The 284,957-nt window shown below is 47.8% G+C and overlaps 7 protein-coding genes and 3 long non-coding RNA genes across 20 annotated transcripts; 5 read left to right on the plus strand and 5 right to left on the minus strand.

The window, feature by feature from the left end:
- Nucleotides 1-13,051: 13,051 nt before the first annotated feature.
- LOC116449084 lies at nt 13,052-24,194 on the minus strand. The gene is made up of 3 exons (XR_004242231.1): nt 23,847-24,194; nt 20,916-21,024; nt 13,052-13,310 (listed from the first exon to the last, which is right to left on the minus strand). It is a non-coding gene; the product is annotated as an uncharacterized LOC116449084 (long non-coding RNA).
- A 1,457-nt stretch (nt 24,195-25,651) lies between these two features.
- Nucleotides 25,652-48,552, minus strand: MFSD1 (major facilitator superfamily domain containing 1). Of its 7 annotated transcripts, XM_032119669.1 has the most exons (21): nt 46,923-47,009; nt 46,738-46,823; nt 43,655-43,733; nt 40,120-40,265; nt 38,328-38,511; nt 37,065-37,117; nt 36,525-36,637; nt 36,106-36,148; nt 35,679-35,746; nt 35,162-35,270; nt 34,447-34,549; nt 33,664-33,762; nt 32,763-32,874; nt 32,213-32,269; nt 31,536-31,692; nt 30,823-30,920; nt 30,012-30,124; nt 29,587-29,634; nt 29,364-29,424; nt 27,179-27,293; nt 25,652-26,952 (listed from the first exon to the last, which is right to left on the minus strand). In XM_032119669.1, the coding sequence occupies exons 5-21, from the start codon at nt 38,347-38,349 to the stop codon at nt 26,893-26,895; spliced, it is 1,431 nt and encodes a 476-aa protein (XP_031975560.1). In that variant the 5' UTR covers nt 38,350-38,511; nt 40,120-40,265; nt 43,655-43,733; nt 46,738-46,823; nt 46,923-47,009; the 3' UTR covers nt 25,652-26,892. The 7 variants fall into 7 exon arrangements, 6 of the variants coding, with proteins under 6 accessions (XP_031975560.1, XP_031975561.1, XP_031975562.1 ...); XM_032119670.1 differs by lacking the exons at nt 46,738-46,823; nt 46,923-47,009 and adding an exon at nt 48,390-48,552; XM_032119671.1 differs by lacking the exons at nt 46,738-46,823; nt 46,923-47,009 and having other exon boundaries at nt 38,328-38,507; nt 43,655-43,739.
- A 6,760-nt stretch (nt 48,553-55,312) lies between these two features.
- LOC116448511 (ovocalyxin-32-like) lies at nt 55,313-62,690 on the plus strand. The gene is made up of 6 exons (XM_032118958.1): nt 55,313-55,601; nt 59,484-59,546; nt 60,327-60,501; nt 61,135-61,271; nt 61,961-62,023; nt 62,116-62,690. Exons 1-6 carry the CDS (start codon nt 55,389-55,391, stop codon nt 62,272-62,274), a joined length of 810 nt encoding a protein of 269 aa, XP_031974849.1. The 5' UTR covers nt 55,313-55,388; the 3' UTR covers nt 62,275-62,690.
- Nucleotides 62,691-64,821: 2,131 nt separating this feature from the next.
- GFM1 (G elongation factor mitochondrial 1) lies at nt 64,822-80,494 on the minus strand. Its single transcript, XM_032118950.1, has 18 exons — nt 80,361-80,494; nt 79,564-79,716; nt 79,133-79,265; nt 78,546-78,750; nt 77,752-77,868; nt 77,077-77,227; nt 76,590-76,744; nt 75,732-75,816; nt 74,951-75,088; nt 74,376-74,477; nt 74,231-74,287; nt 73,779-73,916; nt 73,017-73,099; nt 67,849-68,011; nt 66,904-67,048; nt 66,061-66,221; nt 65,515-65,568; nt 64,822-65,249 (listed from the first exon to the last, which is right to left on the minus strand). The coding sequence occupies exons 1-18, from the start codon at nt 80,412-80,414 to the stop codon at nt 65,118-65,120; spliced, it is 2,226 nt and encodes a 741-aa protein (XP_031974841.1). The 5' UTR covers nt 80,415-80,494; the 3' UTR covers nt 64,822-65,117.
- LXN (latexin) lies at nt 68,407-73,331 on the plus strand. Of its 2 annotated transcripts, none has more exons than XM_032118957.1 (6): nt 68,407-68,566; nt 69,555-69,617; nt 70,063-70,237; nt 70,806-70,942; nt 71,994-72,056; nt 72,720-73,331. In XM_032118957.1, the coding sequence occupies exons 1-6, from the start codon at nt 68,438-68,440 to the stop codon at nt 72,825-72,827; spliced, it is 675 nt and encodes a 224-aa protein (XP_031974848.1). In that variant the 5' UTR covers nt 68,407-68,437; the 3' UTR covers nt 72,828-73,331. The 2 variants fall into 2 exon arrangements, with proteins under 2 accessions (XP_031974848.1, XP_031974847.1); XM_032118956.1 differs by lacking the exon at nt 72,720-73,331 and adding an exon at nt 72,148-72,693.
- Nucleotides 80,495-81,227: 733 nt separating the features above from the next.
- On the minus strand, nt 81,228-94,402 carry MLF1 (myeloid leukemia factor 1). Of its 4 annotated transcripts, none has more exons than XM_032118952.1 (8): nt 94,296-94,402; nt 89,206-89,380; nt 86,649-86,693; nt 85,678-85,764; nt 85,243-85,371; nt 83,572-83,731; nt 83,176-83,308; nt 81,228-83,018 (listed from the first exon to the last, which is right to left on the minus strand). In XM_032118952.1, the coding sequence occupies exons 1-8, from the start codon at nt 94,340-94,342 to the stop codon at nt 82,916-82,918; spliced, it is 879 nt and encodes a 292-aa protein (XP_031974843.1). In that variant the 5' UTR covers nt 94,343-94,402; the 3' UTR covers nt 81,228-82,915. The 4 variants fall into 4 exon arrangements, with proteins under 4 accessions (XP_031974843.1, XP_031974842.1, XP_031974845.1 ...); XM_032118951.1 differs by having other exon boundaries at nt 85,678-85,767; XM_032118954.1 differs by lacking the exon at nt 86,649-86,693.
- Nucleotides 94,403-94,466: 64 nt separating this feature from the next.
- Nucleotides 94,467-95,583, plus strand: LOC116448770. Its single transcript, XR_004242110.1, has 2 exons — nt 94,467-94,663; nt 94,774-95,583. It is a non-coding gene; the product is annotated as an uncharacterized LOC116448770 (long non-coding RNA).
- A 7,793-nt stretch (nt 95,584-103,376) lies between these two features.
- Nucleotides 103,377-203,921, minus strand: RSRC1 (arginine and serine rich coiled-coil 1). The gene is made up of 11 exons (XM_032119724.1): nt 203,845-203,921; nt 203,279-203,323; nt 202,742-202,936; nt 200,701-200,826; nt 179,847-180,005; nt 157,349-157,385; nt 142,321-142,372; nt 118,805-118,873; nt 106,944-107,050; nt 105,575-105,721; nt 103,377-104,787 (listed from the first exon to the last, which is right to left on the minus strand). Exons 3-11 carry the CDS (start codon nt 202,927-202,929, stop codon nt 104,695-104,697), a joined length of 978 nt encoding a protein of 325 aa, XP_031975615.1. The 5' UTR covers nt 202,930-202,936; nt 203,279-203,323; nt 203,845-203,921; the 3' UTR covers nt 103,377-104,694.
- LOC116448790 lies at nt 115,047-118,423 on the plus strand. The gene is made up of 3 exons (XR_004242115.1): nt 115,047-115,123; nt 117,077-117,080; nt 118,413-118,423. It is a non-coding gene; the product is annotated as an uncharacterized LOC116448790 (long non-coding RNA).
- A 1,546-nt stretch (nt 203,922-205,467) lies between the features above and the next one.
- On the plus strand, nt 205,468-211,621 carry SHOX2 (short stature homeobox 2). Its single transcript, XM_032120133.1, has 5 exons — nt 205,468-205,983; nt 207,035-207,243; nt 209,710-209,767; nt 209,850-209,938; nt 210,028-211,621. Exons 1-5 carry the CDS (start codon nt 205,719-205,721, stop codon nt 210,277-210,279), a joined length of 873 nt encoding a protein of 290 aa, XP_031976024.1. The 5' UTR covers nt 205,468-205,718; the 3' UTR covers nt 210,280-211,621.
- The last annotated feature ends 73,336 nt before the right edge of the window (nt 211,622-284,957 follow it).

The following is a 284,957-nucleotide window of genomic DNA, read 5'->3' on the forward strand; positions in this document are numbered from 1 at the left end:
TTGTGCAAAGATTTCTGCTTTGGCAGGCAATAAAAGGAAAATGAATAATAATCCCAAATAGTAATAATTGCCAACTTTTCATAGGCCAAAAGGCTCTGTAAGGCTCAGAAAAACAACCAGGATCACTAGGAAAGTGTTTAAATCTGAATTTATAGCAAATGCAAAAATTTGGGGGTTTTAAATGCTGGTAGGGAATATATATTTAATATTTTAAAATAGATTTAGTTTTAAAATATAAAATAGTTTAAAGACATGTAATAATGTAATTTAATAAGATAAATAATTTAGATATATTGAATTTGGGGGCTTCCTCCTGAACCCCAGCTCCAGCAGGGCTCAGGGATGTGTTCGGATATTTTCCAGCCCTCTATGCAAAGGGAATGTCAGCTCAGGGAAAATTTGTAAATCAACACTTTTTTGGCATGAAAAGGGTTAAAAATCCCAAAAAACTCCACAGAGCGTGGCTTAAACTGGCAGCGAATGAGTGAATTCAGCCTCTTTTACTCCATCGTTATTTGCTTATATTGTGTAATTATTTATTTAAAATGAGGTTACGAGTTCAGTCCCTGTAAACAGAGCTCCAAACAATTCCAGCTTTCCAAACTGGGAAGGGGATTCCTGGAGGTCTGGGCTGGGTTTCCTTCAGCCCACGAAGAAAACGAGGAGTCAGGCAAAGCTGAATCACCGGAGGGGGGTGCGGTGCTGGTTCCCCTCCCATGGGGAAATGAGCCCTCAGTGGGAAGGGAATCACACGGGAGCAGACAAACAGGAATTCCTCGGTGCCACAGCAATCCCGGGAAGGCCGAGGAGCTCGCGACAAAAGCAAAATATTTGGGATATTTGGAAGCAGAGCCGTCCTTAACACCAGCGATGCTCCCACAGGTGGTTCCTCTCCAGGCTCAGCTCCAGGCCCGCAGGAGAAGCGGCCAGGAGGTGCCAGCTGTGCCCAGATGTGCCCATGGAAGTTCAGCAGGGCGCCAGAGCTGCACAATCCCAGCTATCCCAGTGCTGGAAATGTGGCTGGGTTTGGTGAGCACCACGGGTCCTGCTCAGGATTTCAGATTTCTTCCCCGTGGACAGAATTCCAGGATCAGCGAGGTTGGAAAAGCCCTCCAGGGCCAGCGAGTCCAACCTGTGCCCCATCCCCACCTTGTCACCGAGTGCCAAATGTCCTTGGGCATCTCCAGGGATGGGCACTCCAAAGCTCCCTGGGAGCCCCTTCCAAGGCTTGGCCACCCTTTCCATGGGGAAATTCCTGCTGGCACTCGGCTGCAGCCAAGTCCATGCCCCAGGAAGGAGGAGGGTTCCCGCTGGTGGTTGAGGAGCCAACCCACCACATCCCAGCTCCAAAAGAGAAGCTGGAAATTGGCCCAAAATTCCTCCCTGGCTGGCACTGCACACCTGCATTTCCCATCAGGGAATGTGGGCATTTATCAAGGAATCATGGACTGGTTTGGGTTAGAGGGACCTTAAAGCTCATCTCCTTCCACCCCCTGCCATGGATTCCACACCTTCCCCCGGATTCCTGTCCCTGGGAAGCTCAGGGAATGTCTCGCCCACCTCCCCTCCCCTTCCTTTGCTCCAGGGCCAGCCTGGCAGTGCCCAAGGCCAGGCTGGACGGGGCTTGGAGCAGCCTGGGACAGTGGGAGGTGTCCCTGCCCATGGCAGGGGTGGCACTGGATGGGCTGTAAAGTCCCTCCCAACCCAAACCAGTCTGGGATTCCATGGTTTCCCAGTTCAGCCTTTGGTTCCCGTTCTGATTTCCAGGTTTTGTACCAACGCTGAATCATGGCCATGAAAATCTGTGTGTCCAGCCTGGACAACACTGGGGACACACGAGTTTGATTTTCCCCTCAGATTAGATCACTGCAGAGCTGCTCCTTGAGCCAAGTGTCTTATCAAGATCTCAAATCCCATCTTTATCGTTTCCTTATGGAGAAAAAGACAGGAAAAAAGGTCTTTGGGAGAGCTGCAGCCCCCCTGTGTCCCCTCCCCACCGGTTGTACACCCTCTGGGAGAAGGATTTGGGGTTAACCAGGCTTTATTCCCAATCCCTTTTTCCCAGGATGAAACAAAAACAATTTAGAAGGAGAAAGAAATAGCAAAGCAGACAGCAACCCTGCACCATCTGCTTCCCAGGGAGGAGCCATCTCCGGCAGGAATCCGTGTGCAGGGAGGGAAGAGGACTTTCCCTTGGCTTTGCCATGGAAAAACCGTGTGGGTCCTTAGGGAATTGAGCTTTTACCTGGACACCAGCCCCAAATTTTCTGATGATTTTTGTTCCTCTAGACCTGGAGTGGGTGAACTAAACTGCCCAAAGCTGGGACCTGGGAGCTGCTGGATCCTTCCTGTCTCCAGGATGGGCTGGTGGGGTCCCAAAATCCACATCCTCCCGGTATCCCATGGACAAAAGCTGCTGCTTGCTCCCAAAAATGGGATCCCAAACAGATTTGGCACCAAAAGAAAACTCCACAAGACCTCAGGTGGCAGCTGCAGCCTGTGCTGGGTGAGCTCATGGAAGAGATGTGGATTTTCCTGATTAGGAAAGGGAGCGCTGGATATCTGGGAACAACGGATGAGCCGAGTGACTCTATCTGTGAGATAATAATGCAGCACCAGGAAAAGATCCCATTTTTATGATCCACTTTTTATCGGAAATTAAAATTAACTGCAGGACTGTGGAAGTCAGAGGCGGCTAATGATAGCTCTGGGAAGGAGGAGCTAATTCCCGGGAACGGCTCAGCTCCATGGGATGCAGAACGAAGCCTCTGCCACCCTCTGCTCTCCCTCCACCCCTCCCTGCGCTCCTGGGTGGTTTTTGCACATTCCAAACCCCTCAGGGACCAGGACAATGATTGTCCTTTCTACTTCCAGCAAAACCAGTTTCTTGGAGTCTTTTTGATTCCATGACTGTGTGATCCAGGGAATGAACATCCACCTATTCCAGCACAGGAAGCCCGAGAGCTGCTCTTTGACAGAAATGAAGATGCTGATTTCTTCGAACACCCGGGTTGTTTGAAGGGAGAAGAAACAGAATTCCTGGGAAACCTGGATTTTCCAAAGGCTCCACACTGCCTCACTCCGCCCTGGAGGCCCCACAGATTCTGCAGAGTTAAGTTGCCACATTATCTCCAAGGGAAAAAAAGGGAAAAATCCATCTCCTGTACCACATCTCCAAGCCTTTTCCAAAGGAGTTTGGAGTCCCACAATGCCACACCGAAGCCACACGTGTGTGCCAAAATTCCTGATTTTTGAGCCCAAAATAAAGCTGGAAAGATTGATGGCTCCAGCACTGAGCAGCACATTCTCCTGCTCATTCCCAAATCTGACGCCGGGAGGAAAAACCAACCCTTGGTGCTCCCTCACACCTCCAAACCCCAGTTTTCCAGGGAATTATTTGGTCTCCTGAGCTCCAGCCCCTCTCCCTGATTTCTCCATGTGGGAAAACCCTCTCTGCCCTTCCCAGGAGCCTGGGTTGTCCTTCTCTATGCTCCCAGGAGTTGATCCCATGGCAAGGACTTGGTGGATGGCCTTGGGCCAGCAGATGGAGAGGGAGAGGAGCTGTTCCTGCTCCTCAGGAGAGCAGGAAGGACATGAAGAGCTCTGGCTGGGAAAGCAGGATCTGGGCATGTTCCTGTATCCAAGCTGTTAATTCCCACTGGATTCTTGAATAATGAGCACTCCCTGCCCAGCCAGCAGATTTTAAGGCAGCCAAAACCCAGGACCTCCTGCATTCCCAGAATTGCCTGGGAACCCTCCTGGAAACAGCCTTAAACCCAGGAATTAAATCAGGAATTAAATCAACAAAGCTATCGGGGTAATTTTTCTCACCCTACTAATTAGTGGGATCTGGGATTGCAGTGTGATCTCGGAGCTGCACCCATTACCCAGCCAGCCCCACACATCCCAACGTGGAATTTCAGCACGGATGGTTTACCCAGATTTTTCCAGAGGAGCAATTCCCATCTGCTGGATTTAACCATGCATTTGCTGTGTGTTAGGAACTGTGGTGATTCGGCCCTCGGGGTCTGGTCAGGGTGGGGTGATCCAGATAAAAGAGGATGGTCCCTTTGGGGCAGGATGGTCCCTCTGGAGCGAGGGGATCCATCTAGAACAGGATGGTCCCTCTGGAGCAGGATGGTCCCTCTGGAGCAAGGGGATCCATCTGGAACAGGGTGGTCCCTCTGGGGCAGGATGGCCCTCTGGAATGCAGTGCTCCAGCCAGACCATGATGCTCCTCAACATTCCCAACTCCTGGTCCCATCCTGCCCCTGTTCTCCAGAGCACACCTGAAGCTCCGCCTGAGCCACGCCCAGGGCACATCTGTCCCCTATCAAAGGGGTTTTAAGCCAGTCCTTGTGTGTCCTTAGGCCAGGCCTAAGCTCCTTGTGCTCCGTCAGGACGTGCTGTGGGTGTTGCACCATGCCACCGTCACCAAACCAAGCCCAGGTGCTGGGTTGTTCAAGGCTTTGGACTAAAATTGGGCCTAGTGAGGAGTCTGGCACTAAAACCTGATTTTCTGAGCCCTGCAAGGCTGACCAGACCCACGGGAAAACCGGCCCCTATAAACAGCAGGTTAATCATTTATGGAGATCAGCTCTGGCTCGGGATCTGGAGCTCTGCACTCCCGGAATGCCAATGGGAAGGAAGAGCCGAGCTGGCTCCCTCTGCTCCAGCCCACCCTCCCTGGGGAGCTCATTAGCGTGGAAACTCTTGCTGGAGAATTCCATCAATCTCTCAGAGCTGACTCTGTTTGGGATTCCCACTCCTGGATGCTCCAGCTGAACAAAAGCTCCCGGATGGCTCCCCCAGCCTCCCTCGGATTTCAAGGAACAGACTCCCAGATGTTTAAGAATGCAGTTATTGAACAGCCTTGCTCAAATATGGGACTAAGCTGGAGTTGTCTCATCCTGCCCACACTCAGCTGCTTCCAGATGGATTTATCCAAGAGAAAATGGAATCCTGGGTGTGGCTCCTTGGGGGCCTTGTAGGAACCTCGGATTCTTTGCAATTTGAAGCCTAAAATGGAGTTTTCCAGAAGTCACGAAGATGGGAAAACATCATTCCTGCTCTTAAAATGGGAAGAAAGGAAAACCCAGGGAACTGCAGACCAGGGAGCCGCACGTGTGTGTGGAGGTGGGATTTACATGGGATAAGGGGAAGGAATTCCTCCCTGGGAGGGTGGTGAGGCCCTGGCACAGGGTGCCCAGAGCAGCTGGGGCTGCCCCTGGATCCCTGGCAGTGCCCAAGGCCAGGCTGGACATTGGGGCTGGGAGCAGCCTGGGACAGTGGGAGGTGTCCCCAACAGCCGGGGATGGGATTTAAGGTTCCTTCCACCCCAAACCATTCCATGACTCTAGGATAAGATGGAGATCCCATCTCCAGGTTTTCCATGGGATTGAGGGGTCAGGGGCTCCATAGGAACCTCACCTTCCCTGATAGGACACGATGGGCCCAGGCAGCAGAGACCCCATCCCAGCTTTCCCAGCATTCACCACGTCCAAGCCTTGGATTCCCAGTCTGGATGAAAACAGAGAATTCCCCATTTCAGCACCAGGTAAAAGCACTTGTGCATTGGAATGGAATTTTATTAATTGTTATTTTAATAATTTTAAATTGTTATTTTAGTCATTTACCAGTTTACTTTCAAACGGTACCATTTCAAGAGTTCTAAATGATTCAGTTATTTTAAAGTAAAACCACGTGGAAGCACTTGGAAAAGGCTGGATTTAGGCATGGAAACACCTGGAGATGGCTTTGGATGCAGCTGTACATCCTGGCAACTTCATTTTGCTGCCGGGAAATTCCCCCTTCAGTCCTACCTGGTTAATTCATAAAGCCCAACGTCCCCAAAAGAATTTTCTCCGCTATAAATCCCCTGGAATTCACGGGAAGTGGCTTTGGCCATGGTCTGCTCCATGTGGGAGCTGGGCCCGAGGGATGTGCATGGAAAGATTTCCAGTGCAAGGTAAGGAATAACCAATTCCAGTGGGATCCACAGCATTTGGGGCCCTTAATGAGCTGCTGGAGAATTCTCGTGGTTAATATATTCAGGGACTACGAGGGAATCCGGGAATTTAATGAATCTCGGCATTAAAAAAAAGGTGCTTGGATCTAACTGCAAGTAAATATTGCTTAATTATTCTTCTCATTCCATGGCTGATTTAGAGGCATTTCCCTGGATACTGTTCCTGGTCCAGGCTGTGAAATATTTATTGGTCCAACTGTAAAGTCCACGGGTTTTGACACACTGATGCATTTTCAATGCCTGTGTTCTAAACCCCAAAAATTTAAGGCACCAACCCCCCTGCCAATCCCGAGCACATCTTTCCTAGGAAAAGCAGCAGGAATTATGCAGATTCCCATTAATTTCTCCCTAAACTGGCTGCTGTCATTCCCTCCCCTTTATTATCCCTAATCAGCCACACTGCCCAACTCCTCTCGAGTTGTTCTTTCCCTTCCCGATTTTACTGGGGATTTTGCTCCATTTAGAGCTTCCCAGTGCTTTTTTTTCCATTCCAGAGGCTTCCCAGAGCACAAACCAACAGCTCTTGCGGTGAATTATGGATTTCAGCTCCTCATTTCTCTCCAAAATTTATTTTGAGCGTCCTTGTGCTGTGCAAGACGAGTGGAACCCTTGGAAAATCCGTTTTTCTTTCCAGGGAGCTGCCCTTGCTCCTTAAAAACCCAGTCCCAACTCCCACAGAGCTTAAATCAAATCCAGGCATTGCATCCATCAACCTGAAAGAGGAACCGATGGGAAAACTCCCAAATCCCATCCTGCTTCCTACGGACACGACTTAAGTTGTTTAAATGGCCTTTCCAGCCTTTTCCTGCAGGAGCACCGGGATTACAGGAGCTGAAACTCCAAAGCTTTGCGAGGGAGTGTGATGGATTATCCAGAGGGGAATGATAATGGGTGGTTCATAAAAGATTTGGGGGTTTTTGGTGCTGTTGGGAGAAAAATCCCTGGAATAATTGAGTATGTCCAGCACTGGGTAGGGCAGGCCTGTCCATCAGCTCTGGTGCTTTCGGAAAACCAACGGAACTTTGAGCCAGAATTCATCTAGAAAAAATTAATCATCATATTTAAATATGAAATCTTTATGGTGGAGAGAAAAGGGTGAAAAAATAGCATTTTTTATCATCCCCTGCTCAGCCCTCAGGTTGCAAATCCAGTGGGAAATGCTCTTCCCGTTGTCCGGGAGCGGCGTTCCCGCTGCCTTGCAGCTCCTCATGGGCTTGCTCCAGTTAATTACAGGCTTTAATTAGTCCTGAGTGGTGCCTGGGGAATAAGATAACTGCTCTCTCCTGATTTATAACATTTCAGAGATTGCATCAGTCCAAACAAAGGAAAATTGGGAATCATTGCTGATTGATGAGCCTGGGCAGGATCGAGGGGAATTCCTGCACAAAAATCCCCGGGACAGAGCTCTGCTGCCAGCACGGGATTCAGGACATGGAAACCCCCAAAAATAAGGAGCAGGGGGGATTTTCCTGCACTCCTGGAGCCCTTCCAATGCCAGAGCTGGGATCCTGCCAGTGCAGGCCTGGATCTGGGGTGATCCTTGTGGATCCCTTCCAGCTCAGGATGTTCCATGACCCTGGGATATTCCGTAGCAGTTTGGTCCCCAAAGGCTCGTTAAAGCCACAGCCCCCACGTTTACTCCTAAATGCTGAGTTTTGGCTCCCCAGTGTCCATGAAAACGAGTTTCTGATTTTTCTGGATGAGCAATTCCCATCTGCTGGATTTAACCATGGATTTGCAGTGTTTTAGGAGCTGTGGTGATTTAGGAGCTCCAGACAGGAGCCTCCAGGGCTGCCCAGCTTGGCTCCCGGAGCTGCTCCCAGCTCTGCTCCTCCAGCATCCTCACACCTGGGCCCAGCCCAACGAGCCCAGAGAGCCCAGCACTTAAACCCTGCTTAAAATGAACGGTTGGCACTTTATCCACTAAACTCCAGACTTTTTACCCGCTCCACTATTCCCAGTGAGGAACCTGCCCTTCCTCAGTGCAAACGCTCCTCCTTTGCAGAGTCCTGGCTGGTTTTTGATGATTATTGTTATTATTGTCGATGATTATTGTTGTTATTTTCATTCTGAGCACTGTGTTATCCTTTCCCCACCAGCCTGGCCTGCTGGGCCTGGATTACTGAGGCTAAATTAGAGATGGAATCAGCACTCGTAGGGGCTTGGTAAAATCCAAAAATGGCACCACAAAATCCCTCCGAAGCCAAGCAACGAGGATGAAAATCCTGTGGCAGCCAGGGCAGGAATGATTTAGGTTTGGAATTCACAGAGCACAGAGATCGAAGCAGAGGTGACCTGTGGCTGTGGCAAACACGGAGGGGGTTTAAAGGGAAGTTTATTTCCAGACACTTCATTCTGCTCAGGGGCAGCCGGGGATGGGGCTGCGTTCGAGGGGGGCTGGGCCCCAGCAGGCACTGCCAGGGCTGGTACGAAGGTGATGTTAAATTGCAAATTAATTCCTGTTCCAAAGGCCATCTGGATGGCTTCCTCGGAGCTTTGTCTCTTCACTCAGATGAGTTTGCTGCCACCGTTTTGGTGCTGCCATTTCCTCAGTGCCAAAGGCAGTGGGATCCCAGCTGTGCCAATCCCCAGCTCGTTAGGGACAGACAGGTGTGGAAGGTTAGGTTTTATCCTTCTTTTGCTGTTGTTGTTTCTTTCTCCCAGGGAATTTTTCTCCCGTTTGCTGCCTAAAAGATGGGAAGGACGGTGCTTAAGGGACCAAAGCTGCGGCCGGGACGGGGAGGAGGGAGTGCAGCTGCTGCAGAGCTGGGGGTGAGTTTGGTGGCTGGGGGGTTTCTCTGGGGAAACGCACAGATCTGGGGGGCTGGGCTGGGGTCAGGGGCGGGGCTCGGCTCTCCTGGGGACCGGAGAGGGGACAGGTGTGGGTTTGGTGTGGGATTGCTGCTGCCACCACCGAGTCCTGTCCCTCACTGCTTCTCCCACCGTGGGTGAGCCTCTGCCCCCCAAGAGCGACCCTTGAACTGGCACATTTCAACCCCTGATCGCACTGGGAGGGAGCCTCACCCTCTGCTCGGTGCCTCGGGGGACCCCAAACCCCGACCCCACTGGGAGGGAGCCTCTCCCGGCTGCCGCTGCCGCCCCAGGACACGGCACGGGACAGGTGAGAGCCGCGGAAACCCCAAACAAACCCCGCTCTCCTCCTCCTCCTCTCTCCTCCCGGAGCTGCCCGGACCCCGTTGTTTTCTGCCGCTCTTTCGGGGGTTTTTTCTCCTCTTTAACCCAAAACCCCACACCCACGCGGTCATCCCGCTGTTCCCACAGCCGCGCTGAAGGGGGAATTGCCCGGCTGGGGAAAGGCGGCTGCTGGGATTCTGTTTGCCTTTGCTGGTGTTGCTTTTCTCGTTATGTATTCTCTTACTCCTTTTCCCAAACCTTTCCCTAATTCCAAAGGTACAACCACACGGAGGGAAGGGGGCGGTATTTCCCACGGCAGGAAGGTTCCCAGGAGGGCGGACGGGCGTCCTTCAAAGCAGGACACCAGGGAAGACCCGTGGCGAGGCTCGGGTGGGAAATGGGGCGGGATGAAAGCTGCAGGAACCCCACGGCAGCAGAGCATCGCTCCTGGGCAGAGGGACGATCCCATTCCTTCAAATCCCCGCCCTGTGGAAGGCGGTGGGGAGCATCCAAAGGGAGTTTGTGTCCATCCCACTCCTGCCTGTCACGGCATTCCCGAACTTTTCCCTGTCAGCGCACAGGACCTGCCCCCACCTCCTGATTCCGTCCTCAGGGCCGCTCAGCACTTCCCGGGAAATGCGCTGCTCTCCAGACACGTCTCTCCCATTTTTTTCTATTTCCCTCCCTTTTGTCCATTTCCCTCCCATTTATCCCCCTTGTTCCCCATTTTCCCCTTTTTCTTTTTTCTCCCCCCCCCTTTTTATGCCCCTCGTTCTTCTCCCCCTTTCTTCTCCCCCTTTTCCCCCCCATTTTCCCCCTGTTTTTTCCCCCCTTGTCCCCCTCCTTTTCCCCCTTTTCCCCCTCCCATTTTTCCCCATTTCCCCCCCAGTTTTTCCCCCCATTTTCCCCCCTTTATTCCCATTTTGGAGATGCAAAGAGAGGGAAGCCAAATGTGCTCCTGCTGCCAGCCCGGGATGCTGAGACCACAAATGCCAGGGAGGGCTCCCAGGCCGGCTGGAGTCACTGGAACACGGGATAGGAAACCCATTCCCACCCCAAAAATTGACCTCAGTTCCCTGGCATGGATCTATCCACGGGAATTTTCTTCCCCTCGATTTTAAAGGCTTCTCATGCAGCCCCGACCCAGCGCTTCTGATAGAAGATGGAACAAGGAAAATGAACACCCCAGTTCCAGCTCTGCTCTGGAATCCCACCATCGTTCCCAAATCTGCTGCTCTGCCTTTGTCTCCCAAACATCAATTCCATCCCGGGAAACAAAAGGCTGATAATACGATATAATACGATATAATACGATATAATACGATATAATATGATATAATATAATATGATATAATATAATATAACATGATTAATATATATTATATATTAATATATTAATAATATAAAAGAATAATGAGTTATAGATTATGAATAATAGATGTTAGTATATAAAATATAGACTACATTATAATATAATATATCATAATATAATTAATATATTAATATAAAATTATATATATCATCTATATATAATAATAATATATTAATATAATCAATATATAATATGAGATAATTAATATAGTAACAATATATAATAATATTGTTTTATAATATTAATATTATACAATATTAATATATAATACATAATAATGTAATGTAATTTGTATACAATATATTAATAATGATTTTATTTATATATTATTATATCTTAATATGTAATATTTATAACACTATATAATATTATATTATAATCATTATATATAATATATATCATATATATAATGATTTTTATATATATAATGATTATAATATAATATAATTAATATTTAATATTAATTATAATTAATTAGTAAGTATATTAATTGTATATTATCATATATTAATAATTATATTATATATTCTATATTAATATATAATTATATTATATATTCTAATTAGATATTATTATATATCGATTATATTAATTATAATTAATTATTAATATTAATTATAATATATTATATCATATTATATTATATATATAAAGAATCATTATATATATTATATATATATGAATCATAATATAATATAATATTATATTATATTATATCATATTCATAAAAATCATAGTATAATATAATACCTATAATACAATATAATACAATATAATACAATACAATGATTTTTCCCTTCTGGAAGGAGCCCCCCACTTCCCTCCCCGTGCCCCCACCCAGCCCCAAGCGCAGCCCACGCCCCCAGAGGTTCCCGGTGCTGCGGGGGCAGAGAGCGGGGGCAGGGCCGGGCAGGATCGGGGTCGCTGCCGAGCGGGAGCACGGGGAATGTTGATCCTGAGATCCGGGCTGTGGTTAAAGGGGAATTCACGGGTGTCTGCAGCTCTCACTGGTGCCTTCGTCTGACCCCTTGACCCCAAATGGCCCCAAGTGACCCGTGGATCAATTAAAAATCACTCCAACGACCTCAAGTAATCCCTGTGACCTCAAGTAACCCCAGGCAGGGCCTCAAATGACCTCAAGTAACCCTGAATGACCTCAAGTAACCCCAGTCAGTGCCCCAAATGACCTCAAGTAACCCCTGGATCAATTAAAAAATACTCCAATGACCTCAAGTAACCCCTGTGACCTCAAGTAACCCCAATGACCTCAAATAACCCCATTCAGGGCCTCAAATGACCTCAAGTAACCCCAGTCAGGGCCCCAAATGACCTCAAGTAACCCCTGGATCAAGTAAAAAGTACTCCAATGACCTCAAGTAACCCCTGTGACCTCAGGTAACCCCATCAGAGAATTCAATGACCTTGAGTAACCCCAAATGACCTCAAGTAACCCCAATCCGGGCCCCAAATGACCTCAAGTAACCCCTGGATCAATTGAAAAATACTCCAATGACCTCAAGTAACCCCTGTGACCTCAAGTAACCCCTATGACCTCAAGTAACCCCAGTCAGGGCCCCAAATGACCTCAAGTAACCCCTGCCAGGGACTAAAAAAAACTCGAGTAACCCAAAATGACCTTGAGTAACCCCTGTGACCTCAAGTAACCCCTATGACCTCAAGTAACCCCAATCCGGGCCTCAAATGACCTCAGGTAACCCCGGTCAGGGCCCCAAATGACCTCAAGTAACCCCTGGATCAAGTAAAAAGTACTCCAATGACCTCAAGTAACCCCTATGACCTCAAGTAACCCCAAGCAGGGCCTCAAATGACCTCAAGTAACCCCTGAATCAATTTAAAAAGACTTCAATGACCTCAAGTAACCCCTGTGACCTCAAGTAACCCCAGTGAGGGCCCCAAATGACCTCGAGTGACCCCAAATGACCTCGAGTAACCCCTGTATCCTCATTAATGCCCGTTTCCCTCCTGTGACCCCACAGTGGCTCCTCTGAGGGGTTTCATTCCCCCTCAGTTGCTCCCCGTGTCCCCCACCAGGACCCTTTGGGGTTCCCCCTCCCCCCCCATGCCCTGGGTGTCCCCTTTTGTCCCCCAGAGCTGTCCCTGGCCCCCCCAAAGCCCTGGGGGCTCTGCTGGGCCGGGGTGTCCCTGCTGGAGTCTGTTCCCTTTCCCCGCCCCTCCAGGCTCTGGAATGTTGGAGGTGGCAGCTCCTGGAGCCCCCGGTGCCACCAGGGACAATTCCAGGTGCCAGAGCCTGGCAGGGCCACCGGGGCCTCCCTGTGCCTCGGCCCCCCAGAGCCCAGCAGGGTGTGCTGGATGCGCCCCATGGGAGGGAGGGACGCTGTCCGTGGGGAAAGAACCCGGGCATTTATTGACGTGTGCGGGGGCAGAGGCACCGCTGGACCCGGACATTGCAATCAGTTCCTTCGTTAACAATACCTGACGAGCTCCCCCAGTTCTACCCCAGAACTGTGAGGGATATGCACACAATGGAATTCCAGAGTTGTGCCATGATGTGGTCAACTTTATTTCTTTTAAAGTTTTTATTTATTTATCTGTATTTCTTTATTTCTGTAAGTGCTGTGCAAGAGCTCTCAGATTCTGCAGAACGTTCTCGTGGATCCCCTCGGATTCTCCTGCTGGGTGGCAGCTCTGTGTCCTTCTCGCTGCTGGTGGCCCAGAGCCTTTATTCCCTGATTCTCTTGGAATGTGCCTCGTCATTAGGAACTTGGTGGAAATCCTTCCCCATCAGCTCCTGCACTGTGAACAGGAATCCACCAGAAAATTGCCAAAACCGTTCTGAAACAGCCCCAAAGCCAGCCTGCAAAGGACCCAGGAGCTGGGCCAATGATCCCAGAGGTCTTTTCCAGCCTTCCCAATTCCATGGTCCTGTGATTAAAGCTCAGGACTTTTTCCTGGGACACAGAGGGCTCTGACATCCCCCCTGTAACTCCCAGGTGGGGTTTTTTGGGAATTATCATTTTTTTCCTGCAGCGGCTGCTGCAAAGCTCAGCCCAGAGCCAAAATCTGTGAAAGCTCCGCTCCCACAGCGACTGCAGCTCGCTGTAAATGTCATTTTTCATATTTAATCACCCAGGCTGGCCCCAATATTTACAGCAGGAGCCGTTTGGTCGGGGAGTTCAATGTATTTATGGTTAAACATCCCACCCAGCCCGGATATTGGAGGAGACGGAGCCAGAGGCACGGACGGGGAATTGCGCCCAGCGTGAGCTGGGAATGGAACTGCACGGGGAGGTTGGGGCTCTGCTTCTCCCTGCAGGATGTCTGAATTTCATTTTTAATCCTTGGTGTGAAAGGAGCTCCTGTCAGGGGTGCCTGGGTGGATTTTATTCATCCGAGCTGGGGGAGAAACACAAAACCCAAAGGAAAAAGCAAGAGAGGAACAAAAAACTCCCCAAACTACAAAACCCCAAAAAAATCCCAAACAAACAAACAAAACCCACCCAAAAAACCAACAACAACAAAAAAACCAACACAAAGAAACCCCCAAAAAACCAACACAAAGAAACTCCCAAAACCCCACCAAAAAAACCCCAAAAAACAACAAAAAATCCCTAAAAACCAAAACAAATTTTAAAAAACAACCAAAAAACAACCCGAGAAAGGAACCAAAAAACCCCCAAACCCCCCAAAAAATCAAGAAAGGAAGGAAAAATTCAAAAATAAAATGAGAGCCAGTGAAAAGGTTTTACTTTGCTATTTGTATACTTTCCCCATGTTATTTTATATTAATAAAATATATATATTATATATATAATATATATATGTTATATATATAATACATATAGAATATATATAATATATATTCTATATATATAATATATAATACATATATTCTATATATATATTTTATATTAATAATATATATTTTTTTATATTTTATATTATATATTTTTATCTTTTATATTATATAATATATAAATTATATAGTTTTTATATTTTATATATAATATATAAAAATAAAATATAATATATATAATAAAATATATAATTAATTACATCTATTACATCACATCTATTATTAATTATGACGATAATTTAGGCAGTGATTCTATATCTATCTACCCCCTAAATACACTTATTCCCATACTTTACTGTGCTACAAACACGCCGGGAGTGGAGCTGCGTGAATCAACACCTGTTTGCTGAAGCAGCCTTTGGAAAATGTAATTCCCAGAGAATTAAAAATGCATTTCCCCCCCACCCCCCAAAAAAAAACCCCTTTCCCATAAAGGCACTAAGAATCCCCATCTCAGACTGGTTTGGACTGGGAGGGACCTCAAAGCCCATCCGGACCATGGGCAGGGACACCTTTCCCCATCCCAGGCTGCTCCCAGCCCCACCCAGCCTGGCCTTGGGCACTGCCAGGGATCCAGGGGCAGCCACAGCTGCTCTGGGAATTCCAGCCCAGCCCCTCCCCACCCTCCCAGGGAACAATTCCTTCCCAAGATCCCATCCAGCCCTACTCTAACCCACTGCACAACCCCCTGGAATAACCTCACTCCTCGGTTTCTCCATTTGCTGTGCAGAAATTGGGGTTTGCACCATTAATCACCGGGGCTCTGGAGCAAGGACTCTCCTCCTGCTTGCAAACAAGGGATCAGCGTGCTCGGGATATTCCCAGAGCATCCCAGGCTCCTCCTGCCCATCCCAGCTGGATCCACACCCCCAGGAGAAGGGGCAGTGCCCCGGAAGCCAAAGGCACAAGCTCCTAATGCTCCAGAGGAGCAGTGGGCAGAAATACAGACAAATATCGGCCAGCCCCGGTGCTTCCAGCCAGGATGAAAATCCGAGGCACAACATCCCCCTGCTCCGTTACTATGGAGATCCCACAGAGGACAGAACAGCACGGCACAGCCCTAGGGATGAACCAAAGCTCCCAGACAAGATCCTGATCTGCCCATCCAACAATTCCAGGCGCAGGGAACACCAATCCAAAGGCAAAAACACAAGGGAGGGAGCAGCAGGGCACACCCCCAGCGTGCCAAGGTCAAACACATCCCGTTAATTAACCAGGGGCTGCTGGCTGCAAACTGCCCCAAATCAGCCCTTCTGGAACTGCTGTTGTTCTGTGAGCCTGTGGAATTCCAGGCTCAGGCCGCGCTTCCCACTTTTCACCCAGGAAACAGCCCAAGAACTCAGCCCATGGCACTTAAAATTTTAAGTAGAATTCCTTCTCTGCTTATTCCAGGGGGTCTCAATTGTCCATTTCAAATCCATTTCTGGCGCAAAGAATCCCTGCAAATCTCCAAGCATTCAGGAAAGACGCCCAACCATAAATGGATGAAATATCCCTGGGTTTGTCCATCCACCTCTCACATCCCAGCAGCAGGGAAAGCTGCTGGATAACCCTGCTCCAGGGTTGCTGCAATCAGGGAAGACACTTCTCTGGGATTGGAGCTGTGGGATAAGGCAGGACACACAGCTGCTGATTGCTGTTTTCCTGGGAAACGGGAACTGTTGGGATTTGGGGGCTGATGGGGTTTTGATTAACTCCAAACTTTTCCCACAAGCAGGAGACAGGGACGACCTTTCTACATAGGGAAGCGACAGCCCAGGAAAAGATTCCTGGGAGTCCTGGGCAATTCCCAGCCCACAGGTTTCTATCCTGCACAGGAACACACTCCCAGGTCATGGAAAACTCATGGACAAACCCCAGGGAGACAAGCGACAACCATCCCTTCCCTATCCTTGTCCCAGATCCCATTCCATGAGCAGCTCCTCAACACCCACCTGAGCCAGGCTCAGGAGGCCACAGGGATGTGCTCCCTCCTCCTCCTCCTTTTCCCACTTATCTTAAAGCTCCAGGGATTCCAGCGGCCTCCAAACCCTGCTGGGAGCAGGATCTGCTGCTCTCAGGTGTGGCACAACAGCAGGGAATTGCTTTCCTGGGAGAAGATCGAGGTGGCCTCCCATGGAATCCCTCTGTGGGCTTTTCCTGGGCTGCAGTTTCCTTCCCGGTACACCTTACCCCATCCCTGGCACCTTTCCCAGGTGCCTTCCATGAATCCTGCCACCTTTACGATTTCAACCAGGATGCAAAACCCCTGTGAATACTCAGGTGCCCAGCCCCAGCTGCACCCAGTAATTCCCCCAGGGAAATTTCCCTCCTGCCATGCCGAGCTCCCCACTTCATTCCCAGCGGGACATTCCACCTCCAAACGTCCCAAATTCCCCTTCCCAGCTCCTTTCACCCTCTGGCACGGGCTCACCCATCCACGCCCCTGCAGTGTGCACCGGCAAAATGTCTTTGCCCAGGCCCTGCATGGAAAAAGGGAGCAGGGAAAATTCCATGCGGGAGCCTCTGGTGCTGCTTCCTGCCGATCCAAGCATTTTGCTGGAGAAAGCCTTGGGAGCACGGCAGGAAAGGCAGGGAATGATGGATCTCACCCAGCCACCGGCACCACAGCGAGGGGAGAGATGGAGGGAGCGCTCCAGAGCAGCAGATGCGCAGGGGCTCCCTCGCATCCATCTTCCACACGTTCCTGCTCCAGCCGAAATTCCTGCTCCAGCTGAAATCCCCGCTCCGGGCACACACAGAGGGCAACAGGCACGGCTCACCCTCCCCACCCCCACGGCTCTAGGGGCTGTTTTTCCAGGTGAGGAAGTTTTCCTCTGCGATTTATCCCTGCATTTGTCAGGAGGAGACTGCTGGGTCTCAGCTCCGTGGATTTGCTCTCCAGCAGGATGTGGATGAGCCCAGCTCCACCTGTGGCTCCATCCTTTTCCATGGAGACGCTGGAGAATCCCTGCTCCAGCCCTGCCAGCAGCATCCAGCCCGCCGGGAAATGAGGGATACAAAATCCACCCTGAGCCCCAGGAGCCCAGCCCCCCTTCCAAAGCCTGCTTCCCATCGCAGGCACACCCAGCCACGGGAGCAGCACATTCCCGATGCTGGGAATTCCCCTCTGGCTCTGCCCAGCTCCCTGTGGTTAATTCCTTGTGCCTTCTCCTCGCGGGTGGATGTTGTTTAGGAGCAGTAAGGAATATCCAGGCGGGGTGGAGGAGAGCAGGGTTCCCGCTGCATGGAGATGTTTGTTGTTTATTCCTCTTCAAGGCTCGTTAGATTAATCTGTTCTAAATTACCCCATGCTGCCAGGCACAATTATCGGGATTTATTGGGATCATGCCGGTGCTTTATTTCCCTCGGATGGGAGGCGGGGGGTTGCTTCTCCAGTGCTCCCAGGAAGCTGCTGCTGCTGCTGGAGCAGCATTCCCTTCTCCAGAGGGAACAACCTCCAGCTCAGGCTTCTGTCCACATTAATTCCTTTTATTTTTTTCCCAGCAGAGAGGAATCACAGAATCATGGAATGGTTTGAAATGTTAAAGCCCATCCCATTCCATCCCCTGTTCCCTTATCCCAGGCTGCTCCAAGCCCCATCCAGCCTGACCTTGGACGCTGCCAGGGATTTGGCAGCCACAGCTGCTCTGGGCAAGGACAGAATTCCTGCCCCCCGAACATCTTCCTGCCTCTGTTTCCTGGGTGGAAATGGCTCCTCCTCAGACATTCCTCAGGCTTTCCAGGAGTGACACTAACACGGAAATAAAGCCTCCCGCTCCGTGCTGTGTAAAAAGACTTCACCTCATTCCTTTAGGAAAACCCCACATTTTTGTTCGAAGCTGCAGTTCCCGTTATTACATTTAATTGGTGCCCTCAGGGGCTCAAACCGAGCCCGGCTGGGCTGACATTCAATTATTTTCCACCAGGGCTCGTGAGGGAAAGGTGCAATTAGAGCAGGAGGGGCTGGTGCTGACTCCCACCAAACAGACCTGGAGGGGCTGGGGCAGGGAAGGGAACGGAGCTGGGAAGGGGCTGGAGCCCCAGGAGCGGCTGAGGGAGCTGGGAAGGGGCTCAGGCTGGAGCAAAGGAGGCTCAGGGGGGACCTTGTGGCTCTGCACAAGTCCCTGACAGGAGGGGGCAGCCGGGGGGGTCGGGCTCTGCTCCCAGGGAACAGGGACAGGAGGAGAGGGAACGGCCTCAGGTTGCAGCAGAGGAAGTTTAGGTTGGATATTGGGAATAATCTGAGCATGGAAAGGGTTGTCCAGCCCTGGCACTGCTGCCCAGAGGGGTTTAGCAGCCCTGTGGATGTGGCACTTGGGGGCAGTGGCCTTGGCAGAGCTGGGGATGGTTGGACTCAGTGACCTTGGAGGGTTTTTCCAACCTGAACCATTCCATGATCCTGTTATCCAGCAATACCAAAGCCAGGGGCAGAATTGGGGTTCTCCCTCTCCCCAGGGGGGCTCTGGGCACCTCCTTCCCACCCCAATAAAATGAGAGCAACAACACCTGCACGAGGGGCTGGGAACCCATCAGCTGCTGCTTTAAACAACACCTCTGTAAACAACATCACCTCAAACAACATCACTCTAAAGAACTGTTTCTCCCCTTGGAAAGGGCCCCTGCCTCCTCCCAGGGAAGAGCATCCAAGGTGCTGATGTGGGAGGAAGGAGGCAGAGCCTGTTTGAACCCCCAGCACCCCCAGCATCCCCACAGATCCTCCCTCCCCAAACGCCTGCACTGTGCAAACGCTTTGGAACTGAAGTGTTTAATCAGGATCTCCCGAGAGGAAATGCAGCCACGAGGAAAGAAAGAGCAACTTTTTCATAGAGGAAGAAAAAAAGGGCCCTTTGGAGTAAAACAAATGATTCTCTACCAAAGAACGGCCCGGGGACACGGAGCCAATGGGGAGCTTTTGATGCCACAATATTGCACTGAGATTAATTCAGAGCTCAGCTTTTACCCCAATTATAAATCTCCCTCAGCAAGTAAGGAAATAGAATTTATTCTCCTCTGAGAGCAGACTGAATTCCAGCCTTTCTCTGTGAGTTTTCAGCTATGGAGCTTAGGGACAATCTAACAAAATTATCTCAGCGCCGCTTTCATCAAATCTCTATTATGTGAGTATTATGCTTTTGATTTTTAGGCCGTGCCCTACCAGCTGTAAGCAAATTACCTCAGGATATTCCCTCTTTTCTGCCATTTAGACAAATCTCCATTTCCTCTCCTTTCAGGGACAGAGAGGAAATGCTGGAGTCACCAGGGCCAGTCTCCCAGCAGGGACAAAACATCCATTAAACTTTAATCCAAGCAGTTCCACACGGCCCCACGATCTTTCCCGAGCTCTGATTGTTCTGCTGAGGTCTCTCCATGACCCCTGGGAGCTGGAACATTTCATTTCCACGGATAATCAGGTTATCCAGAAAAACCCAGCACTGCAGAGACACCCTACAAACATGTGCTGCACGCTGAGCCCCTGTGTTTGTGATAAAATGACCAAAAACCAGGAGAAACCAAAATTCCAGTGGTGCAGAACCATGGGATGGAATCCCTCGTGCTCCTCAAGCCCTCAGACTCCCTTGGAAATCCAAACTCCTGCTGTTTCCCTCTGGGGTATTTGACCCAGCAAACACAAACCCATATCCAATATTTCTGACATCCGACACGCTGAGGCCTCATGTTTACAGTGAAATAACCAAAAACCAGAAGGAAACAAAATTCCACCAGTGTAGAGCCAGGGGATGGAATCCCTCATGCTCTTCAAGCCCTCAGACTTCCTTGGAAATCCAAACCTGTGCTTTTAACTCCTGCTGTTTCCCTCTGGAATATTTGACCCCAGCCCATATCCAATATTTCTGACACCTGGCACGCTGAGGCCTCATGTTTACACTGAAATAACAAAAAACCAGGAGAAACAAAAATTCCATCAGTGTAGAGCCAGAGGACAGAGCTCCTCACACTCCTCAAACCCTCAGGCTTCCCTTGGAAATCCAAATCTCTTCTTTCAGCTCCTGCTTTTCCCTCTGGGCCATTTGACCCAGCCCACACAAGCCTATCCCCTATTTCTGGCGCTCGGCATGCTGTTATTTTAAACACAGTTTCAATAAACTCCCGGGGTTGATGCAGTTGGAGGCCTGCAAACAAACGAGCTCATTAAACACCACAGGCACTCAGCAACATCTCCGGTGGCCAATCCCAGCTCGGGCAGGGCTGTCATTTATAACTTCGATCCCCCCAGCTAAAGTGTTTAATCTGCTCATAAACATCAATCTCTGATCTTTATTGCCCCATTCTGCAGCCTGAGCACAAAACCTGCTCCAATTAAGCCCCCCCAAAGCGACTCTCGCAAATAAAGACTGACTTTAATACTCCACAACAGAATTCCCTGGGATCCGTCTTCTATTGAAGCGTCCCTGGAGCTCAGGAAGAGGTTTGGAATGACAAAAGCATCCCCAAAGGGCTGGGGAACAGCAGCTGGGGAGCTGGAGCTGCTCTGGGACAACGCAGATGTCACCAGGAGGTTACGGAGCGTGGCCCAGCATTCCGGGTGACATTCCATAACTCACCCTTAAAAACGATGGGAGATCCCATTAAGCTCCAGTTGGCTCCAGGCCCTCGTTCTCCACTCGCCAGGGAAATGGAATGGTTGGGAATGATGCATGGAGCAGGGGAGGACTGCCAGGAAAAATAAATCAGAGGGAGCCCGTTAACACCTAATGATGCCAGGCTGCCGTTAATTCATTCCCAATCCAAGGAGCTGTTAAAGAAGCCACTGGAATAATGATTTTCCTCTGGATATCAGCACGGCTCGGAGCTGGAATCTGCACCCACTGGAGCATCAGATGTCTTTCTGCAAGGTTCTCCTGGGAAAGAACATTTTCCAGTGGAGATGGATGGTAATTAAGGACAATTATCCCAGTCCAAGGTGGAGAACTTGAAGAGTGCCCCTCATTCTCCCCACATTCCTGCAGGAGCCCAGGGAGAGGCAGCAGCCGGGACATGGAAATCCGCTGGTCCCAGTTTTTAACAGGATTTGCTGGGTTTCTGCTGCACAAAAGGAAATGTAAACCCACAGTTTACTGTCCAAGAATTCCCTTAATCCCAGATCACCTGGAAGATGATCTGTGGGGGAAAAAAAGGTCATTTTGGCTTCACTCACCACTTCTTTTTCCCTGAGAAAACAAGACAAATGAGTCATGGAATATCCTGAGCTGGAAGAGACCCCCACAGGGATCATCCAGTCCAACTCCTGGCCCTGCACAGACACCCCAACAATCCCACCCTGTGCCTGAGGGCTTTGTCCAAACGCTCCTGGAGCTCTGGCAGCATCAGGGCCAGGACCATTCCCTGGGGAACCTGGGGAAGGGTGGAGCAAGGAATGTTTCCCTATGAGGAAAGGCTGGAATGAGCTTTTCTGTTGGGTTTTTACACCAACATTCACGTGAATTCCAGAGGTGTCTGAGCAGATGGAAAGTTTAGCGGAGTCCCCATCCCTGGAATTGTTCCAAAACCCATGGATGTGACACTTGAGGGTGTGGTTCAGCGGGGAACGCGGAGCTGCTGGGCTGAGAGTTGGACTTGATGAATTTAAAGATCTTTTCCAACCCTTAGGGATTCTGTGATTCCATGATTCTATGAGACTATTCCAAGCCCTGGGATCCTGGGAGCTGCCTGAGCCAGCCCAGGGACTGATCCCCGAGCCCAAGGCTTGGCCCATCCCTGTTTGTGTCCAAAGCTCCATCCATCCCTCCCCATGGATCCATGTTAACAATCCTGGAGCACACACAACCCCGGGGAGCTTTGCTTCCCTGAAAAATGCTTTGTTCTGAGCCAGGAAAATACATGGAAGCACTTAAATTCCTGCCTTTTAGCCCTGCAGCTCTGGGAATGCATTTGAGTTCCTGATTCCAGCTGCTGCAGCTCCTCAAAGGGAACTTCTCCAGTGAAGTGTCCGGCGTGTCCATGAAGCAGCTGGGACAGGGATCACATCAGCAATTCGGGAAGTGCTGCTTTCAATCCAGACACTGCTTTCCACCTCAAGGCAGAAAAACGTGGATGAATCCCCCAGCAAAGCCATGCCCTGAGAATGTGAAACGTTGCTGGCAGTGCTGGGCAATCCGGAACGTGCTCCTCGCTGGAATGAGCTCCTGAGCACTTTGGTTCATCGGGAGGCCAATTGCTAACCCTGTCAGGCAATATTCCAGTGATGGATACCAAAAGGATGTCCAGGGTAATCAGGCTCTGTTCCTGAGGGCTGTAATTGGGTTAAGCTCCTGAACGAACCCTTCAGAGCAGCAGCCTGGGCAAAGGGAGAGCAGGAAATGCAGGAGGAAAGGAGGAGGAAAAAAAATTATTCCATGCAAAGGGATAAATTTGAGTCTGTGGGTTGTGCTCTTCATGTGACACCTTAAAAATGATTAATGGGAATAGAAATGTCACAGAAATGTATGGATATGGCATTATGGAAGTGACCATGATGCCAGAATCATGGAATTGTGGAATGGTTTGGATTGGAAGGGACCTTAAAGCCCATCCAGTACCATCCCTGCCATGGGCAGGGACACCTCCCACTGTCCCAGGCTGCTCCCAGCCCCAGTGTCCAGCCTGGCCTTGGGCACTGCCAGGGATGGGACATCCTTGGAAAAATCCACTCCAGCACCTCTCCACCCTCCCAGGGAAGAATTCCTCCCCAACATCCCATCTAACCCTGCCCTCTGGGGGCCATTCCCCAACCCAAGGGCTGCAAGTTCAGGATACTCCGAAACACAGGACGTGCTCCCTCTTCAGCCTCCTACTGCCCTGAAAATCCCCAAACCAATTCCAGGACACGCAATGCCCTGAGCCAGCTCACCTTTGCTCTCAGCCCCCCATTTTCATTTAACTCCCCCATTACAAAAGGAAAGGCTGTTGGATCTGCTTTCCCCTCCAGCAGAAGAAAGCCTGGAATTCCCAATTCCAGCACTTGCCAGTGAGAGATTTTTCCTGGAGTCAGCTCTAAACGAATATTGACATTATAGCCAATCCATTAGATGTCCCTGTGTTTACATCAGGACCCACTGGCAGGACAACCAATCCATCTAAACGTGGAGCTGTTGGATTTCAGTGGAGCCTGGGAACGCCACCTCTCCCTTCCCCTTTTCCCTCAGCTTTCCCTGTGTGTATCCATCACTCCTCACACGTTTCATAAGCTGGGATGTCGCCTCCAGTCTCCCTACAAACTGCTTGGAGGGGTTGTTTCGATCTCAAAGCCTGGGAAATTTGCTTTAGGGAGCTCTTCTAAGCAATGTGTGTTCTGATGGATGAGAAAGTCAAGGGTTGCTCTGAATTTCGTCTTCATGGGGGGTCTGAGATGCAGGATAGGCAACGAGGGACACCCCAAAAACCTTCTCCGGTCCAACAAATTCAAGCTGATTTCCCCCTGCTGCTACACTGTAAAACAAACCCCCAAAGACCTATTTAAAAATATCAAATAATACTGGAAATCCACACAAACTCACCCGCAGACATTCTGGGAACACAGCAGGATTTTTAACGAAGTGCTGAAGTCTGGAGCTGAAGGGAATTCCCATCAGGATTTAAGGGACACCCGAGCTGTCCCTCTGGGTTTGTCCCAGCCCTAAAGGAGCATTTCCCCCCAGCTGCCATGAGGCTGCTCCGTCCTCATTCCAGCTGCCAGCAGCAATGGGGATGTGCCAGCTCCTCCGGGCTCAACCCCTGCCATTCCCAGCTGCTCTGTGCCCACGCACAGCTTTGTAAACACGGAAACAACTCAATTAATTCAGGGCTAACGTTGATTGCGATCATTTGAGGAGCAGCCCCGTGTTTACAGATCCACAGCTGTGAAATCCGAATCCCAGGCAGAGCAGCTTGGTCAGGGGAAGCAGAGCAGGAATTATTTCCTTCCTTCTGTTTCCTGGGAGGCCCCACCTTTGACTTGAAGAACAAAGGGATCCCAGCCCCAAATCCCAAAGGGACAAGGAGGTTTTCCTCCAGAGGTCAGGTCCAGCTGGATCAGACAAAGCTGATCCACAAAAAACTCCCCAAACCCACTCAGAAAGACACGGAATAGCCACAGAATCCCAGAATCCCTGAGGCTGGAAAAGAGCTCCAAGACTGAGTCCAAGCTGTGCCTGATCCCCACCTCGTCCCCAGCCCAGAGCACTGGGGACATGTCCGGGAATTCCTTGGACACCTCCAGGGGTGGGGACCCCAAACTTCCCTGGGCAGCCCCTGCCAAGGCCTGAGCACCCTTTCCATGGGGAAATTCCTACTGCTGTCCACCCTGAGCCTCCCTTGTAATGGAGAACACCAAGACTTTACCCACCCTGGAAATAAATTCAATCGAAGGGAAGTGAGGGGTTGAGGTGCTTTTCCCAAAGCTTGGACTCTATTCCACGGAATCACAGATTGGGTTGGGTTGGAAGGACCTTAAAGCCCACCCAGTGCCACCCCTGCCATGGGCAGGGACACCTCCCACCACCCCAGGGTGCTCCAAGCCCCAATGTCCAGGGACAGTGCCAGGGACGGACTCCCTGTGCCAGGACCAAGCCGGGTAAATCAGGCACCGAACCACCCTCAGCAGCTGCAGCCTTGGAGGTTTCCATCCCAATTTCCCAACGCTCCCGAGGCAGCAGCGGGGCAGGGCTGACCTCTAGCGAGGGATGCCTGAAAAAGGGAGGATTTGCTGGGATAAAGCTCCCCTCGCACCCGTTCCCTGAGCTCACCCACGGCCCCTCCTCCCGCAGGGCTCCGCAGCCGCTCCGGGCAGTGGCACAAAGCCGATTCTGAGGAAGCTGGTCCAGTAAACTCCTGATTTTGAGATATTTTCAATAAATGTTTCCATCACTACCCAGTGAGGGTTAATCCCCTTTCCCACTCTCAGATCCTGCCTGGAGGGGGTTGCAGCTGCCAGGGGAAGTTGCTCTGTTTGTAGAAGTCCCTCCCAGGACTGGAGCAGGAGCCTGGAGGGTACAGAGAATTCAGGAACCGAAAATGAAGGAAAACAGGAACTTCAGGGTTGGATCATGCATGAAATGCCAACCTCGAGGGAACAGCAGACGAGTTCCTCCAACCAAAATATGTCAGAGTTCAAGAGAAGCAGAAGATGAAGAGCAAAATTCAATTTATTTCTCTCCCTCCCCAAGAAAAATTCATTATCCATCAGTGGGGGCAGCTTTGCCTTCGGATCCTCAAAGAGAAAATTCCCCCAAACCCTCCACCCCTTTGGGGAAACAAAACTTTGCTTAAAAATTGCCCCAGCAACTCCCAAAGGCAACCCCAGAACCCTCAACAGCCAAAAAGCACAGGTGCCAGTGTCCATTTTTATTTAAAAACACCCAAAATTCACAGTCTGCAAGGAAACCAACCAACCACCCACCCCCTCAGTGCTGAGGAGCCCAGAAAGGACCAGTAAAAACCAGCACAGCTCGGGGGGGCAGGAAGTTCCCACGCTGCTGCTTTGTTTTGCCAATTGTCCTTCAGAATCCAGAACTTCCACCCAAAACAGCCCTTCAGGAAGATGAGAGTTTTCCAAGAGCATCAAAGAAATCTGCACTGCAAAGTCTCTCTTAAAACCAGCTTTAAGACCCTGAGTTCTGCTTAAATTACTGTAGGCAAAAATAAAACATTCTACGTAAAATGTAATATTTGTATCCCAACAAACTCCTCTCTCCACAGCCAAACATTTCCAAAGGCTCTGGAGCATTTTGTGGCACACGAGGAGTCCCTGGAGTCACCCCAGGAACATTCCCCCTGCTCCTGGGGCTCCACAAACCCCCTGCCCCTGCCCTTTAAAGCAAGATCAGCTCACTTTGGATAAATTATCCCTCATTACCTTGAGGAGTAATTAAACCAAAGCAAAATGCACTCTGCAGGAGCTCTGGGAACTCCCTGTTCAGCAAGGAGCCTTCCATTGAAAACGATGGGAAAATGCTGAGTTTCACCAGGGAATTGAAGGCTTTTCCCTCTGCAAGCAAAATTCAGCTCTTGTTTTAACTCTTTTTGCAGTTTTTAGTCACAAACTCTTAAAAATATATCAGTTTTCACAAGATTTAGGGCTTGTAGAGGTTATTGCTGCTCCTGAGCTGGGATGAATTCCAGGGTTAGCACTTTTGGTACTTCTGGAAGTGGAGTTTCCTCTGAAATACTCACTTGGGAGTTTCTCCTTACCTTTTCCTCCCAGAAACATGGAACAGAGCAACCAAGGTGTCCAAGAGGAGAGGCTGGAAAAGCCCCACTTCCATCCAGGCTCATCCCAGCAATTTAATTAGGGAATTTTCCCATTTCACACCCGGAGATCCAATCCTGGCCACTGACTCAGCTACTCACGGAGTATTTGAGACAGGAGGCTGGAGCAGGTACTCAGAGGTTCCACCAGAGCCAGAATTTCCCATCAGGATCTCTGAATTGCCCAGGAAGGAGGAGATTTAGCCAATATTTGAAATCTAGGATCTAGGCTTGCAGCAAAGCACGGAGCATCTGCTTGTGCTGGGCTCTGTGTCCCAGGAAATTCAGTGCATTCCTGCTTTTCCAGAGGCCAAGGTGCTATTTCAACACACTCCTGTGGGCCAGGGTCGATAAACAGGAGGAGTAATGAGCTGGGAGCTGCAAAAAAATAAAATTAAGACATTCCTCAACTTCTGGGGTGGGCCAGCCATTGATTCCTTTCCTTCGTTAGATTTTTAATCACTGGGAGATTTATTTCTGAGAACAAGCCCCAGGAGTTTCACTCACAGCTGGAGCTGCTGGCTGTTAGGAACAGCCAAATTTCTAAAATAAACCCCTCATTACTCTAGTTTTTCATTGTCCTATGACCCCCTGTTAGTGATACCTGAGCTCCAAGTCTGGACAGGTATTTATTCCTTAAACTAAAGGCATCAGCTTTTGGCAGCAATTTTGCCAAATCATCTTCGTTCTGCCGTCTGAGCCTCTCCTGCTCTTCTGCTCTGCAAAAGAAAAGTGCCTTCAGATGTTTGCCCTGAGCAGTGTGGAGCCAAGCAGGGAATTCTGGTTATTCCAATACCTAAGAAATGTTTTGGGGTATCAGATAAACGACCCTGAGACATGCAGGGGTCAGTAATTCAGTGTAAAGAAACAGAGAGGCTGTTTTCTGCAGGTTCCTTTTATTTCATTCCAAGATTTCAGCAGAAAGAGAAATCTCTTGGTTTTTCACAGATTACAACGTGCTCAGGGAGCTTCTGTAACAACTTTTATATCTGTTAAACAAACTTGCATCCCTTAAAGTAAACACTGCAATACAAAGAGAATCAAGAAGGCAATAAAAGACTGCTCAGCAGTCTCAGAATTCAGAAATCTCCTACAAAAAAAAAAAAAGTCCATTTGAGCATTTGTGGCTCTTTTTCCATCAAAGTGTCCGAAAGGAAACAAACCCAGAGCTGGAAATACATTTAAAAAGTGGAATTTGCATGAAGACAGTGACCAGAGCAGCAGTGAGCTGTTGAGAGCTCGGGGTGAGCTCTACCAGAGAACAAAAAATGGATCAGAAACCTCCAGCCAGCGGGGTGTGGGCACAGGAGGGCACCCTGCCCAGCCAGGGCACAGGGCCCTGCCCCGCTGTGCCCCCAGGACAGGGACAAAGCAGGGACCAGGCAAAGCCCAGCTGTTAATGAATCTTCCAGACAACTACAGTGCACCCTAAACTCTCCTTCTTCAGTGGTGGTGGTGCTGATCAAGTGTTCCCACTTCGGGATGGGGTTTGCTACTCAACTTTCCTTTCTGAAAGAAACAGTGGGACAACAATTACTGCAAACACTGGCCTGGGGCATCCTAAACCCCACAGATCCACAGGAATCACTGGAATTGTTACAGGGGGAGAAGCAGCTCTGTTTGGACACAGAATTGTGAGGTTTGGGAGGGGTTTGGTGGGTTTGTATCAAAAAAATGGGATTAAAAATCCCTTCGGTTCAAGGAAACCCATCACAATTAAGTCAGGTTTTAATTTCCTTGAGCTTTCCTCAAGATTAATGTGTGGAAAAAACAGGAAAAAACCATATCAAACCTCACCAATCCCCTTTGCTCACAGGTGCCTTGGGTTTTTGGGGATTAATTTAAGTACCACCATATGGGCACAGTCTACTTTTGGACAAGCCCATAAATCCATTTGTAAGAAACATCTTATTAGCAAAGTATCTGGATCAAACAGGTCTGATATTATAAAATATATAAATATATACAACTGTGTGATGTACAACATCTGCAGGTGAGATGTAATTGCCTATTAAAAAACAAAGAATTCCAACAAAACTACAGGAAATGAGCTCCAGGATGTGAGGGAGCTGCTGAGCTGAATTAGGTCAGAACAGAGAGGATTCCAAAGGGAAAATTCCATGTTCTTCACACAGCAGCAGCTGGAATTCTACAGGTGTGGTTTTGCAAGCTGTGATTAGCCCCACATTGATTTATTCTCTCACATAAAAAATGTGAAATTAAGAATAATGAACATATTTTAATAGGATGAACCAGCCTGGTCTATGGGAGTGTCCCCACCCATGGCAGGGCTGGGAACTGGATGGGCTTTAAGGTCTCTCCCAACCCAAACTATTCCAGGAACTGCCAAAATTTCCTTATTCCAACCCTTTCTGCCACCTAAAGTGCTCCATTTCCTTTTAAAGGAAGTGAATCCCATTTTACTGAAAAGTCCTGCCCCATTTTCTTCCTAAAAATTAAAACTTCTCACTGTAACAAGAGCACTTGTGACAGACCTGACCCCCAACTGAGTTTCACATCAGTGCTGTGATTTAAACTCAACATTTTCCACCACATTTCAGTTGGAAGGCCACTGAAATAGAAGAAAATAGAGAGGAAAAGTGGCAGGAAAGGACACCTGGATAACTGCTCCTTCAAATATTGATCCACAGGGGCAGGAGTACGAAACCCTGATACAGACTGGTGAGAAAATCAATCCAGTCCAAACCAGACTCGAGACAATGATCTACTGAATCCCTCCAGGATAAACATTTCCCAAGGCCACTGATATTCACTGGCTCTGTACTCACTCAGAAGCAGCAGCTTTTTGCAGTTTTGCCCTTTTCTTTGCAGACCAGTTGAGATCACCACCTGTAACAGCAGCAACGTGCACATTGAGACCTTGAAAACTGGGATTTCTGTGCCTTTGGTATCAAAACTCACCACAGGGGTTCTCAGAGCACTGAGAAGTCTGAACTCACTTTACAGAAGTAAAGACTGAGGTAAAGGGAAAGAGAAGCTGCAGAGACTCACCTGTGAGGTGATTCACAAAGTACAGCATGACCACAGCTATCAGTGACACTGGGAAAGGAAAGGGACAGGTTTAGGCAATAAATGAACAGGTTCAACCCACAACCAAGATTTTTCATGGTAGTTGTAACTCAGAGGAGTTTTCTGCTTTTGTAAATCCCCCATGCTCACAGCACGTGGTACTTCAGAAAAGGATTTTAATTTTAAACTTACACTCTAAAAGTATTATTTGTCTATTTTTTACTCCATTTTTTAAACACTGAAACTCTTCACACTTCAAGAAAACCCCAAACCACTTCACTGGCTGTGAGTTCATCTCAGCACTGCCCCAGCTGACACCGCTAGAAGAGGAGTCATTTCTGTTTTCCAGGAAATAAAAAAGCCCAACCAAGCTTCCTGAAGCCACTCCCAGCGTGTCCCACACTCACAGCAAACACAGGCACTGAAGAAGACTTCCAGGAACAGGTATCCCCTGGTGTCCAGGATCATGCCAGCTGCTATGGCAATCACTGCCAGGCCCAGGTTCTGGATGGACTGCATGCTAGGACAGAGCAGGAGCACCACATGGATGTGATTCCTTCGGGAAAGCTCCTCAGTGGCACTGAGCTAACAGGAGATGAGCTTTCCCCTTTTGCTGGGACAGGTGGAAGGCAGGGCTCCAGCTTTGCAGAAGCTCCTGTGCCTCCCCCCAGGCTCGTGCTGTGTCCCAAAGCCACATCCCCAGAGCAGCCAGGGCTTCCTGCTCCAAACCTGGAGGAGCTGGGAACCAGGAACGGGTTGGAACTGCTCAGATCCAGTGGTTCAGGAGTGTCAGGAATCCCAGAATGGTTTGGGATGGATGGGACCTGAAAGCCCATCCAGTGCCACCCCTGCCATGGCAGGGACACCTCCCACTGTCCCAGGCTGCTCCAAGCCCCAATGTCCAACCTGGCCTTGGGCACTGCCAGGGATCCAGGGGCAGCCCCAGCTGCTCTGGGAATTCCAGCCCAGCCCCTCCCCACCTTCCCAGGGAAGAAGTCCCCCCCAGTCTCCCATCCAGCCCTGCCCTCTGGCAGTGGAAGCCATTCCCTGTGTCCCGTCCCTCTATCCCTTGTCCCAAGTCCCTCTCCAGGTCACCCCAAAGCTTCTCCTCTCCAGGCTGGACAATGCCAACTCTGCCAGCCTTTGCTCCAGCAGAGCTGCTCCATCCCCTGCTCCTGCTGGTGCTCTGGATTTGCACAAATCCATGGAAGTACTTACAAGCCATAGGCAGTTCCCAGCTGGTGTTCTGGGACGACAAAGGCCACCATGGGCCACAGGGCACAGGCCAGCAGGGAATAGGCCACTCCCAGCAGGCACTGGGGACACAGGGAGAGGCACACAGGGTTAGAGGAGAGGCACTTCTGATGTCAAACTCTAACAAATGAACATCTTGCCCTTCCCTTTCTCCCAAAAGTGACAAAAAGCGAGCTCAAGTAACACCTCGTGCAATGAAATTCCAAATAAATACCCACATTTAGAACTTCTTCCAGGAATGACCCCCAAAATAAACTCTGTTAATTAAAATTGAAGAGCCTGACTGAACACCCAGAGCTGCACCTCGCTAGAAAAATGCCTGAAAACTGAAGTTTTTAATCCCTGCCCCACTGGTGAGCACCATAATCCTCAGCTCCAAACAAGTATTTCAGGGCATCTGCTCTCAGTAATGCAGATTTTTACTGAGGTTCAATCCAGCACATCAGAGGCACATTGAGCAATAGTTATAAACTTCAGAAATAAACCAAAAGAACCATTTTTAGGAGAAAAGTGAGCACCTGGCACAGGAATTTACTAATGGAGTGAGGCATCTTTTCCACCTCCCAACTGGCAGAACAATTCAGCATTAACTCCATTGCTTATTGTGTACTTATAAAAGAAATACTTGATACTGATTTTATTTCTATTTAGGTCTAAATCCCAGAAGAGCAGGTTACCATGGCTATCCAGGGGTTCCAGAAGGTAAAGGCCAGCATGATGTGCGAGGCCAGCGTGGTGATGACAGCACACAGAACCCAGATGATGTTCTTGCCAACTTTATCCACCAGAAGGCCGAAGACTGGGGACATGGGGGCTGAGATGATGTACACAACGCTGCAGGAGAGGAAGAATTCAAGGCTCAACACTCCCAGAGTCATTTGTTAACTGTGAGGTCAGGAGAAAAAAGCACCTCCAAAAAAATCCCAATCATTTAGAATTCCCAAAAGGTTTCAGGCATCCAAGGAAAGACTGACAGAGCTCTGGGAATCACAGCCCAGCAAGTGTTTCCTTGTTGGGTTTTATCACTTTGGGGTGATTTTTGCCACATCACAAATTCATCCTCAAACGACCAACACTGAGCTCTTTTAGTGTTGTTATTACACTGCTTTTATCACTCGGAAAAGAATCACCAAATACTAAAATAAAATCCTTCAGAGCTTTTTCTTTGCAGTGTGAACATCCATTTTCAATAAAAAACACATCCACAACTCCCAGTTATTCCTTGGGTCATGCGAAATTATTTCTCCATTTAAATCCAAGTCACAGGAGATCCCAAATCTCTCCCCACCTGCCCAGAGCCCAAAAATACATCCTAAAATTTGGCAGCATTCCTAATTAATCAATTCCAATATACCTGTTAATTGCACTGGCTTCCTGGGGGGAAAATCTGAATTTTTCAATAAAGAAAACCCTGAAGGAAGAAAAAAAAAACTATTTAGGAAAATGCAGACTTGAAGGACATAAAATCAAAATTAAGTTAGACAAAGAGACAAGAATCTCATTTACAAGAAAATCAAACAGAGCTTTGACATAAACATCCCAGATTCTCATTTATAATTAATTTAGGAGCTTGTTATCAGACTCCACAGATTTTAATTTAAGGATTGTTCAAATTATACTTTGGGGAAAACATAAAATGTCCACAGCCAACATTTAACCCAAATAATGAGATATTGGGTTGTAAACATGGAAAGAATCCTACAGGACAGCAAATTCCACCCCGTGTTTTAAATCTGTATCCAGTTTTAATCAGGAAATCAAACATTTCCTCACGCTCCTGAGTTCTGACAAGTCAGAGTGGTAACTCCCACAAAGCTCAGCAGGTCAACGTGAAGCTTTTAAGCATTTGGTTAAAAGCCTGGCCAAATTCCAGAGGAATAGCTGGAAAAGTGAGCAGCACTTACTTCCCAAGGCCGATGAAAGGGAAAACTGCTGCGTAGTAACACACACAGATGACAAAGATGAGCCACAAGGACAGGGAGAAATCCTTCACATCTGTGAGCTTGATCACTTCTCCTGCAGTGGGGCAGACACAGCATGGATTCAGTCAGGATGAACAAACCTGGCATTCATCCCCACTGGGTAACACCCAGGTGATCCCAAATGCCCCCTGAAGCACATCCCTGCCCCTGCCTGGTTGGAGTTTACCCCGTGGGACTCACTGAAGGATGTCCAGTGTTAAATGCACGCTGCCAAAGCCAAACAAATGTGCCTCCCACAGGAAGTGATGGACAAGAGCTCCACAGCCCCTGCAAGCCCTGAGCAGCAGAGTTCAACACACCTGGCCAGGGAAATCTTTCACCAGCTGGAAATTCCTGCCTAGAGCCAGGCTGGACACTGGGGCTTGGAGCAGCCTGGGACAGTGGAAGGTGTCCCTGCCATGGCAGGGGTGGCACTGGGTGAGATTTAAGGTCCCCTCCCAACCCAAACCAGTCTGGGATTCCACTGCATCTCAAATTTAATTTACTTTTAATTGGCTTAAGTTCTCCCACATGGAAAAAACTCAAGCCACCACACGCTGACAGGGAAGAGCTCCCTGGTTCTGCATCCCTACTGAAGGGAATCAGATCAACTCCAACAAGACACAGAACTGGTGGCAAGGGCACAAACTGGTGTGAACTTCTATTTTTATAAATAAAGCAGGTGACAGTGCATCTGCCTCTTGAACTGGTGTTTAACACTAAAAATTCATGTAAATGAAAACTGTGAAGATGTTCAGCAGCAGCCACCGAATGACCCCAAATGCAAACCTGCCCTGTGCAGAGCAGCTGGAAGGGTCTGTTCCAGCTCAGGCCCACCACTCACCTGTTTTCCCTTGCTCTTTACAAAGCAGTTTCTCTGCTCTCCTGTCCAGGTAAGCCAGGATTAAAGCACAGCTCAGTGAGAAGAGACAAGTGACACCACCTGAAGAAGGCAACACCACGTTTAGCTAACGACTCAAAGAGTAATTTGGTTTTTCAGCCCAATTAGTGCAGTTTTTGTTGGACATGTCAAGGCACATCGAGTTTAACACCAGCTTTAAGGCTCAAGAGCTGTGCAGCTCAAAGGTTAAGGTGTGAAACAGGTGTGCAGACACCTGCCTTGGAGCACAAACATGAACATACATTTATTTTATTTAAAACACGACCACCAATCCCCCTCAGCACAGCCAAGCTCCTCATCTGCACCTTGCAGTGACAGAAACAAAGCCTGGCCTTACTCCCAACACCAGGGTCTCCATGCCCATGGCTCTGAGGGAAGGGAACACACCCCAGAATTGTTCAAATTCTGCTTTTACAACCAGACAACCACAGGCAAGCTTTGACACCCCTCAGAAAATTCTGCAAGTCTTTCCTTTGCTCAAAGCATGTGAAATATTTCATCTCCACAAGACACAAACTTGAATTCGGCAACCCCAAAAATGCCACAGCATTTCAGCAGCTGCAGTGACCTGAGGGAATATGAGAACATGATACAAAGGGTGCTGGAATTGCTCCTCTGAGGCTCAAACAGATTTGTGCTGCTTTTAAGTGGTTAATAAGTGCTTTTAAGTGGTTAATAAATCATTAACACACATGCAGGTGGACAGCAACCCAAAACATCACTGACCTATCAGGAGAGCCAGGCCGAGGGTGCTGGGGCCAGCATAGCCCAGGAGATCCTGAACTCTGGAGTAGATCCATCCCATGATATTCATGTTCACCGTGCTCCCCTAGGCACAACAGAGCCATGTGAAGAACCCAGCATTTCCCAGCTCCAGGGATTCGACAGGGACATCAGGCAGAAGGGTTTATTGGAGACAAGCAGGGAAAACGCTACCCAGGGAACTTAAACCAGCAGGGAAAAGGATACAAATGATTCCCTGTTGGCTTGGTAACAAATCAATCACTGCAACAACAATATAACATCACAAATTTAAATTTATACAAATCTGGAAGGGTTTTCACCAAGACTTGAGAAGTGCATAAACCCCACGGGCACGAGCTCATAAACTGAGCTGAATTTAATGTATTAGAGCACACAGGATTCCCACCTGACAGGCACCAGGAAGAAGCAAGCACCTTTTCCCCTCCCTTTGCCCCCAGAAAGGATCCATGGCTGCAACCCCAAGACTACCCCCAGTTAAGAGCAGTTCAGCTGAGAGGAGGCAGCTGCTCATGAGCACCAGGCTGAGCATCCCCCAGCCCCAGCAGAGAGCAGCTCACTGCCCCACCAGGGAAACACCTGCAGAGCTTAAAACCACCCCAGGCTGCTCCAAAGGAGCCCTACAAGAAGGGGCACAACTCCTCTCTTCGTTCTCAGCTGTGCACTGGTGCAAGCTTACAATTCTGGCCATGCTGAGCTGCAATCCAAACACCAGGTTTAACTCCTTGCCCTTGAACCAGCTCACTGCATACGTGTTCTGGGCCACTGCCAGGGACTCACCACCTATCCTGAAAAGCAAAAGAAAACGTTTAGAATGCAGCAGGCAAAGCAGCGAGGTCCTTGGCAAGAGCAGAATTTCAGAGAAACCTGGTTGTGTACAGGCAGAAGGAATGCAGATTTCTAGACACAAGGCAACAGAAAACAAAGATTCAGGAACAGAATTGCAATGATTTAAGAATCACTGGTGGTTCCACAGGTTTTGGTTCAGCAAGACCTGCAAAGTCCTATTTTTTGTTTTTAAGTTACACAGAGAAAGCAAGCAAAGATCTTGCACTCCTCAGCTTTAGAGGTCTCAGAATCCAACCATTTTGTCTCCAAGAGGCAGCACTTTTCCAGGAGCGTTTTCTAGGGTTGGATTTTGTAGTTTTCTAGATGGCCTTACCTCAGAAAGCACAAATCTGCTCTTCCAGACTCACCCAAATATGAATCTGCCCACTTCCATCAGCCAGAAAGTGTTAAACAGTGCTCCCAGAGCAAACACCACCTGCAAAGAGCATTGAAGGAAAACGATAATTGTGCATTTCGGGTATGGAACAAACCAGAACCGTGCAAAAACAGGAACAGAAATGCTTTTCCCTTCCCAGAAATACTTCACACCCAGTTCCTGCTCTGCTTTTTGGTCCTTGCTCCCTCTGCTGTTCATCATATCCAAGCTGGCCCACCCAGGACTGTCCTCAACCAATTCCACATCAAACATGTGGCTCCTTCCCATGATTTCACTCACATTCCAAGATTCCCTTTTCCCAGATACTCCAGCACAACCCAGGGTTCTCCCATTCCAGTCCTCAGCTGTCTAATGTGGAACACAAATTCATCATCCTTCACCCCCTCCCCTGCACTCACCTGCCCAACACACACAAAGATGCTGAATATTATAGTGCCCAGCCTGGAAAGAAAATAAAATCAAATTACTTCATGCATAACCAGAATCTTCTTTTCCCCTACAAAACACTGTGTTAGACCTGCAGCAGGGAAACAAGGAGAGGTGCATGTGCAGTAAAAGGTCTCTGTAATAAACTGTGCAGCTCAACAGCTCCCCTAGAAAACAGGCAGTGCAAGGTGGTGCTTTTTAAGCAAACTTATTTAAATTATAAAGGAAAGGAAGCTCAACTATATTGTTAAAACATCCTAAATTGTGTGGGGAAAAAATATTGGAAAGGTTTATTGCAATGTGGAAAAACTTTATAATATAAAGCTTAAACCTCACCTGCACTTTTGGCTCATCATTCCTTGCACATGAGCGACACAAACATTGCACTCACCGAATTCCAAACACTCTGTCTATCAGGAAACCTCCAAAGAAGCACAGAACCACATTGGGCCAGGAGTACCAGGCATAGAGTGCCATGAACTGGGCTGTGTTCACCTTCATGTCCTGCATAGCACCGGGGGAATTATAAAAGGGATTATTCCTGAGCTAACTGCAGGGACACAGAATAAATATCCAAGCAAACCGTGTAGAAACAAGTGCATTTCTGACCTGGCCACTGCTTTTCATTCACAGAATTCCAGACTGGTTTGGGTGGCAAGGGACTTAAAATTCATTTTGTTCCAACCCCAGGAACGCCTTCCACCACCCCAGGCTGCTCCAACCTGGCCTTGGGCACTGCCAGGGATCCAGGGGCAGCCCCAGCTGCTCTGGGCACCCTGTGCCAGGGCCTGCCCACCCTCACAGGGAACAATTCCTTTCTCTATCCCACTTCCCCCTCTGCCAGCGGGAAGCCCTTCCCCTGCCCCGTTCCTCCACGCCCATGGCAAAGGTCACTCTCCCTGTTTTTCAAAGCCCCCTGGCAGCGACTCACCCGCTGAACCTGCGTCTGCAGAGCGGCCGGGTTGTCGTAGCAGAAGTAGCTGCCTGCAGGGAGAAGGCGACGGCTGAGCGCTCCGTCCGGGCACCCCGCACACCCGGAACCCCCCCACACGCAGCCCCCCAGGCCCATCCCGCACCGAATCCCAGGAAGCACATGAGGGCCAGGACGAGCAGGCGGTGCGGGAGGCGGCGGGGGTCGCAGGCGGCGGGCAGGGCGCGGGGGGGCCCCGGGGAGCCGCCATCGCCGCCATCGCCGCCCAGCAGCGCCCGCTCCTCCTCCGCCATCGCGCCCGCCCCACGTGAGCGCCCGTCACGTGCGCCCCGCCCGCCACGTGACCCGCGCGGGTCACGTGCGCCGTTGCCACGGCAACGCCGGGCCTGGGGCCTGCGAGGGTGGGAAATGGGAACTTAAAATAAAGCTAAACAATGAAATGTAAATGTGAATGTAAATGTGAACGTGAACGTAAATGTAAATGTGAACGTGAACGTGAACGTAAATGTAAATGTGAACGTGAACGTAAATGTGAATGTGAACGTAAATGGAGTTTGAGGGCCAGGCTGCAACCAGTCCGCAAACAGCATCCAGGGAAATGCAACAGCTTGTAAAATGGCTGTATTGTTCTCTTTTTGGGTGCTAAAGTCATGGGATCATGGAATCATAGCATAGTTTGGGTTAGAAGGGACCTTAAAGGTCATCCATGGGCAGGGACCCCTTCCACTGTCCCAGGCTGCTCCCAGCCCCAATGTCCAGCCTGGCCTTGGGCACTGCCAGGGATCCAGGGGCAGCCCCAGCTGCTCTGGGCACCCTGTGCCAGGCCCTGCCCACCCTCCCAGGGAACAATTCCTTCCCAATCTCCCATCCAGCCCTGCCCTCTGGCACTGGGAAGCCGTTCCCTGGGTCCTGGCATTCCAGCTCCTGATGAGCAGCTCCTCTCCAGCTTCCCTGGAACTCCCTTCAGACACTGGAAGGCTTCTCTTCTCCAAAGTCTTTTTTTCTTGCTCCAAAAAGTTCTTCCTATATTAGACCAACCCTTGAAAAAGGTGGTTTTTTTTACTTTAAGAAGCTCCAACCTTCCACCAAATTTCATCTTCTTGCACCAAAATGACCCAAATCCTGTGTGCACATCAGCAATTGCTTTTTCATTAAAAATATGCTCTTTTTCAATAAAATACGCTCTTAATGAGGCACTTGTGATTTAGTTCAAAGGATTTATTTCTGTTTTCACAGTGTACAAAGGAAAGGGCTGTGTTTTACCTGATGTGCTGAGCCAAGACATTTCACCGTCCAGCTACTCTGTCATGAATTTGCTAAGGAACCATAGAAGAAAGTCAAAATAACTTCTCAAAACATGCAGGTATCACGTTGTGAATCAGCTGCCAGCTGCTCTTGGACGTGAAATGCTTCATTTCACTTGATTCGTGTCTTTTCAGAGACCTGTCTAAACAGAACTGTGTTATTAAATGAATCCTTTTCAACTGCTCTAAACTGGCTGCGATTCCTTGAAATCCGAGCGTCTCAGTTTACCAGAGCAGCTGTGAAAAACATGGTCTTAAATTACAGGGCTTTGCTGGAAAAGCAGTTGTGCAAGAAATTTGAGAGTTTCTGTGACCAACTCAAGGATTTCAGTGACAAACTCGAGGGGTTTTGTAAAAAACTCGAGGGTTCCAGTGACAAACCCCAAGGTTTCATTGCCACTTGAGGGAGCTCAAAGATAATTGACCTTGCAGAGCACCTCGAGCTTCCTAATTCCAGGGAGACAATTTATATCCACAGATAAAAGAGAGAACTTTGGAAAGAAAGCTGTGTCTGGTGACATTTTAACACCAATTCCTTGATTTTATTCTTTAAACTATTCTCACATGGATTTCAAACCGAGCTAATGAGTAACTCAGATGGGCAGTGACAAGATGCCAGCACTTTGGCAAAAGGATCCCACAGAAGCTTTCTCCTCGAACTGGGGATCCATTTTAGCCTTTATTTCAAGGAAGATCCAGAAAAGCAAATTTTATCTCCCTGACTCTCACAAAGGCAAAGCCACATAGTGAATAAACATATTAAACACAATAAAGTGCCACTTCTGATGTAGGATGAGAATATTTTGGCCTGGATTCAGCCGTGTATTCCAAGGGAAAGCATGGAAGTGAACAGCTGGCAGAGGCTTTAGGGATTTCCTTACCAAAACTCTTGTTAGGTTGACTTCATTTAATCAATTGCCCAAAAATGCCACAATCTCTGGATCAGGATTTCACCCTGCAAACTTTTGTCCCAGAGTTTTGTACACTGAAGACCCAAAAATTCACTCTGCAAAAATTCCGAAAAATTCACTCTGCAGAAATACTTTGGAGAGCTTCCAGCAGCCCTGGGGGATTGGCTGTGCCAAGTGCAGTGGCAGAGGATTCCTGGAAAAAGAAATCCTCGGCCCAGAATGGCATCCTGAGTCTCGGCGGTGCTACCAGGAGGATTTTGAGCACTGGTTTATGATGTTCTTGTCCCATTTCAGTTTATTAAATCCCTGTAGCATTAGAGGGCAAGGCCTCCTGACTGGGAGACATTCACTGTGTCACTCCTGTGTCAATGTGTAACAAATGTGAAAAGAGCCAAGAACCTCCTCCCTTTTCCTGGGCAAACAGAGGCACAAAACCATGTGACCTCAAAGGGTGAATGTTGTTCAGATCTCTCTCGTTATTTAAACTCAAGAACCCTGAATTTGTCTTTTTTCTTTCAGTCATTACCCAAGTGAGTTGTGCTGCCCTGAAGACGTCAAGCTCATGGTTTCGTTATGGCGTGGTTTTCCCTGTCCTCTCTTCTGACTTCCCTTGGGAAACCAGAGATTCCTCTGAATTTGCTTACTCTGAGCGACTTCCTTCTTTTTCAGAAATAAATGGAGAAGTGTTACTGTCCCTCTGAGTCGTTCATTCCTAATAATTTCAATTTCATCCATGCCACGCTCCCACACTATTACTGTCATACAAAAACATGTAAAGGTGGAAGGGTTAAACTATTTAAACTGGCTAGAAAGCTACTTAAATCAGTTAAAAATTATTACCTTTGCTGCTCCTAATCATCCACTGAGCATCATCAGTTCAGTACCAGAACTGGCAGTGATCCCTCATGTGGAGCAGAGCTGAGCAGGTGCCAGAGCCACAAAGGGTTCCTGTGCTTTCACTCATGCACGAGGCAGTTTTCATGAACCTGAAACACATGCAGTTTTATTATATTCCTTTTCAGAGCTCTCAGTGGGTTTTTCATGTTCTTTTCTCGGCTGTGTGCTTAAATATTTCCTATTAAACGAGCCTGGGGCTGTATTTATCTTGTCCTGTGTAACATCAGGCCCTTCGTAGGAGAGTAAGAAACGACAGCCATGCATCCAGAATATTTACCAGGAGAAAAAGGCTCTTTTCCATTTGCTGTTTCCCAATATTTGCCCTTCTCCCCAGTCACATCCACCTTCACCTTGGCTTTGACCTTGCTGTGCCTGAAGCTCGTGGCTGTGATGTTTCTGGGAGTTAAGCCCGGGCTGATTCCCACGTGCATTGCAGGTGAGTGTTTATGTCCCAAATAAATACAGTAGATTGCTCTTAAACTCAGGCTTTAGAATGTTTGTTACAGATGCAATTGCTGCCTCCCCATAAATCAGAGCACTTAAAGTGCCATATGATCCTAAATGCTCCTTTTAACAGCAGCAAATGGAGGAAAACCTGTGTACAGGACTTTATAGGGGCCATAAAATCCTTGTGCCTGTGGCCTCCCCTCCTTGCACTGCCTGGATCAATCAAGTGCAAGGAGCACTCAGGGCAGTAAATACTCCTGGGAAACAAGGATGAGCTTCCAGGCTCAGCTCCTCTGAGTTACTGCTGTCTTTGGGAAGATGCTTCCAAACTGCAACGAAGCAGGAGCTGCATTTCACGTGATTAAATTGACTCCACCATCATTACCCCATGATCCATTTTCTCAAGGCAAAATCTCGTGCTTTTCCCCCCAAAGGATGAAGGGTCTGTCACACACAGGCGTGCAAACATTGTTTCATCACTCCACCTGCTGAGGAATGGGTTATCACAAGCCTCTCTGCCTCACTCAAGCATTATTGGGCTTTTATGCACCAGCTCAAGACAAGTCTGATTTCTGCAAAGTGCTGGGGAACGGCTGAGGGAGCCTTTCTGCCCCATAAATCTCCCTGAGAGCAAAGATCCTGGCCTGAGGAAGCTCCTGTGCTTGGAGGGGACTCTGTGCCAAAGCAAACAGCTCCTGCCCTCTGCCGGGTCACAGCAGCACCGAGTGGGGTGGGTTCATGGCTCCTTGTCCTACGCTGCTCAACGCTGTTCTGCCTCCTTCCTGAAATCACACAGCTCTTCCCGAGGGCACCTGGCACCAGGCTCCTTCTCCCACAGCCAGGCCAGCTACTGGAGTGAAAAACACCCCCAGGGAGAGGAGGGTAGGAGCATCATTCATGATGTGCAGCTTCTCAGCCACACCAGGGCTTGCAGGAGGAGTTTTTGGTGTTCCAGGCCAGGCTGGACGGAGCTTGGAGCAGCCTGGCCCAGTGGAAGGTGTCCCTGCCCATGGCAGGGGGTGGAAGGAGGTGATTTTAGGGTCCCTTCCCACCCCAAACCAGTCTGGGATTCCGTGATTCTGGGAATTCAGAGCTTTGGGCTTTTGGGCTATGGTTGAATTACCAGGTAACACTTGAACTTGGCTCCATGCACAACTTTCCCTTTGTGCCTGTTTTCCTCAGAATACACAAATTCCTGGTGGATGTTAACAGTGCTAAGTTTTAAAAATCTCCAGGTTATTTGGTGGAAATACTGAACAACTACAGCTGCCTGAGAGGCACTGAAGCAAAGCATTTACTGGAGAGTTCATCTTTGAAAAGATGCATTCTCATAACTTTTAAACTTCTTAAAACTGTCCTGTTTCTCCCAGCAGGATGGACATGAAGGATTTCATAGCTAAGCCCTGGAATTTCAGGAGGAAGCTTTGGTTCTGAATCAGATGCTGAAGGTTGGTGCCAGCCAGCCTCAGTGCCCTGGGAATGAAGGAAGTTCCCACCCTGGACAAGGGCTCTGCTTCCCTCCTCTGGCTGAAGGCCAAGGGAGAGCTCTTTGTCACCAGGGCTCCTCATTCTCTGGGAATGGGAGTGGATGGAACCACAGAAATGGATGGGAGAGGGGAGCTGCTTCCCACTGACCCCGTGGCAGGGCTGCACCATCCCCTTGGCATCCCTGTGCACATTCCCCACACAGAAATCATCCTGTTCCCAAATGCAGGGCTGCTCCCAGCACCCAGGCTGCCGGACATTCCAAGGATCCAGCAGAAGCTCCTCTTTGCAGCCTCCTGCTGTCCCCTTTCAGCTCTGGGTTGTCTCCCTCAGTTACTTTATTCCAAAGGCACATCTCCTGCCAGACTCCTGCTTTTCCCCTGCCCAAGCCTGAGGATCTCTGCACATCCAGCAGTTCCTCCTCGGCCATTTCCTCTGCCCTCCAGTGACTGAACTTTGCTGGAGACTTTCCAACACCTGGGGCCACTGGGGTGGATTTCTTTCCTTCTCTCTGCTGCAGCCTGGAGAACTTTCCAAGCAAATCACTTGATTCAGTGCTCCCGTTGTTCCCTGAACTTTAATTCCTTTGCTCATACACCTGATCCCACTTTCAAATTCATTCCCCCCCCTGTGGAATTCCTTCTCACCAGCTCTCCTAGGCCTTGGATCTGAGGAAATTCAATTCAATTCTATTGCTGTAGTTGACATGGTTATGTTAAATATTCTCATTGGGTTGAGACCTTTCAAAATGAAACCAAAAATTAAAAAAATCACTCTTATTCCAATAATCCTGAGTCATCTCCACATATCCAGCTTTATCTCAGAGTAGGAGGCTTTGCTTCATAACCCAAAAAAGTGATACCATGGGGAAAAATTACAGAAAGCTCCAATTTAGAGGAAAAGAGAAAAGGGTGGGAAAGGGGGAGCAGAATCATTTCCTTATAGGCAAAAAATTGGAAACAAGCTGGAGAGGGGAGGAAAAAACCATTTCACAAAGTGATAATTCAAATTAGAGGACAAGACATGACTGTCTTAACTATTTGTTAAAGGAAGGGGCTGGAGAGGAAGATGAAGTGCAATTTTCTTTTTTACTTCCTTCAAAGAATGAATGACCAATTATTCTGCACAGCAAAGAAAAAAATCACCAGTGATCTAATCCTGAAAAGATATTGTTTCCTTTAGAAGCATCTTGCTCAACACTTGATTTCACACTTTCACTCCCAGATGACAATTCTTTGCATTTTTACATCCCTGAGCTCCCCACCTTGTGGTTTCCAAGTGCAAACAATTTCATCGATATTATTCATGGCCTGAGAGAAGGAAACTAGTGGGTTCATGTTGTTCCCCATAAATGACAAGTGAATAAACACAAGTCCTGCAGGTGAGAAACTGAAATATTCCCCTCACCCTTCCTGGCACCACAGCCAGCTCATCCCCACTGAGGAAACAGGAAGGGAATTATTCCCAGCCCAGAGTTTCAAGGAAAGGTCATTGCAGCTTTGTTGGCTTGGAAAATGTCATTTCTTAGGGGACCTCCAGGACTCACCTTCTTCCCACAAGGCAGGGAAAATGGTGCTGGGCATTCACCACCTGAGTCAGAGCTGTTCCTGGGCTCCACTTCATTCCTTGAAAAGGAGGAAAAGAAGAGAATTCTTTGAAAAAAAAACCTGTTTTGAGCATAAGGAAAAGAGTAAAGCAAAGTTCTGAGATGGTTTGAGTGGAAATTATGCTGTGCTTGGAGAAGCTTTCCCTCACAACTTGGTTTATTTCTATATTTACCTCTTCCATTGAGGCAAATCCTAAATGCCATCCACCTCTTACCACCAGCATGAGGAATGGATCCCAGAGACATGGGAAGGCCACATGGGATTTTTCCTCTCCCTGCTTCCATTGGGAACAACATTCTCAAAGATACCAATATTGCAATGACTGTAATTGGACACATAAACCATGATCTCCTCGGATGGGGAGGAATTCCCACCATACTGACCTGGCCATGGACATCTCCTGTGCAATCTGCTTTGGCTACACTCAGAGGAGCTGAAACCCTTCCGAGCTACAAGTTCTTTGTCCTTTTAGAGTCATCCCAGAATCCCTACATTTGGAAAAGGCCTCCAAAGGATCAGTTCAGCTGTTAACCCACCACTAAACCACGTCCTCAAGTGCCACATCCACAGGATTTTTAAACAGGGCTGGGGATTCCACCACTGCCCTGCATGGGAACCAGCAGATGAAGTCAGATTAGAAGAAACTGAAGAGAAAAAGAAATGAAGTTTGGGGTTTTTTTCTCTTATCTGGAAAGCAAATGCGGGGTTTTGTTCTGGAAATTCGAGATCCACAACCACAAAGCATTCCGAGAAAATACAACTCCAGGCTCAAATATCTGACATCTAACAACAAGTGCCAAGTGCATGGCTCTGGAAAGCGATAGGGAATGGAAAATGGGAAGGGAAAACTGAACTCAGCAAAGGGAACAGATAAAAATCCTGCTTTGGAGAGCCGTGCCAAGTTCCAAGATCCATCCTGGATCTGGAGCGCTCGCTTCCTTGTTTTAGTTTGTTGGCAAACTGTGTGAAATCCCACTTCTTGTGTTCCACTCCAGCAATGAGTGCTTTGGGGCAGGCCTTGGCTCCAAATCTCCAGCTGCATGCCCTGTATCCAATCTCCATGGAGCCTGCTGGGGAGCTGCCTCCTCAGTTCTTTGGGAATACGCCTCTCGGGCTCTGGCCAAGCACTGGCAACCACTGGGCTGTTTTGCTTGGCTTCTCAATGTTTACATCCCCACCAGAAGAGGAGAAACAACTGATGAGGGCTTTTATAACTTCTTAAGACCTGATTGTTCTGGGCAATTCGAGCCAGCAGCTGCACTAGAGATAAGGGGTGGGATGAGGCACATCCAAGCCCTGCTCTGCTGGTGCTGGGGAGGAGGGATGGCACCCCCAGAAAAGTCAAATCACAGCTCGCATAGTCAGGGTTCCACCTCTGCACCCTCAGGAGTCCAAAGGCTTCTTTTCCAAAGTCAGTCTTCCAAAGTCACTTTTCCAAAGCCACGCTGCAAGCTGATCAGAATTCATCAGCTTTGTATCATTTTCTTGTCTAAAATTCACATGTTGAAGTTTTAAGGCTGCCTGTTCCTTCCCTGCTGAGCATTCCTGCCTCCAGCCCGAGCTGTCCCAACATCATTTCAGCTTCTACTCCACTCATTCCCAGCCCATTCCCCTGCACTTTCTGCTCACCAAGCAAGAATGAAGCTTTTTATAAGCTTCTTCTACCGGCACCTGAAAGAGCAGTGCTGCTGTCAGCACACTGCCAGCCCTTCCTTCCTCCCTGGGAATATTCCCCACAGCCAGCCTCACACCCTGCGTGCCCCACAGGAAAAGTGCCTTTCCTACAAAACCAAAGGGCTGGGATTTTCAGGGAGTTATCAGGAGATAATGCCTGATAGTGGCTGTGGATGGAGTCCAGCAGCTCCTCGCAGCCCAGCAAGCCCCAAACACCGAGTGCTCCCAGGAAATGGAAAAGAAACACACATCCCACGGGACTGGGAAGAGTGGCTGGATCAATCACTGCTCCCCACACACATCTTTAAGGAAATCAAGGAAAAAGAAATGGATTCCAAATGGCATAACTGGCTCCCTGGGGCCTTGGCTGGGGGTTTATCCTACAGCCACAGCATCCCGATCCCGATGGATGCAGTGCCTGGCTCAGTCCCAGGCTGGGGCTGGAAGCAAAGCACCAATAAACAGCTTTGCTGAGGCAGCACGCTGTGCTGGATCTGTGAGAAAATCTTGGTGCTGTTGCAATGTTTTCCTTGTTGCTTTGTGCACTCTGCAAACAGATTTGGCAAGCATTGTTACCCTGGGATCCTGCTCCAGGGTTTGTGCTGGGTGCTCACTACTAATACCTGCCACGGCCTCCTGGGCTTCTCTGAGCTGGCACCGAATGCTGGCCCTGAAGTGACAATTTATTGCTGGTTCTGTTGTCTCAGGATAAGCCACAAAGCCAATAAAAGTTATCAAAAGTCCCACTCCCAAAGCGTCCCACTCCCAGGGCTTGGGGATGCTCCTGCTGACTGTTCCCACCACCTCTCAGCTAAGGGATGAGCAAGAAAAAACTGGGATAAAGTCAAGGAGCTGATGTCTGAAATTCCTGTTCTGATCAGCAGCTGTAAAGGTGCTTTAGACCCCAGACACTGCTGGCTCCATAGACAGGCTGTCTTTGGGTTAGGATCATGGCAGGGTTTGGGATGGAAGGGACTTGAAATCCCACCCAGTGCCACTCCTGCCCTGGGCAGGGACACCTCCCACTGTCCCAGGCTGCTCCCAGCCCCAATGTCCAGCCTGGCCTTGGGCACTGCCAGGGATCCAGGGGCAGCCACAGCTGCTCTGGGAATTCCATCCCAGCCCCTCCCCACCCTCACAGAAAACAATTCCTTCCCTAGATCCCATCTAAATCTCTCCTCCTTTAGTCTAAAGTCATTTCCCCTTGTCCTGTCACTCCAGGTCCTTGTCCAGCTCTCTTGCAGGCTCCCTTCAGCTATTGGATGGCCACAATTAAATGTCCCCACATCCTTCATTAAACAGATTGACCAGGGAAACCAGAATTGCTTCAAGTATCAGCAAGACTGACCTGAACTAGACTCTCCTGAACTCCTGTCCCTCCCTTGCTTTGGAAAGCAAACCCAGCAAATGGAAAGGTGGAAACAGATGGAAACCCTGCAGAAATAACAGGACGAAAAATTCACTTGGTTTGATTTTTGGTCTTGATCTTCTACCACCTCACATTTCTTTTAACACACAACCTGCTCCTGTTACCTTCTCCAGCTCATTTCAACCTTCCTTGATTGCAGTGATGTCACCTCCTGAGCCAGCCTTCTCTTCATTTGGGTAAGAAATGTTTTCTATTCCACCCATGATGAGCAATTAGATCATTCCTGCCAAAAATCTGTGTGAGTTCAGCACAGGTGCCTGTGACTCTTCCCCTGGGACTGCCAGGCATTTCCTCTTCCAACCAAGTGAAATATTAACATCACACCCCCCTTTTAATTGTCTTGTTAAGAAATGGGAATTTGTACCTAAATCAAATTTACCCTGCTGCCTCTCAAACCCTGCAATCACTACAAATATGCAAAGTTGAGCATTAGATTTAAGAAGGCTGGGAAAAGGAATTCATTAAAAAGAAATCTCTGACCTTTTGAGCTGTTAAAAGCAGTGTAACTCCCCCAGCAGCACCTTCTGAATGCACCAAGAGAGTGCATCTGGGGCCTTGCATGAGCTCTCCTTGTGCCCTCCCAGCGCTGCCACTGCGATCCAGGAGTTTTCCATATTGTTAGCAATTCCCTTAGGGAAGAGCCTCGTGCATCCAGAGGCCTGGAGCACAGCCAGAGGATTTGCCAGGGGAAGGAAAAGGGCTCTGTGCTGATGGGAGCATTTCCCATGATTGTGCTTTAAATACGCCCAGCACTCCCTCCCCTCCCACTGTTTTCCTCTGGAATCAAGGGCAGCCAGGATTAGGGAAAAAAAGGAACCCAAAATGTCAATGTAGGTTGCAGCTGTCTGCAGGGAAACTCTCCAGTGTCTTACACAGAAAAAAAGGGAAAGTTCTCCCTTTTTCCTTTACATAATAATTTCCCTTAAACTTTCTGTATTTGTTTGTATAATTAAATACTACCCTCAATTAGAAATCCTTTCAAAGGGGAAGGTGGATGATATCAGGGATTAAGGAAGGGAAGCTTAGCCCCAGTATTACTTCAGTCATGGCTTACACCTCTCTCTATTTCTATTTCTAATTCATATACATGTGGCATTATGTTTTGTTTGTGAACAAATCACCAATCTAAAGAGATCTCAATTAAATATTATAGCACCAGGCTCTTAACTGGCACCAAATCATTTAATCTGGGGTAATTGCATTCACTTCATCCATACAAATAGTTCAGCACAATTCTATAACACAAATGCCTGGAAGAATAAAATTCCACAACTCTGAAGGCATTTTTTCTTTGGGGGAAAAAAAAAAAAATAACAAACCCATCCTGGACATGGATTTATATTCTAACCCAAACCCAAATATTATAACCCAACTCCTCCCTGTGAGGGGGGAGGCCCTGGCACAGGGTGCCCAGAGAAGCTCTTTGCTGACTGCTTCCCTCGCGGCAGAGCAGAGCCGCAGCCCCAGAGGCTCCACACTCGCTTCGCAGCTCTGGGGTAACCAGCCCGCGTCTCATGCACACACTTTCATCCCCCTTATCCCCCCAAAAAGAGGAAAGAAAAAATACTCACCTTTCTCGGAGTCTTGGTGCACAAGATTTTACGTGTTTAATTACCGCGGTACCTCAGGGAGCCTTTTCTTTCCTTTCTTGTTGCTTTGTCTCCTCTCTTGCCCTCCGGGTGTTTGACTGCAAAGCCCCCTGACCCCGCCGGGAAGCACAAAGCGAGGCCGCCGAAAGCGGGCGGGGGCACCCCCCCGCTCTGGGTTCCCCGGGAGATCCCAGAGCTGCGCCTTTATCCCCGTACGGGCACCAAATTGTGAAACACGAGGTTCGCTATTTGTAAAATTTGAAGGAAAGTTTAAGAAAAGGGACAATTAGGAGACAACAGCAAAAGGGGCGGTACGGCCGGGTGCTTCGGCAGAGAGCCAAAGGCGCACCTGTACATCCAAAAGATCGGCTTTAAAAGTACATCGCTTGTTTTTATTCATCACCATCATGCATCATTCGTTAATTCTTTGGAGTTGCTGAGTATCATCTTATCAGTCTTATCTTTTTCCTTGGCTCCATTCCCTCTGGTTTCGGGTTTTTTTTGTTCTGATAAGATTTTCCAGGAATGCGAAGACCCCCCCCCCCCCACCATCCTTCCCAAACTGAGCACCCAAACTGCAGGCATTCTACAGCATTACATTACAGAACCCAGGCAAAGCTTTTCTCACATTAAGGAACGTGAAAAAACCAACATCGCAATCCATTCCTAACAATGATGGAAGGTGCAAAAAGCCAACATCACAATCCCGTTCAGAACAGAGGGATCGGCCGCAGGGAGCCGCGGCGACGCGGTCCTGGCCGCGCAGTGATCCGCCCGAGGGACTATTTGTGATGCGGTCCTGCCCGCGGAGGGATCAGCGCGGATGCCGCCCGCGCCGCTGAGAAAAACGAGGTTCTCTCTTTGTAAAATTAAACATTCTCCAGCGTTACATTGCAGAACCCAGGCAAAGCTTTTCTAACATTAAGGAAAAAACCAACCCCACAATCCATTCCTAACAATTCTGGAACACGCCAAAAGCCAACACCACGGTACGTTCATAGTGTTATAAACATAGATTGGAATATTGGCTTCTCGCAAGTATTAAGGTAGATATTATATAATGTTAGAAATGCTTTTTGCTGTGCGGATGCAGTTTTCTCTCTTTTAACAAGGATATTAGCAAGTGTGACAAGTATGAGAACCTCCAGGCGAGCAGAGGGTGAGCCCCGAGGAGCTGCTGACCAACACTTTGTCCAGGGAACAAAAGGGCCCAAAGGCTGCTCCGCCCGGAGAACGGGGGGGCCAGGAGGGTCCAGAGCCGCTATCACCGCTCTGCCCGGGGGGCAAAGAGGCCAAAGCTGCAATCAGCCCTGCCTGTCTGGAGAATTGAGAGGTCCACCCCACTATCAACTCTCACCTAGGGAGCCCAAGCCCAAGAATCAAAAGAAATAAAATCACAAGGCAGAAGACTACGCATGCTCTAAAAAAGTGGGACCAAGGAGTGGCCATGCAGAACAGCTCCGGGAAAAGTTTGAATATGAATAGAGAACAGACAGTAAAAATGGTATAAAAAGGACTCACCTCGAGCATCAGGTGTACTCTTGGCAGAGCGCCAAGGCACCCGGCCGTTATCCCTTTGCTTTATTTTATGGGTCTCGTCTTTATATTAAACCCTTTAAATTCTCACAGGAGAGTGAACCTCGTTTTTCACAATAACAATTGTGCAACCAAACACCTCCCAAGTTACTGTGCTGGTGCAACCCTCATTTCACAGTGACAGGCACTGAATCTTTACAACATCAGTGTCAACAAGTCAGGAATTCAAAGGGATTTTTATTGCTGTCAGGTCAGTAAATGTTAGCCTCAAACAAATTAAAGCTTTGTGGGGTGAGGAGTTGTGCCTCCACATCCGTGACCTGCCAGGAGGAATTTCATTCGAACACTGCTTTAGAGGCTTCATTTCAGATCCCCATCTTTTAGGGACCAGCTCTGGAGAGGCAGAACTGCTGCAAGAGCTGTCCAACAACCAGACATCCCAGCTGAGCTCCCTTGGGACAGCCATCAGTGGCACAAAGCACTCCAAAAGCAAATCTTCCCCTCAGCAGTTCAGCTCCAAAGGGCTGCTTTAATTGCTGTTTATTTTTGAACGGGCCTGAGCTTGATCCCACATCCCTTTGTTACAATTTTACGAGGCAGGACGGTGATTTCAGGTCATGAACAGGGATTGTTTGCTGCCCGTGTTTATTCCTGACCCTGGGTGCTGGTATCTCACTGGGCATGGAAGGGATTTGTTGGTCTGCAGAGGTTTCTCTGTTCCACACCAGCTCCAGAATCAAAAGGAAGTTATCCAAAAGAGGTTTGCAAAATGTTCTGTGTCTCTCTGCAGCGGCAGAGTAACAGTGATAATCTGCAATGATTGACTCCCTGTTTGTAACCCGTGTCCTTTCACTTTCCTTGGCATTAGGGCAGTGCAGATACATTCTCATTTCCCACCAGAACAACATTTGGGGAAGTGCCATAAAAGGGGAACCTGTCAATGCTCACGTGCTCGAGGGTTCCTGTGCTTCTCTGTTTCACTGGGGTCACAAAAGGGCTTTTTCTGCGTGGAAGTGTTTCACACTGCAAAAGTATTGATCTGATAACTAAAACCAGCAAATGGAATGAAATGGGGCATTAAAGGTGGCTTTACACCATCAAAGCATCGGGCTGGAGGAGCCTCCAAGCAACAGGAGCAGAAGTGCTGATGGATAATTCACTGGAAAAGTGGGAACAGCAGTTAAGAGAGCTCGGAAACTTCCTGGTGCCATTTCAGTTGTACCGGTGTTGACACACATTTGAAACCCAACATAAAAAATAAATAGAAGAATGGAAACAGCATCAATGAACTTACATTTTGTTTGGCCACAAAGGGTTACCAGACCTTCCTGACTGACTTAAATATTGTCCCTTCAAAGTCAAGTGTTGGGGTGGCCTAATTATGGCCTTCCAGTACCTGAAGGGAGCCACAAGAAAGATGGAGAGAGACAATTTGCAGGGGCCTGGAGGGACAGAACTGCTGCTGCCACAAATGTTTCTTTAAAAGAAAAAAAAAAAACATCCCATGCTTGATTTAAAAATAATCAGAAGCCTTCAAACCCAAATTTTCCTGGAAAAAATGAGTCACACTAAATCAGTACCCATATTTTATTCCTGTAGGTAAGATCAGCCCAGAAATGCATTAAAAGGTGACCTATCCTTGATTTATCCAGCAAAACATTTGGAGACTAATTAAAAACAAGTTCTTGGGATTAATTACTGAGAATAAATCTCAAATCAGTTAAAATCAAGTCAGAGAACTTGTTCCTAACTACAGCAAGATGGTGAAGTTAAAACTGGAAAGGTTGCACAACCAAATAAACTGATTTTTGTCCAAATTCACTGTATTAAATTACAGTCATCTGGTAATGATTGAGAGCCAGAGAGGTCTGGTGTATACAAGGGATATAGACACAGCCTCCAAATATGAAACAAATTAGGAATAACTGGCCTCCAAATAAGCACTTGATGTATGAAAAAAGAAAATGCAAACCTCAGAATGAGAGCCACAGCCTGAACCAACCCTCGCTTCCAGTTCCAAAGGCTCCAAGGCAGCTGTGACAAAAGTGTGATGCAAAACATCTTGGGAAACTTCCCACAATGTCCTGGTTCCTAAAGGGGAACAGAGAAGGGGGAAGGAGAGAGGCTCTGTAAGAAGGAACTGACACCAGCACCATCCTCCTTGGGTCTGGAGCAAATTATGTGGGATGAGAGGGAAAAATACATGAGAGGGAAAAAAATAAAGGCCAAAACCTCCATGAACCACATTGTAATTAACCAGAATATACACAATCATGGAATTATGGAATGCTTTGGATGGCAAGGGACCTTAAAGCCCACCCAGTGCCACCCCTGCCATGGCAGGGACACCTCCCACTGCCCCAGGCTGCTCCAAGCCTCAATGTCCAGCCTGGCCTTGGGCACTGCCAGGGATCCAGGGGCAGCCAGGGGCAGCTGCTCTGGGAATTCCATCCCAGCCCCTCCCCACCCTCCCAGGGAAAAATTCCTTCCCAATATCCCATCCAGCCCTGCCCTCTGGCACTGGGAAGCCATTCCCTGTGCCCTGGCATTCCATCCCTTGTCAATAGTCTCTGTCCATCCATCTTGTAGCCCCTTCAGATGAGGCCACAGTGAGGTCACTTGGAGCTTCTCCAGGCTGAGCAATCCCAGTTCTCCAGCCTTTCCTCTCAGCAGAGCTGCTCCATCCCTCTGATCACCCTGGTGCCTCCTCTGGACCCCCTCCAGCAGTGGATACATCCCTTCAGGTCAGATCACATTCACTTCAGCTCTGACACATTGCAGAGCTTCATTTCACCCTCACCAAAGAGCCCGAAGCAACCTTGGCTCTTGGAGGATGCACTTCCAGCTTTTAAAAAACCCCCAGAGCTTAAAATACATTTCCTAAATGCTGTGCAAGCACAAAGCCTTGTGCTTGTGCATATTTACAAACATCCCCCAGCCTTGACCTGAACCTGTTCAGCATTAGAGCTTTTGTTTTTCCCAAGTCAAATTGTTTTGTAAATTCCGAGTCCCGTCAGATCAACAGCAAACTCCAGCAGCCTGATCTCTGCAGAAGTGTAGGAAATTGCCCTGGGATTGTCCCTGCTTTGTCACACCGACCCTCGGTTACTCACAGCCTCCTGCTTGCCCTCGGGAGGAAGGAAACTGCCCTGTCACTGGGAAAGCAGGAAAAGGAGGAGAGCACAAGGGGAAAGGAACTGCATCCAAAGTCACGGATGGGGTCAGCGGCTCAGGGCTCAGCTCTGAGCCAGCAGGGCTGGCAGGCTTTCTGTGACAAAGCCAGATTTAGAGGCTTTTACCTCATTTTAAGCCTCTGAACTCCCCCACGATCAAAGGCACCGAAGCTGTGAGTGTGAACCCCCTGTGCAGGGTGGATTCCACTTCTTTCCCGAGCAGCTGCAGCACAGGAGCAGCGTGAGCAGGAGAAGCCGCTCCCTCCTGCCCCACCCTCGCTGTCATCCTGCCCCGGAGCTTTCCCCCCCGGCCACCCCTGCTCCACCTCGCTGCTTGCCTTTCCACGGACCTTCCTGTGCTCCCACGGAACCCTCGGCGCTCATCCCACATCCAGGGTGCTGCTGGAAGGGCAGCAAGGGAACAGCAGGACACAGCTGGCACTGCCCAAACCCCCCCAGTGCCAGCCGAGGGCAATCAGCCTTTGGATTTCAGTTTAAAAGGGACATCAGCGCTGTCAGCACAGCGAGGATAAACGAGAAAAGGCTGGATGTTGGTTTATTTCCAGAAAAATATTGGAGAGAAACGTGGCATGTGTCCCAATAAGGAAAAAATTATCCTCCAGCTAAACTTGACACCAGGCAGGAAGGACACCTTCCACTAGTCCAGGTTGCTCCAAGCCCGCTGAAGTCTGGCATGTGTGAAACGTGAATGTGAAGATGCAAACTGTAAATTACAGGGTCTGTTTCAGGAGGGAAAACCATAATCAACAAAATCAGGAAAATTAGCTGGGTGGCATAAAAAACTGTAATAAAGATAGATATCATAGCTTTACTGAAATAATTCTTTCCCTCACTTCAGAAAGCCTCAGAAATACTGAATTTCAAGTTCTGTGAAAAAGCGTTCCAGTAATAAAAAGAGACTTAAAGCTCCACAGGAGACAATTTGAGTGCTTAACCAAAGTTTTGATTTACTTCTCTGAGGTCCCAGCCCAGAAACCTGCCCCAACACTCATGCAGGAGCACAAAAATAGATTCCCAGCTGCACATACAAACACCCGCCTGCTCAGATGGTACCAGAGCAGGTCATTAAAAATCAGCTTTTTTAACACAGGAAGTGCTGCAGCCTTTTACATTTTACCACATATAGTCTCTCCAAAAGAGATGCTTCCAGGAGGAGCAAGGCAGCAAGCTTGTATCCCAAAAATCATCTTAAGGGAATCTGGCTGCTTTCTCAGTTGATTTTTTTCATGTTACCAAGACATGACTATACTGGTTCCAAAAACTTCACTAAGTGAGATTTATTCCAGAGATGAATGCTTCCCTCTGCTTCTTGTGCACAACATTTGGAATATTTCAGCTGTGTCCAAGCAAAGTGTGTCATGGTCTGAGCGGGGCTCTGGAGTTTTGGGAGGTGTTGAGTTGTGGTAACGCCGAGAAGGAGCTAACTGCGTTTTTCCAACCATTACCTGTGTTTGTTCTGATCTGTGTCAGGCTTCCACACCTGGCTCGAGCTGCAGGCTCCCTTCAGACAAATCCTGTGACCCCCCCAAGTGGCCCTGGCTCTCCAGAACCCCTGGTCCTGCTCAAGTTCCAGCATCCTTCAAGCATCCCTGGCTCCCAGCCCTGCCCGAGTACCCCCAGTCCCCCTCAAGCCTCCTCATCTCCTCTCACAACCCCTGGTCCCCCTTGAGTCCCCCTGGCTTCCCTTAGGACCCTGGCACCCCTCAAATCCCTCTGACCCCCCAGAACCCTTAGGTCCCCCCTCAAGCTCCTCTCGCTCCCTTCAATTCCCCCTGGCTCCCCTTAAAATCCCTGGTTCCTCCGAAGTCCCTCTGGCTGCCCTCCAAGTCCTCAGTCCCCCTCAAATCCTCCTGGCTCCCCTCAGAACCCCTGGTCCCCCTCAAGTGCCCCTGGCTCCCCTCAGCACCTGACACCCCTCAAATTCCCCTAGCTCCCCTCAGCAGTCTCAGTCGCCCTCAAATCCCCTCAATTTCCCCCGCTCCCCTCAATACCCCTGGTGCCTCTCAAGTCCCCTCCGGCATCTTCGAGCCTCAGTGTCCCCATAACGTCCCGGCTCCCCTCAGCCCCCCCGCTCTCCTGCCGCCCGCGGGCTCTCAGGTGGGAGGGCTGAGGGAAGGGGAGTCGCCGCCGGGCCGGGCCCTTCGGCGGGCGCTGGCAGCGGGCGGAGGGCGGGCGGGAGCAGCGGGCCGGGCCCCGCTATTTGTACCGGAGCGCGGTCGAGCCCGCCCCAGTGCCCGCCGCTGCCCGCACCATGCCGGGGCTCCGCGCCTCACTGCCCGCCTTCCTCCTGCTCCTCGTCCTTCCCCGTGGCAGCCCCGCGGCGCCGGACGCCGGGCAGGAGCTGGAGCCCGGCAGCCGCTCGGCCGCGGCGGCGGCGCGGGTGGCCCTGCAGTACCGCAACTTCCAGGCGGGATCCCTCGGCGAGCTGAGGGCGCTCGGGCAGGTCCGCAAGGCTACGCTGAAGGTAAGCGGGGAGCCGGCGGGGTTTAAAGGGACGCTGGGGAAAGTGCAATTAACAGTAATTATTCTGTTGTTATTCAGTTCTGTATAACCGAGCTTAGCGCGTTCCCACGCAGGGCACCGGGCGCCTTCCCGCATCCCTCAGGAGCCGCTGCCCCATGCTCGGGGACGCCCGGGTTCCCGCAGGGAGCACTGTCCCATCTCCCTCAGGGGGCACCTGAGGCCCCTCCGGGACTGCTGTCCCACTGCCCCATCCTCAGGGACATCCAGGTCCCCTCATGGCCCACTGTCCATCTGTCTCTTCCTCAGAAACACCCGGGTCCCCTCAGGGACCATTGTCCCATCTCCCTTTTTCCTCAGGGGGCACCCCCTCAGGAGCTGTCCCACAGTCCCTCCCTCGGACCACGAGGTTCATCTAAAGGCAGTGCAGTTCCCACCAGAAAATATACCTTAATCTTCCAAAAATCACATTGAATTGAGCCGACAGAACAGGACAGGAGTCCCAGAGAGGAGCAGCTACGGGGACAGAGCCTTCCCGTCATGGGGAGCTTGCCAGGGATGCTCGAGGTGGTGCTCGGGGTACAGCCCTTCTCCTCCTCCAGGCTTGGGGTTTTTTTACAGCTTATTCAGTTTCTGAAAGTACAGGATCAGGCAAAAACTTCTGGGGAATGTTTTGTCCTTGATCCTGGAAGGAATGCATCACCTTCCTGGAGAGCCGAGGGAAGGGATTTAAATCCAGCCCTGTGCTCCTGCTGCTGGGCAGCTCCCGAGAGCAAGGGTTGGTTGTTCTGGATTCCCAGTCTGAGGTGCCAGAGGCAGCACTGGATTCCACTGGATCCTTCCCAGGATCTGGAGATCTTACACCACTTGTCCTGTGCAACTCCTAAAACTGAGTAAGAGGGTGTAGTGTTAAATCCTCCCTTTCAAAAAAGATATTCCAAACCAACCAGAAATATCAAGGATGCATTAATGCAGCCCCTGTATTATAGAGATCATTAGGTGCTGAGCATGGAAGTGCTCATGGGACACTGAAGTTTTCCTATGAAACTGCTACAGACACCTTTGACAGGGATTCACTGTGTTAGTTTCTACGCTCCAAAAGTACAAGTGCTCCTTCTGTACTTCCCGGGCACTTTGCATATGTCTATATGTAAATATTTCCATATATAAACACCTGTGCCTGTCTGAAGAATAAGGGAATATTTGTGGGGAGGGAAAGGGATTTTCCACCCTCTGTCAGCCACCTGCTTCCTGATGTAGGAAGGAAAACAACTGGCTCATTATAGAGAAGCGAAATTGCTCCTTATTTCCTGACAGTGCTGGGTGCTGTAGGAGCTCCCTGGAACCACTCTCTGCAGTTTATTTCCCTTTTTTTTTTTTTTTGCACACTCTGTGAAAACAAGAGGAGAAATGCACTAGAAGTGGGCACTTCCTTCTTTCCTGTCCTCCCCTGGAAAAAAATGAGAAGAATTTCCTGGAAGGAATGTGCTGTATTACGTGAAGGCAAGAGACAGAAATGTTGGGATTTGGGGGTTTTTTTGGCTTGTCTGGTTTTTAAGTATTTTTTTTAAGTGGGCTAATCTCCTATTGGTTACTCTATTTCTGGATCTCCTAAAATCAGGATAATTTTTTCATGGAATTTAATAATGAGCGCTGTAATTTAATACTGACTTTATTAGGCCACGAGCTGGTGAAACTGGTAATTGGAAACAGGAGTGGGAGCTCTCTTAGATGGGAAAGATCTTCCAAATTCAGGTAAAATGAGACTTCCTTTATTGGCAACGAAATGCCAAACACGGAATAATCCTTACCTTGCTGTTGCTTTTTGTTGTCCCTTCTTTTTTTCTTGAGTAAGGACCTTGTAGGAAACAGCAGCTCTTTAGTTGGCAGCAGCACTTTAAAATACACTTTTGATAAGAGAAGTATTAGTTTGTGCCAGCTGAAGATCCCAGAATTTAAAGGGAAGCTTTTGGGAGCAGTTTCCCATCCCAAGCTGTCCTGGAAATCCTAATTTAGAAGTAGGGAGGTGAAAGGGAAAGGGAAAAGCCAGGTGACCTCGTGCAACATTTGCTTAAATTGGACTTAGAAAATCCAGTTTTCAGATATCCAGGTGAACATTTCACAACCTCACCTGGACACAAACAGTGCAACACCACAGCTCTGGTCCCTAACATTAGAAGTCAATTAAAATTTTTCTATTAATTTCCAACAGTCAGAGCCCCATGTTTGGGTGGGAAAGGCAGAATCCATGGCAGGAGCAGCTCTGACTCCTTTTTCCATAGTGCCAGCTTCTCCATGCCCAGTGATCCAGGCAAAAGCTGATCCCAGGGGAGAAATCCTGGTGGGGAAATGCAGAGGGGAAGAGATGGAAACCTCCTGCAGGACGGGGGGGAGAGGGGGATCCTCCCTTTCCGTGCCTGTGGGCAGTGAGGGAGGTGCAAACTCATTGCAAACTGATTGTAAACTGATTGCAAACTGATTCCTTGGGGACCTGCAACGAAGCCGCTCTGAAATTGCTGTTTTGGCCTTCCCAGGACTGAAAATCTGTCAGGAAAGCTGCAGTAATTTGAAGCCCAGAAGTAAAAGAATCCCGCGACCCAGATATTGAGTGGAAAAAATGAATTACTCACTTGTTTTTTTCTCTTTTTGGACACTTTTATCTTTGGCTGCTTCCCCTTGGGGTTGTCAGATATCCCAGAGCTCTGACCAGCTCACACTCGGGGATTGGTTAACAGCGTTTTGGGATGAGAGTGGGAAAAATAGTGGAAATGGAAGTTTTCCTTTGGGACTATGAAGACTTTTGTACATCTCCAATTATTTCATGCTAATTGGAGCTTCCCCCTTCTCCCTGGTGAGCTCAGGAAGCCCCAGGTGTTCACACCAGAATAAATATTTATTTTAGCTGTGTAGCATCGTTTGAAAGCTTTCTAGTAGGCAGCAGTAGTAGAGTGGTAGTACCTACTAACAATACTATGGGGGAGTTGTTGCAAATCAAGAGAGAATTTCTGCTTCAAAACCCATGGAAACACAGAATTCTGTGCCCTTTTAAAAGTCCTGCTGACTGTTTCAGCTTCTCTCATCTGCAGGACTGATGACATAAAGGAACAAGCCTGGGTGACTGTAAAAATCCCCAGATTAATCAGATATGGCTGTTATAAACCATAGCAACAACACCTCTTGGGTAGATTTACAATGGTTAGAAACTTCGACTTAAATGTGGTTATTCCAGGAGATGAGAGCCTTCTTAACTTCATTTCATTTCAGTTACTGCTGCTTTGGTGTTCCTGCATTTCAGAAAAGCAGTTTTCACTCTTCTGCCCATGTCCCATTGTCACTTTGAGGTCAATATTTCAGGCAATACACAAAAAGGGCAGAAGGGGAGAAGGAGGATGCAGAGAAGAAAGAAATTATCAAAGTCTGAGCTCATCCTGTTTCCTCCACCTCCTTCATGGTGAGATTTGGCTCCACACTGGACTTGTCTCATCCTAAAGCTCCAGGAGGGGATTTTATAAAAATAAAGTGACTAAAGCAATTTTTTTACCTGCATTTTCCAAATCTGTGTAGGTACCACAGGCAGGTGCTGAGCTGAGGATCTGCTGTGGGTATGAAACTTCACTCACCTTACACCATTAATAATTTCCTGGGAAAAGTGTGCCGGGAACAGGAAGGCTCAGGGTTAGATAAACAACACACAGAGGTTTCCTTTGGGTCCTGATCTGCCAAATGCTGCCAACAGCCAGAATTGTGTTTAAACACCAAGGAAGACTAAAAATCAGCGCTGTTGCACTCAAACCCAGGGAACTGCAGGAGGGGCGTTCCCTCCTCAGTGCTCCTTGCAGCACTTAAGGCTTTAATTCCACTGCTGGCTCCATCTTCTCTCTTCCAGAACATCCCAGAGTCTGGCCACAAGTATTACCTGCAGTTCAGCACTGAGGACTACAGAACTGGGGTGAGTTCCTGCCCTGGGGTGAGTAATGCCCTCACCCTGGGCATTAATGAACTCCAGCAGCTCCCAAACAGGGACGTTTGTGTCCTAAATGGATGTGCCGCAACGGAAGGACCTTGTTGCTCCTCCCTGCCTGTCTTTGCTCCGAGGCTCACCTGAGCGGTCGTCAGGCCTCAGTCATGAAGGGATTTCTTGCTCAAGTCACCTGAGGCAACCAAGGGCCTGAGTGGAACTTGGCAGTGGCCCAGGCTCAGTGACAGTGTGACAGAGTGGTCCCCACTGTCCCTCTGTGGTCCTCATTCTCCTGCTGTCCACACCCCAAAATGGGAATCAGGAGCTGACAGCTCCATGTTCTTTCCAATTACAACCCCCTCCATTCGCTCTGTCCCAGCTGTCAGCAGCATTTTACTGTCCTCTTCCTTCACACACATTTTGTGGAATTCAAACGATTTTCAGAACTTACTGTGAAGCCTTAGATTATTTTTGTTTCAAGGCTGACACAATGAAAGTCCCTGTTATCAATTAATGTTGTTTCTTGAGCTCTCACAAACATACTTCCAGGATGACTTAGAGCACTGTCATGTCCTGAAAGCAGGACAAGCATTAATTAAAACCTTCTGTTAAATCCCTTTAGCCTTGTGGTTTTAACCTCTTTCCTGGAAAAAAGAAAAATAAAATCCTTCTTGACACTTTCCAAACCCCTGAGCAGCTTCATACAAAGAGTGAGTTGCTGGTAAATAAAATCTTGATTAAAGATAAGAGTTTTAAACTCTCCCTTGACAGGAAGATGCTGGGAGCTGCCTGGCTACAGTGCTGTATCCAAAGAAAAAGTCTCCTCCTGTTGTCAGCATCAAGTGCTCCCACACCAAAGACAAGAAGGAAATCCAGGAAGAGGACAACAGACTTTACCAAAGGATCAGGCACCAAACCAAACCAATAACTGGAAACAACATTCCAGGTATATTCCTCCAAACAATCACCTGTATTGCATTTTTTCTTAGCATGAAGAACAGAAGCATTTGAAAAGGAGACACATTATTGACAGTAGCACCCTGAGACCATCCTGCTGTCAAAACAACCCCACCTCCCCAGGGATTTTTGGGAGAACAAAGCCCCTCTGGATTTACCAGCGGCACTCAGCACCATCCTGTGAGGGTGGTTTGGATTTAAAAGCAAGTCCACACCATTTTTAAGTCAAGTCGATGCAGACTGTCCTCCAGGAACAACAAATGTCCAAACCCACACACCTCCCCAGCTGTGGCTGGAAATTCACTGGGGATGACTAACACAATTTTTCCACCCTGGAAAAATCCCATATTTTTTCACAGCTAGGTAAGGACTCCCATTATTGTGGATTTTTGGGTTTCTCACCTCATCGTGGGGACCCCTCTCTTGGCAATGTCAGCTCTGCCACACTTTCATACCTCACTGGTACTGCAGGTTTGGCATCATTCTCCTCCCTGAGACACATTGGAGGGAAGAGCCCCATCCCAGGAAATGTGCTGTGCCAGGCAAAACCGCTCTGAGGTTCATCATTTTTCTGCTGAGCAGCCAGAATCAATATTATTTTCTCTTTCTCCTTGCCTTGCAGACAGCTATGGCAACATTGAGCCTGCCCTGGAGCCAGTGTGGGCTCTGGCTGTGGCTGGCAGCAGCTCCATCATGTGGGAAAAGTCCACGGAGATCTTGGGATACTTCCTGGCCCAAGTGAAGGCTGTGAAGCAGTGGGTGAGTGGGCAGCAGAGAGCACTGCCCTGAGGGGGGTTACCCCAAATCCCAGGGGGATTCTCCTCACCAGCAGCTCCACCTCTGCACACTTTGTGCAGGTTTTGCTGGGGAAAATTGTCCTTACCTGGGTCTGCAGGAGTGGCTTCTGCAGGTGCTGCAGTTCTGAGCCCCACAGCAGAGCCCAGCACCCTCTGCCCCCGGCCGTGCTCACACCTGACACAAACACCTGCCTGGGGAGCAGCTCCAACACCTGCAGCACATCCATCCAGCAGCACTTCCAGAGCCCCCTGGCCCTCAGCCTGCTGGGATCCATAGGCAGCATCCAGGTTTTGCTCCTTAGCTGTTCAGCATGAGATTTCTCTGAAGGAGAGGTTAATAGTCAGGTATAATTCTCAGATTTAATTGAGGGTTAAACTCAATTGATTAGCACTTAGCCAGCCTGGTTCCACTGCAGACAGTCAGGCTGCAGAGCCACACAGCTCTTGGTGCCTTCAAACATTCCATGCAGAAAGTGCTCCTAATTCCCTGTCTTTCCATGGTCAAAACCCATCTGACTCCAGCCAGCAACCACAGCCATGGGGCCCTGCTCACCTCCTTCCCCAAGCAAGCTCGTCAATCACAGCAAACATTAAATTTCAACAACATAAACCTGTGTTCTTGATAATTCTTTTCTTTTTTACACCTGCCAGATGAGGAAAGATGATTTTATTGAGTTTGACTACACTGTCCTACTGCATGAAATGCCAACCCAGGTAAGGAATTTCATGTGGACAACCCCTGCTGTCAGCAGGAAGATGAACAGCGTCAAGATGATAAAATCTGTGTGTTTCAATCCCTTCTCCAGGAAATCATTTCCTGTCACATGCGCCTGACGTGGCTCCCCGGGCACCCTCTGAAGGTGAAACACTTCTGTGCTCCTGAGAGCCACGGCCTGGACGAGGGATCTGGGGCAGAATCTGGATCAGCTGCTGGGGCTTCAGCTGAAAAGGGAGGAACTTCTTAAGTGAAATCCTCGGTTTTGGATGTGGATCCAATGAGCTAATCCTTGTGTTGACAGACCTGGAGCTGGGATCATCCTTCCATGCAAGTCGGTGAATGGGAATGGTTTCACTGACCTGTTCTGTGCCAAAATTAATTCCTGTCACTTCTTCAACTGCAAGACTCCAGTTCTGCAGCTCTGCCTAAACCTCTGCTACTCCATATATACACAGATGAACACACCCCAGTTGATTTGATGCCACTAATTAACTGTTACTCAAGAGTTTGTAAACAAAATTAATATATTTGGATAAAAATCGTGAGTAAAGTGTTAATCTGTCACTAAGAAATATTTGCCTACTAATTTTTTATCACTTTTTTGGGTTCGAATCATGCTGATTTTAAACTCACACCTCCAATAAACCAAGTACCATCACTCAGGGTCGAGGCTGGGTTTTCTTTCTGCTGCTGTTGGAGCCCAAATTTCCGCCTTCTCTGTTACCTCAAACCCAAACACACCTGCAGAGCCAGGGAGGCTCCCTGTGCATGAGTTCCCATGTTTGGGAACAGCTCCTCTGTTATTCTGCCATGTCCTGTCCCATCCTAGCCACCAAAGTCACGGCTTTGTCCTTTGCCACCAAATTCTCCAGCTGGGTTCCCAGCAGATCCACCACTGTCCCACCTCTGCTCTCTGGGATTGTGCCAGACTGTCCCAAACTCATTGACCAGGTTTGTGCCAGGATAAATTAAATCCTTCCCAAGAGGATCACCTTCCTGAGGAAAACAGCCTCTGAGATGGCTGTCCTGTTTAATTTGGGGTGGTTTTCACAATCCTTGAGCTGTAATTGGGAACAACAATCCAAGGATTTCACACAACAGCTTTCCACGGATGTTTTAAGCTTCCCAATTTCCAGCATTCTACACAAATAAGTCTGATTTTCTGACTGAAGCTTTTTCCCTCAGCACACAAAAGGCACCCAATAAACTCAGGGAGGCAGCATTCCACATCCTCCTGGTGTTTTCATTCCTGCTGGGAGAACATTTCTCATCATCAAAAGTGTGAAATCAGAACTTGGAATTCCACCATTCCTTAAAGAAGCTGGTGAATGAAGTATTTTTTTGGAATTAAGCCAAGAAAATAGGATGGATTTGGCACTTTGGGGCTCTGATGTTGTCTCCTTACCCTGTTTTGGCCACTGCTCTGCAGAGCTGGAGCTGAGGATCAGGCACTTCCCAGGCACCAGGGCAGTGGAAATGGCTGCTCACAAACTTACAGCAGTTAAAAAAACTCCACAGCAACTTCTGGATAAGTAGCAAATCTGTTGGAGTTCTAAGGCAAAGTCTCCCCCAGCTGCTTTTAGGCCAAGATTTCAGCCTAAAAACCTCAAATCATACAGCAAAATTCTTTTCCAGGTTTGTGGAGAACCAGCGCATCTGGCAGAACTCGTCAGCCAGGAATTCCCATCACAACTGGTGTAAACATAATAGAAACCCCATAAATAGAAATACAAACCCCATAAATACAAACAAAATCATCCCCACCCCGTTTCTGTCCCGTGTTCACACTGCTTTCATCATCTCCAAATTCTGGGGAAAGTGCTACATTTGCTTGTTTTAAAGACTCTCCAACTGTCTGAGAACCTGCAGGGCTTTTCTGGAAACGAATCCCAGCTGAGCATTCCCAAAAAACAAAGCCACAGATGTAGGGGAATCATGGCTTTTTCCCAAGGCAGCACCACACGGATACCCCGCATCTCGCCTGGGATCCAGCAGCAGCTCCAGGCCCTGCCAAACCCTTTCCCAAGGTTTACATAATTCATTTTCCCAGTCTTTCTGTGAGGAGAAGCAGCCTGGCTGCTCCAGTTGTTTCTGTCTGGGAGCCATCAACCCCGGTCCTGTGCCAGGAATGTCGCTGGGTTTGAACTGGAATTTCACTCCCTGTTTACTGGAATCTGCAAAAACACTTCTCAGCTGAGTAGGGCAGGAAGGAGGAAGGAACATTCAACGTGGACATTCTGGGGATAATTATAAATACAGAATTATGGGAATATCTTCTCACCTAACCCCCTTGTTTTGTCTCTGCTGTGAGTCAGCAAAGTCAAGTGATTCCCAAGCTGAGCATCAGCTGCAACACAGTCTCTGGATTGTGACATTCTGGGAAAAGGGATCTTTGGTTTGGATTTCTAACCAAGAGCTGAAAGCCAAGCCCATACCATGAACCCACACCCCAAGCCCATTAAATCCACATCACCAAGCCCACACAATAATTCCATGCTGTTCCCAGCTTTGGGAAGAGTCAGCTCCTTCCCACATCCTTGGCAATTCTGCTCCATCCCTGTGCCACCAGTGAAAGTGGATTTGGTGACAAGCCAGTTGCTTTTGCCCAGCGGGTTGAGACTTTGGAGGATCCTGTGCCATTTCTGAAGGATTTGGAGGGAAAAATTCCATCTGTTCCCTGGAGGGAAGCTGGAGCACCACGTGCCATGCCCCGCTCCCCGTGCCTGTCCAGCAGCTCTCACCTGGCTTAACATTCCCAAACCAGGAGCTAACCTAATTACAAAATAATGAGGTATCAAGTAAAAAATAGAATTATTTTAATAGATCTCAATTAAGACAACTCTCAAGCAAATCATCAGCCAAGTTTTAACATCTATTTGTTACAACAGCGTTAACATGTGAGCAATGCCGTGGCGATCCCCTGGTGCTTCTGACAACACCCCACAGGAAAGGCTTTAGGATAAAATTCCAAGTCCAAATCCCACTGGAGCCCACCTTACCCAGCCAGCCTGGGCTGCTTCCATGGCTTGGAAAAGTGAGCTGTTGCAGAAGACTGGGAAAAACTGTTCAGTGGACTCCAGAGGAATATGATCAGCTCTTGGCTTTGCCCTTTTTGGCAGGAAGTCTCCCTGTTGCTTCCAGGTATTTGTTGATTATTTCCTCCTGAGTGCTGGCTGAACACGGGTGGTATTTGGAGTATTCCATGGTATATTCCCCTTTTCCCTGCAGAGTTGGGAAAAGAAAGTGAGGATGGGCCACGTGCAATCCTGCTGAGCACACAGCCCCTGTCTGTGAAGTAACGCCCAGGGATCCTTTACAATCCCACCCAAACAAAACTCCTCAGGTACAGAAGGATTGTTTGGCCAGGAATTGCAGAGCTCTGGTTTGATTTTGATCCCGTGCTGCAGGTGCCATGGATGTGATGCTCCAATTAACCCAAATTTACAGAATTAAACACGTTTTAGCAAAAAGGAGCAGGAGGACTCACCTCTGTGCAAGACCTGAGCTCGGAGGCATATCCAAACATATCGTTCAGAGGCACCTACAATCCAAACATATCTGCTTGTAATAAGGTATTTTTCCATCAGTTTTTGGCTATCAGCTAATTAATCCCAATAATGATATCAAGAGTCAGTGCTGTCTATAAATAGTTCTGATTTAATGATCTGCTGTTGCAAAGTACCTGTTATTTTAATTAATTTATATTTGCAATGTGTTTGCAGCAGGAAACTGCAAGAATCTGAGAGTTTGAGTGCACCAGGAACTGGAATATCCCAAACTCGGTGATGAGTCAACCAGCAAGGTTTGAGGTATCTCCAGACATTCCTCCAAGGATAATTTGGGAAGCAGAAAGGCCACAGGGTGTGGTTGTCCTGAGCCCCCCACCCAGCAGGAAAACACAGGTTTGTAGAAGGGACATAAAAGAAGGAACGCTGAAATTGAGTTGACCTACAGCTGTATCCATATAAACTGCGGAAAACAATGGAATCAAACACCTGGAAAGGAGAGAGGTGAGGAGCAGAGCACCACAGACCTCAGCATAGAGAGTGAAGTATCCCTCCGAGCCATCCTGGCCCGTGATCACGCCGTGCCGGCGGTTGATCCCAGCTATCACTGCTCCCTGGAATTCTGAGGGAGCCATCACCTCCACGGCCATGATGGGCTCCAGGATGCGCACGGCGGCGTTTTCCATGGCTGGGGAAAGAATGGAATAAAGAATGCACCACCAAAGGTGAGCCTGGTGTAAGGCAAGCTGCTCCCATGCACAGCAACAAAGAGTTCATGGGTAATGCCAGGTGTTCCATCAGTGAGGGAAATCTGTGATCACCTACATGGAATTCCAGCTCCAGGCCTTTCAATCCTGGAACCATAACCACAGAATCACCAAGGCTGGACAACCAACCTTTGGCTGATGGCAGCGTGCCCACCAAACCACACTGTGAAATGCCACATCCACACGTTGGCTGAGCACCTCCAGGGATTGTGACTCCACCACTTCCCAGGGCAGCCCCTTGCAGTGTTTAACCTCTCCTTCAGTGAAAGACTTTTTCCTAAAAAAAGGCCCAGTTTGACCAAATATTCTCTTCCTACCCTGTAAGGATGAAGCTGGTGGTGTTGCTGTACTGAATTCTAGGGAAACAGGATTTCTTTTGTACAACCACAGGAATTATTGTGCCTCCCTCAGAGATTCTGTAAACTCTTGTACATGTTCTGCTCTATGCAACTGGCCAGACTTTGGGTGGAGGGATGGATGGAGGGATGACGGGATGGATGGATGGATGGATGGATGGAAGGATGGATGGAAGGATGGATGGAAGGATGGATGGATGGATACCCACCCCAGCCAGCAGGACCCATTCCAAGGAGGAGCCTGTACCTTGTTTCAGGGCTCCCTCTCCAGCCCTGATGAAGGAGATCTCGTTGGAGTCCACCATGTGATGGGCACCATCTTCCAGCACGAAACGCACTCCGGAGATCCTGTGTCCCGACACCAGACCCTTCTCACAGGCATCTCGGAATCCCTGGCAATGACAGCTCAAAGTCACCAGCAGGGATCTGGAGACCCTGCACTGTCAGTGTCTGGCACCTCAGTTTGATACTTTTTACAAATAAAAATCTCAGGACAAGGAAAAAATGTCCTCAGCACTTGCCTTTTTAAGGGATTCTATGGCCAAACCCCAAAAGAATGCTCTGTGTGGAAAGAGCTCTTGCCTGGAGAACAACACTTCTTTAAGACCATGGTTTTTTCAGGATTTTGCAAAAAAATCTTTAACTGTTGCCTCATGGAAAAACGAAGGAATAACTGTAGGTTATTACAGGAATTCCAAGATGTTGGTAGGTTAATTAAAGTAGTGTGTGATAAATTATACAGTGAGACAGTCACAGAGGGGATAAAGAGAATTTGGGAACTGTGGCAGGAAATGCAGCTTAATTACAGTTTCTCCATAATTGGCCTCAGAGAAGTCACTGAAAAAGTTACATATTTTGGGGTTAGGAGGAGAATTGTGGGGCCACAACCAGAAGCAGAAGAGGCCAAGAAAAAGCAGCTTGAGCAGGAGGCTCTGACTGTAAGAAAAAGAGGCACTGCAAGGGAGCCAGAGCCAGCACACACCACCAAAGAAAACACACAGCAGCTCCCGAATTAACTGGAAACCCCAGGAATGCAAGACATGAAGTAAAACCACACAACTGTGACCCTGCTGCCACTGGAGCAACGGGAGAAGCCTCCTTTCCTGGGGAAAGTAGGCACAGTAAATGTGGATGGTATTGCAGGAAAACAATGGGAATCAGGATTTTCTGTATCACAGACAGAGGTCTGTACCTTTTCCACAGCAGGCACGAACTGTTTGGGAATATTTGTGCCAATGGTTCTGTCCTCAAATTCCAGTTTGGTGAAGTCCTGTGGATCCAAGGGCTCCAGCACTCCGATCACTTTGCCGTACTGGCCTGCTCCTCCCGACTGCTTCTTGTGGGTGAACTCAAACCTAAACCCCAACAATCCCCCAAACACCATGTTACCCGTAACACAAACCACAGCTTTCTATGGAAAACATTCCCATTCTGCATTTCAGAGAATCACAGACTGGTCTGAGTTGGAAGGGAATTTAAAGGTTCCATGGGCAGGGACACCTTCCACTATCCCAGGTTGCTCCAAGCCCCGTCCGACCTGGACACTTCGAGGGATGGAGCGGCCACAACTTCCCTGGAAAACCTGTGCCACGGCTTCCGCACCCTGAGAGGGAAGGATTTACTCCCGGTATCCCACCCAACGCTGTTTAAACGCTATCCCGTGCGGCCCGCAGGGATGCGCTCCCCCGCAGCACCCGCCCCGTCCCGCGGCTCGGAGCCGCCCCGCCCGCTCCGGCCCCGCCCGGGCGCTTCCTGCGGGAGGAGGAAGCGGCTCCCCGGCCATGGAGCTGCCTCCGAGCCACTTCCTGGCCGGCCGGGCCGCGGCCGTGGCCGTGGGCTACCTGCGGTACCTGCGGGGCGGCCCCGGGCGGGGGCTGGAGCTGCGGGCGCTGCGCCGCGCCCGGCGCCAGGTGAGCGGGGAGGGACCGGGACGGGACCGGGAACGCCACGGGAATCACCCCGGGAACAGCACGGGAGCCGCCACCCCCGCGCCGGCAAGGGCGGCTTCCCAGGGAGCGGGCAGAGCACCGGGGAGCAGCCCAGGAGCCGTGGAGTGTCCCGCTTTGGGGACATCCCAACCCCCGCCGGACGCGTCCCGGTGCCACCCGCTCCAGGTGACCCTGCCTGGGCGGGGGGGTTGGACTGGATCACATCCAAAGGTCCTTTCCAAGCCCAGCCCCTCCGGGAGTGTGTCACCGCGGGGGTGACACCGGCTGTGCCCACCTGGGGGTCCCGGGAGGAGCTCGGTGTCACGGCCACCACGGGCGGGTCAGCAATGCAAACACACCCCGTGTGTCACCCGCGGTGACAGCCCCGCCCAGGGAGCCCTGCCCAGGGCACGGCACCGGGCCCGCAGGAACGTCCCAGGGAGGAGGAGGGTGCTGGGTTTGTCGGGGCCAGGACACAGCTCAGCCCTGCCCTGGGTTTGCAGGGACACTGGCACAAGAGGGGCACAGCAAACCCCCCCTCCCAAAACAAGGGTACAGCAAACCCCAGCTGCTCCCTTCTTTATAGCCAAAAAAATACAGGGCATGATTCAATTCATGATAACCTGCAAAATGGACTTAATAGAAGGAAGCACTGAAGGCTTTTAGATGAGTATTTAACCAAGCAGCAAATTCTTGGACAGAATCACACAGGAGCCCAGAAAATGGCAACTCAGGGGTGTTCAAGGTTAGAAATGAGGGTGGAGAGGCGCTGGCACAGGTTGCCCATCCCTGGCAGTGTCCAAGGCCAGACTGGATGGGACTTGGAGCAGCCTGGGATAGTGGGAGGTGGGTGGGACTGGATGGGATTTAAGGTCCCTCCCAACCCAAACCATGCTGGGATTCTCTGATTTTGTCCAGGATGCAGCCATTCAACAGCTGCCAAAATAAATTAATGTGTTCCCTGCTTTAGGACATCGATGATGTTGGGCACAAGTACTACCTGGAACTGGAGCTGGAAGATGTCCTGGACAAAGTGAGTCAGGCTGGTTTAATTACACACTCTGTAACACAGCACTTAATAACACTTGCAACTGTGTTCCTGATTTTTCTATACTGCCAATCAGGCCAAAAAAGGCTGAATTTCAACCAAAAAGGAACCCATGTACCTTCCACTGCACCACCACACAGTGCTGCAGGGATGACAAGAACATTTCAGTGTCACTCAGCTCCAGCTGAACAGCACAAGGGACATTCTGCACCCCAGCCACTGCCCTTCCATCCCTGCAGAAAGCAAATCCCCCCCTTAAACGTTCACAGAAATGCCATGAATTTAACCTTGTCTTAAATAATCACACATCTCCATGGGCCTTACTCAGAGAACAGCACCTACATAAAAATGACGTTTTTAGAAGTGCAAATTACCCTGGTTATACATGTATTTCATCAGATAATAATGCACATAATTAACTCTGCAACAGGACAGGACTGTGAACTGCACTGCTGAGGTTCTGTATCACCTGGGCAGCAAAAGCACTGCTCCAGATGTGCAGGTCACAGTGCAAGGAGAACTGAGGAGCACAGAGGAAGCAGATAAGGAGTTCTACACTCGAATCAGGAGCCTGGAAAAGGAGCTTGTGGCTGAGAACATCCCAGGTACAACCCAGGCCTTCACCCTGCTCTGAGCACCAGCTGCTGCTTTTCCCTGTCTCTTTTTGGGCTCTGCCAATCACAACCACTGCATTTATTCCTAATTCTGAATGGGACTGTTCTGGAAAAGCACCTGGCACTGTCACCCCCTCCTGCTCACTCTGAGGGCGTCCCTGGCACAGCACATCCAACACCCCAAATGTGCAACGAGGGTCTGCTCTCACCTCAACCCCTGCCTTCGAGACCTGCTGGAATTCATGTTAGGAGAAAAAGGTGGAGGATAACACCCTGGCAGTGTCCAAGGCCAGGCTGGATGGAGCTCTGAACACCCTGGAATAGTGGAAGTGTCCCTGCCCATGGCACGGGTGGCACAGAACTGGATTTAAGGTCCTTTCCCACCCAAACCATTGCAGGATTCTGTGAAGTGGGAGGAGAACTCTGTGGTGATGGAGCAGCTCTTCCAATTGCTGTGGAAGGTTGTGTGACAGGAGGGACTGCAGCAGCGAGCCCTGTGGGAGGTGATAATGTTCTGTTAACAGCTCTCTTTAACATCCAGTGTTTATTTTGGTTCCAGACAGCCACGGGAACGTTCCCCCAGAGCTGGAGCCCATCCACCTGCTGGCCTGGGCGGCCTCTGGTTACGTGATCTGGCACAATTCCACTGAAAACACCAAGTTCCACCTTGCCCAAGTCAAACACGTGAAGCAAGTGGTGAGTTACCAGCAGGCACAGAATCCCAGCCTGGGCTGGGCTGGAGGGACCTTAAAGCTCATCCCATTCCCCCCCCCTGCATGGGCAGGGACACCTTCCATAGCCCGGGTGGCTCCAAGCCCATCCAGCCTGGCCTTGGCTCTCCATGGGAAATATTTAAGAGCTAAAGACTTGTGGCAAGGACAAAAAATTAACAGAATTCTATAGATTCTCCCACTTTTCCTGTGTTCTCTTGGAGAAAATAAATTCGGAGTTATTCTTAACTCCTAAAGTGATCACCAGCTTTAAATTCAAGGCAGTTTTCCATGGGAGCCAGGAAAAAGCAGCGGGATTTAGTATTTAGAAAACCCACTCTGAACAGACACTGAACTCCCAGGAAGTTCTGGGTATGAAGGAAAGACAGAATTCCTTGTGGGAGCAGGATTTGTGAATGTTTTGCTCCCTCTGATGGCACCTTAGAGAATTCACAGCTGCTGCAGGGCTGTGCACCAGTGAGATCTCAAGGTTTTCAACTCCTCTTTAACAAATTTAAGGATAAAGGAGACAAATAACTCTTAACACAGCTGCCATCCCTCCTAGGTAATTTTGTCCCTTTTTCCCTGAAAAACATAGGAAAAGAGTCTATTCCAAAGGCCAGGGGTTATTTTGTCACTCAGAATCCCTGACTGTCACCCTCTGTAAGGCCTCTGGAGCATCCTTATCCTACTGACAGTTTTATTTGGGATTGTTTGGGCTACACTGGCACCTTGTAGAGTGAGGTGCTCCTATCCCAAAGAATTCCTGGTAGATCTGGTCTCTTTTAGGCAGGAATTAGCAGCTTTAGGCTTTACATTCAGTGTCTCCAATGCAGTTCTGGAGTCCACAGAAATTCAAACCAGGAGCTTTTAGTTTTGTTACAGTGACTGAGCTCCACCTGCTTCATTGTTAGCAGGAGCTGTCAGCTTTATCTGAAATCCATCAGGGAATTTTTGTGGTAACCACAGAGAACTGAATCACTTTTTCTGAGGTGGGAGAATCCCCAAATTCACCACTTTTCATCCTGTCTTTCCAGAAAAGAAGTGATGAAGATCTTCAGTTCGACTATGTGCTTCTACTCCACGAAATGGTGTCCCAGGTAAATAATTTTATTCCTAAAAAGCCTTTTCTGGGTGTTTTCAGACCCCAGCTGTATGAGCTCCAGCTCAGACACTGATCTGATCCTGCAGGGTGAGCTCAGAGTCCCCATCCCTGCCTCTCTCAGCATTCCAGGAACAACAGCAGCAATTTCCAGCTCTTTCTGGCCTTTCTTGGGAATGGCTGAGGTTCAAAACTGGTCCCTCACAGCCCTCCCTTGGGAGATCCCAGTGCCACAGGGGGCAGGGATAAAGGGAAGAGGCAGCTGGAGCATCCTGGATGCTGGGCTCAATCCCAGCTGGGCTGTGGATGCCTCCATGCCCCAGGACAGCACTGGTGGCCCAGTACAGAGACACCATCAATCCCAGTAACCCCCAGCAGAAACTGGTTCCCAGAACAGCATTTACATCCTGTGCTACTCTCCATCCAAATTTTGGCACCTGAGCAAACATTTTCATAGGAAACCCACAGAAAATTGGGAAGAGAAGCTCTTGATTGTAATAATCCAGGGATCTCCCTCCCAGTTCCAGCTCCGCTGCTCCCGGCGCTCCCAGTTCCCTTGGGGCATCCACAGTGGTTTAATCCCTAAGTTTTCCATGGAGAGAATTCCTGACTGGCTGGGGAGGGGAAGCAGGGGTTGTTCTCTGTGCTGTGTGCCCCACAGGAGGTGATTCCCTGGGAGCTGACCCTGCTGTGGCACCCCCAGCGCGGGGCCCGAGTGTCCCGGGATCGCCGCCAGCCCGGCCACGCCCCGGGATCAGGGAACACCTGAGCAGCCCTGGAAGCAGCTCCAGAGCTCCCACAGCTGGAAGGAGGCACAGAAGGTGCTGGGAGTGGGAATCAACCACCCTACAAAGACATTAAATTCAACTTTCCTGGATGTTTCTGATCCGAGAACTCCAAAGGGACTTTCTCTACAACAAAGTGCATCAATCCAGTAATTCCCAGCAGGAATACTCACGGCACAGGGGCAGAGATGTTCTCCCTGAAGGCAACTTTGGGCTTCCCCATGGTGCAAGGACAACCATATTCCCTCTCCATTCGCTGCAGGAAAAAACCCACAGTGATTAGGGTTGTTCCACTGGGAATTATTTATTAACTTAATCAGGATCAATCACTTTCTGGGTTGGGGGTTGGATTGATTTTTGGGGCTTTTTGTTGGTTTTTTTTTTTAATTAAAAAATTATTTACTGTCAACTTCTTTAAGACCTGCAGCTTCAGAGGCAGGAAAAGGAAACAGCATTAATTATGCTAGTAAAATTCCAGGTTTTCAAGGCAAAAATTGCTTTTCCTTCATTCTGTCAGTACTTAAGATCCATCTTTTGTGTCAGATTAAAATACAGACATCAGCTGGAATGAAACAAATCCCTCTAACTACTCCCTTCTCCCTGCACCAGCTTTTATTAGGGAATGATACATTTAAAACCACAGAAACAGAGGGTTTTTCTGTAGAAACTAATTATAATTATTACTATTAATTATAAGCCAAGGCTGCTAGAGCGAAGTGTAGTGTTTAATATATTTTTTTAATGGCTTTGATCCAAAACCTACAAATATTCCAGGCAAAATTTCCTTTTATAAGCCTTCAAAATGGAACCACTGGAGAGAAAGAACCTTCCAAAGTTAACCTTTTCCCTAAGCAGCTGGAAGGAAGAGGGAGGAGGAAGAGGAGAGTGGAAAAGCAAGCAAAAGCAGAGTCCATGGAATCTGCTTCCCAAATTACCTGGGCATAGATTTCCAGGTGCAGCTCCCCCATCCCAGAGACGATGGTCTCCTTGCTCTCCTCATCAAAGTGGATCCTGAAAGTGGGATCTTCCCTGGTGAAGCGGCCCAGGCCTTTGGAAAATTTATCCAGGTCATTCTGAAATGAATTACGAGGCAAGATTTACTCAACATCCACCAGTCATTCCAAGGAAAGAGCCTCAAGTTTTCCTATCCACTGCTGAGCACTTCTGCTCTTCGGGGTTATTTGATGGAAGATTTCTAACTCTTTATTATTCACGTTCATGTTTCTGGCTGAGTGACGCCATCCAACCCAGCCCTGAGTTATCCAAGGGATAACATCTTGGATATTTGGGATGAAACACTTTGAAACAGTGCTTAGGCTGCTCCATAAAACACAAAGCAGCAGAGGGAAGGAACTCAGGGAGAAGAGGTTGATCCAAAGGCTCCTACCTTGTTGGAAGGCTTCATAGCCACAGAAATGACGGGATCAGGGATGTGGATGGATTCCTGCATGGCCAAGGAAGAGGGGATGGTTATGACAGCAAAATCCTGGTGACTCCCAGCGCCCGAGGCAGCCGGGGCAAGGGGGGCTCACCATGGAGATGTCAGTGCTGGTTTTATCCGTGAACGTGTCCCCGCTGGCACAGTCGATCCCAAACAGGGCACAGATGTCCCCGGCATAAACTTCATTTACATCCTGAGGGAAGGAGAATTCCTGTTCAGACAACGCTGGGATAAGAGAAGCAGTGGCTGCCCCATCCCTGGAAGTGTCCAAGGCCAGGCTGGATGGAGCTTGGAGCACCCTGGTCTATGGAAGGTGTTCCTGCCCTTGGGGCTGGATGATCCTTAAGGCCCCTTCCATCCCAAACTATTCCACGACGGATTCTGTCTCTCCCTCGCATCCAAACTACACCTGGATTATTGAATATCCATAAACACTGGGTCTTAAAGCTTGGCACTGAGCTCCTTTAAAAATTCCAGCTTGGATAAAATGCCCTGCAAATCTCCCTCTTTATCCAAAGGACAAAAGGGAGGGCTCAGTTTGGATTCGTTTAGGATCAAACAAGAAGCGAAGTTGTTAAGAAGCAAACACCCTGCTGTGCTTCAGGCAGTGCTGACCCGTCCAGGATTATCCAGTGGCTGGCAGCCAATCCCTGGGGATCCACTCACCTCCATGTTGTCCGAGTGCATCCGGACAAGCCTCTGCACCCGCACCTTCTTCCCCGTGCGGGTGTTGTAGATGTAATCTGACTTCTTCAGCATCCCCTGGTACACCCTCATGTAGGTCAGCTGCCCAAACCTGCCAGCCTGCAAGGACATTCCACCAAAATCAGCTCTGAGAACGCTGGGAATCAGTCCCAGCTCCAAGCTGCACTGACTGAACGTGCTTTGAGGTCCCGTGCTACACATGGGAATGAAAGATTTTTCACAGCTTTCACCTGGCTCTGCAGTGGGATTTGGCGATTTTCTGGACCAATTTTATCCCTCCCAAACCTTCCCAACAGAGACATGCATTACCATGGAATTTGGCCAGCCATTTTCCATATTCCACATGAATCCTGAGGTGCTGCTCTCTAAGTAGCAAACAACTTACGTCCCTAAATCTCTGCACTTTTCCCTCTCTGACTCTCTCATATCCCATTGTTTCCAAACCCAGGATTTTTCCCTGAGAATATTTCAATTAAGCAAACAACCCCCTAAATGTTCAAGTTTTAACTAAGAAAACCAGGAAATATTTGAGGTCCAGAACCCATCCTAAAGTTCCAAATCGGCAGCGTTCATGGATTTTATGGTTGAAGCCATTTTTTAAAAAAGAAGTTAAATTCCAATTGAAGTTAAATATGAACTGATTTTCAATATGAACTGATTTTCAAGTCTGCTCCAGGTAAGTTTTGGTAGCCCCACCTGGACTCTCTCCATGACTTGTGGGAAGGAGCAGAGTGAGACTCACCTCCAGTTTGAATGCAAGGCCGATAAAAGGCTGGGAATTGTCACGAGCAGAGTTCAACAGGAACTTGGTTTGGTCCTCAGAATCCCTTAAAAACAGGGATGAGAGGGAGCTGAGGTTAGGAACCAACATGGGAGTCTCCTCTAAACATTTACTGGCTCTGCTTCACACGTCTTGCTGGGCTCTGCTCCCAGGGAACAGGGACAGGAGAGGGAACGGCCTCAGGCTGGGCCAGGGGAGGCTCAGGGTGGACATCAGCAGGAATTTCCCCATGGAAAGGGTGCTCAGGCCTTGGCAGGGGCTGCCCAGGGAGGTGTGGAGTGCCCATCCCTGGAGGTGTCCAAGGAAGGGCTGGAGGTGGCACTCAGTGCTCTGGGCTGGGGACAAGGCGGGCATCGGGCACAGCTTGGACTCGATCCTGGAGCTCTCTTCCAGCCTCAGGGATTCTGGGATTCACATCCAAAAGAATAAAACACCATTAACACACTTGGGATGTGCTCCCTCCTCCAGGCAGGCCTGGCTCTAAGGGCTGCCATCAATTCTAAAGAATGATCTCCCAGTCATGGCCCAGGTGTAACACTGAGTGTGTTACATCCCCAGTACAGAGAGTAACCCTCAGATGAGAGAGGAGCTCTGGACTTTGTGCCAAATTCTGGTGGCACTGTCTGATACAAATGGTAAACGATTGTGGGTCCTGTTGGGGATGTTTCCTGCTTTGAAACTGTTCCATGGAATCCTGGAACGGTTTGGGTGGGAAGGGTCCTTAAAGCCCATCCAGTGCCACGGGCAGGGACACCTTCCACAGCCCAGGCTGCTCCAAAGCCGCCCCTGGACACTCCTGCTGCTGCTGGATGCACTCACCGCTGGTTGAGCAGAGCGTAGTTCTCCACCTCAGAGGGATTGGGAAGGTATTCCAGGACAGCATCCAGCAGTGGCTGCACCCCTTTGTTCTTCAAAGCACTTCCCACGAGGACGGGGGTGAAGGATTTCTGCAGCGTTGCCCTTCGGATTGCCAGCTGGAAAATGTCCCTGTGAGCTCCTCCTGCAGCACAGCCCAGATTCCCTCCCTTTCCTGGGCTTCTCCCCTCCTGGAGCAAAGAGCTGCTCCCACAGTCCCCTGGACAGCCCCCAACACAGGGGCTTCCCACAAAACCTGCTCTCCAGAATCCTTTCCAACACAAAGCAAAACCAGCCTGGGAAGGAGCCCTGCCTGGGGGGAACTGGAGCTCAGCTGAGGTGACACGACTCCAGCGAACAGAACTCCTTCGAGAATTCCTGATGTGTTTATTCAGGAATGAGGGGACAGGGACACAGCCAGCTGAGGGCACAGCCAGCACAGGGCAGGTACCTTCAGCTGGGCAGCCGTGGGGATCTTCTCCTCCAGGAAGAGCTCCCCCAGGAGCTCGTCGGCGTTGGCCACGCACTCGATGAGCTCCCGCCGCCGCTCCGCAGCCTCGGCCCGCAGCTCGGCCGGGATCTCCTCACACCTCAGCGTCTGCCTGCACACACACACACACAGGGACCCCAGGAGTCCCACTGGGATCAGCCTTCCCACCACTGGCGTGGCCACCCTGACTGAGAACAATCCACCCTTCACGTGGATCCTGGGAAAAAATCCCCTGTGAGCATCACCGTGTTATCTCTGACGTGGGAGAGGCCTTCCCACGCCTGGCAGGAGCTTGCAGGGATCAGGACAACTTCCCAACAGCCTCACCCACACCTGATCTTCACGCCAGGGAGCCACACACGCTGCTAGATCCCCCTATGGAGCAGGCTCCTGCTTCTCCAGGTGGGAAGCGTGGCCACCACCCCTTCACAGCAACCAACTCCTGCTGCAGCCACCCCCACCCAGGGCTCCCTGCAGGCCCAGGGCACTGGGGGAGCTGCAGGGGGACCCTCAGCCCCAGCACAAGCCCAGTCCCAAATTTCCAGAGAGCTGGGTTTCCACTCTGAAGAGAAACTGCAGGAATTCCTCCTGCAAAGAGCAGCTCCAGCTAAAACAGAAGCAATTCCCAGGACTTACCCAAGTGCCCCATCAAAGTAGATTGCTTTTTCTTCAATGAGATCTATAATTCCTTTAAAGTTTCCCTCCAGCCCAATTGGAATCTGAACAAAAGCTGCATTGTGTTTCAACTTGGATCTGAAAAAGGGGGAAAACAGGAAATATTGAAGAAAAAAGTAATATCTATGTGTGTGCTCCAGGTGGTCTTTGAGCATCATCCACCTCCCAAAAAATCCCAGTGTTTTGTCCTTTGGACAGTGCCCAGATGTGCCAATATGGATAAAAATCACCCAGCTGTGGTTTGGGGCTCCAGCCCTTTGTATCCCAACAGGCACAGGGAGCAACTCCCATGGGAAAGGCAGCAGGAGAAACCAGCTGGAGATTGATTACTTGATTAGGGAGTTATTTCTCCCTTAATGAATATTCATGAGTTTATCTTATGGATCCAATTGGGCAGGGAAGAGTAGGGAGCAAGCAGGGCTCAGGAATCCAAATCACCCTGTGTCACCTCCCTGCTGGAATTTCAGCAGCACCAGGACCTAGGGAAAACAAAGAGGCTGCTTTCAAAGTGGGTCCTGATACAGTTCCACCAACAAAACAAACATCAAACCCCAGCTCTTGGTCACTACAAGTCTTGGCTGACACTGATATTTCGGGTATTTTTAGAAAGAGGAGATTGTTCTGGGTCAGATCAGGATTTAACCTCGAGTCAGGAATTCTCCAAACTGCAGCTCCCAAGAGAAGCTTTTCCAGTTTTGTTCCTAATGACCTGCCATGTGAAAGGGATTTCAGGAATCATTGTAAATGCCAAAAACCTGAGCTGCTGCACTGCTCTGGCCGGGTTGGAGCCCATCCTGTCCAGTTTGTTGATGAAGGTGAGGAAGGGGACATTGTAACGCTTCATCTGCCTGTTGACAGTGATGGTCTGGCACTGGACACCTCCCACAGCACAGAGAACCAGGATGGCTCCATCCAGCACCCTCAGAGACCTCTCCACTTCAATGGTGAAGTCCACGTGTCCTGGACAACAAATAGAAATGATAAATGCATTGGAAAGGAGCAACAACCAAGGGGATCACAATGAGTCACATCAGCTCAAGTGACAGAGCACAGGGTCATGGGATGGTTTGGGTGGGAAGGGACCTTAAATCCCATCCAGTGCCACCCCTGCCATGGGCAGGGACACCTCCCACTGTCCCTGGCCTTGGACACTGCCAGGGGCAGCCACAGCTTCTCTGGGCACCCTGTCCCAGGGCCTCCCCACACCTTCCCAATATCCCATCCAACGCTCTGCCAGTTTGAACCCATCACTCCATGTCCTGTTACAAGGGACACAAGGATGCACCGCATCCCCTGTATCCCTGAGGAGCAGCAATCCCCAGGTGCTCCCAGGTGCCCTCACCTGGCGTGTCGATGATGTTGATGTTGGTGTCCTTCCACATGGTGTAAGTGGCTGCAGACTGGATGGTGATGCCCCGCTGTCGCTCCAGCTCCATGGAATCCATGACAGCTCCAACTCCATCCTTACCTTTCACCTTAGGAGAAAAAAAAGGTTAGTTCCAGGAGTTTACTAAGAATTCACACCCCATCCCTGGAAGGGTCCAAGGCCAGGTTGGATGGGCTTGGAGCAGCCTGGGATAGTGGGAGGTGTCCCTGCCCATGGCAGGGGGTAGGATGGGTGAGCTTTAAGCTCCTTCCAACCCAAACCATTCCATGATTCTGTGATTCTGTGTGCAGGAGGGATGCTTATGGACCAAGCACCATCCCTCACGCAGAGAGGAAAAGCAGCACAACGCGGAGGTGCACAAGTCCTCGATGGGAGCTCAGCCCAACCTCGTGCATCTGCGCAATCCTGCCCGTGTAGAACAGGATCCGCTCCGTCAGCGTCGTCTTCCCAGAGTCGATGTGGGCCGAGATGCCAATGTTGCGGATCCTCTCGTTGGGAAGGACCCCCGAGGAGCAGTGCCTGCAGGAGCTCAGGAGGAGCTGCAAGGCAAGAGAAGGTCGCTGGGTCAGCCAGGAGTGGATCCAACACAGCCTGCAGGCAACGAGGAATGGGACGAGGGGAAACAGCCTGAAGCTGGGCCAGGGGAGGCTCAGGTTGGACACCAAGAGGAGCTTCTCCGTGGAAAGGGAGGTCAAGCCTTGGCAGGGGCTGCCCAGGGAGCTTTGGAGTGCCCATCCCTGGAGGTGTCCAAGGAATTCCTGGATGTGGCACTCAGTGCTCTGGGCTGGGGACAAGGTGGGGATCAGGCACCGCTCGGACTCGACGGTCCTGGAGGGCTTTTCCAGCCTCAGTGATCCTGGGATTCACTGTGCCCATGGATAAGCTGCCGAACCGCTTCCCCACGCTTTCCTGTCAGTCTCGGCGAATCGGTCACCTCAAGCCGAGCGGCCTTTCCAGGGTCACCTCGGAGCTCTCACCGCACCCCGCGCGGCCCCTCCACGCCCGTCCCGCACATTCCCGGTTTCCCTGTCCCCATCCATGTGACCGAGGCTGCTCGTTCCCTGCAGCTGCTGCGGCCCGTCCGGGGCTGCTCCTCGCCCTCCATCCCTTCCGCTCCCGGCTCCCTCCCCTCCCTCAGGCACCGTCCTCTGATGCGGGCCCGGCCCAGTCCCGCCGCCGGTACCTGGATGTGCCGCGGGCGGCCCGGGGCCAGCCCGGCCCGTAGCACCTTGAGCATGGCCCCGGCTGCGCTCCGGCCCCGCTCCCGGCTCCAATGCCGGCTCCAGCCCCGGCTCCAGCCCCGGGTCGCTCCCGCCTCTTCCGGGGCCCCGCGCAGGCGCCGCTGCCCAGCCCGGCCCCCTCAGGGCAGCGGCGGCTCCGGGCGGGAGCCCCGGGACGGGATGGGAGGGGGAGGCTCCCACCGAGCCCGGCCCGGAGCATCCTCGGGCTCATCCCCTCATGGAGCGATCCTGACCCAGCCCTGGGGATTGCGGAATTCCGCAGCTGCGGCGTGAAAGGGGCGGATTTCACCCAAACCGGCAGCGGCGGCGGGATCACAGCCCCAGGAGTTTGGGAATTATTAGGAATTAGAACAACTGGAGAGCGGAGCTCTCTGGCCCAGGGGGGTAGAAGTGCAGGGAAAGGGGAAGGCAAGGCCAGGACGTGCTGGAGGGTACTTGGGGCACAGCGACCCGTTTGGAACACGCTGTTAAATGTTAACATATTCTCTATTCCCCAGGATTAGGATAAACCAGGAACTGCCCTGCAAAGGCTCCAGGAGCAGCTCTGAAACAGAGAAAGAAGGCCCTCTCCATACTCTGTTTCCTTCTGTCAAACTGTATTTTTTGTGGAAAATGCACGTTTCCCTCCGGAAACAGAGAGATTTCCATAGAATCCCAGATTGGTGATGTTCAGTCTCATCCCATTCCACCCCTTCATGGGCAGGGACACCTTCCCCAGCCCAGGTTTCCTTCACTGCAGTGGTTCAAAGCAGCCCAAAGTAAATAATGCACAAGTCCCTCTGTAGTGCAGAATAAACCAACAAACGCCATAAATAATAAATAACTTTATTAAAGGATTGCAGTTTCAGATGCTTCTACAGAGCACAACTTGTGCCTTACATTGGAGAACAGGCCTGGCATAGCAAAGGGCTCTGGAGGGAATATTCACCTCTTCCCACCATCATTTCAAAAGCCAGGATGTGCTTGGTTTATTCCACACAAAAATCCCAGTTGTCAGGTGAATTCTCCATTTAACAGCAGCAGCTCTCCAACATTCCGGCTCAAGTTCCATCAGTTGCTGCTGTTCATTACTGAGAAGCTTCTCTAATACATTAATTGCAGAACCCACGGTGTCTCCAGTGTATGGGTTGAGCTCTGACTTTAAGGGGTGTCCCCTGACCCCCACTTACCTTCACTGCTCATTAAATGGTTCAATTATTGCCACTATTATTGATCACATCAACTTATTGCCACTGATACTTCTCTAACTCAGGAAAAGACCACTGCAGGAACAAGCAAATAATTGTCCTTTTCAGAACTCAACAAAAGTGCTGCTGATTGGGTTTGCACATTAACAAACATTCATTAATTAAAATTAAATATTCTGGGGATACTGCAGGAATATTAAATATGATTTAGAGGCTTTTTGGCCAAACAAATATTACTCTTAACTTACTAAACCCTATTTCTTTTATGATACAAACAGTGCTTTTTAAGGCTACATTATAATGAAGCCTTGAATTTATGCAATGCTTTAATGTTATTAAATTAATTTGTATTATTTAATGTTATTTAATTTACAGAAGTTCTTTATGTTACACCACGGGGATAATTCTGTGAGGCACAACAGCACAGGGACTGAACACCTGGAATACCTGCAGGATTTTCCTGTTCTCAGACACTGCTGGCTCTTCTAGACTCCAATCAAATGTAGATTTAGGGTAAAACACAAAGACCACAATGAGGGGAGATGGGTTCCTGTATCCAGGGCTCTTTAGAACACAAGAAACAGTGAAATAATTCCAGTTAAACTCCTTTCTCCCACATATTTTTCCCACTAATAACTCCTAGCTGCAGCTGATCTCAGGACACTGTTACTGCTACAGGGTAACTAAAGGTACTACAGACAATCCTCAGATGGAAAATGATGGGCCAACTCCACAGGAAACAAACAAGGATCAGGAAAACACAGTGGACAGTTCAGGCACAGGAAATGAGGTGCAAGCACAGCTCATTAACATCAGAGCTCTGATAAATTTAAAGTATTGTCATTGCACTATGTTACACCAAGGTAAGTGTGGGGGTAACAATTTACAGTATGATTTTAAAGAGCTTTATAGTGTATTCAAGTTCTATTAATTAACCTCGAAAATCAGTAATTATTTCAGCAACCCAAAAGAAAGAAAATTTACTTTCTGTGCAACTTAGAGTGGGAAGGAGGAGCTGCAGTACCAGGCTTAGTAAAGCCTGAGATTGGTGCAGCTGGAGCAGAAAACCTCTGCAAATCCAAGCTGTTTTTAACAGGATTAGAGAGGATCCATAAAGTGCTTTTAGGCAGAAAGTTGTTGGGTGTTAATTCACTGAGGAGCTGAGGTTTGAAGGACATTGAGAAGCAGGAGGAGCAAAGGCACAACACAGAACAGAGATTGGTCACAAATCCGGGTGTATTTTTACGGACACGAGCACTGAGCACCATCATCTGCTCCAGGGAATCTCCATCCCAAGGGAATGGGGACAGTTATTTCCTGCAGCTCTTCAGGGGAACGTGTGTTCCTTTCACATTGAGAGTCTCCAAGGAATCCCTGGGCACTCTGGATCCTGGAGCTCCAAGCGGCTTCTCTCTGGAAAAAGAACAACAATGATCACAATCTCCATGAGAAAAGGAGGAATAAAACCTGCAGCTCCCCTGGGGCTGCCACAGACATTGCTCCAGAGCTGGATTTTCCTTCTGCTGCTGGAATTTCCGTATCCTGTAGGATAGGAGGGAACTATTTTTACCTTCTTGATCCATTTTCCCTGGGACTGTAATGGACACTTTTGGATCTTGGAGATTCCACAGCTCCTCTGCTTCGGCAGGGCCTGAACTTCATGATCTCTTTCTGCCACTCCTCATCAAAGGTGTCAGCCTCAGCTGGAAAACAGATTAATTTATTTGAAATGTTAATAAAGAGAGGAAAAAAACATTTAATGAATATTAGGGGGTTTGAGTAGTGATTTTAAATGTTGTGGTCCACAATTCTCCATATGGCCTGCCCCTGTTTTTGGGATCTGTACAGGAGAATTGAATTTGGAGACTTTCGGTCTAAAAGTCCCTTTTAAGCTGTCCTCAAGCTGGAACCTCAAAATCAGAGTGTGAAACAGTGCAAAGGCCATTAACTGCCTAAAAAGACCTACATTCATCCAGGTTGATGAATTCTTGGTTCATCTCCTCATCCCCAGTCTTGGAGTTCTTGGATTTTTTGATGACATGAGCCCGATCCTGAATGTGGTGACCAATGGCCATTTTCTCCAGGCCACTCTCAGAATCCTTCAGTGCTTTTCTTGTCTCCTTAACCTGTATTTAAGAAAAGGGAAATAAGTGTCCTTCCAACCAAAACTGAGGTCAAAGACTTCACAGAATCCCAGACTGGTTTGGGTTGGAAGGATTTAAAGCCCATCCAGTGCCACTCCTGCTGTGAGCAGGGACACCTTCCACTGTCCCAGGCTGCTCCAAGCCTCGTCCAGCCTGGCCTCGGGCACTCCCAGGAATCCAGGGGCAGCCACAGCTGCTCTGGGAAGAATTTCCTTCCAATATCCCATCTAACCCTGCCCTCTGCAGTGGGAAGCCATTCCCCCTTTTCCTGTTACTCCAGACCCTTGCAAAAGGTTATTTCCTTCCCCAATAGTTTAATATCTTTCCTTTTAAAAAAGTCAGGTTTTCCAAGCTTTTCCAATTCTCTCATTTCCTGTGTTGGCTGAAAATACACCAGCAAACACAAATCAAGCCTATTTTCTTTTGGCCACCAGACAGGAAGATGAAACACCACCTAAAGTTTTTTAGCTGGGTATTAATTATTGGGGAAAAAACCCTCAGTCTAAAAATGCTACAGAGCCAAGTTTCCAACACTCTGCTTGGAAAAAGACCGAATTATACCCGGTGCCAAAATTCCCAGCGTGAGGAACAACCAATTCAGGCTGTGGTGTTGACTGGCCTGAAAGGCAGGCAGCCCCTTATCAGTGTGGTCTGGGGTATTATTAGCAGCCCTGTGATAACAGAGTGTGCTGCAGCAGGACACATTCCCAGCCAGTCCTGCCCACGGCCTTTAGGGAGCACGTCTAGGCTTTCATGCCCCGTGCCAGGTTCACATTCCCACTCCCAGTTCCCGGCAGGATCAGACACAACAGCTGCAAGGGAGCTCCAGCTCAGTGTTATGTAAGTGCCTGGGCAAAGGGGTGCTTTGAAGGCAGGGGCTGCATAAATCAGTGCCTCTCCTGGAGTTTGGGTGGACAGGAAAACGATTCATTATGGCAAAGAGAAGGACACTGGAAAATTGCTGCTCTGTGCTCTGGTTTTCCAGCCTTGGATGGGTCTGTAATTTATTCTGGGGTGTACTCAAAGCATGAAATTACAGGGAGGAAATCAGAACTTTTAATACAGAGCAGGGTTTGAGAGCCCTGTGTTTTCCCCATGTCCTAAATTTTCTTTGTGCAGCCGGGCGGGTCGGGCTCTGCTCGCAGGGAACAGGGACAGGAGGAGAGGGAACGGCCTCAGGCTGGGCCAGGGGAGGTTCAGGGTGGACAGCAGCAGGAATTTCCCCATGGAAAGGGTTGTTAAACACTCCAAGGGGCTCCCAGGGAGTCCCCATCCCTGGAGGTGTCCAAGGAAGGGCTGGATGTGGCACTCAGTGACAAGGCGGGGATCGGGCACAGGCTGGACTCAATCCAACCTCAGGGATCCCAAGATTCTGTAAATTCCAGGAGTGACTGTCTGCAGTGAAAGATGCTGGAGGACACTGCTTTGGTGTGGCTGCACCTCAATCCTGAGAAGTGCCCAGCTCCCTTGTGCTGCATCCCAGGATTACTCACCCCTCCCGGAGCCGTGCGGGTCTGGGTCGAGGCTTGGAAAACTTTGGGAGGTTCATCCCCCATTTTGGAGTAAGTCATCATGGAGGAGGAGCTGAAACTGTGTCCATCAGGTTGGATGGACAGGTCATCCTACAAAGCAATGCAGCCTCATTAATCAAAGTTAAAACTTGTGGAGAACAGGTGTTCCTTACTATTTTATTATGGAAAATATCCCTCCACAAAATTAACCCTTCCTGGCACCACATAAACTTCAGTTTTATCTTCAAAGAGTAAAGAAAAATTATAAACACAATATAGTCTAGGCAAAAAATTTCAAATTCTTACCAGCTCCTTGAGATTAGTCCCATTTTCTTGGCATTATTTTCTGAGGAATATCTGAAGTAACTGGCACTCTCCAGTACACTAAATTTGAGAACAATTTTAAAAAGAACTCACAAATTTCCTTTGCATTTCCAGCATGCTGTTCCTCATGTCTGACATCATCCTGTCCATTGCAGAAAATGGATCTCCAAAACCTGCATCCTGCTTAAAAAAAGGGGAAAAAAAGACTACAGTTAAAACAGTCTCCACTGAAAGCTGAAGTCCTGAAGCTCTTTTTAACATGCATTTTTAACTCAAAAAGCTTTTCAGGCTGCACTTCACACACAGACAAGCCAAAATGCATCTTTTTAGATGAAAATTGAGGGAGCTGGATTAAGCTGGAGATATTGGGAAGATGAAAGTGGAAAATTTGTCACCCCGATGTCAAACTGGCCACAAAATGAGTTTATTTTACAAAAATATTAATTGGATACATATATAATTGCAATATCCAATTATTTCACAAATGTGTTCACAAACCTTCTGAGGTCACCAGCTTCTGCTCTGAAAGTCCTGTGTGACCCTTCAGGGCTTACATTTGAATAAATTCATTTCCAGAGTTATGTATTTCAACGTTGCAAACTTAAATCTGCATTTAAGCCCAAAATGAAGTAAAATTAAAGTACAGAAAACTTTCCACTTATTTTTTGACTACAAGACATTGGAATCCTCTGGCCAAGAACTATGAACAGATGATGGATATTTTACAGGATATTCCAGACCCCCAACCCACAGCTGGAAACCACTCCAAGCCCATTTCCAGGGGCAATCCCATCTCCAGGGGCTGCTCTGCCTTACTGGGAGCAGTGGTTTCGTTGGTGTCACCCCCACAACCACATCCTCCAGCAGCACTCAAAGTTTGGGGTTTCCCCAGGGATTACTCCATCCACATCCAGAGGTTAATGCCCCAGGAAGGATTTTTTCCCTGGATTTTCTTATTCCCAATCTGTCAACAGCACCAAAAGCAGGATGCAAGCACAGAGCTCAGCCTCTGCCATGCTCTGGTTACACACAGCTTACACAGGAGCTACTCCAGGGATACTAACCACTCTCCCAAAGCCTGCAAAGGGCATGAGGGAGAAGCTGGTAGCCTGGAAAAAAAAGGAGCAACATCTGGAATTATTATCAGGAACAGCAGAAATTACTTTTATATGCAGTAGGTCACATGAAACATTTCCCATCTAATTAAAATCACTCAGGAGGCCCATGGTAATTAATTAAGTAGTCCCTGGGTATGTGGAAATAATATATTTATAGTGATGATATTAGAAAGTGATAACTGCCAGCACATCTAATAAATATTGATAAGTGTGTGTGAAAAGCACTTAGAGGCTGGCAAACATTTGTACACCACAAGAACCTTTGTGCTGAAGTGATTTCACACTTCAGGCCCCACCCTGGAATGCTCCATTCCAGTCAGGCAGCAGAACCCCAGCACTGAAAGCTGATTAAAATCAACAAATCAACAAACTGTCCCACTGATACTGAGTATTTCTGCATGACAGGGCAGTGAGATCCTGGGAAACACACGGATGTTTCCAGGAAACTGAGATTGGAGGGTCAGATAAGGCCTGCAGACACACAGGGGGGGCAGGAGGACCAAACCCTCTGCAGGAACTGTAACGCAAAAAGAAGGAATTCTCCAATTCTGGAACAGCTTTAGGAACTCTCCAGGTTTCTGTCAGGACTGACTAGGCAGAACTGTAAATAATAATACATATTTTTTCTCTACATGTGACATCCTCACCAATAGCAGTTATTAGTCATACCAAGCTTATAAACTCTGTTTTGTAACACTAAAAAGCCACTCAAAGCTGTTAAAACGTTTGCCTGATATACAGGATCATGAGATATGCCAAAAACCCCAGTTAATAGTATCCCTTAATATGTTTTAGCTCATTCTTCCTCCTTCCCTAAAAACTCAACTGCAAACCTGCTGGAGAAAGGAGAAGCAGTTTTAAATTTGAATCCTACACTGGCACACATTGAGTTGTCCCAACTAATTTGGTTCCTTTGAAAGCAGTTTTAGGCCTGCTGCAATTTAATTAAACCCAGAATTACAACACTGCTAATCAGTGTAAGCCATTTGAACGAAGTGTATTTGACAAGGTAGCAAAGATCCACCTTTTCCACATAAAAATCGAATTTTAAGGGTTTAAATCATTGGTGGAGCAGCAGTTTGAGATTACAAGGCAGAGCCATCAGTGCTGAGTCGGTGTGACATCTGACAGCTCTTCAGTGGAACATGAGCAACATCAAAAGATCCTGGGAAGGGTTTGGCATTCATGTGGAATTTGTGTGGAATTCTTTTGTGCTTGTCAGACTAACACAGTGCTCCTGTGCCTTTAAGCCCTTGGTGCAGCCACAGATAAAGGGTTGGGGCTTCACATCTGTCCCTCACTGCAGGAACAGGGACAGAACCCCTGAGCTTTAAAGGTGAGCTGTGACAGGTTCTTCGTCTAAAGGAAAATCTCGGATCTGGCTTTAAGCACCACTGATCCGAGGCCTAAGGATCAGCAGAGGGAAGCTCATGCCCTAATTAGAACCAGCTTCTATATTTGCCAGGAACTGGATGAGCAGGGGAAGGAATGTGCCAGCTCCCCTCTGGAGCTGCAGGTGACAGGCTCTGTTCCAGCTCTGACCTGGCCACCAGCCCCTGTCACCTGCCTTTTCTTCCAACGGTCTTTCAAAATCCAGTGGGATTCATCACAGCCAGAGGGAGGCAGCTGCTGAATAGCTGGAGGGAAAGGAACCAGCTCCCAACGTATATTCTCTATAAATACAGCTCTAGATAAGGGTTAGATAGGATTGTCCTGCATGCCCAGAGTTGAAAAAACACTTTATTTGAACACAGATCATCAGTCTCACTTGGTAACACACAGAAATACTAAATTCCACGCCAATTTCCCTGAGCTTTAATTCTTACAGGTTTGTATCTAAGGAAATATTAACAATCAGCCCAAATTCAGAGCATGAAGTCTTGATTCCCAGCTGCAAAGGTGAAACTGGGATTAAAATCCATGGATGGATATTCCTGAGGTGGTGAAATCCAGGCTTGTGTAAATCAAGTGGAAATAGCTGCACACAAGGGACTGACGTGTACAGGGAAGGCACAAATATACCATGGAATCCTGGAATGGCTTGGGTTGGAAGGGACCTGGAAAGATCAGCCACAGGCAGGGACACCTTCCTTAGACCAGGTGGCTCCAACCTGGCCTTGAACACTTCCAGGGATGGGAGCAGCCACATCCAGGCACCTTTTTAAGTCAAGTTAACATAAAAAGGAAATACACGTGCAGAGCATGTGGGACATTCTTAGTGCCTTTCTCTAACAGAAACATTTAATCCATAGTATTTATGAAACCAAGCACTGGATAAAGATCAGTTTGTCCATTAAATGTTGTCTGTTCAATGCTCAATAAAACCCAGACTCTGATTAGCCCTGACAGATGTTTATCAGAGATAAGGAATGCGCCATGAAGGAAGCAAGAGAGGAATCATTCACATTTCACTGAGTGCCGAAACAACTAGAAGGAGATTCCAAGAGCTGAGGCAGGAAATGCCCATTCCATGGAGCAGTGCCTGGAGCTCAGGAGCACTTACCCTGCCGCCGCCCCTCACAGCCAGCTGCGAGTCCCGCTGTGCTCTCCGCTCCGATCTTCTCCCCGCCGGTCTCTCCTCTCCCTCCGGGAGGCTCAGGAATGGATCCCGCCCAAAAGGCTCCGAGAAGCTCCTCATCATCTGCCTCATGTGCTCATGGTGGGCAGCAAAGGGATCCCTGCACAACAGGCATTCCAGAGAGAGGCACTGGGGTTATTCTGCCTGATGGAGAGTGGCTCTGAGATCTTCCAAACTCCGTTTTTTAGTATCCCATAGGGTTCTGTATCCAAAATCTTTATTAGGACCCAACTGGGCCATCTCCCATTCCCAATGAACTCTGATTTTCTCCTCCCTTCCCATCTTTCAGGTTGGGTGTTTGAGATCCATTTTCTCTCAGCTGCCCTCACTGTTCTCCTGCACTCCTGGGTGTCCCTATTCCTTTTCCTCTTTCCTCATCTTTTCCAGAAATATCCATCCTTAGCAGCATCTTTCACTCCAGCCTATATTTAATACCTGCCAGAACCATAAACTGACCCATATTTCATTTATCATTATTTCCACCTCTGACATATGACATTAAAATAACTTCTTTTTAACTTTTCCCCTCCCTTTTTCCCTTTCATCTTCCCAAGCTTAGCCACGTCCTACTCCCTGAACTCCTCATCAAATTTATTCTGCTGGCAGTTCCCATCCTTCTTTTCCTTTTCCCTGTCCCACATGCTTAAAAATACCCACTATCCTCTAAATTCAGGCCAATTCCATCTCTTTTAATCACCCACTGCTGCACCTTTGCCTTCCCTCCACAAATCCTGTTCCCACATCCCTTTCCTCTGCTTAGGAAGAAGATTCTCATTGGCTTTTTGTTTTCCTATAATTTTCCCCCTCCTCTCCCAAAAACCTACAGAACTCCACTGGTATTCCCAAAGCTTGGCTTACAAGGAAAACACTGTTCAACTTCCCTAACTCTTTAATTTGGACAAGACCTAATATTCCTAATTAAGGCCAAAAGAGGAGCAAACCAGGAACTTTTCAGAAGCACAGGGTATGAGCAGTGCTGCTGCCTGAGGGCCAGGCTGCAAATTAGCACTTCCCATACAAACGAACATGGTTCATTTCCTCCTTCCATCTCATTTCCTTCTTTGCTATCCCACTGAAAACTTTATGAACATTAGCAGTCACTTCCCAGGTATGTTTATTTAGGTTTAATACACTTCATCCTCCTTCCTCTCAGTTCCTGGCGCTTCCCACAGCCAGGACACCACAGCCTTTCCTGGGACTCCTCACAGGAAAAGCTTCAAGCTGTTCCTGACTTCTTCCCTGCCCAGTTATCTTCTGCACAGCTTTTCTGCTCCCCACCCCTTATCTCCAGCCCCATGAAAAGCAGTTCCCACATCACGTGGCCACTTTGATCTTGTGCCAAAGTCACACTTATCATTTTTTTTTCTCCCTTTCACGTAAAAAAGATAAACATGAGGCTGAGTTCATTTTCAAACAAGACTTTTTAAACACAAAAATATCTCTTTAAGCTACGCCCAAACTTAAACTCATCCCAAAAGAGACTTTTGAAATATTTTAGTGTTGCCATGGAGCAGCCCCTGCCCTGCTCCCAGCTTTGGCTCCAGCCCTGCCATGATAAGGAGCTCACCCAGACGTGTTCCCTCACTTCACGATGAAGAACAGATGGAAAAAGTCCTAGCATGAGGCAAGGGCAGGGAATCACACCAGCATCACCATGGGATGTGCACAATTCCAGCAGATCCCAAACCTCAGAGAGGTTTGCTTATCAAACACAAAGAGCTCCTCAGTACCAGGGACAGGGAAGTCAGATACAAACTGAGGAAAAGGTTTAGGAACAGAAGGAAAGGCTCCCAATTCCCAATTTGCCATAAAATGAATTAATGCTGCCAAGCCTGAAAAGAAACACCCCAACTTTGGTATGATCTGGAGTAGGGCAAAACCAGTGCAAAGGGAACAGAAAATCCATTTGGAAGACAAAGTTCCCAAGGAATTAAGCCTTGATGGCTCCAATGACTGAAACTCACACCATAATTACAAGAGGAGGAGGTCACCCTGACAGAAGAGAGACGGACTGAACAAGGCAAAGTCTCTGCAGGGGACAGGCAGGATTTTAAGCCCCTTGCTGCAAGCACAGATTTGATGGGATGGCAGCAGGTGTAGAACACTTTAACAATTATTGAGCATATATAACTTAAAATCTGACCTTTTTTGGGGGTGAGAAGATACTTTTGATGAGAAGGACATGATTTCTGTTATAGCATAAAAGTGATAAGGAAAAAGTGAGGGGCTCCACAAGGAGTCTGCACACCAAATTTGCGCCCTTCACGTGTTAAACACTAAATTATTTTTAAAATTGAATTCTGGGTGGAGACAAACAATTTATACATCTATTGTTCCAGCACTCTGCAGTAACAGAATTTTGTCTAGTGTGTATTAACCTGACCTTCACCTGACATTAAACATGCACATATAATGTTACTGCTTTCTTCAGTGCACTAAAAATCAAGTCCTGGAACAACAAATTCCACTTATTATTTTTGTAAACTGTACATTGTATTAGGTATATTTCCTTTTATTAGCTATTAGATGGAAGTATTAGATTTTTTTTCCCCATGCAGGAAGTTACATAAGGCTGCAGCTGCAGATTCCCTCTGGAGAGAACACCTGGCACAATAAACAAAAGCTGTGCTTTGGAGAATGAAAACCAGAGTGTGCACTGGGCAAACACAACCCCTGCACCTGCGCAGGGTTTCAGGGATGGATCCCAGCCTGTCCTGGACACCTTGGGCTGAGTGACTGCTGCTTCCCTGGGACAGCTGCTCACACAGGAGCTCCAACCCAGGCACTATTTCCAGTTCAGCATCAAACTCTCTCCTCATGAAGCAGCTGGAGCCTATTATGACACTATTTTGGACACTAATCTTATCTGAGGTAATCAGCTCATTTCCTTAACCACATGCAAAACAGACTGACAAGGACAGTGCTGAGAAAATGAGTCTCAATTTCCAGCTCATCTTTCACACAAACTCCCTGCCTCCACCTTTGCAATCTTTTTTTTCCCTACTTCAGTGGCTACCATAACAAGGAATAAATTAATAAATAAGCAGTTGTTATTTCAAACAAAACCTAATTTCTATTACTATTTTAATTTCCTGCAAAGGATCTGCATAGGGAAGGTTCCTGCATAGAACTCACAAGTCATTGTAACAGCAGGAATATTCCTGGAAACCAAGGGTACTAATCCATGTGGCACAGCTTTGGGAATTATCCTGGAATGTGCTGCAGCTCAGCAGCAGATTCTCCTTTAAGCAGCCTCAGCCAGCGCTCCCCGTAACCAGGAGATCCAGACAACAAACCACATCACAGGGCCTGCTGTTCCCTTCCTCATCCACCCCTTACCTTGGCTGTTAATTAAATTCCTTAGAGTTTTTTCAAGGATTTAAAACAATTATCAAGGCTCCCCAGAGTGCTCTGATCCCATTTTCATCCACTACAAATTACAGTTTCTGACCAAACACATGAAATGGGGCCAGACCAGGTAATTCAGCAGTTCTGGCTGAGGGGAGAAGCATTTGCACCACTCACTGCTTACATTTCGACTCCAGTGGCAAAAGAAGATTCCCACAGGGAATAAACTGGGCTCAGGCTTGAATACACAGACAGGAGCTACCACCGTGCTCATGGTACAGAAGCAGAATCCCAGAATGGTTTGGGCTGGAAGGACCTCAAAGCTCATCCCATTCCAACCCCCTGCCATGGGCAGGGACACCTCCACCATCCCAGGTTGCTCCAAGCCCCGTCCAACCTTGAGCAATTCCAGGGATGTGGCAGCCACAGCTTCTCTGGGTAACCTGTGCCAGGGCCTGCCCACCCTCACAAGGAACGAGAGTAAAACCCAATCTGCTGAGCTAAAGCACTGCCATCTCCTCGAGAAATGAGCACACGGAAACTATTTGCCATCCACGCTCTCGCACACGCGTTGGCAAAGTTTTAACTGAAGAACACCCGGGGTTCTGAGTAGTGCTGGCAATGAGAAGAGTTCAGAGACAGCCTGTGGCTAAGTAATTAATTAAACATGAGCATAAATCCGGATGAGCTACACTGCTCAGAACCTGTACTTAGGAAACTGAAGAGCAAACAAACTCAAGGATCTACAGCCAAGGAGATGAAGATCCCCTCTGTACGAAATGTGGATTAAATTCTTCCCTGCTGAGAGGGGAGACAGACTCGAGTCTCCGCTACTGAACCTCGCTGAGAACGTTTAATCCCGGCACGGCTTTAGGGGGGCTCGGGAGGTACCGGGAGGGGCCGGGTGCGGACACAGGGGCGGTTCAACGGCCCCGACGGCGGCCCTTGGGCCCCGACCGACCCCTGGAACCCGGACAGACCCCTTGAACCCGGACAGACCCCGCTCCTTGCACCGGCACCGAGCCCTTTAACCTGCACCGGCACCGATCCCTTTAACCCGCCCCGGTCCTTCTACCGGCACCGATCCCTTTAACCCACCCCGGTCCTTCTACCGGCACCGATCCCTTTAACCCACCCCGGTCCTTCTACCGGCACCGATCCCTTTAACCCACCCCGGTCCTTCTACCGGCACCGATCCCTTTAACCCACCCCGGTCCTTCTACCGGCACCGACCCCTTTAACCCACCCCGGTCCTTCTACCAGCACCGACCCCTTTAACCCGCCCCGGTCCTTCTACCTGCACCGACCCCTTTAACCTGCCCCGACCCCTTTAACCCGCCCCGGTCCTTCTACCTGCACCGACCCCTTTAACCTGCCCCGACCCCTTTAACCCGCCCCGGTCCTTCTACCTGCACCGACCCCTTTAACCCGCCCCGGTCCCCCAGTCCTTCCACCTGCCCCGACCCCTTCAATCAGCACCGACCCCATGTCCTTCCACCCGCGCCGACCCCCGCAGCTGCCTCAGCCAACGGTCGGTCCCTCACACCCACCCCGCCCGCCCGTTTACACCCCCGGACCGGCCCCTCAGAGCCCTCCACCGCCTCAGCCCCCACTCGGCCGATCCCCCTCCGCCTCACCGCCGTTCCCCACAGCCGCCCACCCCTCACCTGAAGAAGGGATCGTCCTCGAAGCATCTCCGGAGCCCCCCGAACATGGCTGCGGCCACTGCGCTCTGCGCGCCCCCGGCCCCGCGCGGCCCCTCCTCACCGCGCCGCGCCCCGCCCACGCACGTGACCGCCCCGCCCGCTCCCATTGGCCGGCGCGCCGCGAGGGGCGGGGCTCCCCGCGCGACGCCGTTGCCGTGGCGACCGCGGGGCCGCCGCTCCAGAAGGTTCCCGGGAATGGGGAATGCGGGGAATGCGGGGAATGCGGGGAATGCGGGGAATGCGGGGAATGCGGGAAATGCGGGAAATTCGGGAATCGCGGCCTCCTCGCCCCTCGGGGTGCTCCTCCCGCAGCCCCGCTCTGCGACAGGGTGCGCCCCGGCCCTGGGGAGTGTGAGGCGGGGACAGGCCCGGCCTCAGCGGGGCTGTGGCGCGTCCCGCTGCTCGGCAATTCTAGAAATAATTCTATTTTTTCCAGTAGATGGCAGTAAAATAAAGCTGCGGCCTCTTCCCGGCGGCTGGAAACTCGCGGAACGTGGAAAAGCAGCAGGAGGCTGGAGTGAGCGATCCATGAACTGCTGTTCCAGGGAAGCACAGCAGCGAGGAGGGAGCGGGCCGGGATGGAGCAAGGACAGGGATGCTCCGGCCGTGAGGATCAGGGTTCCGGGGCACATCCCCTTCCCAAGGCTTCGTGGCAGTGCATTATTGCTTCCCTGCGCTGCTTCGGGCCTGGGAAGGGCTGGGTTACAGTTAAACAGGGAAAAGGAGCTCTTGGTTTTAGCAGGAAGAGGCAGATAAAGGGAGAACACCTCAGCAAACGTTTGGAATAGTCGTCAGAGGGAGGTTTCAGTAAAAGCATGGATTTGGGAGATCTTTCCCAGCCTTAATTGTAGAATATGTTGAGAAGTTGAAGCTCCAGGAGCAGGAGAATTTGCAGGATTTTGTATTTGATAGACAAATTACATTAAAGAAAATCCACCTGGCTGGTTTGTGACGAGTGGCAAGTGAACATTGCAGCCTGGCATGGCTGCCCTAAAACCAACCAGAGCCATCTCTGTTAATCAGAATATTGACAAGTAATTAATAAATGACTCCTGTAAATGATTTATGCTACGCTAAAGATGCTGCTTGTGCCGTTTTTAGTGTGAATAGACTTTAACTTCAGGGCAGTTTGGAGTAACTGCAGTGCAGAGGTTGCTACTACTAAAATATTTGTAATATTCTGTGTGTGGCTTGAAACAAGGCTGAATTCTGTGTGTGAGCAATAAAACCCATCATGACTGGCACGAGATTTGGTTGTAAAAGGCCCAGAAGAGGCAGAGTTGCCTCCCCTGAGTTTTATTTGCTGCTCTCTCATCCACAAAGAGCTCACCTGGGCAATTCTGGGGTGACCCCTTCCCTGTCAGCATTCCCTGTCAGCATTCCTGCCCACCAGTCACATTGCCGCTGTCACATCCAGCCTGGAGTGAATCCCACATCCCCTCTGGCTGGGATCAGAGGGAGCGCTGCCTTCTGACAGCAGAATCAATGCTCACCTGGTTACTGGGGCGTGCAGGAATGCTGCAGCCTCGGTTCATTCATCTTTTATGTCTCTTCTCCACTTTGGGCCAAACCCCTGCAGCGTGATGGATCCTGATGGAACAAGGATCTCCTCTCCTGACTGCCATGGGAATACTCCAGGCTTCTCTAATCCCACCTGGTTATCCCAGGCATGTTTTTTATAGGGAATCTATGGAGTGACAGGGCAAGGGGGATGAATTCCCAGTGCCAGAGGGCAGGGCTGGATGGGAGATTGGGAAGGAATTGTTCCCTGGCAGGGTGGGCAGGCCCTGGCACAGGGTGCCCAGAGCAGCTGGGGCTGCCCCTGGATCCCTGGCAGTGCCCAAGGCCAGGCTGGACATTGGGGCTTGGAGCAGCCTGGGAAGGTGTCCCTGCCCATGGAGGGGGATCTTTAGGGTCCCTCCCAACCCAAAGCACTCCATGATTCCCCAAACTCAGCCCTGTAAAAAGAAGTGATTTCTAACCCTGAGACAGGGATGAGGAACTTCCCCAGAGCTGCTCCCAGCCCTCCACATCACCCACAGCTCCCTGTTTGACTTCATCCCGGCTCCAAAGGCTGACATCTCCCTGCCAGCCGGAGCAGCTGCAGCGCTGGATCCCGCGCAGGAACGGAGGGATGGGGCTGCAGTGTTCACTCCCAGCTGCTGGAAGGAGCTCATTATGGGGTGCTCGGTGCCAGGGACGCAGGGCTGTGTTTGCACAGGGACCCCTTTAATTGCTCAGCCCTTCTCCAGGTCTGTGGCTGCTCCAGCTCCAGCTCCTTTGTGCAGATTAAAAGAGTTCTGTAAGAAACTCCTCGTGCTGCAGCTCTGTCGGGCTGGAGGGCATCTCCAATGAGATTAATGATGTCTGCCTTAATGGAAGAAAACTTTGCATAAATGAGATTATGGTTTCTGCTGAAACCTGCCAACTCTTATTCATTTGCAGTAAATATTATCTTTAATTAAAAGTTTTAAGGTATCTTGTTCCCGAGCTAATGAGATCTACAGTGATTTCCCTTAGGAATTAATTTACCTTCTCAATTCTTACTCATTTTGGTGATAGGACTATTTAAATCTGATCCAGGCTTCAGAGCTTTGTTGAGCACATCCAGCCAGAACAAAAGGTCATTTTGCCATATTGATGTTTTGTTGGTATTTATAATTCCCTTGTTCTCTCTCCATTCCATGTATCCCTGTTTAGGTTCCTGCCCCAAACATTTCCTTCCATCCCCTGAGTTCCTCTTAACTCCTCATGCTGAGAGCTTTTTTTCCACAGCCATTTCCCTTTGGATTTGTGTTTTCTGTTCCCTCCAGAGTAAAAATCAATTCTGGTGATGCCGAAAAAGACTCTGTGATCAACTCATTCATGTAAAATACACTAAAATCTGTGGGAAACACTTCGTGCAACTGCTGGAAAACACAGGAATATTTCTGCCTTTCTGTATGGGAAACCATCCACTCTAATTCCTCTATGAGGATTATTTTTAAGAAGCAAGGATGCTTTAACACTTGGAGGTGAAAATTGCATTCCTGCACATGTGTTTAAATAGGAAAAGTGCCAAACTGGGCTGGGAGAACTGGAGCCAGAGCCTTTCCTAGGGCTGGACACAATGCTGCTGGCCAGATAGAAATCAATTAATTAACAGAACTAAATGCCAAGGTTCCCTTCATTCAAACACAATCACAGATGGAAATTAAGCAGTCCATTTCAAAGGAAATACCTGGTCCGCACACACAAAGAAGAAACCGAGAGAAAAGAAAGAATTAATGCTCCTTAGCTCATTATCAGCAGATTTTTCTGCTGAAATCCCATCTGAATCCTGGGAGTCTCCTCTGAACATGCTGGGTCTGACAGGGTTTAAAAGTTGGGTAATTAGTTACGCTAACGAGGAAAATGGAACAATCAGAGCCCAGTGTTGACCAGAGGTGGTTTTGTTCTGATGAAATATAAAATACCTGTTCAGGACTATGCTGTCAGCCTCCCCTGGATAAGCTGAACCCTATTTTATACAAGATGCAAACCAGGGAAAGACAATTCCTGCTTTCTACAGGAAAAGATTCCATTTCTTTTACTGTTATTCCAATTTTTTCCACTTCCCACCCAACAAGTTGTGACAGAAAACCTCCCCGTGTCCACCCTGCAACTCTCTTTGCGTATAAGTAGGAAATATCCCTAAAAACTGCCCTTGTCTCTCTGCAGCTGATAAAACAAGTCACTCAGAGGCTGCAGGAGGAACTCCTGCCTGCAGGAACTCCTAACCCTGAACTTGCAGCACCAAAAAAGGGGAAGAAACACATTTTGGGGCCTGGGCCGGGCTATAAATAGAGCTGTCACCAACTTGTGCAGGCTGTTGATAACCTTCCTTTTATAGCTCACTGCAGCCCAGCTTCCTCCAGCCCACACAAATTAGAGATTATCAATTATGGATGAGCTAATAAATAATGCTGGCAGGGCAGGCAATATCCTCTGAGAGCAGGAGGGATCCTCGGGTTGTGTCACCTGTGTCCCGAGCCTTCCGTGTCCATAACGTCTCAGCAAAGTGGGAAAATTGGATTTTTTGGTGTGTTTCTTTGAGGAAGCTGAGAATTGGTGACAAATACCAATGTAAAACACCAATCTGAGTACAAAATCCCAATACATGTAGGAATTGCCAGACTGGATTAGCTGGGATGCCTCCTTGGTGTCATTTTAGGATTTACCCAGGCTGGGTGTTTGGTAAGGAACTACCAGAATGCTCCCAAGAGCTGCATGTGACACAGCCAGCCCATGGCCTGGCACATCACTGGCAGCCCAACTCACTCCCAAGACAGCCAGGATAAGCTTTTTGGGTTTTTTTAACATATTGGGATGTTGCTTTTCAAATCATCTCTACAGCAATGATCCCTTGGAGAGTTCCTGAGGCCTGGGCTTTAATGAATTCCCAACCTTAATTTCCATCATGTGAACCAGCATTTCTTTTAACCAGCCCCGATTTTGTGACCTTTCTCTTCTCCTCTTGTTTTTGTTTAGCAGAGTCAAAGCTGAGGCACAGAAATATTCTTAAAAACACCACGACCAAGAGCTGGCTCCAGTGGGAGCACCAGCACCGGTTCCAGGATCTGATCCAGACTAATACTGGTTTAAATGGCCTCTGTTGCCATCGAGGGCAGTAACTACTGATGGATAAATCTTTGGAAGCACATGTGGAAGCACAGGGAATTCTGATCCAGAGCTGCAGCTCTCTGTTTGCCATTCCCAAGGGCCAAGTGACCAAAGGCACTGAGCCTGAACAGCCTTCTGGAGATGACAGAGTTATTCCTTAAAGCCTGGCAACTTCTCTGGGGCACTGGAAGGGAGGGAAAAAATTCCTGCTCCAGCCCAGCTCCAGGAGTGCGAAAAAAACATTTGGATTTTGGTGCTTCCTTCAGCAGCACAGCCAGGGACAGCAACAGCAGTGGGAAGTCAGTGACTCCTCTCCAAAGCTGGAGACACCCCAGGAGCAGAGATCCTGGGCTTTTGGGAGGCATTCTGGAGGTTTTCCCCAGGGAAAATCTGTCTCAGCTTAATGGTGATGGTCATCAAAACTGAGCCCAGCTTTGGCCATGGCCTCAAGCCATGAAATCAGACAAAAATGCAAAATGGATAAAAAATCCCACCTGGGCAACAGGAGCTGCTTGATTTATTCAGGGCTTCCAGGAGCCCTTTTCCATAGGGATCCAAACCCAGGTTTACCTGTGGCTGGCACCAGGTGAAGCCACTTCCAGCCCCTGTTTAAAACCTGAGCCCAGTTCAGGCCACGCTGTGTTTGTTCAAGCACTGAAGGCTCTGAAAGGGCTCCCCTGCCTCGGGCTGGTCGTGGCTGCAGCTAAAAATGCCTCCTGCTCCTTCAGCAGATCTTATTAATTCCATGTTCCAATTAGTCCTGGACAAACGGAGTGTACTCAGCGCATGAGTTATCACAACATCGAGTTACCAGCTCAGGTTCTGGCTGATCTCACAGGGAGGGCAAGGATTAATTGTCACTTCTAATCAGCCAGGAGAGGTTTCACTGCTCACTTAAGAAAAAACCAGCTTTTATTACACAATTACTTCTTAATTACATTTCTTGCAGCCCCAAACTTCCAAACATTTAGCTCTGTTTACCCACCTAGTGAGAAACAGCAGAGTCATTAAATAGGGGGTTTCCAACTATTTTGGAAAAAATGGGAGCACTTGGGGAGCCTGCTGCATTCTCTGCCCAGCAGTGTCAGGAGCAAGGCTGGAGGAAACCTGAGAGGGCTCAGACAATCAGTGCTCCGTCCCCAGCAGCTCTGGAGGGATCAGCAGGTCCTCTTTCCATTTCCCACGGATTGGCAGAAATGAGGGGTCCTCACTTCTTCCAGCTGTTCCATTCCAGGTGGGCTCAGAGCTGCTCTGCAATTTCCAGAGCCTTACGAGTGTTTTTAGTGGGAGAGGCCTTTAGATTGTGCTGCTGCAGAGCTGATTTCAGTCCATAAGTGACATCAGCTTCTGCAAAGGTGATAAATTGTTGGTAAATGTCAGATAAAGCAAGGACTGGAGGGAGATGTGTAAGAACATGGCCATTAATATTTGATTTAAGTATCTCTTCAGGTCCCAGTTGTTCCCAGTTCAGTAATTTGTACAAGGCCTGAAATAAGATGACCAGAATTTATAGCAAAATGCTATTAAATTCACTGGTATAGAACCAGAGAATCATGGAATGGTTTGGGTTGGAAAGGACCTTATCCCTCCCACCCCTGCTATGGGCAGGGACACCTCCCACTGTCCCAGGCTGCTCCCAGCCCCAATGTCCAGCCTGGCCTTGGGCACTGCCAGGGATCCAGGGGCAGCCACAGCTGCTCTGGGCACCCTGTGCCAGGGCCTGCCCACCCTCCCAGGGAACAATTCCTTCCCAATCTCCCATCCAGCCCTGCCCTCTGGCACTGGGAAGCCATTCCCTGGGTCCTGTCCCTCCATGCCTTGTCCCCAGTCCCTCTGCAGCTCTCCTGGAGCCCCTTTAGGCCCTGGAGGGGGCTCTGAGCTCTCCCTGGATCCTTCTCCTCTCCAGCTGAGCACCCCCAGCTCTCCCAGCCTGGTTCCAGAGGGGCTCCAGCCCTGGAGCAGCTCCGGGGCCTCCTCTGGACTCGCTGCAGCAGCTCCACATCTTGGTGGTGTTGGGAGCAGAGCAGCTGGAATGTGGGAGCCAGGCTGGAAGCTCAGCTCACTCTGCTGGAAGCACTGAGCACCCTCCTCCCTCCCAGGCCTCAGCTCCTGCTTCCTCCCAGAAAGAGGAGCCCCCTCGTGTCCCCTGCGGCCCCGGAGTGGCAATTCCAGAGTGACTCAGGGTCTAATTCCCAGGGTCACCCTACCCGGCCCTGCCACTGCTGCTCTTTTTCCAACCAGGGAAAAACAAACCAGGCAATGCTGCCCTAAATCCAGATTACAAGTGGGGAATATTTTCAATCCTGGTTAATGGTATTTTGAGGATTTTGCATCCCTTTCAAGCTGAGGAGTCTCCACAGCCCCCTCCAGCCCTGGCTTAAGTCCCGGGTTCCAGCTGATCCCTCCTCACAGAGGTTTCTGCAGTTCAAGGATCCCCACTAAAAATAACTCCTTGTAACCTGACAAATGGAAAACTGTCATCAGCCAGAGGGCTGGTTTTGGGTTACTGCTGCAAGAGAGGCCTCGGGATCATCCCGTGCTGCTCCTCCTGGAGTGACTGGAGCAGAAGGAGCAACATTCGATCTCCTGGCCATGAGTGTTTTCTTTGACAGCATCATTTGAGCAGCAAAACCTTCCTAAAATATGGTACCAGTAATAAGGATCATCATTTAAAAACCAAACACAGCTCCTTTCCAGGCAATGATCCCACAACAAACAGTGCTGGAGCTGCTGAGGAATGAGAAGGGGCAGTGACCATCGCACCTGGTTTGATGGGAACCAGCCTCAGGGAATGAGTTTGCTGCTGGAATTCCTGGGGGAGGGGGCTCTGCTGACTCCAGTTACAGCTTTATCTCCCCATTCCTGCACTCCGCTCCCTGAGCCACAGCCAAGGCACTCTGGCATTAGCAGGAACTTCGTGCACCAGAGTCCTGAGTGACAAAGCCACATCACTGCAGGCTGGGAAGCAGTGCTAAAATCTGGTGCTTTACTGGGAAAACTGGCACACAGCTGCTTCCTTCCCTTTCCTATTCAGGAATCTGCTCCCCTTCACCAGCAGCAAAGTGGAAAATACAACAAGAAGGTGAACTTTCTTGGAAAGAGTCCAAAATGTGAGAACATCAGAACTTAAAAAGCAGGGTTACTGTCACAGGTTAAGATTTAGGAGATTAAGACAAGTGGGATTGTTGGATCAGGAGAAGTGGGGGCTGGGAGCCAGCAGTGCATTTATCCAGGCTGGTGGTGATAATTTGTACACATTTATAGGGGTTTATGGCCAGGTGCTGACATGGATTGATCTGGACCTGGCTGATGAGGTCACACATCCCCTTTTGCTCCACACATGGAATGGTGGAGGGCACATTTCCTTGGATACAATCCCTTTATAAGGTGTCCAATGCTAAAATAACCCCAGCAGTAAGTTCCAAATCCACCTGAGTCACACACAGCAAAGCTGATTCCTTCTGGGGCTGCCTCCTCCCATATCCCATTGCTGCTATTCCAATGCGTGCCTGCCTTTGGCAGGAAAATGAATAATTGATCACAGGATGCTGCTCAAGGAAAAGCAAAGTTTGTCCCACTGGAACCTGCTGCAGCCCAAACCTTCACACCCAGCCCCCAGTCTGGCCCTGCACAAGCTCCGTGGCACTCACAGGAGCAAAGGTGGTGGAGGAGGATCCACGGGAAGAGTTGAACTCACCTGGAGAACCCACCTGGAATTGCTGAGGTCACCGGTCAGCGCCATGGGAGCTCCCACTGAGCTTGGACAGCTCTGGCAGTGTGTCCTGCAGGGCTGGCACAAGGTTTGGGACTGATGGGATCCAGGCAAAAACTCCATCCTGACATTTCCTTCCTCTCCCAACACCAACAACTCCAAAGCTTCCACATCCAGGAGTGTGGAAAGGAGGGACTGGGAAGAGTGTCAGGTTAAGAAACCAGAAAAATCCCTCTTCAATGAACCACCCAAGGCAATACCCAAGTTATTATTCCATGAAAAGTGCAGAATCCTGAGGAATTCATTACTGGACATGCTGATCATTGAGCTGTGACTGGAACTATAAAAATCAACTTTACCCTGATTTGCTCCATGTTTCCAGTGGAGTTTGGAATATTTCAGTACATTTTCCATTCAGCTGGGATTATCTAGAATTTATTTATTATCTAAATGTTATTTCCAGATTCTTTCCAGCTCTTGCTCCCAACTCTCCTCCAGCAAATTCAGATGTTGATTAATAAGCAATAAATAATTAATAAATACTACTTTTACCATAAGTCTCTTCACAGTCTATTGTGGAATTTTCTAATATTCTACAGGGCTGCAAATAAAAGGAATCGTTTTACATCCAATAAAAGCACCAAAATTATCCAATACAATGTGTGAAAAGAGGAATTTACACCTGGACCTTCCACAGACATGAAATAGTTTTTATTTTCTATGAGAGAAACATAAAAGGTGATTAGAAAACACAGCAATGACAAATATTTACCATTTGAAAATGCTGAAATGAAACAAGGGAAACCATTTTCCCCCCACTTTTTCCTGCAGACAAGGTCTTGGAATATTTGGATGCAGGATAAAGTCAAACTAATGCTTCATAGAGGAAGTAAAAAGGTGTCAGAATGCAAATTCAATACATTTTCCTTTTATATCCAGGATCTACAATAAAAAAGAAGACAACCAAAGTCCATTTCCAGAGTCAGCCTCCATTTTTTATCACCACAGATGTGAGAACCAGGAGAAATAATCCTAAAAAGCAGCCTTCCAAGGGAATGCTGATGCAGGTGAGTTCCAGTGAGGTACATCCAGAGGTGGGGCTCAGCTTTCTCCTCTCCTGATGTGCCAGTTTCCTCCCAGCTTTGCTGAAGAAACACTTCTGCATTTTATTTATTTTATTTGGTTGATCTCCCACATTTAGTTGGATGATGGGCAGCATGGTGGGAGTTCATCCAGGCTAAATTCCGATGTTCAGACTAAACTTTCATTATTTGGAAGTCCCACCTGGCCAGAGGGAACTTTGTGGGCTGGGAACAGTCACTGCACACAGCCAGGTGTGTGACAATGACATAATTCAGTAATTACATCGATGGTGAGATTGGTACAATTCCCCATTTGGAGCTGCAGTAGTGGCAGATGTTCAAGGAGCATTTTTCCACCCAGAGTGAGGAACTGGGAGCAGATGGATGAACACATCCACGTGGAAGATTCCCTCAGCCAGGAGCCTGCCCAGATATTCAGGATTCCACAGAAGGAAGGAGGAGGGGATAACAGTGATCTCCCTGCCCTGGGTCCTCTCCAGCTGCAGGACCTGGCCTGGCCTGGCCCCACTCACCCCTGACTGTCCCAGCCCTGCTCAGTCCCAGCCCCAAGCCTCAGTTCCCATTTATCTCCCAACTCCTGCCTGGTTCTCTAAAATGTTCTGCACTGGGAGGTATAAAATGATGTTTCATGGGCTGCCAGGTGTTCTGCACCTGAGGAATTCCCCCCTAAACAAGGAAATGCCCCTGGCTGTGCTGCCCTGCCCATCTCCAGTGCGGGGTCTGGAGAGAACCAGGGCAGAACATTCCTGGGTATTCCAGTGGAGCAGGACACAACACTCCTGTTCATTCAGGTGAAACCCTCCCTGCCTGCACAGCTCATTAAAATCTCCTCTAAGAGACAAACAGAACAATTGAATGTAGGAATTCCACGTGGGAACTGGCCTGGGACGGTCCTTGGGAGCTGTCAGGCCACGGGGCTTCCCATCAGCCGTTCCTGGCGGAGAGCAACCAACCTCTGGAACCACTTCTCCTCAGCCTCTGCCTTCTCGATGAACAGCTGGGTACAGGGAGACAAGTTGGCACAACTCAGCAACTCCATGTTTGTGACCATCCCTTGGAACACCCATGACTGTTTCAGCACCCAAAGGAAAAGCTCAGGGGGTTAAAGACAAAGGTGATCCAAAAACATCAGGAAAAGCAGAGACTTTTCATGGAATCCTCAAAGAGTTTGGCTTGGGAAGGATCTTATGGATCATAATCATTGGAAAGCCAAGACTCCAATGCAAGTTCATCATTGCACATCTTGATCTCTGCTGTCTCTGTCCAGTGCACAGAACTCACACTGGTTTCTTTACTGCAAGGCATTTTTAACTTGCTAATTCTTAAAAAACTCTATGTAAGTCCTTTTACTTCCAACTGAAGTGCTCCCAAAGGAATTTGCTCAAGTGTAGCCACAACAATTTAAAATTATCTGAAGTCTGTCCTGTGTTTAAACTTTGCAAGTTGGCAAAATGGGCAAGTCCTGAGTTTTCCACCTGGTTTCCAGCTACAGAAACCAAAAGCAATTTGTCCTGAATTTTTCCTCAAGGGGATCTTAAATTCCCCTGTGTTACATTAATTATATTTTGTTATAAAATTAATTTCTAACTCCAGAACTCCTCGTGAACTTCCTGTGGGATTGCTCTGCTGGGCAGTGGGAGGAGTGGGATCCTCTGTGTCCTGCTGGCTCCAGAGCAGGGATTTTGTGAGGAGCAGCACAGCAAAGGCTGTGGGGTGCCCTGGTCCTGCTCTCATTCCAGGGGCTGTTCTAAAGCTAAAGATGGGATAAATATGGCAACACTCACGTTTGGATGTGCTAAGGAATTGTCATCCTGGTATTTGATGGCAGTGGGAATGTGGGCAGCTGGAGGCTCTTTCTCAGGAGCCGCTGCCTCAGTGGTTCCTGCTCCCACATTTCCAGGCTCATGCTGCAGTTCAGGAGGTTCTGTCGACTAAAAAAGAAACAAACACACAAAATTGGAGTGTTTTATCCCCAAATTCCCAAACGTGGCAGCATCTTAACCCAGCACTTGGTTGCCTTCCCAGGAAAGGATCCTCATGGAAAGACTTCTCAGCATCCTCAGCAGGATGGACACCCTGGACATGGACAAAGGATATGAGGTGACAAAAAAAGGTATAGGGAGAGAGCTTGAAAAACCCAACACTGGGATTTTGGATCACTTCCTGAAGAAGCTGCATCAGCTTCTTGGAGACTTCTGGAAAGGCAAAAATTTACACATTCCTGGGGAAACAACCAGGGATAATTCCAAACGCTGCCCGGTGGGGAAAATGAACCAAGCCTTGGCTTGCACACATCGCAAACCAGTTCCCTACAACACCAGGTGGCCAAAATGCAGGTGATTTCTGGGATCTGGATGTCTCCTGTTGGGTTTCTGGAAAGCTGATTGAAAAGCAAGCTGCTTCTTTTCAGGGAGTAAATACAGACTTAAAGTCTGGCTTTAAGTTAAGCAGCATTAAAAATATCTCCACTCTAATTACAAAGTAAATGTCTGATCACTTTGGGATTTTAATTCTCCTGCTTCTCCTAAAAAAAGTCTTTAGAACAGATGATTTCCTTAAATTCTGACACATTTAAATTCCCTGAGCCCATCCTGAGACCATCAGGGAGTCCCTGGTGGGATTTCAGGTGGATGTAGGGTTGATGCTCTTTCATCAATGGAAAATCCGTAATAGTGCAGCTTCCTCCTGGCTCTGAGGGGATAATGCAGCAAGAAAAGGATTGAGAATGTGCCTTGTGGAAGGAAGATATCCCTTTTGGATGGGAAATGTCCCTTTTGGATGGGAGATGTCCCTCTTGGATGGGAAATGTCCCTTTTGGGTGGGAAATGTCCCTTTTGGGTGGGAAATGTCCCTTTTTGGGTGGGAAATGTCCCTTTTGGGTGGGAAATGTCCCTTTTGGACGGGAAATGTCCCTTTTGGGAGGGAAATGTCCCTTTTGGACAGGAAATGTCCCTTTTTGGGTGGGAAATGTCCCTTTTGGGTGGGAAATGTACCTTTTGGGTGGGAGATGTCCCTTTTGGGTGGGAAATATACCTTTTGGGTGGGAGATGTCCCTTTTGGGTGGGAAATGTACCTTTTGGGTGGGAGATGTCCCTTTTGGGTGGGAAATGTACCTTTTGGGTGGGAGATGTCCCTTTTGGGTGGGAAATGTACCTTTTTGACTTCTTTGCTCGACCTGAAGGTCTGTGGGACGAAGGCGTCGCTTTCGATGGCTTCGATCTCCTTCACTCGCTTCACTTGGTCGATGAGGGTGGCTTGGTCTGCAGAGGGAAGGTGGGATATCATGGGATCAGTGAAATCCTGGGATCCAGGCCCTGTCCCAGCCGTGCCTGGAGATTTTGGGACATACCAGGAGAAACCGCTCGTGCAATGCAGCCCAAAATCCTCTGTCACAAGGGAAAGCTCCAAGTAAAGACAACAACAGTGAGGCCATTGCTGGGAGCATTCCAAATGCTGACCTAAGGATTTGTGGGATAAATGGGGAAGAGAAGGCTCCAGGGAGAGCTCAGAGCCCCTTGCAGGGCCTAAAGGGGCTCCAGGAGAGCTGCAGAGGGACTGGGGACAAGGCATGGAGGGACAGGACACAGGGAATGGCTTCCCAGTGCCAGAGGGCAGGGCTGGATGGGAGATTGGGAAGGAATTGTTCCCTGGGAGGGTGGGGAGGGGCTGGGATGGAATTCCCAGAGCAGCTGTGGCTGCCCCTGGATCCCTGGCAGTGCCCAAGGCCAGGCTGGACATTGGGGCTTGGAGCAGCCTGGGGCAGTGGGAGGTGTCTCTGCCATGGCAGGGGTGGCACTGGATGAGCTTTAGGGTCCTTTCCAACCCAAACCATCCCATAGTTCTAAGCTGGCAAGAGCTGCACTACACCAAAGCCCATAAATACAACTTCAAGCCTGATTTTTTGGGGGGATTTGGAAGTAAAAAAAATAATTTGCTACATTTAAACTTGTGTTTGTAAGTCCTGCTGCCTCGGTGCTGAAACCTTCTCCCTTAAAACAGATTCCTAAGCATTTCTGGGGATAAATCAAATATCCCAATGCCTGCTGGGGAGAGGGAGTCAGAATTCACTGAGGTTTTGGATACACCAGGCCTGAGGGTAAATAAAAGGACAGAACATGGAACCTGATTAAGCCAGGGATAAAAAGAGGCAGGAAAAGGAGATTTCAAATCCACTGCTCAACTCCAGTTTCACAAAATCCCAGCCAGCTCCAGGATCCCACACGGATCCTGCACAAACTGATGGGGATGACAAATTAGGAAAGGGGCAAAAATCACTGAATGCTGCCAATGACATCAGTGACATTAACAGGGGAAAATGGACTGGAGGAAGCAGAGCCCATTAGTGCAGGGCACTTTTGACAAACACATTACTGGGAGATAAAACGACTTCCAGCTGTTGTTCGTCAGCTGTCAGTGGAAGGATATGTATTTCATAGGAAAATCAAAAATAATGGAGTCAGAAAGCTCAGAGGCTTCAGACAAAAAAAAAATCAATACTAACTCAGTGCATGGTGAGTGTTGTTACCCTCTAAGGGTGGAATAAAAGGAACTAAATCTCGGATTAGGGCTGGTTTTTAATAAAAAGGTGATTCCAGCAGCAGGTACCATTTCCAGCCCTGTCACCTTGGCAGGGGGGACCTTGCCCAGTTTGACTGGGAGCATCATCCTTCAGGAATAATTCACTATTTTACACTTCTCTATTTACATCTATTTCTATCCTGCCACAGATATAAATACACACAGCAGCTTTTACAGCTGTAAATTCATATGGAATTGAGCCGGATCAGCAATAACCTGGAATGTCACTTCAGAACTAAAATCTGCAGGAATTCTTTCCATGCCACCCCAAAATACCACACACAATAATTAAAAACACCAAAGAATCAGATAAAAGAAAAGAAACAGAGAATTCGACGACCCTACAAATCAGATAAAAGAAAAGGTAACTTCCCTGCAAGCTCTGCCTAAAATATTCCCCTTTTTTTCCTTAAAGACAAAATTTATTCCACTAAGAATTTTAAAATCAATGAAACAGAAGCATTAAATGACCAATAATATCTTGTGAATCATCCATTAAATAAAAATATGTTTTAAACATTTCTTGGATAATCTTTAGGTGTCAATTTTTATGGATTTGTTGCTTATCCATAATCCTGACCATGAACATGTACCTAAAGAGATTTTTTCAAGCAAGTCTAACTCCAGAATCAAAGCCATGTCACAACAAACCTTCAATATTCCTCAGAATCGGTTTCTTCCTATTTTACTAACTGGATTTAAGGGGTTAATGTAATTTAAAAATATAACATGTTTTATGTTAAATGCTTTCAAAACCCAAAAAAGCTGTCATTTTTTCTCGCTCTTTTGAGTAGAGGGTGAAAAGAAGGAAAGACCCCCAGACTGCAGAGTAAACAAACAACTACAGCAGAAAACATTTCCCCTTTGACCCCGTTTTCTTTGGGGTTTTTGGAAGTGGTGGTTTTATCCAGCTGCCTTATAGCACGGTGTGTTTTCCAACAGAACTGTGTTGTCACACATCCCACGGTTTTTGACTGATCCCAGTTTTACTTAAGCCGCACAAACTGACAAATTAAAGAAAAATGGAGTTTTCCCTGGACAATTTGCAGTGGGAGAGACAAAACCTCCCTGGCTGTGGGAGATCCTGGATTCTGTACTAAACAGAAGAGAAGCACTGGGGAAAGGAGGAAGAATCCAGCAGGACAGTGGGATTCACTGCAGCTGTGCCAGCTCCAGATTTTACCAAACCTGGGGCTCTGGTTTTTAGGGAATGTTCCTGCCTCAAGTCCTTTCTGTGTGCAGGAGAGGATCAGTTATCCCAACCCTGATCCCGTGGTATCCCAGACTTCTGATACCCTTCCCAGCCTGAGTGCTGGAATTCCAGAGCCAGCGGGAGCTGCCTGGAGATCCTCCCTGGGAATTCTCCCTGGAGACCATCCCTGGAGACCCTCCCTGGGGATCCTGCCTGGGGATCTTCCCTGGAGATCCTCCCTGGAGAACCTCCCCAGAGATCCTCCCTGGGGATCCTCCCTGGAGCCTCAGCGCCCACTCCAGAGGTGAGAGCTCCCAACAGCCGGAGCAAAATCCCGAGGGAATCAGCCCAGAAATGTCCCGTTCCCACAAGCTTTGAACACAACATTCCCGGCACTCCAAGTCCCCCCTGCTCCTGCCCAGGCTGGAAGGGACTGTCCCGGGATATCCCCTGGGATGTATCCTGGGCCATCTCCTGGGATGTATCCTGGGATATCCCCTGGGATGTATCCTGGGCCATCTCCTGGGATGTATCCTGGGATATCCCCTGGGATGTATCCCAGGCCATCTCCTGGGATGTACCCTGGGATATCCCCTGGGATGTATCCCAGGCCATCTCCTGGGATGTATCCTGGGATATCTCCCCAGATGTTTCCCAGGCCATCTCCTGGGATGTTCCCCGGGCCATCTCCTGGGGTGTATCCTGGGATATCTCCTAGGATGTATCCCGGGCCATCTCCTGGGATGTATCCTGGGATGTATCCTGGGCCATCTCCTGGGATATATCCTGGGATATCTCCCGGGATGTATCCCGGGCCATCTCCTGGGATGTTTCCCGGGCCATCTCCTGGGATGTTTCCTGGGATATCTCCTAGGATGTATCCCGGGCAATCCCCTGGGATGTATCCTGGGATGTTTCCCGGGATGTATCCCGGGCCATCTCCCGGGATGTATCCCGGGCTATCTCCCGGGATGTATCCCGGGCTGTCCCGCGGCCATCCCGGTTCCCGGCCGGGCTCCGCTGCCGTTAGAGGGAGGCACCGCCTCACTCAACAGCGCCGGAGCCTCCGCGCCGCGGGTGCCGAGCCCGGGATGCTCCGAGCGGAGCATCCCTGCAGGACCCACCCCGGGCATCCCGGATTTCGGGATCAGCTTCCAACCCCCGCCCCCCATCCCTCTGACAACTCAGCCAGGATAAGGCTTCCCATTCCCGCTTGCCGATCCCTGAGCTCCGGCAGAGCTCCGCTCCGACACTTGGCCACACTCTTTCCCAGCTGTTGGAATTTCCAGGGAAAGAACTTTTCCCAGGCAGAGGCGCAGGAACAATAACCACGCTCCAAAAAGAGAAACTGGACAGAGAAAGTTTTGCCCGTTCATTTGTGCGCTCCCAGCTTCATTGCAAGCACTTGGAAAATACAATTAAAGGCATTAAAGTAGCAAGTTGTGACTAATCCAGCATTTATTTACTACAGGGAGCACACAGGATTTACAATTAAGTTGGAAAAATGTGAATTAACAAGAAAAAACTTTGTCCAGGCTTGTTTTAAGATCTTGTGAGAATGAGGTTATTAAAATATATTAAAAATAGCATTTTGTGAGCACTGTGGTACTTACTAGAGAGAATACTACAGAGAGTACCAGACTACTCTAGATTTGCTATTTTAATACGTTATAGTGATAGTAACCTCATTTTTATAGGATTTTAAACAAGTCTGGACACAAACAGCTTTTCCTTTAAAAACCTGGGAGCAGTAGGAATAAAATGCAGCAGAAAACAGGAGGGGAAAGTTCAGCAAGCGAGTTCTGAATTTAAGAACCTTGAACTTAAGAACCTTAAATTCAAGAACTTTGGATTTAAGAAGGTTAAACTTCTGCTGGAGCTCTGCACGTCCTGCGTGCAAGTCGCCTTCACCACTGCCCTCCTCACACCCCTGCACCCCCATTTTGGGGCTTTTTGGGGTATTTCTGAAAACATCCTGGGCAAGAGCCACACTCAGCCAGTGGAGAGCTGGGGCCAGCCCTGGCACAGTAAATTTTGCTGGATTTGTGGCCACCCCACGTTTGTCACCGTGCCGACACCGGAGCCGCCGCGCTCCTTCCTGGGCACACAAAGCCAGAGCTGTAATTCAATGCTCAATTTACCCTTGTCTCAGTGGAGATTTCTCCCCGCTAATTGATAGAAATTAAGCCATTAATCAAGGCACCAGCCATCATTCAACCCGGGGAAGATGAATCCAAACTTTCATCATAACCACCTTCCCCATTTTAGTGTTCATTAGCATTAATTTTTAATGCAATTATGCTCTTCTTTTACGCTGAGCTCATAAATTACTGCTCTTTTGTTGCTCGCTGGCCTTGTAAAATCCAAGGTAATGCTTTGTGCTCTGATCTTAAAGGCAATTACTGCCTGCTTCTATCTTTTCCATACCTCTATCCCAAATAACCTCTGTGTTGGAGGTACAGACTCACCAGTGCAGATCCCACACGGATGTTTCCTACAGAGCAATTTGTCCACATTAAACCCACACACTGACACAGGCAGAGCAAGAATTCCTGCTTTTTCTGCCGGATCCCCGGATCCACCGGCAGAGAAATGACAGGAAAATGGGATGGTGCATTGGATACAGGGAAAAAATCGGTGTATTGGAGTGGAAATAAGCTGTGGATGAGCACAGGGAAGCCGTGCAGGACAGCAGGGCTGCAGCTTGGAGGCTCTCCAGCTTTTCCAGGGATCACTTTGTGCTGTCACTTCAAAAAGTGCTGCTGGCACGTGCCCAGTGCTCCTTTCTTTGCCCTGTGCCTGTTCCAGTGTGTGGAAACCCCACAGAGCCCTTCCAGGGGATCCTGTGTTCCATGGGATCCGTGCTGGCACTCGGTGCCCCGAGTCAAGAACTTCCAGCCTTTTATTCCCACTCCATGCACCGATCCTCAGAAGCCCACCAGGGGAAAGGCACAGCAGCTACAGCCACCTCTGGCTGCCCTCAAACACCTCGGAGTGGTTCCAGGGAAAAGGAAATGTACTTCAGGAAAATGTTGCTTTGTTTGAACTATTTTTCTGCTTCTTTCCTGGGCTAGGCCTTTAGCCGGGATATGGGATAATGTCACTCACAGCAGCTAAAGGTCTGCCCAGCACCAAGAAAATATGATCCACCTCTAAGTTGCCAATTTATCTAGGCCTTAGCCAGCCTAAATAAGACAATTCCCAGTGAAGTCTCATGCTCATCCCATAGATTCCCAGAAAACCCTCCCTCTGGAAGTACCTGTGTGATGATCCACGAAACCTCATTTCTTATCAAAATAAAATCCCCACACCAGGGACTTAAGAAAATGGATCTGGAATTTTGTTACATACGCCCCTGTTTATCTTCCCTATACGCTCCTGTTTATTTCCCATACACACCTGTTTATTTCCCTATATGCCTCTGTTTATTTCCCCATACATCCCTATTTATTTTCCCCATACACCCCTATTTATTTTCCCCATACACCCCTATTTATTTTCCCCATAACCCCTGTTTATTTCCCATACATCCCTATTTATTTTCCCCATACATCCCTATTTATTTTCCCCATAACCCCTGTTTATTTCCCATACATCCCTATTTATTTTCCCCATAACCCCTATTTATTTTCCCCATACATCCCTATTTATTTTCCCCATAACCTCTGTTTATTTCCCATACATCCCTATTTATTTTCCCCATAACCCCTGTTTATTTCCCACACATCCCTGTTTATTTTCCCTTTAGAAACAGCTTTTCAATACGTAGCTATAAATTTGTGTTTCAACTGACTGAAGTCCAATAACCAATTCCATGATGGTTTTTACAACCCCATTCCCTTAAGTGACTTCTCTTTTAGCACAAATAAACGCCAGGGAGATGACAGGAGAACACACCACATTAATGAAATACAGAAACCAGATTTGTTTCTCATCCTGAAATCTGAAGACGATTTCAAGACTTTTCATTTGTAAAAACAAATCCTAAATTTCCCTGTTAGGGAGATCATAAATTTCTCTGTTTCACTTGTGGAACAGTAAAAATTTAATGACACCAGCTGTGATTGCTAAAATAAAATCACTCAAATATCAGCTGCAAATATTCTTTGATATTTATCAAATATTTATGGAATGGTTTGGGTTGGAAGGAACCTCAAAGCCCACCCAGTGCCACCCCTGCCATGGGCAGGGACACCTCCCACTGCCCCAGGCTGCTCCAAGCCCCAATGTCCAGCCTGGCCTTGGGCACTGCCAGGGATCCAGGGGCAGCCCCAGCTGCTCTGGGCACCCTGTGCCAGGGCCTGCCCACCCTCCCAGGGAACAATTCCTGCCCAGTCTCCCATCCAGCCCTGCCCTCTGGCACTGGGAAGCCATTCCCTGGCTCCTGTCCCTCCATGCCTTGTCCCCAGTCCCTCTCCAGCTCTCCTGGAGCCCCTTTAGGCCCTGGAGGGGGCTCTGAGCTCTCCCTGGAGCCTTCTCCTCTCCAGGTGAGCACCCCCAGCTCTCCCAGCCTGGCTCCAGAGGTGCTCCAGCCCCAGAGCAGCTCCAGGACACTGGGACTGGGGGCTCTTCAGGGAGAGCAGGGAAGCAGAAGAGGGAAGTCTGGAATACGAAGGGCAGGAGAGGATGGGCAGGCACAAAGCAGGGTACAATTTAAGGAACACATTTCAAAGTGATTATTAATTACAGCAGCTTTAATAAAAAGCCTGGAATTGATTCCTCCAGCAGCCATCATCCATGGGGGGCCATCGATCCCCTCTCCAATTCCCTTTCCCTCAGCTCTGCCGAGGGGGAACACAGAGAGTGGCCAAACCCCAAGTGCCCGTCCCTCTTCCCAGCTCTCATTATCACTGTGTGGCTGCTCTTCCTAACAAGCCACACTCCACCACTGCACCAAAACTCGGCATTTTTTATTTTCTCCTTGATTTGCTCCTGCCCCCTTTTAATTCCAAACCAGCAATATAAAGATTAAACAGAGATAAAAGAAGATCACAGTGTGTGCCAGATGCTGGAACAGCCTCCTGGGACCAGCAGCACAACACCAGGTGTTGGTGTCAGCCTAATGAAGTGACACTGGCACACCAGGGACACCCAGGGCGGGGCTCCAAACCTGCCATTATCCAGGCAAAACCAGGGAATATTGGAAATTCCAGCTTTGAGAAGGCAGGAAAAAGCAATCCATGTGTTTCTATAAATGTATTGTCTGTATTAAATAATTTGGGGGTTAAACAAATTGAGTTTGGTCTTTGCCACCACAATGAACTTCGGGAAAATTTACTGAAGATAAATGATGACCTCAGGCAGTAACTGCTGAACTTAAGGGCATCCCAATATAGGGCTGAGTAAAGCACTTTAACTTATTACAGCTCCCAGCCTGACCTCACCCCAGCAAATCTTCTCCTGGCACATCCAACCTGTGGTTTAATATCCATTACACCCAGGGAAAGTCTTTTAACTCTCTCTAAAGGAAGTGGGAAGGGAAATCAGTGGGTTGGGGTGGCCTGGGCAGGGCCAGGGGTTGGATTCATGAACCTTGTGGGTCCTGTCCTGCTCAGGATGTTCCGTGGTGGCCATGGACAAGATTCTTCACGTGAGAACTCCTGGCCCTCAGGTTAAAGATGAATGCAAAAAGATAAAACTTTTAATTTGGGTTTATAGAGCTTATAATTAAGGGATCTTCTAAAAGTTGAGTCTTCCAGGGTTTTTTTTGGTACATTCTAACTTTGCTTCCATGACCCCTCCAGCACTCGAAATCACGGAATCACAGAACCACAGAACGGTTTGGGTTGGAGGCACCTGAAGACTTGAAAAATTTCGCTTTGCTAAGGAAAAGCCACCCCAGCAGCACGGAGGGATCAGCAAGAGCCTGGAATGACCCCTCAGGGATGGGGGTGATTCCCTGTTTAAGGCCAGCTGTCTCCCAGCCCTACGTTCCCACTCTCGTTTGCATCCCTCCCTCCCCCTGCCCACGTGGGCCTCATTTCCAGGCCTATTCAAAATGATATTTTCCAAGCATGTGCCACACGACTTGTTCATATAAATGGAACAAATTAAACTGTCTCCACAGATATCCCCTCACATTTGTAGCCCTGATTCCTCTCCCTCACACGTGGCCAAGACACCGTATTATCTCCCTGCAGAGGTTGACCTCAGGATATTGGATTCTGCCACGGAGCTCTCCGGGACTAAACCGACGGGAAACACTTAATCACCCCCGCCTTTGCAGGAAAAAAATCAACTTTAAATTTGCCCTGATGAAAAATCAATAAACCAGTAATTGCTTGGCTTATCACGGCGTGGAGGAACAAATTGGGAAGCGGAGCTCGGCGTCGGCGCAGATTCCAGGGAAAGGCGCGGAGTTTCGGGATCACTAAGCCAGAAAAGGGAAAGGTCTCGCAGTGATAATTAAATCTACTCATGCTGATTTTCTGCCAAATTTATTTCCCCAGAGTCTATCAAAACGGTGCAGCGCTTACTGGGGAGGCAGAACTAATCAGTTCAGCGCCGGGCCAGCACACGCCGGGCACGGGAAATGCAAATTCCGGGATAAAGGCACCGGGAGAACGCCCTGCCCATCCAGCACCACCCTCCCACCGACCCACCTATGGACTGATGGCCAAAAAATTCCCATTTTCTGTTCTGCTGTGTTCTGGAACAACCTCTTTTCCTGGTTTTCTGAGGCACCCCCAGCTCCTCCTCCCCACACGGGCCCTGACATGATGTATTTTAAACTCAACATTTAAAAATATTCTTATTCATGGTAGACTAAGAGAAATGAGCCCCAAATCTCTCCCTAACATCACCCAGCGTGTTCCAGTTTTCCCTCCATGGGTTTTTTTCAATTTTTCTCTTTCCCACTCCACCTACTTGGGATTTGTCTGGAGTGAAACCCAAGTTTGGTGGCCAAACGCCCTTTAGATTTTATCACTTTTCAGGCAGTGCCAAAGCAAGTAAACAAACACCAAAGTATGGAAATCCAACCACGGAAAATACTCCTGGAAAAGTAGCATTTTTTGCTAATAGACCTAATTTCATGCAGCAAATTAGCATAGCTCCAATGGAAGTGCAAATGTAATCAAACTGAAAAATTCAAATGAGGCGGGGAGAGCCTTTTTCTTTCTTTCTTTGCTTTTTAGTCACTTAAAAAAAAAAAAAATCAGCATTTTGCTGTGTGTCCTTCATGGGGCTGGAGGGACTGTGGTAATTAAAACATTTAAACCAGCACAAGCCCCCAGTCTCCCAGTCTCTAATCTGGAGCTGGGGTCAGCTGTCTGTAGATTCTAATTTGTCCTCAATTTTTTATTCATGCTGGGGAAATGCTGCATATTTAACAGGAAACCAGCGGGAAGGGGCAGCGCTGGGCTTGGAGGTCAAATAATTTGATTTCCGAGCAGATTACATGGAACATCCAACGTCTAATCTCACACCTGATTTGGCAATAAAATGACAATAAAAGGAATGTTAAGACACCCTCGCCATGGGGTGGGCAATAACCAGTTTTTGTGGGCTGGGGAAGGATTGTTTTATTTGTAGAATTATTTTTATTGCAGCTCCTGGGTAAAGGAGTCACAGGATGCCCACACAGGCTGGAACTTCCTTTTGGAGAGTTCTAGTTAAGGAAATAAAATGAGGAAGATTAGAGAAATCAAATGTTTTTAAAACTCATAATTTAGAAATTATTTTTAAAGATTTAATTTAATTTCATTTTATTTCAGTGACTGGACGGGGCACTCAGTGCTCTGGTGGGGATCAGTCCCAGGTTGGAATCGATGGTCTGGGAGGTTTTTTCCAACCTCAGTGATCCCATGATTCAAAGAGGGTTAAAAACCACCCAGAGATCCCAGAGATGATGTGTGAGGAAAGAAGTACTAAGAAAAAATGCAAAAAAGCTCTTTTTCCAAGCAAAAGATGCCACTGGAGCCCAGCATGGCTGGGACAGGGAAGGGAACACACTAAGCACTGGTAAATATCCTGTTTGCAAATCCACATGGGACATAACCCTATCTAAACCTGGAATTTTAAATCCATGTGGGACATAAAAACTGGAGTTTCCCAGTGTGCAACTCCCCTGGATGTCTTGGAATGTTTAAATGCTTCGTGCACAATTTAATAAGACTTGGTATTTTCCAGTGAGAATGGACTCTTTTACTCCTAACTGGGAGCCAACTCCTCAGCAAATGGATGAATTTGAGTTATTCAGGAAAAATCTTCTCTTCATTTTTGAACATCCTCACAACTCTTCAAAGCCACCCCAGGACAGTTTTCATGGCTTATTAATAAATTGTAAAGAAGTTTTCCTCCCCATTTCCCTGCAAATGACCATTGTTCCCAAGTCCTGAACCACCCCTTTTTTCTTCCCTCTGCCTTTCCACACTCGCCCTCCCGGTCCCTGCTGGCACAGCAATTGCAAGCACATGTGCCACTCACAATGGGGTGTGAGCACAAAAACCCACGCTTTTTTCCAAACATTCCCTGCAAATTGGTGCTGGTGGGACCTTACCACCTCATCCCAATATCTCTGGGCCCCGTGGGAGCCTGCCTGGGTGATTCCTCCAGGTGGAAAGGTTCCCCCTGGGCCCAGTGGCTCCAAAATCCAGGAATCACAGCGGGGAGGGGGCACAGCTGGCTGGTTTGGTGCCTTTTCCAGCCAGAATTCCAAGCGCCCCTTCCACCTCCTTCCATGTCTGTGCTATCCCACTTTTCCACTTGAATTTCCTTCTTTGGTATCACAAGAACCTTCTCCAAGCAGGGTTAACTGGGAGCACCAACTAATTCCTCTCAGCATCCCACAGTCCCCAAGTAAAACAAACTAAAGATCAGAACATTCTGATTTTGAATGAAATTCACAGCAGCCGTGGTTTCAAAACTGGGGAATTTTCCTGAGTCACCTCTTGTAAGTAAATCATGGAATCCCGGAATGGTTTGGGTTGGAAGGGACCTTAAAGGCCATCCAGTTCCACACAGCTCCAGGGAGGATTTGAGGCTCCTGCGATTGTCTGGATTGGCTCCCTCAGAGGGGTGGAAATGTCTCTTCCCATCACTCCCTGACATTTCAATCCATTCACTTTAATTTTTCCAGCTGCTGGACTGCAGAGGCAGCAGCTCTGATCCCACCAGGATTCAGGGCACCAAATTCCATCATCAGCTTGGGGAGGAAAATCCCACAGCCCCACTGGACCTTCAAAACAATCATTTCTGACTTCCTGAGCCTTAGCTTGTCATGAAATAAAAGAAAATGCCTCACCTTCTTCCTTTCTTCTCTTGGCTTCTTCTTCACTTCTCTCCTTGGCCTTCAATGCTTCATCTGCTTTAGCTAAAAGGAAGAAGAAAAGAAGAGTTAGAATTAGTTAATTTATCCTATCAAATCATGGAATGGTTTGGCTTGGAAAGGACCTCAAAGCCCATCCAGTGCCACCCCTGCCATGGGCAGGGACACCTCCCACTGTCCCAGGCTGCTCCAAGCCCCAAAATCCAGCCTGGCCTGGGACACTGCCAGGGATGGGTTGTCAACAACCTCTTGCCAAACAACATTTCCTGAGCTTTAAACCCAGTTTCCTGTTCCTTTCTGCAGGTCCCACAATGAAATCCACGTGCATGAAAGACCAGAACTTGGTTCTTCACTTATTTTATTTGAAGTCATTCCCCACAGTTAAAGGACATAAATGGGATTATGGAGGGTAATATCAGGTCAATATTAGTGGCAATATTAATGCAATACAAATCCCTGCATCCATTTTGTGTTAAGCAAAGCCTTTAAGAGACTTTTAAGGGGTTTTCTTTCTTTAAACCCCAATCTCCCCACCCCAGTTGCCCCAGACTGAACTGCAACGACCCAAACGTGGTGCACTCATAAAGTGGCAGATTTGCTGCCATAGTGAGTAATCCATCAGACCTATTTTGAGGATAAAACAGAAACAAAACAATATTTCCAGGGCTGCAGACTCTGCTCAGAGTGGGAGTCACACAGCTCTTCCTCAGCACTTTATTAGGTAGTACACAATTTTCTCTTCACTCCAAATCACAGCAGCAGCACTTAATCCATGTTACAACAATATTCTTTAAAAAGAATCTTTTTCCCTCTAGAAACCTCTTCCCTTATTACTTAATTATCTACCAGTTGCTCAACTGCAGGGGTTTTCAAACACTTTCCTACAGATGTTAAAGAAGATTAAAAATATACAGCACAGTAACAAGGGACTATCAATATACTCTGTAAATTAATTAAATTTCTGTTCTAGCACATCATTTATTCCAAAGCATTAATGTCTCAAAGGAGCCATTCTCTTTTATTGCCATCTCACTGCCTGATAAGTGAACTAAGTGAGAATAAGTCTCTAATAACATTATACTTGATGAAATATTAAGTTTTCAAAAGTATCACCAGGCCAAAAAGAAAAGAACCAACAAGGAACAGGAATCCAGCACTTAAACCAGGCCTTCTCAGGGAGGAAAATCACTATAAACTGTGGTCTAAATGGCAAGAACTCAGTCAGATTTGCAAATATTTAATCCCAGCACCTACTAAAATTAGGCAATAATTTATGAAAACCAAATTCAGCTCACAGGGGGTGAAGGGGTCGTTCCTTTTTGGAGCCAGCAGCTCCACCTTAAAATGCACAACCTGAACAGGGTGTTACAAAGTGATACAATCACTGCACAGACAGCTGCTTCCATTTCCACACTTTTATCCATATTTAGACAACATCTAAAGTCATGAAATATTAAAACTTTTCTGCCACTGAAGATCATTACAAGAATCTATTAAATCCCATAATAAAACCAAACCACGAGTAACTCTAAAGACTTTTACTTCATTTACACTTTATTCTCCTTGGTAAAAGGACAGGGATAATAGAAATTCCATTTAAATTCAATTTTGGTTATATGTGTAATTGTAGATATACCCCTTGAGTCATGTAAAATGCTCAGCTTATGTTTCTTTCAAATTATCCCGCTCCGATTCCCATTCTGCTCCTTACAACTGTCTTCAATATGTATTAGCAGAGCTCATTAGGCTGGAATTTAATAATGCAAACATCAGGTGGATTTCAAGACCCTCCATTATCAGTACAAGATGGATTGCTCATATAGCTCGTGGGCCAACTGGGCACAATTTAGATTCAATAAACTACCAGGCCTAAATTTGATTTATCTATTCCACTGAGCTACTTTGTTCTTCCTCCCCGATTTGTTGCTGCACAGGAACAATTCATTGGGTATCTCAGTGGCAAAAAGATATTGAAACACACAGCAAAGATGGTGCTGGTCAATGAATAAATTTTTAGCTTGTCTTTGTTAACTTTAAATCGCTGATTTCCAACCCTTGTAACTCAAGTTAGAATTGCTGCCGAGGCAGAGCTTGGCCTTTCAAGTCCTGGTTAATTAGAGGGACAATGGAGCAATTTAAGAAGTACCATGAGGACAGTTCTCCACACAAAACTGCTCATCAACAACAATTTAACTTAGCCCATAAAGCTACAGAGCAGTCAGTCCCTGAGCTCACAGGGCACTGCCCACCACGGCCAACACAGGCACTGAACGCATGAGATGCATTCAGGATTTCAAACCAGGGATTCTCTTCAAATATTTTACATTTTCTGTCGTTTTTGCACAGAATCCCAGAATGGGCCAGGCTGGGAGGAACCACAGTGGGTCAAGTGTCCAACCTCCCTGCTCATCCTGGAGCACATGGCACAGGATTGGGTCCATTCTTCTTCCCCTCCTTCCCCTCCTCTTTTCTTCTTCTCCTCCTCCTTCTCCTTTTCTTCTTCTCTTCTTCTTTTTTTCTTCTCCACCTCCTTCTCCTTCTTCTCCTTGATGCTGTCATGATGATGATGCCAGTGAATACATTCTTGTTCACAGCCCAAGTGCCATTAAAAGCACTAAAAGAGATTCACTTTTCTCAAATCAAGCTGCAGTTAAACATTAAAAGATCTTTACAACATGAAGGTTGGACTCCAAGGTCTGAGAGGGCTTTTCCAACCTAGACAATTCCAAGATTCCATGGAACCCCTGCAGTGGTGGAAGAGCTCGAGGTTTGGGAAGCAGAGTCACTCCCTGATGGATGGGTGATGCTTTAATCCTGACCAGCCTCACACTGTGCTAAGGTGAAATTATTCCAAGCAAAGCTGCTAATTAAGAGAAACCAGGAAAACCATGAATTATTCCAAGGTGGAAACAGGGCAGGGGCTGTTTTGGGGATAGAAAGGGCATTTTGGAAAGCGTGGCCTGGGCTCATGGAAGAGCCCCTGCAGCAGAGCCCTCTCCCAGTGCATGGGAGAAGCAGGGAGGGTGCAAGGAGAAGGCTCAGCCCTTCACTAAGAAGATTTCATTTTCCTGTCGAAATTAAAAGGAGAGGAGTGTCAGAACACCCACAACTGCAAACCACAAGAGGTCTGGAAAAATAAATGAATTGAACATAATTGTAGACTTTCCAACTGCTCAAAGTTGAAAATACAAGATGTGTTTGAGGAAAAGAAAGCCCAGAAACTGAAAAAACCCACATGGACATCCCATTTAAAATGCAGCAAACCATCCACGATCCTCATCAGAAAGACTCCACTGGTTTTTTTAAACACAAACATTTTTGCACTTATAAAATATTCAGTCAGCTCACATATAAGAATACAAGTGGAATCCATTATTAATTTACAAGGCCCTGTTTAATTTACATGCTATTTTTCTCTGGTATATTAAATTTATCAAGGCTTGTGGAAATCCTCTCTGCTGAATATTCATAGGCTGACGTGTAAAATTATCTGTTATCCATCCGACAAATTCCAGCACAAACTCCAACCAACCACTTGCTCAGAGAATTCCTTTGACAGGAACACAAGGAGCAGAGCCCAGGAATTCCCAGTTCCAGAGGAAAAGTGACACCACCACACACATTTTTATCACCCCAGATTTAAGCTGGTTTTCTGTACTTTTGCCTTCAGTAACATCTCCCCCAAAATTTAAACACCACAAACGTTCTTGGAGGTCTTCCCATCTTAGAGGCCTTTTCCAACCTAAACGAGTGTGTGATTCTATTAATCCATGATTCTGGAAGTCCATGGAATTCTGTGATTCCATAAATCCATGGAAGCCAGGTGGCCACTTGCCCACCCCATCATGTCCACGACCATGCACCTCTCAGTGCCACGAGAGCTCCCATCAGCGCTGTCCTCCCTAATTACACGTAAACACCACAATTCCCAAACATGGGAAGTTCCGGCCGTCGCTGTCCTGTAATTTAATTACACCAGGCTCTAATTATGGATACTGGAGAGGCCTGAGCACGAGGGTGAGGGAGGAGCTCACTGCCCCCTCCCCAGCTCTGCCAGTCACACTTAGAAATTCCCCAGGTGCCCAAATCTGTCTATTTTAAGCTTCTCCACATTCTGGGAGGAGCATGCCCAGCATTTGGAAGGGGGACGTTACCCCACTGATTCCTCCTGACGTAGGAATGCTATTTCTCACCTCTTTAGCAGCATTCCTGCTCAGTTCCCTTCCCTCAGTCGTTTTGGGAAGTACTCCTTACTTTGGGATAAACATCCCATTATGGCACAGCTAATGAGCACCTGGCTCACAGCCACGAGGGTTTTCCCAAATATTAAATGTGGTTTTGGTAGAAGATACATCCGGTCACGTGCAACCCAACTGAAAAAACACAGGCAAAACCCAAATGTTGTCTTGTTCTTGTCCTAAAGCACAACCAAGATAATTGTAATTATTTGGTAGAACCAAGGTATTTGTTTATGTTGGGTACAACCAAGATAATCGTGAAGATAAATCCTTTCCTGCCAACCAGGCAATTTTCCTCCAGTTTCTTTCACTGTTACCATTTGCAGGAAGCAGTTTGTGGATCACCTGCTGGCTAGAAACGGCACAGGGCTGGGAGAAAGCCCTGCAGGAAAGAGAGAATATCCGAAATCCCGCTAAACAAGTGACTCTTGAGCCCAAACGGGTTAAATATTAAACCAACTTCTCTGGAGAGGGGGAAGCACGTTCATCCCTGGCCAGAAAATTAACATGCTGGGCAGAAATCCGGGAGGGGAAGAGAGGCTGGAAAGGGACACGGGGTGCTGGGCAGGGAAAGGTAAGAGCTGACAGCTAAAATCCCGTTCTGGCGAGCAGGGCCGACCTCCCCAAAGACTTCCTGGATCCCGGTGACTGCCTCCTGTATTAAGACTGCCTTTCTCATCACTTAATGCTTATTTTCATCACTTTGCTTAAAATATTGATAATCAATTAGGGCTACGTCTGTTTTGCCACAGAATCTGTGTCACAGTCTATCAGCCTGTCAGGGCCAATTCAATCCTCATTCAAAGTTAATTTTTTCTCCATAAATCCGCCTTTGGAGGAGTCATTAGGCGCAGAACATAGCCCGAGGTGCAATCACCTATTCTCTTTCATTAGAGGCAGGCAGGGAAGGTGAGGGAGATTATTAGAACTTTGGAATGATCACAAAGCAGCGTGCTGCCTGTCAGATCCCCCCAACATTTCATTCATCTCGCCAGCTCGCTGCCAACGCTTCTAAATGGACATTATTCATGAACATCTGTGACACGCTGAATATTCCGAGGCTGGGAGTGATGAAAAAGCCGTGCCCCCCCTTGGACTGGGAAATTAATTCTATGGTCAGAACAATTAGGAATATAACAAACTTGTTCCGTGATGTTATTTTTAGTCCTTCCAAGATATCCCCCTTAAAGAGGTATTTTTTCAGAACTGGTTTTTTTTAAAGTGTAAATGTGACCGCTCCAAATGGTCAAACACTGGAGAATGATGAAAAAGCTGTGCCCCCCTCTGACTGGGAAATTAATGCTATGGTCAAAACAATTAGGAATATAACAAACTTGTTTTGTAATGTTATTTTTAGTCCTTCCAAGATATCCTGTGTAAAAAGGTGTTATTTCAGAACTGGATTTTTTTTGAGTCCACCCTAGATGGTCAAACACTGTATTTTAAGGTACTGAAGAACAATGTGTATTTCCTTTGCTATGGAAATAAATTGTTGGTTGGGTTTTTATAAGCAATTACCAAATTAGCAGCTTTGCAATCTGATTTGTTGATCCATTTCTAAAATGCAGCCAAATGAGACCCCACACTGGATTTGAAATTGCTACCATCTGAAATTACAGCCCACTTCACTCCTGGTGGAAAAGAAGAGTGGGAAACAGATTTCCAAAATCAAATCTATTTACTGCTGTTTCCTTCCATTGAACATCCGATGGTCATCGAGGCATTTTTTGGGTAAGAAGGGCAGAAATGCTGGTGCAAGAGACAGCCACCCACAAAATTAAATAAACCACCACCTTTTCCATGCATATTCCCTTCCTACATGCAGGGGGTTAAGATGTAGCTACTTGGAGGAAAAGTCATTTCCATCTAATGAAATCACATCAAGTAGTTATTTGAATCTCATTACAAAATTCAAAAGAATAGTCATTTACATTTTTTCCCTGATATTACCAGGAAAACAGTGTTATCATCACCAAACTTCTCACAGCCCCCAGCATTCTCCTCCCCAAATATCCTCCTTTTCCAGAATTAAGGGCCAGATCCTCAGTGAATTCAAGCTGGCACAATTCCACTACTTGAAGCGAGCCAAGCCCATTTACTCCAGCTGAGGATCTGGCACTCCCTATTTATAATAATAATCCTAAAGAAGACTTAATCAGCAGATCTTGGCTAGGTACATTCATCCATTATTTAGTGCATCCCTAATTTCTTTCTGTCTCCCACAGTTTCACCCCCCCCCCCCCCACCCACACATTGGAGGAAAAATCCAGCCTAAATAGGGTTTAACACTAAGGATTAATTGGCTGCAGTTGCTTCTGTGGCTCCTGACTCATTGCAGGGACTGCTGTTAAATATTCCAAGGATTTGTTTCCATCCCAGAAAAGGCTGTGCATTATCCACCTCGACATCTCCTAATCAAGTGATGTTTCACCTCAGATCTGCTCCCCCAGCCTGCAGCCCAGCTCGGGAAAACAGCAGAATTGGATGTGATTCTTGTCTCCTGCAATATTTAGCCTTGGGGAGGAAATCAGTTCTCAGAGTAAAATTCAGTGATTCCAATGGAAGTGTTTAAATGGCACCTTCTAGGTGAGTTTCTTTAGGGAGACAGGGGTGGGAATCATGGAATTAGGAATCACTAAGGTTGGAAAAGCCCTCTGAGACCATCAAGTCCAACTGCTAATCCAGCACTAACCCTGTCCCCAAGTGCCACATCCATGCATTTTCTGAACACATCCAGGGATGAAGACTCCACCACTTCCCTGGGCAGCTCATTCCACCTTTTCCATGAAGAAATTTTTCCTCAAATCTAATCTACACTTCCCCCAGTGTAACTTGAGGCCATTTCCTCCAGCTGATGACAAAGGAAGAGCTTCCTCTTCCTTCAGGAATGAAAAGCTGGGGAAAGGAAAAGGACAGCCTGGAGTTAAACCTTCCCCTAAACTACTGAGCCAAAAGAGGCACCAGCATTTAGGAGCAAAGAAATAAATTCCATATATAAAAACTGATGGGAGTAAAGAATGCTCTTACTGCTGTATCCTTCAGGAATAATTTCCACATCAATTGGAAAACCAAGAAGTGATCCCTATGAAAAACTCCAATCTGATTCAATTTATTTTAATTGTTCTTAAGCCACTATTTGTTCCAGAGTTGTTTCTTTCCCCCTGGCACACCATGGATGGAGAAAGGAGAGGACAATGGACACGGCTGTCACGGATCTGGTGAGCAGGTGAAAGGAGAGAGGCTGGGAGGGAGCAAACTGGGATAGTGGGAGGTGTCCCTGCCCAGGGCCTGCAGTCGTGATGGAACAAATGCTTTCAAACCATCCCACGCATTCTGCAGGGTAAATTTAGGTTGCTTCTTTCCTCCTCAGTGACTTCGGTGCTCCCTTTCCTGTGAGGACCTCAGACCAAAGCATGACCTTGGTTCTGCATCCTGCTGTAAGCAGAGCTCCACCAAGCCCTCCAGCTCCACAGACTGTCCTGTCCCACATCCCAGCTCCCAGGAAACACTCACTCCTCATGGAATCTGCCAGCCACTCAGCTCCATCACCCACTGCATCTGCATGAGGAATGGCCTTGATGTTGTACTACCCACGTACCTTCACACGAAAACAGAACAGCTCCTCCATTTAATTCCACAAATCAATCATTTTAATTCAAAAAACGTTCACTTGCTTAAAATATAACCACTAAGAAAAATTATTGAAATGATTTCTGGGGAAAAACATGGCACTGTGCCTCAAATACAATTGTCATTGCAGGCTGTAGATTGGGAATGACAGTCAGCTTTTCTTCCTGGGGTAAGGGCAGAATTCAGCCTGACAGCTTGTCAGCAAACTTGAAAAATTCACTCCCAAAACTTCGATTCCAAACGAGCCCTTCTTTCATCTGCCAATTTCCCAGCGTCAGGAATCGCCGTGCTAAGTGAAAATCAAGCAGATGACAACTCATGTGGCTATGGAAAGGAAGCAATAAAGCACGGAGCACGCACAGCTGATTACAGGGAACAACTCCCAGAGAAGCCAAAGCAGCCCCCAGCACCTTGGGAGGGCTCCGGGGATTTTCAGCTCCTGTTTTCCAATCGAATAAAAACATCAGGAGTGAAAACATAAGGAATAAAGCTGTGTAAGGGGCTCTGTTGGAGCATACTTAATCAAGAATGGAGCATAATTAATATTCAAATAACGGTGCAAGAATCAGGAAGCATTTCAGAGGATTTTTTGCAGAAAGAGGGAACTTTGTTTGCCCTACTCATGATCATTTCCCACTCTGACCACAGTGTTAATGAAAAACCTTCGTGAAGCAATGGAAAATGAAAAAGACCAAAAGGAACTTTCAAAAAGTGATTTTTTTGAAGCCTCTAAATCATAAACACCAAGACATGGTTAAAGAAGAAGAATATTAGCACCACGGAGTGTGACCTCACAAGAAATTGAACGGGGCACTGCAAAATCAGGGAAGGACGAGGTGGAAAACTTCGGGGTCGAGGCGCGGTGAACTCCCAGGATTTACTGTGCCGGAACTGCGGAATCATAAGACAGGCAGCCAAAAGAACCTGACATCTGGCACCAAAAGGGGGAGTGTGTGTCCAGGAAAGATTTGTGGGGAGGACTTAGGGCCGATGCCAGCACACACTCAATTACAGCCCGGCAGCCTTGGGAGCGGCCGGCAGCCCGGGAACGGCGCGGAGAGCGCGGAGCTCATCCCGGCCGAGAAAATGATGGGAAACTCCACGTTCTCAGGCTGTATCCTGAACTCCTGTAATCCTTTACTGTACTCAGCATTATTAAATACTCCCCCAGGATAAAAGAGGTAAATATATTGCTTAAATATTCAGCGGCTGGCTGTAAAATTTCACTGCAGATTAAGTGATGAAGATGAAGAAATGCTGCTGAAAACAAACAATTTATCTTCACTCGGCGCAGCAGAGCGCTCCTGGAACCCCGCCAGAGGCTCTGTGGGTTGGAATTCAATAACTGCATTAAAAGAAAACTACACCCCTACTACACACCAGGCTGAACAGCCCTGAGTAAACAGTTTGCTGCAGCGGCGCTTAAATAATTCAGGAAGGAATTTGGGGTATCAAACATTTTTCTGAAGTACTGTGTTTCTTAATGTATTTCAAATAAATGCTTGTTTTTAAAAGTTCAAGTAGAGCCCATTAGAGCAAATGGGAAAACAGACAAATCCAAGACGGAAAACCACCAAAGCACTGATTTCCAGGAGACGAGCGAAGAAAGATTTGTCGTCATTGAGGAAGTCACCGCCAAGGGCACGGAGCTGATAATATACACATGCATTTCCACTGCTCATCTGCAACCTTGAGAGATTCCAACTGGCTCTCATAAGTCTGGACAGCATAATTTTCCCTCAGACACATGTGCATCTATATATTTGTATAAAGCTGTAGCAAAGTAATAAATAAGCAGCCTTATTCAACACCACAAGTTCCATACACTTTCTCCAATTAGGTTTCATTCCCAGCCAGCTTTAACTTTGGATGGGAGAGCTCTGCAAAGTACTTCAGAGGGCATTTTTCTCATTCTTAGAAAACAGAAATAATTCAAAATATTAAAACCTCTTGAAGTGTTTAATGGTTTTAACCAGGAGGAGAGGGAATGCACAAAACCTCATGGAACTGGCAGCAGAGCACCAGTTGAGGCCCACCATCCTTCATCCATCACAAAGAACTTGGTTCTGAACTTGTACGTGCACCCACAGGATGTCTGGGTATCCTTTACGTGGAAGTTGTGTTATTTAATGAAGCGTTAATCACACTTTTAATTTCACTGCTCAGTCACCCAAGCACAGAACCATGGAATGTTTGCATTGGGAAGGACCTTGAATCGCATCCAGCCCCACCCCTGCCATGGCAGGGACACCTCCCACTGTCCCAGGCTGCTCCAAGCCCCGTTGAGCCTGGCCTTGGACTTCCAGGGATGAGGCATCCATCAGAAGGTGGCAGGGGTGGAACTGGATGGTCTCTAAGGTCCCATCTAACCCAAACCATTCTGTAACACATGCTTTTTTTTAAAAAAATATCCCTTTCTTCAGATAACTTTCATCATAACACTTTTTGAAATAATATTAACAGATTAATTTAAAAATCTGTACAAACGTTGCAAGCAGGGTAATAACTACCTCCGAGAAATCCATTGAACTGCTTTAATCCCTATCTTCTGCCAGCACTGGATTTCCACTCCTTTGAAAAGCCCCTGATCAATACTAGCCGGGCCAGGCTGGTTTGAGCCCAGATGGCAAGAACAGGTAACAAAGCACCGGTTGAGGGGCTGTGCTGGGCACAGGTCAGCTCCAGGTCCAGCTCCACATCCCGCCTGTGTCCTGGAGCCACGTTCAGAGCGCTCTTCCCGCTCTCGGGGGCCCTCTCCTGCATCCCCCCTATCGATCCCTTCACATCTGCGGGATGATCAATGCCCAGGCAGCCCCACAAACACCGGCTGAGGCTTTAATTACATCACTGCTGGGAGGGAATCATTGACCAGCAGCTTTGGGGAGACTCCGCTGCCCCCCGAACCAAAGTCGATGGAAGGCGGAGCAGCGGCTCCGGCTGGGAATTGTCCCACGTCAGTGCCCATGGACAGCACAGGGAACTCTGCTCTGCTCCCCCTCCCTGGCAGCTGTCACACTGCAAGCACGGGTTTGATTACTCCAATTAATAGAACGTTATCAACAGATCTCCATATTGATCCCTAACCCTCCTTTCTAATGGAAAATTCCGAGCTTGGAGCTCGGGAGTCGAGGCGAGCGGGGTTAATGGTTTTAATCTTACCCCAGTGGTATGTTGGATTTCCTGAAAGTACTGCTGACTCCTTACAGCAGCAAACTGACTTTTTTTTAGTATTTAATATTTAGTATTTTTTATTTCGGTATTTTCCTTTGTTACAGAAACAGGCACTACTTTGTTACCAGCTGAATCAATTTAAAAAATACCATGAACACACACATCCATTATTTTCACTGAGACTAAAAAAAAATATGAAATAAGTTGAAATGAATAATGAAGCTGAGTTTTGATTCTAAACTTGATTTACTAAAAATAAACTAATAGAATCCTTATGGTTGGAAAAGACCTTCAAGGCCATCCAGTCCGACTTCCAAGAATTATCTATGTTGCTGGAAAGTAAAAAGTTTCTTTCCATTGGCTGGTGACTGAAACATTTAAATATGAATAATTGCATGTAGAATATACTGTCACACGACATTTAATGTCCATGAGAAAGAAAAATGAGATGCTACTCCTGAAATTATAATATAAATGACAAGTATTTTAAATTTTGGAATTTTTTCCCCTCAGTTTACAGTGCCACAGGGATGTTCCTTATTACCAGGACCAATTCCACATGTATCAAACCATGAAGGACTTTATAATCCCCCAACTTAGTCCTTTAAAACTCATTTAGCCCTATCACAGTCTGTGGCAGGAGTGGGCAGCACTAATAGGCCCCCGCTGCCCCGTGCCCCAGCTCTCCTCATTCATCCCAAATTCCCTCAGGTGTTCTTCCTGCTAATGCCCAAATGGCATCACCCTGTTGTGCAGCACATCCCTGAAAAGCCGAGCCTGGATCATTCCCCCAGGGATTCAAGCCCTGCAACCACTCCAAGCTGTTCTTCTGTCTGTGGAAAAGCCCTGCCCTGCCAGCCAGGCCAAAGGGGAAGCCAAATAAAGCTCATTTTAAGGCAGAAAAATTCAAAGTGAGGTCGTTTAAAGCAATCCCTCACGTGCCAAATACATCGGGTGCTGCTGCACACGTTTGCTGCCTAAAATTTGGGAAAAAACCTGGGAAATACCGAGCATTGTGATGATCTAAGGGGATTTGTGCTTGAACACACTGATCTCGTCAACAAAAAATCTGACACTTTTAATAAAAACCACGTTGCATTCAAAGTTCTGCACAACTCTAGTTATAGCCCTTAATACTCTGTGAATATTTGGTGTTTCTCTGAGAACACCCTGGTTTTATTGCCACGTCCTGTGCTCACAAAGGGAAGGAGCAGGGCTGCTCCACCAATCCTGCAGCGACAGCCAAAGCCTCACTCCCGAGGGATGAGACGATTAAAAACCCCGACCCAGGACACCCAGGGATGGTTAAAGCAAGAAAGTTAATGGTATTTGTCACCCTGGGCAGGAGCAGCGCCCAGGGAGGGAAGGGCACATCCAAAATCAGCTGCAGGGCTGCTCCTGAGCAAACATCCGAGCTCAGGATCCACCCCACACAACTCAAAGCCTTTCCCATTTTCTTCCTCCACCCTCCCAAGTTTAATAAACAACAAACCCATCATTTCTTAACACTTGAACCAGCGAGAGCAGTGATTCATAACTCTGTCATAATTAAAATTTTATGGCAAATACACGCAGCCATCAGTCATCCAGGCTGGAACGTCCAAAAAAAGTGGGATTTCAATTTATAAGCCCGTGCAGGATTGTATGAGCTACACTGTATAAAAGCACATTTCTAGGGAGTTATTGAACTGGGGAAAGCAAAAGTTGCTTGGGTTTATTTTTTTAAAATCAAATACAGAAGAGGTTATGAATTGTCGGCACAGCGGCTCCGTACAGTGACTGATGGTTAAAAAGGGAAGGAAATATTATCCTGTGTCTCCTTCCAGAGCTGCACTAACGAAGTTTGGTGGTGTCCCTGGCACTCCCTAATGCCACAAACACAGATTTCCCGAAATTACTGAAAACTCCAGAAGACAAAAACCCACATCGATGCCAGGGAACAAGAGGGGTAAATCAGTGGAATTGGTAAACTGTGACATAAGCATGTGCAGATATATTTTAGCATAAAACAATATGGATCCCATTTCAATAAATTCCATCCTTGCAACAACATGGAATTCTCTGAATGACTGAAAATAACAGAATTGGTGGCCTGGTAAAGACACACATTTAGGGATTTCCAAAATTTGTCCTTGGCTCTCCTGTAGATCCATCCTAGATCCAGACATAGAACGAAGTACTCTTTAAAACATGCATCAGGATGATTTTACTTATTTAATATACAGCTGGGTTTAGGATATAGCAGAGAATAAATAAATGTTTGCAGATCCGTTTCACAAGCTGCTTATTTGTTTAGAAACACAAGAAACCCAAATACTTTCAGTAACTGTTTCTCATACATGTCCTTAAAAGGACTTTTTCCTAAATCCCATCAATATTCCACATCACCTGGGAAATCCCTTCTGCTGGCACACGCCCAGTTATTAAACCACTTGTGTTCTACAATGCTTTGAGAGAGAGTGGATGCTCCATGGATTTCCAAGAAATATCTATTTTTAAGACATAACTGACACCCCATTCCACATGTTTCTGCACATAATCCTAGGGCCAGATGATAGGAATTACCCACAAGAATATTTAGGGATTCCCAACACTCTTTGCCACTATAACACTGTCAACATTTGAGGTTTTTATCCACTTTTAAGATGAGAAAAGTATCATGGGAGGTGCAGGGAAAAGTTGGATTAAGTTTTCCAGTGAAAATGGTGACACTGCTGGCTTAAGGGTTGGGCTTGATGATTTTGGAGGATTTTTTCCAAGCTTAATGATTCCGTGACATAAATTCACAACACAATCCCATGATGTAATTCTGGAAGAAGAACCAGTTTGTATTTTCACACCAAAAAGCAACCAGGAAAAAAAAAGAAAGAAGGAAGCTAAACATTAGACTTGCAGCTTCCACAAACTGTTATTACAGGTCCCCACAGTCCATTAAAGGAAGTAATCGAATCAGTTTGCATTTTCTCAGTAAAATCTCATTCAGAGAAATTTTATTGCCAGCCATCTAAATAGTAAATACTTATTATCCTCTCCAAATGAGGTTTTGCTTGCCAAGGGCAAAGCCATGGCTGTGATTGTGGTGCTCTGTCAGAGCCAGCAGAAGTTAAAAAGGTTATAAAGACACCATTAATGTCACGGGAGTGCCTCGTCAGGGCTCGGGAGTGCTCCGTAATTGAGGCCTTTATTCCGAGGCTCAGGCCCCGCTAATAGGATGCTTTAGGGTTTCTTTGGTGGCAGCCCCACATAATCACCTCCACCAGTTGAATATGGACATTTATCTGCTGGGGAGCACGCCTGGTTTATCAGGAGGCTGAGCCTTGGAATAAAATGTCAATAATCGCCAGCTGAAAGGCCCAGAGGAGGCGCAGGCAGGCAGGGCCATGGAGCCAGAGCTAACGGGGACTAACAGGGCACAGCCATGCTGGCCAAGGGCACAGGCAGCCTGGGCTTCACCACAGAAATGCTGGGAACAAGGCTGGAAAAGAAGCTTTTAGAAGTCAGTCCATACTGCAGGGAAACCTGGGAATGGTACAGGCCCAAAGGTAATATTAAGATTGATTAAAAATAATGTATTTCTAACGAGACTGGCACAGGCTGCCCAGGGAAGAGCCCAAGGAGCAACCTGGTGCACGGAAGGTGCTCCTGCCCCATGGCGGGGGGTGGAATAAGATGGGCTTGAAGGTCCCTTCCAACCCAAGCCAGCCTGGAATTCCATGTACTCTTCCACAACTTGTTTCCTTTCCCCCTTAGCTTTACCCACAATTCAAACCAGAAAATCCTGAAACAAATCCAGTGCTGCTGTAAGTTAGGAATATACAGGAGGCAAACCCAGAGCTGCAGTGAGAATCCCAAATGGTTGGGTTGGAAGGGACCTTAAAGCCCACCCAGTCCCATCCCCTTCCAGGGGCAGGGACACCTTCCACTCTCCCAGGCTGCTCCAAGCCCTGTCCAAAGGAATCACAATTTCCTCTTGCTCAAAGAGGCTCATCGCTATAAAATCACTCACCTTTCTCAGAGAAAACTCTCCGAGGGCTTGAGATCAGCAGCATAAAATGCTCAAAATCTTTAAGAAACTCCTGTGATTAAATAGTTTTAGTGGGTATTTTAAGAACATAAGGGGATACATGATGGCTTAAAGAAAGCAGCTCAGAAATCTTCAATAATAAATCACACTGCAGCCACAGAGAAGGAAATAGAAGCAGAATTAAAGGGAGGATCTGCTATAAAGGCACCTAATTTGATTTTTCACATAAGCTGTGTTTTGAAACACTTCCTTTTTCCTTGCTGGGGTGATCAATATGAGTGATATGGCAAAGGACACGAGTTTTCATTACTGTTGCCTTTTCCCAACGATGCCGTTCCGCCCTTTCCAATGGATCACAGAGCAGTTCTTTAATGGGCTGGCGGCAACAGGGCTCAAATCATCCAATGCAGATTTAATTCAGTGTGAACTTGCCTTGCTTCACATTAAACAGAAGTTTAACATCTGCTTTTCAAGAGCGTTACTTCAGCAGAAAACATTGTATAACATCCTTTCCAAGTCACTAAAGTTACCAAACATCCCCAGGAAAATTCTTTATATTAAATATTCATAGAATAAAGGTGTCTAAACAACAAAAAGCAAATCAAAGAAAATTTTCTTATTAGTCTCTTAGATATGAGGAGAAATGTTTCATTTACAAAACTATGGTGGGGACCTTGTTTCTATCAACCTCTACGACCACCCGCATTTGCAAAAGCCTAAGTAGGAGAACTCCCCTTAAACCACCCAAAAAATCCCTGCTCATGACAGGCAGCAGCCCCATAAAAAGCCCACCACAACTGACAAAGTCCTTGCAAAGCACCCTCTGCTCCATGCTAAGATTTATTCGGCCGACACCTCATAATCATCTCTAAATCTAATGGGACACGAATGCATTTCATCACAGATGAAAATCTTCAGCGACTGCTCAAATGAAAATCAAGGAATTATTACAATCCCGTGGTTTGGCTTGCAGCAGGCATTAATCAGAAATCATAATAAATCCACACAGCACATTCAGCCAGCACATTAGTCAGGCAGTTTTGCATGATAACGACATTGACTAATGGGCCCCGAGTTGGAAGGGTCAATCATAAACTCATCAAATGCTTCATTTAATTTCTTAATTTGGACAAACACGATTTGTTTATGGGAAAGATATCAGGTGTTCTTGAATGAATAATGGCTGTGAAACCAAAGTCCATTAATCAGCGCCTGATTACAAATGACTCGGAGATTGTTTGTTCTAATTTCATTCATTTGGGGCAACAAAGAGAACACGAGAGAGCGAAAGCACTTGGCGAAAATGGCACACTTAGTTCTCCATGTTTAATAAAGTTGTGATAAATGGGCTTTCAATAACTAAAACAAGGGGGTTATTACCCATATTAAATACTATCCTTGAAAAAATTAATATATAGGAGTTACAAGATGGTGGTGCAGGCACAGAACAAGGTGCTGGATGACTGCTGAACTCGGAGCCGTGTGCTGGCATTCCAGGGTTTCCTGAAAGGATGGGTGGGAAAAGCACAAAACCAGCAGGGCTTCATTTCTACTTCCTGTGCAATATTTTAAGAAAATGATGAAATGGTTTGGATTGGAAGGAACCTTAAAGCCCATCCAGTGCCACCCCTGCCATGGGCAGGGACACCTTCCACTGTCCCAGGCTGCTCCAAGCCCCAATGTCCAGCCTGGCCTTGGGCACTGCCAGGGATCCAGGGGCAGCCCCAGCTGCTCTGGGCACCCTGTGCCAGGGCCTCACCACCCTCCCAGGGAATTATAATTAATTTAATCTAATCTAATCTAAAGGTTCCTTTCAGCAAGATGATTCCAGCACAATTCCCGTGTGGAAATTAGAAAGGCCCCCAACACCAGAACACCAAGGTGAGCCCATCAGCCAGAGCAGATGGGGCAATTTAAAGCCTTTTTCTGGGCATTCAGGCTATAAAATCCACCACTGGAATTTATATCCATGGATAAAAACACTCTCCACTTTCACTTGTAGAAAATATAAACATCCAAAGCTGTACAAGGGAAACAAAGATGTACAAGGAACAAAGCTCCTGGACACCCATTCCCGGGAATGCTTGGATGACCAGAGCCCACAGAGGGCAGCTGGGCAGAGAGGAGGCTGGGACAGATCATGTAGAACATGAGAAATAAATATTTCCCCGTCAATATTAAGAAATAACATTTCCCAAAAGACCTGCTGAAAACAAACGAGCCCCATGACCACATATGGTTTCCACAGCCAAACCAGTGGGTAATTAAATTACAGCAAAGTTGCTAAATATGAATTGATATAAAACTTAAGCTAACTGAAAAATTGTCTTTGACTGCAGATCAATAGCTGGCCTGAAAGATTCATCTACACATAATTAGCACAGAGATTTGCATCAAAATCCTGTATCCCATATGCTGCAATATTACTGAAAGCCATTAGGCACCATGCAAGCCTGAGATACTTTTGGTGCCACAAAAAAAAAAAAAAAGGCCTTGGATAAAAATCTAACAAAAAAAAAAATAGAAATTCTAAAAGCTTTAGAGAGATTTCTGAAGGCAATAAATGTTCATTAATTAATAAAGTTACTCTAAATTCTACTTATAGGCTCTGGTTTATATTATGGCATCCCTACAAGTCCTCATTGGCTTCTTACTCTAAAAACAAATAAATATTCTGCAAAAATGGTTCAAAGCCTTTTTTTTTAGTCTCCTGTAAGAACCTAAAAGAGGTCCCTGAAGTGAACAGCTTTTAGACACCAACAGAATAATATCATACATTGCAAAAGTGAATTATTTCATTTCAAACACATTTTATTCTCTACCTACATTCAATTAAAATCCTGTATTTTTTCAGCAATCACAGAATTAATTCAAATTAATGATTTAATAATTACTATTATCCAAGTGTTTACTCTGCTCACCAATGCCACAACCAGCTGCACTTCAGAAATCACATATTTTGTAAAGACAACAGCGTTAATATGTTAAACAAGCAATTATCTGGAGTAATGATTCTTTTTTCCACAGTTGGCACTTTGTGTGCAGAAATTCTTATTTTTTTAGAACTCTAAGGAGATTATGAAGCTTCTCCAAGAGATCAAGCAATGTGTGGAGAAAGGCGTCTCTGTCCAGCTTGGCTATGAAGCTCATTGGTCTGGAGCATTCAGGTGAGCTCAAATACTTCCTGAATTTTCTGAAATTCAGTCTTAAAACACCTGAAATTCTCATAAAATACATCATATAAAAAGTAGCTACTTCTTCTAACACACATCTCCTTGATTTTTTAATTAATTGTTTAATTCCTCTATCACTCAGAGATTTTTCAAGTGTTCTGTCTGCTGATGCTGTCACTGAAATGGGTTTTGACACCAAAATCTGCTGAGGAGGAATCAGCAGTTGACCTAAAAACTGGGTTCATTAACTCCATAATTAGATGGATTTCCTAAATTAGCTGGTTTTCAAGAACAGGATAAACCTCCCCTATGGAGCCAGGAGAAGAGAAGGTTCCAGGGAGAGCTCAGAGCCCCTTGCAGGGCCTAAAGGGGCTCCAGGAGAGCTGGAGAGGGACTGGGGACAAGGCATGGAGGGACAGGACACAGGGAATGGCTTCCCAGTGCCAGAGGGCAGGGATGGAGGGGATATTGGGAAGGGATTGTTCCCTGGGAGGGTGGGCAGGCCCTGGCACAGGGTGCCCAGAGCAGCTGGGGCTGCCCCTGGATCCCTGGCAGTGCCCAAGGCCAGGCTGGACATTGGGGCTGGGAGCAGCCTGGGGCAGTGGGAGGTGTCCCTGCCCATGGCAGGGGTGGCACTGGATGGGCTTTGAGGTTCCTTCCAACCCAAACCAGTCTGGGATTCTGGAATCTCAGATGGCCCTAGGGCAGGACACACAAAGATGAAGTTGGAGCAATCACTGTCGAGGCTCTTCCCAGGTGTCATTCCAGTTTCTTTTCCTTTGACACAGGGAACAGTAACAAGCTTCCCACACTGGTGAAGAGTCACTATGGTGAAAAGTCCTTTCCTTAGCTGGGGGTTCAGGAAATGCTCCACAAAACACCCTCACAAAACCCTTTACAGCACCTCCATCCAGAAAGAGGTTGAAAGAGAAAACATCATTCAAGGAAGACACCTTTGCTCTCCAAACCAAGATTTGTATATAAGGAGCAGTAAAATGCAATTATCCAAAGTGCCAATTGCCACCATTCAAAACAACTATTTGAAATTGATAAAAATTAGAGTTTTATATCAAATCAAACCTACATAGCTTCATCTCTTTTTCAATATTCAGAACTTTTAAGGTTGCTAAAATTTCAAATCCTTGCAATTTCTGGGGCAAGAATTATTTTAAAAGCCTGTTCTAAATTTCCACAGAACAAATAAAATACTTTAAGTATTATTTCATCCTTTGTGCATATATACAACACATGTTACCCACCCTTCTAAAATTCATTGCATAATTAGAAATTCAAATTAAAGCCAGCGAGCTTTCAGTGGAAAGAACACAAATAAGAAAACTGAAAGAAAATCATCATCAAAATGAGAAACCCATAAACATTTGATAAATTTGGCAGTTGAAAAGAAGCCCCAATAAAAGGAAATTTTTCATACTTGTTGCCACCTGCCCGCCCGACTGCTTTGCATAGCTGGAAAAGAGCAAAATAGAGGCCAACCTATTTAACTAAACAGTTTTTATTAAAGTAAAAGAAAAGCAAGAATCTATAAAGTAGCAAGTGATCCTATTAGTTCCACCAGACTAAAATCATACAGTCTACGTATGTGGTCCTTTCAGCCACATCTGTTATGAGCCATTTTGATACCCAAAAGCAGAGAATATTTGACTATATTTATCAGGCACTGAGTGCAAAGCAGGCTTTTTCTCCCCAATAACTTGTGGCAGAATAGGTAGATTTCAAAAAAAAAGAAAGGCAGTCAGAATTATAAAACATTTGTATTTACCACAGTTAAGGCTAAAGTACTCATTGTATTCCATGATTTCCTCTTTGAGGAATGTGTAAAATGCAATAAAGACGCACGGTGCAAAATGAAAGGCAGCAATCTGATAGCATAATTCAAAGATAATGAGTTAAATATCCAACAACCAGAATTGGATCTGATAAATGGTAAACGCTTGGAATTTGTATTCCCCCATTTTCATCACCTCACATTTAGTGCCTCGGTCCTGAAGTTTCCTTTAAATAAACTCCGGTGAATTCTTTGCACAAAATGCCCTATTCTTGACTGCTCTTTCAGCCAGAGATTGAAATGCAGATCCCAAAAATAGATCAGTCACTTATTTCAACTCTAGACCTTTGAAAATCCAGATCAATTGCCTTTTGTCATCGTCTTTATATGGAGAGTAAGAAATTTCTGCTTAGCACCATGGCAAAGCTCTCGGAGTCCTTTGGAAGAGGCGGCAATATCGACAGTTTGAAACGGCCGCGTGCCATTTCATAGGAATTTATTGACATTTCGGGAATATTCATCCATATTCTAATCTTTATGAGAAAGCACAGGTGCTGTATCATTTACAGCACATATTAAGCAGCTTTCAAATGTTGAGGTTTGCTCTAAGCTTGGGATTTAGGATTTGAAACAGCGCAAACTTTTCCCTAAAATCGGCGCCGGGAGCCACGTTTAACACAAACCCCCAGCTCGGATCTTCTCCGACCCTCGGTAATGAAGTCTGGGAAAGAAATCACAGACACCCAAGTGGTTTGGCAACTGTAAGTGACAGAAGCTGAGCTAAATCCTCTGTTTACACTGGGGATTATCCGGGTGGATTGTGCGGCGCTCCCGGAGCCGGCGCTGGTCAGGGGACGCTGCTCCCCGTCCGCCCGTGGGGCAGCGGCACAAAGCCCCGGCCTGGTAGGAAGTGACCCAGAAGGAGATCCCGAGCAAGGATTTACACAAAGCCAGTCTGCCTCAGAAAAACTCCATATGACCATTAACTGGCCGGCAAGGCCTGCCAGGAGGCCTAATTACAGCCCTACAGAGCCCACTAACAAAAGCTGGAGAGCTTTAGCCCAGGGATGATCTGCTTTATACTGACTTGAGAGAGTCCATATAGAGCGACAAAAAGAAAGAGGTTTAGCTTGGAAATTCTCCCAAGAGACAAAGCATTGTAGCTCAGTCTGGAAGGCCCACATGGAACATACTTCAGATGGGCTTAAACATCCCACCCTCTCCAAATTAACATTCAACTACTGCCTGCTTAACATCTGCTCGGGCACGGTGACTTGTGGGAGGTTGTCAGAGGAGCCTAAAAAGGCTCCCTGGCACCTCAATATTAAGAAATCTAATTCAATAAATTCTGCAAATATGAATTTATAGCTGGGACTAACAACGTCTGAGGAATGATGGCTTTTATAAATCAAAAATCAGTTGCCTCGAGAATTAAAGTCTTTCAGTACCTCCCAGTGTTGCCCCGCCTAATGAGAACAAAATTACTGACATGAATCTACACTTACAAAGAAAAACATTATTTAACAAAGTCAGCACGAATGCAGGACTTGGAGCCAAACCTTCTTGTCAGCACTGTATCATATAAATATAAAAATGGCCATCTTACCCCTTCTCCCTCACAGGCACAGGTGAATAGTTTTTATTTGACCTGCTTTCATAATGAGAGACCAGAAGTCATAATTCCCATCTCTGAATACACATGGGGGAAAAAAACCCCCCAATAATAAGAGTCTGTTTTACTACTTGCTGATTGCTGATTTCTGCCTTTCAGAGAAAGCAGCTGCTATCTCCTAAAATAAGATCTAGGGTAAATTCTAAAAGCAGATTTTCTCAAGATCCTAAATATCTGAAAAAGGGAAATTTAGATAGGAAAATAAAGACAAGGAATTCAAGAGCAGCTGTGGCTGCCCCTGGATCCCTGGCAGTGCCCAAGGCCAGGCTGGACATTGGGGCTGGGAGCAGCCTGGGACAGTGGGAGGTGTCCCTGCCCATGGCAGGGGTGGCACTGGGTGGGCTTTAGGGCCCCTTCCAACCCAAACCATTCCATGATTCCATGATGTCAGCAGGGATGAACCAGGAAAGGACTGTCCCAAAAGTCTCTCCAACACTTGCTGGCGATTTAGAGCCCCTGGTTTGTTTGTCCAAACCACAGAGGACCAGCGTGTCTCTAACCTCCAAATCCATGGATAATCCACTGGGAACAAAGCACAGCTTTTTATTCCCACTTAGTGGGACTGGAGCAAGCCCTACAACGTGTACAGCCAGATATTCCATGAGTTCATTCCCAAGTTTGGGATGGAGCCCGTACAGAGCCCTGTGAACACAAACAACAGCTCCACTCACCACTACTGAAGCACAGAGTTAATTTAAATTATATTCAAATAAAGCATCACCACAACAGCAACAGCAATGGACCTGTTGAACCCAAACTCCTCAAAAAGCTGCTGGGTAATGGCTCAGCATAAAGTGATTTTTAAGACTAAAAGCTGAAAAAAGGGCTGATTTTGCAAGGAGTAAACACAAAAATATATTGAAACAACATTATCAACATTTCCAACCTCTTCTCACAGCAATTTAATAAAAATTAAATGTAATTGACTGAATGCAGGACTTGGGGAAGAAGGTGGGGGATGATCTCATCAGTGCCTGGGATGACCAAGACTGAAATGAAGCCAGGAAGGAACTTAATTCTGTATTTTGGATGGTAAGAGACACAAAGAGATTAAATCTCTTCTGTTCCATATGAAAAACTTGCAGCTTCAATCTAAGATCCAGTCCTCAACGGTGAATATTTGAGTTTAACAATGTCACAGACCTCTGATAAGCTTTGGAAAATTTCGGAGCCCAGGTCATGATGATATATGACCCCCAGTTATCTTCTGTACATTTCCCAGGTACAAAAGAAATTAAAAAATGAGGTGTGATTGATGGCAGCAGAATACACAAATTGTGCTTTTGAGGTCAGGGCTGTCACATCCATTTCATAATTACATGCTTCAAAGACTTATTAAAAGTTCTGGAGAACAAGGAATATATTGGAAGAGAGACAATGCAAAAGGCTGGATAGATTTTGGAAAAAAAAAATACATCAGCAATGTGAGGAGTTTCCTCAAAACAGACAGTTTCCAGAAGGGGAAAAGTAATAATAATAAAAAAATACTTGCACTGATTTAGAACAATGCCAAAAAATAAAGAAAAGTGCAAAAAACGAAACAAAACCAAATTTTTGAGAGCATGGAATAAAACCTCAGTAGCAGCAGGAGCCAGAGAACAAACGTGAGGTTTTAGTGTAAAAAAAATGACTTATTTTTATTTCCTTAAAGGGCTTTACTAAGTGCCAATGATGATGCAAACCAATTTAATCTTAACCTGAAATAAGAACAGCATCAGCATCTACCAAACACCAACAGACAAAATCCCACCTGGTATCACAAACATGAAGTAAATCGTTAAGATTATCATTTACTCACCAGCTGCCTCCAGAACCAGCTGCAGCCTGGCTTTGGCCTGTTCAGCAGGAGTCTGCAAGAGAGGATGGATCAGCTCACACCTGGCTGTACATTTGACATTCCAGCTCTGACATTCCCACCCTCAGAGAGCTCCTGCCTCCACCAGTGACTCCGTATCCACACCAGCCAGAGAAACCTCCAGACTGGAATCACACTGAGGTGGGAATTATCAAAGGAATCTTCAGAACTGACCCAAACCACCGTCCCCACGAGGTGCCTGTGGCACCATGACCAACCCACACCCAGCTCCTCTCCAACCCCAAATCCTGCCCGGCTCCTGGGTGACCCCATTCCACACAAACACACAGCTCCACATAATGCTCCAAACCTGGAATTAACATGATTAATATGGCGAGTTTTTCACACTTTTCTCTGATCTGGGGTGATTTTTCCCTCTCCTGAAGGTATTGCTGCACATCTGCTGGGCTGAGGAGCACATTGTTGGCTGTGGCCCCACTATGCTAATGAGTCCCAGTGATGTTGCACTGTGTCCAATGTGTTTGCCATCCCTCTAAATTTGAAGCCACTCAAACGTTGCCACAGTTAAATTGATACACAAACCCTATTTGTCACGGAGTTCAGAAGTTGATTTTTTCTGGAAGCGTCGGAGAAGTTTGGGAGGTTTCTGCTCTGCACTAAAAACAAAACCTGACAGAAATTTTTGGTGGTGTTTTGCAGCTTAGGAAACTCTTCTCAAGAACCTAAACATCTGCAAAAGGGAAATTTAAATAGGAGAATAAAGACAAGAAATTCAAGAAACTGCCCAGAGCAGCTGAGGCTGCCCCTGGATCCCTGGCAGTGGCCAAGGCCAGGCTGGACACTGGGGCTTGGAGCAGCCTGGGACAGTGGGAGGTGTCCCTGCCCATGGCAGGGGTGGCACTGGGTGAGCTTTAAATTCCTTCCAACCCAAATCCTGCCATGATTCCATGATTCTAATTAAGCAAAGCTCTTTGCCATGAATGTCCCTCCTGGTGATGCTCTGCAGGGCCCCACCACCCTCATTTGAAGAGAGGCTGACAATGACAGAACAATTCCATTTCTGCTCCTTCCATTAGCATCCAGGAGGAGAGATGCTGCATTAAAATGCAATTTAATGAAGATCCAGATTTTGGTTGTACAGAGATCTAACATTTTTAGTTCAGATTTTTTCTGCTTGCATAAACCCAGACCTACTGGGCAGAATTTATTACTGTAGCTGCTATAGGGAGCCTACCGTTAGACCTGACCACTAATCCTGGTGGCAGCAACAAATATCTTGAAATTTATCATAAATTATCTTCCATTTCCTCCTTCTTGCCATGAACTAATCACTGCAATGTGTTTTGGCATCTTAAATACATCACAGGAGGAAAGGAAGGAGAGGAAGGGAAAGATCTGCTTTTTATCCAGAACCAACTTGCCCAGCTTCAGCTTCAGAGAAGCTTTACTTGGGTTTGTGGTTTCTCCATTCCATGACAACTTTAAATTAAAAAAAACCCACCAGGATTAGTCGAGTTTGGCAAAATTTTGCAGGAGAAGCAGAGAAGGAAAAGTGCCTGGTGTCAAACTCCGCCTGTGCTCACATCAGCACATGAACAGCCCAAGTCTTTGTGCACCTCATCCATCAGGTGGGTTCTGGTGTCTCAAAACACAACTTCCTACTCCTACTGCAGTTATCCAGTTCAGATATTTAATCAAAACCCCCAGGGATCCCTCAAATCCCTGGATCTCTTCCTGTTAGCTATGCAACCATCACTGTTTAGCACCAGTGACTGGAGAAAGATGTTCCACTGACAGTACCTAAGATACTCGTGTCCAGCACCACCATGCCCACAAGAATTCCACAAAAGAGCAAATGCCAAGCCAGGCTCCACAGGAGGAGAAGGGAGCCAAAGAGCAGCTGTACAAATGTCACTCCCAGCACTCAACACGGAGTTCCACAACACCAACACAACCCATCCCGCTGTTCTGAGGAGCTCCACGAGTTCCAAATGCTTTTCCCCCCTCCTCCCACGGAGGTATGGATGTGTCCTGTTGGTAGAAGGTAGGGAAGACTCAAATTCTTCTTTTACTCAGCAATATCCCACTGGGAACAGCCCCAGCAGTTGCTCTGGAGGCATCTTCCCCTTTGCCCTCGCTCCAGGTGTTAATTACTCCATGGGCATCATTTACCCGCCGGAGAACTCGGCACAGCCACCTTTTTATCAATCAATAAGCCCTAAACAAGGAGTGAAAGAAGGATTCTGAAATAAAGGTGACTGGCTTGGCCCCAGAAAACATGTCTCCAACTGGTGGATGAGGCCAGCACTCGGAGAAAAAAGGACAGAGAGGATTTCAGCTGAAAACCACAATTAGAGCCTCAAACAAGCCAGGAGCAATGTGTGAGAACAACCAGCTACCCGAGGTCAGTATTGATTTAGGGGACCATTAAGTGAAAAAATTCAGGAAGACCCTCAGGAAACTTCAAAATGGTGAAATGATTGGTGGAAGAAACATTACCAGAGTGATGTTGAGCAAAATAAACCCTTGTACTTTCCTTATGGTCTTAAGCACAACACAGAAGGAAAATAGTTCAAAGAGAGTGGAAAAAAAAAAAAAGAAACACATATTTCCAGAGCCAGCTGGGGAAGGAGCCCACTAACTGTAAAAGCAGGAGAGGAATTCCCTAAAATTCCTTAACAAGCATGCTGTAAAATGACCTGAGGTCATCCCCGGCAATGAATTTTACATGTATCCAAAAGCGTCAGGTGAGACACTGGAATCCCAGTTCAGAAAATGATGGTATTCCACAGGACACCACCAGCCACAAATATCCATGTGATTAACAACAGGTTTTAATATCTCAAGCCAAAATTTGATTCAATCATTCAATTTTTAACGGCAGCTGATTCATGAAGATGCAAGGCATCCTTGTTTCTCTTCGCAGTTCATTCACTGCATTCCATCACTACTCCTTTTATAAGGAGTTATTTTTAATTAAACTACACTAAACCAAAGTGTCATAACTTCAAATTCAGTGGGTTTTGTGTAAAAATCCCCCCACAAGCTGCTTGCCACTCACAGCTCCAAGAAACAAGTGCTGAGTGTGATGGGCAGCTCCAGAAATGCCATCAGAGCCATGGCTGGCTTTCAAAATATTCCATTTCAAGGGAGATTCAGCTTCTCAATTGATTAATAGATTAGAACAAACACTTTAATTCAGCTGTAGATTGTATTTTTTAAAATATTCCCGCTATTTGGGATGAATGGTAAATGTTTCTGACAGAGAAAATATTAAAGTGAAAACTTGAGAACACTGAGGAAAAGGATTTGAGAAACATGAAGTTTGTAAAGAGAGTCCAAGTTTCTGCTGGAGGCAGCCACTGGGAATACTGTGGAGCAGAGCATGTGGCTCTTGGCAGCACTGGAAAACTTTTATCCCAGGGCTCCAGCAGTTCATGATGCTGCAGCATTTTGAGCTGGAACGTTCCCTTCTTGAATTTTTATTACAGAATTTCACACAGAAAATGTCCAGTATGCGCTAAAACAGGACAGGTTCCATTCCTCCTGCTCACCCCTGACACCAGTGGGGTAAAATTTACCTACAGGACTTTTCTGTCTGAAAATATCTGGGCAAAAGCCCAACAAACTTCTGGTGGTGGTGATCAATTTGGGGGGCTTTTCTCACAAATCTTTTCTCTTTACATCCAATAAAGACAAACCTAGCCCTCAACATCCCCAGGAAAACCTGCTACCTGAAACTGTAATTCCACGTTCGACTTGCAGAGAGGATGTAGGATATCAAACCTCTTTAATGAAAACAATCAAGCTCCTAATTTAAAAACAGTGAAAACTGAAAATGGGACATGAGCTGTGGCTGTACCCACTACGGATCTCCTGGTGTCATTTCCCGGGGTTCAAACTCCTCTGGATGCAAGTGTAGATAGCAAAATCCCAGTTTAAAAGCAAAATCCAAACAATACCCCAAGGAGGCAGTAAATAAACGCTAATTAAGTAACTCCAGATCTGATCTCGAAGGCAGAGCACAAATCCATCCTCCTGCTTTAATTCCAGCCTCTCATCCCTTTCCTGGGGACATTTATCTGACCTTTCCCAATGCCTGATGAGCTCAAAAAAAGGTTAAGGAGAAGTGTAACAAGAAAAAGAGGGAACCAAACACACATTCCCCAGTTGTCTGAGGAGGTGGCTACCCAAAACTACTGGGAATAACTCCAGAGCGGGTCAGAAACCTGCAGCAAATGTTTGGAATGGATTCCAGGAAAAAGAAAAGTCGGCAAGGCTGAGAATCCAAGAGAAATTCCCGAGTGGAAGTATAAGAGAGGTTTTCCCAGTGGAATGAGAGAGGTTGTGGTTGGTTGGGATGAAGGGAATTGCTCAGCAGGGATAAACCCAGGGGTTCTGGTATTACATGGATGGAATTCACATGGAGGAAGGAGAGCAAGAGGAAAGCAAATCCCATTAATGGACAAAGCAGTGGCTTCTCTGGACAAACAGCCACGTCACACGAGCCTATTCCATCACTCCTCAAACATGGATACAGGGGCTTGGAAAGACAAGCTGGTGTTTTCACAAGAGTGCCAAGAGGTTCTGATTCAATCCCTGGGTAAGACGGGAAAATCAGTAACCACTGCACTAAGCAACCCAATCCCACTTCTCCCAGGAATCCCTGATGAGGGCTGCCTGCTCCTGCGGAACTGGAATGGTGTCCCAGCTGCAGTGGGATGTGGGAATGATGCTGAATGACAACATCCCATCCAATCTGTACAGAAATCCAGAATTCTGGGATACAGGAGACTGACAGGCAGAACCAGCTGGAGCGGTAACAGCAGCCTGGAGCGGGATAAATGCAATCCCACTGGGATAACTCTGCCCCACTGCATTCCCAAATCCCAGCATCAGTTCATGAAAAGCCCAGTTTGGGGCTGTGGACAGCTAAAAGGAGACCTCGAGTGTCAATGATGGGAAGAGACAAGGAAGAAATTAATTAATCAGAGGGGATACACCTATAATTACATTTGAATGCGTTCCATAAATCGGTGGCCTGCCTTCACCTGGAATATTTTCCATCCCACTTCCAGCAAATCTCAACACGAGAGAGCAACAAAGGAGCCTAAGGCCAGCCAGCTTTTAAACAGGGTTTGATGAAATCATGGAAAAGATTGTGGGACAGGTTTGTCTACCATAGGAAGCTGGATTCCTTTTCTGCCATTTATTGCTCTTTAGGTGATTAAAAAAAAAAATACCAAAGAAACTGAAAATAAAGAACTTATTTGTGTGAGAAGACACTTCACAGGAGCATAAAATATTAAAGTAAAAGTAAAACCAAAGGAGAGTGAGAATTTGCAGTTGTCACCCTTTCCATATGTAAGTCTTTGAGGGTAGCAAATTCCAGATTGATAAAGGAACGTTTTTCACATTAAATATATAAAAATAAAACCCCAAAGAAGAATTCCTAATCTGAATTAATAGCACAGAAATCTAATAAGCACATCTGGCACTATTTGAATTAAACCCCTGCATTTTCAGACATAAATCAGCTGAAAAGATTGGATGGGAAAATGATATTTATGTCCTAGTTGGAGTTTTTCCTCTGATACAATTAATCAATAACAACACTCTGGAAGAAGCTATGGCAGGAGTGTCCTGGCTGGATACAGACCTACCTGTTCCCAAAAATATCATCTTAAATTTATCAAAGCGAATTATAAGTGGAGAAAAATCATGTAAAGCATGGAATAATGGTAATTTCTGTCTGTGGAATGCACAGATGCTCTTGGTACTTCCACAGAAATCAAGAATCCAGCATCAGAGATGGACTAATTAAGGAAAGGGAAATCATTAACCAAAAAAATGGGCAGAAAAACCCCAGATTTTAATTTATGTAAAGGCCCCAGAAAATATGACCAATGATGAAGGGAAGAGTCCAGCTTAATTAGACACCAACACCACAGCAAAGGGAAAACCCAGTTATGGAATGTGGCTCCTCCAGCCAGAGCCAGGAAAAAGCATCTGAACCTTGACAGAAAGGATGGAAAACTCTCCCAAAGTTCTCCTCCTCCAAGACAGCCAATTTATCAAAACTGGGAAGGAGACAGGCAACAAGGATAAGGCCCAATCCTTAAATTCAGAGCCCAAGGAGGAATGACAGCATTAGGCAGAACTACAAAATCCCAGCTCTAAACAACCGGATGCAAGGTCTGAATTTCCTGCTACAACACCAAAGGGACTCCGAGCTTCCCACCCGAGGGAATTTTCACACGAATTCGAGATCAAAGGGAGATCACCTTGAAGTGTCCCCAAACGTCAGCAGCACTTTGACACGAGCCACAGCTCCACAGCTGAGGATTCCCCAAATCCTCTCCCTCCTCTCATCCAAGACACAAACTGCCATTAAAACGTTTGGATTTGTTAACTTTAATCGTGGATTTTTAGGCTCACTCCACTTAACCAGGAGCCGCTTCCCAGAGCGACGCAGGATCTTCAGAGAGCCCTGGAACACCGGCTGGGTGGAAAAATCCCATCTTATTCCCACTAAAACCAACCCAAAATGTGAGGAATAAGCAACAATGGATTACTGGAACACAATCAAAGGCAGGAGGGAATGGCTGTGGCAAATGGCCCGGATGGCTCAAGCACACAGCCGGGATTTTTGGAATTCAAAGCAGTTTTTGCAGCAAGGACTCCTTTAAAAGAACCAGAAAACAACAATGTATTCATTTCAGTGAATATTCCTGAAAAAAGCAAGGAAAAAGGCCTTCCTACTGGGAGTGGAAACAGCAAAATGGATTAACCACTCAGCAGAAATAGGGAGGGTTGTAAATAAGATTTTTTAAAAAAATTAATCCATAAATCCAGGTCTTTTAAAAAGGAAAATTCCTGGAAGTGTTAAACTTACACAGCCATAAACCCTGTGTGGGTTCTTTAATAAGAGAGGAAATAGGGATAATGTTGCACCCAGATATACACTAAAGGCTGAAAAATTACCTCCCCTCTATTTATTTCCTTGCAGCCTGGGATATCATCCCTTAGATTGACATTTGCATGGAAATTCAGCCACAATCACCAAAAAACTCAACATTCCGATAAAGAGCTGACAGAACAGAGATTTTTGCATCAACATCATCTGGTTGTTATTCTACAAATGCATATAATTCCTAATTTACCCTTTGAAAATTACTACAAATCTGAGCTGAATGTGAAGTGAGAACTGAGCTCTTCCGAGCATTGCGGGGTGCGTGGAACCCAAAATTAAAGGTAGAACGATGCCCACCGCTTACAAAAACTCTGAAGTGATTAACATTTAACTCTTAAATGTGCATTTTTATCTTTTATCACCGTTTCAAACTGCTGCTGTGTTATGCTACAACAAAGTCGTGGGAGAATATAAAAACAGCAGCAGATAAATGCAGGTTCTGAAACGAAAATTTTTAATTAACACATCATAAACTGCTTTGGAAAGAGCTCCAGCCAAGGATGGACTGGCTGGAAAAACAGGAGCACGACCAACAGGTAACAGGGATTAATTAACAACAGGAGGGGTTTATACTTGAATTTTTGCTTTACTTTTTCCACTAAGAGAGGAGTTTTCTCTAAATAAATTAGAGTTTTTCGGGAAAAGGGAATCTCATCCCCTTTGGGATCTTTGCATTGAAATGCGGCAATTGAAAAATAATAGAAAAAAACCCCCATTTTAAAAATGAAAAGCATTTCAAATATCACAACGACCCAGTGAGCTCTCAATTAGCACTCACCATTTCAAAATTATCTGACAATCGACCCAAAATCATGCCTAATTACCCAGGAATTAATCTGAACTTAATCAAGATTATATACTTTGAACAAAAGCGCGTTTTCTCTTTGCTCTCAGATTCAATGATCAACTCACCCCCACTGCACCGTTTTTGGGATGGCACAGATCTGCTGTTTTAACTTTTCAAAAAATGACCCGTGTTTCATGCTTTTGGCTGCTTCTTTTGACAAATAAATACAATATAAAATGTGCAGGGCAAAACATAATTATCCTGAGGAGCACCTGCATAAAATCAGGGTGCAGAGATTTGTATCTTAGGTGCAGAGCACGGATAGTTGGGCAAATTTATGCTTCATCTCAGTATTGTGCCAAGATCCCTCTTCAGTATATGCAATAAAATACATTCGTATCGAAGACCTCCATGCAAAATCCCCAAAAGAAGAGGAGAAAGAACCCCCCAAAAAGATGAATTCGATGGTGGCCTCAATAATTAGATTAACAATCAATTACATTTCTGCCAAAGTGTTTGTTTGCTGGAGAAAACCCTCCCAGAAAATGCATTTAAACTTGGGCACAGTGAAGCAGCCACTGCCCTCCATAAAGTTCCTTTATATATTTTTCCACAATATGCACAAAACCAGAATATGAAATCAGAAACATTTTACACATTCTCATACTTCAGAGAGCACTAACAGCATTTTACTCGTCGAAAGCACTTTATCTTCATGTCTCTATAAGGCAGAGTTGGTGCATAATAATGTAATTTATATTGCCTAAATGTTATTTTGGGAGCATTGCATCATTTCTCAAACTTCATGACCTTTACAATTTTCTAAACTTTTATTTCCCTCATTATTCTGAACAGATTTCATTACATATTTTGAATGTAAACAACCCTGAATAATGATGGGCCCCATTACGTATGTACAGCTCTGACAATTGCGCGCGGGGCCGAGATGGAAACCCAGTGCATTAATTTACCTCTCATCTGCCGTAACTGCACTCCCATAAAAAGTTTTATACTCAACTCACATAAATCACGGGGAAGAAAAATGAGAAAATCTGGTGGCTAACTCATCTTCCAGCATTCTGCGAAAATGAAATTCACTGAAATACCTATCAAAACTGCAATCATCAAGAGATAATGTCTTCTTAGGTCTATCTGCACTTTCCGATTTAATTTCCTCCATGCCCTTGACATCCACAGATACCATTAAGATTAAGAGCAGCGAGTAACTGAGCAGTTCTCAGATTTTGATATATGGGGCCCAGGCACTAAATGTAATATCATCATTTGAAAATTAATGCAATATTTCTTTTGTTAGTTTTTCGACTCGGGAAGCGGGACGAATACTCGGGGTTCTCGCCAGTAATTTCCCCATCAGAATGCCGTGCAATTATGAGGAGATGTGCACCTGGTCAGAGGTCACCCAAATTACTCCATCATTTAATGAGCACGGAGATCAAACCCGAGCACACTGTTGCTGCCGAGAGACGCCTCGCAGCCTGCTACATCAAATCTGATGGAATCATTAGAGTAATAAGCAGGAAAATCTGTTTGCAGATTAACCTCTGGTTTCATGCTGCTTTCATCTAATGGGGCGCTGTGGAAATCTTGTCAGCTTTTCATCAGCCACGATCAAATTACGGGAATTGCGAACAAACCGCCGGCGCGATTGGAAACAACACCCGCACGTGCCGGGGGTTTTATGCAGATGCCAGGGAAAATCACACTCTTGATATTTTACAGCGTTATTTACCTCAGCTGATCACTCCTCTCATCCGTCTGCGGAGCCGCATCGGGGCCGCTCCCATTGGCCTTTTCAAGTTTACAGCGGAGAGCGCGAGTCAAACAAATTTCTGGGGTAAATACGAGCGGGGTGACAAAGGGAGAGCCAAATAAAGGCATGGGGATCACATGGATGAAAGGTCACGGGGTCCTCACCACGGCCAAGGGTGGGGGAGGCACCTCTGCCTCGGTGGTAAATGAGAGTGATCAAAGTTTACTTTTTAATAAAGACACACAGACATTAAAGTGCTGTTTCATGTGGAGTGGCTCTGGTTTCTGAGCCCGTTGGTAATGGGAAGTGACAGGGCAAAACTCGGTTCTCTTACCAAGTTTCTACAACATTTGTCACCGTTGGAACAACAAACTACTGCAACCCTTTGAATATTGTGCCATTAACATATTCTGCCTCTGATGGTTTGATCCCCCGGTTGTTTGATTCACATCTGCGACTAAAAGCAGCAAAACCTTGGAACAAATACAAGTGGTGTGTGCACATTAATTTAATACACACTCAGTGCAGTAGGTTCTCCACAAATCCTCCGGATCCACAGAGCCCCTCTGCAGGAGCAGCCCGTATTTCATCCCTGTAGGCAAATGGAGCCAAACAGGATGCGTTTTTCCATGGATATTCATAAGCCACTGATCTTCTGCGGCGTGATTACCTAATATGAACCTGATCCAAAGCTCCTGAAGGAGCTGGAAAGATTTCCAAGGGCCAGGCTGCTGCTGAACAAGGGGAATGTTTGGGATGCCAACCCTGGCACAGGCAGAGGGTCCATCAGCCACCAACGGACAAGCCAGGGACACGAGGGGCCCCCTTCAACAGGGGACACAGCCAGACCCAGCACTGCTCCTCAAAAAGCACCTTCCAAGCCAGTGCCTCCCATTGGACACTTAGTGGCTCTCCAGCCCATCCAAGTGGAAATTTGGGATGTCCCTGGATACAAATGTCACTTTGGTAATAGGTGGAAAAACCTCTCCACCCCCCAACCTTCACTCCCTTCCTCTCAGACTGGGACAACGTTTGCAACTGGAAATTTCACCCATTGCTCAGCACAGTTATGGAAAAGCTCAGGAGAATTAATTTTAGGAATTTACACCAGGAAGAATACTTTGAGTGATATGTCTCAACCTTCAAGTGAAACCATCCCTTATTAGTTAATAAGTGATGCAAATCAGAGGGGTTTTTTCATAAATTCATGGAATGGTTTGGGTTGGAAGGCCCTTGAAGATGATCCAGTTGCAAGGCCTGGTTCAGGTGACTGTAATACAACCACCAAATTACAGTGAACTATTATTTATAAAAGTGTCATTTACCAGGGAATCCCAGAATCATTTGGGTTGGAAAAGCCTTCCAAGCCCATCGAGTCCAACCATTAACCCACCACTGACCATGTCCCCAAGTGCCACATCCACAGGGCTTTTAAACCCCTCCAGGGATGGGGATTCCACCACTGCCCTGTTCCAATGCTTGGCCACCTTTTCCATGAAGGGATTTTCCCCAATATTTTACCTAAACCTGCCCTGGAGCAACCTGAGGCCATTTCCTCTCATCCATTTTGCAAACAGGTGAACAGAAAAGGTCCCTTTTCACTAAGTTTGATCAATCCTGTGTTCTGGATACTTGAAAAATGTGAGCATCCTGGTGTAAAGCTTAGAAAGGTGCCCAATTCCTGCTCTCCGTGGTGTGTTTTTAATCAGGAATAACAAATTCCACCATTCTGTGATGGCAATAAACCATTTTATGCACTCTGATCACCACATTTCTCAGCGTGGTAGCTGGAACACGATGACAACGCTCATCTCTATTCCATACGAAGATAAAATTCACATTTAAGTTACTTAAATATTTTTTAATGGACATAAAATTTTCTTTCTTTCTCATCTAATGTATACTTTGCAGGAACAAACACTGGGCCCTTCAGGTCCTCTGTGTTCATTTGCACCCTGGGAGACTGCAGTGGTTTAGGTTGTAACCTCATGCTGGTCAACAACATTTTGGGCTCAATGCAACCAAAACCAGGTAAAATCCAATGGCAGAATTCAGTGCTTGTCTACAAAAATGCCAATATTTACAGTCTAAATAGTAAGAGTTAATCACTGATCAGTTACAAATAATTCATCTGCATAATTAATATTTAACACTATTTTAGACAAGGGCCCAACCTGATTATTTCACAAATTCTTAATTTTTTGAAAACTTGCAGAAGATGAGTTATTTTATTATAACCTTGCCAAAATTACCTCAGCAGTGGCTGTGCTCTCACACTTCCCACTCCATGAGGAATCTCCTATGTATCCATCACCTTTTAGGAAGGAGAAGATCAGAAAGACTCAAGTTGAAGACTCAAGTTTAATGTTCAAGCACCAAACTAAAGGCCAGACACAAAGAGGCATGAAAATTGTAATTCCCAAAGAACACCACAGTGGTTTCCCTAAGGGAATTCTTTCAGCTTTAATAATTTTTAGGACATGTGAGATAAAATGTCTTCTAGTAAAAAAAAAAAAAGTGAAAAATCTTATTTTTAAATAAATCAGTTTCAACAGGGGAAAATCCCAACCCTCCATTCGGCCTCTGTAAGAGACAATTCAAGCCTGCAGAACATAATTGACCAGCATGGAATTTTGCCAGGACAGCAAGATAAACATAATTACTCGTATTAAGAGCGTTAATTAATTGTTTGTGAACACAAATAATTGGCTGCTTGGTTTACAGCTCGCTGGGAAGCCAAGGACTCTGTCAGACATCACTGTCCTGTGGCCACCTGAGGACCACGGGGCTGTGACACCACAGGTGAGAAACTCGGAGAGCAACGATCAGCGAGGGGCCAGCACAGTGACAGCCAGGAAATAAATACTAACACTTAATAAAAAGAAACACCTCATAAAATATTGACACCTAATAAAGGAGAGGGGTTTTTTTGGTTGGGTTTTTTTTGGTTCACCAGATCAAAGAAAGACGTGGACCTTAAAGCCCATCCAGTGCCACCCCTGCCATGGGCAGGGACACCTTCCACTGTCCCAGGCTGCTCCAAGCCCCAATGTCCAGCCTGGCCTTGGGCACTGCCAGGGATCCAGGGGCAGCCCCAGCTGCTCTGGGCACCCTCTGCCAGGGCCTGCCCACCCTCAGACACAGGAATTCCTTCCCAGTATTCCATCTAAACCTACTCCCTTTCAGTTTGAAGCCATTCCCTCTTGTCCTGTCAGTCCAGACTCTGGTAAATCACAAATTGTCAAACACCCTTTTTTCACAGAAGGGACTCAATAACAGATTATCAAATCAAGATAAAGACTCTTAAGGCGGGAAAAACCTCCTTACACATATTTGGAGATGTGGGAATTAAAGTAGCAGAGCCGGAATTGTGTGGCTGAGATCTTTTGAGGAATATCCCTATAATTTATTGGAGTCCAAAAGGTCTTTATGGGCAAAATCTTGGGATATGGAACAGTTTCCAGCACAAATATTCCTACCTGCAGGTGCCTTGGGAAACAGTTTGTTTCCTCGAGCACCCATTCCTAGGACAGATTTTCCAAGATGAAAGGGAAAAGGGAAAAAAAGCCTCAAACCTGGAGGTTTTTGACAGATCTTTCATTCCCTGCCCATGGTAGGGGGTAGAATGAGATATTATAAGATCTGTAAGATACACAAGATCTCTTCAAGGGATCTTTAAGGTCCCTTCCTGCCCAGTGCTGGCATTCTAAATGCAAAGCAGCCCATTTATTTAATGAAGACATAATTTTATTCCAAATTATTGTGAGTTACCCTATAAGCACTTAAGGCATCCTCATTCCACAGGGGATATTTCCAGCACATTTTGCCCCAATCCCAGAGAAACCCTGAACACCACTCAACTCTCTTCCTGCTCCCCACCTCCCCAGGCTACTCCAAGCCCACAGAGCCTCTTCCTTCCCACTCTTTGGGAACATTTGTTGTTCTAAACCAGGCCTGCAGCTCCTGCTGTGGCAGAAGTCCCAGTTTAGAACAAGTCCCAGCCAAAGTCAATCTGTCAGGAGCGAAGCAGCTTCATTGTGCACGAGAAAAATCCCAGGAAGCTGCTGGATTACAACTCCCTGCCACCAGCAGGGAGGCAAAACGTTCCTAAAATTTATTTAGGGGACTCAACCCGCAGCTGAGATCCCCCTGGAAGCAGCAAACAAGATGGATTTGCCAGCTGCTCCAAGAATTCTGCTCCTTATTCCATTTGCTGATTCCCAACACATTTCTCACATGGCACCTTTAGAAAAGGGGAGCTCCTGAGAACTGGGCCAGGATATCCATCCCACCAGGATGGCCATCCCACCAGGATAGCCATCCTGTCCATCCCACCAGGATAGCCATCCTGTCCATCCCATCAGGATGTCCATCTCTCCAGGATAGCCATCCTGTCCATCCCACCAGGATACCCATCCCACCAGGATGTCCATCCTTTCCATCCCACCAGGATGGCCATCCCACCAGGATAGCCATCCTGTCCATCCCACCAGGATATCCATCCCACCAGGATGGCCATCCTTTCCATCCCTCTAGCACTCCCAGGAGATACTGGTACCCAAGCTCCTACAAATCACCCTTCCCAAGTGATTCCCAACATGATTCCCAACAAGAGAAAAGCAATTTTTTCCAGTGCAACACACGATGTTTTTAACAGCACTATGGAACCGTGGGGATTATTTAATTATTCCATGAAAACATTAAACCCTTCTCAGGATGGATGTGCCATTAATAGCGAATATTTTAATTTAATGGGATTTAATAATCACTTTAGATGAACTATTTAATGTTCCACTGATTGCTGATACCAACATGTGAGGCTCAACCAGCTCCTGACTTGTGACAAGATTTTATTTTTCCCAGTTTTCATCAACTGACAAGTTTTTAATGCTAAGCCTGGCTTGCCATCACTTGTGGGTTTAATATGTTTATTTAAACCAGAAATATTTTGCACCTCAATTATTATTATTTTCTGCTGCAGCCCTGAATGGAATTTAAGTCAATCCATTATTCATAAAGCAAAGACAAGAGAAAACACAAAGCTGTGCACTTCTTTCACAGCCTCCAAATGACTCAAACACACCATATTTATGCATGCAATATTTGATTGTGTCCCTGTCTTTCTTTTTTTTTTTATATTTTTTTTTTAATCACAAGTTTGTTGTTTTCAGATCAGGATATGCCAAAAATCCAACACCAAACAATTTTTGTTTATAATTAAGGCAATCATCAATCCAGGGATTGTAGGCCGGTTTATTTCATCTCTACATCAAAAAAAAGTAAATTAAAAAAATTAAAATTCCCTTGAAATGGGGAGATAAATGAAAATGTGAGTGCCTTCACACAATAACAGTACCCTGACCCTCTGGGAAATGGTTGACTTTCTCAATTCAAGGTATTCAAAGCTCATTTAAAAGTGTTCATTTGGAATGCAGATATCAAAGATGATGCAAATGTTCAAGAGAAAATTAAAACTTACCAGATGTTCTAATCCAGCTTTGATGTTTGCAGAGTCCCTGTAAGAGAAGAACAAAAGTTCTAAATAGTTGCTAAACCCTTGTCTGCAATGATTTCTGTTTAACTCTGAAATGGCAAAGCTGGGTCATTTCTCCAGTGTGTAAAATATTTGATTTTAATACAAATATTTACCTGTAACGCCTAAAAGATATTGATTATCCTAATGCACAGTGACAGAATTAAACCCCCAAACAGCACCTGCCCTGAAACTGCTACAAACCATAGCAATGCCACTGGATACATGTTTAAAACCAACATTTTTAATCTAATTGTCCCACTATTTACACTGGGAAGAATCAGCCAGGCCAGGGCACGGGGTAGTTCATCAAATCCTCGTTTGGTGCTCGTGGCTCTGCTTTGCCACCCTACTGAAATCCCGTGCCCCTTTCCAAGGTGACAGAGAAGGAATTGTGATTCATTCCATGGGTCGTGGCAGCCATGCTGCAGCTTGGCATCTGATTCCTGAAAGCTGCAAAAAATACAAACGTACAGACAGAAAATGGGGAAAATTTTACATGAAGGCAGCTCCAAAAAAAAAAAAATGGACCAAACTATCCAAGGAAAAACACCGAAAGGCAAGAATTCAGAGGGAAAATTAATCCTTAACACATCCTGCTATGGAAAAAATTACAAAATCCAATGGAAAACAAATTTAAAATTCCCCAAATCCCAACCCACTGAACAAGGAGATGGCTCCTGCTTCCATCAGCTCCAGGTTCTACCTAATTCCAACATCACCTCTTGGAAGGTGGGTCATTGCCACAGCAAACAAGGAGAAACCAGCCCGTGAGGATTGCAGGGAATCAGTTAATACCACAGTATTACCAATTACTGGTACTACAATTACTAATTATTTGTAATTTCCTAAAGCTTTTCCAAAAATCTGCTACATGGTTTTCTTCTATTTAAATGTCCCTAATGAAGTGAGAGGGGGAAAAAAAAAAAAAGTATTTTCACTATTTGAATTTTGAAAGAATTTATTCTTCTCAGCCACACTGGATTTATCCCAAATTGTCTCCCACATCTTGAGCCTGAAGGAGGATCCAAGGAGAGCTCAGAGCTCCTTCCAGGGCTTAAAGGGGCTCCAGGAGAGCTGCAGAGGGACTGGGGACAAGGCATGGAGGGACAGGAGCCAGGGAATGGCTTCCCAGTGCCAGAGGGCAGGGCTGGATGGGAGATTGGGAATTGGGAATTCCTGGCTGGGAGGGTGGGCAGGCCCTGGCACAGGGTGCCCAGAGCAGCTGGGGCTGCCCCTGGATCCCTGGCAGTGCCCAAGGCCAGGCTGGACACTGGGGCTGGGAGCAGCCTGGGACAGTGGGAGGTGTCCCTGCCATGGCAGGGGTGGGATGGACAGGATTTAATCTCCCTTCCACCCCAAACCATCCCGTGGTTCCATGATCCATTTTGGAGGTGCTACCTGGCCTTCAAGGCCTGAATTGCTTTGGGAGAGGGATGCAGGGCAGGGCTGGGAGGAGCTCCCAGGTCAGGCCCATCCCTGCCATCAATATCTCCCCCCAGCCTGTGCTGAAAGCAGCCTTAATTCAATTACAGGCCTCAAAACTGATAAAAAAGGTCCTGAAGTGGAAAATGTGAAGAGATTATTGGCAAATGAATAAAGATTTGTATCGAACCAACACACGGGAGGTAGAGCAGGGCTTGGTGGGGCTTTTTTTTCATCATCCCCTGTCTCAAACCTTCTGGGAACAGCGAGTTTCCCTTCCCCTCCTGCAGCACATCGATTCCTGAATTAGGCTGCAATATTAAATAATTAATATACTCGCCATGATTGATGTTTTGCATTAGTTGAATATTAGGTTATCAATCAAAATCCACTTGGTTTAATGTAATAATATTGAAAAAGTGTCACGAGCTGTTCAGCCAATTTGTAGTTGAGGCAGCCCAGACAGGAATATTGGTGTAACACAAGGCCCTAACGCAGGAAATGCAGTGCTCGAACATCCATAAGGAAAACATTATCAAACTAACCAGGACAAGGCTGAGCTTGTCCTAAATAAACCTTGGGGCACCTGTCACTTCCAATGAAAACCTCTTCCCAGCCTGAGGCTGCTGGGCATCAATCAGCCACGCTATGGCAGGGTTTTATCTTTCAGTTAACCAACAGATTATATTATAGATCTTACGCAATTATATTCTGTATTCTATATTATACTGCATTATATATACAATACAATAAATTATATTGCATAATTACAGCTATATTTATATCATTCTACATAATAGTCATATATCTTAAATACATACCATAAACTATATTATAAAATTAGTTATGTTTGTATAATTATATATAATGATCACATATTTAAATTTTATTATTGGTAACATAAATTATACAAACAAGACTCCCATTAATACTATATTTCATTTGTTGTTTTAGGCAAAAACCAGACCTATGGTCACAGCTCGGTCTCCCACGTAGCCTTGAGTGCCTGCAGAATTTTCAACCACGAAACACCACAAATACACACCAGGAGCAGCTTCCTGCACATCCAGCATTCCAATGCTCACATTGAAGAAACCATATAGTTGTATTAATTTGATATCATTACCAGGTAATTATGTTTTACACCCCAGAGTCCCCAACAAGGCAAGTATTTGCCTTTCAGACCATCTCCAGAGCAGCACCTTCATTTCTTTGGTTCATTAGGCAAGTTTGATTTTATTCCTGAGGTTTCCTTTTTCCTACCAGAGAAGCTCTGGAATTGTTTCCCCACTAAAGTCAAGATTTGCAGTGAAACACCACTTGACATGCATGTATTTAAAATCATCCCTTAAACCCAGTAAATGAAACTCAGGCTCATCCAAATGTTTCAGCAATGCCAGGGGAAAAAAATTCCAGCTGCACTTGAATCCTGGTCATGAGGGACCTGCAGCAAGAAGCTGGGAATTCAATTAAGGAAGTTCCATCCCTGCCCACACAGCAGGTGGAACTGGAAGAGTTTTAAGGTCCCTTCCAGCCCAAACCATTCTGGGATTCTCCAAGTTTCACCAGGTCTGGGATTACTTAAACCCACAGTGACTGAGGTGATGAGAACTTCCTTTCCCAGTAAATTAAATTTAAAATATTCCCTAGCACTTGCTGAGATCATGTTTTTAACCTAGAATATATTCATGCTCCTAAAAATACTCCCTGTATCAAACTAACCATTAATCAAGGGAGTTGAAAAAACCACGGAATCACAGAATGAACTGGGTTGGAAAAGACCTTTAGGATCATCCAGTCCAACCTAAGGCTTCCATGCAATGACACACTGCGTGTTTCTGCCTCAGGATATCCCAAGATGAGACACTGCTGCTCTTCCCAATCTTTTCTGCACCTTAAACTCCTCAAGAAAAGCAAACGGTTTGGGTTTGGGAATCCTACACCCCGAGAGGAAAAGCATCCACGATACTGTTTTTAAAGTGTGAAATGCTGTTTTGTTCTACCAAGTATCAACTTCAAATGATCTGGAGCTGATCCTGGAGAGCAAAGACCCCAAAGCTGGTGGTCCTGAGCCCAGTGGATCCCTCACTCCAATCATCCAAATAATTTATCTCAGGAAAAACCAGTAGGAAGTTTGGCCAATTACTAATAAATTTAAATGCAACAAAGAGCCAAGAAGATCCTACGAAGGTCACTTAGCAAAAGCAGGAGGAAAAGCCAAAGTCACCCCCCTCACAAACACACTGGAGTAGCTTGGAAGTGCCAAAGAACTCAGTGGAATATAATGCAAACCAAATCGAATCATGCTAAAACCAGGCACTTTAAACAGGACACAAGGTGAAACCATTTCCATAATACGTTATCCTAGAGAGGAGGAAAATCAGTTCCCAAGAGACCTTATCAAATATTCAAGAGGGGGAAATATGTAATAACCCTGGCTCAGAGAGTAAAATCAAAGACTTCATACAGTTGAAATAAATACTGAAACTAAACAGAGGAGGAAAAACCCCAAAATACAGTGTTGATAAAAGCAGTATTTTCAAATAGACCCTATAAAAATATTGCATTTCTTGGTCAGTCTTTCCCAGGTAAACAAGAGACAAAATAACTACCCAAAATCTCCTGGTTTTGTTTTACAGAGGCTTCAGGTCAGGTACGAAAATCCCATAAATGAACCAAAGCTGATTTCTCTGTCCTGGCTGCCTTAAAGCCACTCCTCAGCTCAACTTGGTGATTCCAAGGACACCATAATGTGCAAGTGCTTGGAGTTTTCCAACGTGGAGTGGGGTTTGGTTGGGTTTTCCCCTGGTTTTGGCTGGCTGGGTGGGATTTCTCCTCCTGCTCCCTTTCAGGAGGGAAGCCTCGTTCCTCCCCGTCTGCATTCCCAGCAAACAGAGGCAATTAAACGTGGGGCTCCGGAATGTCACGGGCTCTGTTAACCAGCCTTAAATAAATTAGACAACTTTGGCCTGGTTTACCTTCTCTGTAATATTATTTAGTAGATATTCAATTAAAACACATCCTGTAGGTGAAAGTGTAGGAAAACATTTCCATAATGGACATCAGTGGCAGTCGGAAGTGCTGCTAATTGGCCTCAAAGTACAAACCAGATTACAAAAGTAGCAGAAAGCCCGGCAGTGTAAATGCCCACAAGGCTGGGCTGAATATTAAACAAAGCCCAGCAAGTTCCAACGTTGGGAAGCACAACTATGGGAAAAACTCTCCGGACTGGTAGAGAGTGTTACAGGTTAATGAGGAACATAGAAGGAGAGCACAATAATTATCATACCCACCACCTCCCCATCTGTGGTGGGATGGCTGCAGAATATAAACACAGTTGATCAGCATTAAGGCAGCCACTAATTACACGTCCTGCCATTAGCAGAGTGTGAGCAGAAATATTTGAAACGTGAGCTTTTCCTCTGCTCGTGGCATTGAGGAATATTAAATGCAAGTGTAAGTCAGGGAGGAAATTTAAATGTTCTAAGCACTAAAACAATTTGAGTACAATCGATTTTCCATTTTCTGAAAGCTTCTAAATCCCCTCATTCACCCAATTACTACTGTACTTAACCTAATGAAATTTTATTCTGCAGGAACAATACTATTCTCAAACAAATTGTTGAAAAAAATATAAGATTAAAAACTTTGAGACAAAGAACAAACTCCTAGAGAAAAGATGCAAATAAAATTACTATCATAATCTTTTGTTTTTTATTTGCAAGTAGAAGAGTGAAGAGAAACAAAAGCATGGAACATAGCATCTGTCATATCAGAATATAAAAAGATGATCCTGGCACCAAATGAAAAAGCTCTAATTCATTTGCAAATCAAGCCTGCCAGTTCTATTTCAAGCTGGCGGTAACTGTCAAGAGTTAACAAGATAATCACTTTCAATCCTGCCTTCAATGGTACATTACACTGTTATTCCATTCAATAAGGCCCTTCTTTGGGGCACTGGATGAATGGTTTTCATTTCGAACTCACACAAAAAGTTGCAGAAAAAAAAAAATCCATGGGGCTTAAGAAAGAAATCCCTTTATGGGCATTTATCTGCCGGCACTTGCTTTTAGGCAAAATGAGATATTTGGATACATTGGTGTCCATTCACTTCCTCTATTCCTTCAGGCCCTCAGTCTGGTGATAAAAAAAAAAAAATCCCACAAGGAAACCTCAAGCCTGTTCAGTTTGGGGTTGGGTTTTTTTTAAACTATCTATGCACATTAAACAAGTTCTGCAATAATCTTTGGTAAATACTTCTCACCATGCTGAAACAACACCGTGTTTGAACAGCTCCATCTTTGTCTAAATTCATTAAAAACTGCTCAAAACCCAGTAAATGCTCATGAAAATTGTGCTTATGGAAACATTTGCCAGTTGCTCATTAAATATTCAATAAAAATAAAGTTGCCAATTAAAGGCGCCCTGCCTAGGAAACAAGGCAACCTCCAATTTATCTGAATTAATTATTTGTAACTCTTTTTAAGACTCTGTGCCATGAATTCTTCCCAAGGAGAGAAAATCTTCTAGAAGTTTATTAAGTATTTTAAACTCATTTGCTGGCACCCAACTTTCCACTAAGACCTGTGAATAAAACACTTCATGCTTTTGCTCAGTGCTCAAAATTCACATTGCAAGACACAGCCTTGGTTCCATTGTACAGATCTCATTCTGTTACTGCATGTTCATATTTAAAGGTTGGGACTGATGATCTTGGAGATCTTTTCCAACCTCAGTGATTCTACACTGGCAATTTAAAGCTTCTATACTGACTTTGGAAACAAATCACTAATTTTTTTTCCATTTTTTCTTTCTTTCTTTAATCCCCACAGATCTCAGTTCAGAGAACAAAGCTAAAATCTATATTTAATATCTGAACTGAGCTCAGCTTATCCAACCTATAACCAGTGCAGAGCTAGCAATACTTTTTATTTAGTTTTTTAATCAGCAAAACCCACTTTCCTCAAACCCAGGGACCCACCTCACCCATCATTTCTTATTCCATTTGCAGAACTCTGAAGATTGTTGATTGTTTTTCTAACCCACCACTACAAGTCAGACATCATCTTTCCCCATGCTCTTCATGCAAATGCTCCTTTCTATTCAGGGTTTCTTTTATGGAAAATCTAAACACCACAAGTTATGGCTTTGTTTTTGTTCTTTGCACTTCACAAGTTCTTCAAAGGTTCTAAACACAGAGATGTTCTTATAATTAAAAATACACCTTAAACTCAAACCCTCCATGCCTTTGTGTAGCACTGGAATACAGCTGGTTTTGTTGCCCTGCTGCCCCTCCTTCCCAAAAAGAAGGAATATTAAATAAAAAGTAATTAAAAGTTCACATAATTTTGCAGGATCTTGAAAGAGCACAAGATGTTGCACTTGGAATAGAAATTAAAAGGAAGTGACAGACGGATTTCAAGCAGCAGGTCAGGATTCTAAGCAAGAATAATAAAGTCCCAAAAAACCCAGGAGAAATTTGGGATGTGTTCCCTTCCTTTCTAGCCAGCAGCAGGATGACACCAGCACTGCTGAAAAACAAACAACTGATTAAAAAATAACAATGACCCAACAACCGACTCATTTCCCCAGCTCAGGAGGAAGACCAGGCTCACCCAGCAAGTCTTAGATGCACAGATTTTAAGGCCAAAATTTAAAAAAAGGTTTCCAATATCCCTAAAGACATGTGCAGCACTTTGGGAACCATGGTCAAGCTCAGCTGAGCCCCACAAATTCCCACTTTGCTGAAATTCCAGCACCTGGGACTGCATTTGATCCAATTTTAGCACACTGAAACCTCACGATGTTTTGGGCAGCACCACTGGGAGGGATAAAAATCCAGTTTGGAAATGCTTTTACAGGGCTCCTCTTTGTCCCTGCAGGTTGAGTTGGTCACTCTGGTTTAATTCCTCTCCCTTCTTCCATCCAGCCTGGGTTGCTGTCCCTGAGGGACTCAGGGGCATGCTCAGAATGTCTCAGATATGTCAGACAGGCCCAGGTTTTCAATCACACAAGGTAAAAATTGCCCTGTTCCTGAAAAGAGCAGATCTACTCGATCTGAGAATATTTCGTTTTAATCTGCTCAGCTACCTCAGCTTTTCTGCTCAGAAGAGATTTGAGTTTCAGGCTTTACTTCACAATTAAACTTTTTTTTTTTTTTTTGCATCTCAACTCAATGCAGCCCTAAGGAAAACCTTTGGAAGTCTCTTGCTTTCTCCAAGATGGTCAATTCCAAGAGACCCAGCCTAACTTCCAGTAAGGAAGGAAGTTGTATCCTCTCCTAACAACTTCCACGCTGGGCTGTGTCACAAGACAAATTTATAAAATTTTAAAAGGTAGAGCTAAAGTCATTCAAGCTTGAGGGGAAATTAGATCCTTGGCCACAAATGAAGAGGAAGAAATAATATTTAATCAAAATTAAAAATAGGAACTGATTGCAATTGCAAACATCTGACCAAACCCAAGCCTAACAGACAATGACAAAAGTAACCTGGAAGTGCTTTGAAATTAATGAAAACATGACGGGAAAAAATCAAATCAAATTCAAAGCAGCTAATTGGAGCTGATGAAGGAAAGGAGATGGACAGGGATCACTAAAGGGATCCCACATACAGCAGTTCCCCCTTTGGTTTTCACAGGATTCAGTCCAAAACAAGGCACCTGCGGGACATGGCCCACACCAATGTGGACTAGAATTTGATGTCCAACACAGCGTGGTGAGAACAACGAAAGACCCAGAAGTTCCACTAAATCACAATTTGTATTTTTGGCAGAAAATTTGACAGCCTAGAAGAACCCCAAAACTACCAAGCAAAGCTGTCTGAGCTCTTCATGCTCCTTGAGTTGCACCAAAACCTCCTTAGGGCTTCACGTTTCTTTAATTATTAACTCTGAAGTTCTTACCACACCACATTGGTCTCATTCATTTCACTCTCTTGCTTTCACTAATTTGCTTTTAACCTTTTACTGCCATGAAAAACTAACACCATCTGTTTTCTTTGGCATTTCTCATTCCCAGCACTTCCCAGAGAAAGTGTCTGGTGGAAACAGAGAGCGGGACTGGCTTTGCAGGATGGAACAAACCCCCAAGAAGCTGCCAGCCAACGTCTAGACCAGGAATCCCAGAATGGTTTGGGTTGGAAGGGACCTTCAAAACCATCTCACTCCAGCTGCCCCACCACGGGCGGGGACACCTTCCCCTAGAATCTCCCAAAAGCATTTTGTGTTTTGGCATTTCTTCAAGGAACTGTGAGTAATTAGTATTGCACATTATTGGTTTACCACCAACTGGACCAAAATGAGACCAAAAAAAGACAGAACTATAAGGCATGTCTCGTTCTACAGCCAAGATTTCCTTCACAGGTTTTTTTTTAATATAGAGTGAAGAGATTCCTGAAGGAATTGAGCACCATAAACATGGCAGGCTCCAAGGAAAGTTGGATCTTAAGGAATTGGGAGGTTGATGGTTAAAACCAGCATTTCCTGCTGTATCTGCAAATCTTGGAGGTGAAGTGAAATAATCTATTTTAAAAAAGACCAAATAAGTGACCAGATCCCAGAGGATTCACAGACCATACAAAAGACCTGGGAATGTGGATGATCCAGCCAACACTGAGCAACCACTTCTGGTGGGAAGAATTCCGCATGTGCAGAGAACCCAGGGAATATCCCACAAACACCTCAAGTTACAAACCCAACCAGTAAATTGTAGCCAAATTTATGTGCCACACATCCCATCCAGCGCTCACCAACCTGCTGCTTATGAGGGACTTCCTGGGATCACTGAGGCTGGAGAAGACCTCCGAGGCCATCAAGTCCAGCCTTTGGCCAAATCCTGCAATTAAATTCTATTCTGAAATAGAACATCCAATTTTTTGACCACTCCAGGGATGGTGACTCTAGCCCTGCCCTGGGCAGCCCCTGCCAGTGCTTAACCAATCCTTCAGGGAAGAAATACTTCCCACTGTCCAACCTGAGCCTCCCCTGGCCCTCACAGAGCCAGGCTGGCAAAGACCCCCAAAAAATCACTGAGTCCAACCATTCCTGAACCAACACTTTAACACAAGCCCAAGGCAGTGCAGGTTTACATTATAATGCCTATTTTTACCTCAAACCAAGTCTGACACTTTGGGGTGATGGCCTCAACCAGGCCAGAGTCAGCTGAGTTCATGTGTGAATCGAGGTTTTATACTTTCTCAAAGGAGGAACAGCCACTACAGCCAAAAAACCCTTCACCAATAGGAAATTCAGTTCCCAGGATTAAGGATTTTCCCCTATTTTATCACAACACTCTTCATATTTGTCTTATTTCCCTCTTTTCAGGGAATGCATCCAGACAACTTTACTGATATCAATCAGAACAACCTGAACTGTTTGCTAACTGCTGGAAGAGCGTGGTGGGGAACACTGGACCCATGTCTGAAAGGGATTAAGAGAAAATAAAAAATGTAATACATAAATTCAATAACTAAATTCATAACCCGGAATGAATGTGCAAAATGAGGGACTGCTCTCCACAAACAGCACCTTGATATTGCTGAAAAAAAAGGTCTCCTACATTGGCTTTTGCCCCATTTTCAGTTTGGGCTGGAAGTTGCAATTTCAATATACAAAATTATTATGGCTTGCAAAGAAGTGCCACAAAGGGGTGTTCCCAGAAAGAGGGACTGGAGCTGTTCCAAGCAATCAAACACATCCATGGGTTCAGCACAAAGCTCAGGACAGAGGGGCCTTCCACACAAAGGCAGGACAGGATAAGCCACTGCTTAACTTTCTGTTCAAGCAAGATATTGCAAAGTTACATCAACATTTGGGCATAGTTTCAGGCCTTTCAAGCAGGTCAGGATGTTCTAACAACATAAATAAATAATATATAAAATACATCTATTAAAAAAATCCCCTCCCTCTGGTCATTGTGGCTTCAGTCAGCCAGGTCAGAATTTGGATGAGTACCTTTTACACCAGTACCAACAGCAGAGAATGGAAGAAACTGGAAGAATCAACTGAAGAAACTTAAAAATAAAGTTGAAAACTTTGTCCCTACACACAAGAGGAAACAATAGTTTAGTTGTCTCTCCACATATTTTTTTTTGCCCAGCAGCAGAAATACAGCAAAGCCAACAGCTGGAGTGAGCAATGCTCAAACTGCACCTAAAAGGGGGAAATCATTTCAGCTATGGGGTAAAATCTGCAAACTCTGCTTCATATCCGGGATTCAAGGTGGGCTCTTCCTTGGAAATCTGTAATGACAGAAGGTGCACAAACCAAGGGAAAAAATAGCAGTAAAATGTCCAGTCTTTGTACATACAACACAGCCTAGCACATGGTACTTGGTGTACCACAAAAGTGCCAAAAATAATTGTACAAATTAATAAACTGGTCATTTTAAATGCTTTTCTTTGGCCCATTCTATGTCTGGCACATCACTCATCGTGATGATGGTAATGATGAAGGCTGAAATCAGCACCCTCTGGAGCATCTCCTGCACTTGCAGGATGTCACAGACCTAACTGGGGAATGACAGAAAGCCAAGTGCTGAGAAATATTTGAGAAACTCTAAGAGCCCAGCGCCAGGTAGATATTTTTTTAAAATTAAAATAGAGCCCCCAAAGTCAGAGCCGAGGGAATTCGCTATCTCTTGGATGTGGAATTGATCTGAATGCAATTACTTTACTCTTTTCAGCGCTGTTTGACTTTGAACTAAACATCAATTAATGCACAAGCAAGATCTGTTAACTCCAATACTGATTTTTTCCATAAAAGACGTGAAGCAAATTTATTGGCCTCCATTGAATGGCTTCCCACAATCACAACCATCACCCAGGCAAGCTCAACTTCATTTTCCAGTGGTCACTTAAACCCTTAATTCTCATGATAAAACTCCCTCAGCCTTAGTTTTAAACCCCTTAAATTAGCAAACAAGACATCACATAATGTATTGCTCCAAAGCTGGGACCTTCCAGTGCTTCAGCTGCGATGCAGCCATTGAGCCATGGCCAATGTAAGCTCATTTGAATAATCAATATGACAACCTTATTTTTCTAATGCAAACAGGATTGCTACAGTAAGGTGTCTCACTGCCACATCACAGTCATGGCCTCTTTTAACCCCTAATTAGATTTAGGCGATTATCCCTGCTCTTCCTTACAAGTGTACAGCCCGGATAAGGGATGACAAAAGCTATCTGCCACTTACTCAGCCTTTGCAGACTGCAGGTTATCCAGGGAGATACAGGGGAATATCAGCAAACAATTGTTATTCATATCATCTCCAGTTTGGAGATAGTCACAGTTTGCCATACATGCTAAGGGAAAATAGCCCAGAGCATTAGGTAAATGCAAAACGCTTAAGAACATCGGGGTTACACAGATGGAAATTCAAGGTGATGTTGGGGAATTATGTTTAATTCAAATTGGTTATCACAAAGAAAACTATGGAGCAATGGTTTTGTGCCTCACACAGGAAACCCTGCCTTTTCAAGAGATTTCTGCTCATTGTCTGGCGGTGTGTAGCATTTTACATGGCTATTTCTACAAAAAAAAAAAAAGAAAGAAAAGAAATCAAACTTAGAACCAGCAATCCCAAAAGAATTACATTGCTCAACAAAGTCCGAGCAGACAGAGAAGATCTATTACAGAAATGTAATCACATTTCATTTACAAGAACTCTTATCTCAAGCACTTAAACATAACATTTAAACAGTTTTCCATTTTATTGTGCTCAGTATTGGAGCTAATAAGATAGAAAAGTATAATCACGTTAGCAACATTTCTATTGCATTACATAAACACAGCGCGAGATTAAAGGCAGAGCAGGGAGAAGGCAGCCTGGAAAACTGAGCCCTGGATTTCTCCTGGCAGACAGGAATATCACTGGGATCATGTGTGAAAACTGCCACGCTGAAATTGGATCCTGTGTTCCCAAAATGGCCATTCCCAGCCTGACTGAAAAGGGGATTTCACCACATAGCCTCCAAATGGGAAGGTGCTTTGGAGCAAAAGTACTGGCTCTTACTGGAAGGATCATTCATCCAAGGCAAGTAAAATTGTCAGAATTGCTAAAAACGCCATTTGGACAGAGCTTTGAAAAGCACTGAAGGGAGAGGATATATTTTAAAAATTTTATACAGATTGTGATTAATTCCCCTTATCAGCACAGCTCAAAGTAGCTCCAATGCAAGCAGGGGCTTCATTTCCCAGGGAGGAATCACTGCAGCTCTTCCCAGATTTCTGCTCCATCCACAGCACAGGACAGCTCAGGCTGGAGGGGACCACGCTGCTCATGTGGTCCCACCTCCCTGCTCCAGCAGGGCCATCCCCAGGCACAGGACTGGAATTCTCCCCAGGAGGCTCCACATCCTCTCTGGTCCAGGTGGAACTTGCTGGGATCAGTCCCTGCCTGTTCCCCTGGTGCCACTGCTGGGCCCCCAGAGCAGAGCCTGGCCCATGCCCCAAAAGTTGCTCCAAAACTTGCAGTACAGAGAAGAAAGAGAACCAACCAACCATGGAGAAAAGAAGGCTCCAGGGAGAGCTCAGAGCCCCTCCATGGCCTAAAGGGGCTCCAGGAGAGCTGGAGAGGGACTGGGGACAAGGCATGGAGGGACAGGACACAGGGAATGGCTTCCCAGTGCCAGAGGGCAGGGATGGATGGGATATTGGGAAGGGATTGTTCCCTGGGAGGGTGGGGAGGGGCTGGGATGGAATTCCCAGAGCAGCTGTGGCTGCCCCTGGATCCCTGTGTGTCCAAGGCCAGGCTGGATGAGGCTTGGAGCTAATAAATTTTTCAAAACCTGTGGAAGTTTGTCAGAAGAAAATTTCTCTCCCTTAAGCAAGGTGAGAAGCACAACCTAAAAATAAGGCACTTCCATGAGTCAGAATGTGTTACAGTGCAAACATAAAACATGCAATTTTCAAAAATTATATATAAAATACATAGCATATAAAATTGCAAGCCTTTATCTTCTAGACCTAATTATCTAGTATCAATGTACTGAGTTATTGTGGCCTGAACGTTTAAAAATAAAGAAAAAAGTAGCAGAATTATTAAAATAACCTTTAAAGCTCATGGAAAGAGTTTCCAACAAGCTCTGGGGCCTAAAGCTTGTTTTGGTTTTTTTTAAATAAATTAATTGATGGACTTTAATCCTTTGTCCTCCTCAATAAAAAAACCACATTGTGACCTTTTAAAATCAGATTTAGTGGTTCCCACTCTATATAAACCCCTTCCTTCTCTTCCATCTTCATGCCCCTGACTCACAGGGGACCTGTAAATTAACTCCCAGCACAAACTCCCACTGCAACATTATCCAAAACTTCATCCAGGTTTTTTTAGCACTGCTTAATGTGGTCAGGAAATAAAGGTTTTCCCTTGGACAAGGCAGAGCAAAGGAGGAAATAAGAACAAAAAAGGGAGATGGCAGAGACAGGCACACGAAGCCTTCTCACTCCTGCCCCTGCATTCCCCATCCCTGTGCTGAACACTCTCCCATAAATCCATGGTCGGCATTTCTCTAATATTTCTCAAAGCACAGCGCAATGCCCACCTGACAGGAATCAATGGAAGACCCCCTTTTCCCTCTTGGACACAGCATGATCCCATTAAGCAGCCTCAAAAGATTCTGATCTGAGCAGCCACGGCAGACCTTCCTGATCAATTCCTTAATCCACGTGGAGAGAATGGACTGATCCTGCTGGTTCCATTTCCGTCCAGGGAAAATCATTCCCAACGTAATTCACCATTAAATGGGCCTTGTATTACAAGAACTTCAGCTGCTGGGAGCAGCTGAGGAGGGAGGCAGGATCCAGGAGAATCCCCAGCACATCCAAGGTGTTCCCTCTGGGTCTCCCATTTCTACCCTGGAAGTCACCCAAGCATTTCCCAGCCTCGTCCTTCACAGATATTTAAAGGTGTTGGTTTTCACACTGCAAATAATGTAAAAATTGATGGCTGAGGTGGAAGGGAACCCCAGAGTTTTCCCCCAGAAAAACTGCAATGCATCAGGTTGCCACAGTCTATGGAAAAAAGGGAAAAAACCCAAGATGATGCTGAATTATTGTCACATGGATGACTCCACTCCATGGGCTGGTGGATTCTGCTGGAGAACTGGAGGTGTTTCATTCCCAGAGTGGGTTGGAGGATTCTCAGTGAACAGAGAAGGACATGAGAATCAAGTGCACCCTCTGCATTTGGAACTCCCTTATGGGAATCCCTCTCAGAAATTCTCAGAAAGGAAAACTTAGGTTGGACAGCCTCTTCTCCTCGGGAAGATGCAAGAACCTCCCCACTCCAATGGAAAATTCCTCTAATGAAGTGGTGTGGAAGCAGAAAAATGTGTGCACAGATCATCTGTAGGGCTTTACTCCTGCTGAGTAGGAACATCCTGCCCTGCACAGAACCAGGAGGTGCCAAGGATGAAACCAGAGCCTGGAAGTAAATCATGGAATTCCAAAGGGATTTGGGTTGGAAGGGACCATAAAGACCACCTCATTCCACACCCTCCCAAGGACAGGGACACCTCCCACTGTCCCAGGCTGCTCCAAGCCCCAGTGTCCAGCCTGGCCTTGGGCACTGCCAGGGATCCAGGGGCAGCCACAGCTGCTCTGGGAAACCTCTGCCAGGGCCTCACCACCCTCACAGCCAGGAATTTCTCCCCAATATCTCATCTAAATCCCTCTTCTCTTAACTTAAAACTATTCCCTCATGTTGTATCACTGATCAACAATTTAGATTATTTCATTTAAGTTTGTCACATCATTTTGTAATTCCAACTAACAGAAAGGTCCAAAATTAGACCAGGATTAGAAATGCTTTCCTCAAACAAAGATTCTCCTTCCCTTCCTAATCAAAGCCATGGATGGTTTATAATCTCCATAGCAGGTAAACTCATTCCAGAAAAAGCATTCCCAATCCAAAATACGAGGTGCAACAGAGAGTTTAATATCCTAACGTGGATTTCAATTTCACTTTAACCACAGCATTATCCTTTCAATGGGCTGTTTGTGACCTGCCTCTCCTTTGCCTGCTCTGAGGAGCAGTTTGCAGGTTTGGGGCTGGGCTCTCCCTAAATCCTTGCTGGGGACTGTGGGTTTAGTTGCGGGGTGCAGAGCAGGGAGCACGGTGAGGTGATTACTGTATCTCTGCTGCTCAGTATCTGCAGGGTGTCTCAGTGCCACTCCAACTACTTAAACCCAGTAAAGAGATTACAGCTCACACTAACTGGATTTGCACAGCTCCGGATCATTCAGTTTGGATTCCTCCTGCCCAGATTAAGGGAGGCCATTAAAACAATAGTCAGCTGCTCTCCCAGCACAAGGTGTCCCGGGAAAAAAAAAAAAAAAAACACCCCAAAACTCCATGTTTACATTCAGAGCATGTGTGTATTTGGACATGTGGGCAAACAAAACCCTCTTTCAGCAGGAATACTCCACGTTCAAGGAATGATTCCATTAAAAGCCCAGGATAATGCAAATTATATAGTTATAAAAGGACAATCATGGTGGCTGGCAGTTTTAAGGAGCAGATAGTTTGGAAAATTTTAAACAGCTTAAAAGAATGTGTGTCTTTGAAGATACTGCCTTCAAATGCATTCCAAAACCTATTTCTGGAAATAGGGAGAAATATAATTCCCTCAACATAGTCCATGAATTTAGCAGGGAAGCTCCTTTGACAGCCATCACTAACTGACAGTCTGAACTGCAGAATTTGAACACAAAACTTAGATTTCTGTACTTAGCACAAAAAGTACTTAATGAATGAAAATGAAATGGTTACTCTGGACTAAAATCTATTTATTTGCCAGAGCCAGTGGTTCCCCAGCACCTCCTGTACAGTTTTGCTCCACAGTTTACACACGTGTCCCATCCACGCTGGCTTTTCCAGCTGTCTGGGAGTGAAAGGAAAAGAAATCATCCCATATGCTGCTGCCTATTAAATAAATGGCCAGTCTTTTGAGTCCTAAAAGGGGATTTTTAGCAAACAAAAAGAAAAACAAGGCCAACACAGCTTAGACAACAATAGCAACAAATCTCAGTCAAAGGCAAGTGACCCTCGAGCTGCTCTGGGCATATGGAGGTCTCAGTCCTTTTCAGGGAAAACCCTTCCTCTGCTTCCCATTAGCTCTGGCTGACTTACTGGAGAGGAAACTGTCCTCACTTGGCCTCTCAGCTGCTTCCTTCTGCCTTCCAGCACCAACAGCTTTTCCAGCAGAGCTCCTCGACTCCTCGTCCATCACCCCGAACATGCCCACGTGGCTCCCTCAGCACTCCAAGCCCTGGATGCTCTCAGGAACCTTCCTCTCCTCTGAGCACCTGCATGGGAAGCACTCCAAACTGCTCAGCTCCTTTTCCATCAGGAAATGCGGATTCTGAGAGGGCAAGTGATTAAAGCTCTCTGCACTGGGCTCACCTCAGAGACCCGCCACAGCTACGAGGTGACTTCTTCATTACCTGCTTTAGTCACCTCGTGTTTGTGTTCTGCCTGCAGGCTGGAGGCAGAGAGGAAGGCAAAAGCAGCAAGAATAAATGAATAAGTTAATAAATAGAAGAGGTATTTTGGTTTTATTGTGGATAAGTGACTCCTTCGCCATGACAATACATCCTAAAGCTCCTGGAAAACCCACCTGGAGTCAAAGGAAGTGCCTGACAGTCATTGGAGCATCCCAGGCTGGACAAAGGGGCTCAACTTGTCATAAAAGTTTAGAAGCTGTTCCTCAAGAAGCTACCAAAAGAAATCACTGGAACAAGGAAGTCCTACCAAGCATCTTAAAACTTTACTACAAGCACCTCTCAACAGCATGACCAGAGCTCTTGTAAAGTCCTAGTAATTTAGTCCAGACACTGAAAATAAACCCTCTTGGATTAAGGAAAGGTTTTTCCCCTCTGACAAAAGAACAAAGAAATTTCTCCTGTAAGCACTCAAACTATTTTCCACCACAGGATGGAGTAGTTTGGTTTCAGCATTCAAAATGCAGTTGCTAATTTTAAACAGATTTTAAAGAAGTTCTCCAGCTTTTCTATGAATTTCCATGTTTAAGATGGACTTTTGGCCACAGACTCTGCAATTCCCACCAAGCCCATTTCTACTGCAGGAAAGGCTCTGCCATCATTTTCCTGGAAGCACCTCCTCTAGGATGCCTATAACTCAACAAGAAGAATGTGATTAAGGTTGAAACACAGCATGCAAGGTTCCAGGCCTGCAGAAGTCCTTATTTATTATATTTGGGATCAAACCTTACAAAATAAATAAATTTTCCTTTTGGACTCCTGAGCTACAAACTAAACACAATGTACTTTCGCTATACTTTCCTCATAAAATAAGGAAATAAACTTTATTTTAAACACTAAAGAAAATCCAAATAATCAAAAAGAACTCCTGAATTCGAGACTTGAGCAGTGTAAATTAAACATTGTAGCACCCTGAACGTCAATTTGTATTTGCACATTTCTGCTCCTTGAGAAATGGATTTTGTCAGGTAAGATTTTGAGGAAAAGGTCTTAGAGACAAAATCAGCCTTGGTGTGACAAAATCCCACTTGGAAGTGAATGGGGAGGAGTGAACACAAGTATCTTGGGCCAACAGCTCCAGAAGTTGTGTTTGTGTAGAACTGGATCACATAAACACCAACATTTTATGGGTTTTGAGAGGCACCCCTTGTGATGATTGTCCCTCTTTTTGCCACCAACATAAACAGGTGGCACCCCAAGGATTGCTCCCAGCCTGAATTTATTCCCTCAGGATTGCTGAGGGAGCCTCAGACGTGATGAAGGCCCCACATCCTTACAAGCATGACTTTTTCCCTACTTACATCAGCTGATCTAAAAAAAAAAAAATCCTATTTTTCCCAGCCAATTCTGCCTCTCATGTAACCTTAAACCACCACAGCTACAACTCTTGGATTCAGGAAGGTTTACAAAAGTTTTGTGCAGTATCCTCAATGCTATTCAGGCTAAAAAGCATTTAGAAATGACATTAGGAATGGCAGACCCACCTCCCACCTCTCATTTTTCCCTGCTGGAAAAACCTTTTTTAGGGCCATGGTAGGAGGCAGGTGATGAAGAGATCCTTTCTATAAAAGCAACAACAGAGCTACAAAAAACAACTTTTTAAGTTGTTTTATATTCAGGAAACTTTTTTTACAAGTCTATCCACCACAATAGCAGCAGTAGCAGACTCCTTGGACATTAGAACTATTTTCTAATACTCAAACTCTGTAAGAAAATGAACACATTTCATGCACTTTGAAAAAAATAAAGTTATTCACAATCCCAGAGCAGGTGGAACACTTGAGATTTGGTACTCACAACATGCCAGAGCCAGCAGCTGCCAAAATCATGGAATGGTTTGGGTTGGAAGGGACCTTCGAGCCCATCTCATTCCCCCCTGCCATGGGCAGGGACACCTTCCATTAAAGGTGAGTAATCAGTAGTGCTTTACTCCCAGTAGTGGGTTATCCAGCAATTACAGGATCACTTTTTGTCAAAAAGAAGTGGTTTATACAGCAGAAGTTAAAATAATACCTAGCTTTCTCAGCAAAGAGTTTTAAATACCAGAGTTTACATTCACATGCATGAAGTATGATGAAATTCAGCGTATTAGTCCCTACTATTAAGTCAGCACAGAATTTATAAATATCAACTTATTTTGTCATTATGGGACCGTAATTGGTTAAAACCAAGCAGAATCCAAACCAAAAGAACATTTATGTGATCTGTCAAAGCCATTCCTCAGAATAAACAATTTGAAGCTGGTTTTATTGCTCCTTTAAAGCCCAACCCTTCAGCTCCTGGTGTAACACACGCTCCAAACGTGCCAGAGGAATCTTCCCTCCCAACCAAACACTCCCCCTCTGCCACTGGTGAAAAGCAACAAGATCTCTCTCTTTCCAACACTCGTCTTCCCCAATAAATTTTGCATGAAAACATGTCAGCCAAGCCCAGAGTTTCCTGCTGTCAGGCTGGGAGTGTGATAAATGTTTAATGAAAACAACACACCCCCGCTCGGTGTCAGACAACAGCGCGCGCACGGCCCCCTTTGATCCCAACACGCGCTTCCAAGGGGTTCTGGGGGTGCTCTGCACCACACAACTCCATAACCTATATGCAAATCAGGGGCAATTACCATAAATGACTTCCTGCTGCACCGTGTGGGAAGAAGGAAGGGAAAATTAACGATGTGCCAAGCTCCAGGTGAGTCTGACTGCTGTCAAACTCGGAGAAGTCCAACATTCCCACTCTACCCCGATGTTTTCTGCCAACTGTGAAAAACTCATCAGTAGCCATCAATCACCCATGTCCCATCCACGAGGCACTGAGCATGGAAATCCAGCTCCAAGGGATTTGGGGAAATGCCTCTGGAGAAAGGCCCCTACACAGAGAGACCTCAGCGAAACTCCAAAGACCTAAAGTGTGGAATTCAAAGGAAAAATGGAGATTGTGTTTGAACAATGAACTCTTCAACTCTGGAATAATGATGGGACACAGGGAATGGCTTCCCAGTGCCAGAGGGCTGGGATGGATGGGATATTGGGAAGGAATCGTTCCCTGTGAGGGTGGGCAGGCCCTGGCACAGGGTGCCCAGAGCAGCTGGGGCTGCCCCTGGATCCCTGGCAGTGCCCAAGGCCACCTGGAGCACCCTGGCCAATGGCAGGAGTTGGAATGAGATGGGATTTAAGGTCTTTCCAACCCAACCCATTCCAGGATTCTGGGACCTGTCAAAGTATTTAAGAAGCTGTGAAACCATTAATGCTCAAATGTACCAATAACCTCATTAAGGATCAGAAATTAAAGCAGTGGTCAGGTTTGATTAATGGCTCACCACTTCTTTTCTCATAACAACTGAGAAGCTGCTCTTAATTTATTCCATTAAAAATTGTCAAAATCACTCGGAGAAGTAATCCAAAATTCCACTACTACACCAGCAAGGATGAGACCCATAAATCTAGGAAGAGCTATTTAAAACTAACAAGCTTTTAGTAGCTTTCTCCCCCCCATTTAACAGTGAACAAGGAGCCTTTTGAAAAACACAGCTCAGAACAACAGAATTTGCATGTTTCGAAGCTGATCAAGACTTGAAGCATCAAAATTCAACAGCACACCCAACCAGGTCAATGAAGACACGTCTGCAGGTTGTTTTAAAACAAGTGCATTTCAAAAAGCATAAATAAAAGATGAATGTAATGCTCTGATTAGTAAAAAAATCAGTGGAAAAACATTGTAGTACTAGAAAACCCTTCACTTTTGCAGACTTGGACAGCTGAAGACTTCGTGCATGTAGATGCTGCTGGTCTAAAGGTGGGATTTGGGAGTGGAGGGAACTCCATGGAGCTGCCATGAGCTCCCAACCCACATTCCAAGCAGCTGCTGCCATGATTTCCCTCCATAACAGCTGGAAAAGTAGAACACCCCTTAAAACATTTTGGGATCTAAGAGGAGAGGAGTTGAACTGTACCACAGCCCATCCCCAAGAACAGCTGACACTTCAACAGTCCAGAAATTCAGTGCTCGACATTAAAGAATCACCACTGAAATGGGGAATGCCAAGGGACAATGCCCAGAATACTACTTTTTCAGCAATTTTCAGTTTTTACTCCTGAAATCTCTCTTGAGATGTTTGCTGCGACAAGATCTCCCTTGAAAGAACCTAACATTGCCTCCAAAAAAACCCCAAGCACAGGCATTTCCCCCTCACATGTACAAACACACCCAAGCCAAGCACAGGACAGAAAATCATCCTTAGGGTTTACAGGAGCCACAAACAAATTTCCTGCTTAATTAGTGAAAAAAAAATGCATTTTGATTCTGTGCTTTAGAGGAGCAGTAAAGCCCCAAATACACAACAAGTCTCTGATAAGCTGCAGTGCTGCCAAGCTGAAATACCTCCTTTTATGCAAAGTTAAACTATAAAGTCAAGCAGCACCTGAGAATTTATGTTCCATCTTCCCACAATCTGGCTTCAGGCTGATCTTCATTACGGCTCCAAAGCAGCTATTTTGAATAAATACATTCCAAACAGCCATGAATTTAAACTGGGAGCTAGACCTGGTCCTTGAGGTGCCTTTGAGGAAGGATCTGCTCCAAATACTGAGGTCACAGCATTGTTTCCACTACAGATCCCCTGATGCTGGCGGTTCTAGAAGGGCTCTGTAGAATAACGAGACTTTCAATGCTGATCTAGACCCTGGGGCTAGAAATTCATCTGTTTGGAGAGTCCAAACTGGGTCCAGCTTAACCAGGAATTTTCCTGCTGCCACAGGGAACTAAGGGAAAATTCCAGAAGCCAACAGAAGCCCACATGTGGGTGGAAGATGCCACTCTAGAAATTCCCCAGGAGCATTTCTCAGCGGGAGTCCGCTCAAGGGAAGTTCATGAAGTGACACCCCAGTGTGTTCTTGTTTGGAAGGGATCAGACAAACAGGGAAAAGACAAACACCCCAGTAAAGGCTGCTCGAGCAGCTGATGCATAAAGCAGAGGCAATTACATCAACTGCCTTTCCTGAAATCAACAGTCCCACTTATTCCAAGCAGGAATCTGCTGACAGCAGGTTCTCAAAGGCTCCCGTCGTTCACCCAGAGCAAGGCTCATCTGAAACTGCATTTCTGAGCCTCAGCTGAAGCCCAGGAGGAACTTCTGCCACTGGGAGGAGGTGTAGGTGTGTGTGAACTGCAAAATCCATCTTCTCATAGCAAACAGTCCTCACACTTTCCAATATTCCTCATTTTTCCCTTAAATTGTGGCTATTATATATGGGAAGAATGTTTCTATTAACAAATGGCAGAAAGCTCTTTAGCCCACCTGAAACCAAGAGGGGAAAAGGGTTGAAAATTAAACCATCACTCAGTGTGAAACGTTGTCACATTGCAGAACTGTAAAATCCTAAAAAGCCCAAAATCGAATATGCTAAATAATTCCTTTATATAAAACAGAATTTAAGGTGATCATTTAAGGGACAACGATTACAAAAATAAAAAGACACGGAGTTGTTGCCTGGTTTTGCCGCAGTTCCATCATTTCTTGCTTCACTCACCCAACCTTGGTGCCATACATCTCCTTCTCCTTCCCTTTGCCCTTCTCCTTGGCCTTGTCCCGGCCCTTGCGGCGCTCCCGGGATCCGCTGGGGCTTCTCCTGTGGCCGGACCTCTCGCTGCTGCGGCTGTAGGAACGCTGCCGGCCTCGGGAGCGGGACCTGCACAAACCCCACAGCATCAGAGCTCACCATTTCTCAGCAGCACTGCACCTCAGCCTTGTTAGAGTGTGTTCTTTCATTTGGATGTAAGTATTTCATCAATAGCGTGTTTATTCACGTAACACGTGGGTCAATTTAACACCTTTAAACTGACAGCTTAGCAAAAGGAGGGAAAAAGAAAACATTGCTCCTGCTCTGAAGAGAGATGCAAAATAATTTAAAACACACAACACAGGTTTCATCCGTCAACAAAGTCATCTTGGAGGTACTGGGGAAGGAAAGGAAGGAAATTTTTCCTTCAGCATTAAGCTTTAAATTCCTGAATTCTGATCAATTCGGCTTGGAAAATAATTAAAGAATTTGGCTGCTACTAAATGCTTCTATTTACACACTAAATATGTTACTACCAGTAATGACGTTCAACAAAATCCAGAAAAACCAGAAGTGATGTGGCCAAACCAACCTCTCAATGTTTCGATTTGGTCACCTCAAAGGCATTTTGGCAAGAAATGTGTGAATGTTCCAACTCTGCAGGTCCAATAATGCAAAAGCTGCACACAGGGGGTTTGTGGATATATTTGGGCTTTGGTTGCTACTACTGCCCAGAGCTTTGGTCACTAAGCTGAGTTCCTCCATGGACAAAGGATACTCCATTCTCAGTCCTGTTGTCCATTCCTCTGCAACAAATTCATGTTGTTCCTGACATACTTGAAGGAAAAAAAGATCGAGCAGCATTAGGACTGGTTCTCTGTGTGTCCAAAGTGCTTTCACTACTCCTGAATTTCTTGCAGAAGATTTTCTAAACTTTATTTAGCAATTTATCATGGATCAATGACACCTGAGCAGACATGGGATATTTAAGAAAAACCAGGTCAAGTTTTCCTTGGTTTCTCCCACCTGAGCACCCTGGCCTTTGGAGCATGTCCCTTCCCAGGGCAGGGATTGGAATGAGATGGGCTTTAAGGTCCTTCCCAACCCAAACCATGCCATAATTCTGCAATTCCATGATCCCCATCGAAGTTCTGATGACACCTCATGGAAAGTTTCATTAAGTGCTGAGGGAAATGGGGAAATTTTTAAAACAGTGTAAAAAGTTTTCTTAGCACCTCTTGGAGTGTGAAACTCCCAAGGCCTTTAGAAGCCAAATCACACAGAAAAAAATCCCTCCTTTTATAAAGCAACAACTGCTTAATAAAGCTCAACAATAGACTAAGCAAAAGAAAATCCTACGTCCAGATGAGGCTATAAATTACATTCCTGGAATTCGCCCAGGACATGGGAGTTCAGGTCCCTATTCCTGCCAGGAGCAGCTCCAGAGGTCAGAGCTGGGTTCCTGTTTCAGCAGCTGGCACCTTCCAACAGCAGCTCCCCCATACTGGTCACTCTATTAACACTGATAAATAGCTCAAATTACCACTGCAGTGCTGTATTATTAACTAGAGAACATTTGCTGGCTCAAAATGGATATTTAGTGTGTCACCACAAATGTAGAAGTGTCCATCCACCCATCCTTACTCCTCAGGCAGGGGAAGTTTTGACTTGAAAGAGCATTCTGGATATTAAATCTGTTTTCTGGTTGGCACAGAGACACTGTTTTTACAAGCACCATGATGAGGCAGCACTGCCCTAAATCCACTATTCCCAGGTAACCCTGGTTTCTCAGAACTCTGCAGGTAAGATAAGTCCAAAGCAGAAAAAACCCCCCAAACAACAAAACAAACAAAGCCCTGCAGCAACAGAAGTCACCTTTAATTGATGCAAGGCCTCTCCTCGCTGAAGGGCACAGTCCTCCCAACAGGAATAACTGAGGAATCTCAAATATTTATTTGCTAAAGAACTTCAGTTTCTCAGCTCAAATCTGAACTTGAGTTCACATCTACCTTTTGCAGGTGCAAATAACAAAGTCGGCTCAGGTTGGCTGGATGCTCAGTTCCTGGATTTCTGCTCATTCCCATGTCTGTGCAGAACTGGTGGCAGGTGATATTTATATACAGGAAACAGCTTTTAAAAACTAAAAGTAGCTTCCCTGGGCACCACCCTGTGCCAGTGCCTCAGCACCCTCATGGGGAAGAATTTCTTCCCAATATCCCACCTAAACCTCCCCTCCATCAGCTTTAGATCATTCCCAGTTGTCCCATCACTCTATGCCCTGGGAAAAGTCCCTCTTTGCCCTTCTTGTGAGCTGCCTTTAATTCCTATTAAAGTATCTTACAAGATCTACAGGACAAGAAATAAAGATAAAACTTCCTGAAATGGAGCTCCCAAAAGTCATCTGTGTCCCCAACTCATCACTGAACCACAACAAAAGTCCACAGATCTGGCAGAGAAGACAGATTTTCTATTTTATCTACTTTGAAAAATAACAAGAATCACAATTAGTCCTATTAAAGCAAGACCCCAAATGTTCAAATTATGGAACTACTGGAGAAAAACAAAAAACCACCAAAAAATGAAGCTGGAGAGGAGACTTCCAGCAAGGATCCCCTTCCCCCCAGACGACACCCAAAACACCCACCCACCATGCCAAAGGTTAAGTCATTTAGTCAAGTTCAAAGATCTTCAAAGAGTTCTTAGATCCAGATAAGCCCATATGTTCCCAAAATTCTGTGAAAAGCCATTACTTTCCAATCTGCTTTTCATGTCTAAGTTACAGAACACACAGATGCTTGGCATCACTCAGGATCCCTAAATTCTCACACCAGATAATCAAGGCTCACCAATAACTTCCCTATCTCAAACCCTAAGAAATGGCTTTATTCCATCAACACTCGGGCCGCTTGTAAAAATTGAAAGTCTCCATAAAAGCCCATTCAGTTACTGCACAATAAGTGTTAATTTGCTAATTTCTTCACAGGTAATCAATTAAAATGTAAAATATTGGATAAAATTAGTTGCACTAAATTTAACAGCTGCTCCATAAGCATAATTAGTTTCACAAGGGCCATATGTATTCTGAGCAGAGACTGAGTTGAAACAAATAAGCGGATTTTAAAACAAGTTTGAGGAAATCTGCATTTAATTAGCAGGTGGGCACTACAACTGCATAATGTTTTTATACATTTATATTTATGAAGTGACAGAAGATCTAAAGGCTTTTTAAAATGGCGTTTATTGTTTGAATGGGAACTGTTTTGCTGCATGCTAAAGTGATTTAAATCCTTATAGCCCCGCTTTGAAAAAATCATAAATGGTGAAAGAAAACATGTGGAAAACTGTAAAACTAGAAAGAATTTGCGACAAAAAGCAGAGCCACATACCATAACCAAAAGGAAACTACACTTAATTAAATGTACACTACATCTGGAATATCAGCCTAATAAAACGTGCAACTATTAATTTTCATTGTTCTAAAGGAAATGAGGTCAGTGGCGTTTAGTATTTCCCCAATTATATTGCACTAAAGCACTGAACTCTATCTTAGAGGTCCAATCTAATCTCTTCAAAAGGTTACAACTGCAAAAGAGAGGCTTTTTTTAAATGGAAAGAGGAATCAGAGCCCCAAACCAAGACAGGGCTTGTTTTCTTCTCTTTGAGCTCTTCCAGGGAAGGTGAATTTTTGCAAAAATAATCTGTTTTATTGGCAAACAGCAACCCCCACTCCAAAGAACGGTGCTGAGATGTCAACTTCTCCCCTGGAATTCTTCTAAGCATCTCTCACCTGACACAAGCCTTATTAGATTATTTTTAGCTCAACGGCCACAAACAAAAGCCAACAAATTCAGGGCTCTTTAATACTTCAGCCATAAATCCAAAGGCTGGGCCAGAACAATGGAACAACTGCACTGCATCAAGCCTGGATGTTCAGATTGGTAATAAAGCCAGAGTGCAAACACACAAGTAATTGCAGCAAAATGCCATGTTCTCTTTCAAAATATATTAAGAGAAAGTTCCTTGTTTAACTCAACCTCACCACCAGGAAAAAAAATCATGGTACGAGTTATTGGAAAGGTAAAATAATTTCAGGTATCAATTGCAGTCATTCAGACTGCAGAAATTATTAAATATATATATATATATTTAATGCAAATTTGGCTGCCTCTATAAAACATTTCAGGTCGTTATTAGTTTGCAATTTTAAAATGCATGTATTTGAGAAAGTTAAATATAGATAATATGTATGACAATACTTTTTTTTAATTTACTCTTAAATATAAGGTGAGGGATAACAAAACTAGGCAGCAGCAGAGTCAGAGTTTAAACCTGAAATGAGATTGATGCTGAGAGGAAAAAGTTGTTTCAAGCCAGCAGTTTGGACAGTTGGTAAGTGACAAAATATATGTCAGAAAAAGGGAATATTTAATATTTAAAAAAAATATCATCCACAGTGCCAGAGAAAAGCAAGATGAAATAAAAACAAGAACTGGGACAACCAAGAACTTTTGGAGAGCTGAGAAAATGGATTTGGCAAACACTGGCACCAACTCAGCCCAGCAATTCTGCACCTATAAACGGTGGTAATTACATTATCAAACATTTGAGGAGGCAAAAGTCCCAAAAACTGTTATTTTGAAAAGATGTAGTTCCTGGAAAAGCAGCATGGAGAGCACGAGAATGCAGCTGGAGAGGAGAACCCAGGGATGAGACACTCCCGGAATTCTCAAGCAGCTGGTTTGATACAAAGCGAGTTCTCCACACCACAACCTCCTGCTCTGCCTGTTCTGAATTCCCAGGGGGATGGAGGTACCTCCTCTGCCACAACGCCTTGATCACCCTACAGAGTCCCTGGGAACACTCCACATCCTGAGCTGCCGGCCCAGTATGCCCCGGTCACCACCGAGGTGCTGGAAAAGCCACGGGAGATCAACAACCGGAGGAGGAGAACCGACGGCAGAAACACAGCGAGTTCCCTTCATGGGAGATCAACAATGGGGGGAGGAGAACCAATGCCAGAAACACAGCGAGTTCCCTTCATGGGAGATCAACAATGGGGGGAGGAGAACCAATGGCAGAAACACAGCGAGTTCCCTTCATGGGAGATCAACAACCGGGGGAGAAGAACCAATGCCAGAAACACAGCGAGTTCCCTTCATGGGAGATCAGCAACTGGGGGAGAAGAACCAATGCCAGAAACACAGCGAGTTCCCTTCATGGGAGATCAGCAACTGAGGGAGAAGAACCAACAGCAGAAACACGGCGAGTTCCCTTCATGGGAGATCAACAATGGGGGAGGAGAACCAATGTCAGAAACACGGCGAGTTCCCTTCATGGGAGATCAACAACCGGGGGAGGAGAACCAACACCAGAAACACAGCGAGTTCCCTTCATGGGAGATCAGCAACCAGGGGAGGAGAACCAATGTCAGAAACACGGCGAGTTCCCTTCATGGGAGATCAGCAACTGAGGGAGAAGAACCAACAGCAGAAACACGGCGAGTTCCCTTCATGGGAGATCAACAATGGGGGAGGAGAACCAATGTCAGAAACACGGCGAGTTCCCTTCATGGGAGATCAGCAACTGAGGGAGAAGAACCAACAGCAGAAACACAGCGAGTTCCCTTCATGGGAGATCAGCAACTGAGGGAGAAGAACCAACAGCAGAAACACGGCGAGTTCCCTTCATGGGAGATCAACAATGGGGGGAGGAGAACCAACAGCAGAAACACGGTGAGCTCCCTTCATGGGAGATCAACAATGGGGGAGAAGAACCAATGCCAGAAACACAGTGAGCTCCCTTCACCTGAGCTGCCAGCAGGGCTGGGCTCAGAACTGGCTTCTCATGGAATTCAAGCCCAACTCCCTGCCTGAGGAATGGGCGATGGAAGAGAAGCCGACCAGGCCCTGCCAGCTGCAGGAGCACCTCAGTGAACACTTCATGGCAAACTGAAACCAAAAACAGACCTTACTGCTACCTGAGAGATAAATCATGGGTTAATTAAACTGCTGGGAGATAAACCATTTATTTCCCTTGTCAATCTGTGTGAAGACTCTTTCCTAAAATTCAACCTCAAGTTAAGATCATCTGGTAAGAACACATCTGATTTTACATGACATGGATTCCCCTCACATCTTCTTACAAGTGTATCCCAAAGCAGGACCTTTCTCCAACCTTGTATTCCTGTAGCCATGCCATGACAGACCAGAAAAAACCTGGAATCTAACCCTAATAATCTTTAGGGAATAAAACACTAAAGAAACAGAAGTTAATACAGAAATTGGTACATTTTCCTGGCTATTAAATAAACAGTCAAAAGTCCCTCCCATTCCTTGTCCCTTCTCATTCAAAGCAGTCTTGGAGTTCAAGGGCATAAATCCCACATACACCTAAAGAGATGTGTGCAGTACCCAGCTGCAGGTACATTAGATAGAAACTTCCATACAAAACCAAAGTTAAGGTTGATAAGGGAAGTAAATATTATTCCAATAATGCAAAAACAAAACAAAAAAAGGCACAAATGAGCTGAGAATACACAACTTGTCTTCTGCTCATACAAGAAGTTTAAAACCACGAGGTGAGGCAAAAGCAAAACAATTGTTGATTTGCCACACAAAGATCCCAGCAAGAAAATTCCTTCCTCTCCCAACCAAATCCCAGAACTGTCACTGCTTAGGCTGAGGAAAGAGCAACCAGGAAAAAACGGGCTGAATGGAAGCTTAAAAGGTGCAATCCTGGAGGAAAGGCATGTTACATCTTCTCAAAAAAAAAGGGAAAACTGGAATTCTACAGGAACAAATGAATAACATATTCTATTAGCAAGCAGATCCACCAGACCTTGTAATTAATTCATACAAACACGTGTGCTTATTCCATTCTCCATACAGCTGGAATCTATTTGAAAAAACAAAGGTCCAGCTTTCTTGCAGGACCCTGGATAAACACACCAGGTTATTCCTTTCTGCCTCATGCAGGCATTAGTGACTCTGCATCTGCCCTGCCAGGAAGACCTGGATGTATCCCAGAGCCATGGAAAAGGCTCCAACTCATTTTCCAGATGGAATCACAAGCCAGGTAATTATTTGTTGTAAATTTGACAACACCTCTGATATTATGGTAAAATGTTAAGGGACAGACAGAAGAGATTTTTCAGGTTGAGGTTTTCCACTTCCCTTGAGCCTCAGCTCAAATTAATTACAGGTAAACACTGCTCCTCTGTCTGCCTGCGACAAACCCAGGATTTCAGGTTTTGTGATCATAAAACCTCCAAAGCTAAGGCCACAGTGATGGTCTGAGCTTAAGGACTCTAATGTTTGTGTGTCCTTACACCCTCAAACTGAGATTAGACAGCTGAATGGAATTACCTAAGCAGATGTTTGAAATCAGCTTACACACCAGGACACTACCTGCTCTCAGAAACTGCAAAAAAACCCCCCAAAAATCACAATTTAGGTCATGCAGCACCATCTCTAGCAACTGAGCTGTCAAAGTGCCACCAGCACAGAGCCAAAATTGAAACAACGGGGGAAAAAAAATCTGAGTATTTCTCATTCTTCAACACTGCAACACCATTTAAAAGGCAAAAAGAAAGACAGGATTAAGGCATTTCCTAGAAATAAATACCTAATTTGGAAGACTGGGAATATTGAGACTGACTGGATTCATAATGACCACAAAGAACATACTGGAAATAACACCTGGCTGAAAAGCTGTGGCTCTACTTTTTCCTGAGTAAAACAAATGAACCCATTCTCTGTAGTCACAACTGAAAAAAAAAGGCAATTTTTTTTTGTTAATTCAGTGGCAACCAGACAGGTTGAGGTTTAAATCTTACGAGATGTAAAAATTCAGGTATTCCACTGTGCTTTTTACCACCATAGGTTTTTGATAAATACAGAAAGATTTTTAGAATATCACCTTGTTTTCCCAAAGTAAAAGCAAAACAAACTTAACATTTTTAATGAAAATTGCTGTAACTGAACTTCAAAAATTAAGTCATAAAAAGGCTTTAGATACACAAAAAAAGCAAAAATGTATCACACCATCCACTCAAAATCTTGTGGAGGGACAATACAAAGAGTTTGGATATTTTATGTCTATTTTCCAGTGCACTCTCTATAAATACAGAGATAATTTTCTCATTTCCCTGCAAGTTGGATGCACCTCCCTTTAATATTTTGCATGTAACAAACACAGAGTGGAGAGAGGAAAGCAGGGTCTGTTTTTAATATTCTCCTGCATGAAAACTGAACAGCTCCATTCCTGGAGACTGCTGAGGAGCACGGAGCTGCCACCTTTATCAGCCCCAAAATCTCCTTTACTGGGAGTTATCACCTCTAACCCTGTCCTGCCCCCCCCAAAGGCCAACTCTTACAGCTAATTAAAAACTCCATGGGAGGACAGGGAAGAAACGCTGAAAATTTCATTTGCTATTTTAAAAATTAGTGTTTTCATCATGGAATGTGCATGTATACTGTAAAATAAATCACACCAGAAAGAGAAACAACAAAATCTGGATTGTTAAGAAAAAAAAAAATACATAAAGCAACAGAAGTACTTAATTATTATATTTCAAAATGTGTTCTGACTGTTCTGATCAACTGATGATGCTGAGCACAAACCAGTTGGTGTCAGTGCCAATAAAAATGGGTAATAAAGGTGAATTATGATGTGATTTCTACATACCTATGCTTTGTTTAAAAAAGAGTCTCATGGAACTTTCTTCTAAGCTCTGCTTTTTGTTTACAACACGAAAGAACCTCACAAAGCCACAGCTAACCCAGGAAACAGCGACAGCCCAGCATCACTCAGGTTCCTGACTCTGCAACAGCAGCTCTTATGTCCCACACTCATCTCATTTCCAGACCTGAAGGCAAGAATTAAAATGAAAACTGAATTATTTCCATCACTGAGAATATTACCCAAATCAGACAGCTCAGGAATTGCAAAAATAAACCAGTACCTGCTGTGTCACTCAAAACCTTCCACAATTCTGTCCCCACAACTCTGGGAAGATTCACACCACCATGGTGTTAATTAACACAATTAGTACCATCCTGGGGATGTTGGAGGGGAGGGAATAGACTATAACAGGATTTTAGAACTGAAATATGTAACTTATACTGAGTTAATATCCTAAGCAAGGGAGACTCGCCTGCCACCCCTCCAGCACCTTCCAGGAGTCACTGATGTCCCCAGGTGTTACTGCTGTGTGTACTTTTTTCTTTTTTACTGATGTATTTTTCATGTTTCTCTAACTTTTTCTCCCTCACACTTACAGGTTCCTGCTGCTGCTCAAGCTCCAGCTCTCTGGGAGTTCTGGATACTCCTCGATGCTGCAGAGGGCAGAGAGCTCCATCCTGCCTGGCACTTTCCTGCTCCCCAAAACCCAAGGTGCACTGACTGACCACAGGCCACTGGGATGCCACCATTCCCTGGATGAGCTCAAATCATTCCCAGCAATCCATTCCACTCCCCAGCTGGGACACACCACAAACTCCATGGCTTTGGTTCCCAACCTCCAGCCCCAGCCCCGCGATCGGATCCTCTTGCTGTGAGTGATGCTCTGAGTAAGGCCAAGACTTCACCAGATGATTCAGAGAATTCCATCTCTTTGATTTGGCTGAAGCAAGGGAGCTTAATTAACCCATAATTCAGGTATTTTAGAGTCACCAGAATGCTCCAGATCTGACTTTATCCTGCTGCCTGATCTGTAACAATCACATTTCCAACATTCCTTTCAGCCAAGGGGTGAGGAACAACTCATCCTCACCCCCCTCATTGTCACCCTCTGAGGAAGTGGGTACCATTTGCACTGAAAGTCTAATTTACTTTAATTTAACTACCCAGTTTCCAGATTATATAGATATAATTAAAACTGTGGTTTCACTCTAAAATGCATTTCCTAGTTATGATAATCTACAGAGCAATTTCCATCACCACACATTTCTTGGGACTCCATAAAATAAAATTCGCAATGAATAAGAAGGGGTATTTGTATTTTACATCATTTTTCTGTATTGAATATTTGCTTACAAAGTGATCTAAAAACTACCTTCAGAGAAGTCTCAAAATTAAACCTGTTTTTAAAAAATTGAAACAATTCTGCAGTTTTCCTTAAGGATTTGTTTCTGCTTTAGTTTAAGTTGCCACAATTAATTTGCTTTAATCCTTTATCTGTTATTTGAATCAATATCTGTTACTTGAACTAATATCTCCTGAAATCAATGACATTTTGGTTGTTTTTTTAATGAATAACTCTTTTCGATCAACCTTACACTTCAACCATAATAATTGTTTGGGTTATGCATTAATATGAAATTACTCAACCCCCATTTTTGGTGGCCACAATGGCAATGCTGACCTTTCTTTTATCAGGCTGCAATTTGCTCGCAGTGTTTCCCTAAGCTGCACGAGTGGCTCCTGTAGGCTCACAGCACCCTGCAGATGGTTGTGATTACATCCAGCAGGACCACACGCTCCCGGAGAACTTTCCCAGGCACTTCCTAATGGGATGTCACGTTAAATCCTACATGGGGAGATAAAATCACTCCAGCCTGATTCCACCATCTCCAAGCAGGGCATTTGGAGAGGGGAGCCACAAGATCTCCAGTGGAATTATTGGTGGCAGCACTGCACTAACCCAACACAGGGACTGGGGACAAGCGGGGTTATTCCCGCTGCCGGGTGGTGTCCTTGGATGTCAGAGCAGTCAACATCCTGGGAACAGATGTCCCAAACTGCCAAACACTGGGAAGCATCAGGATTTGCCTGCTCCTGGATTCCTCTCTCACTGCTCAGTGCCTAAAATTCCTCGGAGATGCCCTGAAAAGCCCTGCAGTGCTGTCCCGGGGTAGAAACTTCCACTCGGGAATCAACCGGGAGCAAAGGAGCTGCTGGTGGTGAAATGCTGGGAGCTGGTTAAGGGAACAAATGACTGAAGAAAGGTGCTGCAGCTGAACACGAGGCACTGAAGTTGCTAAAAGGGGCTCTGGGAAGAAGGTTTGGACTCCTGGGAAGCTGATGTGCCGTAAGAAGGGCCGGCGATGAAAGCGCGCCCGGCCCGACGGAAATCCAAACACAGCGACAGACACAATTATTTTACTAATTGCTAATGAATACAGTCAAGTGGCTTCAAAAAGCCAAACTTTGCTTGGACTACTTCAGGTTTTGACCTCTGCAGGAGCAAATGCATTTCAAACTGGAGCCCACCAAAACTGATTAACGGCGCCAGCCAAGGCCAGCGTGGAGCAGGAGCTTTTTTCCATCTATCACATGGCCCCAAGGATAGTTAAATGAACCTTAAAATGGCTACAAACAGCTCAATGACTACACAGAGTCCTGCCAATTAGAAATAATTAGGCAGTCATTTTGGTGGTAAGTCTTTTTAAGTGCATACATAATGATGCAATGATGCTTATTAGCAAGCTCATACGAGCTCTGCTCAAACAGCCTGGAATAATTATGCAACTATCACAAAGCCTTGCACATCTCTGTACTTCACCTTAATGCATTTAAAAATCCACTTCATTACCTCCAGTAATTAATCCTCCATTAATTGCAGGAAAAGCCCAGTTTACCGTGCTTCGTTTCTAATTATCTTATAAATAGTTATGGTTCTAATTAATGTGTTCATTAAGCTGAATATCTTTCTCAAAGCCATGCTCAGAGCAGAGGTTCTGCTTTTGAGAGAAAAAGCCTAACTAGCCATAAGGTGAGGCCATTTTGGTTGTATTTGCTTTTATTTTAGTATATTCAACCTCCTAATTGGCATTTAAAATCTAATTTGGAAGAACTTCAAGAAGACTATATAGGAAAAAGATAGGAAAAGGCTTTTTTTTTTTTTTAAACCCATTCTCCAATCAAGAAGCTCAGAGCTTTAACAGGAAAACTTTTATCATCTCTTTTTGATATGGACTGGGAACAGATTTTCAGTGCTGTGCCACAGATTAATTTAAATTCTATCACAATTCAGTTTATCCCTGCCTGTTTCCATAGAGGAGAACCAAAAACTATGGAAGAAAAACAGATACCTAAGAGTTTATACAAAATTAAAAATAACAAACCCATACTGCTGGCCTTGCCTTCATTTCTGGGCTATAAATCCGTGGCACAGAATTACGGCAAGAACTTACATCAGTTATTGGAGCTGAGCACAATCTGAGCCTCTCAATTCATTGAGAGGTTGCCTTCACTTGCCTCTCATCAAGAGATATGGATATGATCCAATAAAAAACACAACTGGAGAATATCTTACAATAATGTCTGTGGGTAAGGAAACTCCCTACTGAACACATTTCCCAGGATTTTGGGGCTTTGCATGTAAGAATTTTGCAGAAAACTTAGATTCAAAATAAAATTCTACAAGAGTACAATCAAAATATTTGAATTATAGTTAAAATTATGATAGAGATAACAAATTCCCATCTCTTCCTATGTTTTAGGTTTTTTTAAATACACATTATATATTTAAATACACCTGTCTTCAGTTACACCACACAAAACCAAATCCAAGTTTTCCCATATTTTCAGTAGCGTGACCACATATTTAACATTAAATATTTTGTTCAGTTACTCACACTCTGTTTCAACAGCAGAAGCACAAAAACTCTGTGCATGCCTGCAATTATCAAAGTTCTTTTGGGAACCTTTCCTTCCTAGAACATCCCAGCTCGGGAAGATCTGGAATCACAGAAGTCAAGCGCAGCTTTGCCATGGCTCCGACAGGGCCACGGTCTGATGCCAATTAAGCTGCATCAGGAGCAGATGAGGAGTTATCAGCTCTACATCTTGCTCTGGCACTCCTGGGAGCCTCAGTGCTTTGCCCTGGAAACTGGGAAAACCCCAGAAACTCTGGAGTTGAGATGTGAGAGGAGAAGAAGCAGCAGCACAAAAGATGAAGGGACAGCCAGGGAGTGTCAGGGTACCTCGATTTTAATCAGCTTAATCCAGCACGAGCTCACTGCCAAAGCACACACTGGGAATGGTACCAACACTGACTGGGAGCTGCCTGACTGGATCTCAAAGGAAAATTGGTTTTCATGGGATAACACTTGTCACAAAGGCACCCAAACCCTGCCTGCAGCAGGGACTGCCCTGCTCTCACACAGCAACCTCCTGCTAAGGAGCAATGCCTGGAATCCTGCAAAAAGCTGAGAGCAAAGAATTCCAGGGCATGGACGCTGGTTTATAGGGAATCACAGAATGGTTTGGGTTGGGAGGGACCTTAAAGCTCATCCAGTGCCATGGGCAGGGGCACCTTCCACTGTCCCAGGCTGCTCCAAGCCCCAACATCCAGCCTGGCCTTGGGCACTGCCAGGGATCCAGGGGCCTCCCCACCCTCCCAGCCAGGAATTCCTTCCCAATAGCCCATCTAACCCTGCCCTCTGGCAGTGGGAAGCCATTCCCCCTTGCTCTATCACTCCATGCCCAACACACCCTTTCCATATCACTTTTTTGGCAGAAATCCACATTTTTTGCCTGCATCATTTTAAGCAGATTCTGTTCCTGCCATACATTATTAGAATTAGAAAAAGTGAAAGATGGGAATAAAAAGTAAATTTTTACTACTAAATTCTACTGTTTTGTGTTTCACAGTGGGAAAATCACTCCTAGAAATGAACCCTGGAAAGAGCAACAATTTACAGAGCAAAGAGGGTCTTGGATTACCAGGGCATCCTTAAGACATCTGCTTGCGCAGGGCTGCCTCGAGAAACCTGAGCTCTGCAGCAAAGAAATAACAGATTCTATTTCATGGCCAGAGCTTTGGTAGCAGAGGAAAAAAAGAGGATTAGAAAAAAAAACAAACTTAAAATACATGGTGGTTTAGAATGCAGACACACAGAAATCAAAAAGGCAATTCCCCACTAAGGGGAGGCGTATTTTTCTTGTCTTCTTGAGTACCTTTTCCAAACAGAAAACTGAAGCATTAAAAAACCCAACAACCTGCAAGTGCACCTTCTTCCAAAGGGAGGAATAAAAGGTTCTAGAGAAATAAGCAGCTCTACTTTAAACACACAGTGTGTACATAACACCTGGGCTGCACAGAAAACCAACTTTACGTGTAATTAGACTCGAGCCTGAGCTCTAAATGAACAGCACTTATGCATTCAGAGCTTTTTTTTTTTTACGGCTTTTTTTTGGTTTTATACCAATGAAAGGCATCAAAGCAACTGTCACTCGCAGCTCTGTGGCCTTATTGATAACTGGAGGGCCCTTGGCATTGCCTTGTGAAGTTTAATTTCCCAAAGTGGTCAATTAGGGCTGGGCAATGAGCTCGGCAGTGGTTGGTGCTCCAGGATATCTCCACTGCTCCTTCTCCACCTCTGTGCCTTTCCTGTGCAGCCACGTACACAAACTGCTCATTTCTCTTGAAAAAAAATCAGTTATTACAACAAAATGAAGAGATACTTTTAGAGGCTGTTGCTGATACAACCTGGAATGCAACAAGATCCTAAATAAAAACTGCAGGGTTGGATTTCTTGTGGGAAAAGTAAACATGAGCTGACATTACCACCAGCAGGAAAGCTACAGATCACACTCAGTAATGTAAATTCCACCTTCCTGCCCCAAGCTTTCATTTGAAGCTTCATGAAAGAAATGCTGCAATATCTTAATTAAATCTATTTGCTAATGGACCAAAGGCTTCAAACTTCCACAGCAGTAAAAAAAGAGAGGAGCATGTAATATTTACACTGATTCCTTACATAATTGCACCTGAGTGGGTTAACTTGGGAAACAAGGACAGCAGCAGATCAATGCTTGAATAGGAACTCCAGTGGCTACAACCAGGCAAAAAATTAAGCAATCGTAAGAATTAATTACAAGGATAAAATTATAGAGGCATGGAATGGCTTGGGTTGGAATTTCAAAAGCAATGTTCTAATTAAACAGCACTGCTTGGCTTCTGATAGGACTCCTGTCTGCTTCTCTTTGGAAAATTCTTCCAAGAGAGGTATTTCCAAAGGATTTTCCTAGATGAAGAGCTGCTCAGCCCTGTCCCTGTGTGCCCAACCCTGTTGTGGGCAGCTCAGGTCATTCCTGGTGTCCTGCAGCAGCAAAAGGGCCCTGGCTGTCCCTGCCTGTCCCAGTCCCATTGCTCTGAGTCAGTCCTGCTGCTCCTACCCAAACTCCACTTCCACCTCCTCCCAGCACACAAAGCTGGTGGATGGGCAGTCCAGAAACCTTCCCTTTGTCCCTGAGCTGTTCCTTTTCCCTGGAACAGCCAACATCACCTGTGCCAACGCTCAGTCCTGCAGCCAGACCTCTGCCCTCACCTGGAACAGCACCAGCTTTAATCCACACAGCTGCATCACCCTGAAATTCACACCTTAACACCCTTAAAAATCACTCTTCAACTCCAACAACTACAAGGGATCTTTGCCCACTACTGGAGACATTCCATTCCTTTTTTTTTTTTTAATCACTCCCTACTCCACACCCTCCTGTTCCTCCATAAACTCTCCAGCAAATTCACCGGGCCCATCACAATTTTACTCTCTGTCTGTCTGCTGTCCACTCAAAACATCCATACCTTTTATTTTCCTCTCTCCTAAAAAGCTTTCTTTTCCTTTTAGGCCAATGCTGTTTGAAGAGGTTTCTCCTGAAGTTGTTCACAATTAAGCCCCTGCTCTGTAATCCATGGAAAGCTCTCCACCAGTGTGTGCCAAGCAGGACAGACAGACACAGCTGTAAATAAAAGGCTGTTCTGAACAAAATTACTACAGATTGTGTCTTGATCCAACAGTTCTTATCAGCTGTGAGGTCTGATAGGCCAGGTTTTAATGTGGAAGGGCTCCAGCACATTAATCCACACTAAAATAATACACTGTATGGAAAAAAGGAGATTAACTGAAGACAGGTCCAAGTAACACAAATACAAAAACAGTCAGTGATAATATCTTTTAAAAGTCCTACAAACTGTGCAGCACCAACCCTTCTCTAAAATCTACCAAAGCAGTGGTCTGGGTTTTTTAAAAACCTTTTGACTTTAAAGCAGATATTAAAAAAAGGAAATTCTCAAAGATAAAAAAAAAATCAGTGGGGTTTTACTTCCAGCTGTTGAATGCTCCTTTTCACACTGCACTTGAGGACCATCTTTCTAAATATTACAAAATTAACTGCTAAACACAAAGAATTCTGCCAGGCTGGGAGGGTTGAACCCAGGTTAATTCCAGTGCACACTGCTGGGATAATGGCAGCTGCTTTTGCATCCCCAAACCTGAGCCTATTCCAAAGCCAGCCCCGAGCAGCAGCTCCCCTGCCCTGGACTACAATAAACTGCAGACATTTCAATAGTAAATTAATTAGACTGGAGGAATGGTAAAGAAATAAGATGTAAAACCTGATCAAACACCTCCTTCAGCCACACTCCCAAGGATCAGGTCTCCAGGCAGGATTACTTTCCATATAATCTCTTTTCTTCTTCAGTATGTATGGACGTACTTGCTGGTTTTGTGTCAATTTTGAAGTGCATTAAAGGTATTTTAAGGCAGCAGTTTGCAGTTTAACATAACAGGAGAAGCCAAAGACACTTGGCAGACAACAAAGCAAACTTGCATATTCAAAGGCAATTCCAGTGAAATACTCTCTAATCACGGGATTGGGTGAAATCAGGGAATAAAGGTCAACGTTTTTTGGTTAATTCTATTTAAAGCTCCATGAATTAGAAGATTTGTGCTGCAAGTTCTGCTGCAAAGTATTTTATATATGATTAACTTGCAGAACAATCGCAGTGGAAACTCTCCAAATATTCCCAGGACTCCATCCACCCCGGAATTCTGCGGGAGCCGAGCTCCTGCACGGCACAGCAGCAGAATATTCTAATAAGAACTCTCCTAATCTTCACCCAGCAATAATTTCAAGATGATATTATTATTCTCATTTCCTTGAATAATATCCATACTCCAGGGCCATTTTCCTTCTCATATTCAATATCGGGCATGCTCCTATCAAGATTCCTTTCTTCATATCCTGTCACGGTATCAATCACTGCCTCCTGTCCACTCAATCCACTTTTGATTTATCAGCCGCCGTCTTTCTGGACTCCATAACTCGACCCAAACCATTTTAGCAAGACAGTGACAAATAACACCCAGGATCACATCAACCTGTTTCACTTAGTAAACTAAGGAACAGGAACTGTGACATCCCTCCATAAGTATTCCCTGCTATTCCCCAGCCTGATGTATATTAATGAGGAGCTGCTATTTGAAATGCTCCTTCCACATCAGCATCTAATATGATCAAATTAGGAAATGGGATGATTTATTAAATTCTGTGGAGCTGAAATATTCCTTTCCAGCTCTGGATGTGTGGTTGCAGAGCTGGGAGCTGTTGCTTCCAATTTTTCCACAGGAGGATGTGCCTGTGCTTCACAGACGAATTATTGGCTTTAAAAAGATTGCAAGGAGGCGAAATGTTATTAAGCAAATGCTCAGTAAAACAAACTAAATCGGTTTTAAAATTCCTAATTTAATGTAAATCTTGGTTGTTTCTGCTGAAATTCAGTTTGTGATCTTATTAAGTCGTATTTGCATTGTACTCCCTCGCTGTAGGACAGCTTGGAATTTATAGCATTACTGGGAAGCTCCACTTTTTTGACTTTAAAAATTCATCTAAAACAGAATAGTTATAACATGCACAAGTTTCCTTATCCTCTCAAATAAAACACAACCGTTTCTGGGAAGCTCCACTTTTTTAACTCCAGAAATGCATCTAAAACAAAGTAGTGATAATAATGCACGAGTTTCTTCATCCTCTCCAATAAAGTACAGGCAATACTGGGGAGCCCCACTTTTTTCACCCTAAAACTGCATCTAAAATAAAATAGTCAACATATGCACAAGTTCCTTTAGCTTCTCAAATGAAACACAACCATTACTGGGAAGCTGCACTTTTTTCACTCTAAAAATGCATCTAAAATAAAACAATCATAATATGCACAAGTTTCCTTATCTGCTCAAATAAAGCACAAAAAATCAGTTTAGGTTACAAACAACACCTATTTAAAATATCTTACACGTGTCATTACAAAAATCCAACTTTTCAAAACAAAACTTGATCTATCTCAGTGTTTTGCACTGCTGGAGATCTGTAAATCACCTGCCCAAATAAAACACCTCTGTTAGAGAAGTTATTTAAAGAATACATTACTTTTAACAACACCTTCACTACCCTGAGAAACAAATTAAGAGCTGGTAAGGGACTGTGGGAAGAAAAGATGGTAGAGGATCCAGAATCTGTGCCACCTGCATGATTTATACCAAAAACAATTCCAGGGATTTAAAGAGACCGTGTAACAGACCTTAACTTCCAACATGAAGGCAATTTTCTAGAGTCAGACTCACAGTAAATAAAATGAAATTTTAAAATGGCATTTGCTCAGCTCCTAACTGGGATAATCCCCTGCAGGTGCAGCAGGAGGGTTACAAATACAGGGCTGATCTTCCCTTTCCTGCTACTTTCCAGGTGGGGCAGCAGCTTTTCCTCCCTCCCCTGGCCATCCAGAAGTTGGAGATCACCAGGAATATTTCTCTGGATAATACATTCCTTACTGCAGGAACACAAGGGGCTGCCTGAGTTACTCTGGGTCCTTTCATTAATTATTTACAAGTGGTTTCTTCACGTGAAAAGTCACAGGAAAGTAAGTTGTCCCACCCTGAACAAAAAAAATTGGGAATTACAGACGGAATTCATGAAAATTCCATGTCAGCACCACAAATACACACATTTCCCAAGACAAACACTGTCTGCGCATTTACCAGCTTTGAGTGGACTTTCCTTGTCCACTTGCCTTTTTAATCCATTCCTACTTCTGGGATCCACAGGCTGCCCCAGCTCCATTCCTCATCCATAGGAACCATCTCCTTTGGTACCCCTGGGCCCTGGCAGCTCCTCCCTTCCCTCCTCCACACCTGCCCCAGGTCATGCACGGGAAGAGACAGAGAACCCCAGTCCTGAATCACCTTTTCCCACCATTTTTATTTTTAGGTTTACTTTTTCTACCCCTCCATCACATTCCTTCTTTCCCCCATGATCTCTTCCTTCTGAGGAATCCTAAAGTCCTTGGAAAGCTGGTGAGCCCTTGGATTGAGTGACTTTGAGGCAGACAAGGGATTATTTGGCATCACTGCAAGAGCTCAGCACTGACAACCAGGGCAAGCACAGGCCCCAAGAAGCAGCTTTGTGCTAAACCAAGGTTTAACTCCCCAAAATCAGATTAATCCACAGCTGCTCAGTGAAACATTACCAGCAGACCTGGAAAAATTACAATAAAGGATAGAATGTGTCCTGCTGGGCTTGATTTTAAGCTTTTGGACTCTTCTGGGATCATTTAGTGTGCTATTTATCAGTATTTTCCCTCAGTGTGTGTGAATAGGACCAGCATTTAAAGGAATGGGCAGCTCTCCCCCTCTAGTGCTGCACAGCTGATGCATAAAGGATTTGATACATAAAATACCTGATACATAACATACCTGATACACATATTTTCTAGCCATAGCCATGTTTTTCAAGTTTTTAGGTGCCTAATTTCCATATATTGTAACCATGATTAAAATCAAACCTCTATAGAAAAGATGACCACTAGAGCATAGGTAGTGAGATCTGCAATTTCTGTTTATTCTATATTATTTTATGACCATTAAACCATAGCAAATGGGAACTGGAATTTGTCTTTATTATAACAAAATCCCATTTCCTAACACTGAATATGTGATATGCTGAAAAACCTTCATTTTCACCTCATTCTTCTGACATTTCTGGGGGTTCAAACTGATTTTCTTAGGGGAAAAAGTGGATATTCACAGATTATCTGTACAGCTCCGATGGGGAGGACACTCCAAGAGAGGTCAGGCTGTTTAAATAATCAAATTTCTTCTACAAAGGCACTGCAGCAAGAAAGGGTCTGGGCAACTCTCCCAATGAACAGCTGGGAATAAGTCATGGCACAGCACAAATAAGAGAAAGGGGAATACTCACATCTTCCACCAACAATTTTTCAACATTTAGAGGCAACAGCTCTCCTGGTTTGGATTTGGAAATCACAGGTTTAACAAATTCTTAGTGCAGGCACACAAAATCACCTGCCTGAAGATTTGTAAATACACACCCAAACAGCTTTGACCTGCCTGATGCACTCGATAATTAATTTAAAACCACTAGAAAATGCTAATGGCAAACCTGGTATCCAGGATAAACTTCAGTTAAACTTCTTAATTAAAAACACACACAAACACAACTTGAGCTTCTTTTAATTAAAGAAGAAAAGCAGATTTTATAATACCTTTTGCAACTTCTCATGAGGATTTAAATATTTAAATTGTGAAATACTTGTTTGTCCCACACCAACGTGTGCAAAAATTCACTGAAGACATCCTTAAATATTAATAAAGGATTGCATATCTAAATACTCATCCTTTTCCAAGAGAAACACAGATGAGAAACTCAGTTTATTCTGAACTTCAGGGAGCAAGTGTTATGTGTGGGAGTTATGGAAAGCAGGAAGCAAAAAACATCCACAAGATATTTCCAAATGATTCTATGAAGCCAAGAGACCCTATTAATGTTTTTTTTTTGTTTGAATCAAATGCAAAATAAATAGCTTATCTTCAAAATTGTTTCACCAGGGTAACTGAAACATACATTTAGTGCATGCAAAGCACTCCAGAGATCCCAAACTAGGAAGTTTCAAGGGATGTGTGGTTTAGACCATCACTTGCAGCCATTATTTCCATTTATTCCAAGCTCAGTAATTATGTCAGGGCTTCACAGGAATGTTTTCACAGCAGAAATAACACTGCTTTTTCCTGGGCAAGAGCCTTACCTCCTGGTTCTACTTTTTGACCTGGACCTTTGGGACCTGTAGGATTTGCCTCTGCCCCTGGAGCGGCTCCGGCTGCGCTTCCTCCTGGAGCCGTAGGAAGAGCTGCTGCTGGATCTGTGTCTGCGCCTGCAACAGAGCCAGGGGTGAGTGTGGCACTCACCAAAACCCTAAACAGGGACAAACCCCTAACAATTCCTGAGAAAACGTCTACAAACCTGGGGGGGAGGTTGTAGGGTGCTCCAGAAGCCTCAACTCCTACTATTCCCCTGTAACAAGTAGCTCACATTCCCATGGACACTGCTGCCCTAAGGAGACGATCCTCCAAAATCCCCAGCCCAGGCAAGAAAGAGAGGCTGCCTGGGCCTTTCTTTAAGTACAATTAGTAATCAGTGTTAATTTATTTCATTTGAGTTCATTTAAGGGCAGTGCCCTCCTGAGTCCAATCAGGAATCAAAAGGGTATCTTCCTTTCCCCTCCCTCCCAGTTTTGTTTACTCAAAGAATAAATTCTTACACACCAAGGAGAAAGGTGGAAGAAATGATACTAAATCCAAAACTGGGAGGGGGGAGGTGTTCCAAATCTTCATTTGCAACATTTCCTCTCCATCTCCCCAATAGTTAACTAATTAACAGTTACAATCCCCCCTATTTTTGACCTTTACGTGTGATTAATATTAAAATGTAACACCAAGGAAACACTTCTGGAATTCAGGATGTGCTCAGAGATTACCCAGCATAAGGGAAAGGGGCTGCAGGAGATGGAGTACTGGAAAATACAGGTTAACTGCTGAAGAACAGGGCTGCACCTGGAGAGGGAATGTGATGTTCCTGCTAGATGAAGGACAGGAATTCTAGAAACTGCTGCCTTTGATTCCTGAGGGTCAGGGATAAATCCAGGGGGACCCCAGCCTGGAACATGGACTGAACTACCAGGAGCAAATGCCCTACTCCAAGGGCAAAGCCAAGACCCTAAAAGCAGAGCCCTGGACCTTTCCTTGATGCAGTTTAAGTGCACTGGTCTCCATCCAGCCCCCAGTCCCCCTCTGGTTTCCCTGGGGGCTGGCCACGCCTGCGCTGGGCTAACGGGATTCAGACTGCACACGGCTGAGATCACAGCCCAGGGCACCCTGCGCTGGCCCTCAGGGAGGATGGAGATCCTCAGCAGGACAAAGGGCTGGGAATAAATCCCTGAGGAAGCCCCCACAAGTACCCAACTGGTCCCTCCTCGCCACACCCTGCAGCCACTACAGGAAGGTTTGTCAGGAGCATTTCCTACAGGATTTACAGGGCAGCTGGACACCAGGAGAGTTTTCCAGCTCCACTTCCTAATAAATTCACCACCACGAGCCAGACTGAGACAACCAGGATGGGGCCACAGAGCTGCTCCAGGCCTGGAGCCCCTCTGCTCTGGAGCCAGGCTGGGAGAGCTGGGGGTGCTCACCTGGAGAGGAGAAGGATCCAGGGAGAGCTCAGAGCCCCTTCCAGGGCCTAAAGGGGCTCCAGGAGAGCTGGAGAGGGACTGGGGACAAGGCATGGAGGGACAGGACACAGGGAATGGCTTCCCAGTGCCAGAGGGCAGGGATGGATGGGAGATTGGGAAGGAATTGTTCCCTGGGAGGGTGGGCAGGCCCTGGCACAGGGTGCCCAGAGCAGCTGGGGCTGCCCCTGGATCCCTGGCAGTGCCCAAGGCCAGGCTGGACACTGGGGCTGGGAGCAGCCTGGGATAGGGGAAGGTGTCCCTGCTGGGAGAAGAAAGGAAGAGCTATTTCAGCTGGCTGGGGTTCCTCTGGTTTAAAGCACAAGTCACCTTTGGGTCTGCACATGCCCTGCTCTACTGCTCCTGTGGGGGGAAGGAGGTGTGGGTATTTCTGGTCACAGTGGTGGGTTTAGGCTTTTATTTTGATGGAAATGAAAACATTCTCACACCTTCCAAGGTTCAGAACAATCTGTGCTACAAAATTCCAACCCGTGGGATTCAAACACTTCCAGCTTTCTGCCGTAATATAAAAGAGCTCAGTTTCTAAAAACTCCTCCAAATGCACCTTTTCTCATAGGAATGGGTCCAAGACTGGAGATCCCGAGACCGCGACCTCGACCTGGATTTCCTCCCCGATTTTTTCCGGCTGTAGGTCCTGCTGTCCGAGGAGCTGCTGGAGGAGGAGCGCCTGCGGTGCTTCTTCTTCCTCCTGCTCCTGCTCTCCTCCTCCGTGTCCGAGGAGCGGCGGCCCATCTTCAATCTGCACAAAACCCAAACATTCCCAGCTGTGAGAAGGGCTCGTGTCTGCATTGTGCTGGTTTATATTTATATCAAAATACGTGTGTCCCTCTCCTCCTGTCCCTGTTCCCTGGGAGCAGAGCCCGACCCCCCCGGCTGCCCCCTCCTGTCAGGGACTTGTGCAGAGCCACAAGGTCCCCCCTGAGCCTCCTTTGCTCCAGGCTGAGCCCCTTCCCAGCTCCCTCAGCCGCTCCTGGGGCTCCAGCCCCTTCCCAGCTCCGTTCCCTTCCCTGCTCCTCCTCTTCCCAGCACAGACGGGTTCAACTTGCTCATTTTCTCCAGCCAAACTTTTACCCTTCCTCACACTTTTGGCCACCGAGGCAGCACCTCCTGATCCACCGGGGAGAGCCTGGGAGCAGAACAAAGGACAAATTCACCATTAAGGACACAGAAATTCCTCCCTCCCAAGGACCGCCTGGAGCCAGGGCCGGGGAGCCGCAGCAAGCACGAGTCAGGACTGAAGGGAACACCCTCCTGGAAAACGGCACGTCCTGAACACGGCATCTGCCGCCAGGAGAATTCCCGGACTGTCCCAGCAGCGCAGTGCGGACCGGGACAGGCCCCGAGCACCGGGATTTCACAGCAGAAATAAGGAACAGCAGCTCCACGCACTCCGTCCCACGGAGCCCGCGCATCCCGGCTGCTCGGCAGCTCCCGGGGGACCGGGACACCCCCGCGCGGGGCTCCACGTGCGCGGCCGGCGCTGCCCCGCGCACAGCCCGCACCGGAGGCCGCGCGGCCGCTGGGCACACCCGGCCCCGGCAGCGGCCGCCGATCCCCGCCTGCCATGCCCTGGGGGCCGGTCCCGCCGTGCCCCCGTGTCCCCGTGTCCCCCTGTCCCCCTGCCCCCCTGCCCCCCTGTCCCCGTACCTGCGGCGCCTCCGCGGCCCCGGTTCGAGCCCAGCGCCTTCCGGGGCGGCGGGCAGGCAGCGCCAATCCACCGCCGAGCGCGGCCAGGCGGCCACAGCGAGCGCCGAGCCATGGATGCGGCGCGCCGGCGAACGCCCACGCGGGACGGGCGGGGGCCGGGGCCGGGCCGGGGCCGGGGTCCCGCTGCCCACGGGGGGATGCAGAGCCCACGGAGCCCGTCTGCACCGTGCCCAACACGGTGACCAACGCGATGACCCACGGGCGCACGGCGTGACACGCCGCGGGTGTCGGGCAGGAGGGGAGCGTGGGTGATTCCGGGGTCGGGGTCCCGCTGCCCAGGGGGGCGCAGAGCCCACGGAGCGCTGTCTGCACCGTGGCCAACACGGCGACCAACGCGGCGAGCCACGGGCACAGCGCGTGTCCCGCCGCGCTCCGTGTCCCGCCGCGGGTGACGGGGACCGCGCGGGGACGGCGGCACGGAGGGGATTTCGTTCCGTCTCGAAGAGTTAAAGGAGGGTCGGTGTTTTATGGCACCGAGAGCCGCCCCCGCGGGCGGAGGGACAGCTCTCCACGCGCGGCGTGGGCACCGCGGCCGTGCCCGCGGGACGGAGCGCGCCGGGCGCGGCTGGGCACGGACCGAGCGGGGACCCGCCGGGCAACGACCAGAAATATGACAGAACGATTTAATCACTTCACTTAATTCGATTTTTCACCGAATTTGATTCGTTTAACGCGAGCTCCCGAGCACGCGCTCCCCGCCACGGGAATCGCGAAACGCGCGTGGGGGTAAACGAAATGTCAGGGCGGAGGGGCTCATGAGGGTCACCCACCGGGTCGGCAGCCGCGGCGGGGTGGGTCACACCGAATCCCCCGGTGCCCGATGTCCCTGGGATCGAGAACGCCCCGCGCGGGCCCTGGAGCGGAGGGACCGGGGCTCGCTCCTGTCGCGGCGGGGTCGCGTGTGAGCGGCTCTGAATAAACGCTAATGCCACCCCCGGTACCGAACCTGCCCCGGTAAATAACCGCTCCGTTATGTGAAGTCATCGCCCCAAAGGTCAATGAAAAATCGATACACAGGCAAGAGTTAAACAATTCTGAATAATTTATTAGAATTTAGCGAAGGTGGAAGAGAGGCGAGTTCCGTCAACAGAAGTGCTCCGTGATGGGATTTAAAAAAAACAAAGGGAAAACAATATTAGCAATATTGGCGTGTTTGGCTCTAATCTGACGCCTCGATGCGCGCCCGCTCCTGACGCGGCCGCGTTTCTTTCTGTCAATTATCCCCTCGTTTATTCGGGGGATTCGGGCGCCCACGGAGGAACTTTTGCGGCTCCCGCGGGGCCGCTGCCGCGGCGGGGCCGCTCCGGTTCGCTGTGCCCGCGGGCTGCGGGGCTGACCCGACCCACGCGGGGCGGTGCGCGGAGCCTGCGCGCCCCCCGCCGCCCCCCCGCGCGTCCCGGTGGCCACTCCCCCGCCGCCCCGGCCCCTCTCCGCGTCGCGCTCGCCCGGGACCTCGCACACGGTCCCGCGCCTAATTAAATTAATTAGGGCGCAGCGCGCGGCGGGCGGGCGGTGCCGTGGCCGCAGTGCCCCGCGGCGGGCGGGCGACCGGCAAGGACGGGAGGAAGGAAGGGAGGAAGGAAGGGGTCCATTCAGAGCTCCGAGGGGAGGTAATTCGCCGGGAACAAGGGGCCGGCTTTGCAAAGTATAAATAGTGCCACTTCAATCGCGGCGTCGCTATCAGACCCCGGGAGCCCTGCACGTCGGGCGGCACGGCCCGGCCCGGCTCGGCTCGGCACGGCCCGGGGCGCCGCCGCCACCTCCCCGCCCCGTGGATGCCCGCCCGGGGAGCCGGGGCAGCGCGCCCCTGAGCCATGGAGGAGCTGACGGCGTTTGTCTCCAAGTCGTTTGATCCCAAAGCCAAGGAGAAGAAGGAGCTCATCACCTACCGCGAGGTGCTGGAGAGCGGGCCCCTGCGCGGCGGCGGCGGCCCGCGGGAGCCCGGCGGGGCGGCGGCGGAGCCGGGCCGGGAGGACACGGGCAGCCCCGCGGCGCGGCCGGCCGGGCGCTCCCCGCAGCGGGAGCCCGACGCCGCCGCCGAGAGAGCGGCCGAGGCGGCCACCCCTAAGCTCAGCGACGGTAACGGCGGCACCGCGGGCTCCCCCTTCTCCCGTTCCCTTTCCCCTTCCTCCCCTTCCCCCGTCGGGGTCGGTACGCGCGGAGCGGCCCGCGGTCGCGGGTGGACTGGGGCTGGCGGGGAGGCTGTGCCCGGCGGTGATGGGCGGCTGCCCGGGCTCTCCCAGCCACGGGAGATCCGCGGCCAGCCTCGAAGTTTTTAGATTAAAATATTTGAACCCGGATTTAACTTGCTCAGAACGCGATCTTGTTCCCGTTCGGCATCCCACGGGAAGCCGCGCCGCCAACGAAAGCCCGGCCCCGCGGGCCCGTTCGTTCCCCGCGGCTCCGGGTGCGCGGACCCGCGTGGGGCCGGGCCGCGCTGCCCACGCTCGGCCCCGGGGCTCCCAGCAGATCCGCCCCGCGGGTGTTCCGCGCGGTACCGCGGGGCCGGTACCGGGGCCGCCCGCCGCTCTCGGGCGCTGCGGGAGGCGGCCGGGCCCGTGCCCGTGGCTGCGGGGACCTGCGGGTCGCTGCCGCCCTTTTGTTCGGACCGGCGGAGCGCCCGGAGCATCCCTGGAACGGATGCCTGGAAAAAGGCAATCGGTGCCGCGGGGGAGCCGCGGCCGGGGCAGGACCGGGCCGGGCGGCCCCGCGGGGGTCGGTGCGGGGGCCCGCGCTCCGGCCCGGGGCGCGTCTCCGGCCGAAAATTGACCAAGGAAAAACGAATCCCGCGGGAGCGCGGGGCGCGGAGGGGCCGCGGCGGCCGACGGAGGCTCCGGGGACCTGTTGCTGCGCATCCCCCGGGGGCGCGGCGGGGCCGGAGGGGAGGGCTTGGTGCGGACCCCGTTCTCCCCGCCAGCGGTTACCGGAGGCAGCGGCGGAGCCCGGAACGGCAGCGGCCGAGGCGGCCTAGCGCGGCCCGGGCGCACAGGCCCCGCTCCCGGCTGCCCCGGCCCCGGGGGGCTCCCGTCCGCATCCCCCGGCCGCCGGGAGCGGCGAGAGCGGGGCGAGCCCCGGTGCCCCCGGCCCCGGCGTGCCGGCCCCGCCGCTCTGACTGCTGTGTCGTGCCCAGTGTCCCCAGAGCTGAAGGAGCGCAAGGAGGATGCGAAAGCGATGGAAGACGAAGGGCAGACGAAAATCAAGCAGAGGAGGAGCCGGACGAATTTCACCCTGGAGCAGCTGAACGAGCTGGAAAGGCTTTTCGACGAGACCCACTACCCGGACGCGTTCATGCGGGAGGAGCTGAGCCAGCGGCTGGGGCTCTCCGAGGCCAGGGTGCAGGTAGCCGAGGCTGCGGGGCCGCGTGGGTGCCCGCCCGCGTGGGTGCGTGTGCTCGGGGGAAGGGGCAGCTGTGGGAGAGCCGGGAAGATGATGGGGAAGAGCCCCATCCCTCTGTCAGGGAGAGGAGTCAGCTCCCCGGCGCCCAACTTCACCCAGCAAACCTGCGAACGGCCCCGCAGGGCTTTGCCTCCCCGGCGTTTGTCTCCCCGCGTGTCCCCAGCCCTTCGTTCGGCCGTGTTTTATCCCAGCTCCGCGGTCATTCCATCCCTGCCTCGGCAGCTGCTCCCGTGGCTCCGGGGCTGGCGGGGGCTGCGTTCCCCGTCCCCGCTGCCCGGTTCATCCATGGACGCACCGATTCCCTTCATGGATGTCGCGACCATAAACTGAATTAGGAACCGCGAAGTGAAACAAGAATAGATTTATTTTCAGTCCGTTTCTCCTCGTAGTTCTTAAATGTTGAAACGGCAGGAGAACTGAGCGAGGTGCTTTGTTCGGGTTTAAGAAATACAGAAAGTCTGGGATAAACCCGGGATATTTTGAGCTTTCTCCCCTCCCGGGAAGCCGCGGCTTCTCTGGATTTAACCTGCGCTTTGCACCCTCCCAAAGTTTTTTCCAAACGTGTTCCTGGGCTGCTTTCTGCGAGTTTTGTCGGGATGAGCTGAGGAGCGGGGAGGAAGGGGATCCCTCAAATGAGAACAAATGTAGCTGCTCCGGTGTATTTCCGTTCTGAAAATAAAAGAAGAGAAAATGATGGTCATTATTTGTTTGAACACATGGAGCAGTTCTAGGCCCCGAACATCTGCAGCTGGTAGAAAGTCTCGCTGTAACAGATACTCCCCCTCAATCTTTGTGCTCGCAGGCACCATCTGCACCCAAGTATGCGCTCCGTCCTCGGGGGGTTTCCCTGCATCGTGTAAGGTTGTAAGGACAGAGGCAGAGCCGGCATGGGGAGCCGAAAAACTCAAAACGAGCAGCTTTTGTCAGAGCCTGAACCACGAAAAAAAAATAAAAATAATTTAAAAAAAGTCTTCATTTTCCCTCTCTCCCCCCCACCCCCCTTTTTTTTTTTTTTTTTTTTTTGGTTGCTTTTATTTTTCTGGTTGCTTGGTTGGTTTTTGGTTGGTTGGTTTTTAATTGTTTGTGTTTGTTCGTGGGGGTTTTTTTAAATTTATTTTTTGTTTCTGTTCACCAAACCTTAACAAAACCAAGGCAAAAAGTTGTTGGCTGTGGAAAATGGAGCAGGGAGGTGCTCGACAAAGGAGGCGGCGGCGGCGCATAATCCGCGCTCCCATGATGCCAAATCGCAGGGTGCATAATAACTTTCGGAGATTTACATAGATTAAACCCATTCCCTAGAAATCCTCCCGGTAAAAAAAAAACCGCTTTTCAATAATATTTTGCCTCGTATCTGCTCTAATTTGTAAATGACGGAAGGCGCGTTTCCACGGGAGGGCTGAGGGCGAACGTGGCTCTTGGGCAGATTTTCCTTGGCTGGAGAAAATGACAGGGCGGGAGAAATTCCCGTTTATATTCGTCTCTTCGAGTAAGACCTCAAAAAATGCAATTTTTATCTCTTTTTTTTCTTCTTCTTTTTTTTTTCTTTTTTTTTTTTTTTTTTCCCTGGCCGTGGGGAAAGGATTCCTTGGTCGATGTGGCTGCTGGGATGCGCTGCAGAGCCCTGGTTTAATACAGGGATGTTTTAAGACCGGCTCTCCCCCTTTCCCTCCCTCCTTTCCCAAAGCCAGCAGAACTTAAGGCTGGGAATTTATTTTAACGATTCCATTTCCAATATTAAAAGTGTGTTCTTGTCTAACGGGGCAGCCTCTTCGGTGCAAGCAAATTAGATTATGATGATAATGAGATAATTATTCCCCTTCTGTGCTACACTCCACTGAACAGAGACATTCGAAACTTCTTTGTAGTGAAGGTTTTAGGGCCATAATTCTCCTCCACCCCCCACAAAAAAAAAAAAAAAAGAAAATAAGAAAAAAAGTCATTAAACTCAGTTGTTCAGTTGTTGTTGAGTTTTTCTGCAAGAGAAAGCTAATTAATTTATTTATTAATGAGCACGAGCTTCTCGGGCCATTATCGGCCGTTAGTGTTGGATATCAGGGGTGATTCCAGCCTTTTGGGAGTCTGATGTGGAAAGAGGAGCCCGGGGCCCGGGAGATCATTTCCCTGGGGCCTGCACTCCGCGCGTGGCGATTTTCGGGGGGTTTGGCTCTTTTCCTTTTGCCTGTCGGAGCTCGGCAGCGGGGGCTGCCCGGGCGGGGGGGGGGGGGGGGCGGGGAGCGCACCCGGGCGTCTTTGTCTGCGGGGTTGTGGGGCTTGGGAATTTCATTATTATTCTCATAATTATGATTATTGTTATTGCTGCTGCTGTTGTTATTCTCGGCGGGTTTATTTGAGGTCTGCCCCTCCCGGCGGCGGCAGCGCGGCCGTGACCCCGTGTCCCCCTCCCCGCAGGTGTGGTTCCAGAACCGCCGAGCCAAGTGCCGAAAGCAGGAGAACCAACTGCACAAAGGTAGCGGGGCGGGGGCGGGGGCGCGCCTCGGACACGCGCGGGGGGGTCCCGGCGCTGACCCCGCCGCTGCCTCCCTCCCCAGGGGTGCTGATCGGCGCCGCCACCCAGTTCGAGGCCTGCCGGGTGGCTCCCTACGTGAACGTGGGCGCGCTGAGGATGCCCTTCCAGCAGGCAAGTGGGCGCGGGCGGGCGGCCGGGCGGGCGGCCGGGCGGCTCCGGGCGGTGACACGGCCCCACGGGCCCTCCCGTTGTCCCCGCAGGTGCAGGCGCAGCTGCAGCTGGACAGCGCCGTGGCCCACGCGCACCATCACCTGCACCCGCACCTGGCCCACGCCCCCTACATGATGTTCCCCGCGCCCCCCTTCGGGCTCCCGCTGGCCACCCTGGCCGAGTCCGCCTCCGCCGCCTCCGTGGTGGCCGCCGCCGCCGCCGCCAAGACCACCAGCAAGAATTCCAGCATCGCCGACCTCCGCCTGAAGGCCAAGAAACACGCCGCCGCCCTGGGGCTGTGACCGCGCTTCTTCTTTTTTTTTTTTTTTCTTTTTCTTTTTTTTTTTTTTTTTTTTTTTTGGCAAGTAAAAAAAAAAAATAAAAAAGGAACAAAAAAAAAAAGGGAAAAAAGAGTTAAAACGGAAAAAAAAAAAAGAAAGAAACGAGGGAGAGGAGAAACGGACGGGAGATATATACTTATTTAAGGAATTAGAGGACGCGCAGCTGGGAAGTTCACAGGTTTTGAAACTGACCTTTTTCTGCGAAGTTCACTTTAATACAAGAAATTTGATAAGAGAGGCGGGCCTCCTTTCACGTTGCATCAGATACTTGAGTTTAACAACCACGTCTGGAATAGCGACAAAAAAGAAAAAAAAAAAAGAAAAAAAAAAAAGAAGAGAGAAAGACGACGACGAACGGGAAAAAAAAAAAGACAAAAAAAAAAAAAAAGACAGTGATTTCTCTGCGAATTTCTAATGGGAAACTGTCCGGGATACTTCCTCCAGCAGCATTCCGGGTTGCATGTATTTGTATTTCATTGATGGAGTCCTTTGATTCACTTGCACTTCACCCTCATCTTTAGTAGAAAAAAAAACAAGACAACCACAAAACCAAACAAACAAAAGTGGCTGGGTTCTTTCTCCTTTAATCTTGGAGGGAAGCAGGCAGAGAGAGGGAGATCAAGCGCTACCTTTTCCACTCTTAAATCTTTGTTGGTCGTTTGCTGTCCCACCTCTGAAATAAAAGGGAGTGGAAAGCGCCAGGAGAGCGGAGTTTGCTTCCCTTTGCCGGGTCTCTCCTGTCCTGAGGGCAAAAGTAAATGAAAAAATAAGAAAGAAGGGGAAAAAAAAGAGAGAGTATTTAATTCCCAACCACCACTCGACACCACGGCAAATTCCGATAAGAGGTACTGGGTACATGTAAAATATGTTGATACACACGAACAAAGTTTATTTTGGCTATAACTTGTGAATTGATAGTTGACTGTCAAACATTTACATTTTATCTCATAAAGGTGTATCTATTCACGTAATCTTGTGATTTTTTTGGTTATGATTATTATTATTTGAGAGACGTATAGCTATTTAACCTGGGGTACCCTGCAGTCAGTGATTGTTATCCCAGATTTTGTCATCAGACCCTCATGCTTATTGCCAAGACAGGGGGAAAGCTCTTCTACGCGAACTTTGGTATGGACGGGCTTTGTATCTATTTGTTCTCCATGAAAACAAAATTATTTATATTGACCATATTTTTTCTAGTGTATTTTAAGTTATTTAAAAACGAAAAAGAAAAAAAAAAAGAAAGCAAGATGCTGTTATCTCATTGCATTTGTTGTCAGTACAATATATTTTGTTTCACTCAGGTTTGCTTCACCTTTTTTAATCCATTTTCGACGTCACGAATTTCAATAAGTGCCAAGTAATGAATTTAAGACACTTTGCGACCTATTGACTGAAGGGGGGACGGTTCGGGGGACGGTTCCAGCTCCCTGCCGGGACTGTCGGTGTCCAGCCATCGGTGATGTTCTTTCTTTTCCGTGTTCACACCTTCTGTAGCGCTCGCACGTTTCTTTCTGCTCCGTAGATACCGCGACACGCCGATAGCGCTCAGCACGACGAGGAAGCGCCGCTCGCCTCCGCGCAGCTTGTTTAGAGTTTCTTTTTTCCCCCACTTTCTCTGAGTTTTTCCCGAGTTTCGGCTGCACAAACCGGGACGCGGCGTTCGCGTTGGCTTTTCTGTGGCAGCCAAGCCGGCCGGCGGAAGCTCTATAGCAATTGTGTCTTTACGAGTTCTGTCAGGTTCCCTCAGGTAATAAAAGCGAGGAAAGCGGAACGGCTCGCAATCTTTTCCACGGAGGGATCCGGGGGGATCGGGACCCCCCGCGCCCGGGCAGAGCCCGCACCGCGCCGGCTCCGACCCAGCGCTCCCGCGGTGGGCGCGGGGGGCTCCGGGCTGGGCGCTTCCTCCAGGTCGGGATTCTCCTCCCGCTCCTCCGAGAGCGCTGGGAAGCTCCGAGAAATCCCAGCGGGAGGAGCCGCGCCGGGGTGAGCGACGGACGGGGCTGGCGGGGGATGCGCAGCCCCCCGAGCCCCCCCCGGGCCCCTCGCCGGGGAAGGGTTGGGAAAGGTTGGGGCGGCTTGGGAAGGGTCCCCCGGGCCGGCTGCGGCACCGCGGGCAGCGGCGGGAGAGCCCGAGGTGTCCCCGCGGTATGGGCAGGGATAAGGACAGGGATAAGGACAGGGATAAGGACAGGGACAGTCAGAGCCTTCCCGGCGAGGCCCGCGAGCAGCCAGAGTCAAACCAGCTCGGCCGTTTCTATGCTAATAACGAGGTGGAAATGATAGATTTTGTGTTAGGTAAAACGGCTTTATTCCAGCAAAAGTAAGATGCTGCTAATTATAAAGTCAATAAAAGTACCGGTGGTGTCGATTGATCCCCGAACGCAGCAGTTCATTAATATGAGCACGAGAGCATCGCAGCCCCGCGGCTCAGAACCTGCCTCAGACACCCTCTCCCTCCTCCAAATAAACTTGTCACGTCCCACCTGCTCTGCTTAAAGCACAACTGGTTCAGGTAGAGTTGCCCAACAACCTTGTGCAGGTTTTTGGGGGGTGTGTACAAGGGGAACCTCACACCTGCGCTCAGCTCTTGGCACGTCCATCTTCAAGATGGTTGCAATAAAAAGTCAGGAAAAATGGGCTTTCATCCTATCAGGGAAGGGATTGGATGGTGTAAGAGAACTGCGTGGTTTTTAGCACAGCTGTGATTAAAATAAAATAGCCTTAACGGGATGTTTTTGGACGGGAACACTTACATTCCTGGTTTCCTTGGACTGGAATGCCTAATAAGTCTACAGGCCAACAGAAGTTGGCCAGGACTCTTCTGTTCCTATTTTATTTCTTAGAGTGTCTGAAGCTCTGTAAAATCCCGTCGATTTCCCAAGATTTAATTGTGGGTGTTTCACGAGGCAGCCAGCGCTCACGATCTGTGCTTCCTGGAGATAAAGTTTTTGTGCGGGATTGACATGGAGACATGCTGGCCTGCGAAGGGGATTTGGAGAAGGGATCCAAGAAATCCTGTAGGAAGGAGTAAACACCTGTTTCTGTCCTCGCAGAGCCCTTGGTGTGTTCCCAGCAGGACCTGATGCAGATTCCGCGGGGCTGAAGGAGCAGTTTCCACATTTTGTTGTCTCTCTGCAGCAGCACGAGTGAGGTGAGCGGGGCAGGGAGCTCACAGATGTGTGACAGGGAGCTCAGATTCCTGCATGGATCTCCGCTCTCCACACAAAAATGCCGGAAAGGAGAAGGGGAGAAAACACGGTGCATAAACCTGCATGAAAACACGCTAAATCCTGTGTACAAACCTGCCGTGTCTCGAGTTGTTCTCTCACAGCTCAGCTTTATTCCAGGCTAGGCTTTCAAAGTCGCCTTTCTGAGGAGCAGCACTGGACAAGCACCCGAGCCCCTGTGGTAGCCAGCCCTTGGAGTGAGCTGTGGCTGGGTAGCCACGGGATAAATAACGTGTTGTGCTAACAGGACACGCTGTGCTCCTTCCTGCCCCGTAAATATTGAGACTTGTCCAATTCCGTGGCTGTTCCTGTTTTGTTTGCCCTTGAAACCTCAGTCACTCACTATTTCTGAGCCTGATTTCCCTCACTGTGAGGTGCCAGCAGGTGAAAGGGCACCTCAAAGGTCACCTCCTGCATAAGTTTAGGAGTAAAAGCAGCAGATCTGTATCACTTTTGTGGTTCTGAGGTGGGCAGCAAAGTTCTGCAAGGAACTGGAAAAGTTGTGCTCATTTTTAACCTTTCCTGCGTTCAAGCAGCCACTGCCCCTGGTTTTCCTGGAGGATCCAGTCAGTGTTCCCAGCAACGGGAGCTGTCACTACTCACACCTTACACCAGCCCCCAGCCCTCTCTCCAGGTGTTCTTTAGGCAATTAAGTTGGTGTGAGTGAAGGAGATCCTCAGCATTTTCGGCACCCCGAGTCTCGCTGCTCTGGTGGCAGACTGTGGGCTTTGGGATGCAATTGTGCTGCTTTGCCACTTCCTCCCGATTCTGGGGCTGGCCCGAGTTCCTGATGGTAGAACCAGCAAAGCCACCAATGCCCATCATCTTCCTCAGCGCTGTGGTGACACTGTGCCCGCTTGGACAAGGTAATGAGCCACCCAAACCCCACCCCTTCCCGATGTGAGGCCGGGTTTTGGTTCAGTGGAAAGGCTGTGCGTGCCAGGCGCTGCTGCCTGCAGGATCTGCGGGAATCTGCCGAATCATCCCCGATGCCGTGCCCACAGCCGGCTCCTGCCCTGCGCTGCAGAGCCAGCCTCTCCTCCAGCAGTGTCATTTTGTGCTCACCAGAGCCTCAACTTTTCCTAGAGAGGGAAGGGAAGCTTTTCTCTGTTCAGGGAAAGGTGTTTGGGAATGTTTTCCTTCATAACAAAGGGTTTATGGCCTTTGTGCGTCAGGCATGCTGCTCATGAAACACCCACTTGCTTTCAGCAGCCTCCTTTTACACGGGTAAAAATCACCCAGGGAAAAATTCTGGGAGAGAATTACCAGATTGGGGAGGTACAAATGCCCAAAAGGAATGAGGGGCAGTTTGACTTTCTCAGCAGCTGCAGCCACCCTGAAAGCACCGAGGATGTAAAGCTGGAGTTGATAAAACAGAGAGCCAGAGCTTTATGAACATCTTCCTCAAGCTCATTTAGGGAACAGAGAACAGTTTTAGCAATGCTTTCGGGAGTGCAGCTGCATCACCCTTCAGGCTGAGATCCCACGTGTGGCAGCGTGGCACCCACCCTAGTGCTGCACCCCTGCATGCGTGGGGTCACACCGTGGTCCTGCAGGGCATCCCCAGCTCTGTGCAGCTCCTGCAGCAGGTGCCTGCACATCCCCCTCCCGCTGCCAGCTCTTTGGAACTCCCACCTTGGATTCTGCATCTTCTGGATGAGGCAGGAAGCACCCCCAGGCGCTTCTGTGCAGTGGGTAAACTGGTCAGCAGCTGTCCACATCCAGCTGTGGTGTTTGGGATGCCCAGTTCAAGGTGTCCCCTGCACCAGAATTGTCACTGGAGCCTTTTGGCTTCCTGGGTGTGCATGAAGGTCTCCTACCACTGTGGAATGGGAATTCTGCTCAGAACTTACTGGCTGTAGGGTCACATTGACCCCAGAGTTTCTGCTCTCTCTATTAACTATATTAAACCTCCAGTCACCTTCCTTCACCCAGCCCCTGCAGTGCCCTGGAGCTCCAGGGAGACGCTGACAAGCTCCACGCTCTCTGTGACAGGGGAAACATTTCATCACTCCCGTGTCAGGCAGCCACTGCCACCATTCCTGCTTCCACAACAATTCCAACCCACTGTTTTCTTTTCCTTACAGGAGGAGAGCACGACCCACCAGTCACCACTGATGAGAACTCCAGATGGAGCTCACACACGGGGGTGGGGTTACCCCTGTAGGAGCAGCTCAGGCAAGAGAGAATGCTTGAGAAATAAGGATTGTCTGTGTGTTATAGAATCATGGAATCATGGAAGAGCTTGGGTTGGAAGGGACCTTAAAGTTCATCTCATCCCATTCCACCCCTGCCACGGGCAGGGACACCTTCCACCATCCCAGGCTGCTCCAAGCCCTGTCCAACCTGGCCTTGGACACTGCCAGGGATCCAGGGGCAGCCACACCCTGTGCCAGGGCGTCACCACCCTCGCAGGGAAGAATTTTTTCCAATATGCCATCTCTCCCTGCCCTCTATCACTTTGAAGCCATTCTCCCTTGCCCTGTCTCTGCATGCTCCGCTCTTAGAAAAAGCATCAGCATTTTGGAAGCAACCAGAAGGAGACGCAACGACTTTCCTTGGAGTCATTTTAATTTAGTGAGTGAATTCTGAGGGGGGCTGGCCCAGGTGGTCTCCCTTCCCAGTGTGCCAGAGGATCCAGGAGGGGGTTTGGCACCCCAGCACAGACAGCAGTGTGCAAACTGTTATTATTAACAACAACACACTCACCACCCTCTCATTGTCCTTTGAGTAAATATTTAAGCAGTGGAAACTTGGCTTGCACTTCCCCAGCCTGGCAATCTGCTGGGAGCTGAGATGCTGCCCGGGTCCCGTTATAAAATCCCTGTGAACACTCACAACATCTTTTTCACCACTCCTCCACTTAATGTACACGTTCTAATTATTATGCAGATTCTCGTTTAGGAAATATTTGGATTTGGAAGTGTTTGGCCATGTGGTAATCTTTAGGACAAAGGTAAACATATTCTTTGTTAAAGAAAATGTAAATAAAGAATTGCCCCAAAATATCTCCGAGAGGTTAAATGCAGGACAATGGGAACCACATGTGAATGTTCCTGCTGTCCCCGTGCAGGAAACTCAGGGATGCTTCCAGTGACTTTGGTGACTGCAGCAGGAATTCTGCTGGGGAGACGTCCTGACCCTATAAGAAAAAGAAAACAGCAGGCTAAGGAATTAGCTGGGTGTGATGCATCTTAAATCACAGAATCCCAGACTGGTTTGGGATGGAAGGACCCTAAAGCTCATCCCATCCCACCCCTGCCATGGGCAGGGACACCTCCCACTGTCCCAGGCTGCTCCCAGCCCCAATGTCCAGCCTGGCCTTGGGCACTGCCAGGGATCCAGGGGCAGCCCCAGCTGCTCTGGGCACCCTGTGCCAGGGCCTGCCCACCCTCACAGGGAGGAATTCCTCCCCAATATCCCATCTAAACCAACACTTTGTCACCTCATACCTGGCTGAGATTGCCCCAGTTACTTAAGAGCCATTAATTTACAGAGGTGCCATGGCTACAATGCCCATCCTCGCTCTGCACAGGGATGTGAGCTCATCCACAGGGTTCCTGCTCAGTTTTCAGCTGTTTGTTCTCCTTGTCCAATACCCCCAGTGGGATCTGTGCTATTCCCACACTGCTGGAACTCCAGGAGAGGATTTCCCGATGGGATCTGATGGCTTTCAGGCCAGCTCCTGACCCGGTGAAAGCAGTGGCAGCTCTGCCCTCCACCCCTGCAGCCGCACAAGGTGTGACAGACCCTTGGTGGGTTTTGTGCCTGTTCCATGCAGCTGACAAAGAGCTTTGTCACGTTAAGCAGATGACAATTCTTACATATGTAATCAGTTTAATTACAGAAGCCGTTTACAATATTTTCCTGCCCAGGTAAAGGATTCTGTATGAATTTCAAAACTAATTGAACCACATTAATACTGCTAAAGGAAACTGGAGCATTTGCAATTCATGCATTATTTTACGTTCAGATGTAATGAATTTGGATTAATTTCTAATGAACTCATTTTGCTTCTAATCAAGAACTTCTTTTCCCGGGCTGGGGAAATGCCTGTGAATTTTCCCTCCGAGCTCTCTTGTGTAACATCTGCCCCGAGCTGTGTCTGTGGAACAATAGAGAGGCAGATTTACAGGGTGGCAGCTCTCGCTCCGGGCCTGCAGAAAGATGAATTAAGCCTTCTCTCAGAAAAGGAGCATATATATTTCAAACCAATTGTTATTAGCCAAGATACGGCCAGGGTCACGCTGAATTCTGTGTGAAGCACTCCTGTGAGTGATTTATCTCCAGGGCTCCTTAAAGTAAGAATTTATTTAAATTTTTTTTCAAGTTGTGCACAAGTTCTTTAAGTGTCCCACTTAGTTTTCAGGAAAATAAAAACAAACGGTGACCAGGATTTGGTTTTGTTTTGAACTATTTCCCGTGTGCTCGTGCAATGGTTGGTCATTCATGTGGGGAAATCTGTGGGGGTTCAATGGACTTCAAATGTTGTCAAGGAGGAAAAGGTGAATTTTTGTCTTGCCTAAGTTCAGAGAACTTGGAGCAGAGATGTGGATTAATGTTGAGGGCTCAAGTAGCCAAGAGTATGAATAACTGGGGCAGAAAGAAGAATTTTTGTTCTGCCATTTGCAATTAAAAGTCAGAGAATCCCAGAATGGTTCCTTAAAACCCAGCCCATCCCACTCCCTGCCATGGACAGGGACACCTCCCACTGCAGCTCCAAGCCCTGTCCAACTTGGCCCTGAAAAATGCTCAGACTTTTTGTATTTTAACACCTATAAAATGGAGATGGTCATAATTTAAACGTGGAATTGAAATTGCAAAAACTGGAGGAGAACGACAAGAATTCTGCAAGTTGTTCTGGAAGCTGTGCTGGGTCCCTCTGTGGGCAGCACCCCCCTGCTCCTGTGCTCTGAGGAGGAGGATGGAAGGATGGCCTCCAGCCAGGCTTTCCAGAAAGGAGCTGCAGAATGTAAATGAAAACAAACAAAAAAAATCCGGGTTTGGGCACAGAAGAAACGCACTGCCCACAAACTGCATTTTTCCTGATTTCTGTACAGCTCTCGAATTGGCACAACCTTGTTTAGCTTCAAAGATCTAAGAAAATTACAGCCTGAGGCTCTTGGATGGTGGCTGAGTGTGGCTCTTATCACTGAAGTCCTGGGGAATGATTTCAGGCCAAATGTCCATCCCAGCTCTCTCGCTCTGTGCTTCCCAATGTTTGCCCTGGGACACCGAGCAAGGCAGGAAATGTGGGCAGTCTTTAGACCAGTCTCACATGAAAAATGTATAAAATGGTTAAACACAGTTCCAGTTCCTGCAGAGAAGCATCCTGGAGCATCCCTGGCAGTGCCCAAGGCCGGGCTGGACGGGGCTAGGAGCAGCCTGGGATAGTGGAAGGTGTCCCTGCCCATGGCTGGGGAATGAGATGATTTTTAAGGTCCCTCCCAACCCAAACCAGTCTGGGATTCTGTGTTTCTTGGGAATAAATAATCTGAAAACCCCTCTTGGAAGCAAACTGCCATTGCCCCTTGAATGACAACTTCCAGGAAGGAGCCAGACGAGTGAATTCCATCAATCACCCTGAAATCTGGGGCTCTGTGTATGTGAGGAGCATTTCCAGGTCCCCTGGCTGCCCGTCCAGCTGGGCCCAGTGCTCCTGTTGTAAAGAAACCCCGATGGATTCATGGAATGCTTTGCCCGCTCTTCAATTTCTTTCCTGAGTTAAACAGCCCCAGAGAGCCTGGGCTGTCTGTGCCACACAGGCTGACAGTGCTGGCCCTCTCTCCAGAGGCTGGAGATGCAGAAGGAAGAGGTGGGAAGGAAAACCCACAGTCTGACCCTTGGAACATCACTACCTCGTGCACGTCCCCACAGAAGGGCTGGAATCACGGAGGGCAACCAGGAAATTAAATTTTCCTGTTATCCATGAATCCATCACCCATTAACAGCCACTGTCTCCATCATTCCAGCAGCAGGGAAACCAAAACACCTTCAGGGGAGTTGGGGGCTCCCTGAAAGGGGCACGACTGGATGAAGGACATGGAGATCATCCTCCTCCTCCTCCTCACTAAATGTCCTCCTGGCCTTGCACCTGCTGCCAGCAAGGCAATGCCAAGAATGAGGGTGATGGAAACCTTGCTGGAAAGGGGATGTGCAGTGATGGAAAGGAGGACAGAAGACTTCAAGCTTTATATAATATTTTTTCCCTCCACCAGGATTTGCACAAAGAGACACAGGAACAGCTGACCTCACCCTGGCTACCAGCAAACTGCGAGCCTTTAAATACAATTAATGCAAAACATCACTTAATTGTAACTGCCTTCCCTCGTTTGCAGCACATGGATGATATTCCACTGGGTTGTGGCTCCGTGGAAAGTCTCGTGAGCAGCACTCACTGAGCTGGAACTCTGTTGGTGCAAGTGGAACTTCACAAAAGGATAATTTTTATTTTTGACATCCATTTTAAAGAAAATTCACATCTAAGTAGCAACTCATGTTTCAGCTCTCAGCAGAGCCATTCGGTCCCCAAAATAAACTGTTGGTTTAACATTTATTTGTGTATAAACCCACACACATTTGTTTGCAGAGATCAAAGTGGGTTTCCAGTTTATAGATGAAGCTGTGGCCGTAGCAGAGCTGTGGAAGCCCTCCCCGGGTGTTTGAACTGTGTGTGTTTAAACACAGCTCTGCAGCCACAAATCCCACAGAGCCCTGGGCTCCAGGGGCACCCACGAGCCCTTTGTAGGCTCAGTTTGGGATTGCAGAGGGAAAACATCCCCGAATCAGTCATTTCCCAGTGCCTTTATTTCCCACTCAAAGCGCAGGGCAGCGAACAGGCTCTGGTAAAGTGATGTAAAGAGGTTTCCAGCTGGGAGGACGTGTTGGGATCTTAAGCCTCATGCTGGAGCAGCTCCTTGCCGCTGGAGATGAATCCCAGCATCTTCCCCTTCTTCTCCCGGAGGACAGCAGAGTTCCAGCTGTCCAAAGGGACCTTCCACAGCATTTTGTTCAACCCATCCCTTGGCAACAAGCTGTGAGATCCATTGGGAAATAAAAGTTAATGATGACTGTGCATCTAAATCCTGGCAGTGCTGGAATTCCGTGGATCAAGGACTGCAAGAGCCTCTGAACGGAGCCACAGCTACCTCGTGTTCTTCAGACACTTCCCACTGGGCAGATACTTGGAATAGTGGCTGTAAAGTTAATGGTATTTAATAAAGAATCTGCAGAGGGAAAAATATCAGTTCAACATCCGAGAGAGCAGGACGAGCGCTCTGGTTACGCTTCTCTGACCCATCTGCTTACATTTCTATCACCACTTTACCGACATTTTAGGCTCTATTATTTGGATACCAAAAAGAAACCAAACCTGGGCTCCAGGAACAACCCAACCTTCTCAAGGGCGTGGTGGATTTTAGCTGATGTTGCTTTATGCTCAGTGAGACCAGAGCAAACTATTGGCAGTTGCTGCGTACGGTGGGGTTGATCTTTAAAGCATCAGTTCGAGGGGTGTTTGTCTTTCCCAAGCCTGCTGTCTGCAAACGCTTCAGCAGGCACAGATCTGGGGGAGTCCTGACCACAGCAGCCTATTTTATTTGTTGAAAATCAGTTTTGTATTTAATAAAGAATATTTGCTGTGGCAGCCTGGGGTTTTTTTCTGGAGACTGATGTATACCTGTCCAGACAGCTAAAGAAAAATGCCTTAAGACTTAACTGCACAATTCTATTATCCTACGTATCGACTCTCAAATTCCTGTAGTGAACTGACTGTGAATTTCTGATTAAAAATGAATTGTAATTAATTTAAGGAACAGAGAGAAACAAAAGGAAAGCCATGAGCTACTACCTGACATCATGGCTGGGAATGGTCTGGTGTGGATGGAGGGTTGAAAATGTGTGAACAGATCCTGGAATCCCAGAGTGGCCTGGAGGGACCTTAAAGCTCATCTGCCGTGGGATGCCTTCCACTGTCCCAGGCTGCTCCAATCCCCTTCCAGCCTGGCCTTGGACACTTCCAGGGGTGGGGCATCCCAACTCCAGATGGGGTTGAAGCAGCCCTGGAGCTGAGCTGGCTCCCCTGGCAGGTATTGCCTGACAAGGCAGGAGGGAAAACCTCCAGTGAGAACATCACGGAAAACTCCTTTCTAAAGTGTCCTCTTGAGGATATTTCTACTGTGAGAGGGTCCACAGGACTGGAATTGGGGGTTCAGCAGCTCAGCTCCACGAGGGGAGGCAGTAATGCCAAATACAACGTCACCAGGAGGAGGTGGAGTGAGGGACGGGCAGTTCTTGATGGACTCGTGGCTGGGAGAGAGACAGAGGGAAGGGGAGCTAAGGAGCAAATGAAAAGCCAGGAATGACTCAGTCTGGAAATATCCTGTATTTATGATCTTTGGCAGGGGGTGACTCTCTGATGCTGCTTTCTCGCATCTCCTGAGCGGGACCCCGTTCCTGGCTGGTGCTCGTTTTCCCACTGGGATGGTTCTATTTATAGCACCTTGGGATGGGTGTGCAGCAGGCTGGGCTGGGGCCAGCTTAACCCTGAGAGACACAGCTCAGCTGGGACAAGCTTAACTTCCCTGAGATCAGCCGGGGGCTGCCCGAGGAGGGGCCTCCTCCTTTGGGAATCTCCTTTCCAGGGGGGAGCTCCAAAAATGTCCAGGGATTGATTGTGGCATCCCCCCTCCTCCACCAGCCCTCCACACCCCCTGCTTTCCATGGGCTCCTTCCACTACCCCAGCTTGCTCCAAGCCCCGTCCAACCTGGCCTGCAGCACTTCCAGGGATGGGAATGAAGGTGACACAGGAAAAACAAGCAGTGGAAATGGAAGAAGGTCACTCACACAGGCAGCATTCATTAAAAAACCTGTCCTCAAACTGTGTTTATTTAACTTTTTGTTTGCTTGTTTCTAATTCTTTAATATATACTAGTCATTCTTAATTATTTTAGATGCAACCAGAGCCCCTTTTTTCTGATTTAAACCAGTTATAAATATAATTTTCTCATTGCAAACTGAAGGAGTCCCTAAAGCAGTTCCAGATGCCAGACATGGACATTTGTGACATTTCTACTGGAGGGATAACTTTGGATGTTGAATCCAAAGCAACAAGTCTAACAAACAAGACGCTGACACATGAAGAGATAACGTGGTGAGAAGAAAAAATCCAGGCTATCAAATCTGGGTGAAACTTCTCCAATTTGTACAAAGAGTTTTACAAACGTTGGTTTAAGCAACAGCACAGCTCGAAAATGAGGCCTGAAAACGTGTGAAAGAACTGGACTGGGGAGAAGTGGAATAAAATGGAAGGAAGAGGCAGAGGAAGAGAATAAAAAGAGCCAGTGAACAAAAAAGAAGTGCAAAATGTCAATGGAGAGAAGCAGAAAATCAGAAGAAATGCCAAGGAAGAATATTTTCAACAAGGCAGGAATAAAAAATTGAGCTGTATGAGGAAAAGTGCAAGAAATACCAGGAGTCACAGTGTTCTAAAGACAACAAAACTGTGAAAGTACTCAGGAGGAAAGGGAAAATATGAAAAACCTCATTTTGTATTAATTGTGCTCCCTTTCAGCCAGCACATTCCAAGACTGGAAAAACTGCTGTAATGAGATTATTGTTTACAGCAGGTTATTTATTCCTCAGCTGGTTCCTGTTCAGCCTGGCTCTGTTTGATCTCATTCTGTCAAACCTTGCCGTGCAGCCCCCGAGTCCTTACCTGAGAATAAAGACTTCATCACGCCAATGGATTTGGAACAAAACCCCTCATTATGGCCCCATTTTTCCTACAGGCTTTGTGTGGTTACCAAAGCTCAGGCTGCAGCTTTGCAGCTTCTGGGCAATCCCCAGCTATCGATGTCTGGGGGCTTGGCTTGTTTCCTGACCTTGAGCAGCTCTGGTTTGGGGTGGCAATCACCCAGAATCTCCCCCTCAGTGCAATGCCAAGAAATACAAATTAAATTAAATATCAGAGCCCAAATATTTGTACAGAATAATTATGTCTGATCCTTTAACGGTTGTTGAAAATTGCTGCCCTCACAGCGTGGCAAATCTTCGTCTTTTTGGGGAAAAGAACATTGGAAAATAGGTATAAAACCCCCAAACAAGCAATTAGCTAAATAATCCCAGGAACACACTGAGGAAGCACGTGGAAAATGTTGTGTGGAGGTGTGGTTATAGGGGGAAAATTATTTTATTATCATGTGTTTTAAACAAGCAGGGGCCCACATTTTTCATGCAATGGCACAATCGTGTTAGGCACTAAAATCAGGTTTTAAGCTACTTTTAAGTGTTCTCCCTTCCCCTCCACTCCGGGGTTTGGAAGTGTGGGGTTTGTCACCATTCTCGTGGCTTTCAGAGCTTCTTTTAACCAGCCCACAATTACCAGAGCTGGCTAATGGACCATCTCCTTGATAAACTTCCTCGTTAAGGGGAGCCCAGGACAAAAAATGAGCCTGCTTCTTTAAAAGTTTATCCCTGTGGCACCATCATGTAAGCATCCATATGGGACAGTAAAAATGGAAGACGACACATTAAATGACATTATTATAAAATGCAATACTCTTGGAATGATCCCTTATTAAATTAGGCTCTATGATCTGAGATGAATTTCCCCGATCCCTAATCCATCACCAGAGAAATATTAAAAGATAGGTCTCAACTGGTATTAGAATCGCACTCAGTCTCTACTTTCATTATTTTGAATTAGGGTGCTACTGGGGGGAAGCCTCTTAATGAGAATTAGAGTGATTCACTGGCCTCCTTTTGGATTTTGACAAGTAAAATATTAACTCTTCAGTCACAGCTGTCGGAATTAAAATACTTGGCAGCCACAGATGCACAAATTAAATTGGCCTTTATGTTTCCATATTGCTGACCTCCTTAGAGGCAAAAACATCAAACCCAACAATAACAGCAAACCCACAGCATGTCATTCCTTGGAAGAAAATATATTTATTGAAGTTTTTATATTTGTTTCAGTTTTGAACACATAATTGAACAAATACGGGATGTTTCTACAAAAGGCTCTTATTTTAATTTTGTGTTCTGTAAAACTTCAGCTACAAATCAGTTCCTCTGAACCATTAATCAGGCAATAAAATAATAAATGAAGTGATTTCGGGGATTTCTTAGCTGTTTAAACCAACGTAAATCAGATTTACATGTGGTGCATCAGTGAAAACATCCTAATGGCTTTGACTGGCATTTCTTTGGGATTGTTCCTCTGGCTATAATTGATTCTTTTTCTTAGAAACAATATTTAAAAATGCACAATTATTGCAAAAGAACAAGGCTTTTTATTTGCAGCGCTCCAGTTTGGACCAGCAAAACAAGCTGGAGTTTAGCAGTGCCAAGAAAAGATCCTTTCTGATCTTTTCCCCTCTTTTTTGATGTACTGCTGTGGCAGTAGAATTTCAATTAGTCCCAGTTAAATGCGTCTCAATTAATTTTATTTCAATTATAATAAGAGGTTCCAAAATGAAATTTGCAGCGTGGAAAAGAAGCGAATGATGCAGAAGTGATGCAGAGGTGGCTTTATTTTTTTTTTTTTAAGCTCTCCTTAAATTCTCTGATCCATCACAGCCACGGCAGCCCAGGGTTTGTTATCCTTCCCTGTGTCTCTGGTCACCTCCGGCGCCTCTCTCTCCTCCCTAACGATCCCTCATTGATCCCAGCTTGTGATCGGCTGGGAGCGGCCCCCAGGGGGACAGTGATGGATGCCTTGCACCCCTCTCACCCTTCGCATCCAATCCCAGCACCAACTCCCCGGACCTGCTCTCAGTGGGGAGAACGGGGGGCTGTGGCCGAGGCAGGCACAGCGGGGTGAATTTTGGCTCCTTGGCAGAGGCTCTTCACACGCAGGAGATCACAAACCACCTCCACGGAATTCCTTGGAACACAGGTTGGGATTTGCCAACGTGTGCTGACGTGGAGTGGCGAGGCTGCAGTGCTGACAGCATGAAGCACCTTGTGTTTGCTGTGAGGAAATAGAGTTTGTTACCCACTTGCTGCTTCCCCAGTTTTCACTCATCCATAACCAGCCAGGGGGAGGTGGTGCCTCTTCTGCTCCTGGCAGGGGAGTTCCAGAGCTGATAATGCAGCATTGCTGAGATCCAAAACAATCCCGCTCCGAAACCTTAATATTTGGAAATACCTTGTTATTCCCTGGCAGGGATCTGCTGGAGGCATTTGCCCTGAGCACATTTGTTGTCACCCCCCCTCTCCACAGGCAGCTGGGAGCCTCTCCCCAGTGACATGGGACACACTTGCTGTGCTTAGGACACAGGAACCAGCCTCAAGTTGTGCCAGGGGAGCTTCAGGTTGGATATTCGGGAAAACTTCTTCACCAAAGGGGTTGTCCTGTGCCAGGGCAGGGGTGGAGTCCCCATCCCTGGAGGGGTTTAAGAGCCCTGTGGATGTGGCACTTGGGGACGTGGGGCTGTGGTGGCCTTGGCAGTGCTGGGGAATGGCTGGGCCTGGTGGTCTGAGAGGGCTTCTCCAACCTTAATTATTCTTGAGGCTGGTGAGGCTGCCCCGGTGGCTGGGACAGTTTAGGGCTGTGACATCCAGCCCTGCCTGCTCAGAGGCACAACCACACCGAGAGCCCACGGTCAGGGCTCCTGGTGCTGCCCTCGGTCACACGTGAGGACAGCATTCCATGCCACCCTAAAGCTCTCCTGGAACCACTTCTCCACTGTTTTTATCCCTTTTATTACATTATCTCAGCCACTCCAACAGCTCCTTCCATGGGATTGGGGCTTTCCCAGGAGCACTCACCCCATCTTTCCTCCTTGTCACATCCCCACTCGGTGCCGAAACCCTCTTCCCTCGGAGCACCGCTCCAGCCCCGTCTCACCCTGGAATTCCCAGTCTGGATTGGGGCTGAGAACCCACACAGAGTTTTCCAGGCTCCGTGGTTCCTTCCCCGGTTCCTCGGCCGGAGCCAGGAACGCCACGGAGCCACCTCAGCGTGTGAATTAGTCCTGGGAACTACTTAATCCATCTTCCCTGGAATTAAATGTGCACGGAGAGCTGCTGGGGGCCGCGCCGCGGGCGGCTTTAATTTCTTTTTTAGAAGGCATTAGCAGAACTCGATAAAGGGTCAAGTAATTTCATCCAACTTGCCACCAGTTAGTTAAGGGGAAGCGACAGGGCTGGAGCCTGGCGTTGTTACAACCCTGCAGAATTATTTTATAGAACAGGAGGTTTAAAATCCCATCTTTTTGGCCAGAAGAGCGATGGCGGCAGGGATGCTCCCGAGCTTTAAGGGATTGCCCTAAACGGGGCGCTGGGATGGATATTTGCAGTTTGGGGGGTGGGCTGAGAGCCCCGAAATGAGATGGTTACTTGTGGCCCGGGAGCGCCTCCGGAGCGGGGCCGGCGCGCTCCCGGGGAGCCTGGCCGGGGAGTAATTCCCGGGAATTGTGAGCGGACAGTGGGTCCGCGGGGAGCGCTGGCAATCATGGCGGAAACAATGTTTGCATCGATCAGCTGTCACGGTGATTTATGGCTTCATTTTGCTGTAATGGAGAATTAGTGGAAAGATTATCAGGGACTCAACACTTTGGCTTGTTACCCATGTCCAGACGAGCAATTTGTCTCCCTGAAGCAGTGAAATACTTGTGACAGCTCCAACACTTGCCCTAATTCAATCAAGAGAAAATGTTGGAATTAATTTGTTACAAGAAAATTTAAATATGTTCAGCAAACAGTAACCGCAGAGCAGCAGCTGATTTATTGTGCTCGGCAAGATATCGATCCGCTTCGATCTGGCCCATGTTGAGGTTTTAATGTGTAATAATTTCCAATTTAAAGCTCCTTTTCAAGATCACGGGTTTAAAGAGAGGGCAGGCTGGGTCTCAAGACCTGATTAGGAGCCTGTTGCAATGGCTTTGTCAAAAGCCTGTTTGAATGTAAATTCATAGTTATCTTTTGCACTATCTTTAATATTCTTGACATGGATTTTATTGTGTGTCAAACCTCAGGCCAGCTGCCTGCCACAACCATTAATGAAACATCTTAGGAAATAAATCTCAGTCTTTATACAATATTTTTAAAAACCTGAAACATTAGATGTCAGCGAAAAAGGTGGAACTGCATCCTTTTTTTTCCCCCTGCACAGTAAAGCATCAGAGATGGAGCAGTTTTACAGCTTCCCTACACAATTAGATTGAATTATTGTGCAAATGCTATTATGCCATAAGCCTAAATTCCAAAGTCTGCAGGAATATTTTAGGTGCTTGTACAGATCTGTTATCTCCATTGAAGGTGTGACAGCTTATTCGACCCATACAGATCTATAATTTTTAAGGTTTTCATTATTAAAATGCTCTCCCCTAACGCCTGTAGGGTAACACCGCTCGAGAAGGTGGCTGGAGCATTGGAAATGTAGCTCCTTATAATTCATGGAGCAGCCATGGTGGTCTGCAGGCAGTGCCAGCTCCTCTGCCACCCAACTGCTGCAAAATGGGGGGAAAAACAAAATGTGCTCGATGAGTCCTTTCAACCAAATTGTTATGATTGATTAAAGGGAAATCCAGGGCTAAAGCCTTGTTTAATAACTGGCCTTGTAGTTCCAATTGGAAGTTTTCTCCAACATTTTCAGAGCATCAGTGGGTCACATAATTAGAGAGCAATCCCGTTCAACCTAATCGATAAAGAGTCGTCACCACCGTTGGACACATCCATAGCCAAGGATTTTTTTGCTCATTAGTAGCGTTTATTTTAGTTATTCTTGCTTTTGCTGCCTCAGACTGAGCACTGAAAAATCAGCTCTCTTTATTTGAACTGGTTTTGAAAATATTTCTAACAATGCCGGGGCTGTCAAACACAGGGTTTGGGCACCATCACCGAGTCAGCAGTGCTGGGAGGTGCAGCCCCAGGAAAACCCACACTGGGCAGCTGGATTTTTCCCAAATGGGTGGTGGGAGAGGTGTGTGAACACTTCAACTCCATCAGGGTAATCCAGGAGGGCGTTTGCAGCTTCCCAGTTACAGGAGAAAGGACCAAAGTGCTGGAAAAGCCAAGCTTATCTCAACTCCCTTGGCCATCAGAGCACCTGCTGCCCTGCATTAAATACCTCTGTCCCTAAGTGTGTGTAAAAGGCTGTTTGAAGGACAAATGTTATCCCAGAAAACAAGAGCTTCCTGCGTGGCAGCCGGAGCCACAGGAGTCACTTCCTGAACTCTGGACTTTGCTGGCTTTGGAGAGGCCTTTGCAGAAGCAACATTTGGCTCTGTTGGAGCTTTTGGAGACAAAATGGGAAAAATTCCTGGTCCTCCACCCAGTTCTGAGTGACTGTAATCCACAAGATGTCCAGTCAGGATCGCATTTGATCAGTAAGTAAAAATGAGGTGAGTTAGGGCAAAACAGCCACACGTTTCTCCTGGAGACACTCTGGTTCAGGGCTGGTGACCTTTACCAGGTGTTTTGGTGACCTGGCAGCACAGTGTCCCCTGCCACACCCCTGGCGAGGGGACACAGCAGGAGCATGGTCACTGTGCTGGGACGCATCCCTCGGACGCGCCTTGGCCTCCTCCAGAGCAGCTTGGGCAGAGCTCTCCCTGTGTTCTCAGCCTCCTTCCCATCAAACCCTTCCCTGACTCCTCAGCAGGATGAGACTTCATCTTTCAAGGGCTCAAAAGACTTCCTTGATCTCGGACAGTGTCTCTGCTCCAAGGATTTAATGCTCCAGCCTTTGCTCGGCAGCCACATTCCCACCTCACTCCTCTCCACAATGGAGTGCAACATCTTCCCCCTTCCTGAGACATTGTCTCTATATCCTTCCACATGTGTGCACTCAGTGCCTTTGGAAAAGCAAATACAGTTTTATTAAATTTTGTGCATGAGTTGGATCATAAAAAAGAGGGATTATGGACGTGTTGTAGCAGCTTTATGAAGGGAGGTGTCCCTGTATTTCCGAGACTCGCCCTGACTGGGGGCTTCAGGATTGGGAATTAATAATTTTTTATAAATGCCATGCTCCCACCGCTGCAAATCCATAATTACAACTCAGTTTTTCATTACGAACTAGAAACGTAAATATTTCTGTGGTCTTTGATGGAATTTAACTTCAGCAGCAAATAATATCTGCACATGTGTTTCCTATCTCATTCTTTCCCGTGTAATACCAGGCAGGCTACAGCCAGTAAAATATTATTATAAAAGTCCCTTTGCTGCAATTCTTGACCAAAAAATCCAAGGTTTGCTATCAGAAGTGTTCCTGAGGGTTCCTGGGAGTCAGCAGAGTTCTCGCGGTCGGAAAGGCCACGGCAGGAGCAGCTTTGTCCTTCATGGTCACAGCTTCAGGGGGTGTCCCCTCCATGAGCTCCATTACTTTGCACCAGAGACCCTCCCATCTCCTTCTCCTCCCAGTTTTAGGGGAAGCCAGGCTGCTGCTGGGTAGTTTTGGGAGGCTGTGAGCCCTCAGCTCCCTTGGAGAGCAAGGCTGAGCATCCCTGGGCTCCGCAGCCTGGCAGGGAGGGAGGGCCCACACCAGCTCTGTGTGACCTGGAGGAGAATCAGGCCTTGACATTTCAAATTGAATTAGACTGATATTTAAAACAGAGATAAACTGACATTTAGAACAGTCCAATGTTCTGTTGTTTCAATTTGCTTCCTTTTTTCTCCTCTTTCTTCATTTCTCATGGCTCAAGGCTGCACCACATTGGAAGCGGCTCACTGGGGGTCTGCTGCTGGATCACGACCTGCAGGGACCCTGGGGCTGAGGTCTCACTCTTGTTTCTCCAGCCCTACAGGCAAGAAGGAGCCTCCTGGCTGACTCCAGTGGGATGCAGTGTTGCCCTCACCCGTTAATGTGTCAAAATGCAACACCAAAATCAGCTCATGATTGTTCCCGAGCCAGCCGGAGCAGTGCCAGCTTAAATTGTACTAAAATGTTGGTCAAGAGTGCTAAAAGGCAGCATTGTAGATTAATAATATCAAGAGAACTCTAGAAACTTCATCTCATTTTCAGAGCCCTGCATTTGGCGCTCTTCTCTCACTCTCTGCTTGAACAGCCAAGAACTGGTTTGGTTCCTTCTGTGTCTCAGCGAGCCCCGAGAGATGAGCTTTTCCAGCTCCCACTCATCAGCGTGGCCCTGCAGCCACGGGCTGCAAATCCCACTGGGGGATGTTTATTTGTTTTTAAAAAGTCCTATCAGAATCTGGATCTGCTTCTGCAATTGTCTTTAGTGCTGAAATACAAGTTTAGGGGCTGCTCATGGCTGCAAACACCAGCACTGGGAGAGGGCTGAGAGAATGGCATTCCTTTCAAGTCAGATTTGCACAAAGCACAAAAAATCCGAGGAAAAATAATCTTTAAATAAGTTACCATTGTGAACTTTATAACAGTGCCAGCCATTAACAATAGACCCTCTTGGGGTGGGTTTTTCTCCCTTCCCATAACAATTTTTTCTTTCTGCAAGGTCATTTTAGGTTCTCAGCCTCAATAATTATTTGCTCTGCGAGCCATTGCAGACAGGGCTGTCTTCAGCCTCTCAGCTCAGAGGGAGAAACTCGATAACACCGTGGGATCCTTCCACAGTCTCTGCCAACAAAAATGGCTTTATTTTGCTCAGAACAAGGATGACAAGGGATGTCTCCACAAGGCTCTGGCACCTCTCGGGCTCTGCCTCCTGCCCTTCGTGCGGCCGCGGCCCCGGAGCTGGCGGGAAGGATGGGGCTCTTCCGTGGGGGTGAAGCCCTGGCTGGGCTTTTCCAGCATTCCCATTGTTGCACAGCTGAATCCAATCACTGCTATTTGTTTTTCAAAACAGGGCCCAGCTCCCTGTTGCTGGATGATGTTTTCATCCGCTGACATTTAAGAGAGCTATTTCAAAGTGAGCTGAGAACGTTTCTAGAATTCCTCTATTTTTAAGGTTTTATCGAAATCAGCTTTGAATTATGTGTTTGGAAATAATTGTTAGTAAACAGCTCCGTGCCTGCTCTGAAGGCGCTCACCAGACCTGTAAAAACCAGCTAAAAACGGCACATTTTGGGAAAGGAAATGGTTTTTCCAAACCCACAGAGTGATCAGATAACGCTCAAGCCCACGTGCTGCGTCCCAGACAACGTGGCTGATTAACCATTTCCTTCAGCTCCTGAATTTTTGTTCCAGTCTAGAATAAAGGTAAAGTTATTAAAAAAAGAAACAGCCTCTTCCTCAGAAAACCCACAGCCGGGCTCTCCTGCCCGGGGGCAGCTCCCAGCAGGAGCAGATTTCAGGAATTTCTGAGCATCCTGTTGTGACGAGGGTCATTCTGGGGGGATGAATTTTATGAAGGTTGGGAAATTAGTTTTGCTTGATTATGGTTAGGACTCTCTTCAAATGATCTGCCAGGACTTCACGATGCTGAAGAAGAAAGGGGAGAAGAAATTAAGCCCTTCAGAAGACAATTTTGACCTGCTGAGCTGTTGTGTCTCCTGATCCCGCCACAAAGAGCTACCAGATGTCCCTGTCTCATTTCCAGGAGTGTTTCAGTAATTTACTTCCCAGGAAAACGAGAAGCCCAAAGACCAAGGTTGACTCATGTCTGCTGTGGCCACGGGCTTTGCCCACTTGCCATCACCACATGCAGCCCCACAACAACCAATTACTCATAATTAATTATCAGCAAATTGTCAGAGCGGAGTTTAGGCCTCATGTCTGTAATGTCAGGTCACAATTAATTTAATTTACCCCCAACCTAACCCAGGTTTGACTCTGGTGCTTTGCTCACTCAAAGACAACAACCCCTGTGCCTGGATCAGAAGGAAAGGTTGCCAAAACCTTCTGAGGAGTGAGGGAACCTGCAGGAGTGGTTTCCAGTAAAGCATCAGTCCATATCCCACCAGCAGGGCCCAGGTGAGATGGGGACATTTGGACATTGGTTCTCCCATGAATAAGCAGGTTTTGGAATGGTTGTGACCTCTGAGGAGGTGACATGTCATGGAATCATAAACCCATGGAATGCTCTGGGATGGAAGGACCATCTCATTCCAACCCCCTGCCACGGGCAGGGACACCGTGGAGCCTCTGGCTTGCACAGCTTCTGGCATTTTGCGACGATCTGCCGGAATTCAGCTCTCTTGGTATGAAGGCCACATTCCGAACTGAGATGACTGTTTAAATCCCACCTGGCAGAGCCCAGCTAATCAATTTACCTTATCAAGCTCCAACGTCTAATTAGAGCTCTCCTGACACCGTTTCCAGGCTGGGTTCAGCTCGTCCTGGAGGCAGTGTAGCCCTTTTATTACTTTCTACAACTTAATCACTGTGTTTTAAAGACGTTTTCTCTGAATTGCTCAAAGGTTAGCCCCTCTGTCAATTTAAGTCAATATCCTCTTCTTTTCAAAATTAATTGCTATTAATTAATCACCATCTGAAGGAGTTTATTGGTATTGATTGGCTCCCTTTTGTGTGTTTCTGTGAGATCTCTCATTGGCCCTCCTCTCTGGGTTTGTTTTTCACCCACACCACGGAGGCCCTTTGGGTGAGCGTGGGTTGGCAGCAGCTCCAGAGGAGCATCCCAATCTCCAGGATAATCTTTCTGCCAAAGGGTATCCATGGTGTAGGTGCTCCTGGCTTTTACAATATTCTCTGAACTTCCTGAGTCACTTAAAATACCAGAGCCCTTCTTTCAAACCTATTCTCAGCGTTTTGAAAACATCTCTTGGTTTTGGGGTCCTGGCACCCTTTTTCCTGTGTCCCTGGGACTGGGGAGCTGTCCCAGCACCCACACCTCGGTGGTGTGACCTTTGGGCACAGACTGGGAGTGTCCAAGCAGGACAAGACCACACATCTTTCCCTGCTTCACCTGGAGCGGGAAGGAGAAGACCTCACAGTAAAATCTCTGTGCAAGGCTCTGCTTCCCACTGCTCTGCGGCGCCGGCGGGAGGCAGGAGGGTGATGATGGAAAAGCATTAATTTGCTTTCAAGTTTTGCACCATTATTGGCATTTTCTCTCCAACCTTTTTCCCAGTGTAATCAAATAGCAGCGATCAATACATTAAAAGTCAGTTTTCCTTGGAAGCCTCTCCTTGCAAAGTGTGGTGACCAGCGCGGCACCGTCTTCCCAGTCAATCATTAGACTGGAGTTTGGGGGGGGTTAGAAAGACCCCAGGTCATGCTGGGGCCTTACAGGGCTGAGCAGAGTGGGAAAATGCAGCAGGAATGAGGATGGTGGTGGGAAGAGGTTTCAAACTGAAGGAGAACCTGCACAAGAATGTGCTTTTCACAGAATGAGGAGCCATTTAAAAGCAGATTAATCCTGGGATCAGTTTTATTCCAACAGACCCATCAGCAGCAGGGGCTGGGACACTTCAGACCTCCCCTCCTGGCCCTGGGACACCCTCAGGATGATTGACACCTGAGAGGAGAACAAGCCACGTTTCCCACCCAGCCAGCAGGACTCACCTCAGCTCCTTCCCTGAGGATGAGCAGGGGGTGATTCCTAGAGCAGAGCTTCCCACCAGCTCCTGTGGGAATATCCGAGAGCTTTTCCAGCTGGTGGGACGGGGTTCTCAAGGTCCCCTGGTCGGTGACACCAGGGGCCCAGGGCATGGGCACGCTGTGTCTGATCCAGGGCTGCAGGAGACACGTTCCAGGCTGCTGAGTGCTGTCATTTGTCAGCCTCTGAAAAGACAGAATTCCTCCTCTCCAAAGCTTCCCCAGCTCCCCGGGGATGTCGTCAGCGGCTTTCACCGCCTTGAAAAAAATGTCATTTTTCTTTTTAAAGAGTACTACAATTATTATCACCAGGCCTCGGGGCACTTCACCCCAAATCACACAATGCTATTTCGGGTCTCTCTTTTACCACAAATGTTCAAAACCAGCTGCTTAAATCCGGTTTTCAAAAGTGAATTGGGCGTTTAGCAGCTCGAGAGTCTCTTGGCATTTCTGAGCTGCTGTGGCAGCTTCCAGCCAGCCAGGAGCACCCAGAGGCTCCATCCCAAAGCCAGGGACCACGTCAGGAGTGTCTTTCTGGGATCCTTCAGGGTGAGATGGGTTTCCTGAAACTTTTCTCCTTGCCTCACTCTTCAGGATGCCCAGATGTGAGGATCCAGCTGTGCAGCACTGGCTCAGGCAGGGTCACGCTCCCTCACCCCACAGAAAATATGGATTACATTTTGTATATAAGGCTTTTTGGATTAAACCTTGCTGAATTTGAAGGGCTAATTACTCCTAGGACACAGCCCACAGGAGTTTTTTCCCTCTGCAGCCTCTCCTGACCATGTTTATGTGTGAGTTTCCCTGAGCACCTCCAAGACTGAAAGCTTTTCTTTACGAGACAGATGGAGGTGTTCTTTCCAAGAGTGAGCAATATTTAACCTTAAGCACTTTCAAATCCGGCCTCAGGAATATTGAGATGAAAGCCTCGTGGCACTAAGCTCCTTTCAAATGGATATTGCAGCAGAGCTGCCTGGACATTAGTCTGGCTGAACCTGAGCAGTGTTTAACATGCTGCCGGTGTGCCCGCGCTCCTCGAGGAGCCCCGACAAGAATAAATACTCGGCTTTCAGATTTAATTTCCAGCGGCGGCTCCGCTCTCGCTATTGTGTTTCTTCTGAGCATCCTTTATTGGACTTGAAGTTCCTGAGAGTGGCAGCGAGGGTGTGGTGAGATGGCTTCACCCTCTCCCTGCCAGCGGCGAGTGCAGGGACAGGGGACAATGGCCCTGGTGGCTCAGCATCACCGTGCACTGGTCACCAGCATGATGGTGCAATGCCCACGTGGTTTGGGTGGGAAGAGACCTTCAATTCATCTCATTCCACCCCCTGTCACATCCAGGGACACCTCCCACTGTCCCAGGCTGCTCCAAGCCCTGTCCAGCCTGGCCTTGGGCACTGCCAGGGATCCAGGGGCAGCCACAGCTGCTCTGGGCACCCTGTGCCAGGGCCTGCCCACCCTCACAGCCAGGAATTCCTTCCCAATATCCAATTCAAATCTACACGCTTTCAGTTTAAATCCATGAGTTGCAGTTATTGAAATGACAATATTCAATCAACAATCATAGAATTATAGAGTGATTTGAGCTGGAGAATAACAGTTGGAGAGAATGAAATGGGAAGAGCTTTTAGGTTTTCTCTGGCCCTGTTGATGGGATTCTTTACATGTAAATCCTCATCCCAAAGTTGTGCACTGTGAGGGGGAAGGGAATGACTTTTTCCTCACTGCAAAAACACAGGCACTTCTCAGGATTTCTTAGGGTCTTGTGTATCCTCTGAGTTTTCCAGGGAGCCCCTTTTGGCTTTGTCCTCTGCAGTGGCCCCATGGCCCGGCCATGATCTGTATTTGTCTTGATCAGGATATTAAACCCCAATCGTGCACAAAGCACCGAGGTCCCAGTGCACCACTGTTGAACTAAGAAATCATTATCATCAGCCAGAGGAGAAGGATGGATGATGGATAATGGGTCTCTCCCTGCCCAGCGATCATTACGCTCCTGCCGATGAGGCAGCAACTGTCTTAAGTCCCATTAGTGGATGATGGGCTGTCTGGAAGAGGATCCTCATTCCTGGGCAGGCAGCTCACTGCCTTAACCCCGGTGTGGAGGGACTGTCCCCTCCCAGCCCAGCCCCCAGCATGTGGGAAAGGTGAAATGGCATCTCCCCATGAGGCAGAAAAATGCACAAACTGGAGCTGAAAGGCAAAATGCACCTTCCTGGTGCATTTTGGGCAAAAAATACATTTAGGAAAGTGTTAATGCAAGTCTGAGGGAGTTTGAGAGTTTATAACTGAGAGTTGTCTGCTGGTGTCTTTCATGTCTGCTCAGCTCGGCAGAGGGTTAAACTCTTCCCGCATCCCTGGGCTGGAGCACTGATTGCCGGGCCGGGGCTGGGGCAGTGCAGGGAGCAGAGACAGCGATGTCACCCATGGGTGCTCAGAGCTGTGCACACCCGTGCCACAGCCAGTCTGGGGGTGGGCAGCCACACGGGAACGAGCTGGACAGCAGAACTGCTTCAGCAGTGAAGGGGAGGCGGTGTGGGAACCGCCCCCAAAGTGATGTGGGAGCCAGCCCCGAGGTGGAGCAGCGGGAGGCGAGGATGCTGCCAGGGGTGAGGGAACAGCTCTGGGGTGTCTGAGCAATCCTGTGGGCTCCTGGCATCCATTGCCAATGTTGGCTGGAAAATGCTACGGGAAGGGCCGAGTCCCTCCTGGCTTTGCAGACTCAAAGAGGGCTTCCTATCACAGCCAGTTCCATTTTCATGGAATATTCTCCTGTTACTGTGTGATCCCTGAGTCCTGCAGCTCTGCATGGCACAAGAGGCATCTGTTAATCCCAGAATGGTTTGGGTTGGAAGGGGCCTTAAAAATCATCTTCCACCCCCTGCCATGGGTGGGGACACCTCCCACTGTCCCAGGCTGCTCCAAGCCCCAATGTCCAGCCTGGCCTTGGGCACTGCCAGGGATCCAGGGGCAGCCCCAGCTGCTCTGGGCACCCTGTGCCAGGGCCTGCCCACCCTCCCAGGGAAGAATTCCTTCCTGTTCACAGAATCAGAGAATCACAGGGTAACCCGAGCTGGAAGGGACCCACAAAGATCATAGAGTCCAACTCCTGGCGCCCGAGCCCCAGTTGGGACCTTCCACCACAAAGGGTATCTAATCCAACATCTGATCTAAGCCTCTCTCAGTTTAATGGCCCATCCCTCTATGAAAGCCTTCGTGAATCTCAGTAATTTTAAGTGAACTTTGAGAAATTGAATTTTAAGTCATATCTAAATCAGATCCGTCCCTGGCCTGTGACCTGGGCACATGGTAATGAACAGAGGTATCTGCTGGCTGTCCCCGGGGAGCAGCTCTTCTCTTGGCAGCTTTGCTCTTGATTACACGGCCCCGACTGCGGCTCCCTCGCTGTGATTCATCCTGACGTGATCCCCTGGTGATGAGAGCCCGGGACAGGATCCTGTGTTTAGCTGGAAATACATTTAAAAATGCATTCTGGAGGGTTTTCTTTAAATTATTAAAGAACAGTAATTCACCTTTTAAACTCACCAAGATGTAAAGCACTTTATGGACCATCTTTCAAATCGTTTTAAAAATCTTCAGATCCCTCTCTTGGTGCTCTCATAACTATTTAGTAAAACAATAATAAAACCAAAACTGATACAAATGTTGCCTGTTGTTTAGAGAAGTAAATATCCTTGGTAAGTCTTAGCAAAGCACTTACAACAGAGTGGTTTGGATGCAGTCCAGACTGTTCAATAGTTAATATATTATTCATATTAATAAAATAATGTTTGGAAAGGCACCAAGAGTCATAATCTGCGTAGCCAGAGCTGGGGTTTAGCAGTTAGTTGACAATTAGTTACCAGTTGAGGGTTTCCCATGCTTCTCTGAGTTTTATTGGGGTGTGAAGAGGATTTCGAGCCATGTCACTGTCACAGCTGTGATTTACTCAGCATTCCCAGTATCCAAACCGAGCTTCTCCTGGACCCTGGGGCTCGGCTTTCATCCCGGGAGCTCCATTCATTGCAAAATCAAATCCCAGTGGGACACAAAGTTTGCAAAGTTCCTGGGTGCCCTGGCTGGGGACCCCGCTGTGCCGCTGGCCCCGGCCAGAGCCCTGCCCAGGCTGTGCCCCAGCAGCTTGGAGGGGCTGAACCCTCTTGCCAGAGCAGCGGAAAACAAACGAGCCATTTGTAACCCTTAATTTAAACAGCTCCCGAAGTAATAGTATAAATAGTATAATGCAATTGTAATGGCCAATGAATTATGCATGCAGCCTCTTCCCTCTTTGAATATGCATGAGGCAGGAAATCGCCAAGTGGCACAATATTGCTGCTTTAGTGCTTACTGAGAGCCCTGCCCGGGCTCTGGGGACAGCCAGCCCAGGGCTGCAGCTCCCCTGTCTCCTGCTCAGCACAGGGATGCTCCAAACCTGCTGAGAAAGAGCTTCTGGTTGGGACAACACCAGCACCAAACCCTGCACTTCGAGCCTTGGGTAAGGTAGGTGTAAATATCAGAGCCAGCCCCAGCTTTGTACAGTCTAGCTTAAAAATCAGGATAATATCAAACTAGTTTGAGAAGCTGAAGCAAATAAATTCATTTCAGTGACAGGAATAAAGTGGATCTAATTAGAAGTCCCTCTGCAGTGCCTCATTAGTGTGGTTGGTAAGTAAATGAAATTTCAGCAGTAGTGAGTTAGACTATTTGTCTTGGGGTATTTTTAGGATTCACAGAATGCCAACAAACCGGGTTTTCCTCACAAAAAATTTCCTTCATCAGATGTCTGGGGGCCTTTTTCACAGAGCATGGCACAGCCACTTCATTTACATTCCTTGGGCACTTCCCTCGCTCTCTGCAGCTCATTCATAAATTGAAACAAATCAAAGGGATTTTTGGAGACAAATGGATTTTAGCTGTCTCATTGCCTGCCTGTAACTCCACAGAGCGACGTGCCGCTGTTGAATCTGAGCACTTCAGAAACTTCATCCCTTTCCCCCTGTGAATAAACGACTCTTCTTTCCTTCTGCGGGTGCCAGCATCCTCCAGCACAGACACCCCCACATCACAGGGTAATTTTATTACAGGCCTGTGCAAGGAGCAGTCATTTGTCAGTCTTATTCAACTTGAGGCAGCTGTTGGTAACCTGCAATCCCGGATTGTCAGTCAGCAACGATTTCCCGTGACTTTCAGTGCCTAGAAAGTCATACCCCGTGGTAATTTAATGAGCGGGACATCAAAATTCTGGTCATACCCATCCAGCAGTGGTCCTGACAGATCATTTAGTGAGAAACCCTCTCTTCAGGACAGAGCCCTCCGATGGAAAGCGCAAAGTTATCCCATTAATTATGCCCTCAACACATCAGAGCCCCAAAACCCTGGCAATTCACAGGGTTGATGGTTTTGGGGTGCGCTGCCACCTCCGATCCTGTTGTTACTACAACACCCCAAGGTCTGGACTTTGGGAATTTAATCAAATTAATGGAGATGCTGTTCTGGAGAGGTGGCCGAGGGACACGTGCCCTGAGTAGGGAGTGACCCAGAGTCCGGCTGAGGAGCTCTGCTCCTTGATGAGGGAAGCTGAGAGATCCCAGGAGCTCTGCACGCTGCTTGCAGCTTTCCAGGATTTGTTTGTTATGCAAAAAGAGGGTTTTTTGCATAAAAGCCGAGGTTGCTGCCAGGGAAAGGTACAGGTTGCATCTGTGTGAAGGCACTTGGGTGCTTTCTGCCCGGTCCTCGCTCACAGCCTCCCCTGACACCTGGAATGACAAGAACTGGGAATAGCAGGGGAAAATCTTCCCCAAACCCTCCTTTTGTAGGGTTGGGATAAAAACCTGCATGAGCTTTTGCCCCATTTGCAACCTGAATTTCTCTATTTAACAACAACCCCTGTGATGTCAGCAAAATGCTTGGATTGGGATTTTGATGTTCAGCTTCCACCTCCAGAAATGCTGGAATTAAACACTATTTTTATGGCAGGTTGAAGTGTCCAAGGCCAGGCTGGACAGGACTTGGAGCAACCTGAGATAGTGGAAGGTGTCACTGCTCATGGCACAGGGGTGGAATGAGAAGAGCTTCAAGTCCCTCCCAAACCAAATCATTGTGTGATTTTAAGCCTGATTTTAACAAAAAAGCAGCCTCAAAGAGGTGGCCCAAAATTGGGGTCTACCCATTGCAATCAATTCTAATACGAACAACAATTTGAACTGGGGCTTTTTAGCTTTATTAGACTGCAGAGGTTTGGACATCTAAATTAGTATAAAGTTCTTAACAAATTTTCAGCCAATGGCTGTGATTAACATCTTTATTAAAAATTTTTACATGGATTAAATTCAGACACTTCCATTCTGTTCCACAGTGTGACTGCCTAGAAATTGGGCCACACAGGATGATTCATAAAGTTTAGATACCAGAATAACATCCTCAGGCAAGAATAATTTGATTTCCCCCCTGCCCTCAAATATGTTGCCGTAGATTTTCCTAAATGTTTTACAAACAGTTATTAAAAGCACATTGAGAATCTGAATTCCCTGTGGGCAAAATGTTTTTGTACTTAACTTTCATTTAATTCAAGAAAAAAATCCCATCTGGTTGGAGTTGCAGCAAAACATGGGAAAATCCTTACCCAGCTATCACAACAACAACGATGTGAACCCACAGATTGCTCATGGCCACCTTCCCTCATCCCATTCCCTCTGGGGCTGGGCAGGAGCCAGGTTTGGCTGTGGGAACCCCTTCAGGGATCAGGACAAGGCAAAGCTTTGGGGGGCTCAGACATTTCCCCCTTCCCAAGGTGGGCTTTGCTGGATTCCAGGAGCATCCTGGGCCCATCACACCGCGGGTCATTGGGTATTTGCACAGTGGTGGCTCTGGCTGGGCAACTTTTAATCACAGAATCATTATGGAATGGTTTGGGTTGGAAGGACCTGAAGCTCATCCCATTCCACTGCTGCCACGGGCAGGGACACCTTCCCCACACCAGGTTGCTCAGGGTGGTATCAAACAATGAGTAGGTGCTGTGGGGCTGGCACCTTCCTTACAGCAGCCATCAGAGACATCAAAACCACTCCAGCATTAATTTATTGAGATTCAAAATACACATTTATCAGCTTGTGCTCTTAAACAGCTCCTAACTGAGCAAATAGATGGGAATTAAAAAAAACCCAAACAACCCAACACCCACCACCCCCTTTCAAATCTCCCTTCCCTTAACGGCCCCGTAAATTTTCAATGTCATATTCCTGTGCATGGCTGCCCTTAATCTGACAGTGTCACAGGGATCTATCTTCATTTTCTCACTCTTTTCATAATCTAATCCTCAGCTCTAACATGCAATTAGTGCCCTCCTCGCCCCCCGCATACCAAGCAGGCTGATTGCTACAGCTTTCCCTGTGCAATCCATTTAGCCCCGCGCCTCATAATGAATATGTACATTTGGAGGACCTCGCCGAGGAGGGTCACAGGCAATCAACCTTGAATTCAATTATGCGAGTCAAGGTTAATGACTCGGCGCAGTGGTCAGAGGCAGCGAGGCTCCCGCAGATTAAATCAGGCTGTCACAGCTGCCAGTGCCGGCAGTGCTACAGCGCCGGGCCGGGGGGCTGGCACTGCCGGGCCGGGGAGCTGGCACTGCCGGGCCGGGGGGCTGCCACAGCGCCGGGATGAGGGGCTGGCACTGCCGGGCCGGGGAGCTGGCACTGCCGGGCCGAGGGGCTGCCACAGCGCCGGGCCGAGGGGCTGGCACTGCCGGGCCGAGGGGCTGGCACTGCGGGGCCGAGGGGCTGCCACAGCGCCGGGCCGAGGGGCTGGCACTGCCGGGCCGGGGAGCTGGCACTGCCGGGCCGAGGGGCTGCCACAGCGCCGGGCCGAGGGGCTGGCACTGCCGGGCCGAGGGGCTGGCACTGCGGGGCCGAGGGGCTGCCACAGCGCCGGGCCGAGGGGCTGGCACTGCCGGGCCGGGGAGCTGGCACTGCCGGGCCGGGGGGCTGCCACAGCGCCGGGCCGAGGGGCTGGCACTGCCGGGCCGAGGGGCTGGCACTGCGGGGCCGAGGGGCTGCCACAGCGCCGGGCCGAGGGGCTGCCACAGCGCCGGGCCGAGGGGCTGGCACTGCCGGGCCGAGGGGCTGGCACTGCGGGGCCGAGGGGCTGCCACAGCGCCGGGCCGGGGGGCTGGCACTGCCGGGCCGGGGGGCTGCCACAGCGCCGGGCCGGGGGGCTGGCACTGCCGGGCCGAGGGGCTGGCACTGCCGGGCCGGGGGGCTGCCACAGCGCCGGGCCGAGGGGCTGGCACTGCCGGGCCGAGGGGCTGCCACAGCGCCGGGCCGGGGGGCTGGCACTGCCGGGCCGGGGAGCTGGCACTGCCGGGCCGGGGAGCTGGCACTGCCGGGCCGGGGGGCTGCCACAGCGCCGGGCCGGGGGGCTGGCACTGCCGGGCCGAGGGGCTGCCACAGCGCCGGGCCGGGGGGCTGGCACTGCCGGGCCGAGGGGCTGGCACTGCCGGGCCGGGGGGCTGCCACAGCGCCGGGCCGGGGGGCTGCCACAGCGCCGGGCCGGGGGGCTGGCACTGCCGGGCCGAGGGGCTGCCACAGCGCCGGGCCGGGGGGCTGGCACTGCGGGGCCGAGGGGCTGGCACTGCCGGGCCGGGGGGCTGGCACTGCCGGGCCGAGGGGCTGCCACAGCGCCGGGCCGGGGGGCTGGCACTGCCGGGCCGGGGGGCTGGCACTGCCGGGCCGAGGGGCTGCCACAGCGCCGGGCCGGGGGGCTGGCACTGCCGGGCCGGGGAGCTGGCACTGCGGGGCCGAGGGGCTGCCACAGCGCCGGGCCGGGGGGCTGGCACTGCCGGGCCGGGGGGCTGGCACTGCCAAACCCCACTGTGCCGCTCCCCTCCCCCTGCCCCTAATGGGATAAGGCAGCGGGAATGCAGCGCTGGATAGGGGCACGGGGTGCCTGTGCCCTGCTGCTGCTGCGCCCGTGGGGGCGTGGGGACGGCGCTGCCACCCGCGAAAGGGGCATTGCGCCATCAGTACAAGGCTTCTACTCTGCAGGAGGAACCCCAAACCCCAGCTCTGTCCCACCCCAGCCCACAGGGGCTCACCTGCTCCCACTGCCCGGCTCATCGCAGGGCTCCTGGCACTGCATTGTGCCCAGACGGCAGCACCCAGCACGGCCCAGGTCCCACACGGGTGGCTCTGGGGCACTGTGCCTTCTCCAGCCGTGCCAGGGCCCAGCACCAGCTGAAGGCTGCCACCAGCTTCCCCAGCCCATGGTGGGACCTGCCAGGAAGGGCTGCTCCAAGTCCCGTCCTCACCCTCATCACCCCCAGGACAGATAATGTTGTTTCAGGACAGCTTCCCAGCTGATATTTAAATGGCATCCGTTTCTTTTGTTTTGTCTCTCAGAGACACAGTTTTTTGGTTTGCTCCAGGACTAACGATGGTGTGAAAGGGCTTAGAATAGGCTGGAGGTGGGGCTTTGGTGAGGGACTGCAAGCACTCTGTGACACATTTCCATACCCACGAGGGTTCAGTTCCACCCCCTGGCTCTGGGGTTTCCGAGCTGGCCTTCGGTTCAGGGCAAAGGTGTTTTGTGCAATGTGTTCACCCTAAGAGAACCAGAATCCATGGGAATGCCTTCTGGAAAGCCCATCCGTGCGGAGGGGTAATGCCATAGTTTCTCCACAGCAGGATACTGGGACCAGTGCTGGCTGTGACCCCCCCCCGGCTGCCCCCTCCTGTCAGGGACTTGTGCAGAGCCACAAGGTCCCCCCTGAGCCTCCTTTGCTCCAGGCTGAGCCCCTTCCCCAGCTCTCTCAGCCCCTCCGGGTGCTCCGTTCCCTTCCCTGGACACTCTCCAGATCCGTGTGTTGGATTCCAGGCTGTGCAGGGATGTTCAGTCCTGGCCCCACAGGACCCTGCCCTCCCCGGGCACGTCCTGCCTGGGCACCGAGGGCACTCCAGAGGCTGGAGCTGGGGACAAAGCCCCTGGAGCAGCCAGCCCTGCCTCCCCCTGCCCATCCGAGGCTTCCCACGGGGCTGCACACTGAGGAGGGAGTTATTTAGTAGTGCAGACAAATTAAAAACATAAATAACCTTCGACTGTCGGAATCTTTTCAATAAAAACAAATTATGGGGTTTATGTATGTAAAGCAGTTTCGCTTGGTGTGAAGAATCTTTTACACGTGATTTATGCTGTTATTAAATATGGGGCAATTTTTAGAACGAAATCACTGCTGTCATTTGGGGACCATTATGTTGTATTTAACACAAATTCCTAATGAATGTCTTTTTCAAAATTTTCTTCCAATGCATAGATTTTAAAAGAGAAACCCTTTTTTAAAAAAGATAATTTTGTTTATTTTGTCTTTTCCTTTCTTTTCACTGGCAGAAAAAATTGGAGAGGACAAATGAACAGTTTCAGTTTCTATAACTGGGCTGGGCAGAGATGCAGCCCAAGACCTGGCAGAGCATTTTAATATATCCAAATTCCTCATCTCTCACTCTGAAACATTTCCTGTCCTCTTCCATCAGCAATTAAACATTCCAAAACCAGCTCTCCTGGGCAAGAGGAATGAGCTTGTGAGTGCTTCAGTTCAGCCCTGGAAATCTGGGACAGAATTAAACTTTCAGTATGTTGAATTAAACTTTCAGTATTTATCACACAATACTTGGGTAAGATCCTGGGGTCTGTGCCCAGGTCAAGGGGTTGGAAAGCAGGAAAATCCTGGGAATTGCTCCCACACAGGAGCAGTTCCTGCCAGTGGTGGAGGAAAGTCTAGAGTAAAGATTAAACAGGAGAAAAGCAGGGAAGTGCCGTGGGCACTGCTCGTGGAGCGGTGACAGCCAGCACTAAGGGAAGGCTTTGTTGGTGTCCAGTGTGATTTGTCCGACACACAGATTCTTTAATATCCCTTGGAGACACCTCTCAGGTGTTCCAGGATTTGCATGAGCTGGTTTGGGTGTGGGGAGCCTCTAATGAGGATTCATGAACCCCCACTCTGGCACAGACACCTCCTGTTATTTCAGCTCCTGAAATGCAATTTTGGCCCAAGCCATAACATCACATTAGGAACAAACAGTAAATTGAGGCTTCTTCAGGAGGGGCAGCATGACAGGAGCAAAATGAAAACTTGTGAAGGGCTGGCACAGCCCAGCTCAGAGCAGATCTGTGTGCTCAGGGAACCATGGAAAATCATTGGCATGGCTGGGCTGAAACTGTGGAGAATCCACTCTGCCCAGTGGTTGGAATGTCCTAATCCTGGCCATTCTCAGAGACTGAGGAGTGGAATATTTTTAGGATTATCTGATTAGAGTCACTTAAAATGGCTTTAATTAGATTATTGAATATTACAGCTCCAGAGGATGCTGTGGGGATGAATTAGTACCTAAACAGTTGAGATTTTAATTGGTCTGTGAGTTTACTTATAAAACATAGGATCACATCTTCCAGGTGTTATTTCAGTTTTCTCCGAGTACCTAAAAAGTCTTGCAGGGGCTGTCAGGGAAAAGCAGTGAGGTTGTTCTCTCCCATTTAATTATGATATAAATGGTAGGCAGGGAAAGGGCTTAGAGGGGAAGTTTGGAAAACAATTTGGTGTGCAGGTAATATACTGGTGTGACTGGTACCAGTATCCTTAAATTTCCAAAATAAATTCAGTTGTAGCAAAATATATTCAGTTATATCTGTGAGATCCGACATTTCAAACCAGCGTCATTATTGTACACATTTACATTCAATGATACTTTTCTTTAATAAGAGACACCTCAAACCCAAACCTTCAGACACTTTTCTGGGAGCGTCCAAAGCTTCCTCAATGAGCACTGAGAGTTAAATAAAGCTTTCCAAAGGATTTATCAGGTAAATGTTATGGATTGCTGTGATTTAATTTATGGGATTACTTTGACTTTCAATTACCAGGCTTCACACTGAATCACTATATTTTGAGCTCTGTAAGTAGCACTCCTTACACTCGATCTTTCATTTGGGGAAGGATTATCAATAATTAGACACCATGGCCTTATTGATCAACTAATCAATAACCACATTAATCATCAGCAGTCTGAAAACAATTCACTCTTTGCATGAAAAGGAGTCGGTGCAATCAAATTAACATCCTGTGCCTCACCCCCTGCAGGCGGTACCTTTCTGAGAGGGGATCTCTGAACCTGCTGCTGCACACCTGAAGCAGCTTTGCTCTTTTTTTGAACTTAATTAAGTTTGAGTTGTTGTTTCTTAATTTTCTGCTGTTGATGTGTCACCAACAATAACTTTTGGCCCAAAAATGTGCTGGATAGAGAGAGTCTCCAAAGATGCCAGTTTATCCCCAGTAGGGCAGTACAAAAGGATTCCAGGGTGAACCCCGAGGTTGAGCTCTCATCTACATCCTCACCACCCCAAAGCTCAGCGGGGTGGAGCTGCCCCCCAAACCAGCTGCTTCACACAAATGTCTCTCTATGAGTTTTTTCCCCTTTAATCACTCAAAATTTCCCAGGCACTCCAAATAATTATACTTGCACATTATCCAAGTTACACAGGCTTTCCTCAATCCAGAGTGGAACACCTGATTAAGTTTGTGTTTGCTGTTCTCAGTCATAAAAAATCATTTATAGCCAAGCCTCTCCATCAATCAGGTGAGACTATTAGGAAAACAACAAACTGCCCAATAAATTATCCTAATCTGCTGTAAAACTGATCTTAGTAATTAATTTAGTCAATTATATTTAACCAGTTGGCAAGTGGCCTAAATAATGTAATCGCATTGGGTTTTTCACAGAATAAAACATGAGAGAGCTGTAAAAGTCATTCAGAGTAACATGGAACTGTAATTTTGTTTGGGGATGCTATGCAGAGCTGTGGCTCAGGTGGGCACGTGGCCTCGGGCACAGCCATAAATGGTTTTTGTGGTGGTAACTGGTGAGGGGAGATCGGTGTGAGGCCTCCTGGCTTTGCTGAACCACGTCCCCTTCCAGCTCTGGTGGCTTTAGGGGGTCGCTGTCCATGGGTGGAGGGGACTCTACTTTTCTCTGACACCCCTGGACTGGTCTCAAAGCTTTGGCTCCCTCGGTCACTGCTCAGCCCCCACAGCTGAGGGAGAACAGACACAAATCCACCATTTTCTTGGGAGTTGGGCCTGCAGCCTTCAGCAAGTTTTGTTTGTCGAGAGTCAAACAGCAATTCCTGACATGGTTCAGAGCAGGATGGTTCTGTGTGTTCATTACATTAATCCTCTGGATTTCCAGAGAAATCATTGGACTGTGCATGTCCTGGTGGGAAGGGCCTGTTTGTTCCCTTCCTCTAAACAGGCCCTTGCTCCCGGTGTCAGGGCCTGCTTCTACACTTGGAAGTACCAGCAGGTATTCCAAAGGGATTCTAATGGAGACTTGGTGGATAATTGAGGTGAAATCCATGTGCTGCTATTTATGGAGTTAAATAGAGGCTGTGATTATGGTCAGGGAGGGAGAGTTTGCTGCAGCAAACCCTAAAAACAACCTGTTGGTGGGGCGGACATTGGGGAGCGCCCTTTGCAGTGCCCAAGGGCTCCACCGCTGGAACCACATTCCCAGTGCTCCCTTGGAACACCTCCTGTGCCGCTGGCAGGCGCACGGGGGGCACCCAGCGCGGCTGTTCCTGCCCTTGCCAGCCACATTATCATTGCTTTCAAACGATAAAACCATTTCTTAATCACTTCTTCTCCTTCTTCGCATTAATGAGGCGGCTCGTTCCACGCTCCCCTCTCCACAAAAAGCAATCAGAAACCCGGCAAAGCAGCAGCGTTTGTTCCCCCATCGTCACCAGAGCCTTCGACTGGGAGTGAGCGGAGCCTTTGTGTTTAACCCGTGTGGATCCAGCCGTGGGCACGGGCAGGACATGGGGACAAGGGCAGGGGCTGCTCTGTGCGATGTCACAGGCGGTGCCACCATCGGGAGGGGCTCAAACTGCTGGCGTGGAGTATTATAACTTTGAGGAGGAAGAAGTTCTGAGCTGTGAAGTGGCAAGAGGGCTGCTCCTCACTCAGTGTGGTCCCAGGGACGCTGCCGGTAACGTGTCCCCCACATGGGGGACAGCAGGGAACAGCCGGTCCCCTCTCAATGCAATTAGTAGTAATTACCTGGGCTGTTTATTAATAGTAATTGCAGCAGTATGATGCACTCCAATGTGTACATCAATACCCATATTCATACTCAGATCCACATATCTCTGATTTCTTTGCTGGGGACTGTGAACCAACCTGCTGTACCCTGGCAATTCCTCCTGCTCGGTGCATGACATGGAATCGTGGAATCATGGAATCATGGGGTTGTTAATTTGGAAACACCCTCTAAAATCAGGGAGTCTGACATCCCCCCAGCACTGCCAAGACCACCATGAGCCATGTCCCCAAGTGCCACATCCACACATTTGGCTTTTAAATCTCTCCTGGGATGTGGACTCCGCCACTGCTCTGGGAAGCTGTGCTGGGGCTGGACAACCCTTTCCATGAATAAATTTTCCCAATATCCAATCTAAAACTCCCCTGGCACAACTTGAGGCTGTTTTCACTTGTTCTTTGGGAAGAGAGACCAACCCTCACCTGGCTGCCCCCTCCTGTCAGGGAGTTGTGCAGAGCCAGAAGATCCCCCCTGAGCCTCCTCTTCTCCAGGCTGAGCCCCCCCCCAGCTCCAGATCATTCCCCAGCTCCATTCCCTTCTCTTGACACTCATGAAATATCCCACAGCTCATTTCCAGCAGGCTCCATGCCTGCATCCCACCCTTGGCAGGTCGGACTCTTGGCACGTGCCAGGGCTCACGGAGGAGCGAGAACCCCTCGACTCCCTGCCCAGGGTGACTCCTCCCTGCCAACAGCGCCGTGCAATAAAGCCTGGCTTAAAAGCCCCATAAACCCAGTGATTATAAGACACGGAATGATCTGAGGCAGGGCTGGAGCAGAGGCCTCCTGCCTTTGATGTTTATTGCCGCAGCAGAGCAAATCGGAACAATGCCGGGCTTCGTGAGCCCTTCTTAGCACTCGGAATTTCACATTTGTTTCCAATTTTACCAGTTGCCATTGTGGGCTTTCCTTCTGCCATTGTCTAAGGGGTGGCGGTTGTAATTTCTCTTTTGTGCTCCGTAATTCGGAGCAGTCCAGGCCAGGCAGGAACATCTGCATGGAGGGCCCTGCCCTCCTGCACCGGGCTGTGTTGGAAGGTCACTCTCCTCATAAACTTCGTTATCGCTGTTGGTTTTATTCATTATATTTGACATATTAAGCTTCTGTATCTTGGCATAAAGGACACAATATTGCAGCATATTGGCAAGCTCATTTGCTTTTCACAGCCAGTGTTGTGTCCAAATAGCAGTCCCTGGGGAGCAACACGTGGATATAGACTGCAGGAAAATGAGCCTCAGCAGCAGGTGGCCTTTTGCAGCCTAATGAACACGGCAATCTGTTACCAGCACGGCAAGGCTTTTCACCAGACAATTAGGCAACTAAGCATGTAATTATTCAGGCCAACAAGAAGAGCCTCTTCTCTAATTTCATCTTTTCATTGCTGTTTACTCACCCACACTCCCCTCATTAATGAGAGATTTTCCAGTCTATGCTAATTGGTTTCAATAACATTCATTTCAGTTGAAAGGGAGCGATTCTGTTAATTGGGAATCGAAGGCGTCTTTTCATTTCGAGTGCGTCCTGCCATGGAAATCTGAACACTCTCAACAGGTTCGAGCTAATGAAATTAAGTTACACAGCCACTGGTGGTGTAATAGAAATAAAGTAATTTATTTTCACTGAAGCATGTGCTATAGGTCCTGAACAATTAATCCAGCTCGTTCAGGAGAGCCATCGCAGGAGGCGATTTGGAACAAACAAGGCTGCAGCTCCAGAGCTGCCACTGCAATTCTCAGGGCGGTTTCACTGCTGAGCTCTCCAGCACGACTCAAAATGTTTAATGGGAACGAGAAGCATTTATGGAAACACAAATTCTTTAAGAGCTGTTTGGGAAATAAAGGAGCAGAGCGCAGAGCTTGCCAGCCTGTTAAGTGTGAGGGTGGGTTAAAGCACCATAAAATAAATAAATGGGTGGTTCCCAGCTCTGAAATCGGAGCCCTCCACAGGGCCCGTGGTGCTGAGAGGGCTGGGGAGCTGTAATCCGATTTCTCCAGTGTTCAGCACCTGGAAAGCAAGAGGGAACTGAAGCCCAAGAGTAGAATATGTTTGGGGTTTTTCATTGACCACAAGTACGAGGAATTATTTTGAAGGAAAACTGAGATTCTCAATTATCGACATAATTTCTGGTGCTCAGGCTCTAAGGAAAACTTCAGCCACCTCGTTCCAGCTTCAGGCTTGGAACTGGATGATTTTTAAGGTCCCTTCCAACCCAACCCAATGTAGGATTCTGTGATTCTGCCCTAGATAAACCTTAGAACATCTGCAGGCAGCACCGAGGTGGAGGAGGCAGCTTGGAGGTGCCTGAGCTTCCTGGCCATGCCCTGACTTCCCTTGTCATGGAATCCCAGAACAGTTTGGGTTGCAAGGGACCTTCGGGGTCACCCAGTTCCGCCCCATCCCATGGATCACCTTCCACTGGACCAGGTTGCTCAGAGGTTTCTTGTCCTGGAGTGGGTGATCCCAACTGCTGCAGGTCAGTGCAGTGGCCATTAATTAATTTAAAATAAATTTGCAGGCTGAGAATTACAGTCTCCAACCAATACCAGGGCTAAAGGACGGCTTTCCATGTGGGAAAAATCAGGAAACTTTGAAAACTTCAGTGCTTCAGTGTGGAGGAGACCAAAGCTGGAGTGTGCCTGAGTGCTCTCTGGAGCTGAACATGAGCCAGGGGCAGAGGGATGTGGAATTCTCTGCAAATTCAGATGTAATCATGTATTTTTCCATGATGATACAGTATATATTTAAACTATCTTTTGGTCATCCAAAATAATTAGGTACAACTGAGTAAAAAGTACCCCAAACCATACATTTTCTCGACTTCATCAACTTTTGAGGGAGTCTTTCAGCTTTTCCCACCCTTTTGTCCCGGCATTAAAGCAACCTGATGAATTAATTCTAACACAAGTGAAAGTGCAGTGTGCAACTTTTGTTTTCATCCAACCTGACCATGGGAGGTGCTGTTCCAAACCTTTGTGGATAACCCATCCTCTGTGCTGTTCCTCCAGCTGGAATATTTCCTTGGTGGGAGATGCCCTTTCCAGCAGCAGGGAGAGGAGCCCCAGCTTGTTGCAGTTGCTGGTTGTGTTTCATCTTGGGTTTACTTATAAGCATTTATGCCAGCGTGGGGGATGTAAATGCTAATGCTGGTTCTTTTAAAACCTGCCTTCCAAAATGCATAATAGGCAGAGCCTTCTAAAATAATACTCTGCAGCCTGTTATGAATATTTCAAAGAATTATTTCTTTATTTTGCGCAGAGCTCATCGGGCTGACGTTTGATTCATAGCTGCACAAACGTACCTGGGGTTGCTAAGGTTACCCAATTTCATTCACCCATAGATAGTTGAGATCTACATAATCCCATCAGATCTTCCACTGCATTTCCAAGTGCTGTTGATGAATGGGGCCTTGCTCAGATGATGTGTCCATTTACATGTGATATATCTCACCAGTCCTGTCTTCGGGAATATTGCAGCTGATGAAATTTCCCATTATGTGCACACACAGAAAGCAGAGGTGCGTGGGTTTATTCTCAGCTTGAGCAGGCCCCAGAACTAGGAGCCAAGGAGGGTATTTTGTGCTTGAATCTCGCTTTTTCTGCTTAAAATGAGAGTATTGTCACTGTAATACCAGACTATGCTTCGGTCACAGTTCTCTGCAGCGGTACCATCTCTGGTTCCTGCCACCAGAAAGGTTCAACCCCTCACTTCACCGAGCCAGAGCTTACCACTGACACCCTCATCACCTTTGAATGGGAAACATCCCAGGAAAAGTGAGCAGTTTTTCCAGCAGAACTTGGAGACCCTGGGGGATGGCCCAGGTTGGGCACTGTGGCTCTCAGTGACAGAAACCAGGGGACAGCTGGGGCAGGGGGCAAAATGCACCACAGACACCACAAGGCCTGAGCAGTGCCCTCCCCTCTCCACCTCAGGAGGACATAGGTTATACACAACAGATTAATTTCTGCGTTAGAAACCACAGTCAAGCCATTACTGATTACATTAATTTGAGTTTTACAAACTTACAGCAACCGTCGGCCCAGTGTGTTGGGAGGCAAAGAAGACTTTAACTCCACCAACCAGCCAAACCCAAATCCCTCTCCCTGTGCCCCTTTTCCTCAGAAACCCAGCCCAAACCACATCACACAGGCTGGGAAGCGCTGTAACTGTGGTCTTGGTGGGACTGGGGTGGGCTGGGAGGCGCCGGGGGCCCGTGGAACCCCCAGGAGCCAAACTGAAGTGTGGATGCAGCCGGGGCAGTTAACCCAGGTGAGCATCCCTCACTGCCCCAGTGCCCTGTCAGCCCTGCTGGGAGACAGCGGGACAGACCCTGTTTGCATAAAAAGAATGAAAATCCAACAAATTTGGTGTGAGTGGGGTGATGACCGAGGATCCCAGGTCACTTCCTGCCAGAGCAGGCCTAGTCAGCATCTGATCTCCAAACCCAGAGATGCTCATCCCAAATCTTCCCAGAGATACATTTGTAAGTGGAAGGAGGAAACTGTTATTGAGGCAATCTGAGGCTGGAGCCTGTGCAGCCCTGCAAACCCACGCTGTATTTCATCCTTTAAAAGCTATCACTTTACTGAGCAAGCTGCTTACTACAATTATACAATGTTTTTCTTGGCCCCCAGCTACATTAAACATCCATTTTACAGCGTTTGCTGCGCTCCCCTGAAAGCCTGGCTCCTGAGGAGGGGGCTGTAAAGGGTTATACTGTAAAAAAGGACACAGGTTCCTCATTAACTTTATAGTTTTACTGCCTTGTTTTGGGGCACCTTCCCTTCCTCCCCTTCTGTGACTGGTGCATGGCTACTTTACCCCAGCGAATTTGGCTGGGAACGCTTTCCAACAGCATCCTCTGCTCTTGGCTGCAAAGCCCCTCCTAAAGTGGATGCAAAGCCCCTCCTAAAGTGGATGCAAAGTCTCTCCTATCAAAGCCCTCAGGCTGAGCACAGAATCACAGAATCTTGGAATTACAGAGTCATTAAATGGTTTGCGTGGGAAGGGACCTTAAAGCCCATCCAGTCCCACCCCCTGCCAAGGGCAGGGCCTCCTTCCACTAGTCCAGGTTGACTCCAAGCCCTGTCCAAATCCTGTCCCCGGCTTTATCCCACGGCGGCTCCGCTGCTATCAGGAATAAGGCACCTCTGCAGCGGCGAGGGCAGAGCTCCCTCCAGAGCCGCCCGCCGCAGGATTTATGCTTCCCACACGTTCCCAGGCCAGCTGGACTTTTTTACACCCCTGCACATTATCGAGACAGGCAGAGTCAGCCGATTAAATCATGTTCGAACGTGCATAAAACCTGTCCTCGTTCCTGCACAGCCTGGCCAGGCGCAGGCTCTGCCTGCTGCTAATTATAGCCGATAAAAACTGCCCGGCGCGGCGGAGCCCTCCCGGAGCAGACAACGTCTCGAGCTGTTGATTATTTAGCCCTATTATATATTGATGGGTTAGGATTTATTCCTGAGAGCGGAGCCCAATAGCTGGGGCTCGGCTGGCGCTGGGGAATGGGCTCTGGGGCCGTTAGCCCGGGGTAATCTATCAGCGGGAGGAGGAGGAGGAGGAGGAGCAGGAGGAGGAGGAGGGTGCTCCAGCAATTAGGGAGCAGCAATCCCGGCGATGGGCTATCGGCAGCATAATAGAGATAATGGCTTTTACTGGCCAGGCCGGGCACGGGGCTGCTGGGGAAGCAGTGACATGAGATAAATAGAGAAATGCTCATTAAAAGCTGCTGCGAGCGCGGGCGCGAGGCACCACGGTGTCTGGATGGAGCAGATCCTCCCGATACCGGCGGATGTTGCAGGGAAACCTAGATGGCTGCGAGTTTAAGGGCATACATTAAGCTAGTGTTTGTGACAGAATTAAGTTATTTCCAGCCCAACGTGTTTCTTTTTACAGCCCCCACCCTCCGCACGATACTATTTTTACCGCCTGCGCTGTGAGATGCCCTTTCTTCCCCTCAAGTTTTGCGCCCCAAAATGCCAGATCCTCCCCAAAACTCCCCTCTGCCAAGCACCAGCGCTGCCAGTGTGGCAAAGGGCGGCTCAGAGCTGTGGAAAGCTTCACCTGCAAGGGAACATCTTCTCACAGGGGTCAAATGTCCATCACCCACCAACAACACTGGTCAGGCAACGTCACGCAGCGATCTCTGCTCTCTGTGGCAGGGACAGCACGCAGGGAGCAGCTGGAGCTGTGCCAGAGCAGGCTCAGGCTGAGAGCAGGGAAAGGCTCTTCCCCCAGAGGGTGCTGGGCACTGCCCAGGCTCCCCAGGGAATGGGCACGGCCCCGAGGCTGCCAGAGCTCCAGGAGCGTTGGGACAGCGCTGCCAGGGATGCCCAGGGTGGGGTTGTTGGGGGGTCTGGGCAGGGTCAGGAGCTGGGCTGGATGATCCTTGGGGGTCCCCTCCAGCTCAGGAGATTCTGTGTTTCTATTTCATGAACAGGGTGAGCACCCTCTATACCCACTTCTCCAAATTTATTACAGTCTTGCTAAGCAGTTCTGATCCATTAAGGATGGGAAATTGGCTCCATATAAATGCATGATCTGTTCACATATAAATGCATGATCTGTTCACACGATGAGGGCTGAGCCGGGGATGGGGAAGCGGATTTTGAGGGAAACAGCTCTCCAGAATGAGAATGTGCTTTACCTTCATTAGTGTTTCACCCTTAAACAAAGACCCTGGGTGCAATAATTAACAGGTGAATTACGAAGGTACCAGCTCACACCCAGGAATAATGAATACTTTTACTACAAACCCCTTAAAGTTGAGCAGGCAGCAAAGTGTACAGGTTAATCAAGCGTTCAATAACAAGTAAATTAATATACTGGCAATAAATTACCTCATTTTGTCATCACCCAATTTGTGAACCACAGGGTATCAGAGAAAAAAATCATACTGGACTTGTGGGGCCTGATTTAATGGGAGCTGGGCACTGGAAGAGGCACAGGGTGAGAACCATTCCCTGGCAAACACCACACACATCCCTCTTTTCTGACAGGAGGCAGCAAAAGGGTCCGGCTTGAAGATTTTTCTCCTTCTGAATATTTCAGTTTAGCTGAATATAAATAAATCAGGCACTTCCAGACTCAGCAGGATCCTACCTCCTGCAATATTGCTCTGTCATCCTATTCCTGCCTGGCCTTCCTTCGGCATCGGCCCGGCTGCATCCTTTATTAGCTCTGTGCTCGCAACTGGCCCGGGTAGATCCGGTTACCGGAACACCCAACGGCAACTGAGAGCTTTCCCACTCACCAGTTAGGCCTCCCAGTGCCCAGGGAAAGCTGGGAGTGGGCCCATCCCAGCAGTGACATCCCTGTTCCCAGCATCAGCCCTGCTCCCTCTCCCCCCACCCACAATGGGATCAGATCCAAAGGGAGCCCTGGCACAGGGGCTGCACATGGCCAGGGAGCAGCGACCGTGTCCCTGGGGCAGGGATTCCACCCCTGGCACCTGCAAAATCCCACTCTGTCCAAGCAGGTGGGGGTTTTTCAGATTTGCTCTCCTTCTCCGTAACACACGTGGAGTCAGTGAGCTCAGCCCTTTCCCGAACCTCCCTAAAGGGACAATGAGCTGGGATGAGCTGGGGGCTGCTGGGATGTGCTGGGATCAGCTGGGACATGCTGATGAGCAAGGGTGTGCTGGGATGTGCTTGGAGATGCTGGGGTGTGCTGGGATCAGCTGGGACATCCTGGCGCCTGCTGGGATGAGCTGGGATGTGCTGGGATGAACTGGGATGTGCTGGGATGAGCTAGGATGTACTGTGATGACCTGTGACATCCCAGCACATGCTGGGATGTGCTGGGATGTGCTGAGACATCCTGGCACATGCTTGGGATGTTCACCACCATGCTCAGCTCCCCAGTCCACACCAAAGCTGGCTGCAAAGGTCAGGGGCATGGCTCTGTCCCAGCATCCGCTTTTCCCACTGTCTCTTTATTCCCAGTCACACTTCCCACAGGCACACACAGGCATTAGGGTTTGACTGCTGCTCGCAGATTCCAGGAAAAGGGAGGGAAGCAGGGTTCTGGCAGAGCACCTTCATTTTGGGAACTCCTACATCGCCATCAATCACAGCACATGAAACGTCGGAATTTTATGGCAACAACAATTTTGGAATTGTTACCAAAAACACGCTTGAAGGTTTTCCCCAAATTTCTCTGAAGATCCATGGGATCAGGCTCTATTTCCCAAGCAGGCTGAGTTTTACTGACGTGCTCTGCTCAGCAAACGAGCGAATCCGATAGCGCTGGGCCGGGAGGATGTATTGATCCCAGTACTGAGAGTGCCTTGGCTCCGGGTGGATGAGGGCATGCAAAATGCAGATTGATTTTAGAAAGAGCTGCCAGGAAGAGCTGGGATAGCTCAGGGATGGCACAGGCACCTGGTTTGTTCCTCAAATATTTGTCCACAACCATGGACATGGCCAGAGGACGCCACTCCAGGGGAGGGATGAAGTTGGGAGATGCTGAGATGCGTGGCCTGAGCACCCCTGGTGGTGATGGGACCAGGGAAGGGGGTGATTCCACACATCCTGTAAGCTCTTGGTGGGGTTGGAGCATCCCCGTCCCTCCTTGGGGTCTCCCACACCCTTCACTGCTCCAGGCCCAGGAGTTGGACTTGATTCTTGTGGGTCCAACTCAGGATATTCTGTGATTCTGTGATTCAGGGATTCAGAGATTCTGTAATTCAGGGATTCTGTGATTCAGGGATTCTGTGATTCTGTGGCTGACTCCCTCATGTTCCATTAAACCCCTCACAATTCCCAATTCTTGCTCTTCTCCAGGCCCTGATTTGCTTTCTCTTCCTTACATGGATACTGAAGACATCCCAGGGAGATAACATGGAGCAGGGGCAATACAAAACCCAGATTTTGAAGGCAGCACAAACCATATTCCTCCTGACACGCACTCATCACACTTAATTTGCATGTGCTAATTTCCAGTGTACACAGAAAACATGGCGAGCAGGGCACCCTCAAAGCTCAGGTCTCCATCCAGTCTTCCCAGACTGCTGGGAATTCTCCTCTGGCTACAGGGACCAAAGAACCATCAAAACCCAAGGGAAACAACAACAAAAAAAGCCATGGCAGTTGTTAAAATGTCTTGTGTTTCTTTCCTGCATGAGAGAAACTATTTAAACTGGCACAAAATAAATTTAAGGAGCATATTCTTGGAATTACATAGAAAAATACCCCATACATTTTGGCAGCAGCTAAACATATCCTTAATGGAATTCATATGGGGCCTGGAGTGATCACAATGTTTGGAGAGGAGCCAGATAGTAAGTAATTTAAACATCACAGGAAATTAAATTTTAGAATTCAATTTTGCATAAAGTTTTCTGTAATGAAAATGTCACACATAAATTATGAAGTCTGATTATATTCTTTTTTGACTTTTTAATAAAATAATAGAGGCACTTGACAGTCAAGAACAAATGCATATTTTATGTGAGGAGCATTACGTTAAAGCAACGTCCTGTGGAAATAATGGAACAGATGTTAACACTGCTCTATCAGTTATCAGGTGCTCTGTTCAACAGCTTCAAACACAAGTATTTATTAAAAATGCTAACGGGATTGTCTCCCAGGGTTATCTAATTGTGGGCTTAAAATGGAGGTCTTTAATGTAATTAATTATAGCTGTGGAATTATAGAGTTAGGCCATAATTTATTGGATGTGTGGATGTGTCCACATATAAATTATATGCTGCTGTTAATACAGAATTAATTCGGGGCAGGGGGAGAAGGACCTTGGTGAAAACACAAACTTGGTCATAACAGAGCCATAAATCAAAACTAATCCAAACTGTCCCTTCGTTTCCATGGAGGGACTCAACACTGGCACGTTTCAAACTTCACCCACCCTGGGGGCCACCGAGCTGGGCTGGGCTGAGACCCTGGGGGGACACAGAGACAGCCCTGAGACCCTGCTCCACTGCAGGGCGGTGGACATCCCAGTGGGCATCCCGGTGGGCATCGCAGTGGAGACTGCATGGGCATCATGGTGGGAACTGTGGTGGGTGTTACAGTGGGAGTCTCAGTGGGGACATGGGGGACATCATGATGGGCGCTGCTGTGGTCATCATGTTGGACATCATGGTGGACATTGTGGCAGACGTCGTGGTGAGCATTGCTGTGGTCATCATGGTGGACACGGTGGTGGACACTGCAGTGGGCATCGCAGCAGGCTACATGTCCGTCTGTAAAACCCAGCCCTGCCCAAGCCACCAGAGGCAGCTTTAGATCAGCAAAACCGTATTGATTATCAACAAAGCCGATTTTCGGCCAAGGACATTGCTCTGCAGCCTTTCTATAATAACACCAGCTTGGCTTTGTGGGTTTTTCCATATCCTGACAAAGTCCTTGGTGGCTCTTTCCGCCCAGCAGCACCAGATGGGTGTTCTGGCACCTGGGGCTGGGTGGGATCCTTGTCCTCCTCCTCACCTTGGGGTCAAAGGGATGCAATGTTCTCCCAGCTGAGAATGTTGGGAGGTATCAGGATGCGACCCCAGTGCTGGCTGTATCTCAAAAAATTATCTTTGCACGGAGCAGACAGAGGGATATCTTCACTCCTAGCACGGAGATGTCAAAAAAAGCTGCATCCCTCTGACAGGGGATGTTAAAAGAAGCTGGGCTCAGCAGCCACGAGAGCTGACCCAGCCTTGAGGATGGCTGGAGATTCCAGAGGGAATGTGCCAGGGGTTCTCCTTGTGCTTCCCGTACCGTCCCCCATGCATCCCTGTCCCTAAGAGGTTATAAATGTGCCAGGTACAGGCTGAAGGAAGTAAAACAGATCAGTGGGTTTGCAGTTTTTGCTCATACCCAGTTCCCAGTCCCTGACTCCTTACTGGTTGGGAATGGGATGTGGGATGGGTGGTAGGGTTGGGGACACCTGCAGCAGCAGCAGTTGGGGGAACAGGAGTCATGCAGGTGGCTGTCCTGAGGAGTTCAGGGTTCAGGGCTGGGGTTTTGGGGGGCTGGTGGGGGACAGGAATACCTTGGGGAGAAACCTCTGCTCCTCTCGGAGATTGCCTGGAGACGCCTTGTCCCCTCTTTGGGTGTCCCTGGGGCACAGAGGGCTTCCAGCATGAACCAGCACTAAAGGCTGACAAACCCCCACTCCCGGGGTTGGTGGCAGAGACATTTTGTCCCTGCAAGAGCAGAACAACCCCCTTCCTGCTCCCACGGCACAACCAGACCGGGTGATCCCAGTTTTGGGACCGGTGTCTGCTGCAGCGGCAGCTGGGACCATTCCCACGCTGAATCCTCCTGCCAGTGTGAGGAGAAACTGGTGGCATGTGTGGCATGTCCCTGGGGCATGTCCCCACTGCCATCCCCATGAGGGGACCTGGATTCCTGCAAGGAGGATCCCCAGCTCCTGCAAACCCATGGCTGCAACAGGCTGCAGCCTCTTCCAAACGGCTTGGAAAAATACAGTGGGATTTGTTTGCTTGGATTTAAATGGGTAAATTATTTGAATTTCTCCACCCCCAGGTGAATGATTTAGATGGCCTTGACCCCAGGCTGACTGCAGGGATTAATGTGGGATAATGATTGCTGAGGCTATCATTGCAGCAGGCATCATTAATTATCCTTATTGATTGGAGCTTTCAAAGATAAAGCATTATGCTGACTGGAAAATACCCTCTTCCTGCAAGGTCAAGGCTAAAATAGGGCAGCTAAATAATTGCATTAACAAACAAAGAAATAAAAATAACCTCTCGCAGAGTTGTGTAATTAAGATCCAATTACAGCATTTGGCCGTGCTGGCGGAGCGGCCTTGCCTTGTGTGGGATGTGGGATAGAGGATGGGGGACCTCATGGGATCCTGCCAGGTTCACCTGCAGCCCTGCACGGCTGGGGATCCCTTGGAAATACTCCTGGGGTGGGAAATTAAAAGGGTCAGATGGAGAAAATGATAAATGGCCCCAAGTCCTATTACATCACTTTGGGGTCAGGGAGTGGAGTTCAGAGCTGTCCCAGGGATGTTGCTGCTGATGTCCCTCACTCCCCCTTTCCACTCCTGCAGCATTCCTGACCACACCGAGCTCCTGGCTGCAGTTTGCTCCCATGTTTGTCCTGCATCACTGGGCACCCATTGCCCCAAAAATCTCGGGCTGCCCCTGGATCCCTGGAAGTGTCCAAGGCCAGGCTGGATGGGACTTGGAGCACCCTGGGATAGTGGGAGGTGTCCCTGCCCATGGCAGGGGGTGGCACCGGCTGAGCTTTCAGATCCCTCCCAACCCAAACCATTTGATGATTCTGTGATCCCAGGCCACCACTCCAAAGAAAAAATCATCCAAATCCAACCCTTAAAACCACCTTGGGTGGGAGGAGAGCAAACCTTGGCCTCTGGTTCTGTGTGTGCTGGGTGAGAGTGAAGATTCCCATCTCTGGCAGCTCACGTGGGCTTCAGATGCTCATCAGTGTTTGGCGAGAGCCAGGAGAGCTGAAACCCAAAAAATCCACATGATGTCAGAGTTATTAAAGCCCCAGAAGTGGCTTTGGTTTGGTGCAGGTGACTCCTGGCCCTGCCACCCCTCCGGCTGCCGGCAGTATGGCACAGCCAGCTGGGAATTACCGCTGCTCTTTGAGGAACATTTGCCTAAAGGTCTCAGTTTATTTTGTGTTTTGTCATGTGCTCTGCTGCCTGATAGGATGTGATGTGAGGTTGTGAAGTGGGTTTCGAGCTGAAACATTTTTTTGACATCCATTTAATTAGAATTATTTTAATTCAAACATTTGTCATTAGGAAGGCAGACGATCTGGCACGCGCTCCAGCAGCCCTCCTGCTCCTCGTCATTAGGAATTCTTAAACCAATAAAATAATTTATTTAAACACGAATATCAATTTCCATTTAAGGAATTTTACAACTTGGTTTTGAGCTGAGGGAGCCCAGTCTGTATCAGCAGGAAAGATCACTGGAAAATTGCTCTGGACGTGGGGTTACTCATCCCTTACAATGGGTTTCATGAAAGCCAGATTCCCGAGGATGGGAGCATGGGGTTGAGCACTGCCAGAGGGAGGTTTCTCAGGAGCGGGACCAGCTCCTCAGGGTGTTTCCCCACTGCTGGAACAGGGATGGGAACTTGACCATAGGTCATAGGAAATGAGTGGTGTGTTGGTGCAGGGACCTGCCCATCCTCCGCCCTCTGCACCCAGGCAAGGGATCCTGCTCCTATCCCTGGCACAATATCAAATTCATTCCATGTGTCTTCTCCAGAGCCCTGCAGGAGCACACAGAGAACCTGCAGGGGCCTGAGGTCACACCCTGCAAGGATCAAAGCTCTGGTTCCTCCTGTTGCAGGTTCAACCTCAAGGATTAATAGATGAGACGGAATAGTTTTGATTTCCAGCTGGTTTTTTCGCTGAGGCAATCCAGAAGTGCTGGAAGATGGTCCTGTTGAGGTGACAATGGGAGCAACGAGGGCTGGGTCCTGTTCCTGTGCTGCCATGGGATTGCTGGCTTGGGCTGGGAGCAGCAGGAGCTGTGCTGGCCATGGGCCAGCGCCCACGGCAGGGCGGCACTAGCACGGAGCCTGCCCTGACAGCTTCATCAGCCAGAGACGATCTTTGCAGAGTTAGAGATGTCACGTTGGGTAATTAACACATTCCCAGATATGCAGATTTTCCTGGGCTTCTCGAGCAGAATAACCCAGCGAGCAGCATGGTGTGAGCTGGGGGGGAATCTCTCCAAGAATTGTGCTGTTCTTCAGAGTTATCACTCATTATAGGTTGCAAAAGGGGGGAACACTGTGAAAAGGCAACTCCAAGAGCAAAAAGAGTTTGCATTATTGTTCACCCGGTGAAAAGCAAGGTGCAGGATGTAAAGCACTGGGGGAAGCTGCCAACAATAGACCCCATGGCAACAACAACTTCTAAGGGGGAGCGGGTGGCTGCACATCCCACTGCCCATTCCTTGATCTTGGTGTTCCAGCCCCGGGAGCCACGCAGCCCCGTGGGGACAAAGGCCCCCTGCTGCCGGCAGACAAAGGCAGCTCCTTCCCCCAGCACAATGCACCCGGCGCGGGGGGCTGGCACACGGCACAGCTGCACCCCGCACCCCAGAACCACCGCACCCACACCGGGGGCACCTGGAGGGGTGCCTGGGCAGGAGCAGGGGGCTGCGGGGCGTTGGAATGCAGGGGAGCCCATGGGGGTCCTGTTCCAGTCAGAACGGCCGTGGTGCTCATCAGGGTCCCATCCCAGCTGTCGAGGCCCACGGTGTCTGTCATGGGGGTCCTGTCCCAGTTAGCACGGATCATGATGCCCATCAGGGTGCCCATTGGGATCCCATCCCAGTTGGCACGGCCCGTGATCAGCATCCTGGGACATCACCAGCAGCATCCTGAGCAAAGGCACAGCCGATCCCTCACTCGCTCCCCCCCCACCATCTCCTCCCCTGCCCTCCCCTGTGGGAGCTATTTTTAGCTTTTGGGGGCCTGCTGGTGCCTCTCCCCTGCTTTGAGCACAAACCATGGGGTTCAAACCACATTTCCCTCGTTGCATTAGCGAGAAGCGGAGTAATTTGGACTCAATTTTTGCATGCAAAGGTCACCATTAAAAAGTCATCATTCAGCTGCTCCCAGGCCTGGGTTGTGCCTGTGCTGTCATTAGAACAGAACTTCAGGAGGTTCTGCCTGAAACGAGTGGGTATTTTTAGCTGGCAGTATCAGAGAGGGAGCTGGGGGTGCGTGGGGAGATAAGGGCATGGTTTAGATTTCTGCCTTTACGCTCACTGTCACATTCAAAAAAATAAATCATAATTTTGATTTTCCACGTCCCTGAGGGAGAGATTGACAAGAGCATCCAGTGCTCGTAATTGGATCATTCCTCTGGGAAAGTTGGCTCCTCCGCTGAAATCCTTACATGCTCTAAGGAAAATCGCTCTCAACGTTATTGAAAATATTTTAGGAGACTGAAGATTGTGGGGCCTTTCCAATTCGAGTGCTCCGGTCAGTCATGCCAAAGGAAGACAATAATGGGAACCAAATCTGGAGAGCATTGCACTTAATTGGAGCCCGATCTTGCGAGCTTGGAAGGCCCAGGACCCCCGGGGGCTCTGAGCCCTCCTCTGGTGGGGACTTGCAGGAAGGAGCCATTCGGACGCGTTCCAAAATAGATGCCTGAAATAAATTCTTGAAAATCTTTGGGTTTTTTTTTTTTTTTTTTTTTTTGATAATGAAAAATTCGAGTCTTTTGACACGGGTAAGTGCTGGAGAACGGAGCTGCAAGAGGCTGGTGCAAAACCTCTCCTGTACAATACTTTCCCCTGCTGCTGTAGGATTTTGGAGACAAAGCTTTGGGATGTGTTTGAGCAGTGGTTTGCAGCCCCTGTTTGCCTGCTCAGGGTGATGAAGCTCCTTGTAGAGACTCTCTGTCATCCTCACCCTCCAACTGAAGGACACTGAAGCCAGGTGGGGGTCGGGCTCTTCTCTGAGGGAACAAGTGACAGGACAGGAAACAACCTCAAGTTGCACTAGGGGAGGTTTAGGTTGGATATTAGGGAAAAATTCTTTGTGGAAAGGGTTGTCAAGGCCTGGAACAGGGCAGTGGTGGAATCCCCATCCCTGGGGGGATTTAACAGCCCTGGGGCTGTGGCACTTGGGGACATGGGTTAGTGGTCTTGGCACTGCTGAAGGAATGGTTGGACTTGATCTTAGAGAGCTTTTCCAACCTAAGGGATTCTGGGGTTCTGTCGGCACCCGGCACTGTGGGGGCCGTGCTGGGGACTCTCCATCATTCCGGGTGGAAACAATGGTGGCATGCACAGTTTTACCCGGCTCACTTTTGGAGGACGAGGCTAAAAGGGAAGGTTTTGATGAGATATAGCCTTCCCTGCCTCCACATAAATGAATTGCACAGTTTAATAAACTAACAGGTGGTTCCACTTCAGAGCGAGCAGATGTTACCCTGAATGAGCCGAGTTCCCCCTCGCCATCCCCTCATCCCCCAGCTATTCCTTCCTTTCTATCTTCCCCTTTCTACTCACCTCTTCCCTTTCCCCTTTTTCTCCCTCTGATTTATGAGCAGCTCCAATATGAAATGTTTTGTCTGGGCTCTATGAATATTGATGCTGGGGCTGTGCTGATTTGAGCTGTGTTCATAACTTCCTGTGTTTCCTGGGAGCATCCCTTGTTCCCGGCTCCGGTGCTGCTCTTCCATCCCAATTTATTCCACGGAGTTTTCGGGAGGCAGCCCCATTTGTTAAAGCTGCCTCTTGCCTGCACATTTGTCTTGGATTATCTCCCGAGGAGAAGACGATAAGTACTTACACAAACCTACGCCGAAATTAAACACACAAAACAAATGAGCCTGGCGTGTTCACATTCTTTCATTTCCAGGGATAATGCCCGGGAGGAAACACTTGTGTGACCGCAGATGGAGGATGGGTTGGGAGCCCCAGGAGGATCTGGGCTGCCCTCTTTAGAGGAAAGCTCTCCTCTACTTCCCATATGGAGAGAAAAAATGATAGCCCTGCTAATGGCTGGGGCATGGCTGGGCACCAAAGGGAAGGAGGAGGTAGCTGGGGATGGAGGGAAGACTGGAAAATAATAGTGGGAAATGTTTTGATAAGAAGCGTTGTGGTCTTATACAAATATTCCAAAACTTCTGGAGCCCATTTATGCCTCGATTGAACCCAGATGACAGCAAGCTGTTTGCATGGGCTGGAATGTGCCTCCAACAGACACCCAGTTCTCCAGGCTGGGGACCCAGGGGGGAACGTGGGGGCAGCCCTGGGTGGTTCATTCCCCCCTCGCCTCCTCCTGAGCCCCAAACATCTCTGTCCAACCATGGCTGGGCACACGTGCTCCCCTGGGAGCCACCTGCAGTCACTCACATCCCTCCTGTGGTCAAAGGAGAGGCCCCAAATAGGGGCACAGTCCTGGAAACTGTGAATGGCACATGGAAAGCACCTTAAGCTTTTCAAAGGTTGGAGAGGGCCCAGCCCACTCCAAAAGCCCACAGCAGCCTGGCACATCCCTGTGCCCTGGGGAACATCAGCAACCGAGCATTTCCACCTCTCCCTTGGCCACCCTCCCTTTTGCCTCCTCTTTGTCTAGCAGGCACCACCATTGAAATTTCCTCCTAAGGTGCTTCTGATGTCGAGGAACAAGTGGCAATAAAAAGCCTTAAACACTAATCACTAATTTCCTCCTGGGAGTTTAAAGCGTGATCCTGGTGTTTATTTTCCCTGGAGCAGCCACTGGGCTGGGAGCATCCAGCAAGGGCCACAGCACCGTTCCCTGCTGGGGTTTGGCTCTTTACCTCTGCATGGGCAAAGTCTGGAACTTGCAGTTTTAGTACAAAAGTCAGCAAGAAAATCCAGTGGCACTGGAGAAGATCCATTCCTTTGTCAGCAGTCAGCACTGGCTTCTGCCTTCAGCCTCTGCAGAGCATTTGAGAAGGATGAACACTAAACATTGCAGCACTCCGGCCATTTCTTTGCTCCATCCAGGGAAAATTTCCAAGGAAAGGATTGTCCAGCCTGGCACAGCTGCCCAGGGTGATGGTGGAGTCCCCATCCCTGGAGGGATTTAAAAGCTGTGTGGATGTGGCACTTGGGGACATGGATTAGTGGTAGCCTTGGCAGTGCTGGGGGAATGGTTGAACTCAATCTTAGATTTTTCCAAGCTATACAGTTCCATGGCTTTATGATTTTGTGGGCTGGCATTGGCCCCAGAGGCTGGGGCTTGTTGCACAAACAGCGTTGGCTGATGCAGAGCAGCTCCTGGAGAGCATCGATAGCGATCGGCAACAGCAGGAATGAACTGGGGATGTGTAATTCCCATCCAGCAGGAATAATCTTCAAAGTCCTGCTGGGGTGCTTTTGGACAACAGCGGAGTTTTCCCTGCTGTAAATGGGATGCGAAAGAATTAACTGAAGTTGGAATGTTATTGTTTGTGTCAGACTCTGTTAACCACGTTAAAACTATATATAATACTTCAATTTCCTATGTCAAAACTCTCTAATGGGCAATATTCCGAAATCAAAGTCTTATGGAGCGGTTAATCTTCCACACGGACAACGCCAAGTTTAAATCCAGTCCAAATGCCACTTCTCAGTCACAGCTTTAAAGGATTATAAATGATTATAATGGTATTTGTCTACTTGCCTGATACATAAGTTCACGTCAATGTTATCTCGAAAATTGACATTCGGTTTCATCTCGGAGGTGAGAGAATAAACTGTTGACTACCAGCTTCAGAGAGGAAAATGGATTAGCTCTAATGTAATTAGGGCTCCATTCACAGCTGATTATTTTCGGCGGGCGCACAAACGGCGCTGATAAGGAGCGCGCTCGGCAGGGGCGTCCAGGGGAGGCTGGGCTGGGTTTGCTCTTTATCCTGCACAGGGTGATGGGTCCCTGTGAGCAGCTCCTGCTTCAGACCTGCACGGTGTTTGTGCAGTGCCCAAAGGCAGCTGGGGCTCCAGGGCTTGAATTCCTGTGTGGGTGTTGATGGGGATGAAGGTTTGCTGCCAGTCTCGCTCTGACAGGCCAGGTCTCACGGGACACGGTCTCTGTTCTGGTGCCTCTCTTCTTCCTGGGTCCTACTCAGTGTGCCAACACCAACATCAATGCCAATGCCAACACCAACACCAATGCCAACACAAACACCAACATCAGCATCAGTGCCAATGCCAACATCAACACCAAAGCCAAAATCAACACCAAAGCCAAAATTAATGTCAACATCAACGCCAACACCAATACCAATGCCAACATCAATGCCAAAATCAATATCGATGCCAAATCAACACCAATGTCAACATCGATGCCATAGTCAATGCCACCACCACCACCACGGTGGCCTGCTCCAGCTCATGGTTTTTAACTCCTTCCAGCACTCTGAACCCAGAGACAACTAAAGCCACTGCACCTTTTTAATCCATTATTTGTCCATATGACTCTTTAGCTCTTAGAAACACATGAAAGGATAAGGATTGTCCCCAGGATAATGGAACAATGGGAAGCAGCGAGAAGTTAATAAAAATAAATAAATGAATCTGTATACACTGGTGCTAATACAAATGATTTGTGAACAGCATGAAAGATTTTGCATTATTTTCAAAAAAAGCACAAAACCCTTTTCTTTTGCATTAAAAACTCAATTTAAGTCACATGATAAATGGTGGCAAATTGAACTTTATTACGAATTCATGAAGGCAGTTTAATACAATTGTTCTTTCTGGCCTCTGTGCTTTGAAGACAGTCCCTTCTGCCACGATGTTATTTTTTAATGTGCCACTTCAGCAGTGATGACCTGTGGTCTCCCTGGCCCGCAGGGTTTGGTGCCGGCAGAGGCATGCTCCATGTCTGGCAGGATGCACTTTGGGATCGCCGGCTGTGGAAGAGCTTCTGCTGCCTTCCCATCCCCTGGCTTGGCAGGAAAGACCCTCATGTGGAGAACTACGGGGGAATTACGGAGCGGGGATTATTTTCTGAAGACAATGCAAACTCGGAGGCATGAATGTCACTGCAGCGCCGCTCCGGTGCGGAGCCTTCGCCGCAGCAGCCTTGGCAGCTGGATAATGGCACAGCCAGCCCGGCCTCCAAGCCAGGCTCCAGGGAACCATCCCAGAAAACGCTGAGATGTCTTGTTTTGGGCACTGAATTGTTCTGTTCCGGCGTCAGCCTGGCCAAGTCCTCCTTATCCCCCGCCTGCCACCCCTCAGCAAGGGGAGCTCAAGGACAGGCCTGAGGAGTTTGTCCCTCCTGTCCCCTCACCACTGCCCTGCGCTGTCACAGTGTCCCCATCATGGAGCCACCAAAGGAGGTGACATCTGCACATCCAATATTCACCTGCTATGAGGAATATTAAAACTCCCACTCCTTTGCGTGATTAACAGGAGCCATCGCGCCGGCTTTTTAACAGCATAAAAAACGGACAGATAAAAATTATTAAAATCATTAAGTAGATCTGTGCAAACAACAGAAGTGCAATTTGTAGCTGAAAAATCTGCGTGTACACTCTGGGTGTTTCTGTGGGCAGAGCAGAGCAGAGTCTGTGCCTGCAGGAAAGGAATGCCCAGTCCTAACGCAGCCCCAGCTCCAGCGCTGGGCTGAGATTTCTTGCAGAGACTTTGGCAGTAAAATAACCACAGTTACTTAGGAAAACTTTTCCTCTTCTTGCTGGATACTGTCTAAATTTAGAAGAATTTCAGATGGACAAATTAAAAAGTACATTTGAGATAAAAATACACAGTCAGATGCAGATTTGAACTCCAGATCTAACTCCAAAACCACTTGCAGCCTGACACGGCAAAATGATTTACTGTGCTCATGATTATATCCTGTAGGTAGCAGCTCTGCAAGTGGGAAATAATTCAGGCAGGGATGTGGAAAGAGAATAACTTCTCTTCTGAGTGTGGGACTTCAAGAGCAGTGGCACAAAGCCAAAGCCCCACAGTTTCCAGTACTTGAAGGGAGCTTATAAGAAAGAAGGAAAGCAACTTTTTACACAGGCAGATAGTGATAGGGTAAGGAGGAATGGCCTTAAAATGAAGGGAGTGAGATTTGGATTAGATGTTGGGAGAAATCCCTCCCTGGGAGGGTGGGCAGGCCGTGGCACAGGGTGCCCAGGGCAGCTGGGGCTGCCCCTGGATCCCTGGCAGTGCCCAAGGCCAGGCTGGACATTGGGGCTTGGAGCAGCCTGGGACAGTGGGAGGTGTCCCTGCCCATGGCAGGGGTGACACTGGATGAGCTTTAAGCTCCTTCCAACCCAAACCATTCTGGGATTCTGAGCGATTCCAGCAGCAATTCCATCGGAGGCTGCTCCATGGGATGGAGGAGGTGCAGGTCCCTTTGGCACCCCTCAAGCTCCTGGGCTGAAACCTCTGCCCAGTGACTGTGGGGTATTAAAGAATTAACCAAAGCCGTGCAGGGTGGTGATGATGATGGTGCTGATGATGACAATGATGATGATGATGACGTGCATTTGGGATCCTGACCCCTCAGAGAGCTTTTTCCCTGTTGTGCACTGAAAATGGTATAACCATATATAAAATAAACTCTCCTACCCCCTTCCTCCACACACCAGGAAACGTTCTGTGAAGGCCCTTCATAAACAGCCTGTCCCACCTTCTCAGATTTAATTATAAAAATACTTGAAACACAATAGTCCTTCACATGCAGGGCTCATTTTCTAATTGAGTTTTGATATGGATATGCACCCAGGAGACCCTCGGCTGATGCACACAACAGATGGAGGGACCGAGCCCTCTCTCCCCTCTCCCTGAAGCAAAGCCACAGCAGGAGGATGTGTCAGATGTCCGGGCTCATCTCTCCAGCCCCGCCTGCCCAGCAGAGATGGAGCTTGTTCAGGTGCAATGGACTGGTCCTGAAACGTCCCCGCAGTGGCCAAGGGGGAACGGGGACAGAGTGGGGGTTCCTGGGCACTGCAGCACCCGCTCCTCCCTGGGAACAGTGTCCTTAAGCCTCTGTGAGAGACCTGTCACCAACACTTCCCTGCCTGGTTAGGCTACACTGGCAAAATTAATTCTGAGCAAAGGTTCAAACACTAAATTAGAAGCTGAGCCAAGCGGAGCGAGGAGTCCCTGACTCGCGCCGGCGCGGTGCTGGTGGGCAGCACATCAAGGGGGGGATGACACCCCGGTGATGAATTACTCACTCCTCTAACATTGCCCAGCTGGAGTGGCTGGAGCAAGCCTTAATTTACTATTTATAAACCTCTGCAGCTGTATTTTCCTAGGCAGAGCAGCTGGCTCGTTGCGGGAGTGTGAAGGAGAGGATGTTAACAGGTTGGCTGGCTGGACTCTGGAGAGTGTTTGCAGCGGCACAGGGAAGGGGTTCATGTGCAGGACAGCACTGAAAATCCTCCTCCAGCCAGGCCAGGGCTGCAACCCCCCCCGGGGCCAGCCTGGCGAGGGGGATGTGGACAGTTACTGGTTAAAGATGATATTCCTGTGATGATTATGGTGAGAAAACAGCTCAGGAAGGCTGAGCCCAGGGCTGGGGGTGCCAGCCTGGTACCCTCCATGTGAATGGGGGAAAACCCCTCATTTTGTCACCCTCACTGTCCTGCTGAACCCCAGCCTGGGCAGCCTCTCCCCATCCTTCTCCTGCTCTCCCACCTCACTCACTCCTGTAGCACTTAACCCCAGCAGGGACTCGTGGGACTGGGAGCTCCCACACACCTGGCCCGTCCCACTGGGGAAAACCCCACAGAGGAGCAGCAAAACCCAGTAGAAATAGAGGCAAACCCCACCCACGGCCCTTCCCTGTGTCAGAGCCACCCGAGGGTGTGCAACTGCTGAGCTTTGTGCTGGGTGACACATCCCCACGCTCTGCATAGGCTTCTCCCGCCGCTGCTAATGCAAACATTTAATTTTGATGATTTATAGCACAGCTATAAAATAACTCTGGATTACGCTTTGGAGTCGAGGTCTCAGCTCGAGAGCACATTTTTATAGAGTCAGCATCTCTGTTTTTAAAAGTTATACTTCAATATTAAATATGACTTTTTTTTTTCAGCAAGTCAATAAAATCCCTTTAGAGCAGATAATAAACTCATTTCTTCTGGGCTGGCTGTTGTTTCTAGCTTGGGTCATATCCTGAAGCCTTTAAGGCTGTTCTTTAGCCTCTCTGATGAGGAATTTTGAGTTCAAACCCTCCCAGACACTGCCTGAGCAGGCACAGACTCCCAAACCAAGCCTTCCCTCAGCCAGGCTCTGTTCCTCAGTGCAATGTGGTTTGCAGAAGAAACCACCAAGGCTTGGTATAATCAGCTCTCCAAGCTCCGATCCCTCTCCCATGGCTGCTCCTGGGCCTAAAACCCCGCCTAGCCCAAGGAGCAGCAAGAGAGAAGGAGTTATGGACTGTGGGTCCTGCCTTGCCTGGGCTGAGCCTGCTCCTGCAGCTGCTGATGCTCACCCTTGTCCCAGGGCATCCCCACCCCATCCTCACCCCATCCCCTATCCAACCCTTCCCCATCCCCTCTCTGCCGTGCCTGACAGCAGAGCTGGGCTGGGAATGGGGCTGGGTTGCAGCCCAGAGCTCCCTGCACCAGGATCGTGGCCCTGGACTGCAGAGAGATGCCCACGGTGGGGCAGTTGATGGTACCAGTCCCTGCAGGAGGCAATCCCATGTCTGGGAGCGGATGGAATCACTGTGGAAGTGCTGCTCAATAAAACACAACTTGTGCCTTTAAGGGCAGACAAGTGTTTTATGTTTTTACAGCTCTCAGAATTACACTGTAATCTTATTTATTTTCTAATACAAGTCTCTGTGGAAAAGGGTATCACAAGATAAATAGAAATTAACTGATTATGAGGATTGTCATTCTTTAAGTACATATTTATCAGGCCATTTGCTCATTCTCTTCTAATATCTTGACATAAGAGTGTCAAATTAAACACTCCCCAGATGAGGATAATACCCAGCACTTTTGTAGCTTTCCTATCTGATTTGCAAAGCTTTCTTCTCCACAAATGCACTTGAAGTTGGTGCTTTTACAGGGCTTGATAGAATTCATTTCAGGATTAATAAGTCTTCTCTGAACCATTTAACAAAATCTCTGCAGCATCCTCGTCTTGAATGGGGAATAGATTCCAAAGAGCGCTTTAATTAATTTGTCTAATTAATGGAGGGAAATGGAAGTTGGTTCTTTGCTGCAAATTGGTTCATGTTCATGGCAGCAAATGTCAGCTCAGTTGCAGGGGTGGCCCAGCCCCAGCTCCCAGCACACGGGGTTATCTGGGGGGGTTCAGCTGTACACGGAATTCGGCGTCTGGGCCCACGTGAGGCTCTAATTACTTTTGCCACGTTGCCTTTGTGCAGTCATTCATCCCCAGCCCGTCCTTATCTTGTCATCCCCGGTGTCATTAGCGATGTTCGAATGCATTAGTGACCGAAGGCAGGTTGGGCAGGCAGCGATTAGAGCGGCGGGGCCTGAGTGATGTTTGAAATATTGGAATTGTTCTGCTCATTTCTATCCAAACAGGAGAGGGAGGCGTCGGCGGCCAGCCCGGTGCTGCTCCGAGGGGGAAGCGCTCCCCGCTTTCATCGCGGCGCGATCGCTCTCCCAATTACTCTCCCAATTACTCTCCCAATTAACCTCGCGCACCGGGGCTCCGGGGCCGCGGTGTCCGGTGAAACGGGACACGCGGTGCCAGGGCTGCAAAGCTTTGTTTGAACAAGGAATGTGCTCAGGAAAGCAGCGTTTCCCCCCCTTCACGGCTCCCTAAAAGCTGCTTCTGCTGCTGCCAGGGTGTGTCTGCACACCCAGCACCTCCAAATGCAGCCCAGCCTCGCCGTGTGTGTCACTGATCCCAGAATGGTGGGGTGGGAGAGACCTCAAAGCTCATCCAGTGCCACCCCTGCCATGGGCAGGGACACCTTCCACTGTCCCAGGCTGCTCCCAGCCCCAATGTCCAGCCTGGCCTTGGGCACTGCCAGGGATCCAGGGGCAGCCACAGCTGCTCTGGGCACCCTGTGCCAGGGCCTGCCCACCCTCCCAGGGAACAATTCCTGCCCAATATCCCATCCAGCCCTGCCCTCTGCCAGTGGGAAGCCATTCACATGCAGCAGTGGCAAGCCCTGCTCAGCTCAGCATCCTCTTCAAGAGATGTCGTGGTGGAGGAGGAGGAGGCATCAAGGGCTGGGCGTGGAGAAGAGCGCAGGAGACCACACTGGCTGTGCAATCCCACCAGGAAATGGAGCTTTCCAGGCTGAAGGACATCCTTAACCCAAGAACAAGTCTGTGGAGTGTCTATGGACAGAGTTTGTGGTGTTCTGATTTCTGTGGTGTGCAGTAGTCCTGCAGCACCCGCACAGACACCGGGGAGAGTGGGAGAAGGAAGGGGAAGCAGCCTTGGGGGCTTTGGATCGGGCTCAGATTTATGGAATGGATTCTATCCCATGGCTGCCTAAGTACAGAGCATTCTCCTGCCCCAAACTCACAGTGAAATCCCTGAAGTAGGAATTCTGTGCTCCTTGCTGGCTCCCACAGCAAATTAAATCAAATACTTGGACAATTAGTACAATCCTCGTGTCAAGGGAACAGCCTCCAGACACAGCAAACACACTGGATGTCTGATAGATCTGAAAAATCTTTATAGTCAAGATATTTTACGCTGAGCCACATTGATTTCCCGTCCATTTTTTTTATATCAGTGTGTGCAACACCAGTCCAGCAAGGAATACAATAAATACCAGCAGTGATTTATCCAAATGGCATTCAGCAGGCACTTTGCAGTCACTCAGTTCATAGCCTCAGCATAAATAAATCAACACGCAAACAAAAGCCAGCACGTAAATCCAATGTACAACCTGCACCCTTCTTGGGATGGAAAATCCAAGGGGAAAACAGAGCCAGCATGAGCTGTTCCTGCTGGAGAAGCTGCACATCTGGCTCCCCTTGCTCAGTTAAGAATTTGCTTTTCTCCTTTCATTAATTTTTGCAAAGATATTCCAGCATTTCATCTGCCAGTCCTAATAGCAAAGGGCCTTTTTCGCCCATGTATTACCTGGGCCCTGTCTCCTGGAAACTCAGATGAGACCAGGCAGGAGCAGCTCCGAAGAGGCACAGAAATGTTCTGTGCTTGGAGTCTGGTGGATGGAAAGGGGCAGGAAGAGATGGGAAGGAGGAATGGGAAGGCTGGAAATTAAAAATACTGATACAAAGGAGAAGAGGAAGGAGAAGAAGGGGAAGAAGGGGAAGAAGGAGAAGAGAAAGAGAAAGAGAAAGAGAAAGAGAAAGAGAAAGAGAAAGAGAAAGAGAAAGGATGAACAAAATCCTCTACATGCTCTGTAAAATACAGAATCACAGGATCACTAATACTGGGAAAGGCCTTTAAGACCATCGGCTCCAACCATTAGCCTAACACAGACACATCCATACAGATACAATTAATTAATGTCGTGGTGGTGCATTTTAGCTGAGTTTAAAACCTCCACATTCAGTGCTTCATTTAACCTCTTGCAATATTTAAGATGTTGCAGGTGCCCCATTGCAGCAGATGTTGGTGCTCCCAGTTTCCTGCAGCTGTGCATGGAAGTTACTTCTTCCAATTGATTTTCTAGTTAATTTAAAATAGCCAGACTAACAGCCTGTGTGCTAAATTCAGTGTAAAAGTGCATACTTTAAAATGGACTTAAAGCAATTTTAACTGGAGATATTTCTTCAGTCTGCCCGTAGGAAAAAAAAAATAAAATCAATCCTAACTTAATTGGAGGCCACAAACCAACTTCCCCGTTCACTGCTTGCTGTGAGGAACACGAGAGGCTGGCTTTACAAACAGGATTTGGGGCAGGGAGCCTGAGAAACCTGTTGCATATCAAGCAATTTTCATTTTTGCTCTTTTAAAAGCCCGATGGCTCTGATGCTCCCACAGATCCAAGGGGATCACCAGAGCCAGTTGCTGTTTCAGGGCTCTGGATATGAGCAGCAGTCCTAGAAACACTGGAGAGTCCCTAGAAGCCCTGTGGAAGTGTGAAGGATTATTAGTATCAGATCAGTGCTCGTATATCTGCTCCGAGCCGTGTTTATTGTGCAGCGGCTGCGGCGGGGCCGCTGGGAATCGGGATCAATGGGTCAATCCCGCCCGCCCAGCACCGCCTTCCAGGAGAATTCAGGATCCCCAGGCTCAGCAGCACCTCGGGGGGCTCTGAGCCAGTGTTTGCACCCCAAGCCACAGCCCACGAGCCAGGAGTGTGGGCTCAGCCAAACCCCTTGGAGTGCTGGCTCATGGCCGGGGCAGGGGCAGGGCTGTGGAAGGATGTGCTCTCCCTCTTCAAGGAAACAAATATTTTCTTTCCCAGTTCTCCTGAATGTGGGAAGTTTCTCCCCGAGTGCTTTCTCCCCACCTGCAGGGAGGGAGGTTAATCCTCTCTGCATCCTGCGGCAGGGAAGCAGAGCGGGGCTGCCGGGTGCTGGGGCAGACGCCTGAGCCCGAGTTTCTTTCCTCGCCAAAATAAACCCAAACAGAGATTACAGGGATGGGGCGTGAAAACCTCAGTCCGAGAGGCAAAACTCTCCACCTCATTATATCATTATATCCACCCTCGCAGATGTTGTGTTCCGGTTTGTGGAGCACGAAGTGGGACGAGGCTTCTCCCTTTCTCCGGGGGAGCGCGGCGCCAGCTTTCCCTGGTAATGAGGAGCCATCAAACCTCTGTTTGAAATGAACTCACAATATGAGTGTAAAAGCCACCAGGCTGGGGGGAAAAGAAAGAGAATAAAAATCATATTAGTGCTGGAAACTCAACTTTCTACTTTTCTTCCTCTCGCAGAATTTAATAAAGCCTTGTCCGGGCCCAGCGCCGCTGAAAGCCACACAAGCCCCAAGCAGGCAACCTCGGGGCGCAGACACCACGGCAAGGCTTTATTAAAGCCAGGCCTAGAGAAAAACGTGTGTTCCTGCAAAGCTGAATCACAAACAGTGCTCACAGAAGCTCCAAACAACGCCCCCTCCTGAGCTGAGAGGCTTTTGTAGCAAGGCACATCCACTGACGTGAAACTCTGAGGGAAAAAGGGGGGAATGGCTCAGGATGGAGGTGGCAGCAGCCACGTCTGGGGTTGGGTGTGGAACCTCTGCTCTCATGGTGGTGTTGGGGTGGAACTGACAAGAGTGACCAATAACCAGAGACCACTCCAACAGGGTGGGTATTGATGATGCCAAAATTCAGGCTTAGGACAAGCAACCCCCTTCTTCTTAACCTTTTGGGGAATTTTGGGGGGTTTTTTTCACTCATGTGAATTTAATTAGTAGAGGTTCTGAGGCTTCGATGGGAAAAGCATTCTCCTGCAGCCACAGCAGCTTGGTGTGCTGGGCTGAGAGGCTGTTGGGGTTTGAGACTAGATTTGGGTTGGGTTGAAGTTCAGGTTTGGTTTGGGTTTGAGTTTGTGGAGGAGCTTTATTGGTTTGGGTTTGGGTTTGGGTTTGGGTGTGGGTGTGGGTTTGGGTTTGGGTTTGGGTTTGGGTTTGGTTGGAGGTTAGCTTAGGGTTGGGTTTTAGTTTGGGTGGGGCCCAGATTCTGGTTTAGGTGTGGGACTGAGTTAGGCTCCGCTTTGTGTTTGGGTTGGGCTCAGCTTTGGGTTTGGTTTAGTCTTGGTTTTGGGCTGTGATTTGGGTTTTGGTTGAGTTCAGGTCAGGACTGGGTTGGTTTCAGGTTCAGGTTCAGGTTCAGGTTTGCTTTGGCTTTGGCTTTGAGCTCATGCTCATGTTTTGGTTTGAGCTCATGCTGGGTCCGGGTCCAAGCGTGAGTTCGAGTTTGGGACAGGTGTCCAGGCCCCTTTCCAGAGCTGCCCCCCAGCTCCAGAGGGTCTGGAGCTCGGAGTGGGAGCAGGACCAGGGCTGAGGATCCCACTCCTGCTGGGATGGAAGGGGTTTGCAGTCGGAGCAGGACTTTCCCAGGGCACTCCTGAAGCAGAGCCTGTCGGAAGATGAGTTTTGTAAATGACTTTCCTGACTTCTCTTTTGGCTCCCGTTGGTAATTGGTTCATTTCCAGGTACTTGCAAGAATGTAAATATGGAATGAATCAACTTTTTCCACATTTTCTTTAGCAGCCCTTTTATGAAGAACAGATTTTCCACAGAGGAAATTAAAAAGTACATAAAACTGAGAAATCATGGTGTTGTTGAGAACAGCATCAGCTTTCAATGTCACTTTGTAACTGGCAGCACATACTGTATTCCAATGGCATTAATAGAAACTACAAAGTTTGTTTCAATTAGCTTCGTTTTTCTTTCAGAAAAGGAATTATCATAAATCCCTGAAATAACATTTGTCCAAAAGAGATGTGTAGCGTCACTTTAGGAATCTTTTATGCCTGTTTTTAAATTACACTTCCTTGTAAAAATGATTATACATTGATTTAATAAATGCACTTGATTTGTGTATATTGCTGAAATTAAAAAAAGCCACGACACAGCTCTGGTTTCCTGTACAAGGCTGTCAAACAGCTTTTCTGCAGTAAATTCTGAGAGAAGGCGCTTGGCAACTTGTTCTGTGCATGGGCACGTTCGTGAGGAGAAGATGGGGCTGCATTAGGATTTGGACAGATTCTTTTGGAACACTTCTAAAGCAATCTTCCTTCTCAGTGCATCAGTCCTCGTGGGAGGCCCTGGAACTTGTGGAGGGTGATGGGTGTGGACAGCTCAGAGGGTAGGACTGACCAATCCAACCCCACACCTGGATCCTGGAGGGTCCTTCTGCATCAACTTTGCAGCTGAAGCACCATTTATCCCACACAGGTCGCCAGGCTCTGGGCCAGAGGGTGCCCAGGCACTGCAGCACTGGAAATAATCTGCCTTTAAGAGTCTAAACAAACCTTTCGTTTGGGCTCTGTGCCAGGGAGAAGCTTACAGCCCAGTTAGCCAGCTAAAGGTGATTTTTATACCTGATTATCTCCATTGTGGTGATGCTTTGCTGACAGCTTTAACAGGAACCCCCCCAGAGGTGGTGCCCATGTAAAACAGCATTTTGTGGTCTTGTTTCACACCAAACAAATACAGGCACTAATTTTGGGGTGCATGAGGCAAACCCTGAATCTCTGTGGTGTGGGAAGGAGGTTGGATGGTTGGGAAGGAGGTTGGATGTTGGGGAAGATGTTGGATGTTGGGAAGGAGGTTGGATGGGGTGGGGAGGAGGTTGGATGTTGGGGAAGAGGTTGGATGTTGGGGAGGAGGTTGGATGGGGTGGGGAGGAGGTTGGATGGGGTGGGGAGGAGGTTGGATGTTGGGGAGGAGGTTGGATGGGGTGGTTGCCATGTGGCGCCGGTGCTGATGGCTCCAGCCCCGCTCTGGGGAAGATTCACTGGGGCTGGGGTGGGGTTGGTCTTAATTAAAATATCCCAAAGGTCTCTCCATGCAGCTGACAACAGATATAATTTATCTTGTCAGCTGTGCCCACATCAGAAGTGCACTCTTTGAGCAATAGTAATAATAACATTAATAAAAATCATCCCTGCCTACAATGCGGAGCAAGTTGTGGCTGCTCCCCTGCCTGAGCCTGTCTGGGTGGTGGAGCAGCTCCAGGCTCTGCTCCCGGGGACCCCCTCGCTATTTCTGCTCCAAGAAAAATGGATTTTCCCAGGCATTTTGTGACTTTTCTCAGGAGACCATCCCATATTCCCTGGGCTCACCCTCACCACCCCAAATGGCCCCGCCCCGCGCTGAGATGTTCTGAGGAAAAGAGCAATAATTGTACATTTGCTAGGAATTACGCAGGATGAAGACAATTATAGGATGAAGACAATTAGGGCATGAAGCAGATCTGATCCTGTTTCCGCTCCCCAAATCACATTTCCTAGTTTGCTTTCGTGGTGCTCAGAGTCCATCTCATGTGTGAAGTGCTGCTCACGGTGTGCCCCCCGTTCCCCCCACCCGGGAGCAGAATGAAAACCTCACCCAGGGCTCTCCAAACCCTACCCCTTGCTTTGGGTTTCTCTCCCTTTACAGTGGGAGAAGACAAACTCCTCCCATCCTCAGTTCCTCTAGAAAGTTTTAGAATTTAAATCATGGCTGAACTTTTGGATTTCACTTCCAGGGGAGCAGGAGGACGAACCCCGCGGGCACTTGGGCTGTGTTCCACGTGGGATTTTCCATAATCTCCCCAACTACCCAGGGCCGCGGCAGTTCCAGCCCGGTCTCCCTTCCCCTGCCTCCATCGCCTCCTCTCCAGCGCGCACCGCAATTATCATGCAAACCAGCACCTCGCACCTCGTTAATGCCTTTCAAACCTGAACTTCCTTGAAGTTCTGAGGGGTTTCAAAACCCTGCTCCCCATTAGCAGCGTTTTTGCCCGCGCCACAAACGCGCAGGGCGCGCTGGAAGGTTTGCTGGAGCAGCAAACGCCGCGTCGGGAATGTTTACACGGCTGTTGTGGAAAACGCCGCCGCGCTAATTTATTCCTGTTCCTTAAATTCTGTTAGCAGTTGTAAGGCAGTCGGATCCCACCCATGGGAGCGTGTGCCCTCATGAAACACAATTACAATGAGAATATCTCATTATCTCATTGGCTTTAGCTTACTCTTCTGTTACCATGGTTTCAAATACACAGAGGAGCCTGAAACTAAGCGCGCTGCTAACAAAGAACATCTCCTTGTACAATGACATCAGATCGTGTCAGACAGAACAGACTTAATTAAATACCCCCCGACGCAGGGCAAATGCAGAAGTTGGGGGCACTTTTAAACCCGGCATCTCCCGGGTGCTGCGGGACGCTCCGCCGAGGAGCAGCCGGGTGGTTCCTGTCGGAGCGGCAAACACGGGCAGCTGTGGCGATAAAATTGGTTATGAAATGATCTCTGTCCACCCGGAGCCCTCTCCCACCTCTCCACGGCCCCTCCCCTGCCCTGCCACGGCGCTGTCCCGGTGCGGGTGACGCCGAGTGACTTTGGGTGATGCTCCGGGAAGGACGCGAGGGGCACCGGGCCGGCCCAGCCCGCTGTCGGTGACCTCTCCCCGGGGAAGGGCAGAGCCGGGCAGTGCCCGGACCCCCGGCCAGCCGCTCCCACCGCCCGGGTGGCTCAGCCGCGGCTTTCCAGCGGCGGCATTAAAAATTCCACAAATCATTTATTTACCCTGGAGTATATCCGGTGACATAATGTGACAATAATGACATCCCTGGTGGTGTTAATTGATTTTGTCCTGGTAGAGGAGGTAATTTGGCGTCCACAGCAGCTTCTAGATCACGGACCTACTGATTGTCTGCCGAGGTAATATTACTGTTAATGAAGAGAAAACACGCTTTCCTCTTTAAGAGACAATATGCTAATTAAGACAGACAATAGAGAGTCAGGGGTCATTTTTTATTTTTAAACAGAGACTTAATGCTAAACGACTGGCATGGAAGTGCAAAACGACTGTAAATTAATAAGTGCAATTCCTGGCTCATAAAATCCATCGTCGCTGTTAAATAAAAAGAAGGGCATTCATGAAATATTCCGACCATCGGAATACTTGAAGGTGTGAATAATTAACAGCCACAAGTTAACATCCACCAGCTTGTAAAAGGTCTGATTAAAGGCAGTGTTCATCAGCCACCAAACTATCACAGCTCGTCGGGTCAACATCTCCTAATTAATGATTTCTTATTAGAGAGATAAAACGTGTTTTCTGAGGAGAATTATTTTTAAAAAGGAATGAGTGTTTTCAGTGCAATGTGTGGAATAATTAAAACTCGTTTAATGGGGCTGAGCTGGCTGGGCTCCTCAGGGAGTGTTGCTGTGGGCACTGGTGGCTCTGGTGACACCAGGGGCTGCTGGAGAGGTCCCTGGGCAGATGCTACACCTGGAGCCTCCAGCTCAGAGCTGAACGCTGCTAAAAACCAACCCCAAAATCCGTATTTTCAACTTTCCCAGCAAATACATCACAGCAGCACCCAAACCAGCAGGCAGCTCTCTCCCACAAGCACAAACTGAGTGAGGCAGGGGCAGGAGGAGAGGCTGGATACAGGAGCCCAACCCTGCAGCCTTGGCTCTTTCGCTGTGTTTGTGCCATTTCAATGAGTTTAATACAGAATTAGTGGAGTACAGGGGAAGGGACCCGACCTTTGCTGCGCTTTGTTGGAAAACTTTGAAAAATTCATTACAGGCCATGGTTGAGGTGTCCCTGTGACCTTCACCTCACCCTGCCTCTCCTGCTCCTGTCACATCTCACTGAGGCCTCATGTGCAGAACCAGAGCTCACCTGGAGCTGCCCCCTCCACTCCTCGCAGGTCCAACTCACAAGGTTGGATTTTAGCTCAACTACTCTGAAAACCAAACTGCCCTTACCTTTCTCTATATTTTAGAAGACCTCCTGGGCACTTTCTTTGCCATTTTACAGTGTTTTCTTCACAGGAATGAAGGATACTTTTCTTGCTCTATTTTAACCTGCCCCACTGAATTTGTGCATTTATTTCTCTCCAGAAACAGGGACTCTTTGCGTTCACCTGTTGCAAAATTCTCAGCAGCAGAAAGAACTGTCATCATCCCAAACTCAGTATCACCACTGAGCTGCTGTTTTCTTGACTTCTACTCCTTTTGCTGCTACATTAATATAAAAAAGCTTATTTTCAAAAATAATTTGGTTAATGGCTCCGGGAATGGGTTTGGAGTTGGGGATTTGTGTTTAGGACAGTGGTTATAGCACTATAAGACTTTTTTTTTAAATTAAAAAAGTATCCCTGGAAGGGTGAAGGAAATACCCTATAAATTCAGAGTGTTGGTCACTGGGATGCTACAAACCATGGCAGCCTGAACACTGAAGTTGAGGAAATACCATTTTAGTGCATTAAAAATCATCACAGGGTGAGTAAATACCTCACAGGATGACCATGTCCTGTTGCACCCCGTTCAGGGATTTTAGGGTGATTGTTTTCCCATAAATACCCAGCTTGGAGGGCTCTGCTCCAGGGGCCATCACTGGGGGGAATAAACAGCCCCAGTCTGCCCAGTGAGCCACATCCATGGGGTTGGACAAGCGCCGGGACTGGGATGAGCTGCTGCCTGCACGGCCACGGGAGCCTGGCTGCAGTGACCTCGGGAAGAGGAAAGCCAGGAGGATCCCAGTGTCCCCTCAAACCCTCTGGTGTCACCCATGGTCCTCACTGGACCAGGATCAGAGGAAAATGAGTGGTGGCAGAGCTGGGAATTCAGGCCTGAGCCCCCCCGGGGGAGGGAGGTGCAGCTTTATCACCACATAAACAACAACAAAGAGCTCTGGTGGCAGCGTGGCCCCGGAGCTTTGGGGGTTTGGGCTTTAATTTACCTTTTAAACACCGGTTTCTGAGCGGGGACCTGCATTAAAAGCATCTCCTGGCGCTCATTTGCATTTAAAGAAGAGAAATTCAAGCTCTCAAACCTCCAAATTCTGCATGAAGCAGGGGCTGGAGAACCAATATTTACTCTGGCTTCATTTTGGGGCCTAAATGGCATTTTAGGAGCTGTTTTAATGAGGGAGCACTGCGCATGCCCCCGTGCTGTTTTGGACTTGCTCTAATGATCTGGAGGTGTGGCTTTGCTTTAATGATCTGCTTTAATAATTTATCAATAGAGTTTGTAAGTGCTAATTTGCACTTTTAGGTGCACATTCTCCTTTTGAAGCCGCCACACAACCCCCTATTAATGTTAATGGGAGTTGTGCTCACATTAAAAGGAGATTATACCCCTAAGGTGTTGAACATCTGACTTAGCCAGGTCTGAAATTGCATTGCTGAATGTCACTGCTTTCATTTTGGGAGATGGCTTGTGGTGGGGCTGTCACCACACGAGCGCAAAGGCAAAGACGACTTCAAACGAGGACAAAAACTGGGCAGTGGTTAAGTCAGTGCACCAGCCCTGACTTCTTAGGCTTGGGCTTAAATCCACCAGCAGGGCGAGGTCGGCGATGGAGCAGCTCCAGAGGGTGCTGGTGTCACCCAGCGCTGTCACCGGAGCCACCGAGGTGTGTGCAGGGGTTAATTTGTGCCCAGGAAAGAGTGGAAGGGCCAATAGTCTGGGAAACAGATTTCCTCCACCAGTTTAAGAGAGGCTCTAATCACTTCTGGGGGCAATTTTTTGCCGTGGCATCAAATTCCGGCGTTTATGAATTGACATCTAATTAACGGGAAGGAGGTGAGGGCCTGTATTTATCTCCTGACTTAACAAATCACTTCAGCAGAAATTTAAATCCTATTTACTGCGATGGAATTAATTGGGTTAAATGACACGGCCAAGGATCGATGCAGGAGGGTTTCACCCTTAACCCTTTCCTCAGCCCACAGCTCCCAATAACCGGGGTCTGGGGAGATGAGTGGAGCAGCCCCGAGTTATTTGGGTGCAGCAAGGTTTGCACAGGGATGTGCTGGCTGACACAGAGAGGAGTGTGTGGACACAGGAAAGGGGGATATTTAATTACGAAAACCCATCTTCTCCCCCAGAAATGGTGGAGAGCTGCCCCCAACTCAACCGCTCACCTGCATCCCCTCGCTGAGGTTTTCGGGTTCACTCTTAGCTCCTTTGGAGGGATTCGGGGAGGGATCAAATGATATCCCTGGGGTCAGCTGGGGCCAGCTCCCCGGGCTGGGTCCCCCCAGCTCCTTGTGCACCCCCAGCTCTGCAGCAAAGGCCTCGATGCTGTGTGAGCCCCACTCAGCAAGAACAAAACGAGCCCTGGGTTATCAGCAGTGCTCCCAGCACAAACCCCAACCCCAGCCCCATCGAAGCCACTGCGAGGAGAATTAACCCTCCCGCAGCCAGAGCCGACACACGTTCATCAGCAGCAAGGCAGAGGCAGCCTGCTGATGAATTATGCATCTGCCCCACCTGGGAGTTCATATTTACCATCTCTTGCTGAAATCCATTAGGAAGAACAAACACTGTGTTTATCCAACACGCTCCAAAGCCGCTCCTTTGCACCCCTGCTGTGAGGAGAGGGAACCAGGACGGCTGCGGGCTCCGAAGGGCCCTGTCCAGCTCCAGGCTCAGCTCCAGCCAGGGGGGCTCCGATCCAGCCTCTGGAAAGCCCTCGGCTGGACACGCCTGGGAACGCTCCCGGTGGGACAGCTTGGAGGTGACTCCGGCTGCAGGTGACGGGCAGGGACGAGGGTGGAAGGGCTGAGGCCTCGGTGCACCCCAAGCTGCTGCACCCCAGCACCCCCAGCACCCCCAGCATCCTCAACACCTCAGCATCCTCAGCACCTCCAGAATCCCAGTACCCCCAGCACCTCCAGCACCCTCAGCATCCCAATATCCCCAGCACCTCCAGCACCTCCAGCAACCCCAGCACCCCCATAACCCCAGTGCTCCCAGTGCCCTCAGCACCCCCAGCACCCCAGTAACCCCCTAGGCATCCTCAGCACCTCAGCATCCTCAGCACCTCCAGAATCCCAGTACTCCCAGCACCTCCAGCACCCTCAGCATCCCAATACCCCCAGCACCTCCAGCACCCCCATAACCCCAGTGCTCCCAGTGCCCTCAGCACCCCCAGCACCCCAGTAACCCCCAGCACTGCCAGCACCCCAACACCCAGCGTGGCTGATGCCAGCCTGGGGAGCCCCCCCAGCTCCCCCAGCCCGCACAGGCGAAGGCCGGGTTTGGGAAGCCAGGGCAGCAGAGGAATCCTGTTTTGAAAGGACCGATGGCAGCGGCAGAGGAAGGGGAGGCCCAGGCTTTGAGGAGCGGAGCGTATCTCCTGCGTTTCATCTCGGCTCCCGGCCCGTCCCTGCAGGACCGCGCCTCCCACACCCCGGCGTTTCAATCTCTCTGCCAGCGCCGTGTTTGAAGATGTCAGGGGAGAACGGGGCTCTCTCTGAAGCGAGTTGCAAGAAAAGAGACCGTTCGCTGTCCCTGCTCAGAGAAGAGCTCTTTAAAGGCTTCAGGAACGCCCCAAACCGGCCCCGCTTCCCTTCCCGGAGCGCTCCATCCCGGCTCTCGCCTGCCTGCATGCTCCAACAGGGGAAGGAGCGGTGGTGGGGAGGCTCAGGAGTCCACAGGAGCACTCAAATAACCCTTTTCCGTCTTTCTTCCTACTTAATAACAAAAATTAAAAAACCAAACCCAAAAAACCAAAAAAAAAAATCCCACAAAAAAATAAACAAAAAAACCCCCACCTCAAAAACAACAAAAAAAGAGAACTTCTTCCTTTTTTTCTGACAAGGTATCAAAAGCTGTGTTTTCTGCAAAGCAGGAGCTCCAGCAGCCCCCAAGGTCTCCTCTGCCCACCCAGGCAAATCCTGGGCAGGAACATGCTGGGCTGAGATGATCCCCATCCTCAGCAGCCCAGGGGAGCTCTGCAGTGATGGAACGCAGGAAGAAAGTGGGAAAACTCCTTCCTGAATACCTGGGATGACCCATGACTGAGATGGGGTCTCTGTAGAGCAAATCCATGAGAAATGGCAATGGCTTCAC

The sequence above is a fragment of the Corvus moneduloides genome, chromosome 10 (genome assembly GCF_009650955.1).
Source record: "Corvus moneduloides isolate bCorMon1 chromosome 10, bCorMon1.pri, whole genome shotgun sequence".
Taxonomy (NCBI): Eukaryota; Metazoa; Chordata; class Aves; order Passeriformes; family Corvidae; genus Corvus; species Corvus moneduloides.

Coding starts and splice junctions, on each gene's coding strand:
- RSRC1 (XM_032119724.1), bottom strand. CDS start 202,929: ATGGGCCGCCGCTCCTCGGACACGGAGGAGGAGAGCAGGAGCAGGAGG. Junction 157,386..179,846: donor ATGTATGGCACCAAGGTTGG/GTGAGTGAAGCA, acceptor CTTCTCTTACAG/GGACTCTGCAAACATCAAAG. Junction 105,722..106,943: donor CGAGCAAAGAAGTCAAAAAG/GTACATTTCCCA, acceptor TTTCTTTTTTAG/TCGACAGAACCTCCTGAACT.
- LOC116448511 (XM_032118958.1), top strand. CDS start 55,389: ATGCCGGGGCTCCGCGCCTCACTGCCCGCCTTCCTCCTGCTCCTCGTC. Junction 59,547..60,326: donor CTGAGGACTACAGAACTGGG/GTGAGTTCCTGC, acceptor CTCCCTTGACAG/GAAGATGCTGGGAGCTGCCT. Junction 60,502..61,134: donor AACTGGAAACAACATTCCAG/GTATATTCCTCC, acceptor CTTGCCTTGCAG/ACAGCTATGGCAACATTGAG.
- MFSD1 (XM_032119667.1), bottom strand. CDS start 37,357: ATGGCGGAGGAGGAGCGGGCGCTGCTGGGCGGCGATGGCGGCGATGGC. Junction 36,638..37,064: donor TGCAGACGCAGGTTCAGCGG/GTGAGTCGCTGC, acceptor GGTGCTATGCAG/GACATGAAGGTGAACACAGC. Junction 30,125..30,822: donor CTGGGAACTGCCTATGGCTT/GTAAGTACTTCC, acceptor GCTCTGTCCTAG/CATGCAGTCCATCCAGAACC.
- GFM1 (XM_032118950.1), bottom strand. CDS start 80,414: ATGCTCAAGGTGCTACGGGCCGGGCTGGCCCCGGGCCGCCCGCGGCAC. Junction 77,228..77,751: donor TACTTTGATGGGGCACTTGG/GTAAGTCCTGGG, acceptor GTGTGTGTGCAG/GCAGACGCTGAGGTGTGAGG. Junction 74,478..74,950: donor TGCACTCGGACAACATGGAG/GTGAGTGGATCC, acceptor TCCTTCCCTCAG/GATGTAAATGAAGTTTATGC.
- MLF1 (XM_032118951.1), bottom strand. CDS start 94,342: ATGTTCGGGGGGCTCCGGAGATGCTTCGAGGACGATCCCTTCTTCAG. Junction 83,309..83,571: donor ATTCATCAACCTGGATGAAT/GTAGGTCTTTTT, acceptor TCTGTTTTCCAG/CTGAGGCTGACACCTTTGAT. Junction 83,019..83,175: donor AGGGAAAATGGATCAAGAAG/GTAAAAATAGTT, acceptor TTCTTTTTCCAG/AGAGAAGCCGCTTGGAGCTC.
- SHOX2 (XM_032120133.1), top strand. CDS start 205,719: ATGGAGGAGCTGACGGCGTTTGTCTCCAAGTCGTTTGATCCCAAAGCC. Junction 205,984..207,034: donor CACCCCTAAGCTCAGCGACG/GTAACGGCGGCA, acceptor TGTCGTGCCCAG/TGTCCCCAGAGCTGAAGGAG. Junction 209,768..209,849: donor GGAGAACCAACTGCACAAAG/GTAGCGGGGCGG, acceptor CTCCCTCCCCAG/GGGTGCTGATCGGCGCCGCC.
- LXN (XM_032118956.1), top strand. CDS start 68,438: ATGGAGCTGCCTCCGAGCCACTTCCTGGCCGGCCGGGCCGCGGCCGTG. Junction 69,618..70,062: donor TGGAAGATGTCCTGGACAAA/GTGAGTCAGGCT, acceptor ACTCTGCAACAG/GACAGGACTGTGAACTGCAC. Junction 72,057..72,147: donor TCCACGAAATGGTGTCCCAG/GTAAATAATTTT, acceptor CTGATCCTGCAG/GGTGAGCTCAGAGTCCCCAT.